Source organism: Podarcis gaigeae, assembly GCF_964106915.1.
Source record: "Podarcis gaigeae genome assembly, chromosome: 1".
NCBI classification, from domain to species: domain Eukaryota; kingdom Metazoa; phylum Chordata; class Lepidosauria; order Squamata; family Lacertidae; genus Podarcis; species Podarcis gaigeae.
Window position 1 is genome coordinate 14,101,149 of NC_139678.1, and position 214,551 is coordinate 14,315,699.

At 44.3% G+C, this 214,551-nt stretch overlaps 3 protein-coding genes and 2 long non-coding RNA genes across 8 annotated transcripts; 3 read left to right on the top strand and 2 right to left on the bottom strand.

Moving 5' to 3' along the window:
* Nucleotides 1-7,742: 7,742 nt before the first annotated feature.
* LOC310845050 lies at nt 7,743-17,718 on the top strand. The gene is made up of 2 exons (XR_014564435.1): nt 7,743-8,344; nt 17,403-17,718. It is a non-coding gene; the product is annotated as an uncharacterized lncRNA (long non-coding RNA).
* Nucleotides 13,424-78,208, bottom strand: ASPG (asparaginase). Of its 2 annotated transcripts, none has more exons than XM_083734659.1 (16): nt 77,980-78,208; nt 61,471-61,600; nt 60,156-60,267; nt 55,286-55,411; nt 53,123-53,206; nt 51,866-51,992; nt 43,958-44,073; nt 42,626-42,811; nt 38,862-38,972; nt 36,438-36,557; nt 35,395-35,490; nt 33,810-33,973; nt 25,984-26,070; nt 18,963-19,062; nt 17,060-17,120; nt 13,424-15,746 (listed from the first exon to the last, which is right to left on the bottom strand). In XM_083734659.1, the coding sequence occupies exons 1-15, from the start codon at nt 78,023-78,025 to the stop codon at nt 17,064-17,066; spliced, it is 1,662 nt and encodes a 553-aa protein (XP_083590785.1). In that variant the 5' UTR covers nt 78,026-78,208; the 3' UTR covers nt 13,424-15,746; nt 17,060-17,063. The 2 variants fall into 2 exon arrangements, with proteins under 2 accessions (XP_083590785.1, XP_083590784.1); XM_083734658.1 differs by having other exon boundaries at nt 77,785-78,184.
* Nucleotides 78,209-79,052: 844 nt separating this feature from the next.
* On the top strand, nt 79,053-93,961 carry LOC310844796. The gene is made up of 3 exons (XR_014564326.1): nt 79,053-81,067; nt 92,703-92,763; nt 93,027-93,961. It is a non-coding gene; the product is annotated as an uncharacterized lncRNA (long non-coding RNA).
* Nucleotides 93,962-95,352: 1,391 nt separating this feature from the next.
* TDRD9 (tudor domain containing 9) lies at nt 95,353-191,102 on the bottom strand. 2 transcript variants are annotated; one of them, XM_083731208.1, is made up of 36 exons: nt 190,594-191,102; nt 168,142-168,242; nt 163,332-163,432; nt 160,822-161,043; nt 160,199-160,321; nt 158,708-158,788; nt 155,699-155,866; nt 147,294-147,397; nt 138,745-138,815; nt 137,181-137,235; nt 135,277-135,361; nt 134,504-134,561; nt 128,665-128,769; nt 127,350-127,447; nt 125,753-125,884; nt 122,896-123,055; nt 122,310-122,373; nt 121,650-121,713; nt 120,461-120,505; nt 118,745-118,798; nt 115,449-115,565; nt 114,840-114,947; nt 113,924-114,024; nt 113,016-113,189; nt 111,707-111,818; nt 110,810-111,022; nt 109,442-109,531; nt 108,998-109,258; nt 107,144-107,299; nt 106,248-106,318; nt 103,244-103,353; nt 101,225-101,321; nt 99,848-99,986; nt 99,226-99,344; nt 97,529-97,601; nt 95,353-96,728 (listed from the first exon to the last, which is right to left on the bottom strand). In XM_083731208.1, exons 1-36 carry the CDS (start codon nt 190,746-190,748, stop codon nt 96,627-96,629), a joined length of 4,089 nt encoding a protein of 1,362 aa, XP_083587334.1. In that variant the 5' UTR covers nt 190,749-191,102; the 3' UTR covers nt 95,353-96,626. The 2 variants fall into 2 exon arrangements, with proteins under 2 accessions (XP_083587334.1, XP_083587335.1); XM_083731209.1 differs by lacking the exon at nt 190,594-191,102 and adding an exon at nt 173,578-173,759.
* RD3L (RD3 like) lies at nt 182,557-186,381 on the top strand. Of its 2 annotated transcripts, none has more exons than XM_083738579.1 (3): nt 182,557-183,310; nt 183,952-184,258; nt 185,430-186,381. In XM_083738579.1, exons 2-3 carry the CDS (start codon nt 183,960-183,962, stop codon nt 185,725-185,727), a joined length of 597 nt encoding a protein of 198 aa, XP_083594705.1. In that variant the 5' UTR covers nt 182,557-183,310; nt 183,952-183,959; the 3' UTR covers nt 185,728-186,381. The 2 variants fall into 2 exon arrangements, with proteins under 2 accessions (XP_083594705.1, XP_083594704.1); XM_083738578.1 differs by having other exon boundaries at nt 182,559-183,318.
* Nucleotides 191,103-214,551: the final 23,449 nt, after the last annotated feature.

A 214,551-nucleotide genomic window follows, 5' to 3' on the forward strand; every position in this document is an offset into this window, starting at 1 on the left:
AGGAAATAGAAAAGGCAGATCAAAGGTTATTTATGTATGCTGCGACTGCTGCCAGAACTTTGTTAGCCCAAAAATGGAAAGTACCAGAATTACCCACAATAGAGGAGCGTCAGACGAAGATGGTTGATTATGCAGAACTAGCAAAACTGACCTGTAGAATCCGAAATCAGGAGGAAGCAAAAAGATTGGAGTAAATTTATGGAGTAGATAAATAATAACTGTAGAAATTTGAAGACTCTGGCAGGACTGAAATAAATCTTATGATGTAGATAGGATTGGATACAATAAGAAACTGTGGAAAAGTAATTGACATAAGAAAACCTGTTGAAGGGAGGGAGGGAAGTCAATGCTCAGCAGAGTGTGGGGAAAGAATGTGGGGAAATGATTTTTGAATTTTACTGTATTTTGTTTCTTTTTATTAAATGAAACACCAATAAAAAGCATTGATTAAAAAGAGAGAGAGACGGCAGTTGGTCCAAGGTCACCCAGTGAGTTTCATGGCTGAGCAGAAACCTGAATCCTAGTCTCCCAGGCCCAGTGCACCCCAAAGTCCCCCTTTTCCAGCGCTTGGACTATCCAAGGGCACCCTGCTCTCCCCGCCCCCTCCAAGGCAAACCATCTGTGTTCTGCATCCTCCCCAAATGCATTTGTCTGGTGTCCTTGAACCACGGCAACTGGTTTTACTGGATGGAGGGTGTGTGTGAATGTGTAGGTGTAAGAACGTCTGGAACATAGACTACAGGACAAAAGTAATAGTCACGCAGATCAGTCTACCCACCTTTGCCTCTGGCCATACCACCAACTGGCCTGTGGCTCCCAGGAAGCTGCCCACAAGAGAACACACTCTTCAGATGTCCCTCATCCCGGCATTAAACAGAGTTATGGAGGACTGAATCACATGTGTATGTAATAGCATAATAAGAGTCTTGCTGGATCAGGCGTGTGTCTCAGCTAGTCCAGCATCCTGTTTTTGCAGTGGACAGACAGGTGCCTATGGGCCAGACTCTCACCCTTCCGTGTTTTTCAGCAACTGGTATCCAGAGGCATATTCTATGTACAGTTTCTGGCTTGTCATCACAGCCCTTTTGCTCACCAGTTGAGGCGCATTCACACACATGTTTGCTCAACATGCAAGCAGTTTTTGTAGTGCAAACTGGACCAGGGATAATTCATGCAAGTGGTGGAGGCGGTGGGATTGTGGCAGCAGGCAGGTTGCACCATGACACGCTATGCATAGAGCATCTGAATTGAACCAAGCCATGTAAAAGTGTACAAAGTTGTTTACTGCCAGTGTTACCGACAAACCCAAAGCTTCTTAACATCAAAACAGATTGAAAACATCCAGTAAAAACCTAAAAACACAACTAAATAGATAAAAGGCAGACCTACAGACCCCACCCCACTAAAAGAAGCCCCAATGCCACCCTTCAAATTGTTGTTTATTGTGGCACTGTGGGTTAAACCACAGAGCCTAGGGCTTGCCAATCAGAAGGTCGGCGGTTCGAATCCGCGCGACGGGGTGAGCTCCCGTTGCTCGGTCCCTGCTCCTGCCAACCTAGCAGTTCAAAAGCATGTCAAAGTGCAAGTAGATAAATAGGTACCACTCCGGCGGGAAGGTAAACGGCGTTTCCGTGCGCTGCTCTGGTTAGCCAGAAGCGCTTAGTCATGCTGGCCACATGACCCGGAAGCTGTACGCCGGCTCCCTCGGCCAATAAAGCGAGATGAGCGCCGCAACCCCAGAGTCAGTCACGACTGGACCTAATGGTCAGGGGTCCCTTTACCTTTACCTTTATACTGCCCTGCATTCGAAGACCTTGGGGCAGTTCACAAGATAAAAATACAGGATAGAAGCACAAAATAAATAGTTAAATCAAGGGCCAAAGCCAGGGGGTTTGCTATTCCCAGTGTTGAAGAGAGGATTAAACAACCAATTGCCTGCATCTCATAGGAATTCAGTAAGACCATAAGTCTACATAGGTCCACCTAGCTCTACCTAGTCTACAATGGCAGGCAATGGTCCTCCAAGGTTTCAGGCAGGAAACTTTCTCAATCATCCCTGGAGAAGCTGAGGACAGAACTTGGGGCCTTTTGCAATGCAGAGCAGGCATTCTGCCACTGAGCTGTGTATCCCATCTCGGTTCACGTGGAAATGAGTAAGCAGGTGGAACAAAAGTTCCTGGGCATCCAGCCTTCCCTCAGTTCAAAAGACAGCCAATGTTAAAAATGAGTCGATGAGCAGGGATATAGATTGTTGTCATGGGCTTAGCCAAGGGGGGCCAGCAGGCGCAGCTCCCCCTGCTAGATCAATAAAAATACTTAACTAACTGAGGTTCTGCTCCCCCTAACAAAAATCCTGGCTACACCCATGATTGCTCTGCATGTAATTTGCTAGGTGTAAACACACAGACGTGGATGATTATCAGTTGTGAAAAACTACCTTTGGGCTTTTTGCTTTTTTCCTGCACATAATAATCATTCCACTTGGGGACTGTATAATATATCTCTAGGAGACTTCACCGATTTTTAAGTACTGGTGGCATGGGGTTTTGAATCGCAATGACCAGTTCAAAATAGGGCCACCTTGAAATGACTCCTTCCTTCCTTCCTTCCTTCCTTCCTTCCTTCCTCCCTTCCTTCCTTCCTTCCTTCCTTCCTTCCTTCCTTCCTTCCTTCCTTCCTTTTAATGTATTTGGTTAGTTGTTGGCATCTGTCTGTCTCAGGAGACCATGGAGGAATGCGCCTTTGGGGGTGAGGTCAAGCTGTTGCAGAACTGCAGCATCTGCTGTGGCTGTAGAGACCAACACAGAAGAGACATGTTTTGTTGCAGCTGGGGCAGAGGAAGGCGTCCGGTAGTGCTGCTGCAGACTCAACCTGATTGTCTGTCTCCAGGCAGTGCGGTCACCTGCAAAGGATTCCTATGTGGCGGGCTTGACATTGCCAGCCTTCATGTCACATAGAGCATGTCTTTGGGGACCCTGCCATCTTCCATTCTGTGCACATGGCCAAGCCAGCATAGTCACTGAGACAGGAATATATAGGTAATATAGGTAAAGGTAAAGGGACCCCTGACCATTAGGTCCAGTCGTGGCCGACTCTGGGGTTGCGGCGCTCATCTCGCTTTATCGGCCGAGGGAGCCGGTGTACAGCTTCCGGGTCATGTGGCCAGCATGACTAAGCCGCTTCTGGCGAACCAGAGCAGCGCACAGAAACGCCGTTTACCTTCCCGCCAGAGCGGTACCTATTTATCTACTTGCACTTTGACGTGCTTTCGAACTGCTAGGTTGGCAGGAGCAGGGACCGAGCAACGGGAGCTCACCCTGTCATGGGGATTCGAACCGCCGACCTTCTGATCGGCAAGTTCTAGGCTCTGTGGTTTAACCCACAGCGCCACCCATGTCCCAAGCCAGCATAGTCACTGAGACAGGAATGTATATACCATGCTGTAAACACAACTTCTTGGGCAGTTAACCTAAAGATTACACAGGATGGCCTCTTGTGATCTTTAGCAAATCTTTCAGCAGAGTTTCAGACACCCTGCAGCATATTTTCTGGGCCATGGAACAGTTGCTACAGAGATTGGTGTGCTGCAGATAGGCAGTAGCAAGAAAAACGCATGACATGTCCCAGGGAATTGCCCCTGTAGGAAATTCTCTGTAGGGAAACAGTATCGGGTGATGAGTAATGGCTTTTCCCAAAGCCTTTGCTAATCCCGTAAGCAAGCATACCTTGACTAACTGGCCTGTTTCCTAAACCCTGAGCAATGAGACTACTTTGACTATTTCCCCCACCCACCCACCCGCTGGCCTCCTTCCAGTTCTAAGGAGACTCTGCCTATCATAGCTCTCAAACCTAAACAAGACTCCTAGTTGCATGACATCTGCATAGATACATAGGGAAGAAGAAGAAGAGGAGTTTGGATTTGATATCACGCTTTATCACTACCCGAAGAAGTCTCAAAGCAGCTAGCATTCTCCTTTCCCTTCCTCCCCCACAACAAACACTCTGTGAGGTGAGTGGGGCTGAGAGACTTCAGAGAAGTGTGACTAGCCCAAGGTCACCCAGCAGCTGCATGTGGAGGAGGGGGGAAGCGAACCCAGTTCCCCAGATTATGAGTCTACCGCTCTTAACCACTACACCACACTGGCTCTCCAGTGGGAGGGAGAAGCATGTTCCCATTCTAGACGAATTCCTGTGGTCCTGTGAGGAGAGACTGTAGCTCATTCGCATCTTTCGCATGCAAAAAGTCCCAGATTCGGTCCCTGGCATCTCCAGTCAAAATGCACAGCTAGCAGGTGGTGGGAAAAGGCCTTTCTCTCCCTGAGATCCTACAAAGTTGTCGTTAGTCACAGTCAACAACACTGGGCATCAATGGACAAAAGTCACAAGGCAGGTTTCCATGTTTCTAAGTTCTGCTCAAGTCAAGAGCCTGGCAAGATTGTGCAAAGATGACCTACATGTATATCAAATTTTCCTGTTAGCTCACCATCTAAAACCCTTCGGTCCTGCTGGGTCAGACCAAAAGCCCATCTAGTCTAGCATCCTCTTCCCACAGTGGCCCGCCAGTTGCCTATGGGAGGTCTTGTGCTCCACAGCAACTGGTATTCAAAGGCACACTGCCTTTGAAAGTAGAGGCAGAACATGGCCATTGTGAGTAGTAGCCACTGAGCTACACACACACACACCCGCATGGTCTTGCTCCCGCTCAGTTACCTACAGCTCAAACCCCATGAGCATACAAGTGAAAAATCTTTTTCTGTTATTGGTACAGCGAAAGAAAAAGAAAATATTAACAGTGGCTTTTTCTTGTAGCAATGCATCTCAAAAGAGGCTCCTATACTGAAGCTTTAGGAAATATGCACGTTGTGTTAAATTTAAGAACTAGTTGATTAATTACGTTAAAAAGCAGTGGTTTATTTAATCAGTCAATTGTCCTACTTTTAGTCCTGATCTGGATGGATGTGTGTATTTGTCAACCGATAGGCCAGAAGTGTCTGCGCTGAAAGCACCAATTACCTGTTGAGTTGGGAAGAACAGCCAAGTTCAGTCCCCAATCCTCTCTAACAGTCATAGCAAAGAAAAGACACTAACTTTCTGTTCCATCCCTGACTGGCAGGGACTTGTGGACTCGGCCACTGCAATCCAGCTATCTTATTGGAGAAAAGAACTGCTGATCTGCTCTCTGCAGTGGTGGTTTTGCAGCTGCCAAGCTACCCTTAGGGTTCCAACTGGCCCAAAGAGGCTGCTGACTTTGGCCTGGAGATGCATAATCACAACATGCTGGGTTGCCCTGTCTCCAGACCACTAATAGAACCTCAACAGGTTGTTTACATCTGGATTTGCTATAGGCTGCCATTGTGGTGCTAAATGCGTCTAACCGATCATGATGCAAACATGTCATGCTTACTTTTGCCAATATAATCCTTTTTGACAAGAGAGCAATTATTACTGCTGAACATTGGCATTGTCAGTAACCTATTTTTGTGCTCTTAAATCCCTTTATTATAGCCTCCAACTTAGTTACGAAGTTGAGCTTCAACAATAACTTCAGCAGCCCCAGTGGAGTACTGTATATATTGTAAATTGATGTAAATTAGCACCATGGAAAGAGTTAGATCTTGAAATCCTGCTAGCTTGAAATTTATTTTTCCTAGTGCTGTGAACCTGCCCTATTATAAAGTCCATTGGTTAGATAGACTTTTTAGCAAAGGTATCGATTTGATTTTTGTTGAGAGTAAGACTGTCCAGCAATTAAAACATATTCAAAAGTTTTCATATACATTCATCTTCTCTGAAGCCTTATTAGGCAGATGGCACCAATGTCTTCTGTCTCCCTTCTGTTTGCCATCCCTTTATAGTGAGTTGTGTACATTTTCTTCTGCTATATGCAGTAAAATCTAGTAAAGTAGAGCACTTGAGAGAGTCAGATTTCGCACGGCAGTGGGCATTGAGTCTTTTCACCCTCCCTTACTCCCCCCAAAATAGGCACAGGAATAGAGTTGGCGTTGGAACTTCAACCAAACAATTGTGTCAGTCCTGTACATACCAAGTTTTATTATAAGATCCCAACAGTTAAAGAAGGTATCACAACACATTGTGTTTTACCTCTTGACTGCTCCTTTGGAAAATGCTCAAGGGTGTAAAGTATTCCAAAGATCAATGCTCCTAATTTAGCAATGGCCCCAGCTATTAAGAAGATGCTAGGAGGAACATCGACAGGAGCAGAAATGTGCCATCAAAGCTAGCCTACAGCTCTTAGACACAGTGGAGAACACTGCCCTGTTGCATTTGTCTAAATAAGAACCATGTGCCAGTTGAGTTGGCTTTTGTACATGGAATAGGAGCGAGGAATTCCTTGTCCTTTGACCCGGATGTCTTTTACATTGTGATTTTAATTTTTTTAATAAATAAATAAATTTCACAGAACATATATGCATCTCAAATTATAAAAGCATTGGAATAAACAGGCCCACTGCCTTGATCCACCAAACTCTTCTTATGTCTTTACATACTTATTTCATGCAGGAAGATTGCAGGTAGAAAAGACACATGTAGACTTTCAGGGCAATGTGCTTGATCCCAGCTCCCTATATTCTTTTTGCCTCTATGTCTTCAGGCTCAATTCCTGAAAAGGGCTGTAAGGTAACAAACCAAGAAGTCTCCTCTTTAGTTGGGTGCACAAGAGGAGGAAGGGGTGGGCTCCATGGGGAGGAAGGAGGGCTCAAGCTGGCATGATTTTTGATACCTACATCTAAACCCAGCCACTGTGCTAGAAGCACACAGGGCAAACTAGTGAGCAGGCAAGAGTAAACCCAAGGCCTTCCTTTTCTTGGCCAACTAAACCTTCCCCTAGAGATGGAGGAGAAATTCAATCCAGTATGCCTTTAAAGCTGAATCTATCAAATGTTCACCTTCCAAAACAGTCAGGTAAAGGTAAAGGGACCCCTGACCATTAGGTCCAGTCGTGGCCGACTCTGGGGTTGCGGCACTCATCTCACTTTACTGGCCGAGGGAGCCAGCGTACAGCTTCTTGGTCATGTGGCCAGCATGACTAAGCCGCTTCTGGCGAACCAGAGCAGCACACAGACATGCTGTTTACCTTCCCGCTGGAGCAGTACCTATTTATCTACTTGCACTTTGAGGTGCTTTCGAACTGCTAGGTTGGCAGGAGCAATGACCGAGCAATGGGACGAACCGCCGACCTTCTGATCAGCAAGTCCTAGGCTCTGTGGTTTAACCCACAGCACCACCCGTGTCCAAAACAGTATGTGAACCCAAATAGAGCTATCTTGCAGAATCCGTGCTTTGATTAATTTTGCAAAACAGTTCTCCAGCCAGTGTTTACAAAAATGTATAAATTTGGCGAAAGTGTGTATAAAAATGAAGATATTGGTGAACATAACTTTAAAAAATGCATATATTAGGAGGAATTGCTTGCAGACCTGCATATAAAAATGTGTTTTACGAGAAAGTTGCACCAAAATGCTGATTAACTTTCATGAGGGGTTTTTTTTTTAATTGCAAATTGCTGCAAAATGTGGGCAACTGAAATTAATATTGGAAAAAATGAGTAACAGAGATTCAAAAAATGACAGCTTCTTCCATCCTTACCTTCGTGTCCCCGTGGCCCCCGCCACTGCCCCAAATACCATTTACTACTGACAACATTTTACAATAAAAATCAATTTATTGTGGGGACAGTGCCTAAAGATTGAAATCTGGCATAGTCAAAAACCACAGCTCAGAAGATTATGTCTACCCAGCTTTTATTGGCATAGCTCTCTTTTCTCACTAATCCAGACTTTAACAGACCTGGTACCCTCCAAATGCCATCAGTTCAAGACAAGCTGGTCTAATCTTTCCAAACCCTACACAGGTATCACTTTGCCATTTAAGTTCTAGTGCTCATGGCCAAGCAAGCTTTGAATGCATCACAAAGGGAAAATGAAAATGAATCATTTGGCGATCTCCTGGATTGCTTCTTTTGCAAGTTGCAACTCACCCCAGAATTTTCTGCGTAGGACGGATAGTGCATTTTGCAAGACGTGTTTTGCAGAATTATCACACCATGTCCACGGGCTTTGCCCATTGGTTGCAGAAGAAGACTCTTCATTTACCACACATTATCATTGGCAGAACCTGTGCCAAGCCACGGGCGGGCAATGCATCATGTAGCATCATCAGAGTCCATGGCTTGAGCAGGCTTACTCATCTTCTTGGAATCAATAATGCCTTTTAAAACAACATACTCAAGTTGGTATTCGGCTCATAAATATGCCTTGAAAGATCTTCAGCAACCAGCCTGGGAAGAAGCTCTTTGACTATAACAGCTGTCCTGGAATCGCAGGTGCCAGGTCAGGAGAAACAGCAGTTCCCATCTCCAGTTCTCTTATTCTAGGGCACATATGATAATTCCCCAGAAGCACTTCTGTTTTTGTCCAGCTCACTTATTGTATGCACTGGCTATTGTTATAAGCAAGTCCCTTTGATTTTAAAAAAAATGTGTGGGGGGTGGTGGATGACTGATCTAGGTTGGTAACATTCTATAATTGTTCAAGAAGGAACAATGAGAACTGTTTCCTGCATCGTATTCAGGCACAGTGAATTAACTCTGCACTGTCTCCTTAAGGGCATCACAACCTCCAGATTTCCCCCTTCTCTCTCTGTCTCTCTCTAGTTTTGGAGATGTCCTGCTGAAGGCCTGTGTTTGGAACCCTGCCAGCAAAATTGTATATAACCCTTGTGGAACAAACTGGTTAGCAGCCCTGAATCCAGTTGTCCCTCTTTTGAAACACGCTGGCTGTGATCCAACTGCCTCCAAAAACAACCCTGCTGATCCTGTCGTTTGGAGAGGAAAGGAGGTGAACCAAACCCAGCGGTCACCCTACTTTACCTCTTTGAATAGCCAATCAGCTAAATCCAAGCTTTTTAGAAACATATGCGCATCCCTGACTATTAGATTGGGCTGTTAATGCCCATGTTCCACTGCCACCGTTGGACACAATAATTGCTTCTGAATGTTCAGCTCTGCCCTCGCCGGTCTTGGAAGGATCCTTTAAAAAAGTCCCATATGACCAGAGAATCTGCGCCTGTCCATTGGGGGATATGGGAAGCCCTGAACACATATTTTTTTAGATGTCCATTTTACGATTTCCATGACCCCCTGCTGGAGAGGCTTGCTGCCCTCCCGGTAAAGCAAAAATTCGATCTTTTCCTGTTAGGCAAAAACCACAAGACGACCCAGATAGTCGCCAGATTCTGTGCACAGATCTGTAGGCACAGACCACCCCCCGATTCAATCTAGTTTGTTAAGAAAATTCCCAAACCCGGATCCACGGGCGGCTTTGGGTCATTTCTCTGAGGAAGTCTATTTTAAAGTTTTTATGTGTTTATATGCGTATCACACTTTTAAACTTAAAATCCATTGTTGTACAGTGGTACTTCCGGTGACATACGCTTCAGGTTACATACGCTTCAGGTTACAGACTCCGCTAACCCAGAAATAATGCTTCAGGTTAAGAACTTTGCTTCAGGATGAGAACAGAAATCATGCTCCGGCAGCGCAGCGGCAGCAGGAGGCCCCATTAGCTAAAGTGGTGCTTCAGGTTAAGAACAGTTTCAGGTTAAGTACGGACCTCCGGAACGAATTAAGTACTTAACATGAGGTACCACTGTATATTGTTTTAAATGTTTGTTTTGCTATTGGGATTGTGGTTCCATTTGTGTTTCTCAAGCTGGTCTCTGACCGTAATAAATTTCATGCTCATGCTTCTGAATGCGAGTTGCTGGAAACTGCAGTGAGAGAGAGCACTTTTGCTCTCAGGACGGGCTTGTGGGTTTCCTGCTGACATCTGGTTGGCCACTGTGTGAACAGGGTGCCTGACTAGATTGGCCACTGGCCTAATCCAGCTGGTTTGTCTTTTGCTCTTAATGATACATACAGCTCCCACTTAGATGTGCAATTCCAGACCTAGCCAGGTTTGCGCGATTTAGTAGTGATTTCTTGCAATTCAGCAGGGAGGGCACCAAATCCTGCAGCCTCCAGATTTGGTGCTTGGTTTTATCTGTTCCATAACATTGATAGTTGGTTGTAAAAACAAAAAAAAAAAACTCCCCACCAAACTTTAAAGCAGTTTACAAAAGATAAAACAGTAAAACCAAGAAAAATTCACAACCTGACTACAAAATACGAAAACAGATTGAAGTCACCTCAAATTTCTAAGCATCTGGGTAGGCTTGTCTAAACAGGAATGATTTTAAAGGTAAAGGTAAAGGTACCCCTGCCCGTACGGGCCAGTCTTGACAGACTCTGGGGTTGTGTGCCCATCTCACTTAAGAGGCCAGGGGCCAGCGCTGTCCAGAGACACTTCCGGGTCACGTGGCCAGCGTGACATCGCTGCTCTGGCGAGCCAGAGCCGCACACGGAAACACCGTTTACCTTCCCGCTGGTAAGCGGTCCCTATTTATCTACTTGCACCCGGAGGTGCTTTCGAACTGCTAGGTTGGCAGGCGCTGGGACCGAGCAGCGGGAGCGCACCCCGCCGCAGGGATTCGAACCGCCGACCTTTCGATCGGCAAGTCCTAGGCGCTGAGGCTTTAACCCAAGAAAAATTCACAACCTGACTACAAAATACGAAAACAGATTAAAGTCACCTCAAATTTCTAAGCATCTGGGTAGGCTTGTCTAAACAGGAATGATTTTAAAGGTAAAGGTAAAGGTACCCCTGCCCGTACGGGCCAGTCTTGACAGACTCTGGGGTTGTGTGCCCATCTCACTTAAGAGGCCAGGGGCCAGCGCTGTCCAGAGACACTTCCGGGTCACGTGGCCAGCGTGACATCGCTGCTCTGGCGAGCCAGAGCCGCACACGGAAACGCCGTTTACCTTCCCGCTGGTAAGCGGTCCCTATTTATCTACTTGCACCCGGAGGTGCTTTCGAATTGCTAGGTTGGCAGGCGCTGGGACCGAGCAGCGGGAGCGCACCCCGCCGCAGGGATTCGAACCGCCGACCTTTCGATCGGCAAGTCCTAGGCGCTGAGGCTTTAACCCAAGAAAAATTCACAACCTGACTACAAAATACGAAAACAGATTAAAGTCACCTCAAATTTCTAAGCATCTGGGTAGTCTTGTCTAAACAGGAATGATTTTAGCAGGTGCCAAAAACAAGTACAATGAAGGTACCTGATTGCTTTCCAAAGGCCAGCTCCACCGACTGAAGCAGATGATTTTGGAAGTCTGTTTAGGCAGTTTGATTTTTTTCACTATACGGATATCGAGATTGATTTACCATTAACTCAGCTTATAGTGAGATCTTATATAAAAAGCAGAAAAGGTAACAACCCGAATGTATTGCAAGCCTGCAGTGTGTGGGGTGTTGGGGTCAGCACAGGTGCACATCTGCTGATAACCCAGACATGTCCAACAACGGCATGGGACATTCATAGAATCACAGAACTGGAGGGCACCCTGAGGATCATCGAGTCCAACCCCCTGCAATGCAGGAATCTTTCACCCAACATGGAGCTCGAACCCACAACCTTGAGATTAAGAGCTTCATGCTCTACCACCTGAGCTATCTCATGCAGGCATTGTCTGCAGTCACTCGCCTGCACAAGGAGCAATGTGTTGAGAAACAAAATGTCGGAGATGATGAAGGCAAGCATGTGGACACAGTTTAGGTCTCAGCAAGCGAACTTAAACACACACCCCATAATTAAGGCAGCACACATACATTCTGTTTACGTTGTCATTTTCATTTATAAGCTGTCACCATCGCGGCCAGCTTAAATTGGGTCCTGGAAGACACTTTCCGAGTTGGCTTCCTTTTGATGTTTATTTCTATCATTATTTTAGGGTCTCATTAGCTTAATCCACTGCATAAACCACGGTTAACCTGCTTGCCTTTAATTTACTACTTTAATGGATGTTGAAAATGTGACCGATCAGGCTTGGGGCAAAGTTGCTCCTATAGCTGTCCGTCAGCTCATATCCTGGGCTGGATCAGCCATGTGTGGTTTGGAGGTCAAACTACATGTTCCAAACGTGTTTTTCCACAGTGCAACCCCAAACAGCCCAGGGGATGAGCCAAGCCTGTGCATAAGCAGAATTTAGGATCAAACCGGTTATGTAATTCTCACCTGTGGCTGTGTTGCCAAGGGGCTTGAAGGGAAGCACATGGCGAATCCAGATTGCTGTTAGACTCTAGTTAATAGTTTCAGTCACCCAAAGTTCTTGGATCATCATTTCAGTCTAGGAGGAGGGTGGAGGAGACAGATGGAAGCAACATTCTCAGCAAGGTTTTAGCCTCTCTTTGCATGCATTCAAGATTAAATTGCAAAGAGGAAAAGGGGGCAATACAAAACACTTTGAGAGCATCTGTTGTGGTGATTTTCTTCTTTATATCACATAATAACTATGGCAATGTTAACACAGGCCAGCCAATCTTTTTAAGCAAAAGGATTTGTGGCTTTGGCATGCCTCCTTCCCTACTGCTTAGGTCCAAGTTGATGCTTGTTAAGTATAACAACTCTGTATGTAGAAAGTTAGAAATATGAGTGCTTTAGAGGAATTCTCTGCACTGGTGAACTGGCTTAAATCACTGTTTTCGTATACCCCACAATTAAGGCACTTCAGACATCTGGGGACTCTGCTCCTAACACGGGGCAATTTCTAAACCCTCAAGATGATGGTGAAGTTGCCGTTTATATCCAAGATGCTCAAGAGTTCTGACAAAGGACTGAGCACTGACTCCAAAGACATAGGTCACCTCCCAACTCTCACTGTTTTGCAAGAGGGATTCAACGGCATACCCGAAATTAAAGTTTCTTCAATTAAAGAGTTCTCACACAACAAATCCGTTTTTAAAAATGGACCTTTTGCGGTTAGGAAAGTGATGGGGGGGGGAGCAGTGTGGGGTAACAATTGACAGTAATGTAGTAGGCTCCCAGTTATCAGGGAAATTCACCGGGCACCAACTCTTGTCATTTTTTTGAGGGACAGACCAAAACATTTTTATTTTCCCAGGCATTTGGGAAATGTTAATAATCCAGCCAAGTTTTTAGTGGCTGCTTCTGGTGTGGATTCTTACGTAAATTGGTGTGTGTGTGTGTATGTGTGTGTGTGTGTGTGTGTGTGTGTGTGTGTGTGTGTAGATATTCTAGGTTATGCTTTTATGAGTATTTTATTATATAATTTTGTGTTTTCCTTTTCTTGGACTTGATTGTGGGCTCCTGGTCTTCCTGATCACTGTTGGAAACAGGATACTGGGCTAGATTAAGTCCATTCAATCAGGACTTGTCTTGGTCATGGTATTGTTCACCAGCAGAATACCATTGATGGCTGCCATTCTTGTTAACTGACCAGATCAATAAATCCTCCTCCTCCTCACTGCCCCACTAAAAAAAACACAACCACTTAGTGCTGAGCTAATATTTTTCAGAGATTTTATTGAAAGGCATAGCAAAGAGATCGTGATTATTTCCACAGTAACTCCCACTATTACACAGTGGTGGGGGAAGTCTAATGTGCTGACAGCAGAAAAAAAGATGCACAAAGTCACGCTGAAAAGTATCACAAAACTTATCAAAAGCAATTAAGCTGTTCTCAAAATACCTACATGTATTTTCTTCCCTGAAAGGTAAAGGTAAAGGGACCCCTGACCATTAGGTCCAGTCGTGGCCGACTCTGGGGTTGCGGCGCTCATCTCGCTTTACTGGCCGAGGGAGCCGGCGTACAGCTTCCGGGTCACGTGGCCAGCATGACTAAGCCGCTTCTGGCGAACCAGAGCAGCGCACAGAAACACCGTTTACCTTCCCGCTGGAGCAGTACCTATTTATCTACTTGCACTTGCTTTCGAACTGCTAGGTTGGCAGGAGCTGGGACTGAGCAATGGGAGCTCACCCCATCGCAGGGATTCGAACCACCGACCTTCTGATCGGCAAGTCCTAGGCTCTGTGGTTTAACCCACACCGCCACCTCCTTCAAATATTCCTCAGATTTCTCTTTAGGTAAGAGCCCACCAAAAAATGCTTACAAATTTTGGCATTATTTTGACTTCCTTGCAAATTACCAAGATTTTACCACCACCGCAAGCGGACCCTCCAAGTGACGACCTTCAACAAAATGTTGTAGCATGGGGAAGGGGAAGTGGGACCTGTCACTCTCCAAATGTTGCTGTACTTCAAATCCCGTAATAAGTATAATTTTTATTTTTAGTACCCTGCCCATCTGACTGGGTTACCCCAGCTACTCTGGGCAGCTTTCAACATATATGCAAACATAATTGAACACTAAACACTAAAAAAACTCCCCTATACAGGGCTGCCTTCATATTTCTTCTAAAGGTTGTATAGTTACTTATCTCCTTGACATCTGATGGGAAGGCATTCCATCAGCTCCAGCCAGAATGGCCAAGAGTCAGGGATGGTGGGAGCTGTTTCCCTGCAACATCTGGAGAGCCACAGGTTACCCATCCCAGTTGGAGTGTATCCTCATCTCCAAACAGGAGTCCTCAGGTTTAGGGGCCAGCTGGCCATGCTCCCGGGTTTTCTGTTTTTCTCCTCCAACCAACACTCAATATCCTGTTGTGACTGAGCACGTTCTGGGGCTGTGCATTACACTCCTGCCTACTATGCAACCTGTACACCCCCATCACTGGTTTCAGAGGCAGTATACACATGGCATTAGTGGTGTAGTGGTTAAGAGCGGTAGACTCGTAATCTGGTGAACCGGGTTTGCTTCTCCACTCCTCCACATGCAGCTGCTGGGTGACCTTGGGCTAGTCAAACTTCTCTGAAGTCTCTCAGCCCCACTTACCTCACAGAGTGTTTGTTGTGGGGGAGGAAAGGAATGGAGATTGTTAGCTGCTTTGAGACTCCTTAAGGGGAGTGAAAGGCAGGATATCAAGTCCATACTCCTTCATCTTCATAATCCATATCTATCATGTCATTTCTTGTGAAATACTATATTTTGAGAGGGCTGCCTCTCTAGATTTTAAAGACTTTTCCCCCTTCTGGAAGCCCCACAATTCTCTCAAGCAATCTGATGTGTGTGCTCCTCCCCCCCCCCACTTAATTTGAGAGGAAAGCTAATACCAGGTTTCTAATGCAATACACAGCAAATCAGAAGATTGGTTTTAAAAATGATGTTTCTCTCTGAAATTCCCGATTATCTCATCTTTTGAAAAACGGTAGCCCCTGCTGAAATGTGAAACTTGATTTCTGTGTCTAGATTTCTGTGAAGAAGCTCCTGCCCTGAGTCAACTGCCACTGAGCTATAGTGAGACACAGTAGCTCTGCAACAGAGCACTTTGCTTTGCTTGCAGATGGTTTCAGGTCCAATAGTCAGCAACTGAAGTTAAAATAATATCTGATAGCAAGTCTGGGCAAGATTTCTGCCTGGTACTCTGCAAAGCTGTATCTATTCATTGCAGATGATGCCACCACTGAATCCATGGCCTGACTTGCTATAAGGCAATTTCATATGTGGTTTGAGAACAGCTGTTTCTTCATCATCACACATTTCTTCCTGAAAACACAAATTGATTCATTAGGCTAGTATGGGCACCGAGTCTAAAGTATTGCAATGTCCTTTGCTAAGCATTAGTTTCTTCTTTTTTTAAAAAAAAATAAGAAAATAGACTCTCTTTACTAAAAACAGTGAGCATAAGCTTGCATTCTTCAATTGTTATCTGTGTTGCTTGCAGCGATGTGTGCCTTTCCTCCCCATCTTGCCTCAGGGAAGCTCCAAGTATCTAAAGAAAATCAGGAAAATATATTAGATAAATAGGTAGGTAGGTAGATAACTGTCTGAGTGCAAGTGGTTGACATTTCCTCTTTACAATGACAGCCACCCAAAATTACCCATTGCACTCCAGAGTTCTACCCTATCAGTATCTTCTCAAACTGTATATAAAATCCTCTATTGCATTTGCAGTTCTTCCAAATTTTGTATCACATGCATATTTGACAAGTGTGCTCTCCACTTTCTCACTGGCCAGTCATAAAAATAATTAAATAATGGTCAAAAGACATGAACCTCTGTAGGATTGACATTTCTGTTTAATACTGCTCAACTGAATATTGTTATTCCTTTAAGATACATTTTATACATAAAACGTGGCTTTCTTGTTTTAAGCTTTTAAAAACGCAGCTATTAATTTGAAACACAAGCGATCTGCCCTTGTAACATGTGGGTGAATAGGGAGGGGAGGTTGGGCTGCAGAATGACAGAAATCCAGTGCAAAAAATGAGCTGACAACTTTGTTGCTTCAGCAGACAGCCAACAGAATGATGTAATCCATTTATAAAGCACCATAGCAAGTCAGGATCATTGCCCATAGGTGTTTGCATACTGTTGAATATACAGAGATAAGTAGCAGAAATCATTTCAACATGCCCGTGAAGCAAAGAGAAACTTGCTTCACAGTATGGAGCCATGTTTCAAATAACTTAAAACATGGCCTGAAATTTCAAGGAGGATTTCACAGCCTTCCTTGAGGAAAAGCCACCCTGGGGCGGTTTCATATACTCCAGAGCAGAACACCCCATTTGTCTCCAAGAGGGAGTCTTGGCCAATCCAGCCTCCATGGCAAGCTTACCAGCATGATACTCTTGAATCAAACCACCAGTCCCATTTGCACTTTACATAATCGGGATTACATAATCGGTGTGTGTGTGTGTGTGTGTGTGTGTGTGTATACCACAACCTTAGGTGTACATGTGATGCAGCCTTTACAGACTAGTGCACACAAGGATTGTCCTCCCAAACGGGCAGGCTGTTAGTTTTGATGGCAATGATCTATTTTCCAAATCCTGAGATCCCCCGAATTGGTGCTTTCAAAGTTGACTGTATTTAGCCATCTGCTTAGTGAGCATGCAAGACACCTTAGCCCACCAAGTAATGATAAAACAGATGGATATGTGCTGCTATGAACTCAAACCAGAGGACTGTGGTCCCAACTCAGTCCATTTCCCAAACCAAACATTCCTCATGGAGCGAATGACCCACATGCACACCACACCGCCAAACATTGGTGGTGGTTGTTTCTCAAAGCGTAAGCCTTACCAAATTAGGCCTCCAGCTGACATAAAAACTCCATGACTTTCATACGATTTGCAGCTCTTGCCTACAAGAAAAGGTTGTGATAGTAGTAAGTGCTGCTATGCCATCTGCACATAGGTGCTCATACACATGCACAAATCACACAGAGGCACCCATATGCACCGTCTATACGCTTCACACTTCAGCGAAAAGCCTCTGCTTCAGATCTCTTCAACACCTGAGGTCAAACTGGAATCTACTAACAGGGCCTTTTCAGGGGTGGCATATTCCTCTCCCAAGAAAAGGTCACCAGGATTGGCCAATTGGAAAGTTTAGGAAAATAATAGAAATCTTTTCTCTTCATCAGGTTTACAGTGATAGGTTGGATGATTTCCAGAGTGCTGAAGATGGCTTGAAAAAGAGATCAGTGGTTTAGAAGATGGATCGCTAGAAACAGGTCTCTTTCTTTTTGAGCCTAGAAATCAAGTGGTTTTAATTTCTGCTGTTTTCCTTGCTTTCTATTAACTTTTATGGTTGTTTATCCATTAAGAGACTTTATGTGTATTTTATTGCATACTATGTAATTTTTAAATGGTGTACTAGAGAGTTCTTTCAGCTGAGTTGGCAGACTAGAAGTTCAAAAAACAGATAGCTAAATAAATAACTATACTGTACCACACAAACTCAATTGAGATTTTTCATTCCATTAAAGCTATGAGTAGACAGTAACTTTCTCCCTAGCCTACTGTCTATGTGATTTAGCACCAATCTAGAAGTACTAGAATCAGAGCCCTTTCCCCTGCGCACAAAAGCTGAGCAGGTACTTGCACAAAACCCTGAGCAATCACCCAGTTGCGCACTTTCTTTCTTGCTGGCCCTGTTATTTCCCTAGAGGCCCTGCCATTTCGAAACATCAGCATAGGCACTGGAGAATGCCCTTGTGGTTCTGTTTACACCAGGGATGAAGAACCTCTGGACTGCAGGCCAATCTTGGCCTGCCAGGGAGTCCATTTGGCACATGATATCATTTCCCCCAGACCACACTCACCCACCAACAGCAGCTGACATCAGCTGATGGGTGGGAGGGCAGGGTTTAATCCTGCCTTGGCTATGCAATTCTGTTCCCAAGGAAGCAGGATTTTATCCTCACTCATCTGCTCACCATTAAAGGGCTGTGCAAAAGCACCCTTTGAAGAAGCTTGCTCAGAGGAGCTACCTCAAAGAGGCTTTTGCAAAACCTTTAAGACAGCTCATGAGCTCCTGTTTGCTCAAAGCCTTTTCCAAGTCTCCCTGCTTCCCCCATTAAGTTCCAGACAGTAGATGAAGGGGGAGGGGAAAGATCTGGAAAAGACTTCGTGAGTCTCCTCCTCTAGTTCCTGATGTATCTCAGAGATTTTGAACTAATTCAATGAATTAATTAATCTGAATTACCGGTAGTTCATTCCAGGCACTGCTCTAAGAGCTTATAAACACTTCCTCTTGTCCTGCTGTTCTTCCCTGGGGGGAAATGCTCTTTAGCACTTGTTTGGAACAAATGGCAATTCAGGTTTTTACCAAATTGCCATTTATTCCAATGCATTGCTAAAGAGTGAGTTTTCCCTCGGAAAAGAGCAAGGAAAGGGGAAAACTGCTTGGACCCAACCCATGCTTTCTAGGCTGATGCTCTCCAGTTGCTTTGGGCTGCAGCTGCCATGAGCCATGAGTGTTATATTTAAAAGCACCTGGAGGACACTGGATTGCTGACCAAGGCCTTCGAGAGCCTCCTGCTCCTGCAGCTCCACTGAATCCTGTGCAAAGCCATTTCAGAAACCTCTAAAGTTGATGCGGGGCTCTTTGGAGATTTGCCTTAGAACCGAAGAGGTGTTTGATTTAACATACATATTGAACAGGACGTCCATCTGACATATTACAGTAATCACACACTTACCACGGCATATGGAGTGCTCCCATCATAACCAGGATGGTTGAGATCCACACCAGCCAGATGCCAGGCCAGCAGTCCTTCAACATCTCCATTAAAAGCAAGACTGGCATGGGGAGAGGGAAGAATATATATTTTATCTTCCATGTTCAAAGCAGTACAATCTGCTTTCCAAATTTAAAACAGATTCAAACATGTGTTGCTGCCAAGGCTTTCACACCAAACGACTTGTGAAGGAATGTGGCTTTTGAATGGGGACTGTTGTTCTTCAGACTGGCCTAGCGATCTCAAACACAGGATCCTCTCTATCCACAACTCCATTGGAGGTAGCTTATCACCAAGGAAAATAATATTTTCCAATGCGTTCAGCACCAGAAACAACAGTTAATTCCAAATTTAAATCTCAATTTAGACTGCAATTCTAAATATACTTTGAAGTCTAGTTTGACCAACCAGCAGGAGGTTCCTCATGCCTGCTTTTAAATCCATATCATTTATATTTGAGAAAACATGCTTAGGACTGAGACATCAATGTGAAATGACAAAGATGTTTTGATTTGGAGAAGTATAATAAGTGTCTGCAATCTCACTCTTAGAACAAAAGTTTCCACGATGAATTTATGGCAACAACATGCAACGTGATTCTGCCTGATAAACAGTTCTGTATAGCTTGAAGTTACAAACATGAGTTTGACCAAACTGCGGGAGGCAGTGGAAGACAGGAGTGCCTGGCGTGCTCTGGTCCATGGGGTCACAAAGAGTTGGACACGACTAAACAACAATAGCTTGAAAGCTTGCCACTATTTTGTGACTTTGAGGTCGGCTCCTTGTGAACCAACATGGCTACCTTTGCTTTACATAGCATCAGTTTCCCACTCCAAAATGGAGTAGGGAAACTGATTTGAGATCCAGCTTTCTCTTCCCGGGACCCATTAACAATTCTTAATGCATTTAGCCCAAAAATTATTGACCTAGAAACTCATTCAAACCTCTACAACAGGGCTGGGGAACCTGTGGCCCTCCAGATGTTGCTTAAATGCAACTACAATCCTCCCTAACCATTGGTCATGCTTGCTAGGGCTGATGGGATCCAATTCTGTGCACTGGCAACAATGTACCTCCAAAAAGGATGACAAACAAAAGGCTGGGGATGGCTGCCAGAAGAAGCAGGACAAGGTTACAAAAGCTCCAAACAGCTGAGCTAGCAACACTGTTGATGAATCAGGCGCATAAATGAATAGGAGTGTACAGGAAGAAGCTTTCAACAGGCCAGTTTCACCCAGTGGGTGTGCCCATGACCAAAGGGGAAAAGGCACAGGCAGTTTCATATTTCACAACAACACAAGATTCAGCTCATGACATGCAGTTTAAGTGGGATAGACAGCATTCAAATTGCTTCATTTTCATTTTTAAAAAGAACTTTAGAATTCACTGCCTGAACGCAGCATAACAGCAAATGTGCTACAAAAGCATGTTAACTTTAATTTCATGAAAGGTGGAAAGTAGGAGTTAGCAGCTCGAAGGCCTTTCTCCTCCCCAGACAAACCTGGCCTTCTGAGGGATGCCAGCCTAGAGGGCAAAAGAGGTGTCAATAAGCCCAGCTGGATCAGGCTAAGGCCCAAAGGCCAATCTAGGCCAGCATAGTGTCCACATGCACATTTTTAACAAATTCTATTTTAATTTTCTTTATTCTTTGTGTCATTTTTTTAAATAAAGGCTTTTGCCCACTACAGAGATGGAGATACTGATGCCTACCAAATGAAGACATCACAATTAAAAAGAATGGAATTGATTGGCGCTGGTCATTTATTTAGCCAAACTACTCTCCTCGCGATTCATATATTGGGTTAATTATGCTCCTTGCATGGGAAAATCGCCTTTTAAGATTCCAGTCCTTTCCTTCATTATGAGTCAGGAGATTAAGCAAAACTCTTTCATCAGCTGCATCGCTAATCATGTCTTTTCCACCATCTTAGATATACACAAGATTAGTAATACGTTGAAAGTTTCATAAGTGCGCCTAATGAATAAGTCTTCAGCTGGATTTCATGTATTAAAATAAAGACTTGTTACTAAAACAACGCTAAGTAAAACGTTGAGAATGTAGTTTATGAAGCTGGGTTCATACATAAGCCTAAGATCCTCTTATAGCAAGGAGAAATATTTCCGGGTTTTAAAATGGCAAAACAAAAACAATTCTTTTAGCTCTGGTTGAGTTCAGAGGGCACACCAGCAAACTGATAGTGGCATGAATGGTAAGCCCCTTTAAGATGCAACTTGATAAAAAGCTGTTGGGGATTAGGAAGGGACTTTTTCTTGGCCACATTCAAAAGACAATTTGGTGTTCTTAACCTGCTTCCCATGCTTCCATTTGCGCCTGTAAGGAAAGCATGGGCACATCAGTTGCAAAGGGACAGAAAAAATACCAAAAATTGCAACCAAATACGGAAAAGGGTGAGCCCCATCAGTGAAAGCCTGGGCAACGACTTCCACTTCCACAACAGGGCTTTCCCCTCTCCTCCGCTAGCACATCCCCCCCCAAAAAAAAATGGTTCAGGGGAGTGTTGGGAGAACCCCCCAGAAGTGTGTGGAAGGAGGAGAGCAAGAATAATTCCTTCTGGCAAGTTGAAATGCTTGTCCTGATGGAACGATCAACAGAGCAGGATGTTGAAGTCCTCTCAAAAGCTTGGAGCTGTACTCAACTTAAGTTCTACTCAGCGTAGACCCACTGGAGTTAATTAACCTGAGTTAATCATATCCACTAACTTCAGTGGATTTTCACTGAGTATGGTTAGTCAGGGGTTGCCTCTGCTTGCCGTTGGCTCTGAACTTCTGCCTTCCACCCCACCAGTTCCCAATGAGCACCAGCCACCAGCACCACTGCTAGCATCTCTGCAGTATAATTCATAAAGCTGAATGTTCAATAGACTCCTTAAAAACTTCATCCTTCTCCATTTCATTCTGATCACTATGATCAGCCTTGGCAAGGCAAGGCAAAGCAAGGCAGACAGGCATTGTCAGCAGTCACCCCCTCCAGTTGTGAAACTATTTCCCAAAACTGGAAAGGCTCTTGGGGCATAAGCTAAAGGGAGTCCCAGCTAACAAAACGTCAAGGCAAGTTAAGCAGATGTTCAAGGAGAGGGTAAGTGAAACCAATTTATTTAATTAAAACACTAATAAAGACATAGGAGCCAGGTTTTGTAAGAAATTGTAGCTCAGTGGCTAAATTCTAGGGGTAGGAAGCGTGTAGAAGCCTAGTTAGTGTTCAGTACTACACCAAAAGCAAGAGTGAGTGATTTATATCATCTGAAACATCAAGCCTCTTGGAGGTTGGAGGGATGGGAATCTCTCACATCTGTCTCTAGTCTAAGAATACCAAATGAATAAAAGTAATTCAAAAGGCCACACACAAATGACACAACCCAAATTGAGATTCAATATGACCTTAACAGATTGGAAAACTGGGCGCAAACTAACAAAATGTATTTCAATAGGGACAAATGCAAGGTTCTGCACTCAGGCAAGAAGAACCAGCTGCACAAATATAAGATACAGGACACCTGGCTTACTAGCAGTACATGTGAAAAGAATCTGGGGGTCTTGGAGGACCACAAGCTTAACATGAGTCAACAGTGCGATGCAGCAGCAAAAAAAAAGGGGGGGGGTTAATGCTATTCTAGGCTGTATCAACAGAAGTATAGTGTCCAGATCAAGGAAAGTCATAGTGCCACTCTATTCTGCCTTCCTCAGATCACACCTGGAATACTGTGTCCAATTCTGGGCACCACAATTTAAGAAGCTGGAATGTGTGCAGAGGAGGGCAACCAAGACTGGAACCAACAGAGTGGAAACCAAGCCTTATGAGGAACAGTTGAAGGAGCTGTGGATATTTAGCCTGGATAAGGGGTAATAATGATAGCCATGTTCAAATATATAAAAGGATGTCACATAGAGGAGGGAGAAAGGTTGTTTTCTGCTGCTCCAGAGAAGCGGACACAGAGCAATGGCTCCAAACTACAAGAAAGAAGATTCCACCTAAACATTAGGAAGAACTTCCTGACAGTAAGAGCTGTTCGACAGTGGAATTTGCTGCCAAGGAGTGTGGTGGAGTCTCCTTCTTTGGAGGTCTTTAAGCAGAGGCTTGACAACCATATGTCAGGAGTGCTCTGATGGTGTTTCCTGCTTGGCAGGGGGTTGGACCCGATGGCCCTTGTGGTCTCTTCCAACTCTATGATTCTATGATTCTATTCTATAAGAAGAGACTAAGAGGAGGAGATATATAATAGCCATCTTCAAGAAGGGCCGTCACATGAATCAAGCTTGTTTTCTCATGATCTGGAGAGTAGGACTCAAACCAATGGTTTCAAGTTACAAGAAAGGAGATTCCAGTTAAACACCAGGAAGAGCTTTTTGATAGTAAGAGCAATTCGGCAGAGGAATGGACAACCTCAGGAAGTGGTAGACTTGGTGTTTCATTGTAAGTTTTTAAGCAGAGGTTAGGTGACCATCTGTCTTGAATGCTTTAGATAAGATTCCTATATTTCAGAGGGTTGGACTAGATGACTCCCTTCCAACTATGATTCTATGAAATATTGTGTTGGCATCCATCTTTCTCCAAAATGTGCATCGTAAGACATGACTATGCAACTTGTGACCTGCAAAGCCTAACACAGCCTTCAAGAAGAAGAAGAGGAGTTTGGATTTGATATCCCGCTTTATCACTACCCGAAGGAGTCTCAAAGCGGCTAACATTCTCCTTTCCCTTCCTCCCCCACAACAAACACTCTGTGAGGTGAGTGGGGCTGAGAGACTTCAAAGAAGTGTGACTGGCCCAAGGTCACCCAGCAGCTGCATGTGGAGGAGTGGAGACACAAACCCGGTTCACCAGATTACGAGTCTACCGCTCTTAACCACTACACCACACTGGCTCTCAAGCCTAGCATGGGCATCAAGGGCTAAAAAATTGGTGGGGGCAGGGGTTCTACCCATCTAAGAATGCAAAATTGAATGGGTTGTCAAGCACCTTGCAAACCACAACACATGACAGGTGATGTGGTAGGTTGCAAGCTGCACAGGCCCATCCTAAGAGGCAAAGGCGCCTCTTCTCATCTCCCCACCAACACTGCCGCCCTGAAGCTGTTGTATATCCTTTTACCTGAACTCCTCACAAGGAGCATATTAAGCCTCTGTGGGAGATTGAGATGTTTATAGCTGAAAAGTGTCACCCAGATAGTGAAGAGATTATGCTTCTCTGTTGGTGAAGAGCCTTGATAAGCAGGGTAGTGATTTCGAGTGAGAGGGAGATAATTCTGCCTCGAGCACATTCAAGGATACGGTTCCTATTAGCTGGCCTGGCCATGCCTCTTTATGCAGTCTCCGTAACCGCTGGGACAGATGACAGATTAAGATCATAAAAACCCCACTCCATATTTTATTTCTCCAGAAGGATAATCAGGTATTAGAGGCATGGTCAAAGTTCTGTCAGAATCATAATTTTTCCCGACAGCTGTGATCAGAATTGAACAGCATTTTAGCCTGGAGATGGGCTATGATAACAGGCCTGAAGGAAAGCATCCTTGGATTTCATTAACTGGCATTTTGATATATAGGAGGGGGGGGGCAGAGATAGAAAGAAAAAGGGAATTTGGTTGCTTCTTTCTCCCTCCCTCCAACAGCCCCTTGCATTCCCCCCCCCCCTTTGGGGCAGCAACCAAATATGAAAGGGTCAAGGCTCACCTCATTTTTTACTAGTTACAGTAACAGAGATGTCGATCAAACATAATCTCTGGTCAAATAAGAACTTGCAGAGTCATTTTCAGAATGAATTGGTATATTTGTGTTATATATTTTTCTGTGCTATGAAACCTGGTTAGTCAACAAAGAGCTCCAAAAATCCACTCCAATCTTTAAAAATAGTTAATTTTTAAAAGAAGCCGTGGAGAAACAACAAAATATATGAAGTGAAAAACCAGTCAGGGCTAACAGAACACCTTGGTACAAAATTGCATCATACGCTGTTTTATTTTTCTGGTTGTTCTTGAAAGTCTCAAAGCATTTTGCTGTTCTGTATGGCCAACCAGTTTAACAAGTCCTTCAGAGGGCAGAAGAAGCTAAGAGTAGGGTCAATTTATTTGTGAAAAAAACGTAAGGGGAGTGGATTAACTGCCTCCTTTAATAATCCTGGAAGGTGGGTAAGATTTGACATAGCAGATTCCAAGCCTGACTCCACAACATTCTGATTAACTGTGGCTTATATACAATATTTTCACTCCCCCTTCCTCTCAACGTTTCAGTCAATCACAAAATGAGGAGAGTTTGGTTAACAATTACTTCCCTTTAATTGCCAGAATCCTAGAATGAACTTTTGACCCTCATGTGCACAACATCTGGTACAAAACTTCCTAAACAAAACATCTACCCTTGAACTTTTAACTTTCCTGTGAACATTTGACACTCCAGTGCTTGAGAGCCTTAAAAGCAAAACAGCAACCATTTTGCAACCCAAATTTTACGACAAAAACCAAACTCGAAATGGCTGAAATTTGTATTCTCTTACAAGCTAGTTTTAATAGTTAACCAACTATCCTTAATCATTCCACTGCCGCCTTTATACAATGGTGAACAAAGTCCTGGTTTACATACCTGTTATTCTCTTGATGACTACAGTAGTAAGCAATGACATGGCATGTGCTGTGTGAATGGGCAATCGCAGATATAAAATCTGTAGTGGCTAGAATGCAGGACTAGGACCTGCCAGACCAGAGTTTGAATCTCAAATCAGCCTTGACGCCCATGGGGTGACCTTGGGCCAGTCAGTGCCTCTCAACCTAGCCCTACCTCACAGGGTTGGTTGTGGGGATATAAATGTAATAAATAAAGAACTTTCAAATCACTTCATTCAGCTGCTGGTCATCAAATGTACAGTAAACGAGGGTGGACAAATCAAGTGATGTCATTCCATGTGTCAACTAGTTTATAGAGACAGTGCAATGTCATCTGAAGACATTTAAAAGTGACTTTTTCATACCTGCAGAGTTCTGTTCCAACATTCACAAGCTCTTGGCTTGAAAGGTGAGCTCCCGTTGTGCGTAGCAAGCGGATCACATCGTGGTGCCTTTAAGAAAGTCGACAAACTTATTTTTAACCACACCAGTAGCTTAATAGAAATATCTGTAGCATGCTAACATGGAAACAACTCTTTGATAAACTGGATCTAAGAGCCATTTCCCATATTGATTTTTCTCTTCAGAAGGGGACCTGTAAGTCACACTGATGACAAATAACATGATGTAGGAAAGATTTGTATCAATGCCTACTTGTCTATCAAACTCAGGCATGTTTGTGAATTTGTGGTCAGTGCAACATGTCCATCATTCAGTCGTAAGTAAACACAAACTGTGCCAAATCTTCTCCAAGTGTAATATTTAGTTGTATCAAATGTTAAATTCCAAACACTCTGTCTCCAGCAGAGGGTGGCCCTGGAAAACTCATAGATCAAGATGAAGATCGAAATTCTTCCCAGTCTGTGAGTCAAGTGGGCATTTTCAGGGAGTAAAAGAAGAAGAAAGGGAAACTCTCTTTGCTACAACACTCCTAGTTGGAATATGGCTGCACCAACACTCAAATTTAAGGGCCAGTGGTCTTAAACATGGGACACACAGAGTTGACCATAACTTAATTCCCTTTTTCATGGTTCCTTATCAATCAAAACAGCCCTTTGCTCAGTGGAGCAGCCATGTAGAGATTTGGTGGCAGCTGTGCTACAACAGGATCAGTGTCAGCAATGGCTGTGCCCAGTACACAAGATGGGCCCAACTCCCTGGGGAAAGAGAACAAGGGATCCTCTTGCATAATTACTGTGTTATATCCTATGCCTGTGTGTAAGCACATTACAGTATCACATTCAGACTTTCCAAGAGGCAAAAAGGCTTTAAACTACCCTGATGCCTAACCAAGAAATTCAGAAGTAGCATGTAGGATCTGTGAGCTGGTAACTGCTCCCTATTGTTTACTTCAAGGGAAATGACACATACAAACTTGCATAAGGGCTGGCAGATATGACCAAGATAGTACATTATCACATATGAAGAATAAGACTTTCCAAAAAGTCTTTTTCTTCTTCTTTTCTTTTTGCTTCTGTCGATAAGTTTAAAATAAATATTAAATCATACTACCAAGCAATTTCCCTTCTCTGAAAAAAATGATTTCGCAATACTTCATTCCATGAGATATATTATTAACTGCTACTGCAATTATAGACCTCATTCATTTGCTCGTTATCTTAAATATTTCATCACAAGGGTTCTTGAGACACAGCAACATCATCAAGTACATTTTTCTCCCTTTCAGGTAGCAACAAGTGCTGTGTTCCACAATGCAACATAACCCAAGCAGCTCTGAGCTGCAGGGTTATACATACATACATACATACATACATACATACATACATACATACAATTCCCCATCCAACTAAAAGATAAACACCAAAACAGACTAAAAATCACATCACTTTAAGAACAAAAAGTCTGAGAAAACAAAACCGTCCTGGTCTGGCATTGAAAAGCTAATAACATAGGCACCAGGCAGAACTCCTTGGGGAGATTATTAGAGGAGGTGGGGGCTACCACTAAAAAGACCTATCTCCTTGCTGGCACACTCTGCACGTCTCTTGGAGAAAGTAAGAAAGAAGTGCCTCAGGTGACAATCATAAAGGCAAGGCAGGTTCTAATGTAAGGAGCTAACCTTGGTTGTATTGTGGTCCTGAGCCACATCAGGCTTCATAAGCCAAAATGAGCACTATGAATTGAACCTGAAAACAAATGGCAGCCAGTTAGCATTTATGACATAAATGCTAGGAGCCTTTTTAAAATAACGGAGCCTATTCAACCCACCCTACTGATTTAAATCAGACTTAAGCACAGTTAGCTTCTTCTGGATTACCTCAATCAAAATTTCCCAGCCTCAACTTTTCAGCTGTGATATGAGATTGCAAGTGACTGGTCTGGAAACTCCTAAGCTTATGTCAATGGCGAATACTCTAGCTTAGTGCCTGGAGGGGAGGTTGGTGGAAACAACTCTGAGAGGAGTGATAAATAAAGACTGGCCTACCTATGCACATATGGAACTGCTTTATACCAAATCAGACCATTGGCCTATCAAGCCCGCTACTGTCAACTTTCAGGCAGCAGCTATCCAGGGTTTCTAGCAGAGGTCTCTCTCAGAATTACAGTGGTGCCCCGCAAGACGAATGCCTCGCAAAATGAAAAACGCGCAAGACGAAAGGGTTTTTCGGTTTATGCGTCGCTTCGCTAGACAAATTACGAATTTCCCTATGGGCTTGCTTCACAACTTGCGAGTTCTTGCGAGTTTTTCCCCTTTTTCTTAAAGCCGCTAAGCCGTTAATAGCTGCTAAGCTGCTAAGCCGTTAATAGCCGCTAAGCCACTAAGTCGCTAATAGCCACTAAGCCGCTAATAGCCGTGCTTCGCAAGACGAATAAACCGCAAGACGAGAGACTCGCGGAATGGATTAATTTCGTCTTGCAAGGCACCACTGTACTATCTGCAATCAGAGGCACTATGCTCCGGAATACCACTTTCTGAAAACTGGAGGGGAGAGTGCTATTGCACACAGGTCTTGCTTGTGGGATTCCCATGGCCACTGCAAGAACAGATGCTGAACTAGATGGACCACATACCTGGTGCAGCGGGCTCTACTTATGTTCTAACTGGAGATGCCAAGGATTGAACCAGGAACCACTCTACTAAATAATAATAATAATAATAAATTTTATTCATACCCCGCCCTCCCCAGCCAAGGCCAGGATCAGGGTGGCTAACAACCAATAATAAAAAAGTTGAATGAATACAACTTAAAAACAAGATTAAAATACAACATTAAAACATTGAAATGCAGCCTCATCACAGGAGGAGAAAGGAAAAAAGAAAAAAGAGAGGGAGGGAATCAAATTGACTCCAAGCCAAAGGCCAGGCGGAACAACTCTGTCTTACAGGCCCTGCGGAAAGAAATCAGATCCTGCAGGGCCCTGGTCTCATGAGACAGAGCGTTCCACCAGGCCGGAGACAGTGTTGAAAAAGCCCTGGTTCTGGTTGAGGCTAATCTAACTTCCTTAGGCCCCAGGACCTCTAAGGTGTTGCTATTTATGGACCTTAAGGTCCTCCGCGGGGCATACCGGGACAGGCAGTCCTGTAGGTACGAGGGTCCTAGGCCATGAAGGGCTTTAAAGGTCAAAACCAGCACCTTAAATCTGACCCTGTACTCCACCGGGAGCCAGTGCAGCTGGAAAAACACTGGGTGAATATGCTCCCATGGCAGAGACCCTGTGAGGAGCCTCGCTGCAGCATTCTGCCCCCGCTGGAGTTTCTGGGTCAGCATCAAGGGCAGCCCCGTGTAGAGCGAATTACAGTAGTCAAGCCTGGAGGTGACCGTGGCATGGATCACTGTGGCCAGGTTGTGGCTGGAAAGGTAAGGGACCAACTGCTTGATGCGGCGAAGGTGGAAAGCACTTTATACTTGCTAAACATGATTCTAGTTAAGCATGATTCTAGTTATTGTGGTATGATCAGAATCGGAGGGCATAAGACTTCCAACATCTTTTAATCCAGCAAATGCTTTTAAATGGTTTTTCATGGCCCCACCTGCACTGGGCCTGAAGAATCTGAGTGACGCATTACAGAGATGGGTGGGTGGGTTCACAAGCACATTTCCCACCTACCACTTAAAGAAATGCAGCTGTAACCCACTCCAAAACCTGAATGGCTTCATTCCTTTGGCTCCTTGGTTCTCCTGCAAAAAGCAATGAACTGACCTATCACGCCCCAGACAGAACAGACTTCAAAAGGTGGACGCACCACATAACAAGAGTCTTCAAGGACTAGGATTGTAAAGAGCCAGGACAAGATAGGGCTCTCATTCCTCAGTTGGAAATCTGGAAAGATTGCAACACTGCATGTCCCATGTCTGTGCATGCTGCCTCTTACACATAAACCCACACCCCATAATATGTATCAGGTTCCCACAATCTTTCCACTTTTTTCATTTGTTGTGAGGAAATGGTCTATGGCAGTGTTTCCCAACCTTGGGCCTCCAGCTGTTTTTGAACTACAGTTCCCATCATCCCTGACCACTGGTCTTGCTAGCTAGGGATGATGGGAGTTGTAGGCCAAAAACATCTGGAGGCCCAAGGTTGGGAAACACTGGTCTATGGAAAATTGGACAATATATGTGTGTGTGTGTGTGTGTGTGTGTGTGTGTGATGCAATAGCACACATTTGCAAGCCTGGACTGTACCATGCATACAATGTTCCAACATTTCAAACTTTGTGAACTGGCCTTTGGCATTATATACTGTTAAATATCTTCTTCTGAATTGGTTCCACTGTCATGCTTCCAGTTGGATGCAAGTTGTTCCTAAACTGCTGTCAGATCTCATCAGAACACTAAGAAACTGTTTGTGGAAAAATGCACTAACTTCATTCCACTGTTTATATAAATACTTCAAGATATGCTTCAGAACTGATTGCTCTAGGGCTTCAGAGAGTAAATACTTTGAGAGCAACTTTGTAGTTATCACTACAGCTATATGGATGGTGTCATATTAGAGACAAAGAATACTATAGTGCCTTGGAGAAAAGCAGTAACTCGGACATTACAATATAGCCAGGGCTTATTTATTTTATCTAACTGGCTCCATATCATGTTTGGAACATTTACATATAAGCGGGTATTGCTCCAGGAGAGAGAGCTGGATTGCAATAACCACCAGGCTTTGTCCTCCAATATTGCATTCTGCACCTCCAGTTATATGTACTTGTATTGGTAAGTGTTAAAATATTATTAAAGCTTGATTTCCCCTTTCTTGTACAATTAATTCCACAATCTAGTTCCAACTGCAAAAGTAGCATCTAACTGATTCTATAGGTTTTCAACCATCCAATTCCACCTTAAGCTTAGCAGTAAAGTTTGCTGGCAGAGTAGGCCTGAAGCTATCATTACAGTCTCTGCAAACTGACAAATGATTCAGGTTGTTCTCTCAACCTGACGGCAGCATAAGCTTGAACTAAAACCCGGCTTCATTCTCTTCCAACCTGCCTTTCAGCAGCTTTAAAAAGATCAAGAGTCCCCAGTAGGAGTTTCTTATGGGAGTGGTAAAGCTTAAGAATTTGAATAACAAACTTATGTGAAATTCCTCAGGCAGTGACTGGGTGTGGTTTAACCACACACACACACACACACACACACACACACACACACACACACTAAGAGTGAGAGAGAGAGAACTGTTTGCAGGAATATTTTGCATAGGTGTGCTGGACAAGGGCCATCTCTGTTCAGCAGTAAGTCTGTTTAACTTGCTCCTAGAGAACTTTAAGAGATTCTTGGCAAATTTTCCTGTATCTGAACAGCTTGGCTAGCTAACAAGATTGTCATAACGCCTATTAAGAAAGCATGCCAACTGACTTTGGTTGCAATTCTATACATCCTATTACCTGGGTGTATAGGACTAAATTCAAAGGTACCGTATTTTTCGCCCTATAGGACGCACTTTTTCCCCTCCAAAAATGGAGGGGAAATGTATGTGCGTCCTATGGGGCGAATGCAGGCTTTCGCTGAAGCCTGGAGAGCGAGCGGGGTCGGTGCGCACCGACCCCTCCCACTCTCCAGGCTTCAGGAAGCTATCTGCAAGCCTTGGGAGCCCGCGGGAGTTCCCGCCGGGCTCTTCCGGCTTGCGCAGAGCTGCCTGCACCCCGAAGCACCGTCGCGTTGAGCAGTCGCGTCGGGGCTTCGGGTAGCCCTGCGCAAGCCGCGGGAGCCCTCCCCCGGCTTGCGGAGAGCAGCCTGTTCCGGGGGCTGGGGTCGGGGGAAGCTCTGGCTTCCCCTGCCCCAGCCTCGTGCCTGGGGGGGAAATAATTTTTTTTTCTTTATTTCCCCCAAAAAAAACCTAGGTGCGCCTTATGGGCCGCTGCGCCCTATGGGGCGAAAAATTCGGTACTTGCTTCATAGGTTGTATAGGTTTGCACTGTTAATGACCCATCTGCAATGCAAAATACATGTCAAGAGTGTGGAGACCTGGCCAGAAGAATTACTCTGGCACCAAAGACTTCTTAAAGTCTTAAGGAGAAAAGTTTGCTTCCTATGAATGCTGTAGTTATGGGGAAGGTACAACTGATAAGCTTGCTAGCCTAAAATGTAGCTATTTATTATAAATGAGTTTTTAGATTTCCTCCAAACACTTTCCATATCTGTGTAGCAAGTAAAGTTGGCAAAGATGTAATTATTTCTCATAACTGATTCTCATAGATGCGTGCATCTGCAGAATTTTAAACTTCTTGGCAAGAATTAGGAGAAGGAGAATAAAATGCATAGGATATACTAGAGAAAGGATTGGGGAACAGATTCTGGGGGACATGGAAAGGGACAGAACATGAGCAGAGTGCAGTAAGCCACTCAAAGCCCCCAAGAGAGGTCCTATATTTAGAGATACTACTTGCATTTTTCTAAAATACTTCCAGGAAAGCCTGAAAGGGGCATCTTGAAAGAAAAGAATACCTACAGTCTGCATATGATAAAGGTAAAGGTAAAGGTACCCCTGCCCGTACGGGCCAGTCTTGACAGACTCTGGGGTTGTGCGCCCATCTCACTTAAGAGGCCAGGGGCCAGCGCTGTCCGGAGACACTTCCGGGTCACGTGGCCAGCGTGACATCGCTGCTCTGGCAAGCCAGAGCCGCACACGGAAACGCCGTTTACCTTCCCGCTGGTAAGCGGTCCCTATTTATCTACTTGCACCCGGAGGTGCTTTCGAACTGCTAGGTTGGCAGGCGCTGGGACCGAGCAGCGGGAGCGCACCCCGCCGCAGGGATTCGAACCGCCGACCTTTCGATCGGCAAGTCCTAGGCGCTGAGGCTTTAACCCACAGCGCCACCTGCGTCCCCTGCATATGGTACTAGATAGAAAATACCACACATATAAACATTTTTATACACATTCAACATATTTTCAGGAACATAGTAGTATTTTTAACCCTGACGGACATTCAGCGAAAGAGATATTTAGCCTACTCAATGGTCAGAGGTTTTCCTCCAACCAAGAACAGATTTGGATGTTCCAAGGTTGTCAAGTGCAACAGGAAGTACCTCACGCTTCCTGTTCGTTCACAACACTGTTGTCCCATTGGACATGCTTCTATCTTTATTTCCTGAGATATAAGCATGTTCCAGGTGCAAGGACATCCCCAGGACAGGGCAGATACAAAAAATTATTCTGGAAAAGGCAGTGCTACAGAGGAAGAGGAAATAGGAGGCACTTCTTCTTCCTGTTCACAACAGCCACAGGTACAAGTCTACTCGGGCAAAGTAATCTAAACTGCTTGCTGCAGCTGCTCAACAAGAGAGTTACTGCCACATCTGCAGCCTGACCAGCCACAGCAGCTGCAGAGGGAAGCAGATTGGGCCTGATGCCTGTGCCAACGTCAGCCTCCAATCCCAATGCCAGCCCCTGCCAGCTGCGAGGGCAGCTGGATCCCAGACTGGCTCATTCCCAGTCCACCCTTGGGATGGTCCATTTCTGGGCTTTTGGGGTTTTCTGATTGCCAGTGCTTTTTGTCTGGGGGGTACGCCTACCCCTAAACATTTTGTGAATCTAACGGGAGAAGAAACAAAAACATTTTTTAAAAAATTGTTTCTTTTCTAGCACGGTGAATCGGCAGTTCCGTTGCTAGCCCCGATGGCGGCCTCATTTCCTGTCACTGTGTTTCCTGAGTCTCAAATGGAATGAGAGTACTCCTAAACATTTTTAAAGAAAAAAAGCACTGTAAATTGCACTTAAGAAATAAATACCTGAACTTTATGGCATTCAGCAGTGGAGTAGCTCCAAATCGGTCTTTGGCATAGACAGTTGCCCCAGACTTCAGCAGATGTCTGACTATCTCCAAATTACCTTCACAAGATGCAACGTGAAGAGGTGTGCGACCATCATAATCCTCAGAGCTCAAGTTGCCACCCTGTGACAAGTTTATTTAAAGGAGTGTATTTAAATAATAATAATTCATCCATCTAACGAAGGTCTCAGCAACATGCCCAGTTTATCATATCCCAGTTTCCCAGTTTCTCAGCCAAGAAACTGGCTTTCTTACTATTTTTAATATGAACTCTAGAATTAATGGAGAACACTCTCTTGAGGCTTCTTTCTGTGGGCCAATCCAGGACAGCTGAGGCACACAGCAATGATCAGGTTGAAAAGCCCCCATCAGGGACCTTATAACGGGGATGGCTAACCTTTTCAGCATGAGAGCCACATTGACCCATCATCAACCCTTCAGAGGCTGCATGGTATGGCTGCAGTGTAAAAATGGATGTGGCTGCACTTTGAGGGTCTTGGAAGAATCACAAAAGCTTTCGGCATCACAGAGTTATGGCAGGTGACCCACAGGAATGGCAAAAAAACCCCTATTTTTTAATTAATTGTTTTTAACAGGCAAATTTGGGCAGGGCACACAAAAACCACTGGCACCACAGTACTTATTGGAGAAGTCAGTAAAAGGAGGGGGGTAGGATTCAACTAACTAGTCTCATCAGTAGAAGCCCTGCACAAGGACTTCCATTCACCCAACAGGGCAACAGCCCCTTCCTCCCCCTGTGCTCCCCCCCCCCCCATTGGCTCGGGGAGGTCAAGAGAAGCCACTGAACAGCAGCAGGGGAAGAGGAAATCGTTCCATCTTGCAACTCAAAATGCTTGCCCAATTAGAAAAATGTGATGTTGAATTCCTTCCAGTTAGTTAAAAAAATTGGGGTGGTATTCAACTACCTTTTACTCAGAACAGATCCAATGAAATCAATGGATCTAACTTTAATTTCAATGGACTTCCTTTAAGTAAAAGTTGAATACTACCCTTACATTATTATTAAAAATAAATAAATGGAACAAATCTGGGGAGGCACAAAAACATATTAGCACCACAGTATCAGACCTACAGGAGCAGTCAGTATAAGAATATAATTCATTTGTCATGTTTAGTGAAGAAGGTATTATGCAGGCTTAGGCTGCACACCTAAGGGCATGTAAGCCTCATTGATTGGTAAAGGACCTACTTCTGAACAAATAAACAAAGGACTAGACTGTTTTTTTTAAAAAAAACACCACAATCTTGATTGCATAAGCAATGGCTGCTTCCCTTTTGAAAATATAAAGGCCAGCCGTCATTCTGATCTGACTCTAGCTCTAATCTACGGTAATTGTTTTTCCCTGCTGAAAGGCTACCCTGGGTTTTTAATTTTCCCCTCATAACTATAGAGCCTGAATTTCATAGAGTTATATACGCACCCAAAACAAAAATGCATTTGAGATGACCATAGCCTGTGAGGCTTTCTCCTGTTCAGGGTGCATATGATCATATGAAATACACTATAAAAAAGAGGGTCTTACCATATTCTGTAAGGCTTTTAGGGCATCGATGTCACCATTTTTTGCTGCTGCGCAAGCCAAAGGAGGAGTCAAAGCATCTCTAACAGCTGCTAGCTCCTGAGAAATTAAAATACACACGGGTGAGCTCCTGTTGCTCGGTCCCAGCTCCTGTCAACCTAGCAGTTCGAAAGCACGTCTAAGTACAAGTAGATAAATAGGTACCGCTCTGGCAGGAAGGTAAACGGCATTTCCGTGTGCTGCTTTGGTTCACCAGAAGCGGCTTAGTCATGCTGGCCACATGACCCGGAAGCTGTACGCCGGCTTCCTTGGCCAATAAAGCGAGATGAGTGCCACAACCCCAGAGTCAGCCACGACTGGACCTAATGGTCAGGGGCCCCTTTACCTTTAGTTTAACATACATCTACACATTTCCCATAATCCCATCCCATCGTGCCTGGATATAATAGCATGGCTTGCTTGTGTGAAGTTATCTACAGATGCTTGTTCTGCATAGACCTTGTGAAGCGCGTCTGGTCTTTAGTTCTGATACAAAGCAATCCAGGATACATGAATTGTTGAGGGAAGGGGGCTGAAGTTGCTTTAAAGTGCTTTGTGCTCCCAGGAAATATATCATACAAACTGCATAAATGTCCAGCATTCTATACTCAGCAATCCCCTTTGCTGTCTATTTTTTTTATAAAGCACATAAGAAGAGTCGTGATGGAGCAGGTCAAAGGCTATCTAGCCCAGCATCTTGCCCAAATGCCTATGGGAAGCCTGCAAGCAGGACATACGTGCAATAGTCCTCTTTCCACTTGTGATCCCCCAAAATACTATTTTGAAACATCCTGCATCCAGCAATGAAGGTAGAGCACAGTCATCATGACAAGTAGCCAGTGACAGCCTTAACAGCCTCCATTACTTTGTCAAAACCTCTTTTAAAGAAGTATTTCTTTCTTCTGTCTGTCCTGTAGCTTCCAACAATCAGCTTTATTAGATGGTCCCAGGTGCTAGTTATTATGCAATGGGCTTTTTACTTTAACAGGTGTCTTTTGAGCAAGTACCTCCTTGCAGCTGATAAACAGGTATTTTGCAATCTCTTGAATAAACTTGCTATCTTTGAGGGTGATCTGGGTTCCAATGGGCACAACAGTCATCTCTCCTCTCAGATTCTCCTTCACCATCTTAAGGAGAAAAAAGAAGTAAGTGAGCAAGCTGGGAACCAAGTCAGAGGTGAATGTTTGTGCGTGTTTGGTTTGGAGGGGAAGGATTGTAGCAGCAGGTCCTGCTCCCAACCTCTACACCTTTGGTTGTCCATCTGCATAACTGACAGTCTTTACCTTAAATAATTTTCCAGTGTAGAAGACAGACAGGTAAGTAAAAAGATCTCAGATATAGTAAAAGTGAAACAAAGACATAATGTATGCAACTTTAACATGAGCCCGGTTTAATGTGACATGAGGACCAGGTCCCTGGATCATGTAAAAATAACTTCAAAATGCTGGATTATTTTCTAAAATGTTTGAAGTGGGATTGGAAAACCTCTAGAAAGTACAGTGGTACTTTGGGTTAAGTACTTAATTCATTCCGGAGGTCCATTCTTAACCTGAAACTGTGCTTAACCTGAAGCACCACTTTAGCTAATGGGGCCTCCTGCTGCCGCCGTGCCGCTGGAGCCTGATTTCTGTTCTTATCCTGAAGCAAAGTCCTTAACCTGAAGCACTATTTCTGGGTTAGCAGAGTGTGTAACCTGAAGCGTATGTAACCTGAGGTACCACTGTAAGTCCCTCCTGCTGCCTTAGGTCTCTACATATATATACTAGCATGTGATATGTAAGTCCCTTCAGCGAAACCAACACTATACACACACACACACACACATACACACACACACACACACACACACATATATATATACACACACACGCATGCACAGGTTTTGTTACAATACTCCGTAAGGCCATGGGACTTCAGTTACTCAGCCTAGAAGTCATATTAGAGATTGGATACTGTGAAGTTGGGAAAGGGTATGAGCAGTTGTTGAAGACCCCCAAAGAATCCATGTATTTTATTAGGCTGCTGAGGATGAACTGTTTGAGACCCCCTAGTCCTCCCCTCACAGAACTACAATTTTCTGGGATATTAGGGAGAGGAGAGGGCAGAAAAAAGTTCTGATGCTATGCAAGAGAAGAGCTTCCAGAAATTAAAAAAAAAATAAATTGAAGAACTGTAGCACTTGTGTGCACATAAATGATTTCATTGAATTGTGGCCTAGCTCTTCTGCAATGTAGAATTGCTTCATAGTTACAGAGAAAAAGAGAGAGTCTGGGAATATAGATGACTGTGATAACTATCTGGAAACATGGCTGTGCAAAGTTAAAGAAAGGAGTGTTGTGGGAAGGAAGGCTGCCCTCAACTTTAGCATTGTTTAGGCATGTCTTAAAAAGAGAAGAAGTGAAAGAAAACACTGTAGGTGTGGGAGCGTTTCACTGATCTCTTCCATGGGAGGTGAGACTCTGATTTGCTGTACAGGGGCATTCCCCCATATGGTAGAACAACAAGCAGTTTCTCTCCCTCCCCTCGCCATGAACCAGATGTGATGGTTCTTCAGCTGCATTTCGGTCCCCGGTTATTGTGACGTATAAAAATAAGCAAGCAGGGCACAAACTATTTACATATGTTTAATTTTTGCAGTTTCATCTTACATATAGACAGCAGTCCTTTGAACCTAGTTGGGATGGAGTGGGAAGTTTGTGGGCTCTGACCAAAAGAAATGCCCTTCTTAACCAGAGGTTGGATGGCCATCTGTCACGGATGCTCTAGCTGAGATTCCTGCACTGCTGGGAGAAACTTTTTAGGCAGCAGCAAGTTTTCAGTAAAGCTGCCATTTTTGGATAGGAGTAGCATAGCCACAACTGTCATTGGGAAGTAATTGTTCAATGCTAATCTGTGGATGTCTGTGGTGATTGTGCTTATACTTCTATTGCTTTTTTAAAAAACCTGAGCCATCTACCCTAGGATTTCATGAGAAGGCCAAGTTATAGGGGGTGGGGGAATTGTAATAATGGCCCCCTTATATGCCAAGGTGGTCTGAAGATCTCACCTGTTTGACAGTGGTTTAAGATACACATTTGATCTTGTTTGGACGTGGGGTGGCTTATAAACGTTTCTTTTGTTTGGGGGGTATTTCTATATTCTAAGCTCCCCTGTATTCCTTGGATGAAGGGTGGTATATACATATAATCAATAAAGGATTTAATCCAACCTCAAAAAAAAAGAGAGAGAGAGATTCCTGCACTGCAGGGAGTTGGACTACATGATCCTTGAGATCCCTTTCCAACTCAACAATACTAGGATTAACCAGACCAAAGGTCCATCTAGTCCAGGCCTATGTGTGTCAAGGGGAAGGAAAGCCCAGAAAGCCACAACTTGAGAAAAGTACTACTAGACTTTTTTAAAAAAAAAATCAGAAGTCAAAGATATTTTACCTCTCTCTTCTCGGCCAAGGTACCAGGTTTGCTCAGGACATAGGCCAGCTTGGTAAGAGCAGCTTCAGGCGTCATATCTCCCCCTGGAATGACACCTGCATCCATAAGGGTCTGTAGTCAATGAAGAAAATGTGGTTTGATGAGTGTGCTGTTTTGTAAGGCATGCATATTGAAAAATGGTATCCACAAGTACAGGGAAGGGTACCCAGTCTCCCCTAACTCTCTATACCTCTGCATCATATCCCATAATTCTGATGTGTCCCGTTTCACCACCGGAAGCAGAATGGGAACATGGCATGGCACCCTGCTGCTACCGCTGCCTCCCTTACCTGGGTTGCATGGCAGTGCCCGGTGAGATATTGCAAGTTTCTGGTGAGGGTTGGGGGGACAAGGAACAGGGGGTTGCAGTGGGATGCACAAAGCAGGTCACCAGAGTCTTGTCTGGGTAGAAGTGCTTTCTTTTAGTGTAAAACCACAACTGCATACATCCCATAATTACTCTAATAATTATCTGTTATTATTTACAAAGTGCTGAGTGCTGCAAGTATATGAGGTTCTCAGAGGTAAAATCTGTTACTGCAAGTCGGATAATTTAATCTTTTTGTTCCTTTTATATTAGATTGTAATGCTGCCTTGGTGGCTAATAAAGTGCTTTGTTTGTGGTCACTGATACTATCTTGCTCCCATAAGAATAAACGAAAGCTTTCTGGATCCAGCAACTGGTATTCAGAAATCATTAACTGCCTCCAACTGTGAACCTAGACCCTCCAGATGTTTTGGGACTACAACTCCCATCATCCCTAGTTAACAGGACCAGTGGTCAGGGATGATGGGAATTGTAGTCCCAAAAAAATCTGGAGGGCTGAGTTTGGCCATGCCTGAGGTAGAGCATAGGCATCATGGCTAGTAGCCATTAATGGTCCTCTCCTCCCTGAATTTGTCTAATCTTCTTTTAAAGCCATCCAAGTTAGCTCACAGAATCACATGTTTATTGTTTTCAGTGCTAAATGTACAAGAGTTCTTACATTCATCAAATAAGGGTTACCTGTCTTAGCCACAAACCTAGTATGTTTTAAATTAAAAACATACCTAGCAATAGTGGGAATGTGGAAAGTGTTTATATCGCACAGGTGTAATTGTCAGGTAGCTGACATTGGCTGTTGCTCATTGTTTAATGTAAACCCAATGGTAAAACTGGGCTGACTGCTGTAATGTGTGAACTGGTCCTCTGCATGTTCCTCAGTAGTTGATACCCATAGCTGGAACAGGCATACTCTGGTACAGAGTCCAGAACTGAGTTTCGTGAGCTGTCACAGACATCCTGGGGAGCTCTGAAAGCAAGCCTCTTCACCTGTAATCTCCAGAGTACACATATTAGATTAGATCAGTGTGTTTGCAGTTGCTCCCATAGGCCAGTTTCATATTTCCAGAGGGAACGACTTCAAACTGCACTGAAGACATCTCTTTAACAGTTCTTACATTATTTCTTTTTTCATTATTGCAGTGGCAGATTCAACAATTTTCCTAGAGCAAACCTCTTAGCTAAAATATTTCTAGGAAAAGCCAAGCCAGTTTAAAAAATATCAAGCAGTTCAGCAGTATAATATAATGAAGTAATAATTACCAATATGTGCACATTAACCAGGCCTTTTAATTAAGTGGGAAAGGGAAAACAACAGGTCTAGCTTTGTACTTGGCACTGAAAGTGGTAGATTGCAAGCCTAACTTACAAGTAGTAGACTGGGGGAAGGGCTTGGTTAACTTTGGGGCAAAACAGAAAACAAAACAGCATTAAAAATAGCAATAAAAAACACCAATGCCAGACATGACCCAGCCCACTTGGCACCACCACTTAAAATTTTATTTATCTCTAACTCATCTAATCATATCAAGGTGGGGCTTTTAATTCTGCCACCCACTTTGAACCTTTGGGAAATATCCCATCGAGATTTACTCAGTTTACTATCAAGTCTTTGGGAGGGGCGAGTATCTAAAGATGTGTGCGGGGATTTCTTAGCCATCTTCATATTGAAAATCTCTGATTCATTCATCACTCTGGTGGTCCCCAGTTCCAGGCACACACACCCTTCAAAATGACACAACCATAATCAGATAGAGACACCATCATCTTATATATGCTAGGCATATAACTACCAAATGTGTCCAGAAGTTGTCAACATAGTAAAAGCCAGGAAATATCCATTACAATTGATCTTGCATCTAGGAGTGACACAGGAATGAAAATTCTTGATGAGAGCTTGGACAGATAAAAATTAAAGGTTTTGAATCTAGCCAGTACTCTGCCATTCCATACTGGAAAAGAAGCAGATTTCCTGAATCAATGATCCCCACAGGTTTTACTAAAGGGAACCTTCCAACTTTCCTGTGCAGTCTTGTCCTTGTTTGGGATTTCAAGGCAGGGTGGACACACCAGAGCATCTACTGAGAAACTATCAAAGTAACCACAATATATCATATAAGTGTGATCACTGAGAGGAAGTATGGAGAGAGTGAGGGCAAGGGGATGAATGAATATCAGACAAGGCTCAAAAGTTCTTTTATCTATGATATATTATGGTATGGAAAGTGGTTTGTTTGTTTGTCTGTTTGTTTTTCCATCTGTTCTCTATAGGTTTGTTCGCCTCTTGGTGTATCATTGCCAAACCCTGAGGTGGGGCACCAGTCATCATCAACATTTTGAGGCAGGCCGCCATTTTGAATCAAAATGGCAGAGTGAAACATGACTTTGGTGTGACTTTGTCCATTTTGGGACATAGGTTTGGCCACTTCTTGAGGTATCATTGCCAAAACTCAGCACAAGGGTTCCTGAGTTAGGGGCAGTGGACTACATCACTGTTTGGACACCGTGTGCCATTTTGAATCAAGATGGCAGTCCAAAACATCACTTTTGCATGACTTTGACCATTTGGAGGCATAGGTTTGGTTGTCTCTTAAGATATTGTTGCCAAACTTGGCATGAGGGTTCCCAAGGTGGCAGCAGCAACCTCTGCCAATGCTTGGTTGCCAGGTGCCACTTTGAATCAAGATGACAAATCAAAACAGGACTGAGGTAGGGGAGCTTTGCAAAAGGCCACCAAGGAAGTTCATGGGAGAGACAGTTTGATCCAAGATGTCTACACTAGCTTTTGAGTTCTGCCCTAGAACCTATTCAGTTCTTTCCAGTAATAATGGCTGCTCTAGTGGTGGTGACGACATGGACTGCTGGATTCAAGTCTTCCTTTGGGTGGGGATTGGGAGAGACTAATTGACCGCTGGTGTCTCCTGACCAAAGTTCTTTAGTTCCTACTAATTCTATCAATATATCTCATACCTTTATGTCACAGTACTGGGATCTAAAGGCCAACACACAAACACCACAATATAAAGGCCACCCACCAGCCTCCATACAGATTGCTCTGCATAACCCAGAAGACAAAATGCCACAAGTAAGACAACAGGTGCACTGAAGAAAGCCAAATGGTATAAAAAAAAACCACAAAGAGCAGCCACTGCCTCCACCCCCTCACCTGCCAAAAACTTCATTTTTAATCTTACCTGGATGAACATTCCTTCCCAACCCAAAATGGAGCAACCCTGAATGCAATGGCATAGCTCAAAACAGCCTTTCCCAAGCTGTTTTGGATCACAACTCCCATCAGTCACAGTGAGCAAGCCAATGGTCAGGGATGATGGGAGTTGCAGACCGAGCATTTGGAGGGCACCAGCTTGGGGAAAGCTGGTTTAAAGCATAGAATTTGTCTCACCTTTCCTGTTTCATAGACTAAAGAAACACTTCCTCGCAGACACTGGGTACAATTCAGAATCACCACACCACGATCGGTTGCTTTCTGCAACTCTTCCAACAAAGCAGGGCAATTATTGGGGGCATTCCCACTCCCATAGGTCTCAAGAACAATCCCTTTTATTGGGCTCTGAAGAAACCCCTTCACCTGCATGAAAGAAAAATATATATACAGTTCAAAAGTGTTTACCTAGATTGAAATATGGTCTTTTCTACACAATACTATCTTTTTTAATGCAAGGAAAGATTGATCAAATATTTTAAATTCTTATTAGGTTGACTGCTGGCATGCAGGACAAACTTTGATTATTTTCATGGTCCATCCAAAATGTATGGATAATCACAAGTCTTCATAAGCAAAAGTGCTATATAAATAGGTTTGAGAGTGGGGTGTTCAATACATTTACAAAAACAGCATCGCTGTATACATAGACATAACTGTAGGGATGTTACAGATAGGTAGCCGTGTTGGTCTGCCATAGTCAAAACAAAACAAAAAATTTCCAGTAGCACCTTAAGGACCAACTAACTTAGTTGCTCTTTAAGGTGCTACTGGAAATTTTTTTTGTTGTTGTTATAACTGTAGGGAGTACAGGGTGGGGACAAGTAATGCCAGTATATACTATAGGCGGTACAACAGCAAGATGGATAGACAGTGGTTGGTTATACAGGGGATGGACAACTTGATTAGCACAGGGAGCCGGGGGGGGGGGTGAGCCAGAAGGATGCAAGTAACCTGTCCATTCTAATTATGCAGAATCATAGCACTTCACCCAGCTTTCAACTTTCCCTCTACAATTCTTCTCCAACGAACTCTGCCTCCTCTCACATTTGGATCTCACACCCACATTTCTAAGATAAAGACAGGTCTGGAACTCCACAAATGAACCGCCTCTTCTACTTCTCCCCTGCAAATTGCCCCTTCCCAATCTCAACAGCCTGAAAATGATCAAAATGATGCACATCCCCACTTCTCAAACATACAACATTCAAAAGAGTAATAAGAGATTGGGTTTTTTAAAATCTTTGATTGCATTCTCCTCAAGCGCCATAGAATACTTTTGGACATGACAGTATTCTATGATGCTTCTTTCTCACATCTGAACACGTATTGTGGGATTGTTGACTACATGCAACCAGCTCTGAGAAAAGCAGTGGCACAGCGGCATTGTGGGAGTGGCTCAGCAATGCCATCGCCTTTTCTTATTGCTCATTATATGCAATCAACACTCCTACACATGAGTGTCATCATAGCTTTTCTTCTCATTATGCTCTCAGACAGAGGAAGGCTGACCGCTTCAGCAGTGATCCCCGGGAAGATTCTCAGTAGGCCAACATGTTGATCGAAGTTCATATTGTGGATTGCAAATTTCTTGGTAGTGTTGGCCCTCCAAACGGTCTCCCAGTTAACTGTGAAAAGAAAAACAAATACATTATTTGAGAGAGAGAGAAAATGTGTGTTCTTTCCAATCCCAGTTCAAAATCTACCCCTTCTAGGAAGCATTTCGCATAATCTTCTTGCAGTTCAATCCAATGGAGAATTAAGGGTCATATCTAATGCTGTTGTTCTGCTAGTGTGGCAGACCTCAACTTCAGCAACAGAACTTCCCCTCCTCTTTTCTCCCCTGCAGCCCCCTGGCACATCCTCAAAATCAGCTCTAGAGGGTTGGGAGATCTGAACAAGCTAACACATCTCTTGCACAGGCCCTGCTTACCACAACCCAATCTACAAAACAAGTAAGCCAAATGTAAGAACAGCCTTGCTGGATGCACAGGCGAGGGAGGCGCCTTCTCAAAGCCCAGTAAGAACTTCCCCAGCTTGGGGAAGGAAGCATGAGGGCTCTGACAGGGTCTGAGAGTCCTCCTTCCCAAAGACAGGAAAACACTGACCAAGCTTTGGGAAGAAGGGGAGGGCTCTAGAACCCAGCCAGAGCCTCACACCTCCTTCCCAAAGCCTGGCTTAAGCCAGCACCACAAGAGCTTGAGGGGAGGGTGTCAAATGTTGGCCTTGTACAGGGTGATATATTACCAAGGTCTGTCCCTGAGGCCAGAGGCCTATCGCGTCTAACATCCTGTTCTTGCAATGGCCATCCAGGACATGGGTACAACAGTGGTCTCCCCATTTGTGATTCCCAGCAATTGGTATTTAGAGGTGCAATGTCTCCAAATAACCACCTACCTGTACTATACCTGTACTATAATTCCCCAAAGGACTCTATCTGGATTGAAGTTTCTTAACACTTTGTAGCAGCACAACATGAAGAAGTTCTTGTTTAGAAGAAGCATTCCAATATTGTAATTCAAGATTCTTTTATTGTGTACCTTGGGGGGACTCTGCAAAGCCACTTTGCTAGGCATCAGCAACATGACACATATTTCACATGTCTTTTTAAAAGACAGATGTTGTTACTCTTACCCCTAATCATCTCCAGAGTTTATAATGCAGTTACTAGTGATTAAATAAAATGGCAATGATTCAATTAAGTGTGATTATACATTGGAAGCCAGATGCCAGCTGTTTAACTAATAGTCACTCTTGAGTTCCCATTACTAAATGCCAAACAGTCATTATTAATTCTGGAAAAGCTCACCATCTCTGCCTAGCAGACAATGGTGTGTGTAAATAATCTCAAAAGACTGGCAGAGAGTTGCATTGGATAATATGTATAAACACACCCAACCCACACATGGTATCCATATCTATTTTCCAAACTTTTTTGGTAAGAAGCAAAATTGCTGGCTAAAGAAGAGTCTGGGCAAACAGGAATTTGCATGACAACCTACACCTACGGAAACACACTCTTCTACTTGGTAATTAAAGGTGCAAGAAAGCTCTGTCCTCTTTTGGATCTGACTCCCATGACAACTACTGAAAATGCCAAGCACACCTTGAGGCCTTACATATTGTGCTCCCCATCAGCACAAAATGCACTTTGGTTGTGCCATAGTTTTTGAAACAGTGAACTGAAGAAGACACAATTTGTGTGATGGTATCAAAAGGGAAAGAAGAGAACCTCTGTGTTGGCCAAACTGGGTTAGATGAAACTTCCACCCCAAAACGGAAGGAGAATATTGAGGAAGCTCTATACTCCTAAATATTAATTTTTGCATGCCACTCTTGAGAGCCTTTTCAGCTATTAGGGAGGGTATTAATATCATCCATAAACAACCAAACCAAGCTAGGACCCTCTCAAGTATGGGTATTCCATCACATGCACCATTGGACAGCAGCTATGATTGTAAGAATCCATTGAAAGAATGATAATATCACAAAGGTTTCGTCAGGAAGCTTCAACAGACACACCTCTTCTAGTCCTTTTGCCTCTGCAAACCTTACTACTCTGCTCTTCCCATCATGTGTCTAGACTGAGCTACACAACCAGCAGCCACTGCAAAACTCTTCTTTCCCTACACAATGAGAACCACACATCCGAACACCACTTTTTTGTCAGATAAGAGTTCAGCAGGGCGTTGTTGTTTTTTAAGCCAAAAGATGAGCAATCATATGTCATAAAAATGTCACAGCACCCAAGTCATCTTTTTTGCAGCAACAGAAGATTAGTTTGTTTTCAACTCCAATCAATTTCCCCCTCGCAGTATAGCATCAGCTACCCCAGAAGGACTTATTTTCTGAGCGGATGTTATTGCAGAAGAGTTATTGCCAAGTTTTCCTTCAGAATATGTCCTACCTAGTTTGGAAGTTGTATGTGTTTTTTAATACAGCGTCTGAGATGATGTACGTTGGCACTCATCCTCACAGAGAGGCAGCCAAGATTAAAAGAGATCATTCAAAGAGGGCAATTGGTTATCTTATAAGAATTCAGTCTGTCCACTGAATCCAAAGCTGGTGGATAGGAGTCTAATGAACCAGATGCCATAGCACCAGGGCAGCCGTAGAAATGGAAACAGTGGGATCCTTCCCCTGAGTCTGACCAGCCAAGTTTCCACAGTACCTTGCCAGTACAATTGCATGGGGAGCATACCAGTCTGAAGCCCATGAAATGCTCTTATTCAGGCCAGAGGGTTGGCTGTTTAAGGGACTCTCATCTTCCAAAAAGGGCCAGAACCTAGGAGAGGTGGACTGCAGACAAAAAGGCTCAAAAGGCCTCAGTTCACTTCCAACACTTGTGGAGGAAGTTGCTCACTTGGAGCTCTCCGTGGTTTTGCAACAACTGAACTGCCTTCCTCCATGGGCTCCTGTACATGAGTAGAACAAGTCACCAGAAGGAGAGGGAGGGAGGGAGGGGGTGGCTGGTTCTGCTGCAGCCTTCTGAATAAGTATATGTAGGATTAAACTACAAACTTACTCACTGTTAGCTATGAATAAGACTAAATAAACTCAGGTTACTTCCAAGGAAACCTACATAAAGTAGGGGATGCAAGTCTCAGTATAAAAATGTTTTCATGTATAGGTAGCCAAACTTACCATCCAGTCTTTCCCAATCTAGTGCCCTCCAGAAGTTTTGGACTACAGGTCCAATCAGCCACAATCAGCATGGCCAATGGGAGATGAAGTCCCAGACATTTGGAGGGCACCAAATTAGAAAAGGCTGACTTACGCAATGCTGAGCTGGACCAGCCTGACTTGGCGTAAGGCAGTTTCCTATGTTCCAACTAAAACCAACAGGTTAGGCATCCTTAGAGTAATGCTGAAAGACATATTGACACAATTTAGCTTCTCTGTCAACCACATCTATATCCCATCAAGCCTCCCTCTCTTCTCTTTCTGCATAGTATTGCAAAGAAACTAAAGGCTAGGGTACTGGTAGTCACAAAAAACAACGGGTGCAAAATATTGGCAGTGATGCTAGAAAGCATTTTTTAAATTTAATTTTTTGGAGGGGAGTTGTCACCTTTGGCCAGTGGTGCTGTGCCTCAAACAGCACAGGCTGACATGCAATAATTAAGTTGGCACTGATCTGATCTAGAAACAGGGAAAGCTTAGTGGATTTCATTTCTTCATGCCAGGCTGACATTAAATGCACAGACAAACCTATTTGGGCGAGGAGATGTAGGGAAGAAAAGTTACCCAACTGATTTCAGAATTGTTAAACTGCTTTAGAGAATCACAATGTGAGCACATTAGGAAATTGCCTCCTGAGACAAAGAAGAATTCCGAGATATTCTAAAAAGTAGAAACATGTGTTGTAAGGATTCCATAGAAGCAGCACCAATAGTCGTCCTCTTCCACCGAGCACACAGCTTCGGGAGGGACGCACATGGGAGTTGTGAGGGAGGAAAGGGACACCCGCCTAGCCAGCCAGATCAGCCGAACCAACCCTGGCGATCAAAGGGGTGACAGATGTCGCAGCCAGATCGCCCTCACATCCTGGATGAGGCCAATGGCCCATCTAGTCCAGCATCCTGTTTTCACAGTGGTCAACCAGATCTCCATGGGAAGCCTAAAATCAATATCTGAATGTGATTGCATTTTCCCCACTTGTGATTCCCAGGAAAATGGTATTCAAAAGTACAATGTCCCTGAAAGTGAAGATAGAACATAACCATGATGTCTAGTGGCTGCTGATGGCCTTTATTGCCTTATTGTTATCCAGGGAAGCTCGTTGTTTCAAAACCATCAGCAGTAAGAACAAGCCTATCTGTTGATGTCAGAGATACCATATACCCATTTAGCATGTGAAATGCCACTCAGAATATTGCAAACAAGCCCTACTCTCTTTGTTGCACATAGTAAAGACAACACTGTTGAAAAGTAGGGGAGATTTAACTAATCCAAGCACATTATGGAGAGCAGTAGGACTCTGGTTAGGCAACATGCAGGAGTCACGCTACAATACAGGTTTGAACTCATTCACTTCACGGAGTGCAGTAGCTCTGAAAAGAGACACCTCCCTAAGGAGTGAGGGGGGTGCCTGAATTCAGTGTTATGAAATCAAACCAGAAATGCAACTTTCAATGAGTTCCGACCTCCAGACAGAGGCTTTCTTCTCACCTCTTCTTTTCTAGGCGAAAAGTAAGCCAGACCCCATTACATAGGTTTGTGAAGTATTCATTTTGAATACAGGGAGGTGGCCAAGAGGTGGAGAATCACAAAGAGCCTATGGGTGGATGTTCTTGAAGCAAAGCAAGGCACAGTTCAGGCACACACATACACACACAGCCCTCTTCTCATGGCACTAATTTTCTGCAAGACAATTGATTCAATTTTTGTAAAAGAGAGATATGGAAAACTATGCCACCTAGATATTCATGACAAGAATAAACATGCCTGCATTTATAGCGAGTAGGGTAGTAATGGAAATAGCCTTCATCTAAACATACCAAGAAGGGACGCAGGTGGCGCTGTGGGTTAAACCACAGAGCCTAGGACTTGCCGATCAGAAGGTCGGCGATTCGAATCCCCACGATGGGGTGAGCTCCCGTTGCTCGGTCCCTGCTCCTGCCAACCTAGCAGTTCAAAAGCACGTCAAAGTGCAAGTAGATAAATAGGTGGGAAGGTAAACAGTGGGAAGGTAAACAGCATTTCCGTGTGCTGCTCTGATTCGCCAGAAGCGGCTTAGTCATGCTGGCCACATGACCCGGAAGCTGTATGCCGGCTCCCTCGGCCAATAAAATGAGATGAGCGCTGAAACCCCAGAGTTGGTCACAACTGGACCTAATGGTCAGGGATCCCTTTACCTTTACCGAAACATACCAAAGTGGCTTGATCTTTCTGGAAATGCATGGCTTGCTTAGGACCACTTCACACATTTTTAAAGTGTGGCCCTAAGTTGTTTTATGTATACTTTTAAAAGTTAACGTTGCAATTGAAAGGAACATGTGTTATCATTGAAATGGAATTCCAATGGCAAACCCAGGTTTGATGTCATGTGGAAAATAAAATTTAGCATTGCCAGATAATCACAGTGGTAGCTTTGGTCCCTCCTTACACAGAATCCTAGAGCTAGAGGCAGGGCTTCTAGGCCAGAGTTCACTAACTTGCTCTTATTCTTTGGGTCTTGTTCCTCACTCTCTCTCAGCCTTAGTTCCCTCTCAGTGAAACAGGAACAGTACGGCTGCCATACACCCATATTTTCCTGGATAAAACCGGGATTTAAAAGGCAGAATTGATGTCCTGGCTTTTGAAATATAGCAACCCTGAAAACAGGAGTGTTGGAAGCTGCTTTAAACAGAGTCAGGTGACTGGTCCTCCCAGTCAGTTCTTAAGCAAGGGCCTTTCATGCACCTTGCTCCCTGATCCTTTCCACTGAAGATAGCAGGGACTGAACTTGTGACCTTCTGCATGTGAAACATGTGGCTGTTCACTGAGTTAAAACTAGTGGGATACCAGTGGCCAGTCTTTATAGAGTGAGGATTAATTCCATGAAGGCAGTAAAGAATTCTGCAAGAGTCCATTTTTAAAGAAAAAACACTCATATATTATGAATCAAAATAACATTTAAATATAGTGGGTTGTATCCAACAAAACGTTGAATCCATGCAAAGATTTCTGCTTATGCACTGGAACTTCCCTTCCCTCTTCTCCTCTTGTGCTCCCCCCCCCCCAAAAAAAGAAATCTGTTCTGGGCATTCCCCCAACCCTCTAGAGCAGATTTGGAGGGGAGTGCAGGAAAAAGGAAGGAAAATCCATTTTCCAGCAGAAGGCCTTGCACAAATGTTCCACTAACTGTAAGGCAGAATTCTACACTGACTGGCAGCAGCTGTCCAGGGTTTCCAGCTAGGCTCTATGCCAGCTGCACCTGGGATTTAACCTGGGACCTTCTGCATGGAAAGCAGATACCCTAGCACTGAGCTACAGCCCTTACCTATCATTCAGCCAGACGCTGACAGACTGAGTAGAACTCACCTCCATAAATCCCAACAACATATTCCTATTTGTTTTTACCCAGCAGTCTTCACAGTCTGCAATACTGGCCTCATTGTACATCTCCACTTCCTCTTCATCATATAATTTCTGGAAGTGAAACAGCACCACCCTTCCCTATCTGTCTGTCTGGCACCTTCCATCCTAGACTGACTGTGGGAACAGAAAGTTAGACTTCTGGAAACAGGTGTGTGTATGTAACATGCCTAGTTCAGCAACAACTCTCCCAGGAGGATCACAGCACAAAAGTATTTGTGCTTGATAACTTCTCCTGAAACAACATTTACCTTGTCACCTGGGGCAGCAATTTTCTATCCAGGGCCATTCATTCTTTGCACTAATCCCTGACTAAATTCAGTTCCAACAGAAATAGAGCTTGTAATAACCTACCCCACACCCACCCACATTATTATTCAAATTTACTTATTTTGTCTAAGTGAGCTCAAATGCCATATTTTAAGCCTGAACTTGATATATGTTTTTTTTTTTAAATATTGACAGTTTTGCAGAAGTTGGAATTTTGTGGCAGTAAAGAAGTGTGGATAACAGAGAGGAGAAATAAAAAGGGTAGTAACAAAGAGATGCAAATAAAATGCTATCCCCTAAGCCCACTGCAGAGAGTTCGAGGGCTACAAACTTGTTTTCTTTTTTAACATTCATTCATTCATTCGTCACACAAATTTGTACACCATGTATCAGCCTGAAGTCATCAAAGCAGTGTGCATGTTAAAAATTCAATAAAATTCAAAACATAGAAATCCTAAAATAAAAATAAAACCGTTCCTACAAAGTCTAAAAACAATAAAACAATTTCTACAGATGAAGGGAAAACCTCAGGGAAGGTCTTCTTAAACGAAAATGTCTTCAGTAGGCACCTAAACATCACAATGCTGGAGTCCTGCTTAATTTCAGCTAGTAATTGTTCCAGAGGGCTGGAGACGCATCACCAAAACCCTGGTTTCTAGTACAAACTAAGTGCACCTATGGGGCATGTATTACTCTCAGCATCTGAGCAGCACAGGTGCCAGGTAGAGATATTTGGGGCATGGCAGTCCCTTGGGTAAATTGGTTCCAAGTCAAACGCTTTTTAAAAAATAAAGCTAAAATCCTCAGAAATAAAGCTAGCCAGAATCAAGCTGATCCAGAAAAACAGCAACATGACTCCACATGATTTTGTGTGATAGTATCCAAAGCAGAAGTGGTACGGAACCTATCATTAAAGTATACAAGCAATGGTGTGGCCAGAGTCCATGAACAAAAATGGCCGCATGTATGAAGATGCTTAAAAGTCTTGACCTAGTACTGCAACAGGTCAGGAAAGGGTTACAGATGGCATAATTATACAGCTGGAAGGACTGAAATCACAGCATGGCTTACTTATAATATCCACCTCAGCAGTTGCAAGTGAAGGCAGGTTAGGTGAGGAAAAGGCATTGAAGCTCTCTGCATCCACCTTAGTAACCCGGTTTCCCCTGTACAGTTTATTATGAAAGTACAGGCACACCTACAAGGACGAGAAAAGGAACATGTCAGTATACAAACCTTGTAATTAAAAGATCCAACAGACATTTTTTTTTAAAAAAAATGCCTGACTCTTTCTTTAAATATAATGAGAATGACTTAGGAGAGAGTTATAAATACAATGAAAATTATGTAGGAGAGGTTTATATCTCTTGTGCTTTCAAAAAGTGCCACCTCTTGTCACTTAAGTGTTTGGGGTTTTAGACGATTGGAACTAAATATAAGCTAACAGCTTGTGGCATTTCCATCCAAGAGCAGGTTTGGCAGCTCTCACGGATTGCCAAGAACCTCTCAAGTTGAGACCCAGTGACTAGGATGTTAAAAAGTGAGGGTTGAAAGGGACTCTTACCATAAGACGTGCGCTGCTCTTGAGTACACTGTGGGTATATAAATAGCTTCAGAAGCTTTAGAATGGTTGGGAAAGCACGTATCATTTCTAGAGAGGCAGACAGGAGCGTAGGCCCCCTTGCAGTTTGTACCACTGGGGGCATCCAGCTTAACACACACACACTCCAATGAAAAAGCACTTTTCCCTAAGCAACACTTTCCTCTACCAAGTTGGTTGCTGCTGATTTTATGTGATGGTGGTGCTCTATATTACTAATTGGGGGGGGGGATTAGTAAGCAATATTTCTTTAATAACTGATGTCAAATCAAAATGGGATGCTATTTTCTTTTTAAAAATAATTGCGAGGTATATAATCATTTTTTAAAAAATCAGTTGGGCCCCTGCTAATTTCAAGTTAATGGAATGGTACATGTACAAAACAGAATTTGTAAAGAAGAGAATGTGTTACTATAAAAGGGGCATTCTGGGTTGTGCCAAAAAAAAACCCCTATCTTTAGTATCCTAAATTAAAGGAGGTATTATTTTATGTTTCGGAATGTATGGTTTTATAACCTCAAATACCATTTGTTGTTGTTTTATAAAGTTCCCCTATCAAGAAGATAAACTGAAAATTACACTTCTCTTTCAGTTTGTACACTGACTGCAATATCTGAATTTCTGCAAAATCTGAAATGTCAGTGAAAGGACTGGGGTGATAATCATCAAGGATAGAGAGGCATGCAGGACAAGTAGAGGTAAGGCTAGCAGCAAGAAGGTGACCGGACCTCAGGGATTACAAATTGTCCAGCAAAGAGCAGTGACCCCAGCAGATTGGCTCTACCATCATTTCTCAGTTCGTATATGGGTACCTAGAAAGAAAGAGAGAGAATAAGAAATGACTGCTGTTGAAAACACACACACACAGCAGCAGCAGCAGCAAGATAGGGGGCTGGAGGAGACTCCGGATATGTAATACAAGCAAGTGTAAATCCATGAATAATTAATGCAACGTTCTCTTATCAGATGATTTATTGGAACGTGGACGTATTTCTCCATCATTCTAAACTATGGCAGATGGTGGAATTTCTCCAGTTGAATTTAAAATATATTCTCTCCAACCCTCATAAAGTTATCCTTTAATTTTGCATATTCTTTATGCTGGCAGGGAGAGGAGGGAGAGTGGAGATTTCAACCTGGAAGAAATATTACTTGCCAATTACGACACACCCTCCCTCCCCCAGTAGACAACCTACGGCCTTGAATATTATTTGGAAACATCAGCTAGTGCAAAATGTGGCAGCCAGCTGGCCCGATGGGGCTGGTTCACCGGCAGCCCATTATCCTGGGACAACCGCGGATTCTCCTTTGGCATGTGACTAAGGGCAAAACTGCCAGTGGCAAGAGAGATCTATAATCAGACCTTCCTTTGCTTTGGTCCCCCCCCCCTTTACTGTACTTCAAAACATTGCACAGTAGACTGCTAATGTCACCACACCACTAATGCTGATGGAAGAGGAGCCTAATTGTTCCCTTCAACACCCCATTTCCCCACCCAAAATCACCCCCTCCAAAACTGCTATTAGCCCCACTGAAGGAAAGACGCTGGCTATCTATACTGTATTTCTCTTTCCCCACCCCCCAAAGCAAGGCTACTATATAATAATAATAGTAATAGTAGCAATAATAATAATAATAATTTATTATTTATACCCCGCCCATCTGGGCGGCTTCCAATAAAACACTAAAATAAATTAAACATTAAAAGCTTCCCTAAACAGGGCTGCCTGAAGATGTCTTCTAAAAGTTTGATAGTTATTTTTCTCTTTGACATCTGGTGGGAGGGCGTTCCACAGGGTGGGTGCCACTACCGAGAAGGCCCTCTGCCTGGTTCCCTGTAACTTGGCTTCTCGCAGTGAGGGAACTGCCAGAAGGCCCTCGGCGCTGGACCTCAGTGTCTGCGTAGAATGGTGGAGGTGGAGACGCTCCTTCAGGTATAATGGACCGAGGCCGTTTAGGGCTTTAAAGGTCAGCACCAACACTTTGAATTGTGCTCAGAAACGTACTGGAAGCCAGTGTAGTTAATCTGAGGACCGGTGTTATATGGTCTCGGCGGCTGCTCCCAGTCACCAGACTAGCTGCCGCATTCTGGATTAGTTGTAGTTTCCGGGTCACCTTCAAAGGTAACCCCACATAGAGCGCATTGCAGTAGTCCAAGCGAGAGATAACTAGAGCATGCACCACTCTGGCAAGACAGTCTGCGGGCAGGTAGGGTCTCAGCCTGTGTACCAGATGGAGCTGATAAACAGCTGCCCTGGAAACAGAATTGACCTGTGCTTCCATGGACTGCTGTGAGTCCAGAATGACTCCCAGGCTGTGCACCTGGTCCTTCAGGGGCACAGTTACCCCATTCAGGACCTGGGAGTCCTCCACACCTGCCCGTCTCCTGTCCCCCAAAAACAGTACTTCTGTCTTGTCAGGATTCAACCTTAATCTGTTAGCCGCCATCCATCCTCCAACCACCTGCAGACACTCCAGACACTAGTGGTTTTAGGGTAGGACAGTGGTGGATTATGTCCAGTGGACCTGGAGCCAGTGCTAATGACTGGCTAACCTAAGTAATTCCAGTTTTTTCCCCATCCTCCTCTGTGTTCTACAAAGGCAACACTGAGACCATGAACGAGGAAGCTGACAGCCAGTGCCCTGGACTGGTTGTAGGAAAGGAGGCAGGCAGGTGGGGGCTGGCTGAGGGCAGAATGAGTTTGTTGGGGCCGTGCCCCATTTCCCCCAGTGGAACAGCCTTGCGTCCCCTATCTGTGAAATAAGACACATTAAACACATACCTCCCAAGGCTGCTATGTGTAAGAATGAGACACCCACCTTGTACATGTCAGCTTAACTTTGACACAAGACAGAGCCCACCCTGCTTCGTTTTCAAGGAATCAGCTTACCTGAGATCCCGTCAGAACAATGGTTTTACCCAGGTTCTCACACATGAAAGACAATGCTGAGGCTGTATAGGCCATTGTGTCTGTGCCGTGAAGGATCACAAAGCCATCGTACTTTTCGTAGTATATCTGTTGATAGAGAACAAATTTCTCCCATTAAGAAGATAAATTCTAAAAACGGTCAGGAATGATAGTCTGGGGAGAGTCAAACAACATGAATTTTTAAAGGGGAAGAAACTACACCAAATAAGCTGATTTTTCAGTACAGTACTATTTTCCTCTAACATGCTGTTAAATAATTTTCAAATGACCAAATGCATTCTAGGTGCCAACATTCAAATATTGAAGCAACATACAGCGGAGGCAGGGGGAACAACTATTGCTTACATTTTAATTTTTATTTGGAATGCTGTTTTAATATTATTGTATAAGTGTATATACTGTTTTTTTCGTGTATCAGATGCCCCCGGGTATAAAACGCCCCCTATTTTGAGGGACTCCAAATTAAGAAAATGGGGGGAGATTGGCCAGAGTTGCTGAGCTTTTTTTAGGGGGCATTGCCAAAAAACGCTGATCTGCCTAACCTACCACTCTGCCACTCACACACGTAGCAAAAGTCACCTATCGTCTCTCCCCTCACCAATCACCCGTCCAATAGCCGCAGCGACAGCCAATCAACACCAGCCCTTGCTGCAGCCACCAATAACATGCACAATAAAGGTAAAGGTAAAGGTACCGCTGCCCGTACGGGCCAGTCTTGACAGACTCTGGGGTTGTGCGCCCATCTCACTCAAGAGGCCAGGGGCCAGCGCTGTCCGGAGACACTTCCGGGTCACGTGGCCAGCGTGACATCGCTGCTCTGGCGAGCCAGAGCTGCACACGGAAACGCCGTTTACCTTCCCACTAGTAAGCGGTCCCTATTTATCTACTTGCACCCGGGGGTGCTTTCGAACTGCTAGGTTGGCAGGCGCTGGGACCGAGCAACGGGAGCGCACCCCGCCGCGGGGATTCAAACCGCCGACCTTTCGATCGGCAAGCCCTGGGCGCTGAGGCTTTTACCCACAGCGCCACCCGCGTCCCTAACATGCACAATAGCCGCTGACAATCTCTGGCTCGCGGCAGCAACCAATCCCACTCCCCCCACACACACTATCCGTGTATAAGACGACCCCCATTTTTTAACATATTTTTTAAATAAAATAGCCTCATCTTGTACACAAAAAAGTACAGTATATGTGTGTTGGCACATAAAATGTTATAAATCACCTTTAAAGGTGGTATAAAAATAAATTCCCTCTCATCATGATAAACCATGGTTTGTTGTGACATACAAACACTGCCATTGTGAGACAATTCTGGTTTGGTTTTTTAGGTTTGGTTTTTTTGGTTTTTTTCTGGAAGCACAGGGTAGAAAGAAGTCCCATTGCTCAAGCAGAATGCCTTGTGCTGGGGTTCCACTGCTGGGACTCATTAATAGAATCCCATCCGTAATTCTGTCCTCCCCATTTCATTCTCACAACAACCTTGCAAGGTAGGTTAGGCTGGGAGACAGTGACTGGCCCAAGGTTACCCAGTGAGCTTCATGGTCTCACAGGTCCTAGTCCAACAATCTAAGCACTACACCACACTACTGTCTTATATTACCGAGGAGGCAGGCTGTGTGCCTAACAAAAAACAAAACAAAACACTGTACCAATGGAGCCATATTTATTTGTTTATTCCTATCTCGCATTTGAATGTTTCCTTCCAGAGAAGCTCTGACTTGAACATAATTAATTGTTAAAGAATACAGCCAACAGAAAATGAAGTTCTTTCAGTAGCTAATTATGAGAAAATTCAAAGACCTGCTCTTCAGTGTATACATATTAATGATGTGTCCTTAACCAGAGGAAGACTGCTAATTAAGAAAAGCTTAGCAGTTGCTTTAAAACAGGAATGTTAACATATGCAAATGAGTCATATGGTCTGATTTCTTTGTCGCCTCTTTTAGTTGGGGATTATACCATTTACGGGAACAGATTAAGCAAACTGGGGCCATTGTAATAGGACATATGAGGAGGAAGCCCCAGCATCCAATCTCAAGAGAGGCAAATCACTAATGTAAGGCTGCCCTCTTCTGTCCAAAAGATGGCATGGAGCTGTATACAGTGGTACCTCCGTTTAAGAACAGTCCAGTGTAAGAACGATTTGGTTTACAAACTCCACAAAAGCGGAAATAGTGTCTTGGTTAGAGAATGGTCATAAATCTGACATCAGGAATCGCAAGATAGAGAAGCCAGTAGGAGAACACCTCCACCTCCCAGGACATTCAATACAGGACCCCAAAGCAGCTGTCTTATTACAAAAGAATTTCAGAAATAGACTTGAAAGAGAAGTTGCTGAATTACAACTTATCACAAAACTGAAAACTATGGAGAGACCTTGTCTTAATAGAAATATTGGATTCCTGTCTCATTACATATGCTAATCATCTGCATACTATCCCTTGCTTTTTCCTTAGGACTAATTGCAGTCGTTAACAGTCCTCAACAGGTTTACCATACCATTTAGTCAATCACCCATCTCCTACTACCCTCCTGAGAAAAACCCCACCCCACCCCACCCTCCCACTATATGTCTGGTGACTTCTGTTTCAGTGTATCTGGTGACTGGTGACTTCTGGGTCAGTGTATCTGGGTCTGGTGACTTCTGTTTCAGTGTATCTGAAGAAGTGTGCATGCACATGAAAGCTTATACCCAGAACAAACTTAGTTGGTCTCTAAGGTGCTACTGGACAAATTTTTAAATATTTTTTTTATATATATGGTTTGAGAACTTTACCTCGGTCTAAGAATCCAAAAAGCAGAAGGGCTCCAGTGGCAGGAGGCCTCATTAGGGAAAGTGCGCCTCGGTTTAAGAGTGGTTTTGGTTTAAGAACAGACTTCTGGAATGGATTAAGTTCATAAACCGAGGTACCACTGTATATTCATTCTTATATAAATGGCCTCGGTCCTGTATACCTGAAGGATCGTCTCCACCCCCCTCGTTCAGCCCAGACACTGAGATCCAGCGCCGAGGGCCTTCTGGCGGTTCCCTCATTGCGAGAAGTGAGGTTACAGGCAACCAGAGGTTACAGTGGCGCCCACCCTGTGGAACGCCCTCCTTTCAGATGTCAAAGAGATAAACAACTACCTGACATTCAGAAGACATCTTAAGGCAGCCCTGTTCAGGGAAGTTTTTAATGTGTGACACTTTAGTGTATTTTTGGTCTCTATGGAAGCCGCCCAGAGTGGCTGGGGAAACCCAGCCAGATGGGCGGGGTACAAATAATAAATTATTATTATTATGAAATGTATAGACATTGGGTGCAGTTTATTTGAAAGTCCTCTGTTAATGTAACAGCAAACGTAATGCCGTCCAGGTGTTACTGCACTACAGCTCTCATCATTGGCGACCATTGTCCCTGACCATAAGCCATGCTTGCTAGGGCAGAGGACAGTTGTGGTGCAGTAATATCTGGAAGACATCATGTTAGCTTTCCCCGATTTGGCAGATCAAAAATTCCAGGGCGGCTTTCCCCAAACTTATGAAGAATATATGCAGTTGCCTTAATCAGGTACATGGCTTATCTAGCCCAAAACTGCCCACTCATCGCGGAGCTTTTAGGCATAATCACAAAAATGCAACGCAAGTCAATACTTCTGTATATAGAGAGCTGCCATATACCATTGAGTCAGACCACTAGATGCATCTCACCCAATACTGCCTACTCCAACAAACAGCAGCTCTTGAAGGTCTTCAGCATAAAGCTGTCTTGCTCGCTACAGGTCCTTTGATTAGAGATGTCAGGAACTGAACCCTAGGACTTTATGCATGGGAAGCATATGCTTTACCAATGAGCTAGGAGTCCTCCATTTCTCATCCCATTGAAGTGCTTAAAAAATAAATTATGTTCCTCAATAACTCAAGACCAAAACGTTTTGTGCGCCAGAAAAGTCTAACTGGCATTACCATGCATAAACCTTGCAGTGCTCAAAGCTGCATTATGCCTCCACCTTGTGGTCAAACGGATTTTAACTGGAAGTTGAAATGGCAAGATAAAAAAAAAAATGGTGATGTGTTGCAAGAAACACAAACCAGAACTATGCAGAAGAAAACTGATTGCATTAAAGTTACATCAGACTTTTCCATGGACAATCCTGTGAGCAGGATCCTAGATTCCAGTTAGATCCTGTTTACAGATTAATCCTGGAAACTTTGGGTAAAACCAAAACTCTGGATTATGTAGGGACTGTTGCTGTTGCTCTAGCAACGTGGTCATGACATTGATTCAGAAAGCCATCCCTTGAGGAGCAAATCTTATGTTGCAATAAGCTTTAAAGGTATGCATGTATTTTTAAAGAGGGGTGAAATGGAAACAGCTTGTTATTGTGAATATAAAAAAAAACAATCATGTGCTTCATTTGCTGGTCAGCAATGAAGATTGGTAAAGAACAGCATGTGTTGAAACATCCTGCCAGTTACCCTATGGATACTGAAAGTGTTTTCTTTTTGTCAGCATGTAAACTATTCTAGGCTGTTGGGATCACAATGTGAAAGACAATGGTTGTTTCCAAATAGTGCTAAGTAACTGCCTGCATGAGGACGTCTGCATATGGAATGTGACTCCCCTCCCGCTCTCCCCATGTGCTCCCCTAGATATGTTCTAAGGGTTCTCCCGTTCTCCCAACCCTTCGGATCAGATATGGAGATGATATGGGATGCACCCAGAGGAGGGGAGGAGAGCAGACCCGTTACGAAAGCGGAAGTTGTTCTGCTCACAAAATTTATTTAGTTGGCTATGGCTCAATATTTTTTCTGTGACCAACAGCATTACAAGAGTAATTCAGAATACCTCAAGGAGACTGCCAATCTTGTCCCATTCAGCTGGAGTCATGTTTGAAGAATCAAGCAGTGGAGAAAGTTCCAGGATGGTGTAGATAATTCTTTTATTTTGTCTAGAAATGCTGAGAAGAAGAAAAAAAACTTTTTATGCAATGAACTATTTTAGTTGCAGCCCCTTTTCCACTGGAGACCTGAACATTGGGCTGTGCATGGTAAGAAAGCGTACAAGGGGATATTTTTGCTATCCGAGGAAGTTCACTCTGCGACACAGATTGAACTTCATAAACTTCTCTTCCTATCTGATCTGCTATTCTGTTGAAGAAATCTTAGCCAGTTGAAATATTGGACAATTAAATCTGCATCCAGTTACATGGGCCTTCTTTTGTTCTTATGCATGTAAAAAAAAAATAAGAGTTCTAAAACCAAAAGTAACCTTTGTTTAAGATAATATACACACAATACAGCAGGTACCATCTTAGAAGAAGTATTTATTCATGAGTAAGACAGAAAAAGGAATACCTCTTCTAACACAATCTGCCAACCACTTCCCCCCCCTTTTTTTGTAAATACAGTGGTACCTTGGGTTACAAACGCTTCAGGTTACATACGCTTCAGGTTAGAGACTCTGCTAACCCAGAAATATTACCTCGGGTTAAGAACTTTGTTTCAGGATGAGAACAAAAATTGTGCTCTGGCGGTGCAGCGGTAGCAGGAGGCCCCATTGGCTGAAGTGGTGCTTCAGATTAAGAACAGCTTCAGGTTAAGAACGGACCTCCAGAATGAATTCAGTACTTCACCCAAGGTACCAATGTAATTGTATTAATTACTATTCCTCTCAGTGGTGTGCTGTTATAAAAAAGATAATCAAATTCCCAAGGTACTTCTCGAATGGACAGCAAATCTGCTGTCTGTTAGAGAAAGTTGCCTGCTGAACTGAAGGTATGATATGATCCAATGTAGCGAATAAGATCGGATTTTTGCAAGCCAAAGCTGCAGATTAATGAGAAAAGCTCTCAGATCCAGGAGAATTAATCAGTACACAGCACAATCAAAATATGGACCAAGTAAAAGTGTGCATGAGCCTCAGTCAACCCACTGGCTTCTTAGATTTCATCACCCAAACAGTTTCAAACGTATCTCCAACCATGAGGGTTTGAAATTTGCCTTGAAAAGAAATGAAATCTGAGATGTTCAGGAATCTGATTTCTGACGCATGTCACATCCTATGCTATTTCTGTGCAGCGGATTATACAAAGTCCTAACAATCAGGTAAAAAGCTAAGAGATTCAGAATTCTAAGGAAACTCTTCTTTCCCTAATACTCACGGAAGCACCAAGGTGTCGTCTCCAAGGTGAAGGCGGGAATACAGATTAGTTTCCTCGGCATATGCTGCATCGTGAAGAATGGGGATCTTCTTCAGGGCCCCTGCCAGCATGTTAGCCTCAGGAGCAAGGCCTGAGAAAACAGAAAGAAGAAAAGAAAAATGTGAATAAAACAAAATGTTCGTTAATTTCTTATCTGACAGTTGAACCTCCTTATCACCTGCTCAAGGTATATAAGAAAACTGGTTTAAATTCTACAAATACACCATAGGCTTCTGATATTTATTTATTTATTTATTTGCTTTCTTATTTATTTAATGGCATTTTACACCACCTCTCCAAAACATGTATGAAACTATTTTTTTGGGGGGGGGGAATATATGATGAATTAAAAAAGATGATGGGGATAACTTTTACTAAAAAAACGGAGGCATTTCTATTAAGTATTTTAGATAAAGAGATCCCAAAAAAATCTAAGAGAGGTATTTTTGTATGCAACCGCAGCAGCACGTATACTTGTGGCCAAGGGATAGAAAGATCACGAGGCTCTAAAAATAACAGATTGGCAAATCAAATTACAGGAATTGGTGGAGACGGCTCGACTGACTAGTAAACTCAGAGGAAACTCAAAGCAAAAATTAGCGGGAAAATGGGATGTTTATAAAAAATATGTTCAAAAATACAATAATAGTTTTGACTCCGTGCTAGCATTCGAGTGATAAAGGAACTAAAAGGAGGTGGACTACAATTAAGGATTTATTATGTTTTCAGAATGTATTAGAAAAATTATATAGAAAGGTTTATTGTTTTGTGTACATTCGATTGTAAGATAAAACATATGCAAAGGGACTTGACAGGAAGTCAAAGTTGAAGAAAAGATTTTGGAAGATAAAAGGGGAAAAATATTTACTTTCATTATTATCATTTTCTGTGCGGGTGTGGGTGTGTGGGTGTCTGCACATATGTATGTTGTTGTATGCAATGTTTGGGAGGAAATAAGATGATAAATAACAAATAACAAACTAAATATCGATGTATGTAATTTTTTATTTCTTAATTATATTTAGTGGTAGTATGGCTGTATTGTTTTTTGTAACATAAAACCATTCAATAAAAATTATTTTTTAAAAAAACATGTATGAAACAGCTTACACATATACAAATATTAAATAAATGACAAAATAATAAGAGCATGGCAGCAGCAAAAAAAAAACCCCAAAGCCTCTGGATAAATGCCTGCATTTTTTATTTATTTTATTTTATACAATTTAAAACGATTGAATAATAAATAACAAGATGACAAAAAATAGCAGCCATCTCAAGACACCATAAAGGCTAGTTCTTCTAAATGTCATGCTAATTGCATAAGGTTAAAACTTGTATACAAATTTGTGCACCAAAAATTAGACACAGATCATGTTCATACACTCTTAAATTATATCTTAAGTTGTTCATCTGCCATCCCTTATGGTGGCAAAAAGACATATACTCCAAGGCTGGAAGGACAAACACCCACCATCTACTACTCAATGGTCTGAAGAGCTCACTGTGTGGGATGTGAAACTCAAGAGCAGTCAAGTACAACTTCCCTAGAGCAGACATAAAAGGGGATGTCTGGACCAGCCAATCAGAACTTCCTGTTTCTCCTGTCTGGGACAGACTTCCTCTGCATGTGACTAGAGGTGGGTGTGACCTCACCTGCCCAGGTAACAGAAGAACAGGACTGGTCAGCCATCTCTCTCTCTCTGACTACATTCATCGAAAAAGCAACATCTGCTTAGCCTAAGACAGGGGTCTGCAACCTTTAAGACAAAAAGAGCCACTTGGACCCGTTTCCAAAAAAACAACAACAACTGGGAGCCGCAAAAACATTGCAACATTTAAAACAAATATAACACTGTATATATTGTTTCTTGCCTTAATGCTGTATATACAGGATCAGCTGTCAATCTCAAGAAAAAAGGACAAATAGCTAATTAAAATATTTAATTTACAACCAGGTAACCAGGTTAATGGGACTTTTGCTCCTGAACCTCAGTGCTCAGTGTCTGCACATCAGGGCTGTAAGACGTCACCTTCATTTTCACACAGGCTTGCAAGCTGTCATCTGTGAGGCGTGATCGGTGTTTGTTTTTAATATAGTTCATGTTGGAGAAGACCTGCTCACATACATATGTGGAACCGAAGATCGACAGGACTCCATCGAGTCCAACCCCCTGCCAAGCAGGAAACACCATCAGAGCACTCCTGAGATATGGTTGTCAAGCCTCTGCTTAAAGACCTCCAAAGAAGGAGACTCCTGTGGGAAAATGATTGCTTGTACATGAGAGCATAAGCAAGGTTCTTATTGTTACAGGGTGATTTCATAGCTAGAAGCATCCTTGGAGCATGAACAGTGCGTGGACAGCTCGTGCTGTCCTATATGATTGGCTAACGTGGCATGGCCTGATCTAGTGCGAAGGTCCTTATCTGCTTGCTAGAACAAATTGCTTGGCTTGTATTTTGTATCTTTCTGATTTCACACAATAAAAGCTGTGCTGCATGAGCCCTAGGGGCGGCCATATTTCGGAACCTACTATGGTGTGAGACTGATTTTTCCTTGAATGCCGAGCTGCAACTCGACAATTGGTGCCCCGTGTGAGGCAAGTGAAGCCACTCCACAATAGACACAGTCCCAGGCTTTTGGCCTGTGGTGTACAATATAGCTGTTGGAAGGAGCGGGGTGGCAAATACTGCAAGTGATAATTGCGCCATGGAAAGAGAAGGAATCCTGTCCACCATACATCTGCGGAGATGGTTGTTCACAGAGGTTAAAGCCTCTTCCATTGCAGAGGTGACTGTGATCTTGTCCGCTGGATCCTTATGTCCTTTAAGGGCAGAAAATAGTGGAGACAAAGTAGAGGTGGGCAGGTCCAAATAACTCTTTATCCAATTCAGCTGTCCAAGGAGTTGTTGTAAATCCACCAGTCTAAGGTGACCAGGAAACTGTAGTTGAGGTGTAACTGGGATGGCTGCAGATGCTGTCAGCTTGTGTCCCAGGTACGTAATAGGTAAGGTCCGCTGAATTTTTTCTCTAGCCACTGTCAATCCTGCTTGCATCAAAGTATGGATTAAGTCCTCGAGAAGAGCGTCAGGGATGTGTGATGAGGAAATCAAAATATCATCCATGTAATGACAACAGATGACCGCTAGGTGGCGCTCACGGAATGGTTGAAGCGCCTTATCCACAAAATACTGGCATAAGGTCGGAGAATTTTTCATACCTTGTGGGAGAACCGTCCATTGATAGCGCTTGGTTGGTTTGGAGTTGTTCAGGACCGGCAAGGTGAATGCAAAACGCTGTCTGTCTTGTGGTGCCAAAGGGATAGAAAAAAAACAGTCCTTGAGATCGATGACTGCAAGCTGATGGTCTTGTGGCAACATGTTGGGATTTAGGATGCCAGGTTGGAAGGTCCCCATAGGGCACAATTGGTTGTTAACCCTTCGTAAATCGTGCAAAAGACGGTATTGTCCAGATGCCTTTTTTCTGATGACAAAGATGGGTGTATTCCATGGGCTGGTGGAAGGTTCAATATGCCCCAGTTCAAGTTGTTCCGTAATTAACTGGGCTGCCACTGCAAGCTTCTGTCTAGGCAAGGGCCACTGATCCACCCATACGGGGGTGTCTGTGGTCCAGCAGAGAGAAAGCGCAGTCCGGGGCATGGCAGGGGCAGCCCTCAGCATAAATTTGTAGAAATTGTAGTTTCCGCTGCAGCAAGCAGATCTCGCCCCCAAAGGGAGACGGGAATGTCCAGAACCAGTGGTAAGATAGTCATCTCAAAGCCTTGTGAGCCTTGAATCAAAATAGGGTTCCTGCTGCGTCGGGCAGCTGCAGCGCCACCAACGCCAATAACAGAAGAAGCTGGCTCAAGTGGCCAGGCGGAGGGCCAATCCTTAATAGCAATCACAGAACAGTCTGCCCCCGTGTCCAAAACCCCTTCAATCGTGCGACCCCCAAGGGTCATCTGGATCTTTGGACGCTTCTCTGTGACTGGGAAGGTAGCAGCAACAAGGGGGTCATGGTCCTGGGTTGGCCCTGGGACGCATATGAGCTTTGCTATAGGAGAACCTGATTGCAAACGTGCCTGGCGATCAGAAAATACAGTCACATAGGGGTCATTTTGTTGTAATCCATGTAAAACATCTGGAACAAGGTGAATCCCATGCTGCAAAACCTCTGACAGTGGAAAAACAAGGCACTGTGCTGAAGAAGAAAAACCAGCCTCTAATGACACTCTGACTTGGTGTGGTACATAGGGGACTGGCAGGTATAAGTCCTGAATTAAAAGGAGGCGGGGCAAGGCCGGAGGTGAGATGGCTGGAGAATGCGCTGGATCCCCTATTGTTGAGCCTGGGCCCGGGGTGGGCCCGACTGCCGGTTTCCCGTCGGTTGATATTGCTGGTTCTGTTGAGGCGTGGCGGAGCGACACTGATTGGCCCAGTGGAAACCTTTTTTGCAAATGGGGCATTTTGTGCTAGGACGACTTTGCTCTGTATTAGATCTGCACTGTGCACGAAAATGGCCCACTTTGCCACATCCATAGCAGGTTTTATCCTTTGCAGGATTTTTGGACACAGTGGAGGATAGAGCTGCGGCTAGCAAGCGAGCTTTATGTATCTCAGTCCCCACCGATTGGCAGGCTTTAAGCATATCTGCAATGGCTACATTGGGAGTTGCCAGCAAAGGGCGTAGTGCTTGCTTACAGTCCTCATTCGCATTATCAAACGCAAGCTGGCGGACAATCACTGCTTGGGCTGCTACGTCCTGAACTTGCCGTTTAAGGGTGTTATACAAGCGATCGACAAATTGTCCATAGGGCTCTGTAGGACCTTGTCTAACGCTCCCCCATCGGCCATCGCGCTCAGTTTTGTCATCAGGGACAGAAGCCAAGGCCTCCTGAGCAGCAGCCGTAGTGGCCTCCCAATATTGAGGATCGAGAGTTAGTTGTTGGGCAGCAGTAAGAAAATTGCCTCCTCCCGTTAATCCATCGAGGACATCAGCTTGGGTTAACATGACGGGGGGTTGCGGTGGTGCGGCACCAGCAGCGGCAGCAGCCAAAGCAGCCTGATGATTAGCCAATGCAACATTATTAAGATTATTCCTAATCCCATCTGCACGACGTTGGCAGGCCCAGTGCCAAGCTTGTATAAACAAAATCATTTGATGAGGCTGCATTACAGTGCGGGCCAACAGCTTAACATCCTCTGGTATCAAATTTTGTTGAAAAATAGTGGCAAACAAGCCCAAGGTGTAAGGAGATTGCAAGCCATTGTTCTGGACAGAGGAATACAGTTCTTTTATGAATCTCAAATCAAACTGTTCGTGCCGGGCTGGGCCTCCCCCTGGCGCGGCAGGAGCAATCACAGGAAAAAGATTAGGAGTTGTAGAATCAAAAGCTAGCAACGGAGCAGCGGCGCGAAGAGATTCTTGAAGTGGGGTGGAAGCGGTGCCAGATGCCTTGGGCGGAGGAGGTGGAAGAGCGGGGGGTGCTGCAGAATTTGAAGAATGCAGGGGAGTGACAGGAGGAGCCGAAGGGCAAATGTCCGGTGGTTTAGGAGGCAGGTTTGAGGCAGGCAAAGCGGGAGCTGGGAGGGCAGGCGAAGAAGCTGTTGCGGCAGCCAGAAGAATGTTTGAAGGAGTTAAGCACGACATAGCTTTGTAGACGTTAGACCAGGCATGCAAAACTTTGACATCAATCTGAGGATGATTTTGAAAGAAGTGTCCAATTTTTTTCCAATCGTCTAACGCATAATTTCCGTCCTGGGGGAACCAGGGACAGTGAGTGTCCAGGGCTATTATAAGGGACTTAAGGTCAGCTTTCTGAACAGCAAGGTTGTTACTGGCCAAAAGGAATTTAAGGTCTTTATAAAATTTTTTCTGTGGTGCAGAGAGAGACTTTCCCATGATTGCAAGAGTTGCAAAAGAGCAGGGAGCACTTACCGGAGGGATCCTTAGGAGGATGAGGGAGGCGCCTTTTGCCCTGTCCGGGCGGAGATAAGTGCTGATAAATCCGTAACGTAGTCCAGAATCACATTCACACGGGAGCTCTCACCGGGGATCCACAACGTGGATGAACGACGCGTCTGCAGTCCTGGCAGGCGAGGTGAGGCTGAACGTTGTAAAACAGCATGAAGTCCGAAAGAAATCACACGGGAGCACTCATCAGGGATCCACTACGTGGATGAACGACGTGTTGGTGAGCGCTGAATAAGACAACGTGAAGTCCGAAGGCAGTCACACTTGGCAGCAATTCACCAAACTTTCACCAAACTTTCCCCTGCTTAAGTTTAAAAAGGGGCTTCAAGCAACTAAAAAGGGGCTTCAGGCAACTAACTCCACGTGGAATTCCACGCGACCGCGACTTGCTATGCCCAATAATCAATGCCACAAAATGCCACAGAAAATTAACCAGGGCCCCAGTAAACCATAAATCATAATCAGTGCCTGATGCAAATAATAATTAATAATGAGGGCCCAATGTCATCCTCGTCATTATAAAAATAATCCCTCTCTTCGCGCCGCCCAGCCTCCCAAGAAAAAACCCCCACCTCAAACAGTCACAAAGCACAAATTCCACGCGACCGCAACTTGCTATGCCCAATAATCAATGCCCCAAAATGCCATAGAAAATTAATCAGGGCCCCAGTGTACCATAAATCATAATCAGTGTCTGATGTAAATAATAATTAATAATGAGGCATTCGTCATTATAAAAATACCTTTTTATTATTCATTTGTTTGACCCCTCAGAATTACTCCTCCTCATAGAAATAAAATTAACAAGTTACCTTTTTTTGAGTGTGTGTTCTTCACTCCCCTTCAAAACAGTGACCAGTGTATATGGCCCCTTTCAATGCAGCCTGCTTACAAAGGCGGGAAAGACCAGCAATAAGCTGTTGCATAACGTTCCCCAAGGAAAGTGTTAGCTATTCACCAAACTTCCCCCTGCTTAGTTTAAAAAGGGGCTTCAGGCAACTAACTCCCACGTGGAATTTCCTATAGTAAGATGGCGGCCGCCTCAGAAGACCACATGGGCAGATAAGATGGCTGCTGGGATGATCCGGTTACCCAGCAACAGCACAGCTGTTTCCGACGCTTTTGAAAGCAGCCGGCAAAGCAAGCGTTGGAGCGCCGAAGCCACCTAACCCCCACAACTAGAATGCTGCGCATGTGACCAAATGGCGAGGACTTACTTTGCTAGAGACAAGCCCCGACGCTACCACAAGCCTCCCTCTCTTCGCACCGCCCAGCCTCCCAAGAAAAAAAACCCACCTCAGTCACAAAGCACAAATTCCACGCGACCGCAACTTGCTATGCCCAATAATCAATGCCCCAAAATGCCATAGAAAATTAATCAGGGCCCCAGTGTACCATAAATCATAATCAGTGTCTGATGTAAATAATAATTAATAATGAGGCATTCGTCATTATAAAAATACCTTTTTATTATTCATTTGTTTGACCCCTCAGAATTACTCCTCCTCATAGAAATAAAATTAACAAGTTACCTTTTTTTGAGTGTGTGTTCTTCACTCCCCTTCAAAACAGTGACCAGTGTATACGGCCCCTTTCAATGCAGCCTGCTTTCCCCAAGGAAAGAACAATTCACCAAACTTCCCCCTGCTTAAGTTTAAAAAGGGGCTTCAGGCAACTAACTCCTCCGCCTCCTCCCCTCGCCTCCTCCCCTCGCCTCGCCTCCTCCCCTCGCCTCCACTCCTCGCCTCCACTCCTCGCCTCCTCCCCTCGCCTCCTCCCCTCGCCTCCTCCCCTCGCCTCGCCTCCTCCCCTCGCCTCCACTCCTCGCCTCCACTCCTCGCCTCCTCCCCTCGCCTCCACTCCTCGCCTCCGCCCCTCGCCTCCTCCCCTCGCCTCCACTCCTCGCCTCCTCCCCTCGCCTCCTCCCCTCCCCTCGCCTCGCCTCCACTCCTCGCCTCCACTCCTCGCCTCCTCCCCTCGCCTCCACCCCTCGCCTCCACCCCTCGCCTCCTCCCCTCGCCTCCTCCCCTCGCCTCCACTCCTCGCCTCCACTCCTCGCCTCCTCCCCTCGCCTCCTCCCCTCGCCTCCTCCCCTCGCCTCTGCCCCTCGCTTCCTCCCCTCGCCTCCTCCCCTCGCCTCCGCTCCTCGCCTCCTCCCATCGCCTCCTCCCCGGAGCCGCAGCAAAGGCTTTAAAGAGCCACATGCGGCTCTGGAGCCGCAGGTTGCCGACCCCCGGCCTAAGATGTCCTCTCTTCCAGCCAAGAGAGGACAAAGGGACTGTTTCCTTATGGGATAGTTTCCAGGAGTATATTACTTTTCTAAGCTAAGTCTGCCTTCAGGGATCCAATTGTGAACAGAATGTGTGAGTAAATTCTTTTTTATACTTTTATAAAAAGAGTGGTGCGTGCTCTAGTTATCTCTCACTTGGACTATTGCAATGCGCTCTATGTGGGGCTACCTTTGAAGGGGACCCGGAAACTACAACTAATCCAGAATGCGGCAGCTAGACTGGTGACTGGGAGCGGCCACCGAGACCATATAACACCGGTCTTGATAGACCTACACTAGCTCCCAGTACGTTTCCAAGCGTAATTCAAAGTGTTCATGCTGACCTTTAAAGCCCTAAACAGCCTCCACCCAGTATACCTGTAGGAACGTCTCCACCCCCATTGTTCTACCCAGACACTGAGGTCCAGCACCGAGGGCCTTCTGGCAGTTCCCTCGCTGTGAGAAGCCAAGTTACAGGGAACCAGGCAGAGGGCCTTCTTGGTAGTGGCACCCACCCTGTGGAACGCCCTCCCACCAAATGTCAAAGAGAAAAATAACTACCAAACTTTTAGAAGACATCTGAAGGCAGACCTGTTTAGGGAAGCTTTTAATGTTTAATAGGTTATTGTAACTTAGTGTTTTGTTGGAAGCCGCCCAGAGTGGCTGGGGAAACTCAGCCAGATGTGCGGGGTATAAATTATTATTATTATTAAAGACTGTGTCATGTCTATCTTTTTATGAGGGACTAAATGGGGAATTACCAACAAAACTTATTATAGAGGCTTTAGCGAGCCTGAGCAAACGTATCTGCTGTGTAAGTTTAAAAAGGGGAATGTTACTCTGCTAAAATGTGGAACTTGTTAAAACAAGTTGGAAAGGATATACAGTGGTACCTTGGGTTACATATGCTTCAGGTTACATACGCTTCAGGTTACAGACTCCACTAACCCAGAAATATTACCTCGGGTTAAGAACTTTGCTTCAGGATGAGAACAGAAATTGTGCAGCGGTGGCGCAGCGGTAGCAGGAGGCCCCATTAGCTAAAGTGGTGCTTCAGGTTAAGAACAGTTTCAGGTTAAGAACAGACCTCCAGAGCGAATTAAGTTCTTAACCCGAGGTACCACTGTAATCAAACAATATATCCTCTCCTGCATCCCTGAGGATTCCCACACGCTGCCTTTTCTGTTTGAACACAGCTTATAATAGTGGTTTAAAAGCATGGTATCATTTAGATATGGACTGCCTATATTAATTTGTGGCTTCAAGCGTTTCCCTGACATCCCCAAAAGAGCCAATTTTGGGAGCACACAGGATGCAAAGGCCCCATTTCACAAGTAGATATTGTTGCACAGAGCTTCTGCAAGACAAGTCATGTTAGGTGAATCCTACACTATTACGTTTAAATTAGGATGGAATATTGTTAATGTTGTTGTTAATGCCAGCTGGCAGCAATAATAATAATAAAAATAATAATTTATTATTCATACCCTGCCCATCTGGCTGGGTTTCCCCAGCCATTCTGGGCGGCTTCCAATAAAACACTAAAATACAATAACCTATTAAACATTAAAAGCTTCCTTAAACAGGGCTGCTTTCAGATGTCTTCTAAAAGTTTGGCAGTTATTTTTCTCTTTGACATCTGGTGGGAGGGCGTTCCACAGGGCGGGTGCCACTACCGAGAAGGCCCTCTGCCTGGTTCCCTGTAACTTGGCTTCTCACAGCGAGGGAACCACCAGAAGGCCCTCAGTGCTGGACCTCAGTGTCCAGGCAGAACGATGGAGGTAGAGACGCTCCTTCAGGTATACTGGGCTGAGGCCATTTAGGGCTTTAAAAGTCAGCACCAACACTTTGAATTGTGCTCGGAAACGTACTGGGAGCCAGTGTAGTTCTTTCAAGACCGGTGTTATATGGTCTCAGCGGCCGCTCCCAGTCACCAGTCTAGCTGCTGCATTCTGGATTAGTTGTAGTTTCCGGGTCACCTTCCAAGGTAGCCCCACATAGAGCGCATTACAGTAATCCAAGTGAGAGATAACTGGAGCATATACCACTCTGGCGAGACAGTCTGTGGGTAGGTAGGGTCTCAGCCTGCGTACCAGATGGAGCTGATATTATTTTTATTTGCTTTTGTTTATGTTATGTTTGGGGGGGGGAATATTTTTTTAAATAAGATTAGACATAGCTAGCCCATATGCCCAGGATGCAGGTATTCATGTAGGACAGAAGCTAAAGTCAAGGTTAGAGGTTTCTAAGAGAACACTCCCTAAAAGGGATGGGCCTGAGCTGCAGGGAAACCCAACTTCACCCACTTTGCCACATTTCACTAACATCTGAAGTGTTTGCTAAGGGCAGTGCTCACAATAAACATGGCACACGCAGCTGTTGCAATCCTCTGCCTAAATTAGAAAGGAAACAAGGAGGGTAAAGCTGCTTGAAAGCCTCCAGAGGCAAGTATCAAGCTTTTTTAGAGGGGACAGGTTACTGTCTGTAAACAGAAATAAACAATCTGAATGGTAAACTGGGGGATATGTGTGTTTCAAATCTGAAATAACTAAAATCTACCTGCAGTCTTAACTTCCATAGAACTCATACATGGAAAATGAAAGTTGGATCAAGAAGCTAACTGTTTATTAATGATTGACACATAAGCCCTTGGGCAAAGACACATAAACATCCAGTTCCACTGCAGATAAAATAGCTATTTCCTTAATGTATTACAGATCGAGTTCATCTGTGATGAAAAATGCAGATAAGAAAAACAGTGTAATGGCAAATGAATGTTTATACTCTACATTGAATCCCATTGATTTCCTTGCAGGACTATACTTCCAAGTAAACACTCACAGAATTTTGCTACATGCCTAATTTAGGATAGCTGCCATAAGCAGTGATTTTGAGCACATTCATGTGCTAGAATTTCAAGAGCCGAGATCAGTACATACTATTTGCAGCTGAAAATAACCTGGAAAATATTGGAGAGAGAAAATACATTTTGTTTTTGTTTTTCCACTATTAAAAAGTGGGAAATTTTGACAACATGGCTTAACTTGTTACATCCAGGGATACATCTAGAAATGAATGAAAATTGTACAGTACATTCTTTAATGCAAAATGAATTCAGTGGGAAAGTATATTACAGAGCATTCAATGATTCACATCTCAAGTACTACCTCCTTACAAGAAGTGCAAGTTCTGAGAATGTGGAGGTGGGGAAGGAAGTGGCAAACTGACAGAAACTCTGCACTTTTGTTTTCAATAGATGCATCAGATGAGTGTTCGGTTTCCAGCTGACTTGCTACACATATGCTTTGTTCCCAACTGATGAAATACATAATGTAAATTGCACAGCTAAGACCAAAGAAGCCTTTCCCATGATGTACAGGTTCCAGATGGTGCTATACATTTAGAGTCCATCTGAATGATCTCAGTCTGCCTATACCTAGAGGCTTCAGAATTATTATTATTATTATTATTATTATTATTATTATTATTATTACCCCACCCATCTGGCTGGGTTTCCTCAGCCACTCTGGACGGCTTACATTCATATATAGTGGTACCTCTGGATGCGAACGGGATCCGTTCCGGAGCCCCATTCGCATCCTGAACAGAACGTAAGTGTTCATCGCTTCCGTGCATGACGTCATTTTGATGGTCTGCGCATGCGCGAGTGGCGAAACTCGGAAGTAACATGCTCCGATACTTCCGAGCTGCCATGGAGCACAACCTGAAAATACTTATCCTGAAGCGTATTTGTCCCAAGGTAAGACTGTATATGGGACGCGGGTGGCGCTGTGGGGTAAACCACAGAGCCTAGAACTTGCCGATCAGAAGGTCAGCGGTTCAAATCCCCGCGACAGGGTGAGCTCCCGTTGCTCGGTACCTGCTCCTGCCAACCTAGCAGTTCGAAAGCACGTCAAAGTGCAAGTAGATAAATAGGTACCGCTCCAGTGGGAAGGTAAACAGCGTTTCCGTGCACTGCTCTGGTTCACCAGAAGCGGCTTAGTCATGCTGGCCACATGACCCAGAATCTGTACTCTGGCTCCCTTGGCCTATAGAGCGAGATGAGCGCCGCAACCCCAGAGTCAGTCACGACTGGACCTAATGGTCAGGGTCCCTTTACCTTTTTATGACTGTATATAACACACATAACAGAGGTGGGCAATCTGTGGCCCTTGGCCTTCTTCCAAGCAGTCCCAGATTAGCTTCTCACATTTCACCATTCCTTGGAATCAGCACTTCATTGGGTGCCTCTGGGCCATAGCAATCCTGCAATCCAGAATGAATCCTGGAGGCAGGCAGACACATGCACAAGCTCAGAAGCCCAACCATGCAGTACAGCTGCTTCTCCAATAGATGAGAATAGCTTTCCAATGCAACAGATAAGATGGACTAAAATGAGATTGGAGTTGGGAAACCCTCTTTTTTTGGAATTGTTGGAGGCATGCCATGGCTGCCCGTCCTCCCAATGCATTTCTGGTGGGGCTTAGGTCCCCCTCTTCCGGACTGGTTTTGTGAACTTCCTGCCAAGGAAGATTGTTGCTTACTTATCTAAATTCCCTCTGATTCTCGGGGGGGGGGGGTGAGAGAGGAGGGGAGGAGTTCCATTGTGCAGGCATAAATCCTTGCCCTGTGACAAGCACATTGAATACCACCCAATGCTTTCCATGTCACCCAGGTGAAAACTGCCATCATTAATGACTGCCTTAACAAAGTCTATTACAGAGACAGGACTACCAGGTAAAGAGGCAAAAAAGCTATTTTCCCACTAATTTTGCTTTTATTTTCTCCTTTCCTGTGCTTTTAAATCCCTCTGTACTTCTATACATTTTTTTAAATTGCCCATCTGTGCATTTATCTCTTAACTTAAGATCATCACTGCCCCCTCTTGCATCCTTTCTCTCTCCCTCCCAAGGCCAGTCCAAGATATTTTGCCACTTGAGCTGAACCACGGAATAAAGCTACTGACAAATGTAATAAATATATAATATAATGTAATATACCGGTAATAGTAACTTGTTAGTTTTCCTTATCTTGATTGCACCAACCCACACCTACCCCATGTTGCTGCTATTTGTTTTTGGTTTGCTTTTGCTGAGGAAGGAATGCAATCAATCAATTCAGATGAGGAAAAGGGAACCATCCTAGGTTGATTCAGAACTACACATGGTTCACAAGCTTTCATTATGAATCCTGTATTTTCAAAGTAACAAGTGTGATTAAGACTAATCAAAGGGTGAGTTTTCTGTTGCATACCCTTCTTAAAATTAATGAACGTTATCCTTAAAAACTATAATGACTTAATGACCTCTGGCAGATCTCTGCAATGGAAAGGTATAACGGATTTATTAAATGGAATAAGCACAAGCACAGTATGGTCCACTTCAGCACAAGTAATGCCATACTAAGGAATCCTGACTTTCTCTAAACTTGTAGGATCTCAATCTGTCTCATACATTGCATGTAAACAGTTGAGTTTATCCTTCCTGAAGCAAAATATGAAATAAGATGATTTGTCCCTGTCCTGTCGCACAAAACTGCCCTGTTTTTACAAAGAAATGGAGGTTACATACACACCATACATTTAAATTACCCCCTAAACCCTGACAACTGTAGTTTACTTCTCCCAGAGCTACATTTCCCAGCACCCTTAACAAACTATAATTCCCAAGATTCAGAGGTGTGTGCGCTTTAAATGTACGGTGTGGACTTAGCCTGACTGAAGCATGGGCTAATGTAATAAATAAAGTCATCTTGCAACCAATGCTCTCCAATGGCTAATAACAAGTAAACAGCACTGGTAGCAACTGTTAAAAGGAAAATGTAATGAGTTTGTCCATAGTGGAAGGGAAAAAGAAAAGAAATGGAGATGGCTCCTTTTACCTAACGGCAAAATACATAGGAGATATTCTCACAGAACTCCTAATGTCACTTCTATTTGACACTTCATTTCTGAATTAATAATTACTAATGTGGCTAAGCATACATCAAAGGAATGAAGAATTATCACCTTTTGCCACATTCTAGCTACCCTGATTTTGAAAACCACAGGTCTTGAACAAACTCCACTTTCAAAACCACATTACTGTACACAGATTGATCAGAATGGTTAAAGAGTGGCAGAAGGGTAAACATCCCACTTTTTCAGTCTCTGCATTAGTGAAATTGCTGCTCTACATTAACGGTGATCTGGAGAAAGCTGTGACCTTGTAGGTGGAGTTGCAGTAGCCATGCTCTCACATTCTGTGTTTACTAAACTGTGTTCCATGGTTTCAAACTCACTAATGCAGATTAGCATCTCAACTTTGGCTATAAACACACACTGAAAGGTAATGAAAATATCCTTTCTCCCAACCAGTATTAACTTGGGTGGGGATACGTTTTTCAACCAAAGGGCCACATTTCCCTACAGATGGCATTATGGGGGCCACATGTCAGTGGTCATCAAAGCCAGAGGAAAATGGGTAGAGCAATGAATGTGAATTTTACCTTTGTGCAGGAGGCTAGTATCTACACATATACTCTATCCCTCTCTATTCAGACACACAAGAAGGATTATCAAACTTCAAAGACACATATCAGCCAGCCAAAAACACTGGAGACTAGTGGGAGAGTTTTGTGGGCCAGACAAAGAGGCTTGAGAAGATGCATTTGACACCCCACACCCCTGCCTCCACCTGAATTTCCTTATCCTCGCTTTAACTGCTGGGGTTGCAAGTTCAGCAGGATGTGAAACAGAGATGCCTAGGCTTTTTTCAGCTGGAACTCACCAGGACTTAGTTCCGGCACCTCTCAGGTGGGCACCATTGCCATTCTAAGAGAACGAGGGAGGTATTCATGGTGAGTTCCAGCACCTCTTTTTCTAGAAAAATAGCACTGGGTGATGCTATGTGACTTTTGAGCATGTCGTTCTTGGATAGAAGGTCATTAAGAGGTCTACAAATTCTGTTATATAAAGTGTCTCTTTACCCCAGGGGTTGCAAACATGGCCCTCTCCAGATGTTGCTGGACTCCAGCTCTCATCAACTTCTGCCAGTTTAGCTTGGTCAGTAGTTAAGGATTGTGGGTATTGGAATCCAGCAAAATATAGAAGGCACCACATTGCCTACCCCTGGCTCTACCATTTAACAGCTGGAATTTCCGCAACTTTGAATGCACAAACGGCACATCACCTAATTACTAAACAGTACATAAGCCTTCATGGGCATAGCCAGGGGGGTAGGGAGGGGCAGCTGCCCTCTCAAATTAATAAAATCAGTAAAAATATATAGCTAACTGAGGTTCTGCCCCCACCCCTAACAAAAATCCTGGCTATGCCCATGTGAGCCTTGTTCTCTTCTGCATGTATTCCCTGAAACAAAAGAACACTCTGAGCCATTATACAAGTCCAAATACCTGCTTGGAGGAAGGAATAAGTAGCCCAATACCCTGAGCTAGAACAGAGACCCCACACATAGGGCATCCTCTAGCCAGCTGCGTGTTCACAATCCCCACCTCCCGTGTACTACCTGCAACTCTGCACATAACATCGGATGGAGTGTTCTGCCATCCGCCCAAAGCCAGGCTAAGAGCAAATCCTACTCATGAATAAGTCCGGTTTGTAATGTTAGAATCACAGAATTGTAGAGTTGGAAGGGACCACAAGGGCCATCTAGTCCAACCCCTTGAAATACACCTTTTTTTTTTTTGCCCAATGGAGGTACTCGAACCCACCACCCTGAGATTAAGAGTCTCATGCTCCACCAGCTGAGCTGTAGAAAATTATTTACTCCCAGGTAAAGTGGGTGAGGTGAGCATTGCTCTTTGAGGCACTACAAAACTCTGTCGCTTTTGATGCAACAGGCCACCGGGTCAACCCCTCCGGAAACTATCAGGCTGAAGTTCAACAGGTGATGGGGAAAGCTTCACCTGCCGAATTCCCACCTGTCGGGAACTCTGCCTGATGTGGTGGGGAAGGGGGCGCGGGGTGTTTATTCTCACAGGAGACACGCACAGACACAACCCTCCATGCTGCCCAGCAAGTTCACTCGCTCACCCTCCGGCTGAGGCACCATCCCGATGGTCCCTCCCGTGTTGATCACCAGCACCCGCGCCTCGGCCACGGCCCCGCAGCCGCCGCCGATCTCGAGGGCCGGAGCGGGTTCGGTGGACGAGAGGGCTCGGCCCAGAGAGCCGCCCGCCTGCGCTGCCTCCGCTGCCATCATGGTCTCCCCTCAAGAGATGCCGCTACCTGGCCGAAAGGGCGAGCGGGTGTCAGAGACAGGCAACGTGCGCATCCATATACCGGCTCGTAAGCGCCGCCCCCTTCCCGGGCTCGCCCGCGCTCATTGGCCGGAGCCTGGACCTGCCTCCGCCAGCGGAGGGGAGTGGGAGAGGGGGGAGAGAGAGACACACACAGCCCCCCCCATCCCGCGCCCGCGCCAAAAAAAGAGGCCGCATTAGGCCATTGGAGCGCGCTGAGGGCAGGCGGTTGGGCATGCGAGGGGTTTCCTAAGGGAACCTCAAGGGGCTTCACTCTTAACCCCTGAAAGCCGCTGGCCCGAATGGCTGCCCAAGTGTTCTACCTCCACCACACTAGGCTGTCCCCTCAGCAGGGAAGGAAAAACAAAAGGCTGAAAGCGAGAAGTGGTTTATATATACGGTGTGTGTGTATGTGTGTGTCTATACACACACACATATACACACCATATATATATATATAAACCAGTTCTATATACTTCTATAAACCATATATATATATATATACATATACATATACACACACACACATAATACACACACACACACACTTTGTGGGGGAGCAAAAAAAGTAGACGCAGTTTCCCTCTTCTTCCTAATAAGCCCTCTTTGGTATAGAACACCAAAAAAATCTCTTTCTTTAAGCTCAGCCTGTCCTGAGGGAGAAATGAGTGGACACAGTTTCCAGTTGGGACTGACTGTAGGAAGAAAAATGTCTTCAGTTGTTTCTAGAGATAGTGGGGCACCTGTATTATCGCAGCGGGAATGCTATTTCAACAGAACAGAGCCATCAGTTTTACAGAAATCTAAAGGAACAGTGACCTTTCAGTTTTGACAGCCTAATCTGGAATCATAGTTGTCAACCTTCCCTTTTTCTGCAGGAAATTCCCTTATTCCAGCGCCGTTTCCCGCTGCTATCCCGGATTGTTAGCTATCCCGTAGACAGGTGAGGCTGCTGATCCCTTATTTTCAAATCTGAAAGTTGACAGCTATGTATGGAATGATAATTTGGCTCAATCATTTCAGCTGTGTCAAACATTAACACACACGTACATACGTACGCACGCTGCAGATATAGATATTTATCCGTCATCATGCAGCCCCCATTGATTTGTAGAGCCACATCACAATCCTGGATTTCCACTAAGGATGAGGTAGGGTGACAAAAGAGAAGGCAGGTTGCACAACCACAGTGCCATAGAAGGGAAGGACCCTGAGAGTGGAACAAGACGGGAGAGATCTCAATAGATTTGGAAAGGAGGATTGTTGTGCTGACTTGAAAGTTTTAACAAGAAGAATTAGCAGAGGTGGGTTGGCAGCAGACCTTGGTGTCTCAAATCTCAGTGGCACTCTGAGCGACGGCAAAATCCAGCACCCCACCACCACCTCTTGCCTTCTGTTGGGTATCATTGAATCGGTTGCAAGTGAACCAGTTGCGCTCCCCTAGATCCGCCTTTTGATAGGTACAGCGCAGAAGCTAACACCAAAAAACTAATACAGTCGTACCTTGGAAGTCAAACGGAATCCGTTCAGGAAGTCCGTTCGACTTCCAAAACATTCAGAAACCAAAGCGCGGCTTCTGATTGGCTGCAGGAAACTCCTGCAGCCAATCGGAAGCCCCGTCGGATGTTCGGCTTCCAAAAATAGTTTGCAAACCGGAACAGTCACTTTTGGGTTTGCGGCGTTCGGGAGCCAAAACGTCCGAGTACCAAGGCGTTTGGGATCCAAGGTACGACTCTACAAAAGAACCTTTCCCAACTCCCCACTTGCTATATTAAAACCTTGTTTTAAATCACCATTTTTTCCTAAGTTTCCTCAACACACAAACATAGGTCCAAGCTATCTGAAAGATCATATTCCCTCATATGAACCTGCCTAGGTTTTGAGATCTTCAGGAGATGCCCTTCTCTCAGTCTTGTCACCCTCACAGGCACACTTGGTGGGGACACGGGAGAGGGCCTTTTTGGTGGCTCCTGCCAGACTTTGGAACTCCTTTCCTAGAGAAGCCAAACTGGCTCCCTCCTAGTTGTTCTTCCATCTGCAGGTGAAGACTTTCTTTGTTCCAATATGCTTTGGAGAACTGAATGTTTTTAATTAAAGAGCCAGTGCCATGCTGTTTTCATTGTAATTATTGGTAAGTCTTAAACAGATTTTATATATGTATCTAGTATTAATTCTATCAATGTTCAATTGTATTTTAATGATTGGTTTGTCTATGTTTTTAGCCGTTCTTGTTTTTATCTGTAAACCCCCTTGAGTCCCATCATGGAAAAGGATGAGGTATAAATAAATAAATAAATCTCAAACTTTTGCTATTGTTTAAAATCACAATTTTCCTGTCAATTATTCTCCATCCTGGCTTCCTCTACTCAAGCCTCTGCCATTCCAAAGAGTTTTTCAGACCATAATCCAGTTATTATGATTTACGAAAGGAAGAATGACTTTTTCATTTGGAGACTTAAGAAAATGTTATGGCAACAAGCAAAGGTTGCACAAGATTGCAAACAAAGATTGCAAAAGAATATTGCAAAAATTACGAAATAATTATTTGATAACAATTTAAAGGCACAGAGATACATATGGTTTGAGATGCAACAAAGCTTTCCACAGAGGCTCTTTCATATCACATAATTCCTTACTTAAAAGAAAGAGACAGGCAAAAATACAAAAAATCTTGTTCTAGTTACAGGTAGGTAGCTGCCGTAGTCGAAACAAAATAAAAAATATCCTTCCAGTATGAGCTTTCATGTGCAAGCACACTTCTTCAGATACTTCAGATACTTCTCATACCAATAACAAACTTAGTTGGTCTCTAAGGTGCTACTGGAAAAAATTCTTGTCTGAGATTAAGCAAAAAGAAAAATAATTGGAACAATCTCCAACCATTTGGCAAATTAAGATGTTGCAGAGACAATTGTCTATGTTAACAATGCAGGAGATAGGAACAAAACTGGATTATGCTAAACGAATTTAAATTTAAAAAAATTGCTCACAAACCTGGGAAATGGTTAGCATATAAACTGCAGAAGGAGAAAGGAAGTTGATATTGAAGTTGCAAGAAGAAAATGCTGTAATAACAGGTAAGACAAATATGAAAAAGTATTTCACCAATATTATTCTAAGTTGTATAAAGGTCAAGTAATATATTCAAAAAATATACAGACAAATAGACAACATAGGCGCCGACTCCATGGGGCCTGAGGGGGCCCGAGCCCCCTCAAAAATTCGTTTGGGGGGGCTCAGCCCCCCCAATAATTTAAGAAAATTATTACCGTAAACTTCGCTCTATAACACGCAGATTTTTTCTCCTAAAAAGTAAGGGGAAATGTCTGTGCGTGTTATTGAGCGAATGTGTGGTCCCTGGAGCTGATTCGCCGGAGCGCAGGGGCAAAAATAGGCAAAAATCAGGGAAAAATAAGATCGGGCGTTCGGGCGGAGGGAAGGCGGAAGCTGCTGCTTTCCTGCATTCTGCCTCAGGGTCTTACTGCCCACCCGCTTCTGTTGCTGCGTTTGCTCAAACTCAACAAAGAGCAGGGAATCTCCTGCCCTCTTGGCAAGCAGAGGGTTAAGGAAAGGATTGAGTCCTTCTTTCTAATTCTTTCCTAGTCACACTGCGTGCAGGCTCCAGCCCACCACCTCCTCCTCTCCGTGCTCTAGGGACTCGCAGGTGGGAGAGAGAGAGAGAGGGCTGGCTTGGGGGGGGGGACTTTTGCCTTCCTTTCCTCCCCCCCCCACCCCGTTAAACTCCTCCCCTGCATTCTTAGCCAGCTGCTTCTCCGCACACCCCTCTTGTGCTTCTTGTCCCTTCTGTGTTTTTCCTTCCCTCCCCATTTAAAACGTGGTGTCAAAGCACGGATCCACATGGATCCTCAGGATTTTTGCATTGGGTCACCCCAAATTCACCATCAGATAACATAGCATGTCCATGGCTACAGCCTGCACCAAAAAAATCACGCACCCACTGTTGCCTAGGGTCACAGTGGTGCAAAAACGTGGTTACAAAGCACGGATCCACATGGATCCTCAGGATTTTTGCATTGGGCTACTCCAAACTCACTGTCAGATATTAAAAATCTTTATAAAATAGAGAATTAAATACATACAGAATGTTAAATTTTCAGTTTCGAAATATTAGTACTAGTTTAGTACTGTATTTCTATATTACTATAGTACTGTATTAGTTATTTTCAAATACTTAAATATTTTTAGGGTGTAAGACCCAATTAAAGCCCGTTATTTACATACAGTATTACAGTATTTACATACAGTATTAGGCATACTGTATTAACTTTATTAACTATTAAAGCATTAACTTTGAGATATTATTTTTATTTAATGAGCCCTCAGCCTTATTCAAAGTAAGCTTAAATTAGCTATTTCACTTATTAATCAAAGTGCTATTACTGTGCGACAGCAATATTTTATGTTTTATTCTTTTAATGATAGTTTAGGATTTATTTAAATATCATTTCAGTCTTTTCAGAGCTATATATTCACTGCTCTGTAATAGTCTATAAGCATAATTGTTACTGTAAATTAAATTAGCTTTTTACGAAAATACCGTGCGTGTTTATGTTTTGTTTCTTTTTTCAAAGCCAAAAAGTGTTTCAGGCTTGTCGAGTTTCCCGGAGTGTGGAGTTATAGAGAGTCGAGTTTTCGGGGTTCTAATGTTGATCATATGACTCTAAAATACTTTTTAAAAACTTTAAAACTCACTAATTTTCATCTAAAATTTAGAAAACTTCCCGGGGCAGGACCCCGGTATGGGCCCCCCCAATATTTTTTATAAGTCGGCGCCCCTGATAGACAACATCTACCAAAGATTTCAGACTTTCAAAGACAAATAATGATTGGCCCTATAGCTACTCAAGAATTATGTGGTGCTATAAAAAAATAAAAGAAAGGAAAAGTACCAGGCCCAGATGGACTATTGGCTTCTTACTATAAGTCTTTTGAAGAGGAACTTTTACAACCCTTGCAACAGACATTGAATAATATTATACAGTGGTAAAATAGCAGATGTCTGGAAAGAAGCCAATTACACATATACCTAATTGTCCCTGCTACTTTTCATTCTAGTCTACGAAGTTTTACTCAGAGACATTAGACAATATGAGAGAATTGTGGGAATAAAGATTTAAAAAGAAATGTTTAAGCTAAGGGCATTTACTGACGACCAGATGTTAATTCTAGAAAACCCACTGCAGGGAGTGGGGATTCTTATGGAGAAACTAAATGATGTTAGCAGGGTCTAAGGTTAGTAACCAAAAAGCAAAAATGTTAACAAAGAATATGAGAACAGAAGATGAGAAGGTTTTGAAACAGGGTTTCAAATGGGAAAAAGTAAAATATTTGGATATTATTGTGGCAAATGTGAATTGTATGTTGCGCCAAAATAATTATGTTAAGACATGAGCTTAAATTTAAAAATATATGTCAAGATGGAAGGTGCTAAAATTGTTATTGCTGGGTAGAATTTCAGTGACAAAGATGAATGTACGTATTGCCTAGAACTTATGTCTTTATTTTAAACGATGCCTATTTTGACTAATAACTTAACACTTAAACAATGGCAAAAATATTTAGCTATGTTTCTATGGCACGGAGAGAAAAAACAGAAGTCAAAATGAAAGTATTGCAAGACATAACGTATGTTCCAGACGTTATCATTGCTACATTTTCACAGAAATGTCAAGTGAATTTTTTTTTTCAACCTTCAAAATCCAGTCAGCAGAAAAGTCATGAATTCAAATGTATTTCCACCAGTACAGTGGTACCTCGGGTTACATACGCTTCAGGTTACATACACTTCAGGTTACAGACTCCGCTAACCCAGAAATGGTGCTTCAGGTTAAGAACTTTGCTTCACTATGAGAACAGAAATCTTGCTCCGTCGGCACGGCAGCAGGAGGAGGTCCCATTAGCAAAAGTGGTGCTTCAGGTTAAGAACAGTTTCAGGTTAAGTACGGACCTCCGGAACGAATTAAGCACTTACCCTGGGATACCACTGTATAGATTTTGTTCAGAATGCTCATTCTCACAGAACCGTAAGGAAGAATCATAAAAAGGATGGTTAATTTTAGTTCTGTAAACTAATGCAGGCATTGCCAGCCTTTTGAGCCCATTTGCAAACCAGAGAAACTTATAGGTAGCACACACCTATGCACACATCACGACCTATTCTACTGGCTATTATAGAATACTTACCATATTTTCCCATGTATAAGACAATGTTTTTTCTTATAAAATAATGTTACAAATTGGGGGTCATCTTATATATGGATGGTGCAGAGGGGGGACGGGCAATTGGTTACAGCCGCAAGCAGATTTTCAGCAGGGGTTTTTTGGGTAATTGGTGGCTGCATCAAGGGCTGCAGGTTTAATTTTAGAGCTGGGGGCAGGGTGGTCATTCCTGAAGTAGGCAAATTATTTCCATGTGCCTTTATAGAAAAAAGAAAGAAACATCAGTGTAATTATTGACAAATTCATAGTTAATCAGTTCCTTCAACAGTCCTTAGTGGAACTACCAGGGATGACGTGCCAAGACAAAGCCAGTGTGAGAACTCACTTGCTTTCTCTCTGCGACTGGCATGGCAGCTACCCAGAAGGGGGAACTCAGAGTTGATCAAGTGAGACGATAAATTGGCTACTCCTTCAATGATCAATCCCATCCGATGTGCCACAGACAGAGAAAGACGGAGGGAGGGAGAGCATAAACACTTGCTCCACTTTTCAGAAAGTACTCAGCCAGCTTTATGTGCCCTTCGCTTTTTGCAACATAAAGTTGAGTGTGGCCATCATAATCTTAAGTGTCCACCCTGCAATATATATATATATATATATATCTCCCATCTGCAAGAGCAAATGCAATGCTATAATGAACTTTTCAATAGCTGAATTCACCTCATCAGGCCAGCAAAGCCAAAACTGAAATGTTGTAAAAGAGATTGTAGCTCAAAAGGTTACAGGTTCAGTATCTGGCATCTTCAGGAATAAAACAACCTGGAGCCTTAGAGACCAGGGCAGGTGGGTAGATTTCAGCCTTGTAGGTCGTATTTTTTGGGTTTTTCCAGGAATCCAAAAAACCACCAGCCAGAGTCAGGTGCAAAATAGCGGCTCAGCCTGCTGACATACATTAAATGCACTTCCAGATTACCTGTTTATCGAACATTCATCCTGATTCATTTGCAGGATGAATAATTGGCATAGGCTATTTAATGTGCTTGTTCTGATTAGTTTGAAGGAAGATTAGACAACATTGCCTATTTCACGAGCATCCAAGCTGTTTAGTTTGCAAGGAGATTAGACAATGTTGGCTATTTAATAAGCATTCATCCTGGTTTGTTTGCAGAGTGGTTAGAAGATTTTGGATATTTAATTAGCATTTATTCCACTTACTTTTCAGGGAAGCTAAATGATGTTGAATCAAAGTGAGTGTTGTCCCACACTCCCCACAGCATTTGCCTGCCACTCCCATTAACAAGAAAAGTTTGGTATTCGGGGAAAGTTGAGTATGTTGTGCAAGATATTCCGGTCAACAGCAGTTATGCAATCTGAATTTGCTGGACTGTGATTGAATCACACCACAAAATAGCAATGGTTTGGAAATGCCCGTAGAGGAAGTCACAATTACAAATTGAGTATTTATCATGCTTTTGAGCAGACTTCTGCTATTTTTATTTACCACTTCTTCTATTGATTTCAATGTATTCAGGTTACCAATATTAGCAGCAGCACAAGCCATAGATGGAATTTGAGCTTCTAGCTCCTTAAGAATGACAAGAAAAAATTAAAAGAAAGATTATGTGTACATTCCATAACATTAAGCAATAACTGTATGGTATTTATATTTATTTATTAAATTTCTGTAGCACCCTTCATTCGAGGATCACAGAGCAGTTTACAATATAAAAACACAAAAATAACATAACATAGTAAGAAATGAAAGCAATAATCCCTCCACATAGAGTTTTAAAATCCATAGTTTAATACACCTTATCTGTGAGTACAGCAGATATTTATATAAATATGGCAACACAGATATGTTAATGTATTGTTGTTTTAACTGTCACATTTGTCATGAATTATGTTATTGTTGTGAGACACTGAGACATTCTTTTAGTAGTAATAATAATAATAATAATAATAATAATAATTTATTATTTGTACCCCACCCATTTGGCTGGGTTTCCCCAGCCACTCTGGGCGGCTTCCACAAAGACCAAAAATACACTAGGAGCAACACACAAATAGAATGAACAATAAATAATATTAGTGAGATTCTGAAATGAGCTCGAGTGTGAGCAAAATAGGGAAAATACAGGGTTTTCAAGTTAATGTCATTACCATTTGAACTACCCAATACAATAACCAAGTTTTTCAGTCTACTTCAGGCATGAGTCCAAATTATTTATTCTTATTTCTTAAATCTGTATACCACCCTTCACCCGAAGATATCAGGGCAGCATAAAAATCAAAATTTAAAAAACAATTTTATATTCTCAGGTTTTAATCAACACATTGTGGCTGATTTTTTGAGCTGCTTTGGAACTGCTATTGTTATACTATATGTAGTAGTAGTAGTAGTAGTAGTAGTAGTAGTAGTAGTAATAATTTATTATTTATACCCCGCCCATCTGGCTGGGCTTCCCCAGCCACTCTGGGCGGCTTCCAAAAAAATATTAAAATACTGTAATACATCAAACATTAAAAGTTTCCCTAAACAGGGCTGCCTTCAGATGTCTTCTAAAAGTCTGGTAGTTGTTCTTCTCTTTGACATCTGATGGGAGGGCGTTCCACAGGGCAGGTGCCACTACCAAGAAGGCCCTCTGCCTGGTTCCCTGTAACTTGGCTTCTCGCAGTGAGGGAACCGCCAGAAGGCCCTCGGTGCTGGACCTCAGTGTCCGGGTAGAACGATGGGGGTGGAGACGCTCCTTCAGATATACTGGACCAAGGCCGTTTAGGGCTGTTTATGTGCTGCTCCTTAGCAAGCTGTGGGTTCCAGTGAGCATTGATGCATATGTCTGAGCTGCCTGCTGGCCCAGGAACGCTCTCCCCACAACAAGTGGAGAGTCCAAATCTGACAGTCACTGTCAACAGGAGTGGTCTTAGGGATCACTTTAAACCTCTTGTTAATTACCTGAATCTGCATAAATTAAATAAATGCACTTAGGATTTGGGGGATGAGTCTTGCCCACTTCCTCCCCACCATGCAAACACCCATGTTTTTTCAGAAACCTAACTGAAAGGGGGAAAGCAGTTTAGCCATTGCTGTTGTGAGACAACAACAGCGAGTCGTTCTTGCCCACCTAATGCAATCGCCCAGAGATCCATCAACAGATCCACGAGCCATTCTACGACTTGCTTCACAGCAGCTTCATATGTAAATGAAAAGTAATAAGAGTTCAAAAATGACAACTTTCCATGTAACATGTTCTTTACCTGCTTCTTCTCTTTCCAAGGAAGTTGCCTTTTGCCCAGCATGTATGAAAGCTTTGCCAAAGACGCCTTGTGTCATATTGCCACCTGAAATCACTCCGTGAGCAAGTTCCTGTTGTTGTTGTTTAGTCGTTTAGTCGTGTCCGACTCTTGATGAACCCATGGACCAGAGCACACCAGGCACTCCTGTCTTCCACTGCCTCCCGCAGTTTGGTCAAACTCATGCTGGTAGCTTCGAGAACACTGTCCAACCATCTCATCCTCTGTCGTCCCCTTCTCCTTGTGCCCTCAATCTTTCCCAACATGAGGATCTTTTCCAGGGAGTCTTCTCTTCTCATGAGGTGGCCATACTCTTGGAGCCTCAGCTTCAGGATCTGTCCTTCCAGTGAGCACTCAGGGCTGATTTCCTTCAGAATGGATAGGTTTGATCTTCTTGCAGTCCATGGGACTCTCAAGAGTCTCCTCTAGCACCATAATTCAAAAGCATCAATTCTTCGGCGATCAGCCTTCTTTATGGTCTCTCACTTCCATACATCACTACTGGGAAAACCATAGCTTTAACTAGATATAACCAAATGCCGAAATGGTGGTGCAGCTAATCTAACCGGCTGCAAAGTGATGATGTACAGGGAGTTGGAGGTATAATATCTATTTAGAGAAGGGGTTGGAAACCTCAGGCCAGGAGCCCAATCTGGCCCCTCCAGGTCTCTCAGTGTACCATACACTCCAACATTTATCCAGGATCAAATCAGATACGGGGACGGCTTCTGTAAATCCGGAACTGTCCCTGGAAAATAGGGACACATGGAGGGTCTGTGACAGTTTTGAGTGCTAGTGTTCTTAAAACTTAATCCTTTATATCCTCATTTTTTGTGGGTTGTTTGCTTATAAGTTGCTACATAAAACAAAAATCCACCAATTTCCCATAATATCCCACTTAAAATTATCATCACAGAACCCAGCACAGCCTACTTTATTATAATTTAAAAAAATTCTGCACCATGCACTTGTCCTATTCATCACCCATCTGGTTCCATAGGTTGAAGCCACAGACCCTCGCAAACACATTCTGCTCCGTCGCTTGCTGAAACTCTTCCGGCAAATCTGGGCGGTTGTTTCCAGCAAATTGGGGAGGTTGTTTGGTGCATTGCCTCATCCTTAAGCTTCCAGTATGATCCCCTCCATGGGAGGCTGAAGGAAAGCCTTCATCTGACACCAGGAATGTAGAGATTAGATAAGACTTCTTATTAAAAGTATGTTTCTCTTTATCGCCTCCCACACCAGTTCAATGTATCTGCTCCCCTCCTGTTCCCCTCCCTCAGATGCTCAGTGACAGCCTTAGAGGAGAAATGTCATCAATGGAACTCAGAGCTCGCTAAGGAGCAGCAAATTTATTAATGTGATGACCAAATTATAAACCTGGATGTGAAGACAGGTTCCGGCAGATTGAGTGGATGAGACCAGTAGTGGAAGGCAAATTCTGGAGGGAAGTGAGGGACTGATGGCACTTATCAGCCTAGGAAGGTAGCCCATATAGGAGACGGAAAGCTCTGATCCTAAACCTCTGCTGCCTCCTGGATATCTTTGAGGGGGCTAAGGAGTAAACCCTACAAAAAATCCCGAGTGGAGTCCCTAAGACGATAGGATGGCGCCTTGGAGCCTCCTTCCAGCAATTCCTGCAGCCAAGTTGGTGCCATACATATGCCATATTCCATTTGACTTCATACCCAGAGGTGCACTCCACTGTCTCTCGAGACAGATGCCAACCACAAAGTAAGGCTCATTGCTTTCCAGAAGCTCATTCCTTTCCGGAAGCAGTGAACTACTGAAATAGGAATGTTGAATCTAAGTCCCCAACTAGCGCAGCCCCAACCACTTCCGCAGGCTGCATGTAAATGAAGTGGCACTGAGACAACCTGGTGCCATAAAGATGTTTCCAACCACATCTTCTGTTATGTACTGAGTTGAATAGGAGCCAAAATGCAGCAGTCTGATTGGTCCTAGAACAATAGGATTCAGAATGCAGCAGTCTGATTGGTCCTAGAACAATGCAGCAGTCTGATTGGTCCGCAGGAGGCACCCAATCCATCTCCAGGTGGAAGTGAATCCACAACCTGATTGGCCTACAGGAGAATCCCAGAATTAGCCAATCACGTGCAGCCCATTGTGTAAATAATGTATATAAAGCTGATATTGTGGGGAAACTTCCATTCCTCCTCACCACCATGAGCTGAATGAAGAGCATGAAATCCACTCTCGACTCTGAGTATATTTCATCTTCCATCACTTCTGACCACTGTCTTCTCAGGTTGGGGCTGGTGGGAGCTACAGTCAGAAGCACTGAGAAGCAAAGAAGAAGAGGAGGAGGAGTTTGGATTTGATATCCCACTTTATCACTACCCAAAGGAGTCTCAAAGCGGCTAACATTCTCCTTCCCCTTCCTCTCCCACAACAAACACTCCGTGGGGTGAGTGGGGCTGAGAGACTTCAGAGAAGTGTGACTGGCCCAAGGTCACCCAGCAGCGCATGTGGAGGAGTGGAGACGCAAACCCAGTTCCCCAGATTACAAGTCTACTGCTCTTAACCACTACACCACACTGGCTCTCCAGGGTTTGGAGAAGGCAGATCCGCACTAAGTGGCAGCAGGGCTCTCCAGGGGGAACAGGTTTCCCCAGCCTTACCTGGAGATGTTAGGGATCGAACCGGCACACAAAGCATGAACTATGAACTCTCTCCCACAAGATCAAAAGTGCTCTCTTACTCAGGGACAAGTAGCATCATGCACCATTAAAGTTCCCCAGCCTCTGTCTCCCCACTGTGGGCTGTCACCTCCCCCACCCTCCTCCATCACACTCGGTGCCCCCAATGCCAATGGTGCCCCCAGTGTTGAGCACCGGTACCCAGGCCCTAGCCTCCTCCCTGGCAGGGCAGGCCTCTGGGGAGCCCCACAAGCTCTCGTGGCTCAGGGGAAGAGCTTCTCAGCCGCTGGAGCCATGGGGTGCCAATGCCATGCTCTCCAGGCAATTCCAGGTTTGCCATTGTGGTCAGTGCTGCTGCTGATCTTCCCAAAGCCTCAACCACAGTCTCAGTGCACTTGCTATTTTTATCCAAAGCACGTGCACCTCCCATCTGACATTTATCCCTTCTGCAGTGACTACATCCTTAGATTTGCTGGTGTCGCTGCAGAAGGCTGAACAGATACTGCCGCCCGCAAACTCTCAGGCTGCAAAGCCTATGCAATCAATCAAGCAAGCAAGCAAGCAAGCAAGCAAGCAAGCAAGCAAGCAAGCAAGCCTTCATCATTCATCTCATGAGAGAAAGCTTTAAAGGTACCCAGGGATTTTTAAACAGAAAGGGTTGTTTATTTGTCACTGTGTTTTTTAAAAAGATTTAAAGAAACATCTATTTCCCAAAGCTAAGAATTCACATAAACACACACATACCCACATACAAAACACAATGCACCTAGCAGTGTATGTAAAGGTAAAGGTAAAGGTACCCCTGCCCGTACGGGCCAGTCTTGCCAGACTCTGGGGTTGTGCGCCCATCTCACTCAAGAGGCCAGGGGCCAGCGCTGTCCGGAGACACTTCCGGGTCACGTGGCCAGCGTGACATCGCTGCATCTGGCGAGCCAGAGCCGCACACGGAAACGCCGTTTACCTTCCCGCTAGTAAGCGGTCCCTATTTATCTACTTGCACCCGGAGGTGCTTTTGAACTGCTAGGTTGGCAGGCGCTGGGACCGAACGACGGGAGCGCACCCCGCCGCATGGATTCGAACCGCCGACCTTTCGATCGGCAAGCCCTAGGCGCTGAGGCTTTTACCCACAGCGCCACCTGCGTCCCTAGCAGTGTATAGGTATAGGCATATTTTTGTACCTTGCTATACTAATGCAATACGAAAACACTCAGTTTTGGAACAAAGTGGTTATAAAGCTGTTTTACACCTCTCTAGCTCTGACTACATTAATCCATTTTTCTCTATTTACCATTCAGTTATCCCGTCTCCAAGTGTACTTTTCCAGTTATGACAAATTAGTTCCTTTTATTTGTTTTTTAAGGCCTCAAAGAGACTTGTGCAGTAGAAAAAATCCTAAACCACAATTCAAGAACATACAATATTAACATCAATGAATGTACACTGGACAATTACTACACACATGGTATTGCACTCCTTTGGAAATGTCAAAATTATGTTTTCTTCCATAGCACTTAATTGTTGGAGTTGCAATAAACTTGGTACATATTATCATTTACGGTTGGAAATGTTAGTTGGTGCAGGATTTTTTGGATTCAACTCTGACAGAAATGGTGAATATTACTAAAGAAACAGTTGTTTTGTTGTCCAGAATTAATGTTACTGGAAATTTTTGAGGATACCGATGTAAATATATTGTCAAAAGAATTGGTCTTATTTATATATGGTCTTGGCAGCAGGAATAGTAATTGCATCTCAATGGAAAATAACCCAAAATCTTACACTGGATGCTTGGTACTCCTCACTCTGGAATATAGCTATAATGGAGGAAATTGTTCATGATTTTAGATTGGCAAATCTGGAACTATACTTGATGATCCAGTCAAATTGATAGTTTTTATTTAGACTTTCTTTTAACTCATGTGCAGCAACTCATTCTATGTGCCCATTTTATCCACCTCTTCCCCTCAAAGTGCTACAATTACTAGAGTGCCCTGGTGAGAATGATTGACTGTCAAACCGCTCTTGAGACTGTTAGCTCTGTGACTCTCAGTACCATTAACTAACTTCAGTTCTTAGGATTCTTAGGTGGGAGCCATGACTGTTTAGAGTGATACGATATTGCTTTCAAAGCATAGTGCAGATGGGGCCTAACTCTTGCATTCTGGTCATCCTTCCTGTTGGCAGTCGATGAACTGAATATATATTCCATGTTTTGGAAGGAGCTGCAAACCTGCAAATAAATCTCAAATACAAAGTAAATCCATACTGTCCACCGGGTGGCAGCAGATTCCCAGCAGAACAGAAAATTGTATTTCCCATGAATTTGTGTTTGGTGCTGCTGCTGGGAGGATCAGGCTGCGAGAGATTGCAGTCAAACCTAACTATGCACAACTGCTAGTTATTGCATGAAGGGGTTAAGGACCACAGAGTTGTAGAAAGACTCGGGTTACGTCCAACCCTTTCTACTCTACCCCCCCTCCCTGTGCATCATGTAACCATTGAAGAAGGATGTGTGTAAGCTTGATCCTGAGCTTACAGAAAGTGTTTGGAACTATATTCTGCATTTTCTACTCAACAGTATGTTGCCTGTATTATCATTGCTGCAGCATGGAACAATGCATGACTGAGACCTTGAATCTGTAAGTAAAACATTTTAAACTTACTTAACTGTGTGTGGTCTGCTCATCGCAAGAGCAGTAGAAAGAGGTCAGCTGGATGAGAAAAGGTTTAACAACCTGTATTCCTAAAACTTTAATGGGCTGCTTATTTTGTGATTTTAACTGGGGCTACTAGGGCTCTCTGTGTGTTAGCCCCCGCATTTGACTCCAGACACTCAGCCATTTCTTTTTGTTGTTCACACACAAACACATATATTTCATATATTTCATTTCTCCCCATACAGGCAAGGTCTTTTGAACCCTCTGCTTCTCCCTCCAGTGAGAGGAGTCATCCCTCTCTCCAGACCGACTAGCAAGGCAGATAACTCCTCAACTACTAAAATATCATCCAGCTGGAACTGCATCAGGGACTGGAACCTAACTGTTACAACTCTACAGAAACCATGAAGGAAAAACAGGGAGCGAACAAAGAAGACAAGATAACTTAACCAGCAAGAAAAGGTGGAAGCCTCCAGTTGAGGAACATCTGCCTAAGACAGGGAAAGGAAGCTCTAACAGTATGTAAGCTGGCAGCAGAATTCATTACCTATGCACCCAGATACAGTGGTACCTCAGGTTATATACACTTCAGGTTACATATGCTTCAGGTTACAGACTCCGCTAACCCAGAAATATTACCTCGGGTTAAGAACTTTGCTTCAGGATGAGAACAGAAATCGTGCTCCGGTGGCGCAGCGGCAGCAGGAGGCCCCATTAGCTAAAGTGGTGCTTCAGGTTAAGAACAGTTTCAGGTTAAGAACGGACCTCCAGAATGAATTAAGTACATAACCAGTGGTACCACTGTATTGTCAGGAGAGAAAGGAGAGGTGAGCAGAATGATATATTTTTTTAAGATGGTCCTGTAGAACAAAGTAAGACAAATTTCCATACCTGCAAAATGCTGCTGGAAGAAATTCCCGATAGGGATATACAAGAGCAGTATCCAGATCCTGGGCAGGCTACCTTCGCCTTTCTCCCTAGTTTGGGTTTTGAATGTTCCCCCTCAACCCCATCTGTGCCTTCCTGGTGTCCAAACTGGGAAGAAACTTTTGGCAGAAGACCTGCTCTTGAAGGGGTGCTGGATAGCACTGAGAGACTTGGCGAGTTCAGTAGAAATAAACACTTTATCCCAGGACTTGTAAATTGTTAGAGAAGGCATGGCTAGGTCACGGCCCCTCACCTTCTGGTGGTGGGGGGGGGAAGTATTGTCTGCTTCTTGTTCCACACCCTCCCCCCTTTTGTTCCAACCATGTAGCTGAGCACGTCAGAGGCTGGGGCTCCAGACTCAGACCACATGTTGGAGACTAACACCTGCATTTTGCAACCCAAAATACCTTGCCCTTATGATTTCTGCTGTTGCACTGAACAATGCATGAGTGAAACCTGTGATTACTGTAAGTAAAGCACTTAAACATACCAAAGTTGGTGATCTATTCACTCTAAGAGGGGTAGAGGCTTTGCAAATGCTGCACAGATCTGTGTTTTAAACTCTGCTGGGCGCTGTTTTGGCATAAGAGTGAGTCAAGCCCCGTGTGTGCTTTTTTGAATTCAGGCAGTCAGCCATTTTTTCTTGGTAGCCCCACACACGTGGGACCTGCAGGATTAACTGGCATTCCCAGTTATTTCCCAGCAGTAACAGTGTACCTCTTGTTTTTTCGGAAACAAGGTTCTATTACATCAGGCAGTAGGTCTTTACCACACACAAAACTGACAGGATATTCATGTTTTAATAGATCGAACAGTATCTTGGATCTAGAGGCGTCCTTCTACTTTAAGACTTTTTCCAGACTTTATGTGCAATGCATTGAGTCAAGGGCAGCACATTAACATAATCCAGGCCTCTTTTCTTGTGCAAGGCAAGGAGGATATCTTGCTCTAGAGTACAATTTCTGGAACATCGGGATTAATTGACAAATGAGTCACTGAAATATTGCAAAAACAAGTAGCTGGGCACAAGTTTGGGGTTTTTTTCTTGTTACTTCTTGGATTTGCCTCAGAAAAGGTAAATCCAGATTTTAGGGTAGGGGTGAGAGTTACAGGCGGGCATTTGGATGCCAATGATGCCAAGCTGATGTTGTTCCTCCAGTCTGCCAAAGCCCTGCCCCACACGTAACCCTTCATTGGCCAATTTAGATTTAAAATTTAGGCAGCCTATCCTGTCACCCTCCGTGGCTGCAGCCTTCACCCACTTTAAAAGGTAAGTGGTCTTTCTTGCACTGATGGGAGAGAACTGAGCAGAATCTGTCCTAAGATTTATTGCAGTATTTTTCCTTTGGTTGCCAAACCACATTCTGTGGTCTGTACTAAGATTATGGTCTGGTTAATCAGTTCTAACCAATTCTATAAAATTGCCCTTTGTGTTTCTTGCTTTAGTGTTGCTATTTGTTTTAGTTGTATTTCCACTGCTAACTTCTATAAAGGCCATGTCCCGTCCTGTCCCCCACTTCAAGCTAGGAAGAAACAAATTGCAATTTCCATCATGCTGCGTGAATGGAAAAAGGAACAACAGATTAATCTACGCTGTTCCTTTTGCCCAATATGTATTTTAAAAGACACAAAAATCACAGTGTATTAAAACTCATTGGCTTTATTTTTTCAAACTAGCAGTTGCAGATATAGCTAATAACAGAAAGCAAATGTTAAACGGAACACTTAAAACTTGAAATGCACTTTAATCCAAAGGCAAAACCAAAAACGTTATCTTCCTATTTGGCTGCTGTGAATGCTAACTACGAGCTAAACTGAAGCGGCTTAATTATATGCACTTCACACTGTTTAAAGAATCTGTCGCAGCTAAGCCCTGCTGTCAAAACTATCAATTCGAAGAATCTTAGCCGTAGCAACTTGCATGGATAGGGAACTTTTGTCCCTCCAGAACCGGTAAGACCAATTGTCATGGCTGATGGGAGCTGTAGATCAACAACATCTGGGAGGCCAAAGGTTCCCCAGCCCTGCTCTGTACTCAAGAAGAGAAACATCATAGGCAGGGTTAAATGGAGGTGGCGGAGGACTCCTCTTCCTGGCACTGCCCACCACGGCAACATCCCACTGTGCTCCCACTCTTCCTACAGCTGCCTGGCTCCATCCCGTCTACTTCTGTACATCAGGCAGAAACAGCTGGCTTTGTGGGGCAGAGTCATTACATTAGCTCCCCAGTGACAGATGGATCACTGCTGCTTACTGGGAGGGAAAGTGGCAAGGGAGGTTGGCACGGTGCAAACATGCAAGCAGGAGCACCAGATTGGCTCTGCCTGTGCGTCTGCACTGCACCAGACCCCTTGTCATCTTGCCCCTCTCACAGTAAGCAACATTGATCCACCTGCCAGGAAGATGGCACAGCAGCTTCACTCTGCCTGGGAAGCCATTCCTGAAACCGAATCCTCCCCTCTCCCAATGCCAGGAGCCAAGTGTGATCAGGGCTCTCAGGTGTATGAAAAAGCCTAAGGGTGTACCGTCCCCCTACAAACCTTGGCATTCAGAACTTTACTGAATACATATAGGCTGGAGGGGTGAAGCCAGGTAGTCTAATGTTAGGAATAAGCAGCTCTTAGTGCCTCATGTGGTTAGTAACTGAGCAGCACTAAAGTTCTTCCAATTTCAAATACTGTACTGCACATACCTGTGTCATTTTCTGGGGGCTTCTTGTTTGTTAGGAAAACAAGACAAACAGTTAAGCTGGTAACGTCACATTTTTAAACACATCTTTTATATTTTTCTATAACAGAACAATAGGGGTTTTTTTGAAACAACAGCAACATTCTGATCCTAAACACACTTATTTGGAAGCAGATTGCACCAGGTCTAACGGGACTTTCTTCCAGCGAAGGACGATGAGTGCTGAAGCCTTAGGCATTTAACAAAATCAACTTATGCAGCTGGTACAAGGAATCAGTCCTCGCTCGTGCATCTTGTGGTTCAGACTGGTCAATGACAATGTTTGACTGTGGCTAAATGAGAAAGAAAAACATGGGGACAATGTCCAAACAACGTAACTTAGTACATGCAAGTAATGAACATTTTATTGTTTGTTCTTTTAAAGTGAAGGCTTAATGCTTTGAATGGAAGGGAAGGTTTTCTGGTGAGGTTGAAGGGGGGGAGGGTGTCTGTTCCAGTAACATTTTCTCCTGGGCAGAGCTTATAGCTCACAGAGGATGGATGGATGGATGGATGGATGGATGGATGGATGGATGGATAGGTAGATGTGGTATAGAATGTTAAAATTTTGGCAGGATGGTACAGGCACAACTACAAACTAACACAATGACATGAGGGTAGAGACGGTCATTTCTGTATATTATTTTTATTAGTATGTTCATTTTTGAACACAAGCATTTCCTGACTAGAGAACTGCATCGCTAAATCTGGGGAAGTGTGTGAATTTTGAACGATGGCTGCAGTTCGGGTTTACATACTTTTTTCAGGAAGTGTTTAGCTTCATTTTGGGGGACATTTTTATGCTGGTCACTACGTCTCAAAATTCAGAGAAGAGTGGAATGCAAAGGATAAATGTGCTCCAATCCACACCGCAGTCTAGGTGCTGTGGATCAGGGCAGGTAATACTGAAATTCACTGCAACAAATTCGTCAAGCATCCCCAACCAGAACACCCCAGATTCAAACCCTGGCATCTTCAGTAAAACAGTCAGGTAGTATGTGATCTGCTAGAGACCGTGGAGAGTCACCATACCTGAGGCTAGAAGGCTTGGGACTGGTGTTATTGAGGTCTAAATTTGGGGAGCAAATCTTACCTGACTCCATTCATATGGCTTCGGATAGAATTTGGGAAGAACAATTTCACGAGGTTTTGATTTACAAATCAGGCTGAGAGAGCGGGGAGAAAGAAACTCTTTGTGAGTAAAGAAAAACCGTATTAGTAGGACAGACATTTAAAGCACTCTTATACCACTTGAACAGTGATGGAGAATCTGTTGGGATTTCATTCTCTCCACTGCTGATTGTTTTCATCACATGTCTGTGTTGACATTCCATACTATTGGAATCATGGGAACGGAAGTTCAGTTACACTGTTCCGTTATTGTTGTACTTTTGCATTTGCTGTTCTCTCTCGGAGAAGTGGAGAGGAGACATGTTTCCTTTGTTCTGTAACACCTGATCGTGTACATAATAAATTAGCTTAGACTCCACACCTCTATGCCTAGTTTCTGCTTGGACTCTGCTACAGTATTGTGTGCACGTAGCTTCGGACATATGGCGCAGAAGCGCATCGGGACAGAGGAGTGATAGATCATCCCAAAAGGAGCTTGAGGGGGAAGAATGCCTGGTGTTTTCCCAAGCTGGTTACAAAGCCCAGTGCGGTACACCAACAGAATTCTGGGAACTGTAGTTCTACAGTGCCAAACTACAGTTCCCAAGATTCTTTGTGGGGAAAGTCAAAACTACTAAAGTGGTGTAAGACCGCTTTATATGTATGGTGTGAATGAAACTCAACGGGCCTCTAATGGTGGTTTTTGCCTTGCAAGGGGAGGGGTAGTAGCTGAGGTCCCCAGCAGGGGGGCAGGCAGAGGCTACACAGAGGGCTGGATGGAGATTCCAGGGCCCACCAGTTGCCAACCTTACTTTGTTGGGAAACCGCTCAGGAAAAAAATTCAGCGTCACACAGAATCTGGTGCCCTAATTATCGGAAGGGGAGGCGTTAAAGGGGTCCTTAATGAAAGCCAGAAAGCCCACTTCCAACATTCCCCAACTGTAGCCAAATCCTGCCCCCCCTCCTAACCTTCATTAGGAGGACAAGCTAAGAAGGCCAGCAGCTCCCCCTGCCCCTTTCTAATTCAAGCCCTGGTTGAGCTAATTTATTAGGAGTATTTTGACAAGGCAAGCATTTAAAACATCATAATTTAAGTTGATCTCCCAGTGCCAATGTTTGCATCAGCCGAGTGCATACATGTGCATGTGCCCGAATTTGTCTATGCAGATCTAATCCCAGCTATTTTGGGAATGTTTTGTCGTGTGTGACAACTCGATTACTACAGACTCCCCGCCTGCCATCTCCTGTCTCCCTGAGCTGTGCAAAGTACGGCAGTGATACGTTTTAATTCATTCTGTCTAGACATGTTTTTCAAACGCAGAGTTTCCCATTAAGTAGTGATGACATATGGTAAATACAATTAACTTAAAACTGCAGATGCACGAGTGCCCCGAATACATAATGATACATTTAGGTTCTTTCGCTTCTCCAGGACTGTTAACATTTGTGCCCGGCCTTCTCTAACCTGGTGCCCACCAGATGTTTGAAACCACAGCTCCCATCATCCCTGATCCATGGCCATGCTGGGTGGGGCTGGTGGGAGTTCGAAACATCTGGATGGCACCAGGCTAGGGAAAGCTGAGTTAGCACTTATTTAGATTTGTAATGCACTCTCTCTCTCCTTCTGTGTGCTATAAAAATGAATGCAACTTCTTATGGCAAAAAAAGGAGGTAATTTACCCTAAAAGCTTCTGGCGAGTGACATCCTGCAACTGGGCAATTCTCTCTTGACCAAAATGCATCAGGCCGTTTGGACCATCTGAGACCAGCTTGTTAATGGCGATCCTTATAATGTTTATCTGTGAATAAAAGAGGGTCGTTTTTTGAAGGCAGCAGAGATGGCGCCTGCTTGAATACAGTGGTACTTCGGGTTAAGTACTTAATTCGTTCCGGAGGTCCGTTCTTAACCTGAAACTGTTCTTAACCTGAAGCACCACTTTAGCTAATGGGGCCTCTTGCTGCCAACACACCGACGGAGCATGATTTCAGTTCTCATCCTGAAGCAAAGTTCTTAACCCGAGGTACTATTTCTGGGTTAGCGGAGTCAATAAGCTGAAGCGTATGTAACCCGAAGTACCACTGTAGTTGAGCTTTGGATGAAACTACTTTTCTGATTCAAACTGAAACACTTTTAAACCAGATCTGTTAAAGGAATTTGTTAGCTTAATCGTCTACCCAAATACAGGATTATTTCCCAAGATGTGGATCAATCTCATCGCACATAAACCAGCCAAGGCAGTTGGGTTCACTTCCAAGAAACCTGGGGGGCAGCATGAATGGGATGAACTGGTGCGGAATTTACCTGGGTTATGTCATCTGCATCAATTTTCACATCAAACATAAACTCCATGTCGTGGTCAGAGAGGATGGGGACTCCCAGGGAGTAGTTCCATCCCAAGCCACAAAGGACACCAATGTATCTGTTCCTGCTTTCATCAACCCTAATGAGAGCAACAAGCTTTTTAATGACCGAGTCATTTATACAGTAAACTGGCCTGTGATCCTCAGATGAGGAGTGGTATATTAAAATAAACAAGTGCAGAAACTTTATATGACATCATAACCGAACACCGCTTGTCTGCACAAAATGGCCCTGTTTATATGTAACTGTAAACCATAAAGCATGAATGAGCAGTGTTCTAGGCATGCTGAATTGCTGCCATTTCACTCCGAGAGCAACAAGCTTGGTTGTTTTTCCCCAAATGACCCATGATCCATAGGCCAGGAGCAAACCTTGGTTTACCACTATGGTTTGTCTGGAGAGAGACAACCCGTGAGTGCTGATTCACACCTCACAGTAAGCACAGGTAAAGGTAAAGGGACCCCTGACCATTAGATCCAGTCACGGACGACTCTGGGGTTGCGGCGCTCATATCGCTTTATTGGCCGAGGGAGCCGGCATACAGCTTCTGGATCAAGCGGCCAGCATGACTAAGCCACTTCTGGCAAACCAGAGCAGCGCACAGAAATGCCGTCTACCTTCCCGCCGGAGTGGTACCTATTTATCGACTTGCACTTTGACGTGCTTTCAAACTGCTAGGTTGGCAGGAGCTGGAACCGAGCAATGGGAGCTCACCCCGTCACAGGGATTCGAACCGCCGACCGTCTGATCGGCAAGCCCTAGCCTCTGTGGTTTAACCCACAGCACCACCCGCGTCCCTTCACAGTAAGCACACTCGTGGTTTATTGCCCGAAACTCAAGGAAAGGAGGACGTAGACAAGAACGATTCAGCAGCATGCTCATTCACAGTAAGCCATGCTCTAGGGATTACTGTGATCAGATTTCTTGAAATCCTGTCCCTCCTGATCCCTTTGCGCCTGAGCTTCTGTGATTTGGGCAAACCCTACCCACAGACTCTTTTCACCTCTTTCTTTACAGAAATATGATTCTCGGGATAGCAGATTTTCAGTATCACCTTCTGAACTTCAAATCTGGCAGGTTACAAACATTACAATATTTGAAATTAATTACTTTAAATATGCACAGGCCTGGCAATAAGCATAGCCCTGGATATGAAAAAAAGATCAATGTGTACTATCAGTGTGGGGGACTGCATTTTATGTCACACAACATGAAGGCTTTGGAAAGAGTGTTATACATTCTATCAGGGAACTATAAAGGAAGCAGCACAAGCATTTAAGTTGACTGCGATGCTCTTGTTTAGAAATGTGTACATACCTGAGATCTATCACAGGAGCAAACAGCATGGCCAGCAGTGCTGGAAGTCCTGGAATATGAGGCATCAGAGATGTCTCCCTGAGCAACATTGTGGATCCTGTTATCAGAAAACAATAGTAATAATGATAATACTATTTGGTCATTTTTTTTAATAATATTTATTGAACATTTTCAAATATAACAGAAAAAAGAAAAAAGAAAAATAAAACATCCATTTTATAACCTTATTTTCATTAATATCCTTTCAGGACTTCCCCGCCCCACCCCCTTTTGTATTCCAATTCCTTCATATAGATTCAGCAAGTTCTTACCCCAAATTTTAAACTTATTATGATTAACCCAATGTTAACAGTGTTTTTCCATCCCCTAAAATCGACCCCGCTCCCTTCCACGAGTTCCCCTCTTTAATATGCAGAACAGATTAAAAAAAAATAAAAAGGAAAGAAAAAAGAATAAAGTATAGTTTAACACCCTTTGGATTCCAAATTCCCCCCCCCCCTTTCCCGGTTGCGTTCCCCAGTGTCCATCAATGCCTGCTGTCATCCTGGATATCCCACATCTAGGCCAAAATCCTTCACAAGTCCACTTTGCCGTCTTTTTAAAAGTCTTTGCCGCCTTTTTGGTCATCTTTAATTTCGAACGTCCAATCTTGGAAGAACTCTATCTCAAAAAGGTCCATTTTTTCCATCCAGATCTCTATATTTAAGAGCAAAAACTCCAATCTTGTTTCTTTAGGCCTTTCAAATCTGGATGTCCCAAATGTTCCCACTTCCAGCTTTGTCCAATTCTTGTTGTTCATGTTGTTCTTGTTATTCTCTCTCCTCAGTTTCCTCTAGTTTCATTTCCTGCTCCCCTGCAAAAATGTTCTAATTCCAAAAGCTTCTAAATCCTCTACAGAGGCTTTGTTATTCAGGAACCAAACTTTACGCCAAGTCCCTTCCATTCTTCAATAGATAAATCTATTGTCTCCTTTAGTGTAGAGACCTCTGTAGACAAAATAGTATTCCATTTCTGCAGTTTCCCAGGAGATAAAGAGTCCTATTCAAATTCCATACCAGCAATACTTGTAGTGTCCCACAGCCCTTCTAGAGGGATTATAGTAACTCAGTTTCCTTCCAGATCACACCCAACAGTCAAAGTAACTTGTTATTCCTTATTTTAAACAGTTAATATCCAATTTGTAACGAATATAACCGGCAAAGTCCTCGTAACAAAGTTCTCTTTTTATTCTTCAGCTTTGACAGCTCCTTTGACAGCTGTCAAAGCCTTTTTGCTCCTCTCCCGGCGCTCTTGCGAATCGCTCCCGGCTCCCGGCTCCCGGGGGGGGGGGGTTGCCTTTTAGCTCACATTCTACTATTCTCCTCCAGCCCAATCTTATAGTTTTCCATCGTGAAGTTAATAACTTTATCAAAATATGGTAGCACTCGATCTTAGTTGTCAAATCCTTTGCTTTAGATCCTCTACAACCGGGGGGAGACTGACTTCCTTTTTGCACCTCCCCCGCTCGCTCCGAATTTAAAAAAAATTTTTTTTTCCTTTTTAAGTCCAGTTTCCAATTACTCACGGGTTGTTCTTTTTGATCCAAATTTTCAATAGAAGAAGTCAGCGCTCTCCGCCGAATGGCATGCGGCTTCGCTCAGTAGGGGAAGCGGAGGACTCATAGCACCACACCCCCCCGGCACCCACTCCGCAGCCTTTAAAAAGGCCCCTTCGCGGGTCGGGGGCGCAAACGGTGCCCGCCGAGTCACCATGCCCATGGGTTTCAGCGCCCATGGTTTTTGAGGGTCCCCGCGTCGCCGGCGCAGAACCCAGCCCCTGCCGAGCAGGCTCCCTCCGGAGCTCGGAGGGAGTCCGCCATTCGGCGATGTCGCCAACCCGGAAGTCCTATTTGGTCATTTTAAAGAATGCAATAATTTTGCAAATGTAAGATCCAGCGGTAACAGAACTACAGTGCAGGCACAAGTGATCAATCAGCTCTTTATCAATGCTCTATTCACCCAGGAATAGTACACCGTTTACCTGTTGCATTTACTGTCACAGAGGCAGCAACCAGCATCTGTTGAAACGAGTCTTCAGGGGCATCAACCACCACCACTGAGTTCACACTCTCCTTCTCCACTAAGACTGCTCTAGAGGGGAGGGAGGGAGAGAGAAAAGCAATTCAGTTCGTTTAAATACCTGCTTTGCACAGAATTCCTAATATGGAGCAGAAGAAATCCAATGCCGTGAAATTGTCACTGACTAATTAGCGAAATTATTCTCTTCAACACCTTTCCTACTAAAATGGTTCTATCAAACATCTTTTCTCTTCTTTTGCATGGGCAAGTATAATGCAATTTGAAACTCATTTATGCAAAATATAGTAGGTTGAAAATTGCAATTGTCAATTGATAATGATTGTTATGGCAATGCACTATATCCTTTGGGGTTTTATTGCTTTTTTTTTTTGTCCGTCCCCCCCCGAAGCAGGCATAGGCAAACTCAGCCTTCCAGATGTTTTGAGACTACACTTCCCATCATCCCTGACAACTGGTCCTGTTAGCTAGGGATGATGGGAGTTGTAGTCCCAAAACATCTGTAGGGCCAAGTTTGCCTATGCCTGCTTTAAAGCCACTTTTGTATGTGTTGTAAATCATATCATCTTTTATGTACAAGCATTTACATACTGCTGCCAGGGGCATCATTCTTCAGTCTTCCCCATGGAGGAAAGGGCTTCTCTTCAAGACAGTTCCTACTGTGGCATCTGTGCACCATCCCTTGCTAGAAAAGGCACATCTGAGCACAGATATATGTGCCTGGGTGACCTATGATTAGATTACCACAATGTGCGGCTACCCTATAGGGGTGTTTGGAACCTCCAGCTGGTGCAAAATGCTAGTGATATTTAATGTCACACTAGTCTCTTAACAGCTTAGGGCTGCAATATGGTGTTGCTATCACTTAAGGCTGCCCAGCTGTCGTTTCCCCATAACAGGACCTTCTTGGTGGCATTTCTCCATTTGTGGGAGACCCTCCCTGGTGAGATGCACCCATTTCCTTCATTATTCATTTTTAGAGGAAACTTAAAAACATTCCTGTTTCCCAGGCATTTGATGGCTGAAAGATACTGGTCATGCCAACCTTGAAATAGGCTGGATGAGATGGTTTTTTAAAAAATATTTTTAGTTATTTTTAACATGTTTTATGTCCGTTTTAATTGTCTTTTTTAAACATGTTGGTGTTTGCTGCTCCCTGAGCATCTTTGGGAAGATGGGTGGAATAGAAATTTAATAAATAATAGTAATTATTGTCTGAAAGACCACCTTGTGAATCTGCCTAGACGGAAGAGATCATCTTCGTTGGCCCTATCGTAGTAACGTTTGCTGGTAGGAATGTGCGACAAAGGCTTCTTTGCAGCTACAGTGGTACCTCGGGTTACATATGCTTCAGGTTACATACGCTTCAGGTTACAGACTCCGCTAACCCAGAAATAGTACCTCGGGTTAAGAACTTTGCTTCAGGATGAGAACAGAAATCGTGCTCCAACGGCGCGGCGGCAGCAGGAGGCCCCATTAGCTAAAGTGGTGCTTCAGGTTAAGAACAGTTTCAGGTTAAGAACGGACCTCCGGAATGAATTAAGTACTTAAACCGAGGTACCACTGTACAATGTTAGGAGAATTTCACACTAAGCAGATACGGTAATTCCTTCTGCCCATGTGTTCAGAACAGCGTGTTGCTATTGTTGTTTTTTAAAAAAGTTAGCAGATTATACGTGATTAATGTCGTATTTTCTGACATGTTGCTTTGTGCTTTGTTTAAAGTTTCCTGGCTGTTGTCATGAAGCTCAGGGTTTAGAACCTTGCAGGGGGCAGTTAATCTATTTGCTTTGGAAGAGGGAAGTGTCAAGGTGTGAGAAAACCCTCAGGAAAACCTTTGCTCCTCCTACTTAGTTGGTTTACTTAGAAAAATAGAGGGAGTGTGTTCTTAGACCAGAGTTTATTCACTTACACACAAACCCACCCACCCTGTGAAGAAGCAAAACTCCAGAAGCACAAAATACCTGCAAACCTTGAAAAAATGCATGTAAAATTCAATCTCAGACCTGTAAACTGCTACTCAGGTTAGGACCAAGTAAATAATAATTTAATCTCATGAGCCCTTAATGCACTGCAGTTGTCTAAATGAGATTAGGTGCTTGAGTGAGGAGGGGTGTTTAGGGGAGGAGGGTCAGAGAGACGCAGAGAACAGCTGTCCACTGTTAACATTTAAATACTTAAATATTGTAAAATCAGGTACAATTGGGCTCTGGGTCTTAATTAACCGCAACAAAGAACTACATCAGGAAATGCAAATACAGAACACATGTAATAACTGGTGTGAAATCACATAATGGAACATGGCAATAGTACGACCAAAAAAATGTGTAAAATTCTGGCTGTAAGTGGAAGGTGAGATGATAGTGTCACAGCTGGAAGAAGCCAAACTGCAGAAAAACTGAATTGGCTCTGGTTATGTCAGAATGGAGACTGGTTTGGGGATTTTCTCCCAAAGGAAGGTGAGACTAGCTCCATCCCCGATGCTGTTTTAGGTGAGCACTGAAAATGTCCTTATTATGCATGGATTTTAATGTATTATTGAAGCTTTTAACTCTGCTTCGTTGGATTTTAAGGTTTTAGTTTTACTTTATTTTGTTACTTAATAATCATTTTTGGTTTGGTTCTTTTTGTAAAACTGCTGGGGCGGGGCTTATTAGGGCAGGAATGCAGAATTAAATAACCTAAATACCAAAGCAAGTATGACTTTTTCTCCAGAAATACTACTTCAATGAAGGTCAGGCTTATGCAGATGTGGCAAATTAATCAATTGAAATTAATTAATTTCAATTAATTGATTATACGTTCTTCAAATTTAGAGGCAGCCCTAATAAAAATTATGAGAACCAGGGGACACAATTTTGTACATGACCTGGAAGGACATCAAAGTCCAGTTCAGCCAGAATGTCACGGAGTGACCTTGAACAAAGCACAATAACATGCCATCCTACCTAAATCTGGAGATTCTGGTCATGCTGCTGAATTTCAGGCAGTAGGGGTTGTATGGGCCAATAAGCCTTGCCTTAGGAAGAAAAAAATTAGAGCAGAACATAAAACAACCAAATTAAGTCCATTTCGGATTTTCTTCTTATGGTAGTAAAGTGTGGCTCATATTTTGGGGTAGGAAGGGTAAATATGGGGGCGTCAAAATAACGCCCCCAACCCAACCCCTTAAAATCAGTTCATGAGTAACATGAAACCACGGATTATAGGTGCAAGGTTGAGCCACTGTGAGCCTGGGGCTCAAACACCCCCTTCTTCCAGCACAGCTACCAAAAGACTGAAAGACTCTGCTTGAGATTAACCACAGTTAAGTGTGCCATCCATTCCTTACACATAGTTAAATTTAACTAAGGTTTATTGAATCAATCCAGCTTCTTAAAACTATGACTTGACGTTGGCTTGGTTTCAACAAGCAAACAGTGAAGACTAACCACACTTTGTCAAGTGTGGATGGCATACAAGATGTCACTGAAACAAAATCCTCTTTGTGGGGAGCGTGAAACTTGCTCCAGTTCCTTCTCCTACACACTAAACCATGGTTTGGCAGTACTGTCAATGCAGCTTCTTAAGAGCTCCAGAAAACCCAAAACATAAAAACGGCATGCACAAAATCGGAAGTTTACATGAACATTATGCGTTTTGTTATTTCGCTCAGCTGCTCTCACGTTTCTGTAGAGATGGAGCGATCTCCCACCCCCAAACCACCAGCCACGTGGTTTCAGTGATGAAGAAACCTGGTATTAATAGATACTTGGATGGAAAGACTGCATTACGTCCTTCAGGGCACCCACAGCACGCCACTCTGAAAGCAGGGGAAAGTAATGACCGTGCCTCTTAAGCTTACCTTGCAGTTTGGCGCACTAAACCTATTGGCAGAGGCATTTTCCAAGAGCATTTCAATCAAGCGATTCTCCTCTTCACTTGAGCTCCTCTGGAGAGAAGCATCCCTCTTCCTTTCTTCTGGCTTTGAAAACAGCTCTTTAAGATTTTCGTGGCTGAGCTAAGGGAAATTCAAAAGAAAACATTTTGAGAGTTATTGGGCGGGGGCAGAGGGAGGAAAGAGACTTAGTTATACTAAAAAGGTAAAGGTAAAGGGAACCCTGACCATTAGGTCCAGTCGTGACTGACTCTGGGGTTGTGGCGCTCATCTCGCTTTATTGGCCGAGGGAGCTTCCAGGTCATGTGGCCAGCATGACTAAGCTGCTTCTGGCAAACCAGAGCAGCGCACGGAAACGCCGTTTACCTTCCCGCCACTTGCACTTTGACATGCTTTCAAACTGCTAGGTTAGCAGGAGCAGGGAATGAGCAACAGGAGCTCACCCCGTTGCAGGGATTCGAACTGCTGACCTTCTGATCGGCAAGTCCTAGGCTCTGTGGTTTAACCCACAATGCCACCTGCGTCCCTGGTTAGTTATACTACACAGGGCATAAAAACTATACTTAAGCCATGCATCCCCAATCTTCGGCCCTTCAGATGTTTTGGACTACAGTTCCCTTCATCCCTGACCACTGGTCCTGTTCCCTGGTTCCTGGTCATGGGAGTTGTAGGCCAAAACATCTGGAGGGCCACAGGTTGGGAGTGCCTGACTTAAGCTTTGCTTGAGTGTGAGGTGAGTCTGGGGCCAGACTCCCCTTCTTCAGGGTATAACACTGAGTGGGAGAGTGGATAGCCCTCAGAACCAGTCCCAGAAGCACCACAAGATGTGTCTACAGTCCCTGTCAACCCATGGCCTGAGGCAGTGGATTCCAGTTCAGAAGCTGTAACACAATCATAACATCCACTGCTGCATTGGAGTCAGTAAGTGCTAAAAAGGAGGGTGGGGCTCCTTTCAGCGAAGGTGGAGCCAGTTGCTAGGACAGAATAACGAAATCAGAGTTGCAAGGGGCCACCATGGTCACCATCTATCTGCTTCAAACCCCTGTGATGCAGGAGGTCCAACTTGTATTTAATGCGGCAGCTAGACTGGTGACTGGGAGTGGCCGCCGGGACCACATAACACCGATCCTGAGAGATCTGCATTGGCTCCCAGTACGTTTCCGAGCACAATTCAAAGTGTTGGTGCTGACCTTTAAAGCCCTAAATGGCCTCGGTCCTGTATACCTGAAGGAGCATCTCCACCCCCATCGTTCAGCCCGGACATTGAGATCCAGTGCCGAGGGCATTCTGGCTGTTCCCTCGTTGCGAGAAGCCAGGTTACAAGGAACCAGACAGGGGGCCTTCTCGGTAGTGGCGCCCGCCCTGTAGAATGCCCTCCTTTCAGATGTGAAGGAAATAAGCAGCTATCTTATCTTTAAAAGACATCTGAAGGCAGCCCTGTTTAGGGAAGTTTTTTAATATTTAATGCTGTATTGTTTTTAACACTCGATTGGAAGCTGCCCAGAGTGGCTGGGGAAACTCAGCCAGATGGGCGGGGTATTAATAATAATAATAATCATCATCATCATCATCATCATTAAGGCTTGGTCTGAGGGACTGCTGGTGCTGAAGCGACGTCCAAGTTCTGCTCTCCAGCCTGAGCCCTGTGCAGAGCTGTCCTGGGAAACCGTTCCCCTGCAGCTCCGCTGACATCAGAACTCACAGCACGACAGAGATTAAGCCTGCAAGGTCTTGCCTTCGATCCTCTCCCCCCTCTCACAGCTTCAAAAAACTCTAAAATGCCAAGACTTCCTGTACTTGAGAAGGAACAAGAGAACGCACTTTGGATTCATAGGAGTCTTCCGCCAGTTCGGCGTGGCCTTCCTGAATGAGTATATCGCGGACGTTCACAATGTCCAAAAGCCCAGAGTACCGAAGCACATCGACAAGCAGGATGCTGTGCACGATCGAGAAGACCTTCACCAGCAGAGCACAGCCGCTGACCAAGGAAGCAAAGCTCTGGCTTGCAGCGTGACTCCACTGCTCTCCACATACAAGGGACTGGGCAGAAGGCCGCATTCTGCGCAGCTTGAATTCCAGAGCCTACACCAAAACAAAAACAAAGAAACCCACCAAACACGAATATATGCACTTTTGGCCCTGGAAAAGTTTGAACTGAATAATAGCAATAAGAATAGCAATAATAATAGTTATTTAACACACGCACTCCTCCCTCCAAAACACGTAGCACGGTTCCATGATTCTTAGAACAAAAAGGAATGTTACCTGGAACGGAAGCTCTCGGAGATGGCTTGGAATCTCTCGCAAGCGTCCCAAAGCCACTTTTGATCTGTTGCCATAATCTACATAGAAAACCTGGACGGTAAAAACAACAGTAATGAATAGAAGGACTGGCAATTATTTCCAAAGCACAGAAGAAAATTGGCTTACAAATTCAGAGGAGCCTCCTGGTGCAAAAATTAGGCCCGTTATTGCATCACGTGAAATTTTATGGCTAAGGCAGTCATTTCAGCCGGTGCCCCCTTTGCTTAAAATGACCATGGGGAAACTTGCAGCTGCAGCAGCAGCTAATCCAAAGGCAAAGTGATTTGTGTGCAACAACAAGGCTGGGCGCCATTTCCCCCCCACTATGAAACAATGGCAGGAATGTTTTGAACTGGCCAGGGAGCACAGAGCAGAAGTGAGGTGCCAATCTGCATATTGTGAGCACCCGGCACACCAGTGGCTCGCTGAACAAGTGCAGCTGTCACCAGGGCAAACAAAGGACCACGGAGAACAACTTGGTGAGACAGTGCAACCTTTGTAGGCGAAAGATTCCGGGTTCAAACTCTAACTTCTCTAGGCAGACATGGGAAGCGCTCATGCCTGGAACTCTGAAGACAGAACAATGGTCCAACTCCATATGACAAGGGCAGTCATCACGGTGCCCTCCAGATCCCTGACCACCGGGCCATGATGGCTGGGGCTGATGGGAGTTGGAGTCCAACAACAACTGGACAGCCCCATGTTGACTACTGCAGCTTAAGGAAGCTTACTAGATTCCCAAGGATGCAATTTCTTAAAACGGCCATGCGAAGTCAGCCCAATTTGCCAACATGAAAGAGTGTGCCCCACTATTTAATATATTTTAGCCTTTTCTGGAGGGACGCAGGTGGCGCTGTGGGTTAAACCACAGAGCCTAGGACTTGCCGATCAGAAGGTCGGCGGTTCGAATCCGCACAATGGGGTGAGCTCCCGTTGCTCTGTCCCAGCTCCTGCCAACCTAGCAGTTCGAAAGCACGTCAAAGTGCAAGTAGATAAATAGGTACCGCTCCGGTGGGAAGGTAAACGGCGTTTCCGTGCGCTGCTCTGGTTCGCCAGAAGCGGCTTAGTCATACTGGCCACATGACCCGGAAGCTGTACGCCAGCTCCCTTGGCCAATAAAGCGAGATGAGCGCCGGAACCCCAGAGTCGGACGCGACTAGACCTAATGGTCAGGGGGTTCCCTTTTCTAACCCCTCCGATCACTCTCTCCCAGCATTTGCCAATCCTGCCCTTCCCCCGTTTTCTAGAACCCTCAGAGTTGATTCAGAGCTGTGCTTCCTTGGGTTTGAATTAAGCTGCAAACACAAGCATGCTTTAAAAAATATGTACCTCTGCATTCTCTCCGGATACATATAGGACTTGGGCTCTGTAGTATCTCTCGTCTTCCCACTCAGTGAAGGGTGCCAAGCACACCAAATCTGGATAGGGACGGACTAGCAGAGGGGTCAGCTGTAGCTGGTTGATCTCAGCAGACACGTTGTTGAGCACAGCCATATTTTTCTCATCAATTCTGTAACCCCAAAAGTGCCCAACTTCTACCACCTGAAGAGAGGGGAGGAGATAGATAGATAGATAGATAGATAGATAGATAGATAGATGATAGATAGATGATTGATAGATAGATATTGACTGTGTGGTCAAATTCTTACTTAATCATCCAGGATATCCAGCCAGCTGTGTTGCTACTCCCTTTGCAGAAACACGAAAGCCAGCAAAGAGGCAACAGTTAACTGCAGCTTCTCATTACATGAGAAATGGGAAGCCACCATTAATGGCTTTTAAAGGTAGGGGTGGGTGAAGAAATTTGGCTGAGTCTGCTTTTTAATGTAAACCTGCCCAGCAGCAGCAGCTGACAGGGCAGCGTTCCTTGCCTGGCTTTCCAACAACTGCACATGGCTGGCAAGGCAATGGGTAGCTTGGCACAGTGCAGGCACAGCTAATCCCATGCTCATGATGCTAAGCTTGCACCAAGCTCCCTGCTGCCTTGCCCATTCCATAAGGAGGAGCATAAAACAGCTCACAAAAAAATGTGTGTATTAGGACAGCTGCACACTGAAATGCTTTCATGAGCACTTACAGTGGCCAGCAGAAATGAGGAGACCTCAACCAATGATTGCGGGGAATAAGAAGTGCAAAGAGGACATGGGAGTGGTTCCGGCAGCAATAATATGATCTAGACTCTGAATGTGCACTAACTGCTGCAGTATAGTTTTATGACATCTGTACCTCTGTGACATTGATAGATAAATCAAGGCTGCTGATGGTCTGCAGTTTTTCCAAAGGGCTACTGAACTTCTCCATGGGAGACACTGTGTGCTTCTGAAAGTCCACATTCACTCTAAAAAGAAATGTGAAGCACAAACAGAACAGAAATCACTCATTGCTACCTTCTGCAGACTGCTCCCTCAATTAAAATGTTTATAGCAACTGGCCTAGCCAGAGCGGAAGACTACAACTCGCATCATCCCTCTCCACAAGACATGCTGGCTGGGCTGATGGCAGCTGTAGTCCAACAACATCTGCACTGGTTTAAGTAACCAGCAAACCTGAAACTATCTCTTCTCCTCTCATGGGCAAGGCCAGATTAGCCCTCAACGTAACAAAAGCACATGCTCCCCTCGAGCAAAACACTTGGCTTTTTAAGGCTGGAGCATCTACTGGAGTTGAACAAAGCTGATGCTTTTTAAATACATTGAAAATGTTGTTCATACGCTTGGCCAATCACCTAATAATAATAATAATGCCTCTGTTCCATTTTCAGAGCTAACCATGGTGCAGTGTTGCATCGAGGCTGATTTTAAATGTCAACCATTGTTAGTTCTAAACCAGAGCTTGAAACCAAGTTCGAAACAGCTGGTCTGCAAAGCCTGGCTAGGTTAGCATTACCAGCTGCAATCACAACTTGCGGAAATTTGCAAGTGCTGTGTTTACATAGACGTGAATGATTACGCATCTTTCATTTTCATAGGTTTCTCTTCAATATTTTGTAAATCTAAATTTTAAAAAGCTAATATTTTTAAAAAAGAAATACAGTGGTACTTCAGGTTACATACGCTTCAGGTTACAGACTCCGCTAACCCAGAAATAGTGCTTCAGGTTAAGAACTTTGCTTCAGGATGAGAACAGAAATCGTGCTTTGGCGGCGAGGCAGCAGCAGGAGGCCCCATTAGCTAAAGTGGTGCTTCAGGTTAAGAACAGTTTCAGGTTAAGTACGGACCTCCGGAACAAATTAAGTACTTAACCTGGGGTACCACTGTAGAGCATGTTTTAGAAAATGTAAACCACTCTCCCCTACTTTCTCGACACTTTAGGCACCCAGAATAACTTGTTCTTTTCTTTATTGTTCAAATTTCAGGATTATGTTTGTTTTGTCTCACGAAGTTTCTGAACCCAAAGAATGAGCAAAATTCACACCGTGCAGCGCAGCTTTAACTCACTGCTCCCGTCCCTGTTTATTTGCCAACAGAATAAATTTATGCAAATCAGATGCATGAGAATTTGCATTAATTTGAAAACTAATGAATCTGCAGCATACTGTGAACCCCGCGCGAGCATGTTTGGTCCTCCTTCCATTTTCCCTTCAATCTCCTCTGGGGAATGTATATTCAGCTCCAGTGGAGTCCGCAGCTGTGACATCTTAAGAGCCATATATACGGCAGAAAGTGTTTTAAAGCATTCGGTTGGATTCCGGGAAAATTCTACAAAGGCTCTACAGGGAGAAAATGCAAAGTAAAAAATAAAGTACATTCTGTAGGTTAGAACGAAGAAAATACTATGGTGGTAGGGCGTGTTGAATTTTTCAACGTTCAAATTCCAAAAATGAGGGTTGCCAGAAAGGTGTAATGTGACTTAGAGATTCAAAAGATATCTTGGAAAAATTAATATAATTTAGTTTTGCTTGGCAAGTAAAATGTGTGTAAAACCAGACAGAAATCATTCAGAATAACTGCCAAGTACTTTCAGTTATATATGACAGGAACACAAACCCAGAACATTTCAAACCCTTATGACTGCAAAGATACCTTTGAAAACGTGTAGGCAATCTTTTTACGCTAGGTATTTATATACAGCCCTTTTGAAATATTTATCCCAGGGTAGTGATTGCAATATTAAAAATGCAGAAAAGAGAAAACGTTCTGCCCTGCCCATGATTAGCAAAACCAGAATGAATTATAGTTAAAGGTAGGTAGCCGTGTTGGTCTACCGTAGCTGAAACAAAACAAAATAAAGAAAAAAATTCCTTCCAGTAGCACCTTAGAGACCAACTAAGTTAGTTATTGGTATGAGCTTTCGTATCTGAAGAAGTGTGCATGCACACAAAAGCTCCTAACGATAACTAACTTAGTTGGTCTCTAAGGTGCTACTGGAAGGAATTTTTTAATTTTTTTTTTTTTTTGTTTCGAGAATGAATTATGCCCATGTAAAAAATGGAAGTTCCCTTACTTGGTCCCATGATAGGAAATGGATTTCACTTGGCCACACTGTCTGAACAAGGACTGCAGTTGCTTATGGTAGAGGAAGCCGTACGGGGGAATGTTTTTCAACTGTTAAGAAAAATGTATGCCTTCAGATAGGTCAAAAACAACAGCGGTGTATGAGATAGATAGATAGGTAGGTAGATAGATAGATAGATAGATAGATAGATAGATAGATCGTATTTTTCGCTCTATAGGAGGCACCTTTTCCCCTCCAAAAATGAAGAGGAAATGTGTGTGCGTCCTATGGAGCGAATGCAGGCTTTCGCTGAAGTCTGGAGAGCGAGAGGGGTCGGTGCACACTGACCCCTCTCGCTCTTCAGGCTTCAGGAAGCTATCCGCAAGCCTGTGGAGTGCAGCGGGAGTGCCCACTGGGCTCCCAAGGCTTGCGGATAGCAGCCTCCAAACCCGACCTGGTTTGGAAGCTGGCGGTGGGGAAAGCAGTGCTTCTCCCCACCACCAGCCCCACAAGCTCGGGGGACAGCAGGGAGGTGGAGCGTCGCCTTCCCGCTGTTCCCTGACCTGGTCTTTGGGGCTGGTGGTGGGGAAAAGCAGCGCTCCCCCCCCCACCAGCCCCAAAGAGCAGGTTAAAAGGAACTCAAAGCCTCCAGAGCTCAGCAGGAACTCCCGCTGGGCTCCGGAGGCTTCTGGTGAACGCACCTTGAACGCACAGAACGCACCATGTTTTAGAGGGGGAGAACAAGGGGGGGAAATTTTTTTCCCTGTTCTCCCCCTCCTATGGTCCAGTGCGTCCTATGGTCCGGTGCGTCCAATAGAGCGAAAAATACAGTATATATGAGAAATGTGATTATTAAAGCAACAGTATTTGGGAAGAGGGACAGGACACTTCAACATTTCTTCACAAGGAAAAGTCAAAACTGTACCATTATAGTTGTTTTGGGATCTTTGCCCGACATCTCCCGGACGGCGATTTCTTCATCATGTTCCGCCAAAGTGAAATAATTCGGATAAAAAGCTCCAGCCATTACAACCTAAGGAAGAAGGAAAAGTTAACTGCCTCAGGAGAGGTGGCAGGTTCTCCTGCAGTAAGCCATTCGTCACACTGCAATGACACGTGCATGATTACTTAATCACGTGAGCCAAACTCTCTGGTTTCGTGGGGTTTGCAAATGTGTTTGTAGTTGCGTAAATGCAATTTGCAGTAACAGTAAAAGAGGTTCCACTTCGAAACCAAGCATTTATTTTTAAGTCTCACAGATTTTCATTGGGACTCAGGTGTGTGGGGCTCTGACTGACACCAGCTACAAAAGCTGAGGCTGCTAAACAGAATATTGGGCTGGGGTGCTTTGGAAGGGTTTGTTGGTGGAGGGTTGTTGCTGGTGGTTTTTTGTATATTTATTTTCAATTTTGTTGTGATTTATGTGGAAATGGTTGAGTTTTGTTGTGTAATTTTTTAAAAAAGTTTTATTTTACGTATGTATATTACGTATGTATATCTAGAAAAACATCTCTCATACATCCTGACATCTCACCTGCAAAATGAATCGCTGCCTATACACATGGTCTTGATCCATAGCAGGGGGGTGAGGGTTGACCTCCATGTTGAACACGCCCATCCTCTTTTTCAGCTCCTCATACAACTCAGCCACCTAAAAAAATTACATCTGGATATTAAGAACAATACATCCCAAGACCATCAAAAAGGAAATTTCATTAAGGCAAAACATCTCCCTCTCTTCTGCACCCTGCAAAAACAAACAAACAAACCCACACCTTACTATTTTATTTTTTTAAAAAAAAAAATTATATACAGAAAATGCAAGTATAAAATATATGCCAAACGTAATACAATGAATGTAACAGCACAACACTAGAAGATGATTTCTTATCTATTTATGCCATAGATTATGTTTTTGCTTCTACAAGCCTTAGGGTTTCCCCAAACATGCCGATACCTCTCTCACTTCTCAGTGGCCTTATTTTTCTGGCACCATTTTTATTGGCTTTCACCATTTGAGTTTGCTGTAAGATGGAAGGATAGTAGCATCGTATGAACGAGGGAATCCTAGAAGCTGAAGGAGGGAGGAGCCCTTTGCTAGGAACATATGTCTTTAATAGGATGGCACCAAAAGGACCCACGTCTATTGAGGCCCTGTTTGTGGGCCATGCGTTTCTCAAGGGAGGAACTGAACCGGAATTAGCCTCTTGCCTTAAGCAGCAGCGGTTGCAACAGCTTCATAGAGCTTTTATTTTGAGCTTCACGTCAGTGTCGCACTTGCCAGCAGCAACACAACTCCTCTCTCAGCCGCCATGCTTATTACCCGCCCCAGAAAAATGCCACACCCAAGTCACCTTGGTGTTAAAAACAGTGCCTTTCCCACCAACAGGAGAGTTATGTTGCTGCTGCTGCTGCCAGCATGGGGAGCAGTGGAATTATTTTAAAATATCCTTTTACAAATGATTTGCAATTTTGGAGTAGCACGTGTGTCTAAAAACTGCGGCAGGCCAAGACACAAAACTGCTTTGCCACAAGAACAATTCATCCTGAGAGGGTATGCTCCGAGTCCCACATTAAATGCTGCGACTTTTCTCTGCAAAGCTGCACTGAGAAGTTCCACCGAGTTCCTGTGTGTTGCATCAAAGGGCTTGTTTGCTTGGAGCAATGTTCCCAATTAAACTCGGAGCGGAGGAAAGGCATGTCCCTGCCAATGAAGGTTCCCCATTATTTCCTCTTTCAGGGTGCAACCCGTTACGTTCAAGAGGGGATAAACAATTTCCGTTAAGTGCGGGGTAACCTTAGTAACCGAGCACCGCGATTCAAGCACACTCATTAGCGGCCTTTGTCCGTTGTTTGCAGCAGGAAATCTGAACAGTTTTTGCTAAGTTATGCATTGGCTTCTGTGGGCCTACATGAAACAAACTGCATCCGATCACGCTTTTTTAAAAGCAGAACACTGTGGGGAGCAGGGAATGGCAGGGCAGGAAATATTATAGCAGGCTTAGTTGTTGTTTTTTTAAGAAAAAAAAGGTAAAGGTACTCACCATGAAGCTGTTACAGGAAGTGCCATACTTTTAACATTTGGGGGTGGGAAAGGTGCCAGTGGTGCGTACCCTTAAGTACTTCCAGGGGGGAAAAGACTGGGCTCTGGGAAATTAAACTTTCCATTACAGTATCTTCCTTACTGAAAATGCCATCGCCTGTTGAGTGGGACTGGTAGGAATTTTTCCACTTGGCAAACTGGCACTGGCCATTTGGTTTTCGCCTACCTCGTAGGAATCGTCACAACTTTTGTAAGGTTTGGTGGTTAGGCATTGGTAAAGCCTGGTTTGGGAGAGGGAAGGTGTGGCCATCACCTGCCCCTCCATGTTAAAGGGTATTCTGTTAAAGCAGTCTTTCTCAACCTGTGGGTCCCCAGATGTTGTTGGACTACAACTCCCATCACCCCTAGTTAGCAAGGCCAGAGCTCAGGGATGATGGGAGTTGTAGCCCAACAACATCTGGGGACCCACAGGTTGAGAACAGCTACGTTAAAGGGATCCGGGGGTGTGGATCTTTGTCCGAAGCCCGGGTAGGGCTAGGGCCATGCCACGACCCCATCAGGGACCCTGGGGGAGCTCTAGTTGACGTACATCTGCAGGGCTCCCCCTATTGGTGGTTGACCTTTACTAGACTCCCAGCATGGTGGGCAGGAGTCAAATATAGTCGGTTCAATTCTAATGCCTAAGCTAATGATGGCCAAACTTTGCCCTCCAGCTGTTTTTGGACTACAACTCCCATCACCCCTAGCTAGCAGGACCAGTGGTCAGAGATGATGGGAACTGTAGTCCAAAAACAGCTGGAGGGCCAAGTTTGGCCATCACTGGCCTAAGCCAATACCACTCACATTCTGTAACCAATGAAGTTATGAGCTAAATTTGCCCATTTAACCTAAAATACTGTGTCCTGGTGTTATTATTCAACATTGGGGGCGGCCTCGGGGTCTTGACACGCAGCAGCAACAACAACAACCAATAAAATTTATATACCACCCTTCATCCAAAGATCTCAGGGTGGTTCGCAAGATAAAAATGCAACATGAAAGCGCAAATAGTTAGAACAAAAACAAAAAATAGTGTTGGGCTAGGACTGGGGAGACTCTTGGGCCCAAGTGATGGCTCTCTCAGCACAACCTACCTTAAAAGGTTGTTGGGAAGATAAGGAAAAGTGGGGTAGCTGTGTGTGAAACCTTGAGCTCCCTCTGGAGGAAAGCTGAGGTATAAATGTAATGGTGAGACAAATAAAGAAATGAAGCAAAAAAGCTGATCAGGAGGTGGTTATCATGGGAACCCCATAGTCAGGTCTCACTTTGGAACTGTAAAATGTGATGTTTGTTTGAGGGGAGCTGCTTAAGAGCTCCTGGCATTGAAATGAGTAAGCGGACAACATCCCACAAACAAGGAGGGTGCTTGTATGGTTTTCATGTGGATTATGTACGAAGGAACTTACATGTGTGTGAGTGTGTAATACACACACATGCACAGATACAGCTGCTGGCCTTATGTCTTGCTTGTGGGCTTCCTGCAGGCATCTGATCAGCCAGATTGTTGGGCTAGATCAGGCTTCCTCAAACTTGGCTCTCCAGATGTTTTGAGACTACAATTCCCAGCATCCCTGACCACTGGTCCTGCTAGCTAAGGATCATGGGAGTTGTAGGCCAAAAACATCTGGAGGGCCCAGTTTGAGGAAGCCTGGGCTAGATGGACCTTTGGTCTGATCCAGCAGGCCTCTTCTTGCCCAGATACTTTGTGTTATTGGGGGAAAGAAAACAAAGACGCACATCCAACTCACCTCTCTAATTCTCTTAATGTGAATGTAGTTGGAACGACCCCAGTCGAGCTCATCCTGCGGGAGAAAGCCAGGAAACTAAGAGGCTAAGAAGCATGCAAAACCTCTTCGCTCTCCACCACCTTCAGCAAAAAGGAGGCAACTGGTGGGTAGTTAATTCCAGTCCAAGGGTGCCATGGAAAGTTTCTTCAACCCCTTACGCCCATCTCTGCTCATAAAGCATCCCATGGAGGTAATCTGGGATGGCTCAGTTGGTAGAGCATGAGACTCTTCATCTATGGGTCGTGGGTTAGAGCCCCACATTGGGCAAAAAAAGATTCCTTGTAGGAAGCTGGAGTCATGACCCCCAGGGTCCCTTGCAACTCTACTATTCCATGATTCTATGAGCCCATGTCAGCACTCAAACTTCCAGGATCTTCCCGTTAGGGACGGGTGGATATGTCAATTTGTCCCTGCCTACTGAGATCAAGCAGGCACTTTCACTGTACTTTTTTTGGCCCCTGCTGAACACATTCTTCTTCGACAAACCTACCCAGATGCTTAGAAAGTTGAGGCAATTTGAATCTGTTGCAGTATTTTAACAGTTGTAAGTTTGTGGATTTTTATTGACGTTATTGTTTTATCTTTTTGTGAACCACTTGGTTTTCGGCTCCCCCCCCCCCCCAATCAAGCAGTGTATTCAATTTTATGAACTAAATAATAAATATGAATATTTGGCTTCTCATTTTTCCAACCCTCCACATCGCATCGTTTTGATTTATTCCCTCCCCCAAGTCCTCATGCAAATTCATCAGCATTTTAGGACAAATCTCTCCTAATTATACACACGTTTGCTAAGCAATTTCTTCTGATATAATAACGCTTTTTCGTATGGAGGTAGCGGTGGCTCCTATATAATCGGGGGAAATGCATCTGTTCACTAGGGATGAAGTAGAAATTCGGTTAAGTTTCAGAAATGCATTTCAAAAGTTTGTGTTAGGAGAAAGGCACACTAAAATGCTTTTGATGACTTTGGGTGGCTTTATTTTATTTATTTTTAATGCAAACTGATGTGGCTATATGGAGGAATAAGGAGAGCTGAGTTTGGAAAAATGAGAGGGGGGAGAGAGAAACCAGAATTGACAGATTTGACCATGCCTGCTATTCACCCAGGTGTTAGGAGGAATCTGATTGATGTTGAACTGAATTTTCCATTACTACAGATATTACAAGTCAAAATGACATAACTGCAAAGGAAAAACAGAAGAGAGTGCAGAATGAATACAGGAAGAAAACAATGTTACATCATAAACAACCTTATTTAGAAAGGGCACAGAGAGTGAAAGAATGTACAAGGAAAATAATGTATTGTAAAGTCAAAGGATCAGTCTGGTGTAGGATCTAGCCATAAGGAGTATGATAGTTAGAGGTCTTAGCATAATTTCTGGTTGCTGCATGCTTTATAAGGTGTTGTTTTATTTTACCTTTCTGCTACTTACATAGTGTTAGTGTTTTATTCATGTTCTTATCAGTTGTGTATGGCAATGGCTCAGGTTTTAAACTCCTTCCTGTGATCCTGAATGTGGACCTAAAAGCTCAATAAATAAACCAACCACAGATCGGAAAGCCAGGCCTGGTATTACTTGAAAGGAAAGGTCGGAGATAAAGCTATGTCTGGGTGCCCAGCAATTAAATAGTCCAGACTGGTGCCTAAACACCTGACTGACAAGTGAAACTAACCTTAGGGTGTCTCAGTTTTCCTTTCTTCTTGCTTTCCTGCCATTCCTAAACAAGAGGGGGGAAAGAGAGTAGGTTTAAACAAAAAACAAAAAACCAACACAACACTAATTTGGTCATTTGCACTTCAACACTGCCTGGACACAAAATACTCCACATGCACCAAGAGCGAGACCCGGGCTTTGTATACACCACACACATTAAGCCCCCAACTTCCCCCAAGGAATCCTGGGTGCTGGGAATTCCCTAGGAAGAGGGACTGAGTGTTAACCCGCTCTGGGAATTGTAGTTCTGCGAGGGGAACTGGGGGGCGGTGTCTCCTAACCACATTCAACATCTGGATCCATTTACAGTCTCCATGATTCTTTGGGGGGGAGTCATGCCTATTTGAAATGGCAGGTGGTAAATGGGTGGCGCTGTGGTCTAAACCACAGAGCCTAGGGCTTGCTGATCAGAAGGTCGGAGGTTCGAATCCGCGCAACGGGGTGAGCTCCCGTTGCTCGGTCCCAGCTCCTGCCAACCTAGCAGCTCGAAAGCATGAAGTGCAAGTAGATAAATAGGTACCGCTCTGGCGGGAAGGTAAAAGGTGTTTCCGTGCACTGCTCTAGTTCGCCAGAAGCAGCTTAGTCATGCTGGCCACATGACCCGGAAGCTGTACGGCGGCTCCCTCGGCCAATAAAGCGAGATGAGCGCCGCAACCCCAGAGTCGTCCGCGACTGGACCTAATGGTCAGGGGTCCCTTTACCTTTAAATGCACAGTAAACCCACCACTCTCCATTTTCCCATCCAGCATGTTTTCCTCACTTACTGGGCTTTGGAAAGGGACATCCCAGAGCCCTTGCACCACCTTCCCAAAGCCTGGAAAGCAAGGCGTTGCCTTCCTTACCCCAGCGTCTGGGAAGGAGGTGAGAGGGCTCTGGGAACATCCCACAGGCCAATAAGGAAGGCGCCTACTCGCTTACTGGGAAGGGGCCTTCCTAGATTCCTTATGGGGGGCGGGGAACTGTTCCAGAGGTTCCTGATTTCGCCTTTGTGTGTAGACCCCTGGAAGCAAGCCCCCCCACTTAGTGGTGGTCCCACTGCACAGTGTAGAGATGGTACCAAAATGTTTGCCTTCCCCACCTTAATGGTGACACCAGTTATTAGTAGCAAATGGGAACATAATTTGCGGGTAGTGGGGGAAAACAGCTACCTTAAAGGCATCCAGAAGCGCAATACAGTCACTCTTGCTATTCCCAGAAAAATGCCGTTTATTCCTGTAAACAATTCACCGCAAACTGTTATAAAGTTAAAGAGCAGTCGTCACGTTTTACAACACCGTTACTTTTTAAAATACGTTTTTGGTTACTGCCTCTGAAACACCAAAGGAACACCAGTATGCAAGTAGCTGTTCTGATAAAATAAAGCAGCAGATTAAGTAACGTTCAGAAAGAAGATCCACTGCAACCAGACTTAGCTGCAAGGCAATTATGTTCAGGATTGCAGCCTCAACTGCCAAGTTTTAAATGTTTTTCTTCAGCCAAAATGGAAAATAGGTGAAGACACACAAGATGGCGGATCGAAATATAACTTTGGTGCGACTTCATCTGGTTTTTTTTGGCATAACAGGTCCAAACACATCAATTTCCTAGCACTCCCCCCGCCCCCTTAGTTCATATAATAGATATTCTGTTCCCCTGCCCACCAACCTTCAAACAGAAGGGATTCATCCACCTCATGCAATACATCATCTGAAAACAAAGCAAGTGTGCCATTTTCTTCCAACTAGTTTTGTATTTATATGCAAGCCTATGTAGATTTCACTGGCTAACTGACCCACTGAAATTTTCTTTTTTAAAAAAATCAAAAATACCTGTATCCATCAAGATGCTGCCTAAAAGGTATTACAAAGAAGTTGTTCAAAGAGAGGGCAGCAGCTGAAAGAAAGAGAAAGAAATGGGTTTAATTCTAAAAATTGTACCCCACCACTCCTTCACAAAAAGAGGTCTAGGATCTAAATGATACTTCCATGTCATCCCTGACCACTGATCCTGCTAGTTAGGGATGATGCAAGTTGTAATAAATAAATAAATAATAATAATAATGATAATGATAATGATGATGATGATAATAATAATAATAATAATAATAATAATAATAATAATAATAATAATTATCATTAATACCCCGCCCATCTGGCTGGGTTTCCCCAGCCACTATGGGCGGCTTCCAACAGAACATGAAAATACAATAACGAACACCAAAAACAGCTGGCGACCCACGTTTGGGAAACCCTACTGTAAGCTCCTTTGGACAACTACCTTACTTAAATTTTTTAAAAAGCACCATGACTTTTAAAGCACCATGAATATTGAGGTTACCAGGAAAACCTTTAGTAACCTTGGTATGCAACTTTCAGCTTAAGACATTAACTATACTTACTCTGTTGTCCAGCTTACCTATTATAATGCATTCTTCCAGGCACCCAAAGACATGGCCAAGAACCATTAGTTTGCCAAGGTGCTGGTTCACAGGTAGCTGTGCCAACACCCTGCCCAGGAAGGTCAGCTCACCATCGTAAGGGTTTTTTGCTTCTGAATGGACAGCAAGTGCTCCTATCTATACCAAAATGCAAGCAAGGATAGATGTTAATGGGAAACTGATTGCCAACAACCACGAAGCTCAAGGCTAAAATTAAGAATCCCCGAAAATATATATTCCAAACCTGCAAATACTTATTCATGTCAGGCCTGCGCTATTGTATCCATCAAAACCCACATACAACTGATGAACTAAGGGGGAACATAACCTCTTCCAGGACATGTTGGCCTCGTCTTCTGATAACTTCAATACTTATTGAGTGCTTCATCCATTTTACAATGACGTGGTGCATGTGGTTGTGTTCCTCCCTCCTCCCAGAGGTCTCACAAGTGGCACACGGCATACTTTTTAAAAAAGAACCACCATTGCTGTGATCTTTTTATGTGAACCACCCTGAGAGCTCTGGGTATAGAGTGGTATATAAATTCAACAAATTAAATAATAATAACAACAACAACAACAACAACAACAACAACAACAACAACAATTAGTTTTAAAAATCTAAAAGCAAAGATAATGCAACAATACTGTAAAATTCAGTAACAGTCAGAAACAAAAGTTTTCAGTCAGAAGAAAATAAAAGCGCTCTGCTCACCATGTTCTTCTTCCTTATGCCTGATTTTGCAGTTGTCAATATTAAAAACAACACAGTGGTACCTTGGCTTACGAACTTAGTCTGTTCCGGAAGTCCGTTCTTAAACTGAAACTGTTCTTAAACCGAGGCGCGCTTTCCCTAATGAGGCCTCCCGCCACCGGTGCCCTTCCACCGTTTGGATTCCGTTCTTAGAGCGAGGTAAGGTTCGCAAACCAGGACACTACTTCTGGTTTTGAGGAATTCGTAAACCGAATTGTTCGTAAACAGGGCTGTTCTTAAACCGAGGTACCACTATACTATTTGAGCATTTACAACGAAAGAAAAGAGTTATTTCAACCGATTAGCACACGGGTGGGAAAGTATTTTCAGACTGAGGGCCACATTGCCTTCTGGGGGCCACAAGCCAGAGGCAAAAGTGGGCACAGCAGCTAATATAAATTTCACCTTTGTACAGCAGACTACATTCTACATACCAACACCCTTGATCCTAAATCCAAACAAGCAAGAAGCGTTCGGTTCATGGAGACATGGGGTGCCATTCAACATCATGGTGTTATGACCTTTCCACAGGAACAATCCTCCCCCACATGCTGCTCCGGGGGTTATTCCAACCCCCACCCCAGAGCCAATTCCAGGGGGCACTGTTGCAAATTCTCCGCGGCGCTTTAGCAGAAATGCTCAGAGTTCCAGGTTCTTCAGTGCAGTGCAGTATATTTATTGTGAGCTATATATTTATTGCGGGACGCGGGTGGTGCTGTGGGTTAAACCACAGAGCCTAGGGCTTGCAGATCAGAAGGTCAGCAGTTCGAATCCCTGTGACGGGGTGAGCTCCCATTGCTCGGTCCCTGCTCCTGCCAACCTAGCAGTTCGAAAGCACCTCAAAGTGCAAGTAGATAAATAGGTACTGCTCCGGCGGGAAGGTAAACGGCGTTTCCGTGCGCTGCTCTGGTTTGTCAGAAGCGGCTTAGTCATGCTGGCCACATGACCCGGAAGCTGGACGCCGGGTCCCTCGACCAATAAAGCGAGATGAGCGCCGCAAACCCAGAGTCGGTCACGACTGGACCTAATGGTCAGGGGTCCCTTTACCTTTACTATACACACACACAAAAAATATATACAATAATCTACAGGCTATAATACACGAGCAGCTCATACAGTCCAACAGAGTACCTGGCTGCACCTTAAGGCCAATAGAAAGACCTCTAACTCTATCTCTCTGACCACACTCTTCTACACCACCCACTTACTGCTGGACAGGTTTCCCTTTTAAACCAATGACAGCCAATCAACTGCCAACACATTACTGCTGAGTTGTTCTGACCCAGCACTTCTATAGAAAGTATTGCAGGCTGACTGCATCTGCCAGTTGCATCAGCTAGCAAGCTCAAGCCTGCAGACTTACTATCTCACACAGCATTCTGTGAATCCCGACAGGCACGTGGGGAGAGGAGAGGATGCTCTGTTGCGCAAGGAAAGTACTTGCAGAGAGCTTCTGCTGGAGGGGCACATTAGGTGAATCTTGCCCGCTGAATCTTGCCACTTGGGCCCAGAGAAGGGCATGGCTCAGGGATAGCGGATGTCTCCTAGGGCAGTGTTCCCTGTTTCTGAGGTTTAATATATCAAAATAGAAGGGCCCATGAGCAAATGTCCAGATTCTATTTCATCGGAACTGAGAAAAGATGGCGTCTGCCACCCGAGAAGGACTTTTGGATGGATTCAGCATAAATACCAGCGCGTGAGGACATACTGCAAATGAAAGACTTACCAGCTGCAAAAAAAAAAAAGGGGGTGAGTCATACAAAGTTCACACAGAAGCATAATATTGCTCATTTCAGCTCGCCTGTGGAAACAACTCAGAGGCTATGAAAGAAGAAGGAAATTACAAGAAGATTTAAAGATGGGACTGGTGGACACTCAAAACAGTAGAAATATGAGATGATTGGACCCCACTGAACTTGAAGCATGGGAACCCCCAACAAAAAAATTATAATTTGGCAAAATATTTGGACTTTATGATATATATTTGTATAATTTGGAATATTTAATGTGATTGGATTGGATTGTTAAAATGGAAAACTTAATAAAAATTATTTTTTTAAAAAAAGATAGAAGGGCCCAACCTCCTTGAGATGCAGAACGGTGCGCTCAATATCGCTTATACTGGGAGGAGACAGAGCGGTTGCTAGCAAGGCCCTCGGTTCGCCCATGTCAAGCAGCTTCACCTTCAGCACAGTACTTTCCAGTGGGCGCCGCTGAAAGGAAGAGTAAGAGCACAGTGACGACAAATGTGATTCTGTGTTGCAAATTTCTTCGCGGGCGGCTGGAAAGATGTTCGCCTTTACTTTCTGGGCTGAGCAAATCATATGGGGGGGGGGGAGAGGCGCAGTAATAATCTCCTGACAGTGGCCGTGTTCACACATCACTTGAAGCCGTGACTAAATGTGAATGCGCAGCATGCAAACGCATGCTAAGGCCGTGGGTGCTTTGCTACTCTTCCGCTCCTGCCATGCTGCAAGGAATAAGTTGTGGCCTGGCTTAGTGTTACAGCAGAAACCTGGGCTTGTGGTCCGTTTTCTCCAGGTAACCCATAAACAGTAAGCCATGAAAGCACCTTTCATTTTGTATACCGTATTTTTCGCTCCAAAAGACGCACCAGACCATAAGGCGCACCTAGTTTTGGGAGAAAGAAAACAAGAAAAAATTATTCTGAATCCCAGAAGCCAGAACAGCAAGAGGGATCCGGCTTCTGGGATCCCGTGTGGCTGTTCTGGCTTGTGGGATGACCGCGCCAAGCCTCTTCAGGGCAGAGGGATGAAGGCTCCCCCTGCCCGAAGAGGCTGCGCATGGCTAAGGCAGAAGCCAGAACAGGAGCGTTGCTGAAGGGGTGCTGTGCAGTTCTCCCTCTCTGAGAGGGAGAACTGCGCAGCGCCCCTTCAGCGAAGCTGGAGAAGGAACAGAAGGAGTCCCTTCTGTTCCTAATCTGGCTTCCAGGACAGGCGCTGCACAGAGAGGGAGATCTGCGCAGCGCCTCTTCAGCGAAGCGGGAGGGGGAACAGAAGGGTCTCCGTTCTTCCTCCCGCTTCATTGAAGGGGCGCTGCGCAGCTCTACCTCTCTGCACAGCGCCTTTCGCTCCATAAGACGCATTATTTCCCCTTACTTTTTAGGAGGGAAAAAGTGCGTCTTATGGAGCGAAAAATGCAGTATATTTATTAAATTTTTATACTGGCCCTTCATCTGTAGATCTCAGGGCAGTTCAGAGAAGACTGAAACCTTCTCAAGCTAAGTGAAGAATTGTTTTGTCAGGAAGCCTACCCTTGAGCCCCAGGGCACATACTTGCATTTTAATTGGACAGCACCCAGTTCACACTTCTCAACCCAATATGCATACCAAAACACAGCTATCCCTCGAAATTTGCACTTCTCCAAACAATGTGCACAAAAATGCATTATATCTGAGTAAAGTGTGTATAAGCATGCAAATGCCAAAATGCACTATATTGGAGGAAACGGTTTGCAAAAATGTGTTTATTAGTCAAAACTACATGCAAAAATGTGTTTATTGGGAAAGATGTGCATCAAATCGCTGCCAGATTCTCACAGGAAGAAATTCACAAATTGTTGCAGAAATGTGGAGAACTGAATTTAAGATCTGGAAAAACGAGGAACTGAGAGAAACCGAAATTGGCAGGTATACATATATTGTGTGTGATTCTTACCATCATCTCAGGCAAGGTGGTCTCAGGTATACAGTTTTCCCAGAAGTCCTTGTACACTAGCCTGTAGCAGTATCCTTTAGAAACACGTCCAGCACGACCTTCACAGAAAAGACATAAGCTGCTTTGAATGGTTACGTTTGTGCTTAAAACTTCCTTAACAGCGGCTGCTCCTGAGAGGAGAGCTCGCCGTATCCCACAAATGCTGCCTGCTTGCTTTCATTTAAGCCTTATGCTCAAAAATGGACTGAAGAATCAATCATCCACAGAGGCACCAGCAATAGGGAGACACTGGGGGCTTTTGGGATCTTTCCAGAATTTTGCAGCCTTTGGAAGGGCAAAAAAAAGAGAAAAGGAATAGAGCCCTTCCAAACCATAATGGTTTGGAGGGCAACCAAAATGGTCAAAGGCCTGGAAACGATGCCTTATGAGGAACGGCTAAGGGAGCTGGGCATGTTTAGCCTGGAGAAGAGGAGGTTAAGGGGTGATATGATAGCCATGTTCAAATATATAAAAGGATGTCACATAGAGGAGGGAGAAAGGTTGTTTTCTGCTGCTCCAGAGAAGCGGACACGGAGCAATGGATCCAAACTACAAGAAAGAAGATTCCACCTAAACATTAGGAAGAACTTCCTGACAGTAAGAGCTGTTCGACAGTGGAATTTGCTGCCAAGGAGTGTGGTGGAGTCTCCTCCTTTGGAGGTCTTTAAGCAGAGGCTTAACAACCATATGTCAGGAGTGCTCTGATGGTGTTTCCTGCTTGGCAGGGGGTTGGAGTCGATGGCCCTTGTGGTCTCTTCCAACTCTATGATTCTATGATTCTAAACCCATCAGACAAATCTGCCCCATGACCAACATTTCTACCACCCCTGCAAATTTCATTATAGAAATTTGCACCCTGGTCTGTAGTTCTACATCCTCCTTGAAGCTAGGATTTGTTTTACAGTGGTACCTAAGGTTAAGTACTTAATTCGTTCCGGAGGTCCGTTCTTAACCTGAAACTGTTCTTAACCTGAAGCACCACTTTAGCTAATGGGGCCTCCCGCTGCTGCCATGCCACCGGAGCATGATTTCTGTTCTCATCCTGAAGCAAAGTTCTTAACCTGAGGTAATATTTCTGGGTTAGTGGAGTCTGTAACCTGAAATGTATGTAACCTGAAGCGTATGTAACCCGAGGTACCACTGTATTCTGGATTGTTTTATTTGATGTTTTAATGTGTTGTAAACCACTTTCAGAGTTTGTCTTTAAAATATAAAGTGATATACAAACGAAATGAATAATAATATAATAATAACTTTACATCAGCACCATCCTTACCTCTCCTCTGATTACTGCTGCTTTTAGAAGCCCAGCACAGCCTCAAGCTTTGATAGTTGGTCTCTTCATCACAGACAAGATTTTTGGTCAAACAGAAATCAATGACTACAAAAATAAATAAATAAATAAATAAATAAGAACGAACAAAGTTTAGGGAATAAAACTGTGCTTCTGCAATGCAAATGTTGGTTTAATGTAAGTTAACACACACAAAAGAGAGGAAACGACTATGCAAAACAGAGGAGTGATGATCTGAAACGGCATGTTGCATTACAAGAAACTGTGTTCAACCTGGCTCAATTGGAGGCAGTCATAACTTTTCATGGTCGAAATTTGGGGAGAAAGGGTGGCTTATATCCGGGCCAATACGGTATGATAAGCATCTTCAAATATCTAAGGGCTATCACATGGAAGACAGATCAAGCTTGTTTTCTCCTGCTCCAAAGGATAAGACCCAAAATGATTCAAGTTACATGAAAAGAGATTCTGACTAAGCATCAGAAAGAACTTTATGAAGGCAAGAGCTGTTCAGCAGTGGAACGGACTCCCACAAGATGTGGTGGACTCTCCTTCTTTGGAGGTTTTTAAGCAGAGCTTGGATGGTCATCTGACATGTATGATCTAGCTGAGATTCCTGCATTGCAAGGCGTTGGATTAGATGACCCTTGGAGTCCCTTCCAACTCAAGAATTCTAAAATTCTATGGTTCTAGGAGTCTGCAGCCCCCAACACCCCCAATCATTGGGGCCAGACTGGCTGGGGATGAAGGGAGTGAGAGTCCAACAACTTCTGGAGGTTCACAGGTGCCTAATCCCTGGGTTAGAAAGTTTGATGGTAACTGGGGGGGGGCAGGGATCCAGGTTCAAATCCCATGCAGACATGAAGCTCACACCAGTCACTGGCCCAGAATGCAAGCAATGCTATGCCAAACCATGACTTAGAACATGGGTCGGCAAACTAAGGCCTGGGGGCCGCATCCAGCCCAATTGCCTTCTGGATCTAGCCCGCAGATGGTCTGGGAATCGCCACGTGGATAGCCGTGCATCTGATTGTTCGGGTTGCGCCATTTCCCCCACACACATACGCGGCGGCGGAACCTCCTCCCTCCCTCCTCCTGGCTTCTCCCTGCCCTGCCTAGAGGAGGAAGGGGGCTGGGCTTTGTTGGTGCCAGCCCCTCTACGGAGCCCTTTAATGCGTTGCTCATCGTCCCCCCGCCGTCACCAGCTCCTGCCGCTCGCAAGACACAGGAGCAGCTGTTGGCTGAGCGCCCCTCTCGAGCGGCCGCCATTTAATGCAGCCCCTCTCCGGAGCCCTTTTATGTGCCACTCATCATCCCGCCGCTGTGGCGTTTGCCTCCTAGGTGGGTCATAAGGAAAGGGTTAAAATGAGTGTGATGTGATTGGCCAGTGGAAACTGATAGGATGAGTTAGGGTTAGAGGGGGAGTTGTGTGAAAGTCAGTTGAGAGTTGAGAGTTGAAGAAGGAGGAGGGAGGAATAGTCTGTGGGTTGGTCGAGTTGTGTTGTGAGAGGAATTGTTAGGTGGCGTCAGATAGTTAGTTAGTTGGGATAATCAGTTTGAAGTTGTTAGGAACGAATAGGACAGTTAAGGAACTAAGATTAAGAAACTGCCAAGAAAAATTAACTGAAACCATAAGCTTGTTCATGCCTAAATATAAACTTGATTATTTGTTAACGTTAACAACTGAATGGACTCCGTATGTACCCGTGAGGAGAAACAGGTTGGTGGCAGCGAAGAAAGCAATCACAGTGGTGGCACAGGGTCAATAGACCGTCAAACGTCCGGGGGCCCTGTGTGATCGCCACAGCCTCTGCCGCTCACAAGACACAGGAGCCACTGTTGGCTGAACGCCCCTCTCAAGCGGCCGCCATTTAAAGCAGTCCCTCTCCGGAGCCCTTTTGCACGCCGCTCATCATCCCTCATTCATTTCCCCCCCAAAATATAGTCCAGTCCCCCACAAGGTCTGAGGGACAGTGGACCAGCCCCCTGCTGAAAAAAAATGCCAACCCCTGACTTAGAATGAACACGCAAAAAGATGTGGGTAACTCTCTAATTCATCTCACGGGGCTGCTGTGAGAGGACTGTAAGAGGAGACAGAGAATAAGAAGCACGTATGCCTCACTGAAGAGTAAAGATGGAGAAATCCAACAGAAACAGGAGCAGAAATTGCCAATGTTCGCTTATTCATCCCACGTCCAGAATGAAAATCACTCCACTGAATACAATCTGCATTCACTGCTGTTGCTTTCAGTCTGCAAACAATATTTAGTTAATTAGATTTCCCCTTATTTGCATTGTGCTTCCTTGGCACTCAAGTGAACGAAGTGGAAGAACATTAGGACAACGTAATTTCGCCACAGCGGAGAATGAGGAATGGCCTTTTTGCAGAAGATGAACTGAAGCGGAACTGAAGCAGTGTTGCATGGGATAAATGATGACTTCTTACATCCCGGCTGAAGAATCGTAAGAGTGGGATAAATATGTGATTAATTAAAATATATAGCAGCAGTCTGAATCGGATGCAAACTTTACACACACACACACACACACACACCCCCCAAAAAAGATATTGGTGTTTGGTTTTGCTTGCTTTTTAAAGAGGTCATCTCCAATGCAGAAGTTATACCTTTTTTAGCCGCTAAACTGAAGACCAGATTTAAAATGGAGGGAGCTATCGTTTCTAAAAGATATGCTTTTCACAGCAGGCAGAAGATTCTGACTACCCACTGAAAAAGCCTGTCCTCCTTTTAAAAAATCAAGCAACTGTGAATGAATTAAGACAAGGGCACAGACATTCTCCTCCTTACCTCGTGGCTGCTGCTGCTGCTACCACCAGAGGTCATGAGAATATTGTCAGCTAAGCTTGGGGCTGCTGCCAGCACAAAGGTCAAAAACAGCAATACCAAACCACCAGGCAAAATCAAGGAAGTGCCTGCGAGGAGGTGGGGGGTAGGATGGAGAGCAGGATGTGAAAACAAGCCTCCTTCTCTCCTAGCAGGGACAGGGAGCTCCCTTTTGTTGAGAAGCTGCTAGTGCCAATCGGAAGGTCTTGATCTTGCGTTTGTGTCGCTCCGCATAATTGTTTAGATGTTTCACGTTGCTGCCAAGAGTCAGCTCACACTTTATGGGCCTCAAAGCAGGTTTCCTCTCTAGCGAGACACACACACACACAAGTTCGTCACTGCAATACAGCATTCAAAAGAGTTGGTTTTTAAAAAGCAATGCTCCTATCAGATTAGGCCAGTTGATGCCTACGGCTCTTGAGCAAGGTCTCACATCCGGAGCACAAAGGCTTCTCCTACGTTAGAGCCCTCTCGTGCTGGTGTGATTGTATTTTTCTGCAACTGGCTGAAAGTAGACTTTTAAAAGATCACACAACACTTCATATGGTGCTATGTCATCAGGCAACGCCTTCCCCATGGTGAAGATGCTTGTTGTAATATTTACTCATGATCATAGCTGTCAAGTGTCCCTTATTTGAAGGGACAGTCCCTTATTCCAGCTCCATGTCCCGCTGCTGTCCCTTATTGATGGATGTCCCTTAAATGATGTCCCTTAAATTTCAAAGGAAGCAGCTCCTCTCCCTCCCTCCCTGCCAGCCAGGGAGGAGGGAGGCTCCAACTGTGTTGCTTGGCTATGTTGCTCACCCAATAAGAAGTCTACGAACGACTGGGGCTGGAGCTTGCATGCTTTGTGTGTGGCTAGTTAATGCAAGCTGAGAGGTTTTTTGAATGCTGGACGCCATTTTGTTGCACGTGCTGCTGCAAACTTTGCAATGCAAAGCTAGGCCGGGGAGCCATCTTAAGTTGAGGCTGCATAGGCCTTGTGGTGCATGTAATTCAGATTCTATTCAGTTGAACCGCTGTTTACAAAGTTGGTTGGACAGTGTTCTCGAAGCTACCCAGCATGAGTTTGACCAGACTGCAGGAGGACAGGAAGACTGGAGTGCCTGGAACAGGTGAGGCTGCAGGTCCCCTATTTTCAAGGCTGCTGGTCCCTTATTTTCAAATCTGTAAGTTGACAGCTATGCTCATGATGCTTCTTATTCAACATAAGATCCCCTGCAAATTTAGTCAGAAGGTTCCTCTTCAAGGCTTCTTCCCCTTGCTTTCTTTTCAAAGGGAAAAGGAGTGTCTCCACCCCCATCATCCAGCTCGGACACTGAGGTCCAGCGCTGAGGGCCTTATGGTAGTTCCCTCACTGCGAGAAGTGAGGTTACAGGGAACCAGGCAGAGGGCCTTCTTGGTGGTGGTGCCTGCCCTGTGGAATGCCCTCCCAGCAGATGTCAAGGAAATAAACAACTACTTTACTTTTAAAAGACAACTGAAGGCGGCCCTGTTTAGGGAGGTTTTTAATGTCTGGCGTTGTATCGTTTTTAATGTTCGGTTGGAAGCAGCCCAGAGTGGCTGGGGAAACCCAGCCAAATAGGCGGGGTATAAATAATAAATTATTATTATTATTATTATTATTAGGGTACTAAAGAACTAAATTGCAACTTAATTAGTCTGCTCTTTCCTTACGTTTTCTTCACTTTCCTTCAAAAAGAAAAGAAAATGTAATTCAAGTAAACCTGTAATTAAGGCATGCATACTCATAGTCAATAAAACGAGAGTCAACGATGCCATATCTCCACTAGGCAGGAAGCAATGACATGGGAAGACGGCAAAGGGAGGAACCTTCAACTGAACAGTACAGTAGTTCGGCAGTCTTCATCTGACAGGCTGGAGCGACAATTCCATTTGAAGAGGACAAAATCTCCGCAAATCAGATGTGAAAGAGAAACATAGATACAATATAGAACACACTAGAATGTACCGGGTTGCCAACAATATTGCTTGACTTCCCTATTTAAAGAAAAGCGAGTGAACCAAGGATGGCTGTTCCAGACTAAACAGCGAGTGTTGAAGCTACGAAAGTTAAAAAACACACACACTTTAATCTCACAGAAATCAAAAGCACTTAAGAATCCAACTTGGGTTGGCTTAGCATTCTTTGGTGTGAGCAATTTGTGTACAACCCAGAAGCTGGAAGAATCAAAGTGCTGCAGAACTCTGATACTTTAAAAATAGTGTTGTAAGTGTCACTGGTTTGTCCACAAGTTTGGTGCGGCCAATGGCCTCTGTCTTGTGACCATTATACTCCATGAGACATTATAATATTTGGCTTGCCAAGAGCTGTCAATCTCTACTTTTAAAAGTTTCTAGCCCCTATGGTAAAAAAAATGCAGGCAACTTGGCTGCAAAAGACTCAAAAAGACAGGCTTCTGTATACGTGAGGAGCTTCCTTACATCTACACAACACATCCTAACCACTGCATGAATACAATAAACGCTACTCCCCACTTCTCTGTCCTAAAACCTCCCCCCTTCTTTACCTTTCTGGTGCTTACCAAACTAGCACCCCAAGCAAGTGCATTTGATTTTATGCAAATTGAATGAATCACAGTAAATTAAAATAATATACCTAATGTAATGCGAGTAGTTATTGCCAAAAGCCACAAATAACTCCCTCTTCCTGATTTTCTCTCTGAACAAAATAAAACTTTTCCTTGGGGCAGAATTTGAATTTTTGGCACAGAGAACACTCCATCCTAGTTTTAAATGTGCCTTTGAGAGAGCTCCGAGACAGGGAGAAAAATACTTTAGCAATTCTGCCTTACATAGTAAAACAGGGATCCAGGGACCTTATGCTCAGAAGTTACTCTGAAGCAAGCAGCTCAAAGGGTTTTAAATGTTGGTTTATCAATAATGCTAGAAGAAAAGCAGAACTTACAAATATTTATTTTTATTCCTATGACCATAATGCATCAAAACATGCTTACCATATTTGACATCTGGAACTGTTACAGAGCTCTCTGCAATGTTTGTAGACAGAATGATCTACATGAAGGTTTTAAAAAAGAGGAAATAAGAAATTATTTATTTAACGATTTACATGATTGATTTAATTAACGGCATTTAAAGGCTGCCCAACAACAATACAATTTACCAGCCTTAATATAAAAAAGCAAGCCAAAAAAAAAAAAAATCAAGAAAGCAAATAATCACAGCAAAAATTATTACTGTGATTTATATATAGCATATATGACCAAGTAGAATGATAGAACTTTAGAGCTGGAAGGGATCCCTCAAAGGACAACTAGTCCAACCCACTTTCAATACAAGAATCTCAGCTAAAGCATCCATGACAGATTTCAAACCCTGGGAGAAAATAAAAATGTGTTCACCAGGCACCCAAAGAACCATAATAATGTGGGCACCAGGCAAGCACATTTTCTAGCTAGGAGCCACCACCAAGAAGTCCTCGTCTCCAGCAACCATCAGGTGTTTCTTATTTGGATAAGGCACCTGGAGAAGGGGCTCAGAAACTGACCTCCTGTCTAGGTAGGTATCTATGGGAATAGATAATGTTTTAGGTATCCTAGCCCCAAGCTATTTAGTTGAGAAGACTATATGGGTTGTATGTGGATGGTCTGCAATAGCTACTTTAAAAAAAATATTTAAAAACTGGGCATCTTAGCATGTTTTGAGATGCACGTAAAAAGAGATTTATGAGTTAACAAATACTACTGAAGCCAGTGTTCAAAAATCTCACCTTTCGGTAACCAGGAACTGGAGCCAAGAACACATTATTCTGTTCTTCTAAGGTGACGCTGGAATGCAGCGGATATACCTGCAACCTAAGGAAACACATGTGAGAAACTTGCGGCTCTTCCAAACCACCTGCTTATTGAGCATTCATCTCTATATATTTTCACAAAGTTTGCCGGGAGGTAATCCGATGCCCACTGTTTACCGAGCTATCGCTGTGGTTTGTTTGCACTGGTATTATACCACCTCAAGAACCATTATCCCAGCGCACTTTGCTGCCACCTGCCTTAGTGCAGAAAGTCCTGCGGGGCGGAGATAGGTTTGTTGCACAAGAACACCAACCCCACTTTAACTGTGCAAGCTAAATTTGACCACGTACAACTGAAACCCACTGGCAAAATAGTGACATTCTGGAAGTGGCCCCAGTAGCAATGGAAGGGTACAACTAGACACTGGCACTGCTGGTCCCATGGTATGGAAACTTCCAGCACAGATTTGGCAGGGATCCTTACTTTTGACTTCCAGGCATCTCTCAAAGACTTTTTAATCCCACAAAGGGGCCCAAGCAGTTGTTTAAAATTTTCTTAAAGGTAAAGGTAAAGGTACCCCTGCCCGTACAGGCCAGTCTTGCCAGACTCTGGGGTTGTGCGCCCATCTCACTTAAGAGGCCAGGGGCCAGCGCTGTCCGGAGACTCTTCCGGGTCACGTGGCCAGCGTGACATTGCTGCTCTGGCGAGCCAGAGCCGCACACGGAAATGCCGTCTACCTTCCCGCTGGTAAGCGGTCCCTATTTATCTACTTGCACCCGGAGGTGCTTTCGAACTGCTAGGTTGGCAGGCGCTGGGACCGAGCAGCGGGAGCGCACCCCGCCGCAGGGATTCGAACCGCCGACCTTTCGATCGGCAAGCCCTAGGCGCTGAGGCTTTTACCCACAGCGCCACCTGCATTAAACCGTCTTAAGTTGGTTTAATGATTGCTCTGTGTTGCTTTTGCAGTTTTTTATGTTGCTACGCATCACCCTGATGTTTTGCAAGAGGGCAGTAAATAAAACTGGATCTTGTGCAGGGGTTATTTGGGAGGGGGAGGTATCATGTAAAGCTGAATTCACATATAGTCAGACCCCTGGAACCAACCCTGCACAAGCAATCTTACATTCCAGAGCCCGTGCAAGATCTCATGGGGCCGTCTGAGATCTCACAAAGGCCTCCAGAGCCATGCAAGACCTCTCCAGAATTTACAAGGTCTCTGCCTTGTTTACTGGGCTCTGGGAAACTCTCGCACAGGCTCTGGAGGCCTTTGCAAGATCTCAGATGGCCACACAAGGTAAGGCAGGTGGATCGTAGGTGCGGAAAGAGCTTTTAAGCTCGCTGCCTTACATGCATTTAATTTGTGTGATATCAGCCGGCCACCAAGCACATAAAGCTGTGTTCACACAAAGTGAGTGCAATTTGCGTGCCTACTGTGAATAAAAAAACAAGGAGCCTGCAGTTGTAAAAGAAAACATGTAGGGTAATCGTTTCTCTTTCACCCTTCTGCTGCCCCAAAAGGGATCTCTCAAGCTTTCCGTGCAATTGCATCTTCATCAAATGTGGCTGTGCAAATACCATGCACTTAAACCACATCCACCCTCCCCCCCCCCACGGAATTGGGAACTGTAGTTTGTTAATGGTGCTGGGAATTATATTTCTGTGAGGGGTAAACTACAGTTTCCAGCACTCCTTGGAGTCGTCACATGCTTTAAATATGTGTTAAATGTAGGGAGTGCATGTGGCCTTCGTTTAATTTTGTCCTATCCATGTAGCCTACTGCAGCTAAAGGCAAATATATTGGGGGGCGGGGAGAGAGAATGACCTTATTCGACAGGACTAGCACTACAGCGCCTCTCACCATAAACAGATCAAGACTCACCTCTTGTGAGCCATGATCGTGAGAAGCTCATGCATGCGATTTATTTCTGCCAAACCTGGAGGGTGAAAAATAACCGATAAATAGTGTGCTGCATGTTTACTCGGAGCTAAAGAAGTACAAAATCATTTATAGTCATCTGGAAGATTGTTTATTCAACTGCAAGCGGCTTTCACCCCAAACAAACGTCTCCTATCTGGTTTGCGTTCACACTTTTTGATTCTCCAGCCAAGTGCTCAGATTGTGGCTTACATTCGCATTTCACACCCCTGCTATCGCGCTGTGTCCGTTGCATTCCCTGTGACCTTCACCTAAGTTGTTAACATTTACTGCCCAGGATGTTCCAGATTCGGCTGAGAGGCTGAGTGATGGTTGCCCTAACTTGGGAGAGTGTGTTTGGTTTCTAGGTAAAGGTAAAGGACCCCTGACCGTTAAGTCCAGTCGCAGATGACTCTGGGGTTGTGGCGCTCATCTCGCTTTATTGGCCGAGGGAGCCGGCGTTTGTCTGCAGACAGCTTCCAGGTCATGCAGCCAGCATGACTAAGCCGCTTCTGGCGAACCAGCGCGGCGCACGGAAACGCCATTTACCTTCCCGCCGGAGTGGTACCTATTTATCTACTTGCACTTTGACGTGCTTTCGAACTGCTAGGTTGGCAAGAGCAGGGACTGAGCAACGGGAGCTCACCCCGTCGCGGGGATTCGAACCGCCGACCTTCTGATCGGCAAGTCCTAGGCTCTGTGGTTTAACCCACAGCTCCACCCACGTCCCCGTGTTTGGTTTCTAGAGCCTCAAATTAAGCAGGAAAGTGGTCTCAGTTGACCAGGTAATGGCCGAAAGCTAGTATTTGCACCAGGCCTGACCAATTCACAGGCTTCATACTCCTGACCAATGGCAAAGGCCAACCTTGATGAAGCTGTTCCGTTTTGTTCCCGATGAGGAAGCCAAAGAATGAGAGCACATAATCCACTTTAGCTCATCTGGCTAGGCCCCTGTTTGAAACCGGGAGTTCAAAGGGAGAGCCTATATATAGGAGTGCCCAGATAAGGTCCCAAGTTTAATAATCCCCGGCATCTCCAGTTTAAATCTAAAAGAGTGGGGGGAGATCAGGTAGCAGGAAATTTGAAATACAGTGGTACCTCAGGTTAAGTACTTAATTTGTTCCAGAGGTCCGTTCTTAACCTGAAACTGTTCTTAACCTGAAGCACCACTTTAGCTAATGGGGCCTCCTGCTGCTGCCATGCCGCCAGAGCTCGATTTCTGTTCTTATCCTGAAGCAAAGTTCTTAACCTGAAGCACTATTTCTGGGTTAGCAGAGTGTGTAACCTGAAGCGTATGTAACCTGAAGTATATGTAACCTGAGGTACCACTGTACCTCTGCCCAAGTCCTTGGAAAACCACTGCCAGACAACTGGGCCATAAAGAACAAATAGTCTGCCCATGTGTAAGGTTATCTGCCTAACTCTACACAAGGAAACTGCAGCCCAAACAACAAAGATTTTGTGACATTTCCTCATATGTTAACAAACAGTTTCTCCTCTATTCCAAAAAAGTAAAAACAAACCTCACCAGGTAAAAATGCCAGCACACTGCCACGCTCAGTCATGAAGTCCAAACTCTGGATTTCTGCATGTGGGTTTCTGGTTTTAGGGAAAGAGACAGTATGCATTAAAGGTAAAGGTAAAGGTACCCCTGCCCGTACGGGCCAGTCTTGCCAGACTCTGGGGTTGTGCGCCCATCTCACTCAAGAGGCCAGGGGCCAGCGCTGTCCGGAGACACTTCCGGGTCACGTGGCCAGCGTGACATCGCTGCTCTGGCGAGCCAGAGCCGCACACGGAAACGCCGTTTACCTTCCCGCTGGTAAGCGGTCCCTATTTATCTACTTGCACCCGGAGGTGCTTTCGAACTGCTAGGTGGGCAGGCGCTGGGACCGAGCAGCGGGAGCGCACCCCGCCGCAGGGATTCGAACCGCCGACCTTTCGATCGGCAAGTCCTAGGCGCTGAGGCTTTAACCCACAGCGCCACCTGCGTCCCTCAGTATGCATTAGTTTCACATTAAAAGCAACAATGATCTACTTTTCCAAAAAAAGGCCTAAGGAACAGATTCGCTCACAATGCCAACGAGGGAAGCTTCCCTTTGTGTTTAATGTTATTCGGCTAATTGAACAGATGTGTTTACAAAGTGTTACCTGGAGCTACAATTTCTGCAAAATACATGCATGAAGAAGCTAAGAGCAAGAAGCCTACAATAGCCTTAACAGAAAGAGAAGCGTTCTTATTCCCTATTATCTATCAAAAACTTGTTGTGTAACAAGCTTTTACAAGCTCTCTCTTTACATCACAGCAGCTCACACTGGAATGCATCTCCCAGAGATGGCAATGTAACAAATAGAATAGTTTTGATGTTTTGGAGCAATTCTAGCATCTGAAAAACAAAGGCATATGCTTTTGAACTGGGTATGTTTTATTCACACAGTAGGAATCTGAGTGGCCTTCCCCATTTTCTAGCCAACCACCTCAGGTCAGGGATGATGGCTGTTGTAGAACAACATTTCAAGGACACCAGATTAGGGAAATGGGTGCTCTGCAAAGTGGTACAGACTTTAATGTTACCTATCAGCTAACCATTGTGGCAGAAGCTCATTTTGTTGCTGCCATCCCCAGCACTCTCAGAATCTGAAATGTGACGGGCAGCAGATCTAGGGGTTCTAAGGCAGATTTCCCCCCCCCCCATCACTTGCCACCTGGCCCCCATTAACAATAATTTTAGGTAACTTTTAATAGAATTCAAAACAGAACCCCGCAAAAACTATGAAGCTAAATACATCTGACAAAAGTCACCCCCCGCCTCCCCAATTATGAGCTTTTCTGATGGGGGGGCACAAACACTGCAAGCCTCTTTATAAGGGAATACAAAAGAAGTCAGCTTTGCAAATCTCTTCCGCTTCATAGGAATAATTAGACCTCGATATGAAATGCTGCAGATATTCGCTTCACTTACAGCATCCAGAGGATAGAAGAAGAGAAGAGTTTGGATTTGATATCCCGCTTTACCACTACCCTAAGGAGTCTCCAAGCGGCTACAATCTCCTTTCCCTTCCTCCCCCACAACAAACACTCTGTGAGGTGAGTGGGGCTGAGAGACTTCAGAGAGTGTGACTGGCCCAAGGTCACCCAGCAGCTGCATGTGGAGGAGTGGGGAATCGAACCTGGTTCATCAGATTACAGGACTACTGCTCTTAACCACTACACCACACTGGTGTAGTGCAACATATTACATAAGCACCTGATAGTGGGGGTCTCGCAATGCTGGAACAGGCTTTTTACCTTGTTAAGTATCTCCTTTTAGAAGAAAAATACTAAGGGAGGGATGGAAGTAAGTCTAGGATAATAACGACTTCTTTTTTAAAATGAATATTTATTCGTTTACCATTCTTCAGTTCCCAAAGAGCTTCCAGGAAAGCGAACAATGAAAGCCAGTTATTTAAAACAGTCTTCTCCCAACCTTGATCCCTGCAGATCTTCCAGGACTCCAACTTCCATCAGCCCCAGCCCACATGACCAATGCTCAGGGATGATGGGAGTTGGGAGTCCAATAACACCTGGAGGGCCCTAAACTGACTATCGCTGAGGCTGAGGCAAGTCAGTTTCTAACGATCTGGTTTCATTTTCCCCAGTCAAGGGCCATGTTCTGGGAACGAATGTAGGTGTAATGGTTATGTGGGGTTGCTCGTGCATAAGTTGCCGCCACTCCTGGGTAGGTGGCCTGGTTAAACCTTTCCTGGCTGGACAGCCCTTCACTTCGTGGCTGTTCAGTCGCTAGCAGCATCCATCTGTAGGCGTTTCTTGAACCTCTTCCAGCAAAGAAGCTCTTTGACGCCAAGTCGCCGCCTACTTTCCCTGCACGGAAGTCTTCTGCGCAGGGTGGGTTTGGGCAGCGGAGGATCTGTGCTCTCCTCGCTGGTCTCCTGCAAAGAGCCCTGGAGCCTCCTCTCTGCTTCCCCCATCGGTCCCCCTCTATCCCTGGTGTAGCGCTGATTATCTTCCCCAGCCGGAGACCTGCCTCTCTCCTTGCTTGGCCCCTCTCCAGCATCGCTGTGGAGCCGCGCCTCCTCCGCTAGTTGCGATGGCAGTTCCCTGACAGTAGGGTCCCCTCCAGACATCCTTTTCATGGCACCCCCATGACAATTTGAGCTCATGATCCTATTTTCAGTACTGTTTTGGGCAAAGGTATAACATTCATATCCAATCAAGTGCGTGAGTGCATATCCAGTAGCTCCTGTCAGAGCTTCCGTATGAGCGAACTGTAACGGCTCTCCTCCTCTTCGTATCCCATCAACCTCTGCTCCAATGTTGATTAACGACCTAACCCTTTAATGAGACTTCAGGCACACTCCCATTACGCAGAGTACCCGGACAGCAGAAGAAGAACCAGAAATGGGATAAGAGGAAGGTATGTTTGGCATACTCTCACCGTGATCAACTCCCACCCGGAAACCAATGTCCCCACTGTGGAAGGACGTGTGGATCCAGAACTGGCCTCCACAGTCACTTACGGACCCACGGTTAAAACCGTGTTTGTGGAAGACAATCTTACTCGGCTACGAGTGATCGCCAAAGAAGAAGTCCTATTTCATACCCTCTGCTCAAATGTTCTGCACAACTGGAATGTCTGTAGGCTGCCTTGATGAAGGAAACAGAGGGAGGTATCAGTGTGTGTGGAAACTACTGTATGGAGGTGAAATCTGAATTGTTGCTTTACCCACTTTGTCCTCTGGGGTCGCCCATCATTGGCCTGAGACCTCCTAAAGGTCCCCCGTAAGGGATGTGGCCCTCTGTTTGAGAAGGGCACCCCTTCTCTGTTTCAAATGCAGAAGCTGCCAGGTCCAATTCTTAGCATCACCAGCTAGGGCCGAGAAAGAAACACACACACACACCTGAAATAATGGAAGGCCAATCACAGTCAACAATACTAAGCTAGGTGGAACCATCTTCCCAACCCTGCATAAGGCAATTTCCCATCTTCGCAACTGCAATCTAAAATCTACTTGTTCTAGTGTCATTTTCCTTATCTCGATGAGATTATGACAGTAAAAAAAAGTATTAGGATTGAGGTTAACAGCAGCTATTTTAAAAACAGCATTTTGTTCTGACTTAAAACTAGGTCAGATATCCAATGGAGGGGGGCAGTGCAGAGAAGCCATATTTCTCCAAAAAAGAGAGAGAGAAGAAGGTCATACATTACCACGAAACAAAGCAATTATCTGTCCATGAATGTTTTCCCCTCTGTTTGTTTTCTTATTATGAAACTGCCCTCTGATAAATGCAAGGCGACCCTGGAAGTCTTGCAAGAACTAGCTCTCTCCCAATTGTTAAAATTGCTAGACTGTAAAAAAAAAGATGATGATAGAGGACTCTGCTCTTTTATAATACCTCTTATCAACAAGACAGTACTAAAAATCTCAATAGAATGCAATTTTAAGTTAGGAGCCGGCCTTATGAGGCTTTCAGGTTTTTGCAGTCACTGCATGCCAGGCTACTCAAAACACTCCAGAGCACAGCAGATTACATTGCCTTAATCCGTTCTGCACTCTGAACTAACATGGACATTAAGTATCAAAATAAGATAAGATGAAAAGAAAGAGAGAGAGAGAGAGAGAGCGCGCGCGCGCGCACTCAGGATAAAGTGCATTGGGGTTCCCCCATCCGTATAAGAAGTTTTCGTTGCATTTTTCCCTCTCTCTGAAATGATTTAATCCATAAACTACACAAACACACACAGATACAATCTTCCCCGCAGCTATCAAACTCTTCCATTTGACACAGCTTAGAGAGACACTCATACACAGATGTCCTTTTAAATGCAAACAAGGCATTAAACAAAATCTGTAAAGCCCAAACACGTATTAGTCTATGTAGAATTTGCATTAGTGTACAAAAACAGGCAAGAAGAAGAAGCAAGTATCGGGACATATTTTGGAATTTAGTGCCAAGACTTCGGATTTCCTAATCCATGTTTACATCCCTAATCTGGATCTGGGCAGAAAAAAATCGGGGGGGAGGGGGGAGTGGTTGGCATATTTTACGCCCACTCAACATAGGAGGGACGAAACATACAACTGGAAAACGGCACCAAGAAAACAAAGAACAGAAATGCCCTTGATAGGCTTCAAAGTACTGCTATGTCCAATCATTCATAGGCTGCGCTAGTGATGATGCCTGTTATGTACAGAGTTGAATAGGATCCAAAATGCAGCAGTCTGATTGGTCCTAGAACAATAGGCTCCAGAATACAGCAGTCTGGGAGGACTTCCGGGTTAGCGCGATCGGCTAATGGCGGATTCCCTCCGAGCTCCGGAAGGAATCGGCTCTGCTGAAGACGGGTCTTGCCGCGCCGGCGACGTGGGGACCCTTAGAAACCGCAGGCGCGGAAGCCTGCGGACTTGGTGATTCGGTGGGCACCATAAGCGCCCTCCCAGACCCACGAAGAGCCTTTTTAAAGGCTACGGAGAGGGTACGGAGAGTGGCGTGGTGTTGTGAGTAGACCGCTACTTCAGTGGAGCGAAGCCGCGAGCCATGGCCGGAGAGCGCTGACTTTTCCCCCAAAATTTGGACTGGAAAACAAACAACCTGTGAGTACTATGGAATTTGGACTTTAAAACTTTTACCTTTGAATTCGGCACGACCGGGGGACGCGCTAAAGGGAAGTCCGCACCCCCCCTACTTACAAACGATCTAAAGCAAGGATCGGAGAACTAAGGTGGAGAGATAACTGTTCTTTTTTGGTGTCAGATAAAAGATAATTTCCATGAATTTGACAGAAGAAGTTTTTGTGCTGGAGAGTAAGAGAGGAACTTCAGAGGTTTTTGTGTAAAAACCCCCCCCCCCTGGACCTGGGAGCGTCCTGTGTGTGAGCCTGAGGAAAAAGAATAAGGAGTTTGACAGCTGTCAAAGGAGCTGTCAAATGGGCGGTTAAAGTTAAGAACTTTACTACTTAATATCTCTCTGGACTAAAGGTGTTACATTTGAATTGAGGTGGTTGGAAACAAAGTAGTAATAAACAACAAAGTAACGGATTGTTGGAAAAGGACTATTAAGCAATTGGAATCCCCCTAGGGGGAACTAGAGACATTACAATGGCTGCAGAGGGAATATTACTGACAGAGATAGAAAAAATGTTTTTTCTTGTGGGAATCCTGCAAGAGCAGAGCATGGTTATGAACAAAGAACTTATGACCTTGAATTCCAAAACAAGCAACTCTGCTGAATGCATAAAGGACTTGACTGATAAAAAATCTACAGCTGAACCAGAAGAGACATTTTTGGAACTGGTGGAGAGGAAAGAAGGAGTGGAGAAAGTACAGGTGGAAAATACCAACCAGAAGCCTATATTGTCAGAAAATAAAGAAGAAGATCTTTGGATTACAAATCTGCGAAAGATGAGAAAGAGGAAGGAGAAAGCCCCTGGAGTACTTGGAATACTGGAATATAAAAGAGTAAAGAAATATGATTGGGACTTCCTCTCTGAGTATGGGAGATCAGCTGACCTTTTGCAGCAACTGTTTTTAAGCATTTTGGATGGAAGAAAATTTGATGTGATTGTGATAGAACTCCTTCGAGACTTGAGGACCAACAAAAAGGGTTATCAACAAAACCGGCAGAGAGAGACTGACAGAGATTTGAAGGTCTCGGATGTGAGGAATCCGGGCTAGGAACTGTTTTTGTGGACATTTGCTTGGGAAGGGATGGAAACCGGGGTAGGGAGGGAGGGGAGAACAGAATTTCAAAATTTTATGATTTTTGTGTTTGGCTATTATGATCTATCATTAATATAAAAAAGGAGAAATTCGTGGAAAGGAATTTAGGTCGACATTAGAAAAAGGATTTAATGTTTATAAGAGAATTGGATAAGTAAAATGTGGCCAAGTAAAAAGAGCTAAGCTTAAAAAATAATAACAATATGTTAAGGACGAGGGACAAGAACCTGCTGAATTAATTATTGGAATTGGGATGTATGAAGAGGGGGTGGGGGGAAGTCAGGGAAAGAGGGTAAAGAAAGTAAGGATATGAAATTATACATGTTTTGTCTTTGTCTTTTTGTGTGTGTGTATTGTCTTTATAAAATGTAAAAACCCAATAAAATTTTTATTAAAAAAAACCAGAATACAGCAGTCTGATTGGTCCACAGGAGCCACCCAATCCAGCTCCAGGTGGAAGTGAATCCGCAACCTGATTGGCCTACAGGAGAATCCCAGAATTAGCCAATCACATGGGGCGCACTGTGTAAATAATGTATATAAAGCAGACATTCTGGGGGAACTTGCATTCCTCTTCACCAGTATGAGCTGAATAAAGAGCATGAAATCCACTTTTGACTCTGAGTATATTTCAGTGCCCATCCCAGTTCATGTATGGAGGAACGACTTCTGGTCTGATTGCCATTGCATTTGGCTGCTTTCCCATGGCACCGGACTCCAGTCGTGCAATTTATCAGGGGTAATATGGGGGTAATTGTCCCCAATGCAAAAAACTTAGGCTGGTCAGGCACACACACAACCCAGTGCACACCACTGCGGAACACACACACCAATGCCACAGTCTGCACACACACACACACACCTCAATCAGCCCAGTTACAACCTGGCTACTGCCTGGGCCCAGACACGTCTACAGGAAGAGGTTAAGACAGCCTGCACCACATCACAACCTTTGCCAAGAGACAAGGGACCAAAGACCTTCCCGGAGAGGGACAGATTCTTGCAAAACACCCAAAATAACAGGGGGCAGGACACGCAGCAGGGGACTTGCAGAAAACATTGCCCCAGGGCTGTTCTGTCGGTGTAGTTTTCACTTGGTGTGTTTGAGTACGGGAATTCATTTAGGAATTCTGCACTAAAGGGGCTCGATCACAGGAAAACTCAAGAGTTTTCCTCCAGAACTGACCCACAGCTGCAGGGAATGCTGGCTTTGTTATGGGGAAGCATTCAAGTCCCCACCTTCACAATGCATTGAAGGTGCATTTAAGGAGAAAGGGGGGCAAGCCCAGTAGAGGCTACTCCATTAGGCTGAATGGGGCACTGCGCCCCCAACCTCAGTCTGCCCTCAGCTGGGCAACACCTGCCTGATTTCTTACTCATAACAAGTCTGGGGGTGGCACTGCCTATCAGCTTTCTCCTCTGCCTCAGTGTTGCCCTTGTAGAACTCACCAGGAAGGAAGATGAGGACAAAGCTGGAATTAGCTGGCTCTGTCATTGCTGAAGCCACCCGGAGTGGCTGGGACAACCCAGTCAGCTAGGCGGCATATAATAATCATCTGCCTGCAGACTGTCTTGCCAGAGTGGTGCATGCTCTAGTTATCTCCTGCTTGGACTACTGCAATGCGCTCTACGTGGGGCTACCTTTGAAGGTGACCCGGAAACTACAACTAATCCAGAATGCGGCAGCGAGACTGGTGACTGGGGGCGGCCGCCAAGACCGCATAACACCGGTCTTGAAAGACGTGCATTAGCTCCCAGTACGTTTCTGAGAACAATTCAAAGTGTTGGTGTTGACCTTTAAAGCCCTAAAGAGCCTCGGCCCAATATACCTGAAGGAGCGTCTCCACCCCCATCGTTCTGCCCGGACGTTGAGGTCCAGTGCTGAGGGCCTTCTGGCGGTTTCCTCATTGTGAGAAGCAAAGCTACAGGGAACCAGGCAGAGGGCCTTCTCGGTAGTGGCGCCCGCCCCGTGGAACACCCTCCCACCAGATGTCAAAGAGAACAACAACTACCAGACTTTTAGAAGACATCTGAAGGCAGCCCTGTTCAGGAAAGTTTTTAATGTGTGACATTTTAATGTATTTTAAAGCTTTGTTGGAAGCCGCCCAGAGTGGCTGGGGAAACCCAGCCAGATGGGCAGGGTACAAATAAATTATTATTATTATTATTATCATCATCATCATCACCACCACCATCTCTGGCGCCACCTACTGTTGAACTCCCTGCCTTCTGCCCTACCAGACACCATCCACCACTGACAAGCACAAATTTCCTGGTTGGAATGTTCAAAGGTCTCTTCTTCGGAGTGGAGGAGCCCACCTGTGCAGCTCTGCAAAGGGAGCAGGAAGAACAGAATCTCACCTGCTCTCTTTCATTTCCAACTCGTCAAACCACTGGATCAGAGAAACTGCAGCTCTGTACATCTCTTCAGGTATGACCGGGTCCTCAGTAACTTGAATAGGAATCTAGAGGGTACAGCAAAAGGGGGGGGTGTTATTATTACTCTTGCCATTTATAAAAAAAAATGCTGGTATTATCAAGGAGCTTGGCTGACACCGAAAGAATTATGACACCTTCCCTGCCTGAAGGGTCTTGCAAACAATGGTAAATGGACAGGGATGCACAAAGGTCAGGGACGTTAAGAGAAAACTGTATGAAAATGTTATATAGTAAAGGTAAAGGACTCCTGACAGTTAAGTCCAGTCGTGAAAGACTCTGGGGTTACAGTGCTCATCTCGCTTTACTGGCCAAGGGAGTCGGCGTTTGTCCACAGACAGTTTTTCCGGGTCATGTGGCCAGCATGGCGAAACTAGATCAGCGCGCGGAAATGCCGTTTACCTTCCCACCGGAGCGGTACCTATTTATCTACTTGAACTGGCATGCTTTCGAACTGCTAGGTTGGCAGGAACTAGGATTGAGCAATGGGAGCTCACCCTGTCACGAGGATTTGAACTGCCAACCTTCCAATCGGCAAGCCCAAGGTTCAGTGGTTTACACCACAGTACCACCCGCGTCCCTGGAAATGTTATATAGATGGTGTCTAACACCGAGTAAACTGGCAAAAATGTATAAATCAAGATTGAGTAAGTGTTGAGAATGCAAAGAGAAAGAAGATACTTTATCATATGTGGTGGTCTTGCAGAAAGGTTAAAGCTTACTGGGAAATGATATATAATTAATTGAAAATGATGTTTAAAATAACATTCGGGGGGAAAGCAACAGCTTTCCTTCTGGGAATTATAAGGGTAGAACTACCTAAACAGTATAGAAATTTATTTATGTATGCGACTACAGCGGCAAGAATGTTATTGGTCTCAAAATGGAAAGTTGTAGTGTTCCCAATGAAAGTAGACTGTATACAAAAACTCACGCTATGCAGAAATGGTGAAACTTACGAGAAAAATAAGAAATCAAGACAACAAACTTTCTATAAAAGAATGGAAATGGTTTACTGAATATGCACAAATAAATTATAAACAGATAAGGACATTGGTAGGATTATTGTAATGACCTCGTTTCATAAAAGTAAATATAAAAGAATCAATTAATTCAGAATATGCAGGAAGTGATAAATATAAATTTAACTGCAGAAAAAGGAGGAAGGAAATATAGTTTTGAAATGTTAAAATGACTGTAAAACTACTGAAATGTATATAACTGACAATTACAAATGAAAATGAAAGAGAGAGGTCAGAGATGGGTTGTGAATGGCAGGGATGAGTGAAGGAAATCAGAGGAGACATAGGACAGAAAGCAAGGTGAGGCAGGATGGCAGCTCAGTGGTGGAGCACCTGCATTGCATGCAAAAGGTCACAGGTTCAATTACCAGCATTGCTAGGTAGAGGGGGGCACCCCATGTTATGAGAATCCTGGAGAGCTGCTGCCAGTCTGTGTAAGCAATGCAGAGCTAGATAGACCAAGAGGTCTGTCTCCGTATAAGGCTGGTATAGTTTAATTGTCGTTGGGAATTATAATTTGGCGATGGGTAAACCACATTGCTCAAAATTCTGGAGGGGGAGAAATGCAGTGGTGCCTCGCAAAACGAAATTAATTCGTTCCGCAAGTTTTTTCTTCTTGCAAGTTTTTCGTCTTGCGAAGCACGGTTTCCCATAGGAATGCATTAAAAATCAATTAATGCGTTCCTATGGAGACCGCTTGCCAGGCTGGCGGTGCGGAGAAGGGCTTTTCTCCCCACCGCAAGCCTTCAGCACAGGTACGGGAACAGAGGGGAAGGCACGCAGCGCTTCTCCTCTGTTCCCGGAGCTTGCGGTGGGAGGAGGGTTTTTCCTCCCCACCGCCAACATTCAGAACAGCATTCTGAATGTTGGCGGTGGGAAGGAAAACCCTCCTCCCACCGCAAGTCTTCAGACAGCCTTCCGAAGGCTGGCGCGGGGAGAAGGGCTCTCCGCCCCACTGCCAGCCTTCGGAGGAGCCTTCCGAAGCCTGGCGGGGGGAGGAGGTCTCTCCGCCCCACCGCCAGCCTTCGAAGCAGCCTTCCAAAAGCTGGCAGTGGGGCGGAGAGCCCTTCTCCCCGCGCCAGCCTTCGGAAGGCTGCTTCGAAGGCTGGCGGTGGGGCGGAGAGACCTCCTCCCCCCGCCAGCCTTCGGAGCAGCCTTTCGAAGGCTGGCGGGGAGAGGAGGTCTCTCCGCCCCACCGCAAGCCTTCGGAGGAGGTCCGAGGACAGTGGGGAAGACGCGCTGCGCTTCCCCGCTGTCCCGGAGATTTCCCTATGGGCTTTCGTCTTGCGAAGGAAGCCCATAGGGAAATTCGTTTTGCGAAGCGCCTCCAAAACGGAAAACCCTTTCGTCTAGCGGGTTTTCCGTCTTGCGAGGCGTTCGTCTTGCGGGGCACCACTGTGTGCTTAAATGCATAGTGTGTACACAGCCCTGGTGGCAATTTGTTCCCCAACCATGATACTGAAGGCAGGCAACCAACAGGTACAGAGAATATTTTATGATGAACTGAATTCCTGATACATTTCAAGCACAGCTGCTTTTCCTGTGGAAGGACTTCTAGTATGATTTTATTCTCTTCCCAGTTGTGCCAAAGTTGACAGGCAGGAAGTACAAAAGGGCACATTCTGCTCCGGATTGCGGAACATAAAGAAGCTGCTTCCTTCAATCATTGGTAAGATGTAGTCTATTTATGAGAAAGGAGCTTTTAGGCGAACACGAAGAAACTTGCAATTCCCAGCCAACACAAATCTTCCATCAGTACATTTTTCAAAGCCTAATTCACAATGTTAATTAACCGAAAGTCTTCTAAAAGGAGATGCAATTCCACCTGAGTGAACAGCCTTTGTTCCCCTTGGCTAAAGAATGAATTATTTTCTAAGGTCAGAGAAACCTGGCTAATCAACATATTTAAAAATTGTGTGTAACAGAAGTAGACAGATAGTGAAACAATGCTTTTTAAAGAGTTTGCTGGTTTTTACAAGTTCCATTTATGTACAACTGGGACGCAGGTGGCGCTGTGGGTTAAAGCCTCAGCGCCTAGGACTTGCCGATCGAAAGGTCGGCGGTTCGAATCCCTGCGGCGGGGTGCGCTCCCGCTGCTCGGTCCCAGCGCCTGCCAACCTAGCAGTTCGAAAGCACCTCCGGGTGCAAGTAGATAAATAGGGACCGCTTACCAGCGGGAAGGTAAACGGCATTTCCGTGTGCGGCTCTGGCTCGCCAGAGCAGCGATGTCACGCTGGCCACGTGACCCGGAAGTGTCTCCGGACAGCGCTGGCCCCTGGCCTCTTGAGTGAGATGGGCGCACAACCCCAGAGTCTGTCAAGAATGGCCCGTACGGGCAGGGGTACCTTTACCTTTTTACCTAGCATGATTCCCAAACGCCTTGGTACTCGTATGTTTTGGCTCCTGAATGCTGAAAACCCAGGAGTGTTCTGGTTTTTGAATGTCCTTTGGAAGCCAAACGTCCAACGTGGCTTCCAACTGAGTGCAGGAAGGTCCAGCAGCCAATCAGAAGCTATGCCTTGGTTTTCAAATGGTTCCAGGAGTCAAATGGACTCCCAGAACGGATTAAGTTTGACAACCAAGGTAAGGTAAAGGTAAAGGGACCCCTGATCATTAGGTCCAGTCGCAGATGACTCTGGAGTTGCGGCGCTCATCTCGCTTTCTTGGCCGAGGGAGCCAGCATACAGCTTCTGGGTCATGTGGCCAGCATGACTAAGCCGCTTCTGGTGAACCAGAGCAGCGCACGGAAATGCCGTTTACCTTCCCACCGGAGCAGTACCTATTTATCTATTTGCACTGGTGTGCTTTCAAACTGCTAGGTTAGGAGGAGCAGGGACCAAGCAACGGGAGCTCACACCGTCGCAGGGATTCAAACCGCCGACCTTCCGATCGCCAAGCCCAAGAGGCTCAGTGGTACCACTGTTCTAAACTTGGCAGTCCCGAGATAGAAAAGCAGTGAACAATTTTTTTGGCGCACGTAGCACACACTATGCATGGTGTCCTACAGAGATGTGGACACAGAATCGCAGAGTTGGGAGAGACCTTCCCCAACATTCCAACCCCCTGCAATGTTGGAAACAATCACAATATAAAGTGTGCTAGACTGTTAGCAAACAAACAAACAAAAATCATGTTGCCAAGAACCTGCAGTCCTCCCAATGACATTGGACCCCAACTGCCACCAGCCCGTGAGCATGGCTAATGGTCAGGGATGATGAGAATTGAGATCCACAACATCTGGAGAGGTTGCCTGACCCTGTTGCTCAGTGACCATTAACCCAAATCCTTGTGTGAAGATGTTAGTTTCATTTGAACAGTTGCATATATTTCACCTAAGGCAGTGAGACTGGATGGTCGGGATGGGTTGGTGAACCATTTTATGAAGGCTACAGGCCGTTTCATCTTCTATCTTATCCTAGGATTATTCCATTCTTACTTGTTAGAATGTAAAAGCCATCAGTTTGAGTTTCTCTGCTTCAGTAGCTTTCAGAGCTTGAGTTTTCACCTTGCTGAAGCTTCGACGCTTTTTTCTTTTTTGCTATCTCCGAAGACAAGAGCTGCCAGGGCGTTTTACCAGGCAAGTTTGCAGTTTGACAAATACAAGAGTCCACAAGTGGTACCCTGGCTGCCAGAAGTGACCCATTCAAACTGGAAGCAAATCTGATAGAGACAGCTTTAGCCAACACAATGCAGGCTTCTCACGAGCCCAGCACAGAAATAAAAAACAAGAGAATAATTTTAAATAATTTGTTTTGCCTTTAAAAACCAAAGTACTCCCAAGTTGCTCTACTCTTGAGGAAAAGCAGCTGTTGGGATCCAACAACAATTCATGCAAGGAAGCCTATTCACCCAGGCTTTCCCCCACCAGGTTACGCTGATGCATTATAATCCGATCTACTGATTTGTGATGTGCTTTGCATTTGGTTTTACTGATGAAATTTTATTGTTGATTTTTATGCTACTCAATACGACACTTTTTCTTAATGTTGACGGTACAGAACATTTTGCAAACAAGTAAATTTGGTTTTTTTAAAGGAAGAAAATGACAAAACTCTCCTCAGATAAGAGAAATAAAACTTTTGACACGCTTTGTGATTACATAAATCTTTTCATGTTGCAAGCCCCCTTGAGGATGGTTCTAACTTCTTCTTCTTCTTCTTCTTCTTTTTTGGTGATCAATCGTAGCTGAGTACGATTGTCTTCCATAAACACGGTTTTAACAATCAATCCGTAAGTGACTGTGAAGGCCAATTCTGGATCCACAAGTCCTTCTACAGTGGGGACATTGGTTTCCGGGCAGGAGTTGATCACGGTATGGTTCTAACTATGGAAAGGTGACATACAAATAGCAGGGCATTTCTTTAAAAGGATTCTTCCCCCCTCCCCCACAGACCAGTGGCATTCCTGAGTGGGGACAGCATTCTCCTACTGGCAAAAGTAGTTGAGGGGGTTTCAAGAACCGAGATGTAGACAAACTAAAAATGGAGCCTTGTACAGAGTAACCAATGACAAGCAAGTAGGTCTGCACCCTGTAAACATAAGGAAAGGGTGTGGTGCAGTATTTTCACTGAAAACAAGAATTCCAAATTTGTGCATCATTCTAACCTTACCTCTTCCGATCTACAACTCCCATAATACAGAAATGTAACAAATAATAAATAATCATGCTATTCCTCCTCATATTCATAAAGTTATACTGGCATAGCTGCCTGGGGTGGGTGGGCATGAGGTTGGGAAAGGCTGCTCTAAAAACTGGTGCTTTCTGCTCAAGCATCAGAACCTGCCTATGGACTGGAGTGCAGCACCAGGCTCCAAGCCTTTGTGTATGTTTATGAAAACACAGAAAGAAGAAGCTGTAGCTGTTCTAACCCATCTGTACCAGATTTCCACAGCAGCCAGCCAGGCTAGTAGTTGCAGCACCATGGATAGCTCCCATACCTCTGACACAGGCCAGAGGTAAAGGGAGAGACTGTGGTTCTTAAAGGGCCAACTAGCTGGTCCCTCCTCCTGTTCCCTGCATCACTGGGCAGAACAGGTAGCCGATTTGTGTGATGAGTCAGGCTCAGAGGACAAGCATCTGTGTAGGCTCCAGACCACCAGTGCTGAACTCTGTTGGTTCTCAACACATCAGCATGAGAAGCCTAATCCGATTCCCCAGTTGGAGGCTGAGTATCCTTGGACCCACCTCCTCTGACTGTGAGGCCACAACACCAGTTTCCAATTGGCATCCAACCTATTACGTAGAACTGCATCCAATGCAGCACTTACTCTCTTTCCAAAATGCTTCTCCAGAGTTTTTTTTTTAAAAAATTATTTGCATTAGCCAATGGCCATAGCAACATAAAACAAGCAATATATACAATTAAAAAGACAACAATTGGTAGGACAATCAAATGGTCAAGATTATTGTTCAGATAGTGGCCCATAATCTCACTGCACCCTCGATAAACGTAGCAACCTTTGCTGTTGTCTGATCATTTTGATCTGAAAACAGAAAGAACAATGTGGCCGCAGATGGGCAGCCTGGGATGGTAAGTAGCAGTGGGGTGATGATCTCATTCCTCAGATCTTTATAAAAGGGACAGGACAGGAGAATATGAGCCACTGTTTCCAGATTGCCATCTCCACAGGGACAGAGTCGTTTCTCAGTTGGAATATTTTGGTATCTGCCCAACCCTCTGGGGCTGATTTTGAGGGTGGGCTAGAGGCCGCCAGCTCAAGTGCTCTGCATCAGCAGATCCAAAGTGTTCGATACCACCCATAGCTGTCAGCTTTTTCAAAATAAATAAAAAAAGCAAAAGCCTTCATAAAATAGCAAACAAAGCTTGGTGCCTTTTCTCCTAGGAAAACTCCAAAAGGGCTCCACCGCTATTATCAAAGCTGCTTCAGAGCTGCCCTAAAGGTACAAAACACAACCGCCTTTACCATCCTATTTGTTCCTCCCTACTAAGCAAAGAAGAAGGGCCATAAGCCAGGAAGGGCAGAAGGGGGAGTGAGAAGAGGGGGAGGAAATACAGTAGCAATAATGGGAGGATTAAAGCTGTACAATCTTTTCAGAAGGTTGGGATAGAGGAGCCAGGATCCTAAAGCAGCCCCTTTCCCATACACATGAAGGTGTCGGGCTTGAAATCAAATGGCTAGGAAACCTAATTGACAGAAGCAGTAACACATCTGACAGATCCAATCCTGGAAGTTTTTAAAAAGCAGATTTTCCAATTGCACAAATTCTCTGTCAGATTTAAAAAAGGGGGGGTGGAGATAGTCAGTGTATAGTCTACTATACACTGACTATCTGCCTTAGATCAGAAACTAACAGGTACAAAACCAGGATAACTTTATGAAGAAGGTGACAAAGTGTTACCTGCTGAAAGGTAAATGTGAAGAAGAGGTTCCAGCCAAAGAAAAAATGTTGTTGTTTCTAAATACGGTGTGGGCTGTTTCTTTTAAATATGGAAAACTGTATGTTCTACCCTTATATAATTTTTGTGCATGCTGCCCCTGACATTGCTTGTCATTTAAGTGATTAATAAACATGTAACACCTAATTGTGCCTAATCCCTCACAGTTTTTTTCCCCAAACTGCGCATTATCAGCTTCCCAGCTGCAAATCCCCTCCCCCCCCAAAAAAAAACTACACACATTTTGTGTCCAACCACACACTAAAGAAACCTTGATCTGACCTGATAGGGAGAGACTTTCTAGTCAATTTTCCTGACTCTCTTACTTGCCACGCATCACAAGGAATCTTCCACAAACATCCAGAAAGATTATATAAGCCTCCCTCCCTGTTCTGTCCATGGGTGTTGCCAACACACTGCCGTCAAATACATGAATGCTGACGGGACATTGTTATAACAGGACAGATACTCTTTGTTCTGTGTATCGGGACTTCGATGACTGCAGGAGTCTATCAGTTTGCCTTTGATTGGCACCCTTGCTTGTTAACAGATACGCCTGCCTGGAGTGTACAGCCAATTAATTTTCTCCTCTCCCACAGGCCCCTTCCCCTCCCCACTGAATTAAGTCTGAAACCATTAAATCAATGCTTCGGCGGGATTCACTCATTAGATCACATTACACTGACAATCTGCAGAATCTGAAACCTGGTTTAAAAGGAAGATGTTATGTTAGGGTGGGAGGGGGAGAATCTCTACTTTAAACCTCTTCCTTTCTTACCTCCCGAAGCTACTATGCATATGCCAGAAAAAGGAGAGGGGGAAGTTCTTGGGGTTTTAAGCCCATCTCCTTACCCTTAATACCCCCAAAGTTATTCTAGACAGAGAGACCAAAGCCAGTTGTTTTCCATACCCTGATATGACTGAGAATAGGCCTCAGGTCGTCGAGGTAATACTCTTCAATAGCGTGAGGCTTGCCATCTACTTCAAACACATATGCCGGATACAGCCTGTTGCGGACTGGGATAGCAAAATAGTCGGCAAACTCTTGGCAGTTGATTGTCGCAGACATCAGAATTACCTGTGGAAAGGGGGGAGTATGAAAATGAACTTCAGAAGCTTCACAGCTTGAATTCCTACTGTGTACAGTGGAACCTCGGGTTAAGTACTTAATTCGTTCTGGAAGTCCGTTCTTAACCTGAAACTGTTCTTAACCTGAAGCAACACTTTAGCGAATGGGGCCTCCCGCTGCTGCCGTGCCGTGGGAGCACGATTACTGTTCTTATCCTGAAGCAAAGTTCTTAACCCGAGGTAATATTTCTGGGTTAGCAGAGTCTGTAACCTGAAGCGTATGTAACCTGAAGCGTATATAACCTGAGGTACCACTGTACTGAATTTTTTTGGGTGGTGGTATTGTTACTATGTTATGTATTTTTATGTTTTTATTTTGTAAACTGCCATGTGTTCCTCAGATAAAGGGTGCTATGGAAATTTAATAAATAATAATAAAGCTGTTTGCATTTGACACTGTGTGTGTGTGTGTGTGTGTGTGTGTGTGTGTCTGTGTTTTAAGAAGAGATGTGGGTATAGATAGTTTCAGACACTGACTACATTTGATCTTGTCCATACAAGAAAAAAGCACAACGTGTTTACTCAATGTGCACAATAGGAAGATTAAAAACCCTTGCGGCATAATATAGCTGCAAAACACGCGTCTCTCGTTAATAGATACGAAGTGTCACAAAATCTGAGTCGGGGGGGCGGGGGCTGCTTCCAAATGTCATTCTGCTAGTGTCATGCGATCCCCTCTGTGTAAATGTCACTTCTAGGGTTCGTCATCAGCACGATCAGGCCTCAAAACGTAAGAGCAGCCCTGCCAGTGGCCTCTCTAGTCCAGCATCCTGGTTCCCAGAGGCATCTGGTTTGCCAGTGGGAGAACCTCCCAAGCAGTACTGCTCAATTGCAATTCCCAGCAATTAGTATTTAGAGGCTTAAAGCCAGTTAAGAAGGAGGTTTCTGCATGTGCTGAAGAAAGAAGGAAGGGGCAGATGGGGCTCGTCAACCTGGGAAGGTAGCCCATCTAAGAGAAGGAAAACTCTGGTCCTAAACCTCCACTGCCTTGTGGCAGGTATATCTTCAGGAGAAGAAAAGGCTAAGGAGTAAACCCTACATAAATCCAGAGTGGAGTCCCTAAGGCGATTGGATGGCGCCTTGAATGCCTCCTTCCGGCAACGCCTGCAGCCAAGCTGGTGCCAAATGTCTTGCCCTGATTTCCTTTGGACCACATCAATGATAATAATAATAATGGGCGGATTACAACATAAATAAAAACACAACAAAGCATCAAACATTAAAAAACAAAATATCCTATACGAGCAACAAACCAACCAACCAATCAATAGAAACAAATAATAATAAACAATTTGCAGTTATACCCAAATTAAAATAACTGCCAACCACAACTAAACATTTGACCAACATCGACCCAACAAAAAAACAAATCAGAAGAACAAAAATTAGAACCATTTAAAACATTTTAGCCAGTTGCCCCAACCCAAGAGTGCATGCCTGAGAAAGTAATGTGGGGGATTTCTAAATCTGAATAATGAAGGACCTGACTTCCAGCTTTGATGAGGTTGTGTCCTGATGGCACATGTTTTGGCGATCCTCTGATACATACTCCCCCCACTATAATATGCGCCTCCAATGTTATTTCCTTATTCTTTGTAAACGTTGCAAGTAGCAACAGAACATATCAATGCTGGTTAATGCAAGCACGATCCTGTACTGCAGCAGAGTGGGAAGAAAGGGGTTGGAACGAGGCTGAGAGGGGGCAGCCCAGGACCTCCATATACACTGCCCAGGTTTGAACCCTGGAGAGGTCACGCCAGTGCTGCTAACACAGCAGTTTGACCACCTTCAGAGGCGCAATCCATCGTCTCTTGAGACAGACAGATGCGATCAACAACCTCAACCGTTTCCAACAGTGGAGGTAGGATATAGCATTATCCTCCTATAGCTGCCTTCATTGTGCCTCTGTCTACTACAACAGCCTCTCCCAATCTCTGAATGCTTTGCACTGCAACTCCTATCAGCCCCAGCCAACACAGCTGTTGTATTTGTGCTCCAAAACTTCCAGAGGTCCCCCAATCAGGGATAGGCTGTCCTAGAGCATCAGCTACCCATCACTGTTGGATGCTTGAAACAGCGGTGGAAGCCTGCTAAACTTCTCAGAAGAGATGGTATGCTTTTCAATAGTTATTTACGCAGCACATCAATGCTTTCCACCACTCCGGGGCCTTTTCATCCAACAGCTATTCTATGAACAAAGGGTTGAGCCAGAAAAGATCGCAAATGCACAAGGGGTACTCTGAAGTCTGCAGATGCTCCCAGAAGAAATTATTCCAGGGGAAACAGAATGCCCAACCATGATGCACTCCAGCTGAAAACTCGCCAGCCCCGATGTGCAGGGATTGCTCCGGGGCATTCCCAGCTGCGTTTCCTGGCTTTGAATGGGCTGGATTCAGCTGTGATGCCCTTTTCAGCTAGAGAACGAGTGATAGCTGGCAGCAGATGGCATTGGTGAAAGGAACAACAAGGGAACCTGGAAGGCGCAGGACTGGGCGGTGGGGGTGGAAAGAGAACGTGTGCAAGTGGCAGGGTGGGCCTTAATTGACTTTCAAAAGCAACCAGATATCTTGGGATAGAGCTGTTTGTGACGCAATCCAGATGTCCTTTGTTCCTGTATGCTGATGTCTAAGTCCTACTCTGTCACTGCTTTGAGAGCCTGGTAGGCTGTTACACGACACCCCTAACACCAAAAAGCCAGCATCGCAGTATTAGGAGATTATTTCCATGCCACAGAATTATGATAAGCCGATCTTGCATTTTCAGAATGCATTAACTTGTAGTTTAAATTTACCTTCACAAATCGCGAATTGGTGCGCAACAGTTTACGGACCACCAGCAGTAAGAAATCCATCTCTTCAGTACGCTCATGCACCTAAAGGGGGGCACAGCGATGAGAGGGCTTAACACGAGTGAAGTGAACTTTAGAGCTGCACTGAGCTCAGAGATCAGCGTTCTCTCTAGCTAATTCTCCCCACCACGGCCTAGGACCCTCGTACCTATGGGACCGCCTCTCCTGGTATGCCCCACGGAGAGCCTCAAGGTTCATAAATAGCAACACCCTAGTGGTCCCGGGCCCTAAGGAAGTTAGATTAGCTTCAACCAGAGCCAGGGCCTTTTCAACTCTGGCTCCGGCCTGGTGGAATGCTCTGCCTCATGAGACCAGGGCCCTGCAGGATCTGATTTCTTTCCGCAGGGTCTGTAAGACAGAGTTGTTCCGCCTAGCCTTTGGCTTGGAGCCAATTTGATTCCCTCCCCCTCTTTCTTTTTTCTTTTTCCTTTCTCCTCCTGTGATGAGGCTGCATTTTAATATTTTAATGTTTCAATATTTTAATGTTGTATTTTAATCTTGTTCTTAAGTTGTATTCATTCAACTTGTTTTTATTATTGCTTGTTAGCCGCCCTGAGCCCGGCCTTGGCAGGGGAGGGCAGGGTGCAAATAAAAATTATTATTATTATTAGTTGTCAGGAGATCAGAAGGGTAACCCTGGCACGCACATTTCTTTTCCTTTCTCACCCCATCTTTCCTGGTTGCCGCTAAAAAGGTGCAGAGTTATCATTTGACCGTGAACCGGTTCAAAGTACGAAAGGAAAATAGAACAGGCTAAAGGCAAAAAATGCAGCAGCCAGATTACTGGCTGGGATGTGATTTAGGACCCACTTTACTCCTAAAGAAACTGCATTGGCTGTCATTTCATTTCCCAGCCCAATTTAAGGTGCTCACATTAGTGTTTAAAGCCCTAAACAACTTTGGCCTGAAATCCTGACCCTACAGACCCTCCCAGGTGTTAAGAATAGCAGTGTGGCCCTATTGGTACCGTTCCACCACACTCGGAAGTTGAGAGTGGTGGCAGCAGCAGCCCAGGAAAGCGCAATCTCTGCAGCAGCTCCTAAGTTGTAAAATTCCCTCTACACAGGGGTGAGCCTTGCTTCTTTGATATACAGCTTTCAGTGCTGAAGAAGTACCTTTTTACCCAGGCCATTGGGTGTTGTCAGGGACCACCCTATTTATGTCGTTGTAGTATGTTTTACTCGTTTTACTCGTAATAAATTTGATGACAATGATCTGCATTTCCAATGGGGAGTGCACTCCCAAGATATGGTGCCACCACAGAGAAGGCCCTGGCCCCTGGTACCACCAACCTGGCAGCTCTCAATGATGAACGCAGATATTACAGGCATCCAAGCGCTATTCTCATGCAGAAGATGTGAGGTTAAGAGCCCAATGGAAACATTTCCTACCATAAGCAGCCCTGGTGCAATCTTTTATCTTCCTTCAACTTACTTCATCTATGAAGACGTGGGTGAACTCTGAAAGGCTTTTGGACCCCACTATTTTCTGAAGGAGAACTCCCGTCGTCATATAAATCAGCCTCGTGTCCTTGGATGCAACTTTTTCCAAACCAACCTAAAAACCATTGAAAAATATAAACACCACACATTTTGCTTCAAACACGTATCATGAAAACATTTGTGGCAGTCAACGAATTTTGGCTGAAATGGTTCCCACGCACAGGAAGGGCTGGTATGAAAGGCGCTCTATAATGCACCCTTGTTTGTCCCAAGTGTCACCTGAGCATAATGAAAAAGAAGCTGTTCTGGAACAGAAATGTCCTCAAAAGAACAAGCAACAAGGTATTAAATTGCGGCCCTTTCTGAAAAGACCTAAAATTGGTGGCCATTCATTAGAGAAACTTGAGCCACAGACCTGCAGCAGGACGGCAAATGCCTTTTCTGCGCAGGAGACTGGGATTCGACTAAACCTCCATTTCAGCGCACAACAAAGGCCGTCTAAGAATCAGATGATTTGGCCCCTCCAATTCCAAGAGGGAAGAAAGTGAAGAGAGAGATTCAGGTGGGTTCTTTACACAACACGCGCTTTAACGTTGCGTGAGCATGCCACTGTACCTGGTAGCCCACAAGTTCCCCCAGGGGCCACGTCCGCTGCTTACTAATCCACCTTGCAATACTGCTGGCACCAATTTTCCTAGGCTGAGTCACTACGATGTTGCAGTAGGTGGAGCGCTGCACACAGTGGTCCAAAACGAACTGTGGAAGCTGAGTGCTTTTGCCGCTGCCGGTAGATCCACGCACGATTAGCACAGAGTTGCTTTCTATCAAGGAGATCATCTAAAAAAAAAACAGAACCATAACTTAAGACACATCTGCAGGATGATAGGCCACAATCTTTAACATCCTTCTCTGGATTTTGATCACCTTCTCAGTTCTTTCACACTAAAAAAAATAGAAAAAGATCCACATTTGTTCCTTCTGTTGCCCGCTGATGGATTTAGAGGGTTGGTCAAGAGAAGCTTCTCCTCCAGGTGAAAATGATGGAATATGTGGAGCTGGCTGTCCTTACTGGAAGAATCCGCGACCAAAAAGAAGAGGATTACCAAGAAGAGTGGAAGAAATTTAATGACTATTTGAATAAATACTGTGATATTAAAATTTAGAAATTACTTGAAAGTACCAGAATAGGCCTAGGGTTAAGTTAAATTAACTAAATAAATAAATAAATGAGATTTAGAACCTAAAGGAAAGTTAAGAAATTTTATTTTAATTGGAATACTGTGTTTTTAAAAAATGATACCAGAAAACTGCTACATTTTAATTACAAGGAAATTCAGATGGGAGGGCTCAGAGGAAGCCCAAAATATGTTTATGAGGTTAGAAGTTTAAATAATTAATTTGTTTGTGTTGTTTAGGTGTTTAGGTTGTTTAGGTATTTAGGTACCTTGTTTTTATTTTCTTTTTCTTTTGTTTATATTTCTGATCTTGTCTTTTTTCTTTTGTTTTTTCTGTTTTTATTTTGTTGTGATATGTTATATCTGTAAGAAACAATAATTTTTTTTTTTAAAGAGAAGCTTCTCCTCTCTCCCACTTGCGAACGTTATCCTCAACACAAAGTGCTTCTCCCCTCCTTTAAGGCAGGGGTGGGGACCCTGTGGTCCTCCAAATGTGGCTGGATTCCAGCTCCCGTCAGAATGGCTTCTGGCCAGAGAGGCAGAAACTGCAATCCAGCAAACAGTGAAACCAGCAAACCATCCGTTCTCCACTGCTGCTTCAAATCCTATGCATGGCCTTGCCTTACTCTTTCAGTCCGTGTTCCCTTGCACATGACCTTCCATGGCAGGGGGTTGGACCAGTGTTAGAAACTCAGCTATATAAGCTAGGCGCCAAATGGCTCCTTAAACCAGGGTTACAGTCACCAAAACTGAACGTCCAGCTGCCATTTTGCGGTCAGACAGCTCAAAAGTTGTATTTTTTCCCCCGAGGCATTTTTGTTGGGGATTGTAGGGAAAGACCTGCCAAAAAAGTTGAAAAAAATCTTCATGTATGCGACAAGGATGGAAGACTGAAGAAACCAGAACTAAAGAATCATGGCAAGAAAAATGGATGGACTATGCAGAACTGGCAAAACTGACATATAAGCTACGGGACAAGGATAACTGTGACTTTAAGGATGAATGGGAACCCTTTACAAAGTATCTGAAGACGCAACAAAGCGAACTGGACTCCTTGGCAGGTTTTGAATAAAAATTCACAAACTTTTTATTGATAATAATCAGCTAAATAGTTTGAGGATCTGTACAACTTTGTAACATGCAGAAAACAGCATTCTTAGAGAAACCAAAGACTGGAACTGAGGGAAGTCGAGGGGGTGGGGTGGGGGTTGGTGGGTTTTGTGGGGGAGGGGGGGAGGGAGGAAAAATGGGAGGGGACAAGGATGATATGTTTCTGGATAATATGTCTTGTTATAATTTTGAATTAATTTTTTTTATAAAAAAAAAAGTTGTATTTTTCCATTCCAGTTTTTGGTTCCTGAAATTGATTCCGATTGTGCAGATGAAATATCAGGGGTGGAATACTCAGCAAGAACGTGGGGTGGCAGTGTCCCCAGAGCTTTATTTTCATTTTGGACAGTGACAGGGAAGAAGTTATGGCAACTGAAGATGCTGGGATTGAATCGCAGAACCCTACAGTAGAGTTGGAAGTGTAGAGGGTCATGTAGTCCCAACTCAGCTTTCGAAATTCGCCAGGCGGAATTCAGCCACTTGTGACCAAGTGAAGATGCCTGGGTGCCAGGGTGGATCCTTGGATCTCACCTGTTTTCACACACACACCACCACATCCTGTAGAATTCCTGTACCTTAAGTGGAATTGTGATGCTCATTCAGAATAGGCCAAAAAACCAACTCCCTGGTCCATTAATCTAGTCCACATGCATCAACAGAGAAGCTTGAGACAGATATACATGGGAGGAAGCTATTGATTAATTATAAATACCAAAGGCAATAAAACCTTTTCCAATACCTGTTTTAGCACAAGTGAAAACCAAGCAGACAGTAGCTTGGGGGTGTGGGAGAAAGACAACACAGCGTAACTTTATAAAGCCAAGATGCAACATCATTTACCTCTTCTCTGTATCTTGATACAGGCAGATCAGGATATTTGTAATTGCTGACTGGCATGCAAGTTGCAGGACTGGATTCACGCTGGGGTGGTTGGAGTGGAGCTAGAGACACAGTCAAAAAGGTTCAGAAAACACATGTCAAGTCAAATGCGAATTTGTCAGTTTCTCATTTTTTCCAACCTTAAATTCAGTTCTCCACATCAGTTTGCAATAAATAAAAGTCCTTTTGAAAATCCATCAGCTTTTAAAGCAAATTTCTCCCAATATACACAGGCTTATATGCAAGTTTACCTAAAGTACAATTTACCGTATTTTTTACTCTATAAGACTCACTTTTCCCCTCCTAAAAAGTAAGGGGAAATGTGTGTGCGTCTTATGGAGGGAATGCAGGATGTGCAGCTATCCCAGAAGCCAGAACAGCAAGAGGGATTGCTGCTTTCACTGTGCAGCGATCCCTCTTGCTTGTCTGGCCTCTGGGATTCAGAGTATTTTTTTTCTTGTTTTCCTCCTCCAAAAACTAGGTGCGTCTTGTGGTCCGGTGCATCTTATAGAGCAAAAAATACGGTATTTTTTTTTTTTTTGCAAAGCAGATGCTACTGAAATAATGCATTTTCGTATGCTGTTTTGTATGCCAAGACCTGGCTTAGTTACATGAACTATGTTGCCTCTGCATTTATTAAAAAAGATGCTATTGCATCTGAAGCCACTTTTTTGAAAAAAGCACTTTGCTTACTCCTGTTTATAGCTGGCTATAAATAATCTGGATTCATTTCTGTTCTATACATCTTCTGAATAGTTCCCCTCCTCTGCCCCCGCCCCCACAAAGAGTATTCTTCCCAAAAAAAATCCACGCTTTGAATTGAGGATTAACTGGATTTCCTCATATTTGCAGAGCTTGCATTATTCATGGCTTCTTGAAAGATCTGTTTTTTCTGGTGGCAAAAATCTGGACTTTTTGAAAGCACACAGACAGGCACACAAGCAAAATCCTTTGCCCTTGCTGATACAATGTGTAAATTATTAGAGAATACAAACAAGATTTGGCAGCTGAATCAGCTGCAGACTTCTACTAAGTATTTTTACAGCACCTCTCGCAATCCTATTTCCCAAAATTACATGGGGGAGAAAAAAAGACCCACTTGATTTAGGTTAACTTAAAAAAAATCCTTTTTACCCAGGTATTTGATGGCCAAATGTTCATATTTTGTATTTTTTATATAGTGAACCACCCTGTGATCTATGGATGAAGGGCAGCATGCAAATTTAATTAATATATATATATATTGTTCTTGGCAACTTGAAACTATTAGCTGTGAGGGTAAGTGACTAACTGTTTAAAATGTTTTCACTTGTTCTCATGTTCTTAGATGGTTTCATTGTTTTTAAATGTTTGAAACGTGTTTTTATTTTTAAATATTATTGATTTAACGCTTTGGCTTTGCTGCTCCTCTGGGAATAGGAATGTAAATAACAACAACAATAGTAATATTTGAAAAACCAAAAAACTGAGTCCTAAAATGGCTTTCCTCCGCAAGTATTATAATGAATATTTGCTGAGCCTCAAATAGCCCCATCCACAGACGCTACATAACACCCTGATGTGGATGAAATGACGTACAATATTGATCGTGCACAAACTGATCGTGCACAAAATTCCGCTTGCAGTTTACAACAGAAGTGCCACACTAGGAGCGGTATCCCTGTCTGGAATCAGCCGGAATGCAGCAGTCTGGTCCCTAACTGAGAAGGGTGCAACAGCCCAGCTTGGACAACCACAACCACACTTCAGTTTAATACTTCAACCATACGTCCATCAGATTCGGCTGGTGGCCCAACAGGGATAGCCTAACTTTTTTCTTTTGTCCATGCTCTGGTAACCTCTCTCTTGTGAATCACAGCAAAGGAAGAATAAAACTCACAGAATCAGAGAGTGGTCATGTTCACACCATTCACCTATTGTCCATGCAGCTAAGCTTCTAAGGAAGCTCAGAGCAAGTCCTTGCTTATGGGAATACCTGAAGGCTTGCTAAAAAGAAAGATCTCTCCCTCAACCAGTAATAGTCCCATGTCTGAGATTCTCCATAGCTTCAAAGACAGAAAGAGAAATTGGGAGTTGGCAACAACTCACTAGGAAGTAAACCACTTCCTAACCTCTTCTCTGCTGAGATGAGAAAGCTGAGGGCAGACACCGGACTGTTACAGGATGTTAACAGGTAATACTGAGCCTCTTGAGCTTGCCGATCAGAAGGTTGGCGGTTCGAATCCCCATGACAGGGTGAGCTCCCGTTGCTCGGTCCCAGCTCCTGCCAACCTAGCAGTTCAAAAGCACGTCAAAGTAAGTAGATAAATAGGTACCGCTCCGGCGGGAAGGTAAATGGTGTTTCCGTGGCTGCTCTGGTTTCGCCAGAAGTGGCTTAGTCATGCTGGCCACATGACCCGGAAAAACTGTCTGCATACAAACGTCGGCTCCCTCGGCCAGTAAAGCGAGATGAGCGCCGCAACCCCAGAGTCATTTGCAACTGGACTTAACTGTCAGGGGTCCTTTACCTTTAAAGACTTCCTGCATTTCACTGCTGACATGAATGTGCAACTTGGGCCACTATGCCATTGCCCGGGTTGGGTGGCCATCTGCCATGTAGGCTTTGAGATTCCTGCATTGCAGAGGGTTGGACTAGATGACCCTAAGGATCCCTCCCAATGCTACCATTTTATGATTCTGTAATTCCAAAGCTTTATATAAATGCAACTAGTCTTAACAATCAGCCCCCTTCCACCAAGGTCAATGGCATTTAAAGGTGATTAACTTCAGCTAGATTGTGCCCCTAATGAGCAGTAATACACTTCTCCTCCTTTTAATAAGGTTTTCTGGCCAGGATTCTTCTAAATATAATCCTTGGGAAAACTCATGTACACTACAGCATTCTGTCACAACAGTACAATGCTTGCTGGCTACCCACCCTCTGGCAAATTCAGAGATGTCAGTATGGAAACATCAACAGCTCTGCATGATTTGACCAATGCTGGAAGATATTTTAAGCCGCTAGGAGAAAATGGTTCTGCCAGCATTGGAAAAATCCAAAGAGAATCATTGCCAGGTGCCTAGAAGTTTGTTGGTGACACCCAGGATCCTGAATTCCATGCTGTTTCCTAGCTCTAAGTAGGATCTATAGAGGAAATGTTGACACTGGATCTGAGAGCCAGTATGGTGTAGTGGTTAAGAGCGGTAGTCTCGTAATCCTGGGTAACCGGGTTCGGGTCTCCGCTCCTCCACATGCAGCTGCTGGGTGACCTTGGGCCAGTCACACTTCCTTGAAGTCTCTCAGCCCCACTCACCTCACAGAGTGTTTGTTGTGGGGGAGGAAGGGAAAGGAGAATGTTAGCCGCTTTGAGACTCCTTAAAGGGAGTGAAAGGCGGGATATCAAATCCAAACTCTTCTTCTTCTTCTTTATGGGCTTAATATTGGCGTCCAATACAAATTTCTCCACAGCACAAATGGTTGCCATGGAACACATTTTTTTTCTTCACACAGAATCGCAACACTCATCCTCTTGTGAACTGTGACACAGCAAAGTGGGTAGCATTATAAGAAGGCGGGGTTAAGCCGGTGAGCCTCCAAACCTTTGCTCAGGGTAGGGGCTGAGACCTCTTGTCAAGTTCTGCTAAGTTTGCCGCTGTGGGTGACGTTATTATGGATGAAGTTGAGGGTTCAGGTAGGGAAGGGGCGTTTCTAAGATAGAATCTTCTTGCGTTAGCAGAAATACAAAAGGGGAGACCAAACCAACTGCCCTCCAGATTCTGTGGACTGAACCAACTGTCCCAAAGGTTCTGTGGACCCTGGAAAGCATGTAACTTCCTCCTCCATGCCAAAGATAAGCAACTGTGATCGCTTCAGGAGCGGGATCAGGAGAATTCCAATGGACTTGGGATGAAGGGAGAATCATTCCTCCTACGCTTCCAAAACTGATGCTAAATCCCTTCCTTTGGCCCAAGGAAAACCCTCATAACAGTTTCAATGGTGATGGGTCAGCTGGTGGCAAAGCATGGTCCAGAGAAAACTGGCCTTCTGCAGACGTGATGCTTGGACAGAATGCAAGATAGTTGGGTGGCAAACAATGAAGGAGAACTGCACTCTGCCTGCCCCCAAATTACTGTTGAAGACATTTAACCAGGCACCCCCAAACTCAGCCCTCCAGATGTTTTGGGACCACAATTCCCATCATCCCTGACCACTGGTCCTGTTAGCTAGGGTTGATGGGAGTTGTAGTCCCAAAAGATCTGGAGGGCCGAGTTTGGGGATGCCTGCACTTAACAGTAGGGAAGGGATAGCCAATCTGATGTGCTCCAGGTGTTGTTGGGACCAGACTTTATCACAGAATCATAGCATTTGAAGGGACCCCGAGGATCATCTAGTCCAACCCCCTGCAATGCAGGAATATGAAGCTGTCCTATACAGAGATTGAACCTGCAACCTTGGCGTTATCAGCACCATGCTCTAACTAACTGAGCTATCCAGACTTACACCGGCCCCAGCTAACATGGTTAATAGCCAGGGACGATGCAGAATGCAATCCAGCAACCTCTGAGAACATCGTGCATTTTCAGTCTAGGAAAATATGCGCTCAGTTCCTCCTGTTGACTCTTGTGCACAAGTGTTGCACATATACACAAACACACTCCAGCTAGGCACCACTTCAAGTTCACATACATGATCTTAATCCAGCCTCTACCAAATGCAGCATCTCACCATCCCTTCTCACAATTTACGCATGGCTGCCTAAGGTGCCTTTAAAGTTAAGAATATTTTTTTTACCTGGTTCACAGGGAGGCCAACTGCTGTCTGATGCATCGAGTTCATCGGACTCCAGTTGTCTGTATCTTTCAACATATTCAACTCCAGCACTCTGTCGAGCTCTGTCAGGTGGGAAGACAAAATACAGTCTCACTCTTATTTCATAAACTCAAAGAAACCTTTATTTTTTAAAAAGTTTTACAAGTTGTGTGTCTTCTGTCTCACAATTTGATCCTTCTACATGGTTTTGTATGTACTGTGGCATTTTATGTGTTGTGACTTGCAGTTGTTTTTATCAATCGTTTAGTAGTTACTTATTGTAATTGTAAAGAGTGATTGCTGTTTATTTGCCGATGCTTTGAGAGTACACTTGTACCTTGGTTCTCAAATTTAATCCATTCTAGGAGTCTGTTCGGCTCCCAAAAATGGTTCGAAAACCAGGCACGGCTTACAATTGGCTGCAGGAGCTTCCTGCAGCCAAGTTGAAGTCATGGAAGCTGCGTCGGATGTTTGGCTGCCAAAAAATGTTCACAAACCGTAACACTCACTTGCGACTTTAAGGTGCCAATTTGTTCAACAACTAAGGCATTCAACTACCAAGGTACCACTGTATATTTTATTGCATTCCATTATATTCTAATAAATTATTAAAGATTGCTTTGTTTGATATAAGTGGTTACATTTTAAAATTATGTTTTATGGTGACTTTTTATATTGGGTCAGATTAATTATAAGATGTGTGTTCTTTGTTGTATACTTTGTTGCTGTAAACTGCCTTGTGCATAGTAATGAATGAATTTATTATTTCAGTCACAGACCAGTTCCAGCCTGTGCACAGTAATATAGAAAGGTGGCATACAAATTAGAAGCGGTATGAAATGAGGCACTCCTGTTAAGTGATGGAGAAGGATGCAGCAAGTTGTAAATGGCAACTGGGGATGCTCAGTGGACCAGGTTTGGTCCCTCAGTGACACACTGAGCTCCAAGGTGCACCACAGGGCCGGTCCTACCATTAGGCAGACTGAGGTGATTTTCAACTACCATAAAAGGACGATGAAATTACATGCAATCAATCATTATTACATTGGCACCTCGGGTTACATACACTTCAGGTTACAGACTCCGCTAACCCAGAAATAGTGCTTCAGGTTAAGAACTTTGCTTCAGGATGAGAAAAGAAATCGTGCTCCGGCGGTGCAGCAGCAGGAGGCCCCATTAGCTAAAGTGGTGCTTCAGGTTAAGAACAGTTTCAGGTTAAGTACGGACCTCCGGAACGAATTAAGTACTTAACCCGAGGTACCACTGTATAATAAACATCATCATATTTTTAAAGTCATGATACCTCAGGTATCATAATAACCTGAATAGTCTTGGACATATTATGCCTTTCTGCCTCAGACAGCAAGATGCCTTAGGCCAACCCTATGTGACGATAAAAGTAAATTTTCAGTTCTTTTCTATCCTGGCATAAATGATACAATAGTAAGGAAGCATTTGTTTAACCCAATGAGTTTTGCTGAGTGGGCTGGGCTTTTTCAAAAATCCAGGGACTTTAAAACTATTTCCAAGCAACTCTTCAGGCTATTTTTTTTTCCTTGCCTGCTTGCTTGTATCAAGAAATAGCTATTAAGCACTAACCACAAAAATAACATCAAATTAACGAAAGGAATGCCAGCTTGTCCCTTCAGAGGAATTACTGGGAGGGAAACACCATTTAACACTAAAAATAATTGGCACATTTGTACTAAATATACTCCCACAATAACACGTTAGGCTTTAAAGGAATTCAGGGATTTCAAAAGGTCTTCCCTGACTTAAAGCTATGTAAAGACCTCAGAAAAGGTTGTGAGCCAATGCCAGCAAAGGGGGGGGGGGAGAACTGAACCCATACAAAGGAAACCGCAGAGACACATAAAAATGTACATATTTCACATATATACATCACACATATTTCAAAAGCGAGGAGAGGGATCTTACAAATGACACAGCTATAACGCTCACATTTCTTAGACGTGTGTTACAATTTTTATTATTCTATACAAGAGATGGTCACAACAACTGCACACAATGAAAAACAGGGAGCATCCCAGTATATGGAGCATTTCTATTATCCTTAACGATTTCTCATCCAAAAGCTGGAAGACTTTGCGGCTCTGAAACAACCACCTCATTGCAAGAAGTTGCTGTGGAAGAAGTTGAAGAGACAATAAACAAAAGCTTAATCCAGACAAGACTGAGGCGCTGATGGCTCCCTAGACCAGATGGATGGGAGGCAGCCTGCTCAAGATGGGGTTACACTCCTCCCGAAGGAGCAGGTACTTAGCTTGTAGGATCCGGATCCAAGTGACTTCAGTGGCTCCGACTTGTGGCTCCAGCTGTGCCCCTACATCATGGGTAGGCAAACTAAGGCCCGGGGGCCAGATCCGGCCCAATCGCCTTCTCAATCCGGCCCGCGGACAGTCTGTGAATCACCACGTTTTTACATGAGTAGAATGTGTCCTTTTATTTTAAATGCATCTCTGGGTTATTTGAGGGGCCTGCCTAGTGTTTTTACATGAATAGAATATGTGCTTTTTATTTAAAATGCATCTCTGGGTAATTTGTGGGGCACAGGAATTCGTTCATTTTTTTCTCAAAATATAGTCCCCCCCCCCCCCCAAGGTCTGAGGGACAGTGGACCGGTCCCCTGCTGCAAAGGTTTGCTGACCCCTGCCCTATGTGGACAGAAGAAGCCTAAACTCTGCTGTCTATGCTCTGGTAACTTCTAGGCTGGACTACTGCAAGGCATTTACATTGTTGAGCTGCCTTTGAAGACAGTATGGAAACTGCAGCTGACATATTATGGACTGAGGCAGGATAGTCGGAACATATTAACACCAATTCTGGCACTGGTTTTTACCTATGAAGCAAGGACAGCGTCTCCCCACATGAACCAACCCAGACCCTGTGGAGGCCCCTCCTCATGTGCACCCTTCATGGGAGGTTTGGAGGATGGCAACAAAAAAAGGGGATTTTTCAGAGGTGGTTTCCTGCTTGTGAAAACTCTCCATGGGGAGGCACACCTGGAGCCATCTTTGTCCAGTCTCAGGTGCCAGGCAAAGGCTTTTCTTTTCACCCAGCCTCTTAGCCCTTAATTTGAAGGATGGCATTGTGGCCTCTTTTAGCAGGGCAGGACTTGTAGCCCTGCCTTTTGGTTTAACTGTGTTTGCAGTCCTTCATTTGACTTTATTTTTAAAAAAGGTTTTCATTGTTGTTTTTAACTGATTTTAATGTAAGTCACTTTGAGTTAGTTTTTAAGAAAAGCAACTAACATAGTAAAAAGTAGCTGTCTTATTACAAAAGAATTTCAGAAATAGACTGGAAAGAGAAGTTGCTGAATTAAAACCATGGAGAGACCTGGTCTGAATAGAGACATTGGATTCTTATCTCATTATACAGTACAAGATAAAGCTATTTTTAGCCATCTCACCCCTTGCTTTTTCCTGTAAGACTAACTGCAGTTGTTAACAATCGTCAACAGGTTTCCCACACCTATCAGCCAATCACCCATTCGCAACACCCTTCTGAGTAATACCCCTCCCCACCCTCTCACTATATATAAGGGTCTGGTGACTTCTGTTTCAGTGTATCTGAAGAAGCGTGCATGCACACAAAAGCTCATACCAAGAACAAACTTAGTTGGTCTCTAAGGTGCTACTGGAAGGAATTTATTTTATTTTATTTTTTGTTTCGACTACGGCAGACTAACACGGCTACCTACCTGTAAATAGTAAATAGTGGTAGCAAAGCTCCCCAAAGGAAAACAAAGGTTTTCAAACAACACATCCACTAGCAGCACAAGTCAGTGCCACCTCTCCAGTGCCAATGCAAGGGGTGCCAGTTCTCAGTGCTACACAATCAGGATACTGGTTCCTGCGGGTGGAGTAGGGTTGCAGATTTCAGCTTCGCAATGAATGGAACATAGTTTATTGGAGATTTGCAACAGGGCAAATGTTTTTGGGTTTTTTTTAAGGTTCCCCCCACCCCCCACCAAATGATGACTGAATGAAAACCTACACCAAATCCATTAATCGCCAGAACTTAAAATATAAAAAAACATGTCGTGGGACTAGCTATTCTAACACGGAATTTTCGACATACAAGATGGCTGGTCTTGACCTATAATGCTCTCGATAATACAAAGTGACAGGGTGCTAAGGCAGCACATGAACAATGGGAATTTAAGTGGAAGCAGTAAGATGTACCAAAGCCACTGGAAATCGTAACTCTGAACGCAAGCACTTGTGACAGCATCCCATCTTCCACAAGCCTGGATATTTCTGAGGCCCTTATTTTTCCACTTTAATACCCAATTCTCCATCCCTACATCAATGTTTTTGTTAGCAAGAGACTAGGGGTTTTACTTAATACTGATGCCAGCATCAATCAACCCAGAGGTTGTGCTTTCATCTGTATGGATGCTCTTACAAACACTGCCCCCATTCCAGCACCAGTGTCTTCCTCATCCCTCACAGCTGCTTCAGTTATAGCTGGCAAAGGGCTGAACGACAATGTTATGTGCAGTGTGAGGTCACTGCTGAAAGTGGATGCCCTATGTCAAATTTGCCCTTCCCCAAGCTTACACTGAGTTGCACTTACCTGCCATGGAAGCAGGTGCCTATTGAGACTGATTGGGCAGAAGTTCAACAGTAGGGGGAGCCAGAGACAAAGAGAGGCAAAAATGTCGTTTTCCTTTTGATTAATTTACTTTGGTGTTGGGGGGGTGGTTAGTGAGGTGCCTCAGGGTTCTGTCCTCTCCCCCATGCTTTTCAACATCTACATGCAGCCACTGGGAGAGATCATCATCAGGTTTGGGCTGGGTGTTCATCAGTATGCGGATGATACCCAGCTCTACCTCTCTTTCAAATCGGAACCAGGGAAGGCCCTGTGTGAGTGCCTGGAGTCGGCTGGAGGATGGATGGCATCTAACAGATTGTAGTTGAATCCTGACAAGACAGAAGTACTGTTTTGGGGGGACAGGGGGTGGGTGGGTGTTGGGGACTCCCTGGTCCGGAATGGGGCAACTGTACCCCTGAAGGAGCAGGTATGCAGCCTGGGAGTCATTTTGGACTCACAACTGTCCATGGGGGAGCAGGTCAGTTCTGTGTCCGGGGCAGCTATCTACCAGCTCCATCTGGAGTGCAGGCTGAGGGCCTTCTCGGTTGTGGTGCCCGCCCTGTGGAACGCGCCCCCCCCATCAGATGTCAAGGAAATAAACAACTATCTGACTTTTATAATGTTTTATGAAGTCATTTTCTACATGCTATAAGCCGCCCAGAGTAGCTGGGGAAACTCAGCCAGGTGGACGGGGTATAAATATTATATTATCATCATCATCATCATCATCATCATCACTACTACTACTATTTTAAATGTGTACTAATAGCGTTTTCCAGAAAAAGAAGTGCCGGAGCTCACCGCCATAGTTGCCAACGTTGCCGCCATCTTGAAACCAAAATCACATGACTAGATGCTGGGCTATACCATCTTATAGGGAGATTCAGATTGTTTCCCCCCTCAAATCTGTGCATCACGAAAAGGATGATCAACACAGTACGCTGATATGGTGCTGCTCACACTTGCCTTACTTTAGCCTACTGGCCGACAGCTTCCTTTCTTGATTGGCTCCTGATGCTCTTCCTGAAAGAGCCCCCACCCACCCCTCGCAGTTTCTGATTGGTAAAACTTTCACTCTTTCAGCATCGATTATTCTGCAACTCCATCTTGTTGCCTTCTTTGGTAAAGAACACCTGTTTGTGCTACGCAGGGTTGCAGGATCCTAATCCGGCAGTGATACTTTTGCTTTGCTTTTGACGTGTGCATGGGCAGCCTAGCAACTGCCGTGCTTTACGCCGCTGGCAGCACCATCACTCCCCACCATGCTCCGGGGCACGAACACTCAAGGCAGGGAGGATGGCGAAGGTGGCGGCAGCTCAAGGCAGGGGCCAAGAAAATATGCCGGAACTGGGTTCCGGCACGTTCCACCAGAAGAAGAAGAAAGCACTGTGTACCAGGCCATGGAAGCAGGTCTCTGAACCATCCGCCACTGGGGAACATAGGAGAATGCTCTTGTGCTCCTAAAAGAAGGCGACTCCTGCTGGATCAAGCCAAGGTCCTAACTAGCTAGTTCAGATTCCTGTCCTCACCAACCAGATGCCCCAACAGGAAACCTGCAAGGAACAGCATTCTCCCCAACAACCTTCCCTAAAAACGGATATTCAGTGACAAATGCCACCTCTGACATTGGCGGAAGTACACACCTGTCTTAGCTAGTGGCCATTGAAAACATTATCATCCATGAAATTAATCTAGTCTTCCGTTAAAGAGATCAAAGTCTGTGGCCTTCACTACATACTATAGGAGTTCCACCATGCAACTATGTCCTGTTTGTTGCCTTCCCAAGTCTTCTGGCTGGTCACAGTGGGAAATGGTATGTATTAGTACGGGGGTCAGCAAACGTTTTCAGCAGGGGGCCGGTCCACTGTCCCTCAGACCTTGTGGGGGGCCAGACTATATTTTGGGGGAGGAAATGAATGAATTCCTATGCCCCACAAATAACCCAGAGATGCATTTTAAATAAAAGCACACATTCTATTCATGTAAAAACACGCTGATTCCCAGACCATCTGCAGGCTGGATTGAGAAGGCGATTGGGCCTTAGGTTGCCTACCCCTGTTTAGTGTGATCCAACAGAGCTGCTATTACATTATTATTATTATTATTATTAATAATAATAATAATATTCGCTGAAAAGAGTTTTCATCCGATGTAAATGGCAGCGACATTCACAGGGGCTATGGCCTTTCCTTTAGTAGACAAGGTGGCATTCAAAACTGGAAGACGCTTGAATTCAGCTACTGAAATAGGCTGATTCGGGAAAGGAAAGGGGGGAATGGAAAACTCATTAATTCAAAAACCTTAATGCGCCACTGCATTAACTAGCATGACGCATACCTTTTCAGAATTTCAAAGCTTCGGGCTTAACAGTTATAAATATTGAAGACTATGTAGAACCGCAGAATAAAATCTAAATTCTTAACCCAAAAGGGGGGGGTGTTCAGTGCTAACTATACAAGCTACGTACAAAAGGTGTGCAGCTTACAGGCCTTGCATTCAACTTGCTCAGTCACTTTTTCTAGGCCCAGAATGACTTTCAGTATTCCCTGATCTCACAGCCATCTTACAGTGGTGCCCCGCAAGACGAACGCCTCACAAGACGGAAAACCCGCTAGACGAAAGGGTTTTCCGTTTTGGAGGCGCTTCGCAAAATGAATTTCCCTATGGGCTTGCTTCGCAAGACGAAATGTCTTGCGAGTTCCTGCGGGTTTTTTCCCTTTTTTCCCCCTTTTCCTAAGTCGCTAAGCCGCTTAACAGCTGATCCGCTAAAAGCCGCTAAACCGCTAATAGTGCTAATAGTGCTAATCCGCTAAGCCGTCAATGGGCTTGCTTCGCAAGACGAAAAAACCGCTATACGAAGAGCCTCACGGAACGGATTAATTTCGTCTTGCGAGGCACCACTGTATTTCACAAAATTCTGACCTTAGTTTATCGGTTGAGTCTTGCCTAGCATTCACATTTTTTCCTTGGAAAGGACCACAGCATCATTTAAGTGAAGGTTTGTTTTGAGGAGGGAGGGGGAACAGAGAAATCCATCACAACTCAGGTGCACACCCCTTGCTCCGCTTCTGAATGTGGAAAATATATAGAAAGAGTACCCCTTGGCAGTTAAAGAGTTCTCTTGAAGGGCAAGCTCACATTTGTACATTAGAAAGCCTGCAACCCACCCCCACCCCCCACAAATGAGATGGCCATCAACTTAACCTTGTCAGTCAGCTGTCATGTCCAGGCTTTCAGCTGGATGCCCAAAGCAGCTCCAGCACATAGCCAAGACATGTCAATCATAAGCCCTAAATATGACTACTAGGGGTCATTCTGACATAGGAATTGTACTGAAGAGTTTTAATGCCTCCATTAATAATTAGTCCAGTGAGTTTTAAAATTCACAGGCCACAGGCCACCAGTGGTTTAGATCGCACCTAGAAAGACCACAGAAGAAACTGCTGATGGTTTCTCTTGAGTAAAAAATGCTGGTGACTGTAAAATAAAAACTTAACGGCTTCACCCCTCTGATGCAGTTGTACGCAACACCAGACCTATAAAAGGTTACGGGATTTCAGCAGGAAGATACAGGATACACACTGATTGGAAATGAAGCAGTGTGACTGCCCTAAAACTCTTCCAGGAACAAACAGCACTAAAAGTGGGATCACGTATGACCACCCTGATACCATCACGATCACAAATAGTCACAAAATCCCGATAAATAGGACACTGGGAAACACCCTTATTAACAATGCAATCCGAGCGTTGTGCTATTGCAGCAGTACAGTGCCAACTTAGCTCTGAGCCTGTGCTTTTTGGGTTTCGTATACTGTACTATTTTGACCAGGTATAGGCAAACTCGGCCCTCTAGATCTTTTTGGGACTACAACTCCCATCATTCCTGACTAACAGGACCAGTGGTCAGGGATGGTGGGAGTTGTAGTCCCAAAACATCTGGAGGGCAAAGTTTGCCTATGCCTGATTTTGACTGACGGATTGCTTTATTGATTGCTTTGTAAACCGCTGGGACCAGGTTTGATGAAAACGGCTCTCTCTAAACTGAAAATAAATAAAACTGCAGCCCAATTTTTAAAGTGGGTTTTTTTTTGTGTGTGTGGTGTTGTTTTTTACTGCCAAGGAAGGACAATTTTTGCCTCCAGTGCAAAGCCTATTATGCACTTTAACTTGGGGGCGGTGGGGGAAGCAATTGGTGCCCTGTCACAGACAGCAACACATCTCAGTCCAGCCTTGCCCAAAATCCATAAGAGTCCTTTTTTTATCCTGTGCCCCCATCCCCTTCGTATCCAAACCACAGTTTTGTGTGACTTTCCCCAGCTTCCAAAGCTATTTAAAATTGCTTAAGAAGGCACATCTGGTCCACAGAATTTTATGTCCAACTTCTACCTAGTGCCACCACCCTAGTGCCTCACAACATTGGAAGTTGTCTTATACCCCAGGATGCTTCTTTTCAAAACAGTCCAATACTGCCTACTCTGACTGGCAGCAGCTCTCCAGGAACCTAGGGCCAGGGGTTGCCAACACAGCAGACACAGGGGCCCGTGTCCCTGCAATCGCCTCCCATGTGGTGCCTGCTAAAGGTCTCAACAAAGTAAAGTACCTAGGGGTAAACATAACAGCAAAAAATCTGAGTCTATTTAAGGACAATTATGAAAAATGTTGGTCTGAAATTAAGAGAGACCTGGACAGTTGGTCAAAATTGAAGCTTTCTTTGTTAGGCCGAATTGTTGCTATTAAGATGAATGTATTGCCTAAGATGTTGTTTTTGTTTCAAACATTGCAAATTGTGGACAAGACGGAGTGTTTCAGGAAGTGGCAGAGAGATATTTCTAAATTTGTCTGGCAGGGCAAAAAGCCCAGAATTAAGTTTAAGATATTAACTGATGCGAAAGAAAGAGGGGGCTTTGCCCTGCCAGACCTAAGGTTGTACTATGAAGCCGCAGCTTTCTGCTGGCTAAAAGACTGGCTACTTCTAGAGGACACAGATGTGTTAGATTTAGAAGGTTTTAACAATGCATTTGGTTGGCATGCATACTTATGGTATGACAAAGTTAAGATCAATAAGGCCTTTAAGAACCATATTGTCAGGAAAGCAGTGTTTAATGTCTGGACAAAATACAAAGACCTATTGGAAAATAAAACTCCAAGATGGCTATCACCTCTGGAGGCTAAGGCCCGAAAAAGACCCAATATGGAGGCCAAATGGCCGAAATATTGGGAAATAATAGAGAAAGAGGGCAATAATTGGAAATTGCAGAGTTTGGAAAAAATGAAAGACAAAGTGCGAGACTGGTTACATTACGCTCAGATTCAAGAAATTTTTAAAAAGGATAAAAAGTTAGGATTCCAGGTGGAGAAATCGAAGTTGGAAACAGAATTGTTAGAACCTAAGACTAAAGTACTCTCAAGAATGTATAACTTGCTGTTGAAATGGAATACACAAGATGAAATGGTTAAGTCGGCCATGATAAAGTGGGCACAGGATATTGGGCATAATATTATGTTTGAGGATTGGGAAAGGTTGTGGACCACGGGGATGAACTTCACGGCATGTAATGCTCTGAAGGAAAATGTAATGAAAATGATATATAGGTGGTACATGACCCCAGTTAAACTTGCCAAAATATGCCATGTGCCAGACAATAAATGTTGGAAATGTAAGGAAAATGAAGGAACATTCTTTCACCTCTGGTGGACTTGTCCCAGGGTGAAGGTCTTCTGGGAAATGATATATAATGAGCTGAAAAAGGTATTTAAGTATACCTTCCTTAAGAAACCAGAGGCCTTCCTCCTGGGCATTGTCGGCCAGATGGTGCCAAAGAAGGATCGAACATTCTTTTTGTACGCAACAGCAGCAGCAAGGATACTTATCGCCAAGAAGTGGAAAACTCAAGATCTACCCACTCTGGAAGAATGGCAGATGCAGCTGATGGACTATATGCAACTGGCTGAGATGACTGGCAGAATTCGAGACCTGGGAGAAGAGAGGGTTGAAGAAGATTGGAGGAAATTTAAGACTTATTTACAAAAATATTGTGATTTGGTGGAAGTTAAGTAGGATGTTTGATCATAAATAATTGGCCACCACAAAATCGGATCGGAATGGGAGGTAAAGTGGGATTAAGAGAAATTAATTTGCAGAGGATTATATTTAAATAAGTGGTTATAAAATTTACAAATTAGTTGATAAATTGCATGGAAAAAAAAATCTATGATGATGAAAATGGTAGCGGGAGATGTGAGGAAGTCCAAAGAAGTTATGAAACTCTGTTAAAAGTAAGGTTGTTTATTGTCTTTGTACTTTACTCTGTAAAAACCCCTAATAAAAAATTATATTAAAAAAAAAAAATAAAGGTCTCAACAAATAATCCCCTCCTAAATACGCCGTATGTGAGAGCCTGTTTGCTCTGGCCTCTCCTACACATGCTCCCATTTCAAAGGGATGCCAGAATGGGGAACGCACCATCCCTCCCTTTTTGAACAAAGAGATACAAAGAGCTTCTCTCAGGGAATGAATTGGGTGGTGGCTGATGTAGGTGCCTTTTTGCCTACCGATGTGAGATGGGGAAATACTATATTGTGTTGCCGTTTCTTTTTCTGCTCTTTTAGATGCAGCAGGCCTTTAGAATTACGCAACACCCACGGCGGCGGCCATTTTGTGGCACTTTCCCAGAAAACATTCATTAGTCTGGGGGGGGGTCTCTTTTGGGTTTGCGTTCTTATTATGCCTTTTGTGTTTTTATCTGCTTTGCTTCTGTTTTGAGCCACCCTGAGATCTACAAATCAAGGGTGCTATAGAAATTTAATACAGGCAACTCTCAATTTACCTGGGGGTTACGCTCCAAGGCATTGCGTGTTTAAGTGGAATTGCATATATTCGAAACGCCATTGAAAAAGCCTGCAAACACCCAGTTCCACCCACCCACCCCCCTTTTTGTGATTTTTCAGGTACAGAGCAATGCGCTTGTGCACGGTCACAACACATATCGGACGTACCTAGAGCGGTCACTGCCTATAAATAAAAATTTGGAATATCCCCGCTGGCCTAAGAAGGAACAAAAGCCAGCAACAGTTGCAGGCCTTGTCTTAGGCAGACAAGGTCTGACTCTGCAGCCTGCTCCTTTCAACAAGGAAATAAAGAACTTTTAGATGACATCTGAATGCAGAGGGAGATCTTTAATGTTAGATGTTTTCTTGTGTTTTTACTATTCTGTTGGGGGCCACCCAGTGAGGCAGGAGCAACCCAGTCAGATGTGTGGCATATAAATAAAAAGTTATTATTATATATTTTTATTATTATTAACAATTGATGCTGCCAACTGAATATGGGACCTTCTGAATACTTCTATTTAATGGCAACTACTATTTAATGGCTGCTTTTATATCCCACTTTCTCCTCCAAGGAGAAATTAGATTCCCACACAACAACCCAGTGAGGTAGGTTAGCCTGAGAGGCAGTGACTGGCCCAAGGTCACCCTGTGAGCTTCACTGCTGAGTGCAGAGTTGAACCCCAGCCTCCCAGGTCCTAGTCCAACGCTCTAACCACTAGACCACAATGGCTTTCTTGGCATAGATTCTACCACCAAGTGATGGTGCCTCCGCAACTATAATGAATACTAATTAAAAGCCTAGTAAAAGTTAATATAGCATATATGTCTTTAAAAAGCAACAAAGACAGAAAGGAAGCCTTATGTAAGTAAGGAGGCCAGCTCTACTTACTGCTCCAGATAAAAAAAATAAAGAAATCTTAAGTTAATACTTCAGGCCATGAGTCATTTGCCAGCTGAGATCAAGCAGAGCTGTTTTCTTCATAATGTGCTACAAGAGAGCATCACTTTATCTGAAACAAGGGAGGGACACCGAAATCGTAGGAGGTTTAAATCTGCCTGCTCTGCAGATTTCAGAACTTTTTGTCTGCTCGTTTCGGGACCAAGTAGCACAAGCAAACTTAGCAAAAGTTGCATCGAAACACATTTGGAGACGGTAGAGTATCGTTGCACAGCAGAGAGTCACTTTCAGTAATGTCCTCCTGGTTGTGACCGCATGGCAACAGGGCCATTACAAAAAGAGATTACAGCTATTTCACCCACCCCTCCCGCAAAAAAAGGGTGCTAAATCACCCAAAGGCCAGCATGGTATAACAGTTTGGGTGTCACGCCAGGATCAATTTTGGGAACGTGAGGTGCAATGAGAGCATCCAGCCCTCTGAATTCACACAACTATATTATTTCATTATTAGTTAGCACATTCTTAAATAAACTACCTACCTATGAAAATACATAGGGGGGTGTGGAGAAGAGAATTCCAACCTGAGCTTTGCTTTGCTGCATCCAGCCACGGGTGGGGGGAGTAATGCCAGGCATTTACAATTTCTACCCACACTATAGACATTTTAAGCAAGCCTAATATCTCCAGCAGATTGCTCACCAAACATACAGGTTACAGAATTTACTCAGTCCTTTTACAGAAGAATCGCATTCTCCAAGGGAATGTGTAACAGGGTGGGTGTTGTTGTTGTTTTTTAAAAAAGAACTTTCTAGTTGCAGTACAGGTTTTTGTGTGTGTGGGTTTTTTTACAAAAATAAAAATAAAAAATAGTGCAGGGACCTGGCAAATCCACTGGAGAAAAGTTGGCGGGGAACATTTTAATTCCGTCGGAAATTTTGCAAAGGCAGCTGTGCCATTGCAAGTCCAGTCTCTTCCCCGTTTTTTTTGTGGGTTTTATTTTTTGTACTGCCCCAAACACAATGCAATGTGAAAGCCTCCCTATTGAGGATGATTAATACTGACACCTGAATTTTTCCAACATATAAGTAACATCGGCTTTAATAACAGCCACACACGTCACCCTTTATATTGCATGACATCCAGGCCAGATCTGCATGGCCGTTCTACCACACGAAGCAGTTCAACACAACACAACGGAGGGGAAAGGGGGCTGGCTGGGAGAGACCAACACTTATAAAAGAGAATATTGTCACTGGAAATTACAGCAGCGGGAGGGAAAAACAGAACAGACTTGTATTCTACACTTTCTGTTCAGGTTTATGGTAGGAAATGAAATAAAAGGTTTGGCAAAACGGCCGTTTAAGACTTTTTGCACGAACAACACATATAATGAATCTTGAAAGGGGGTACTTCTCCCCTCCCCAATCGGCCAGTCAGCAAAGGCAGACTAGGAAAGAAGTCATATTCACATAATGGAGGAGGAAAGTCTGCAGTAAGACCTGGGTATTGTTTCTTAAAAGAGCCAGGGATCTAGGTTTCTTGGAGGGGGGCATTGTTCAGTAGTTAAGATCGTGTTGTGGAAGCAGAAGGCTCACAGGTTTCCGGGCATCCCCTTTTGAACAAAACAGGTAAGCCAAGGATAAGAAAGCTCTCTCTCTGCTTGAGATCTGGAAGGCCACTGCCAGGCAGAAAAGACAACGCTGAGATAGGTGGACATACTGAAGGCTGCCTTATCCTAGGCCAGGCTACGTGCATTTACTTCCAAATCCTAGCTAGGATTTTTATTTTTTCAAAACCAAGTTTCTCATGGCTTATTGGAGGTGCTAGCAAAGCAAGCTGCTTCTTTAAATACCTTCATCATGTTAAAAAAAAAAAAACCCACAAAACCGTTAACAGCTGCGGACTATAAATAAGAACTACGCAAATACTAAGAGATTAATTTAATCAGGGGAAGTATAGACTAGGAATCTCTCTCTGTATGCGGCCGTGCAAGTAGCCCTCAACTGGCACATATCCAGTTGAGATGAGCTATCGCAAGGCTGTATTGGTTTGTTATATGTGTGTGTGTTAACTGTGGATAGGTAAAACAGAGCAGCTGCTCTGACCTGTCCTCTTCTTCCTCTACCACAAGTCTAACAGGAGGGGACAAAAGGGGGGGGGATCCAGCATCAAAATGGCCTGAAAGTTTAGTTCGACAACGAAAGCAACGTGGTTATTTTTAGAGCACTACAGGCATAGAAATAGAGCGCCAAACTGTGACCTACAGCTATGCACATCCAAGCATCGCATCATCCGACCGACAGTCTTAACTTTAGCTAGAAGCACATCTGGCATGACTTCAGACCATCGTTGTTCATCCAGCTACCGACAATAACTTTGGATGCATATCACAGCTGTAACAAGCTTCTGAAATCCTCGTCCTTGCCTTTATTTTTTAAAACAAAATAAAGCCCACACAACAGATCAACTACTGCTCAAGACAAAACTGTCTAAAAGGCAGAAGCCCTGAATGGACTTTGGGAGAAGAATTTCGGAAGGATCCACATCCAAGTGCACAGGCTCTCTCTAATATAAGAAGCAGCAAATTAAGCAACCTGAGAAGCTGGAAAAGGATGCAAAAAGATGATTGTGCCATCTTCAGTGCTCCTTTCTCAAGTGGGTAGAGTGAGGAATGCTTGTCTGCTTTTTTACAGAATGTGCAACTGCCTGTAAAAGGGAACGATGCTGGAATAAACAGCCTTCACGTCGAGCAAAACTCACACACAGCCACATCGGGGAAAGATACGCCTTTCAATAAGTACAGTAAGTAGGTGAGTCATTTCACTCAAAACTTATAAAATTAAAATTAAAAGCAGAGTACTGTAGTTTTATTGACTTTAGAAATTGTGTTGACTAAAAACGAAACAAACAAGGATCAGAAACGACCAATGTCTTGCATGGGAAGGGTAGTGATCTGGACCTCCAGATTTCTAACAGTTTAGTAAACTGTAGGCATCCACATGTGTGTATGTATTCATGTTATGTACGTGCATATCTTAATAACTGGAACCATTAAATTCAGTGGAAAAACTTTTCTATCTCTGTTTTAAAAGATCACATTTGTGAAGTTTTTTGGGCTTTGCTTAGTTAACTCTTCATATAGTGCAAAAAGCTTACACATAAACACACACACACAGCATAATCTGACCCAATCCAAACATGTTTGAGTCCAATTGGTTTTAAAGGGGAAGCAAGCTTATATGTCCAGATTGTTACCAAATAGTGTGATCCTATATATGTCTACTCAGGTACAAGGCCCACTGAGTTCAATGGGCCTTGCTCCCAGGTAAAGTGTGTATAGGATTGCCGCCTCCATGTATCAGATTGTGTGGTAATTTACGAATGTTGTAACTGCACCCAACAAACCTGAAGGCAGAACCGTCTCTCTCATCTTTTTAAACCAGCTGCCAAAATGCCATTCTTTGGCTGGATGAAATGGCCAAAAAACTATTCCTATAAGACCGGACAGTACCCTGGCTCAGAAGTTGTGACCAAAACCCTCCTGAGGGAACTGAAATGGCACCTCAAGGAACGCGAGCGCCTGTTACAGGAGATAGAAAATGAACAAAAAGTTCAGAAAACTAGTGTGGATTACAACTGGCTGAAGAGCCAGCAAACTCCTCAGATAACTATCCCAGCGACTGAACAAAGACAGCTTGAAGTCCTTTGCTCCCAAATTCAACCGTGCCAAACTGGAATCATTCTCAGCAGGTAACACCGTTTTATTGACCTAGCGTCACATAGACGTCTGCAAAAAATCAAGTATTGCAAAGACCTTTCCTTGCAGTTTCATCTTAATAATGCTTCTGGAAAGTAAACCCCAGGTAGATAGTCCTCAGTGTGGTTACATGGTTCATTGCAAGTATGCTCTGGACTCTAGCCTTAGCTTATTCCGAAGTCTCTCCAAGTTCAATGGGTCACCTCAAGCCAAGTGTGCATAGGAGCGATTTTGGCAAATTTAACTGCACAAGTTAAATGCTGGTTGATGTAACTTTCAATGTTTATCTGTTCCCTGAATGTGATGAACAAAACGTCTATGCTAAAGCCTTCTAGAAACAAAGCTTTAGCTTTGCTATGCAAATTCAATGCCTATTAAAAGGTCTTTATTATTTAAAAATCAGGTGCATGCACTATTTCTGCTAGACATGATATGTATCGGCATATGGATGAACTACCCTTTTCCCTAGTGTGTATAGCTTAAAATTTGCTTGCTATCATTGTGGTTGTGAAACTAGTGAGTCGCGATCCAAATTCATACACATGTTGGTAAAGCTAACATGTGCGACTCACAAAAGCAGCCTATTTAAAGCTCTCCATTAAAACATTCCTAATTCTATACATACAACTTTTCACCCACAGGCAGTGTATAGGAATTCAAAAAAGAAAATCAGAACAATCCTATGCTCTCTTTTTGAGCCCAGTAAAAGACTGGAGGGCAACGTCAGTTTGAATCAACTTGCTCAGACAGCTTAATATGGGAAGGGGGAGCAGAATAGCTTCCACTGTTGTGTGACATCAATATGTATTACAAGCGCCATTCTCCTCTGTTTCTTGATGGTGTCTTTAGAAAGCAACCACAAAAAGGGCAGAACACCTTTCTCCGCTGCCACCAAAAACAAAAGAGATAGAAGCGATAGGCACATACCAGCAAATTCAGGTTGCTCCTGTATAGGTATCAGGCAACAAAACCACTTCCCCGAAACATCAGACTTTTGCATTAAGTGATAGGGAAAATCTACTGGAAATTCCCTTCCACAGCAATACACAGCAAAGGAATAACAATGAATGCTCAATTTAATATTTTTTTTTTAAAAAAAAAGATGTCTGGAAGCAACCTTAGATTTCAGGTTGTTTGGGTCCCCCCCCCCCCTCTTCTTTCTAGATTCCGTGAGGTTCTGGCAGAAAACGACGTTTTACCTTGGGAAATTGTGTACATATTCAAGCAAGTTTTAAAAGAGTTCCTAACCAATCTGGAGAGAGAGGCTCAACAGGAGCAGCTGGCCGACGTTTGGAATACAAATTGCTCCATGCACTTTGCAGCACCTGGCGACAACTCAGGCAAAACAGACAAAGAGGAGATCCCGACTGTATCTAGTTACGTTGACAAGAACACTCAGGGCATGTTTCCAACTTTCTCCCACAGAATTTGGAATCTTCCCTATTACTACCCATCAAGTTAAGCTTCCCTCTCTTCCCAAGGTTGCCTCTGATGTCCCTCGGTTACCAGCTTTCAGCAAGATTCAACAATTCTGAAGAAATCACAAAATTTTACACCACTCCAGCCCCATTGCTGCAAATTCAGAATGGTAAACCCGTTACAACTTGCATATAATTTACAGTCCTTAGGATAATTAGAATGCCAGCCTCTTTCTACTGTTTTGCTAGCTAACCATGTTGTGTAAAAGAACCTTCCTAACCCAATCCATACTGTAGAATAGACTTTTTTAATGAGATGTCTGAAGTATGCTGTTCATAATGTTCCTATAAGCATGTACAGTAGAAAATATTTTAAGAATGAAATCACTGTATAAATAATAAATTATGTTAAACAACAACTACCAGACTTTTAGAAGACATCTGAAGGAAGCCCTGTTTAGGGAAGCTTTTAATGTTTGATGGACTACTGTATTTTAATATTTTGTTGGAAGTCACCCAGAGTGGCTGGGGAAACCCAGCCAGATAGGCGGGATATAAATAAATTATTATTATTATTATTATTATTATTATTATTATTATGAAAAGCAATAGCAAAGGGGGAAGGGGAGATTGTTCTGTGGTCAGCAGGCATGCAATCTTTTCCAAAGTCAGTCATTTACTTTCTGAAATGAAAACTCAACAGTAAAAAAGGGAAAAATTAAACAGCCTTTCCTGCACTCTTATTTATAACGTTGGTCTTCAGCAGATAGGAAGCACTCTGGTCTAAGGCAAATCACAAAACAATGGACACCACTATTTGCTTTTTCAATGAGAGAAGCAGGGAAAGAAAAAATCAAAGACAGCACTCATTTACTACTGTTAATAGTTGTGTAAGAACAATGCAGCACTTCCACCGTGTAACAAATTTAAGAGCTCTGATCTTCTCTGCTTCTAATCATCCTAAAGTAGAAAAATACCTAAAGAGGGGGAGGGGCATGAAGTGGAAATAAACCACAAGTCCTATGCGGCAGTGTGGGGTTAAAAAGTGGATTGCAGATTTGATAAGTCTGATTACCACAGTACATGGCAGCCAACAGAATTTTTGTGAAGAAACAAAAAGGTTCCCTATACAGTAAAATTCCTGGTTAGATCTAAAAACAAACCAACTTGGGATACATTCATATAAACACTCCAATCTTGCTTGCTTTTATATACATGTTGTTAGTCTGTGGTTTTTAAACACTTCAATATATGCTTTTCCCCTCAAGCATTTGTGGGGGGGTCATGCAGAAGGGTGGTTCCCCCCCCCCAATAGCTTGAAACTGACATGTGGGAACTGTGGCCACAACTGACATAAGTAGAGCAGAAAATCAATGAAAATAGTTGCCAGAATTGACTTTTCCGCAAACATATCCAAGCTAAATTTAACTCCCACCATTACGGAACAGCAACTGACACGCTTGCAGTTTTAGGGTTATGCCACCAGATAGCAAAGGCAGAGTCGAGAGGCAAACGCTGCAATCCTAACCCCACTTCACCTGAAAAGAAGTCCCACTGAATTCACTAGGACTTGCTTTTAAGTAAAAACAGGACTATAGTTTCCTATTGCATACACACATTTCTTTTGCCCCTGGTGCTTAGAATATAATAAATTGTGTAGGTTTTCAAGGCTGCATCTTGAATCCAACGCACTCCTAGCATGAGGGAAAAAACTGTTCGTGCAAGGAAGCTAATCTCTGAGTTCCGTCAATTCCCCTTTGCAGCCCTATCTTGATTTTCTGCCTTTTACGCGCCAATCCTTTTTATTTAAATAAAGCCCTCCCAAAGAAAGGAAGCCTTATTCCCCAAAATTCATCATCCAGACACCGCCCCCCCAAAAAAACCCTTGCAACAACCAAGGGTTCCACAGCAGGATATGCAGACCTCCACACACAGCGGTCCATGTGCAGTCTGCATGTATGGTGTTGGGAGGGCCAGGGAATCGATGGCCCTGTGGATGGTATTGGACTACAAATCGCATCAGCGCCTTGTCATCACTGCCAGTGGTCAGAGATATCAGGACCTAGTCCAATACTCTAATAACCACTACACCCAACCGACACTGACCTGTTGACTGAATGGAGGCGGGGGGAGAATCTCTCAGCTGCTATCTATCGTACTGTTAATCCTTGGAAGAGAAGAATGTAAGCAGAGCCCTGCTGGATCAGGCCAAAGACCCAACAAACCCCACCTTGGGCAAAAAAAAAATTCCTGCATTTCAGGGGGTTGGTCTAGATGACCCACATGCCCCTTCCAACACTACAATTCTATGATCCTTTTCTCAGAGTGGCCAGCCAGAAGATGCTTGCCTGTGGGGAAACCCAAAAACATATATATCATTTTCCCTTCCCACTCCCACATGTCTAAGTATTTTTTTACCCCCCTCTTGTAATTTCTTCTCCCTTTCTCCTTTCACACTCAACTTGTACCTTATTCCCTGCCTTCAAAACTCCCATTTATTCCATCATCCCTCATCCATGATCCTATTACATTTCTGCTATATCCCCTTCCCTTTTGGTTTCCAGTCTATTGTTATTATTAATAAATATGAAACCTTTTCTCTCACAGTCTAATTTCCTCCACTTCCTCCTCTAGCTTTTTCCCCACTTAGGAGAGACATTCCTTCCTTTTGACCCTGAACATCTCCCAGCCATCTTGACTCTGAAGGCAAGGAGTTGTTGGTGCAGGCACCAGCCTAACCAAAAAAGCTGACATAATTAAGGGGCTGGGCAGGCAAGAGAGAAGAAACTGTGGCGCTGAGGCCTGCCTTTAAGTGGCCCAAGGCCCATCGTTTGAATAACACGGTTCTAGAATTTGCACAGATAGACAGCCATTCTGATTACTGCAAAGCCGTGCCTGTCCAGTCCTGTCCCAAAGAACTCATCCCTCCCGCAGAGGAGTCAACCATCACTACATAAAGAAAAAGTGGCTTTATAAATCAGTCTTGTGACTTTTGAGAGAGAGCGCACACCTGTCAGGTTTTACTTGACCAAGACATACCTTACCCGCTGATATTTTTAATTATATGCCGCTTAGATTCCTGGCTTTGAAATTTTGAATTGTAATTCTAATTTATACAGCTTAGATTTTAATTTTATCGATTCCTGTGTTGTTGCTGCTGTTTATAGATTACTGTACATTAGCTTTTGCTTTCATTCCAAAAACTGCCTGCACGGCCAAAGTGGGCAAGTGAAGTGTTGATCACCTGGTGGTAACATGATTAGCTTGGAAATCAAACAATCCATCAAATCAATACCTAAGAGATATCAAAAGCTCATCTAGTCCAGCATCCTCTCTCACAGGGGCCAAAGAGATGCCTTCAATAAGTTCACAAACAGTAGTTAACATATTACCAGGTAGCATGGGCATAGTGGGAGTGGGGCAGGAAGGGGCAGCTGCCCCATGAATAAAAATCAAAAATATATAACTGAGGTTCTGCCCCCCCCCAAACAAAAGGCCTGCACCCCACAACAAAAATCCTGGCTATGCCCATGCCAGGTAGTCAGCCTCAACCACCTGCTTTTCCAGGTGACTGAGGTGGGATCATACCCCTAAAATACTCCCCCTTTCCCCCTTCTGTTTCTAATGAAACACATAACATACACTCTGGGGCCTCAAATGTCTTTTCAGACTGAGTATTCCTAAGAGGCTATTTATCTTGGACAGTGGGCTTCACTTGCTTTCCTCCAGTCTCCTGGAGCTACAAACACCTGCCTGCAATGAGGAACAAATAATCTTAACAACAAAAGCAGCAATCCCACACACCCCTACCTGGGAGTAAGGCCCCTGTGAACTCCACGGCACTTACTTATTGAGTAAGCACATACAGGATTGTGGTGTACAGCCTATTTTTCATTACAAAGCAGTCCCGAAGAGACCACTTCATCAGCTGCATGGAATGTTTTATTGGAAAAATAATTTGTCCTTTGGACAAATTAAATACAGTGGTACCTCAGGTTAAGTACTTAATTTGTTCCAGAGGTCTGTTCTTAACCTGAAACTGTTCTTAACCTGAAGCACCACTTTAGCTAATGGGGCCTCCTGCTGCTGCCGCACCGCCGGTGCACGATTTCTATTCTCATCCTGAAGCAAAGTTCTTAACCTGAGGTAATATTTCTGGGTTAGCGGAGTCTGTAACCTGAAGCGTATGTAACCTGAAGCGTATGTAACCCGAGGTACCACTGTAATCTATGGCATTTTAACCTTGGGGTGGGTATTGTTTTCACTAGGTTACACATTTTTGTGTTTTTATATTGTAAACTGCCCTGTGATGCGGTAAGCAATAAATCTAGATTGTGCAGGTTAGCCTGCAAGGCCCCAACTCTTCTCAGGGATTAATGTACTCTACTATTTAGGTTTGGGGTGAGTGCATTATGCAGCTCTATTTCTTCCCAAGATTACTATTTCCACCATTCAACGGAACAGCAATCTACAAATCCTGTTTATTAAATTTGTATGCCGCCCTTCATCAAAAAAACCACAGGGCAGTTCACAGCATAAAAACACAGAATAGAACCACAAAAAAAGTACGTAATAAAGACAAGAACAAAACAAACCAGTAAACCCCCCTCCCCATATATATCACTGGGATTCTTTGAAGAAAGTGGTTGAGCTTTTTTAAATAAATAACAGTAAATTAGATTACGGTCTGGTTAACTACAATAACAAGCTTCCCCCTCTTTTTTTGTAATGTACACAATACTATTATTTTTTTTGTTCCTTTCTGTTTTCTACGTGGGTACTGTTTCTTGTGTCTTATCTTACTCTGTGCACGTGTCGTTTTGTGCTTTTTTTCATTTTTCAGTAAAGCATCCAAAACAAAATATAAATAAATAACGGTGAGCAACAAGCTGTCCCGCAGAAATACATACGCATTGGCAGAAGGGGCCTGCTCTTTCGCAGACCCCCCCGGGCTGTGAGCCGGTCCACCAGCCTGGGGCTGCCCCCCCAAGAACTCTACTCCGCTGACGGCCTTGCCGATGGTGAACCAGTCGCTGATCTGGTCCAAAGTGAGCTTTCGCAACATCTCTGCCCCCTCGCCAAGCCAAGACACCCCAGCAGGGCCAGCGCCCACGCAACGCCCCCTAAGAACCCAGGTTAATCGCTAGGCGCCGCCCACAGCCACGTGCTAAGCATTCCGCAGGCAGAATTCTGCGACTCCTCTTGAATGGGCGTGGCTTCCGGTACAGAGCTCTCCTACGCATCTACTCAGAAGTAACTGCCGCCGCGTTCAAACGGGGCTTGCGCCCAGTTTAGGCGCGCGCGGCGCACGTGTGTAAGGACCGCACAAGCCCGTTTGAAACCGAGCTCCAGCTTAAACTCAGGCGCGTTTAGGCCTGCAAGCAACCTTGCGGTACTATCTGCTTTCCGCACCTTTAATCGAATGTAAGCCTTGCAAGTGTGAAATGGGATGTGCGTATATTAGAGAAAGATATGCATTGTTTACTCGCACTTGCTACCGGCTGCTCTTTCTCCCCCAAAATTGGAAACTGTGCTGCAAAGAGCTAGGGGTGTTTGTTGGACTACAACTCCCATCAATGCCTAGCTACAAGGAGCAGTGGTCAGGGATGATGGGAATTGTAGTCCAACAACTTCGAGGGGGGCGCAAGGTCGATGAGAAAGGCTGACAGATAAAACCCACAATATACGGTTTATCTATACTTTTGTGGTCGATCGCGCAAAATGCAGTTATCTCGTCGGTTTGTCTTCCACCCACGAGTAAACGTGGTCGGCTCGCTTTTACTCTTTTCTTTCGCAATTCTAAATAAATTCTAAATAAAATAAAAATGTAATCTACTTTCCTGCAGGGTAAAGGGGGCGACTAGTCTTTTTGGGGGTGGAGGTTGCCGCGCACAGCAATGGCAGCGGCGACCACTTTGCACTCTTACACACACAGCTGATCTCCAAGGATCTGTTTCATTCTTCCAGCTAATTAAATGACAATCTGATCATCCGAGAGGAGACGATTTGCATCCTGTCGGATTGCTTGGGCTGCACCGAGGAGTTTCTACCCAAATATTTGTACATTTGTATTGTTTATTTTTTTGCTGCTGCGCCAGTATGGATGGATATAGTATTATTAAATTTCTATACTGCCCTTCTTCCAAATATCACAGGACGGTTTACAATATACTGTAAAAACACAAAAGTGCATACCATAATAAGCCACTCTGCTGGAGGGAAAACATGCACTTCGTGCGCACTTTTTTAGTTACAATGAGGTTAGCCATTGTTCTACGGCAGGCAGGCGGTAGTCCAGTTTAGCCCACAAACAGCGCCATCCTGTGCAGTGTGGTACAGCGGTTACAGCATCGGACTACAAATGGGGAAGACCCACCCAGGTTCAAGGAAACCCGCCGCCCCCCCAAAAAAAAATCAGCAGTGATGTTCGTTGGGTGATCTTGGGCCAGCCACTTCTTTCTCAGCCTAGCCTACCTCGCAAGGCTGTCGCGAATATAAAACGGCAGGAGGGAAATCTCATACACCTGCTTGAGAATATACATGTAAAAATAAAGAATTATAGGTGTATGTTTGCTCAGAAGTAGGTCCCACTGTGCCCAATGGCTCCTACTAATGCAGCCGTCTAGTATGTAATTCAAACCCATTCTTAACAACTTGGTTTTGCGATCATCCTCAAATAACTTCAGCAAAATAATTACTGAGCGGCTGTAAGAGAAGTAGAATTTCAGCAGCTGTGCCTGTTTACAGTACACGTGTCGAGCTCACTGGATCACGTGGGGCCAGCCACTGCCTCTCAGCCTAACCTACCTCGCAAGGTTGGTGTGAGGGCTTAAAATTAAAACTACGTGCGCCATCTTGAGCTCCTTGGAAAACCTGCCGCACCGGTAACCTATGCCGTTTTTGCTTTTGGGAGGAGACAAGCGCTTGCGGTGAAAAATAAAAAAAAATGACAGCCTGGGCAAGCAGGTTTAAGACGCTTAAATTAAGAAGCATGTGGATCGCATGTCGAACTGCTTCAGTCCATGCAACCCTATGCCGAGGGAAGTTTTGCTGAATTCAGTGGGACTTATTGCACAGTGATGTCTCCAAAGATGCGAGCCTTAATGGTTCAAACAGATGAGGCGTTGCTGTTGTTGTTTTAAAGAGGTTTTAATTTAATAGGCTTCATCCTCACCCCGAGTAAGATTGCAGTCTTACTTAGGAGCAAGCCCCACTGGCCTTATTTCCCAGTAACCATGCACATGAATCTGGCTCTAATTTGAAAGCGAACACAATCTGAGACCGTTCGAGCTGAATCCTGAGCGACCGGGGAAAGCTCGAGCGGCGCAGGAATTAATTCCTATCCTAGGAACTCTTGTCCAGGCGATTTTTTTTTTTAATGCTGCTCCTAGTCTTGCTCAGTGCAATGGGCTCTGCTCGCAAATCCGGCTCGCGTAAAAACGCAGCTTTTAATATCTGGATGCAGTAGATTGAAATCGGTGGGAGCGGCAGCTTCGAAGCAAAACTTTCCGCAATCGTGTTTGTAATTTATGGCTGTAAATTTGCCTTGCGCAACCGCTTCGAGGTTTCCCCCCAGACACACACGGTCAAGCGACATATAAAATAAAATAAAATAAAAGCTTGGGCCACGCGAATCATCCCTATTATTACAATGTGCAGTTCTCTACCGGGTAGGGCAGGCGAAAGCGGCGGCTGTCGTGCGAGCTCCTCCAGGATAGGGGGCGCTGCGAGCGGAAGGAAGCGGGCGAAGAGGCGCTCTAGGCAGGCACATGTTCTTCTCCCGGCAGGCCTTGCGACGATCGGCGGCGGCGGTCCTGGTGGCGGCAGCTTTGTGACCTTCGCCTTCGCCGTTCTCCTTTGTCGCGTCACAGGCTTCGAGGTAGGCCCGGCTTTTTGCTCCGAGCCTTCGGAAGGCTTTGCCGTGTTCTCCCGGCGGCGGAGGCGGCGTCCAGGGCCTTCGTCCCCGCGCCTTGCTGGCCGCCCGGCGGCCTTGCGGAAGGGCGAACGGGGTTGCCTTGGCTACGGGACCGTGAGGGAGTAGAGAGGGAGACCGAGGCTTAAACTCAGGAGCCAAGCCCAAGGGGGCAGCAGAAACTGGCTTGGCGGGTGAGGCCGGTCTGAGAATCAATCCCGGAATCGTGGAGATGGGAGGGATCCCCGAGGATCATCTAGTCCAACCCCCGCTGCGGTGCAGGAATCGCAGCTGAAGGATCTCTGACAGATGGCCATTCAATCCACTGTGTAAAAAACCTCCAGTGAGCGAGAGACCACCCCCACCTTCCACTGCTGAACAGCTCTTGTCATTGTAGAGTTGGGAGGGACCCCAAGGGTCAACTAGCCCAACCCCCTTGCAAAGCAGGAATCTCAAACAGCCATGACAGATGACCACCCAAGCTCTGCTTAAAAACCTCCAAGGAAGGAGAGGCCACCACCTCCTGAGGGAGTCTGATCCACTGTGAGGCATTCTTCCTACGGGAGGTGGGCAACATAAGGCTTGCTTCTTTTACAGTGAGTGAGTGTGTTTTATATATACAGTGAACGCTCGGGTTGCATGATCCGTGCGGGATGCACATTCGCAACCCGCAGCAGCGCATCTGTGCACATGCAAGTTGCAATTTGGTGCTTCTGTGCATGCACAATTTAGCGCTTCTGCATATGCGCGACCTCTGAAACCTGGAAGTAACCTGTTCCAGTACTTCCAGGTTTCGGAGTGTCCATAACCTGAAAAAAACGCAACCTGAAGTGTCTAACCCGAGGTATGACTGTATTCTCAACATTGGGTCCCCAGATGTTCTTGAACTACAGCTCCTGTGATCCCTGGTCATGATGGCTTGGAATGATGGGCGTCCCAACATATGAGGCCCCGATATTGAGAAAAGCTCCCTAGCCCTAATGTGGCTTACGCCCAAAGTATCTGAAAACCTCCTCCTCCCCACTCAACTTAGAAGTCCTATGTGAAGGTCGGCTCAGCTACTATAAATCAAGTGGTGGGGTGGGTCCTCCTCCAGAGATGGCCCAGCATTTCACTTTTCCTGCAGAGACAGCAGCAGCAATTTGCAGAGCAGGAAGAGATGGTAGAAGTTGTTCCAGCTGCCCAGAAGTTAGAAAGTCAAGTCAGGGGGGCTTACTCTCATGATAGTGCATATAGGATTGCATCCATCAACAGTTGCCACCTGTCTCATCTCTTGGTGCTCTGACCTCAGAGAAGGGCGTCCAACAATGATCTTAGTGTGCAGTCCGTCCAGCACTCCTTCAGTTATCTAGGGCTCAAGTTGTATGAGGGCTTTAAAGGTAAACAAAAGCAATTATGCCTAGAAATGGACTGGCAAAGAGCTTTCAGAATCAGTGAGAGATATTCCCACTAGGCCAATTAACAACACGGCAAATTTATTTTGACATTTCAGGTGTGCATGATATCTGCATATTAGACCATTTTCTTCATGTTGACTTTTCCTGTCTAAAAAGATGACACCTCAGAATATGACAGATGAGCAAACAGCATTGAAGAGGCATTTGACAGCCATTGGTAGAATTCCTGCATTATCTGTGGTCAAAATCATATGACCATGTTCACTGGCATAATCTGGTCTTGAGAATCATTCCACATTTTGATTAAAGCTATCTCACACCTCTAAATGTTATAGTGACTGAACTCTTAAGCAAAAGTTTTTTAGCCTGCCCTGTCGTGGTTGGGGCTGCCCGTTAGTTGGGAGGTTGTACTCCAAAACATCTAGAGGGCACCAGGTTGGGGAATTTTGCCATACACCTTGGAGTTAAAAAGACCATATTGAAGGTAACACATTACCAAAAAAATATGCAATTAAACATTGATTGGAGTTGGGCATGTTGCTAAGCATTCTGTTGATTTTAAATATAGTGGTACTTCGGGTTACAAACTTTATTTGTTCCGGAGGTCAGTTCTTAACCAGAAGCTTTTCTTAACCCAAGGTGCACTTTCGCTAATGGGGACTCCCGCTGTCCCTGCGCCACCAGCACGCAATTTCCATTCTCATCCTGGGGCAAAGTTCGCAACTTGGAGCAACTACTTCCAGGTTGTTGTTGTTTAGTCGTGTCCGACTCTTCGTGACCCCATGGACCAGAGCACGCCAGGCACTCCTGTCTTCCACTGCCTCCCGCAGCTTGGTCAAACTCATGTTCGTAGCATCGAGAACACTGTCCAACCATCTCGTCCTCCGTCGTCCCCTTCTTCTTGTGCCCTCGGTCTTTCCCAACTTCAGGGTCTTTTCCAGGGAGTCTTCTCTTCTCATGAGGTGGCCAAAGTATTGGAGCTCCAATACTTACATATACAATACTTCCGGGTTAGCGGAGTTTATAACCTGAAGCATTTGTAACCCGAGGTACCACTGTACCTGTAATGAGACCTATGCCTGTAACTCAGGGATGGGGAACCTGTGGCCCTCCAGGTATTGTTGGAACCTAACTCCCATTAGTCCCAGCCAGCATAACCAATGGTGAGGAATGGTAGGAGTTGGTAGCAACATATGGACGGCCACAGGTTCCCCACTCCTTTTTTTCAAAGACAACAACTATATCCTTAATGTTAGACATTTGCTAACTTCAAAATACTAAGACTGCCATTCTGTTCCAACTTACAGATGTTTAAGAGTGCTTTGACAAGATGGTGGGACATGCAAAAGATTTACCATACTCAAGTTCACCAAGAACTATGGATTGGTGCCTTCTTAACCAGCCTCGTCTTTTACAAAATCTCCTATGGAGGTAAGTTTTGTGCGTTTCTCTTCTAAGGTTGCAATTATAGGTGTCAGCTAAAATTGGCTTGGGGAGGATATTAGCCCAACAGAACTATAATGATAGTGAGCTACTGAATCAAAACAAAAAATGGATTATGTTTATGGTTATATGTAAAAAAAAATATACAGAAGTAGCTTTCGTTCATTTGAATGCAAAATAGCAAGCTACAACTTGTATAAACTATAATATTAATAGCAAAATTCTCAATATTCTGAGAGGTGCCATCCTTAACTAGGGCCTAACTTCAAATAAGAAATTCTATGTGAATTTATTATTATTATTATTATTATTATTATTATTATTATTTTGAGTTCTTTTTTTTTTAAAAGCTTGATTTAATCAAAACAGCTTCAATGAAAGGTGCACATTCCATTTGGTCTGTGGAACACTATAGTAGGCCCAGGATAAATCTTGGATTCTTCTTGTAAAAGATTAACAGAGTCTCACACTTCTGTCTTGGATTACTTTCATGATTTATTCAGGTACATGTGCCAGTACAAAATAGTTTGACTAGTCCCTTATTGTATAGCAGTATTTTCTTACTATCTCTTTGCAATAAGTAGTGTAAATGTTGTGCATCTCAATCCTACCCATGTTTACTGTGAAGACTATCCCAAACTCATGGAGATTTATTCCCAGGCCACTGCATAGGACTTCAGCCTTAATAAAAACCTCAGGTGTGGAATTGCCTCACTTAAGAATGATTAGAAACTGGTAAACTGGGTAGTCTTGAATTTTGACCTCTGATGTAGATGTAGTAGTCATGTTTAAAACATGGCTTAAATCTGGCTTTTTCATTGTGCCTAAATTTGACGAGAACTGTTAATTAGTAGTTTTCTAATTAATTTCTTCATTTTCTTAGGTAAAAAAAAGTCACTGGAAAATAGTAAGTACTGACAGCTTTTCTTTTGCAAAATATTTAATTAGTCAAGACAGAGCTTGAAATAGCTAAAAAAAATGTAAAATAGTTCCCAATCATTGATGCTGAGGGTGTGTACAAAACTCTGAAAATGCTGCTGCCACTTCTGAAATGTTCTGAATAAAAATCATTTATAACCAACTACTGTATATTGCAGGCATTTGCCCATAATATTTTAAAACCAAACCTACATGCTGTTATATTTCATCATCCAGCCAGCTAGAACCTAATTGGTATTAAAATAAATAAATAGTCACTGTCTGCGCCAGATCAACAAAACTGATGGCCCTTACATACTTCAGGTATATCTGTGCTCTTGAGTGCTGCAGAGGGCATAGTTTGTGCAACAGCTGCCCAACTGCTGAGGGCATCAGCAGGGTCTCCTTGCTAGAAAGCTACTGAACTGCAGCATCCCATTTCTTCTCTTAGAAGTGTTGCAACTACTTTAGTTAGTGTTTGCTTGTTGTCACTAGGGTGGAGATTGCATCAGCACAGCAAAGGGGCTCTCAGACTAATCTTACAGACACTTGCTAGAAAGTAAGGCTCCTTGTACGCAGTAGTGCTGCTGTCTACTTAGATTTTAGCATACTGCATGTTTTGATTTTAAAAAATAGATGAACTTAAGTATCCTTTTACCAATATAGTCATTAAAAGCACTGGTTTCTCATAAAGATAACTAGCAAAGGGGGAAAGTTGTTGGAGAAAACTCACTAACATGTTTTCTAAAGGTGTTGCCAGGTTTCATATGTGCTCACACCAAGTTGATGAGGACGGTAGAATGTGTTCCACTAGTTGATCTGCAATATTTTTCAGTCCTTATAAAGTGGCCAAACATGACAGCGTAGAAGTTGAATGCAAATGGCTTCCTGAAAATTGCTCAATCAATTGAGTTTGTCTGTGTGTGTTGTTTCAGAATCCTCTTCTGGCCACCATTAAATGTTCTTCAATATGAATTTGAACCGCCATCCTGACTGTAGATGAAGCAAGCCGCCACCATGGAAAATTAATTGTGTACAGCATTAGCACAGTAGTAATCTGCCATGGACTGAATAAATGTGTTGCTCAGTAAATGTGCTGTCTATTATTAGTGCAACTTGTATTACCTTAATCACGTACCACTTCCAAACATGATCAAAATCTCTTATTATGTGTGATTTTTATTTATTTCTACTTATTATATTCTGCATTTCAACTCTGCAGTACAACACAATAGCAGAGTAGGGCATTAGTATGTTGACATAACACATAATAATATGCCTGGCATCAATTATATGGGTTTAAACCACAGCATTAAACCACAGCCTTCAGTCAGATTCCCAGGGTAGCTTACAGAATTTCAGAATATAAGAAGGCTGACAGCCAACAAAAAAGCTAAAAAAAAGCAGAATCTCTAAAAACGGCATAAGAAACTGCCAGCCAAAAGAAAACAAATTAAAGGGTCTGAGAAAATAAAAGACATTTGCTTGGTGCTGAAATGTCATCAGCGTAGGTGCCAGGTAAATCTCACCAGGGGAGAGCATTCCACAACTATTACTTTTGCAATACCTCAGATGGTAGGGGAACCTGGAGAAAGGCCTCTGAACATCTTAGGACATGAGTGGAGAAGCTGTGGCCCTCCTGCTGCTGTGGACTAGAACTCTCATCTCTCACTATTGGCTATGCTGGCTGGAGCTGATGGGAGTTGGGAGTCTGAAGGGTTCCCTACTACTAGTGTACAGAGTGGCAAGTGGTTTTTAAGGTATGCTGGTCCAAAACTTGGTGGGAGAGTTGAATACCTTCTTTGCCCGATTTGAGCTGACACCAACAGTGACTCCAACAGGGATGCCAGAGCTATTGGCATCACTACCTACAGGAAATGCTGCCAGGATGGAAGAGGGAGAAGTGAGGCGAATATTAAAGGAGGTAAACATGAGGAAGGCTATGGGCCCAGATGGGGTGGCTGGCAGGGTGCTAAGAGATTGTTCGGACCAACTGGCAAGAATCTTTATGAAGGTTTTTAACCAGTCTCTGGCCCAAGCCACTGTTCCACCCTTTCTGAAATCCCCTACCATTATACCCCTGCCAAAAAACATCAAAGATAGACAGTCTGATTTTCGCCCTGTGGCGCTGACACCCATTATAATGAAATGTTTTGAAAAATTGGTGAGGAAGTGCATCTTATCTTGTCTGCCAGTGGGACTTGACCCTTACCAGTTTGCGTACAAGGCAAAGAGATCCACAGAGGATGCTGTGGCAATGGCTTTACATGCTGTCCTGACTCATTTGGAGAAGCAAGGGAACTACGCGAGATTGTTATTTGTAGACTTTAGTTCTGCATTTAATACTATTCTTCCGCATAGATTGGTGCCCAAATTATTAGACCTGGGAATTCCACCATGTTTGTGCAGGTGGATATTAGACTTTCTATCAAACCGTTCCCAAAGGGTCAGGTTGGGTTCCCACGTCTCTGCGGATCTCATCACGAATACGGGGACGCCGCAGGGGTGTGTGTTGAGCCCGCTTTTATACATGCTCTATACAGCTGACTGTGCCCCCAAATACCCCAGTAATAAGATCATTAAGTTCGCAGATGATACAACAGTGGTTGGTTTAATTATGGCTGGAGAGGGGGAGACGGCCTATAGGAAGGAAGTTGAGCAGTTGGGGGAGAGTGGTGCAGGAAAAACAACTTACTGCTTAACTTAAAGAAAACAAAAGAGATCATTGTGGATTTTAGGAAATGTAAATTCAATATTCAGCCACTTATTATTGAGGGGAAGTGCGTGGAACAGGTCTCAGTGTTTCGTTTTCTGGGAATGGAGTTGAGAGACGACCTAACCTGGGGAGAGAACAGCAAAGACCTGGTGAAGAGAACACAGCAGAGGTTATATTTTCTGAGAATCCTCCGGAAAAACAATCTCTCAATGTTGATGGCATTCTACCATTGCACTGTGGAAAGCGTACTAACTTATGGTCTGTGCGTGTGGTTTGGGAGCTGCACTGCCAGGGAAAAAACAATGCTATCCAGGGTTGTAAAGACTGCAGAGAGAATTATTGGGTGCACTCTTCCCACCTTAGATCAAATCTATGCTGCCAGGTGCCATAAGAAAGCGGCAGAGATAGCACATGATAGTACGCACCCCGGAAATGATCTCTTTCAGCTTCTGCCTTCTGGAAGAAGGTATAGGGTTATAAAGGCCAGGACTAGCCGCCTGAAAAAACAGTTTCTACGCTAATGCAATTCTGGTTCTAAACGCAGCATAAGGGGTCTCTGTAGTATAGTGTATTTTAAAATGGGGTTTTAGAGTTTTTAGGGGGTTTTGAATGTTTTATGTAGTTTTTATGTAGTTTCGTGGTAGTTTTATGTAGTTTTTATGTACTTTTTCAATTTCATCGTTCCGCAAGGGACAATGACAATAAAGATATCGTATCGTATCGTATCCCAAATGTGAATTTGCCATTTGTTCAAGTGGTTTCACACTTTCTTCTGTTCCATTCTTTAGACTGTTACTTTATACTCTTGATCAGAGGTCGGCAACCTAAGGCCCATGGGCCGGTTCTGGGCCAGGGAGCTTCCTGGAACTGGCCCACAGCCGTTCTGTGGATCGGTGTGGAGATTCCGTACTCCCCCCCCCCCTGCAGCGCCATTTTTTTTCTGCCACAGGGACTGACTTCCGGGTCGGAAGAGCGCCAGAAATAGCGTGCATTCCAGGAATCCCTGAGATTTGCAGAGGTACGAATACCTGAAACAACACCCCCCCCCCAAAAAAGAATAAAAGTCAGGTGAGAGCAAATCGCCAAAAACAGCCCAATGAGGACTGAGCATGGACTGGTTGTTTGGGAAAACATCAGAATATTGAATTAGAACATGAATGGACTGGAGTGACTTGATTTTAATGCAACTGCGATTGGGCACTACTGTGTTTATCTCACCTCACAAACCTGCCAAAGAGAGCAGAAAATGTTTGCTGCTACTTCTTGGTGCATATTTACTGTGATTTAAAAACAACAACCACCACCACCCTGCTAATACAAATTCCAAAGCGAATGTAGTTCATTGTCCCCATAGGGGTTGTGGTTGGGAGAGAAAGTCTTGTGCCAGCCCTAGACTGTGGTTAAGACTGCATACTGCAGGTCAGGGTCTTCGGTTAGTGGTATTAAATCCTTATTGCACATTGGGAATTGGGCCAAAGCTGAGAGTGCACAACAACCCTGCAGTGTTGAGCATTGCTTTTATTTCCAAACTGTAGGTTGGGCTGAGATTAGTATACAACAAGCTGGGATAGCCAGTTGTTAGGGTATCGGACTCTTAATCTCTTGTGGGTTCAAACCTCATTCATTGCAGGGGTTGGACTAGATGACCCTTGTCCCAACTCTACTATTCTAAGCATGTGGTGTGGTTAACTTGTTTTATCCCTTTTGCAGTGTGGAGGGGCTGTGCTGAGAGAATAGCTTACGGCAGCCCTGCAATTTAAGTCCACTGTTAATATTGCAGGTCAGATAAGAGGCTGTGGCCAGTCAGGATTCTCAATTTGGAAAAAAAGCACCATACCTATCAGGTTGTAACAAAGGTCACATTTATTTTAACTCCCCCCCCCCCTTAGACCTCCCATGCCTAATCAAGCACTTGGATACGTGCAGAAACCTCATGCTCTCTTGACCTGTGTGCATTTTTAAATGCCTGAAAACTTAGCAGGCTCTCTTGCATTTAGTGCTAATTTATTTTAACTGGCTTATTGCTAGCACGTGCTTGGGTATCTATTACCATGACACATCTATGATAAAAAGCAACTAGAATAATTGGAGATCTATGATTGAACCGTGGCTTCAGTTGTCCCATGAAACAAAATATTGCTGCCACTATGGAATCTGCTAAATTCCATAAATCCTGGTGAACAGATGTTATTGGAACACTTTCCATAAAATGTATGTATTTAGCTGAGGGACCATTTCAGATTAATCCAAAGACTTGTACCCAAGTTGACTGTTCCTCCATTTCATGAGGCAAACTTCCCTTAGTTTCAAAGGTGTTTTGCAATGGAATGTGAGGGAAATAGAGGAAGGATGCTATTTAAAGGAGAGAACCAAACATCAGTGGTTCCTTGGATCTGATTAAATACTGGCAGAATCCAGGTTTGACTCTGTGCCATGTAAACTAGGATATGACGATGAATTCTGGATTGTTTCCATTCCTGTTCGCTGGAATTCTGTAGTGCTGGTTTAGTCACAAAGCAACAAATACTGAACGTCAAACCCAGGTGTCACCTCTGTATGATATCATCTCAGCTGGTGCCTGAAGTGAAATTCAGGGAATAAGAGGAAGCCTGCCTGTAACAGCTGCATTGCTATAGTCCTGAAAGTTTGGAAATCTGTTCAAACGGAAGCCAGCAAGATTGGAGATTTCCCCTGAGCTTTGATTTGCTGATTACAAAGTTGGCAGATGGGAGAAATTAAATATTAGTAGTTAATCCTCATGAAACCTCTTCATCGTATGGCAGAAAGCTCTAGCAATTAACAGGAAGTTTAAAAGAAAAGCAGAAAGGCAGTGAGGCTTAATGAGCAGCTTCTGAGAACTAGAAATTCAGGAATTCTAATTGTGGCAAATTGAGACCTTTCTAACTTCTAGTCATTAAGTGAATTGGCCTTCCCTGTTTGCTTTCCATCTATCATTTTTTACACAAATGAATTCTACGCGTAGGTAGTCATTATTTGGCCCCATGTTACATAACTGGGCTTCGTTTATTTCACTAGATTCTAGTTTGCTGCTGCTAAACCTTTTCTAGCTACTGCCTGCTCAGAGAAAGGGCTGTTTCCTGATTCAGGTAAAAGTAGGATAATTCAGAGAGGCAAACCCACATTCAGAGAGGTAAGCAGTTCCAAATAAATTTCTGAAAGGGTCACACAATGATAGCAACATTACTCTAGTGACTTGAGGGATTCACATGTGTTGGGCTATTAAATCTGCCCATACCTTTATTGGATTTCCTCTTCAACGTGTGTCTACAAGTGCTACAACTTACACTACTTGAGTGTGTCCCGTAGTCCTGAATACGTCTGAAATTTTGATTGCAGGGAGGCTGCATTCTTATGTTCCAACACAGCCAAAAAGAACAGCACTCCCAGCTTAAAAATGCCACTACAACCTTTGCAACTAATCATTTAAAATATTTTATGGGCAGTGGCAGCTTAGAAAATGCCATAAAATCAGATGAACATAGCCAATATAACAGCTAAAAAAGGAGAACTAAACAATAAAAAAATCACCACGGAAACCCTTTTGGGAACCAAGTCTGGAAGGTCTGCAAAGAACGCAAGTCATAGGTCTTGCTGGATCAGACAAAAGATGTGTCTCATTCAGCATCTTGTTTTGAACAGTGGCGGGCCAGATTCCTATGGGAAGGCTGGCAAGCAAAATATGAAGCCAATAGCCCTCTTCCGTGCTTGTTTCCTAGCAAACTGGTATTCAAATGAATGCTGCCTCTGATTCTGGAGGTAGTATAGCCACTTGAGAGAAAGCCACCTGCCACCATCAGATCTTGGGCCAGCAACTTCCTTAAATTGTGTGTTAAGCATGCTCTAGTTATCTCTCACTTGGATTACTGCAATGTGCTCTATATGGGGCTACCTTTGAAGGTGACCCAGAAACTACAACTAATCCAGAATGCAGTAGCTAGACTGGTGACTGGGAACGGCAGCCAGGACCACATAACACCAGTCTTGAAAGACCTACATTGGCTCGCAGTACGTTTCCAAGCACAATTCAAAGTGTTGGTGCTGACCTTTAAAGCCCTAAATGGCCTCCGCCCAGTATACCTGAAGGAGCGTCTCCACCCCCATCGTTCTGCCTGGACACTGAGGTCCAGCTCCGAGGGCCTTCTAGTGGTTCCCTCACTGCGAGAAGTGAGGTTACAGGGAACCAGGCAGAGGGCCTTCTTGGTAGTGGCACCCACCCTGTGGAACACCCTCTCACCAGATGTCAAAGAGAAGAACAACTATCTGACTTTTAGAAGACATCTGAAGGCAGCCCTGTTTAGGGAAGCTTTTAATGATTAACAGGCCACTGTATTTTAATATTTGTTGGAAGCTGCCCAGAGTGGCTGGGGAAACTCAGCCAGATGGGCAGGGTATAAATATTATATTATATTATTATTATTCTAGTTGTGGTCATTCTGCTTTGTGCCTTTGCCTCATTTACGGCAAACTACCTCCTGTTCCGCCACATTAGCTTTAATCCTAGAATCGCAGAATCGTAGAGTTGGAGGAGACCTCAAGAGCCATCTCTCCCAACCCTCTGCAATGCAGGAATCTCAACTAAAGCATCCAAGACAGATGCTTTAATCCAACCTCTACTTAAAAACCTCCAAGGAAGGAGAGTCTACAACCTCCAGAGGGAGTTCAGTCCACCGTCGAAGCTTAGCTTTAAAGTTAGACCTTTCTTCTTGAAGAAACCAGAGGCCTTTCTCCTGGGCATAGTTGGCCAATTGGTGTTAAAGAAGGATAGAACTTTCTTTATATACGCCACAGCAGCAGCAATCATACTCATTGCAAAGCATTGGAAGACACAGGATCTACCCACTTTGGAAGAATGGCAGATGCAAGTAATCGACTACATGGAGATGGCAGAAATGACTGGCAGAATCCGAGACCAGGGAGAAGAGTCGGTGGAAGAGGATTGGAAGAAATTTAAAGATTACCTTCAAAAATATTGCAAAATTTATGAGTGCTAAGATGATGTTGGATTTAAAAATAATATGGCATTAGTGATTAAGTTATGGTAAAAATGAACTAGAGAGGGATGAAAGATTGGAGACATACTATGTTAAGTTATATAATTAATAATGAGAACTGAAAGAGGGTAGGGATTTGCTGAATTTGATTGGATAAATGGGAACACAAAAAAGGGAGGTGTGAGGAAGTCAAGAATCAGGGTTAAACAAATATAGAGTTAAAGATTGGTTCTCTTTTTTCTTTTTTTCTTGCTTATGTTTTTTCATTATCCTTTTTTGTATTGTTTTATTATGTATTCTTTGTTTTACTCTTTGTGTATTTTTGTTATCTTTGTCCTCTTTTTTATGATGTATGCATTTCTATGTTTCTTTTTGTAAAACTTTAATAAATATCTTATATAAAAAAAATTAAAGTTAGACCTTTCTTAAGGTTCAGAATCCTCGGGTAGACCAGGACCAGAATCTCCAAGATTAGGATCAGGGCTGATTCCAGATTTTGGAAATACCCTCAAGCCAAACTTCCTCTCGCTTACCTATATCTTAGCATCTACTTGCTGGCTCAGAAAGCCAGCAGATAAGGAAGTAAGCATCAGTAGAGAGGGAAGTGGCTGGCGCTGTGGGTTAAACCACAGAGCCTAGGGCTTGCCGATCAGAAAGTTGGCAGTTTGAATCCCCGCAACGAGGTGAGCTCCCGTTGCTTGGTCCCAGCTCCTGCCAACCTAGCAGTTCGAAAGCACGTCAAAGTGCTAGTAGATAAATAGGTACCACTCCGGCAGGAAGGTAAACGGCGTTTCCATGCACTGCTCTGCTTCGCCAGAAGCGGCTTAGTCGTGCTGGCCACAAGACCTGGAAGCAGTACGCCGGCTCCCTCGGCCAATAAAGCAAGATGGGTGCCGCAACCCCAGAATTGTCCGCGACTGGATCTAACAGTCAGGGGTCCCTTTACCTATTATCAGTAGAGAGAGGAGAGGGAGCACAGAAGGGACAGCCAAAATTATTTCCAGGGTGTTGAGGCCCCAACAGCTCCAGCACTGGTTAGGACAACTCCCCCAGTGGAGATGGAGCCTTAGGGTGCAATCTTATACACCAGGGGTGGGGCATCTGTGGCCATGCAGTATGGCTGGACTACACTGCTTAGAGACCACTGTGGTTAAGTGGTATACAAATAGTTATCTTTCTTTTGGCTATCACCTCATGCTGGCTGAGGCTGACGGGAATCTGAGTGCCATGACATCTGAAGGACCACAAGTAGTTCTCACTCCAGTTATGGACACTTAGCTGGGAGAAAACTCCGTACAATTTAATGGTCCTTACTTCTGAGCAGACTTTTCTCTGGACTCTTAATCTTTTAAGTTACTTCACTAACGTAAAGGAACACACAGATATTAGGGTTGCCAGATCACCCTGAAAGTTGTTGAGCTTTGTTGAGCTCCCAGTACATTTCCGAGCACAATTCAAAGTGTTGGTGCTGACCTTTAAAGCCCTAAATGGCCTCAGTCCAGTATACCTGAAGGAGCGTCTCCACCTCCATCGTTCTGCCCAGACACTGAGGTCTAGTGCCGAGGGACTTCTGGTGGTTCCCTCACTGTGAGAAGTGAGGCTACAGGGAACCAGGCAGAGGGCCTTCTCGGTAGTGGCACCCGCCCTGTGGAACGCCCTCCCACCAGATGTCGAAGAGAAAAATAACTATCTATCTTCTAGAAGACATCTGAAGGTGAGGCACCTAATCATAAGCCTGCATTTTTATCAAAGCTTATATATTGCAATCAAGGCTTGTATTTAAAAATGAGCTTTAAAAAAGGATTTTCAAATGTTTCATGCCAGGCAGAAAGAACCTTGGCAAGAGGTTTTTCTCCTAAGACAAGGGGGCCCCATTGATTTATAGTAGAAAAACAATTCTCAAAGTCATAAAAAGGGAGAATTACATATGCTGCCCCAAGGCTGAAAAAACACAATTAAGAATGGGTAAATAGTAAAATAATACCAATGTGCCTCCCAGTAAAATGAGCCAGATCTTCTTTCTAAGGTTGAAAGGCCAAGAGCAGTGAAAAAGGCAACTGGCTTGGCTAGAAGAAAAGAGAGCATTTTTGGGAAATCTTTTAAAGCTGTTTTTTACTGAGTTCCTTTTTACTTTACAAAGGCTTTATTCTTTTAAAAGGCTACCTATGATAAGTGAATGAAATATATTAGCTTAAATATATTGGCTTAAATGTAATTATGCAAAGGATTTAAGGAATGTTAGATTCTTATTTCATATGGTTGTAAGAGTTGTATTTATCCTGAAATTAAGTCAGCCACCAGTCTAGCCCCCCTGCTAGACAGAAGACGCCATCCAAGCACTCTTGATATATAGTTGTCAGGCATTTGTTTAGAAACCTTAAATGAAGGAAATCTTTCAATGTTGATGTGAACTCAAGATCCTTGACATCTGTTGAACATAAAAATGTAAGATTAAACATTTGTTTTAGAAGGCAATAGGGCAAGGAGGGCAAGAGGTGAGCTGGTAATTAAGATTCCATGTAAGATATATTATTACTTATTTGTCACATATATAGCTCTTTGTCTCCCTTATAAGGGCAAGGAAGTGGGTGTATCTTTTGTGGGTGTATCTTTTGTGATTGGTTCTACCAAACAGCCAATAGGAATTTCAACCAGGCTGATTGGACAGAGGCAGCCACAGGAGGAGCAAAGGGGGCTGGATTAAGGGAATATAAGTGCTGGCCAGGATGGCAAGAGGCCAGGCCAGAGCTTGGTAACCATATACCACTGAGCCTCTCATTTATTTGTCTGACAAATAAATTATTATTTTAATTTCTCTATTGCTGCGTTGAATATTTCATTCCAGCTAAGCGTTAACCACAAGCAGGGTGCTACATTTTATGGTGCCACTGTGACTCGGATAAGTGGTCTGCTGGAACGCAGCCCCTTCGCCCTACTGGGCAGGGTACAAGAGAGAGGACCACTGCTTACCCAGCGCGCACTGGTAAATTTTTCCAGGGGGAACGCAGAAGACTCGTCTGTCTGATACCCTGCTCATTGGCGGCGACGGACCGGGGGAAACAGGGAACCAACCAAGGGTAAGTGCACAAAGGGATTTTTGGCCCTCCAATTAATTGGGAGGAAGAGAAGTCTTGATCAAACTTCTGCGTCTCAGTAAGGGGAAACTGAGTACGCTAGGTGGTTGGGTACATCAGATGGTGATCTGGTGTAGGGAAAGGGAAGGATTGGGAGGTAGAGTGTGGTGAAGTAATCAGCGCATTGTATGTGTGAGAAAGTACAGAGCAATCTGTAGCTGACCTGAGTGTGGAGTGGGTAGTACTTCGGTTCCCAGTGAGGCGACTCCATCTGGGCAAGGAAACTCACGAAGTGTGTGCGCGAGTGACTGAGTGGATACTTCACAGGGCCATACAATGGGAGTTGGGGGTTCAAAGGGGGAAAATACACCTCTTGAGTGTATGTTAAATAATTTTAAGAAAGCCTTCTCAGGGGCATATGGAGTCAAAATGACGCCAGAGCGCTTGAGAACGTTATGTGAACTAGAATGGCCAAAACAAAATACTGAATGGCCATCTCAGGGAACTTTTGATATAAATTTAGTAAGCAAACTTTGGTCTAATATCGCCAAAGAAACTGGAGGGTGCCCAGAACAATTTCCATATATAGATTCCTGGCTGAGCACATTAAATAAAAATCCTCCATGGATAAGGGAATGCAAAGTCAAACGATGCAAATTATTGGCTATAAAAGCTGAAGCTAGGAAAGGAATCTTGCCAAATAAACTCAAACCCATTTTTGAGGGACCAGAGGAAGAGGTGCTTCCACCTCCACCCTATGCTCCACATCGAAGGGAGCTTAATTCAAACACTCCGCCAGTTGTAACCCCAAGGCAAGAAAGTGGAATGAATAATGGGAGTGGAGTCACAGAGCTTGATTCCTTGATAGATTATGATAAATATCTTCAGGAGGCATTGGAGTCCTATAATAAAGCCCAAGCAGAAGTGGTTATTCCACCTGTGACTCCTAATAGACCTGCATCTACAGTCTCCTTTAGTGGAACAACTGATTGCCCACCCCAAACCCCTGTACATCCAAGTCCCAGAGAAATATTACAGAAGTTACAGGGAGACCTTGATCGGTCAGCAAGCAATACAGCCAGGCGTATAAAGCTGCTAAAAGAACGCCTTGGGACAGATACCATCCCCTATGATTTGAGGCCCCTAGAGCAAAGTGAAGAGAAAGATCACGTAGTAGCCCCTCTTAGAAGAGTATTTGATGCACTTGAGGAGCCTGCGCTGGTTAACGGGCAACCCGGACCACGGCCACCTCGAACTTCGACCCTGCAATATATTCCATTCACAACTACAGATCTGATGAATTGGAAAACACACACCCCATCTTTCGCAGAAAAACCTCAGGCTATGATGGACTTGGTGACTTCAATAGTAAATACTCATAGCCCTACTTGGACAGATTGTCGCCAGCTCCTAAATACTCTTTTCACCACTGAGGAAAGGAGAGACATAATTGAAAAGGCACAGATATATTTGCGTGAGCAGGCCAGAGTGGGAAATATTTTTAATATTGACCGTCATCTCCAAGATAACTTTCCCTTGGAAGATCCTAATTGGGATCCAAACAATGGAATTCACCTGGCCAGACTTACCACCTACCGCCAGACACTTGTGCAAGGTATCCGCAGGGCATGCCAGAAGCCCACTAATATGTCTAAAGTCTCAGAAGTAGAACAGAAACCAAATGAGAGTCCAGGAGACTTTTTAGAGAGGCTGCAAGAAGCCTATCGTATATGGACTCCTTTTGACCCTGAAGCCCCTGAAAACAGCAGAATGATTACTGCTACATTTGTGGCCCAGTGCGCTTCTGATATTCGTAAGAAAATTCAGAAATCAGAAGGATGGGAAGGGATGCTGATGAGCCAAATTATGGCCATTGCACGCCGAGTTTATCGGAATAGGGATGAGGCTGAGAAGCAAGAGAAGAAGAAGTGGCAGAAGGAAAAGATGGTAATGCTAGCCACAGCAGTGAAGCAAGACCACCGCCCCTTAAATGGAGGGAGAGGGCGAGGAAAGAATCCACCACTGGGAAGGAATCAATGTGCGAATTGCAAGAAGGAGGGTCACTGGAAGCGGGAGTGTCCTGAACCCTTGAGGTTGGAAGAAGTACGCCCAGGCCCAGGCCCAGGCCCAGGCCCAGGCCCAGGCTCCGGCCCAAGAAACCAGGGACGGGGACGGGGAATGATCCGAAATGGAAGATATCAGAGACCAGGACAAGGACAGAGTAGAGACAATTTCACTGGACTGGCAGAAGAGGATTTTACTCAAGACTAGGAACGACCGGACTCCATAAAGTTAGGCTTCCAGGAGCCCACGGTCACGATTCAATTAGGGAGCCATTTAATAGACTTTATGATTGATACTGGGGCTGAATACTCAGTACTCCCAGAACTATTGCAGAAAAAGGCATCCAAAAGTGTAGTCATTAAAAGTGCCACTGGACAGTCAGCTAAGAGGTCTTTCCTCCAACCTTTGGAATGCCAGATTGGGGGACATCGTTTAACCCATCAGTTTTTGTATATACCTGAGTGTCCAATACCTCTCTTAGGCAGAGATATGCTGTCCAAATTGCAGGCCCAAATCACCTTCACTCCTCGAGGTCCAGAAATGAAACTGCCATCAAAAGCAGCAGGAATAATTACCCTCTCAGTACCCAAGGAACAATCATGGCGCCTAATGTCAGCCCTGCAAGTCCAACCCACATTGGATACAGAATTAAACAAGCTCCTCCGAACTCTACAGGTGCCACCAGGAGTATGGGCCGAAAATAGCCCACCAGGAATGGCTAAGAATATAGCTCCAATTGTAGTAACCCTAAAACCTATGGCTACCCCTGTATCTGTAAAGCAATATCCCTTACCCCGGCGAGCAGCAGAGGGCATCCAGAAACATTTGGACCGCCTATTAAAATATGGTCTGCTTAAGCCCTGCCAATCAGAATGGAACACACCCCTTTTGCCTGTTCGAAAACCTGGGACAGATGAATACAGGCCAGTGCAGGACTTGAGGCTCGTAAACCAGGCTATCGAGACCTTGCACCCAAATGTACCAAACCCATATACCTTGCTGAGTTTGATCCCACCAGAAGCAACATTTTTTACTGTATTGGACTTGAAAGATGCATTCTTCTGTTGCCGGCTGGCACCACAGAGCCAACCTATATTTGCCTTCCAGTGGGAAGACCCTTTAACAGGAACAAAAGGCCAGCTAACCTGGACAAGATTGCCCCAGGGCTTTAAAAATTCCCCAACTTTATTTGGCACTGCCTTGGCGAGGGATCTAACAAGTTACCCCTCAATACCGGGAGAAAAGGTGGTTCTGCAATATGTAGATGACCTTATATTAGCGGCAAAGGATTTTGATACCTGTAAAGAAGGGACAGAGGAACTGCTCCACTTGCTCTGGGAAGCTGGCTACCGAGTTTCCCAGAAAAAGGCACAGTTATGTTTAGAAAAGGTCAAATATTTGGGCTTTGACATCTCACACCAACAACGAGCATTGAGACCAGAGAGGAAAGAAGCTATTTGCCTTATCAAGGAACCTACCACAAGGAAACAACTTAGAGGATTCCTGGGAACAGCAGGGTTTTGTAGACTATGGATACCTGATTTCAGCAGTCTGGCCAAGCCCTTACATGAAAGCACTCGAGGTGCAGAAAAGGACCCATTCGTATGGGGACCTGAGCAGAAACAAGCCTTTTTAGTTATCAAACAACGACTTATGGAGGCCCCAGCCCTTGGATTGCCTAATTCGGAAAAACCCTTTCAGCTGTATGTACATGAACAGAATGGGATTGCAGCGGCAGTCCTGACCCAGAGACTAGGAAGTTGGAACCGTCCAGTAGCTTATTTGTCTAAACAATTGGACTCAGTAGCAAAAGGATGGCCTCCATGCCTAAGGGCAGTAGCGGCCACTGCAAGCCTTGTCAAAGAAGCTGATAAATTTACCTTCGGCCAGACGATGTATGTGAATGTACCTCATGCTGTTCTGACACTCATGGAATATAAGGGTAGTTATTGGCTAACGAACCCAAGGATGGCTAGATACCAAGGCCTATTGTGTGAAAATCCCAGGATTCATCTACGAGTAGTGAATATGCTCAATCCAGCGACTTTGCTGCCCCTACCAGAGGTAGATGATGAAGAATCACATGATTGTCTCCAAATAATGGATGAAGTTTATTCCAGTAGACCTGATCTGAAAGATGAGCCATTGAAAAATCCAGATGTTGTATATTATACGGATGGTAGCAGTTACCTGCATGAAGGTGCCAGACGAGCAGGATATGCTGTGGTCACCAATGAGGAAGTTGTGGAAGCTGAAGCTTTGCCTGCTGGCACATCAGCACAAAAAGCTGAACTTATAGGCTTAACTAGAGCTCTGCAATTGGCAGCTGGATGTAAGGCAAACATCTATACTGATTCTAAATATGCCTTCTTAACCCTGCATGCACATGGAGCTCTATGGAAAGAAAGAGGTCTAATAGGAGCCCACAGGAAGGCCTTGAAATATGGACCTGAAGTAGAAATCCTGTTAGAAGCAGTATGGGCTCCAGAACAGATTGCTGTAATGCACTGCAAAGGTCATGGACGAGGAAGGGATCCAATAACCAGAGGAAATCATGCTGCTGACAAAGCAGCCCGAGAGGCAGCCCAGAAGCCTGTGGGAGGATTTATAGCAGCCCTCATACCAGAGGTAGTTCCAGAAGAAGTTAAACCTCACTATACCCCAGAAGAGAGGAAGTGGGCTGAACAGGAAGGAGCGGTTATGAAGGACGGTTGGATGATCCTGCCGGATAATAGGATTTATGTACCTCATCATCTAGCAGGCACAATTGTAAGAAATTATCATGAATCTACTCACCTTGGCGGTACTGCAACCAGAGAGAGTCTCAGTCGGAAGTTGTATATTATTAATCTATCACAATTAGCAACTTGCATTTCACAGAAATGTGTTCTTTGTGCTAAAAACAATCCCAGGCAGGGACCGGTACAACCTCCTGGAATCCAACATGTGGGATATGTCCCCATGGAAAGTCTAATTGTGGACTTCACAGAGCTGGTCCCTTCTAAGGGATTCAAGTATCTCCTTGTATTTGTAGATACTCTTACCGGATGGGTTGAAGCTTTTCCCACCCGAACTGAAAAGGCACGAGAGGTAACTAAGAGACTCCTCACTGAATTGATCCCAAGGTTTGGATTACCTAGATGCATTGGAAGTGATAATGGGCCAGCGTTCATTGATCAAGTAGTACAAGATGTATGTCGAGTCCTACAAGTAAAATGGAGACTGCATGCAGCATATAGGCCTCAGAGTTCAGGGAAAACTGAAAGAATGAATCGGACTCTGAAAACCCAATTGGCAAAATTAACCCAGGAAACGGGATTGGGATGGGTAGATGTGTTACCCATAACACTGTTTCGTGTTCGGTGTGCACCCACAAAAAGACTTAAGTTGTCACCTTTTGAGCTCCTGTATGGGAGACCGCCCTCCTTTGTTCAGGATATTCCAGCTGACCTTAAACAAATAGGAGATCATGTGACACAGGGACAAGTGCAATCTCTCTCCCGTGTTTTTGTTTCTCTTAACAGGTGGGCCCTCGAACGCACGCCGTGCAGCATTGCCGAGCCGATTCATCAGTTCCAGGCTGGCGATAGCGTATGGGTGAAAGAGTGGAAACGTGATCCACTTGCACCAAAGTGGCGTGGACCTTACACCGTCTTGCTCTCTACTCCAACAGCGGTGAAGGTAGCTGAGGTGACCCCCTGGATTCATCACTCTCGTTTGAAGAAGTCCGAAGGCAGTTGGACGTGCAAAGGTGACCCCTCTAATCCTTTAAAACTAACTCTCTCCAAAAACCCCTGTATCTAGCCCTACCGGGAACGGGCTAGGTCACGGGCAACATTTGACGACCGGCCTGCTGCAGCCACAACCTGGAAGCTGGCTGACCTGCGCACGCCTGAAGCTTGAGGAGCGTCTGAACCAGCGACTGTGAACGGAAAGATTCTCTAATACAATTGATTGACTGCCCCCTTGTGGAACAATTATCAGAGATATTACTCATTGGGGATCCTCGGGATATATGTTTTGGTCTTGGTGGTTCCCCATTTCTGTCACTGGGGGAATTATATTGGGGCTAATAATTATTTGCTATCACAATAAGGTAATCTTTTGTGGAAGGAATGCATATACTAGACATCAACATGATTTTATTATTAATCCTGATCCCTTGGGAAGGGGAAGGGTCCTTGAATCTGACCAAATTGGCTAAATATGGATTCAGCCATGACCACAATATGTGGGTAGGTTTAGCTGAAATGGTAGCCAATGTTGCAAATAGGACCAATTGCCTTGTTTGCTCTCTTGGGCCAGATGATTCAGAGGGAGGTATGCCCTTAT

Bases quoted from the DNA above. Each gene is read 5' to 3' on its own strand.
- RD3L (XM_083738579.1), top strand. From the start codon at position 183,960: ATGCCATTCTTTGGCTGGATGAAATGGCCAAAAAACTATTCCTATAAG. The intron at 184,259-185,429 runs GTAACACCGTTT...TCTTCTTTCTAG, and splicing joins ACTGGAATCATTCTCAGCAG to ATTCCGTGAGGTTCTGGCAG.
- ASPG (XM_083734658.1), bottom strand. From the start codon at position 77,953: ATGATGGCAGCGGAGGCAGCGCAGGCGGGCGGCTCTCTGGGCCGAGCC. The intron at 44,074-51,865 runs GTAAGCCATGCT...TTCTTTTCACAG, and splicing joins TGCTGAGGTGGATATTATAA to TTAACTGGGAGACCGTTTGG. The intron at 33,974-35,394 runs GTAAGACCCTCT...AACTTGTCACAG, and splicing joins TAAAAGCCTTACAGAATATG to GGTGGCAACTTGAGCTCTGA.
- TDRD9 (XM_083731208.1), bottom strand. From the start codon at position 190,748: ATGTTGCGAAAGCTCACTTTGGACCAGATCAGCGACTGGTTCACCATC. The intron at 158,789-160,198 runs GTAAGTTGAAGG...GCCCCCCTTTAG, and splicing joins CCCACGTCTTCATAGATGAA to GTGCATGAGCGTACTGAAGA. The intron at 96,729-97,528 runs GTAAGATTTGCT...TTTCTCATTTAG, and splicing joins AGCCATATGAATGGAGTCAG to CCACAGTCAAACATTGTCAT.